Raw genomic sequence first — 288,358 nt, 5'->3', positions numbered from 1 at the left:
CTATTGTTATGTTTTTTCACTTTTTTTTTGTCATTCATGCTGATGTTGAGTGTTAAATTTCTCTCTTTATAATACATTCTTTTCTACATTGCAGAAATATTAAAACAAAGCACGAAAGTATATCTTTGGTGCTTTGATTTTTTATACGAACAAAGTTAAGAAGATTTAACAATTTAATCTTACACTATACGAAATAAAGATGTGGTCGAATAAATAAAAAAATATTCAACATGCAAGGAACGTGCACATTCGCTCCTACAAACCCTATCTCCTATTTTCCAGACTACAGCAAATTTGGGGGGGGGGGGGGGGGGGGCGGAGGGGGAGTTTTTTTTTTTTTTTTAATCGACCAGTGTGTTTAGGACTTGGTAAACAAATCGTCCGGACGGCTAATTGAAATGGTAGACAACGCGACCCGCTGACCCACGCGCGGAGCAATCAAGTAAAGCGCGCTCCGGCTTCTCTCAGTTTTACTTTATAAGGTGGACCGCAGAGTACGCTACGATGCAACCCAGCCAATGGAGGGTCGTGAACCATCACGTGACTATGTGCCCCTTCATGTCACTGCATCCTTCCCGAGGGTCACGTGATACTGACAAAAAAAAAAGTTAATTATACGTTTGTGTTTAGGCAGCGTAGGGTCGGTCTGAATTCGCGGCATGGACACACCACTGGTTTGCTCTGTAAGTGAGAAGTTAAGCCGGTGAAGTACAAACGCTATAACCTGGAGTAGGTAATCGTGTTGCACGTATCATGGCCAACTTTCTGGGACATTCCGTGGAATAGAAAGTTTTCGATAAAGAATCAAAATGTTCCCTTTACTTATATGATTACCCAGGCAATTGCAGTCATCGGGAAAATTACTATCTTTTGTCAAGAAGAGTAGAAATTCATAAATTTGTGAGTGCGGCCCTTAGGATTCGACGCAACAAAACGTGTAAAGCCCTGAAATTAAAACCATACGCGTCCAAAAGTTAACTAAGCGCTTACTGATATTTTATAGCTGGTATCTAAAAGTATCTAAAATATTCTCGGGGAACGTTGTTTGATGCCGTTCAGTTGAAATTATCATTTCAGTGCCTGTTCAAGGCCTTGATGTCCAGAAAGTCGGGGATTTTTAGACATCCGGAAGTGAGTCAGCCTCAGTTGGCCACATGTTTCTCCCCTGAAGATGAGAAATTCGGCCAGCGAGGTATACAACCCCTACCACCGCTAGTGTGGGGTCCTTAAGGTGCACCACGCAGTGGTGCACGTTAAAGACCGCAAGTTGGTATGATGCTAAGAACCGCCAGACGGTATGACGCTCATCACAAGCCATTTGATTGGCTTCGTTGAATCTATAGTGTTTTTCTGCGGTCCATTATAAGCTGAAAGGAGAGACGGCAACTCGGTTCCGCCGGATGGAGCCTGCCGAGCTTTCCTAATTCCTTCCGCAATCAGGAGCAAACTGATGGCGCGGCTACGAGAGTAATTAGGCAACAAAAGTGGCCCGGCGAAATGCTCACCACGAGGCCGAAACGCGAGCAGGGCACTAACCCGGAAGCAAGGCTGGATGGCGACACGCTGGCAACCGACGCGGAGTCGCCGACTCGGGCGCACGCGGTCGCTAACACGAGGCCCACATCGTTTACGAGGCGTCGTCAACAGACACGCCGCTAACAGGCGTCTCGTTTCGGATCAATGGGCGGTCGGCGTCACCGTATATATCTGCCGGACATCACCGTTTTACGGCCGCATTGCGCTCTCCTCTCCTGTGGGTTCGTTACTCCTGTGCGGCTGGACACAGTCGGCCGAATGGAACGTTCTATCGTCCGCTCGGGCGTCGTTTAGAACGGTCTTATTCTCGACGGCTGTTTATCGCCACCATAGCGCGGATGACGATATTAAAAGGTATTTTGGGGAAAGGGGTAGATTTCGTCGTCGCCGTCATTTGTCCTATAATGTTTGACCAAACGACATACAAAAAAAAAATGTTTTTAGGCAAGTTTTAATATAAGTTCTTGACCGTAAACAACTCTATTTATATTTCTGAGTAGGATACCGGATGCCTTCATGTCAGGGTCGGGCAGTATCGCGATAGTATTTCAGAAATACATCTCGTATCTGTATTTCTGTATCGCGATACTTTTTTTTTTCACCAGTATCTGTATTCCCGCATCGAAATACATTTGGGATGTTTCTTTGTATCACGATACAATCAGGATGAAATGTATATCGTTACATTTCTTGAGAAACACCCCCCCCCCCCCCCCTCCGAAAAAAAAATCCGAACGCTTTCTTTTTTTTTTACTTTTGAGGGTATTGGGGTCAAGGAGATGTTGAAGCATTGTTACTATGCTCACCAAGATTCCTTCCGATTCTCCAAACTATTTTTCTACGCGTCCTCTTCTCTCTTCTGGGAAGTGTTGCGTAGTCGGGGACCCGAACCAGGCGGCGTGCCAGGAATGGAGTCAGAGCGTATCCTGCCGCAGGTCCTTAGGTAGGGATTTCTTGAGTCATTGTTTACTGGCATCCAATGCCCGCTGCTAACAGTTTCTCTTGCCTTATCATACGCAGTGCACCCAGCCGGCAAAGCTGAGCCACAGTCCATTGCAGCACGAGCCTGGTGCTGGTTGACTTGAAATAGCAGGATGACTCACGCATTAAAGTTCAACTCATAATCGAATGCGTCTGCGGCTGCGCTCGTAATATTGCACGGCTCAAGGGTACGTCATCAGCCGACGTGAACGTGACCCGCTGCTCTGCTGACCCGAAACCTAGGAAGGAGGCCAGGCGTGGCCTCGCTGTGCCGATCCAGACTTCTACACCTGCGACTGGTCTCGAGCGCGCTGTTTCTCGGAGAGCTCGCACCTGTGCCGGCAATATCAGGTCGCAATCCACGAGGTGTCTGTTGGAATAATGTTGGGCGAAACTTGAGGACCGCAGTTCATGCGTCGGTGGCGGAGGTCGGCAGGAAGGAGCTTCAGAAAAGGGATGCGACCGTATCGTTCTTTCAACCATAACAGAAGATACGACATGTGTTGCAGGATGCTTCAGATGGTTCACTATTCTCAAATATTCCAAATGACACTGCCTGCACGATCTTCAACTAGGTAACAAAAAAAGTACACTCGCAGGCGATATGAAGGTGAACGCCGGACCGTCAATCGGTCCGTGCTATCAGCGCCATGACGCGGCGGCTCGCTTTCTTATCGCGCGCTTCACCGAGAGGAAGTGCCAGGATCGAGCGCTGTTCTCAGCTCTGCTGCTACTCCCTACTGAAAGCGTGGCAGTGGGTTTCGATTTCGACGTCGCTTTTTGTGGTCGCCGTGCCCACGTCATTGCCGGCAAATGATTTGCACATTGCACGTGATCTAGAGCGGACGTTGTTTGACATGGTTTATGCGTGAATCAACCGCTTCCTTCATTTATGAGCGATCGCTAGTAACTGTAACAAATGTGAAATGGGCTGTGACTCAGTAATCGATATTGCCGCCCGCAGGGCCGCGTAAGTAACACTCAGTCACGGGCTTCTAGAAGATTCGCGTTCATTCTCGCACCAGACGCACCTTTCTCCCGGCTTTCTTGTTCTCGAAAGTGCCAGGTCATCCTCACCTCGAGCGCGCGACGGTCGAACTTTCTTTGCCGATCGAACTTTCGAGATAGTGACGCACTGTAGATAAGCAGCTGCCTGCGACCTTGTCGAGTCGGTCTCGCACTCGCTCTCTGTTACGCCGCCGAATCGCCGCCTGCTTTTCGGCTGCCTCGACGCGTTTTCTTTACTTATTCTGTTTGGCACAAGTTCACCTAATAAACCTTTATTTTTCAGTTCACTGTTCGTCTTTGAGCGCTTCAGCAGAAATGCCGCCTTGAGTTCCAAGGGATGAGCGTGTCCAGATCGTTGTCCTTGCTCAGGAAAGACTTTCACGGCGGGAAATATCGCGCAGAGTTGGAAGGCCCGTCAAAACCGTCCAAAGAATTATTGCAGCATTTCGGGATGACGATGGACGCTTGGACGATGCCCCCCACCGTCGCCGTCCACGCGCAACTACAGCAACAGAGGACCGTCACATCCTGGAGGCAGCCTTCGGTGACCCTTTCCGCGCTGCCAGGGATATCAGGGACGCACTGGAACTCGAGACCAGCGACACCACTGTTCGGAGGGGCCTCTACGATGCTGGCCTACACAGCTGTGTAGCTTGCCAGTCGCCGCTGCTGACGGAAACGCACAAGCAGCTACGGCTTGACTTTGCCCATTCTCTTCAGAATTGGACTGTGGAGGACTGGACCCACGTCATCTCCAGGGAGGAGTCAACGTTCTGCACCCTGTTAAAGCAGCAGAGGCGAGTTTGGAAAAGATTACTCCTGCACTATAGTGCTGGAGTAATCTTCTCTTATACCGATTACTTCAATCTCAGTCAAAATTGAATGCATACATTCAATTTTGACTGAGATTGAAGCAATCTGAAAAAGAGAAGATTTTCAGTGCTACATGTTCAAGATTGCTTCGTGTTCGATGATGGAGCGGCAAAGCCTATATGGGGAAGTGCAGCTCGTTGCTATGTTTCTGGCTTCCTTAAGCAATTCGATTCATTATGAATAGAGGCCGGATCTTTAGGCAAATGTCTATTTTGTTTCTTTAGTACCTATCGTGCCTTTTCTATATTTGAGCACGAATCATGAGTTAAGAAGCCTTTTAAGATTGGTTTTATAGTGCCTATAAATGCCTATTTCGGCGTTTGAGCCTAAATTACCGTTCCCGCCCGTAAACGCCTATTATTTTTGCTTCGGTACCCTAAATGACTTGTTCTGTTAAGTTTCAATTTCAAGCGAACTGTTTTTCACCTTGCTACGATGTCTGGCCACAGGCTGCTCCAATCTCTGTCCCGAGATCCACCCCAAACATGGTTGTTTTTCTCTTCACGCCTTTAAGCCAAGGTGCAAACGGCGCCTTCCTTCTAGTAGAAAACCCTTCCCACCCTTCCCCGGGCATCGTCCTTCTTTGCTTTCTCCCCCTCTCGCGTCGCCCGAGAGAAGCGGGATGTTGTATTAACATGTCTGGACAGTGTGTAGCCCGGGAGCTGCCTGAAGGCTAGAAGTCTGGATCTGGATGCTGGTGTACTCCGTTTCACCCTAAATGGACCTAAATGGACCTAAATAAAATGAAATGTTTATAAAAAAATGAAGCGAAAATAAACTATAGACTATAAACCTTACTGGATGCTTGAGCGTCCCAGCGAGACCAGCGCTGGGAGAGCCTCAGCGTGTCTCTTTGCCCAACTGGATTAGTACTGGATCGGCTGGGATTGGGGGGGGGGGGGGGGGGGGGGGGGGGGGGGGGCGGGGGGGGCTCGTTTGAATCGCCGAGATTCATTGGAAGATCGGGAAACAAAGTGTAATGCCCACTGAGAAACTTTTTTTTCTTTTTCCAGTGGGCGAGCGCGTGTGTCTGTGTGAGTGTGTATATGCGCGCGTGTGTGTATGTGCGTGTGCCTGTGCGTGCGTGCCAGCCTACATGTGAGGTGAAGGAAATAAGAAGCGTGTGGTTTGTTCCTTTCGCGTGCGCGTCGGTTTCTAATGTTATTGCGTCCGGTGGTCTGTGGTCTGCTGCTGTTCGTTTTCGCTGCCTGAAGCTTCTCAACAATGCCAAGAAGGTCCCAAAGAGCGTCCTGATTCGGCAATAGACCCAACATTCCTTTTGCTACTCGACCGACGGGGATATGGTCTTCTGTCAACCGTGCATCCTTAGGTACCTTGTTTCGCAGAAAAACCAAAACTTGATGGAACGACGATTTAGTGAAGGAAATCGAAACCACGACGTTTCATCGAATGACGCTGTAGCGAATGGCAGCTTTGTTTCCCCTGATCGAAAGCGAGGGGTAACCGCGCCAGTTCAAACAGTTTAAAAGTCTAGATCGTAACCGCCAAAAAACAGCCCATTCATGAAAATGGCATTCGCAAAAACGTTCGTCCGCTCAAATATTTTCAACTTGCTAAAACGTCATTCGCTCATATAATATGGACCAAGAAAAACACGCGCATCTTTATTAAAGAGATGATGTAGATGTATTTATTTAATTTAAGGCTTACTCGTCTATGGGTTGGTAAAGAATTTTCTGCGCAAAGTCCCCACATGACTCTACAAAACTTTCTCCCCTCCAATTCCTCCCCCCCCCCCCCCCCCCCCCCCCACGGCCGAGACAGGCACATGCATTTTGTAATACAGGAGTTTCCTGAATCCTGGCATGACCCTCCAAAAACACATTAAGTAATATTTTATTCGACGGATACCGGTCGAGCACAATGTTTCTTCGAAATCTATTAGCCCTGAGAACGAACACAACCGTTGCTGTAGTTGCAGCGTGCTGATCGGTTGCTGTGTCTCTCCGTGACGTCACAGTGAGAAGAATACCCTTTTTCCGTGATATTAGGATCGCACGAAATAAATTGTACGCACGGTATTCAAAGACCAAGCAGAAAGAATATTCGAAGTTAACATCAGCCATTACAGGGTTGTTCGCAAGGTGACTCAGGAAAAAATTATCTTCGTGATGTCCCAGAGGGGGACCACCGAACTTGTTGACGCTAACTGAAATTTTACTTAATAAATTAACTATACTCGTGCAGTAAATAAGACAAAACGCACATTGTCTTTCTATCGGATTACTGATGTCCAGGACGTGCTTGCTGCCTCCCGTTATGCTTTGGTTGGGCGTGTGCAGTTGAAACTCACGTTGGGGGCGATTCAACTGAAATACCACTCATCTCGCGCGACATAATCGGCAAACCAACTCTACAGAGATGAATAGCGTGCAGTATCTCACAATGCCCCCCCCCCCCCCCCCCCCCCCATAGACAGCACACACTTAATTTGTGCACGAGTCGTAGTTCACCCAGCAGCCCTGCGCCCTGTTAGCTAAGCGGCAGATAGTCTCGCAAGAGTGAGCTTTGGCAGCGGAGTGTATGGCAGCTCTTCGTTCTGATGCTACGCCAGAACCAACAAACTTTCACAATGAGTTGGCTTTTTCACCATTGTAAAACATATATTTGCAGAGTCGGTATATTTAGTGGCATTATGAAGATATTGCTCTAAGCCATCCCTGCTGAGGACGGCGCATTACGCTTTCAAGATATTGTAAGGTTTTTTATTTTTTTCACAAATTCCATGCGAGAAGAAGTGCCACCTGACACAACACGAAAGAAACAGAAGGACATCGAGCCAACGCAGAACGCAACGTGCCCTCAACGTCTAGGCATCATTTTTGAAAGAAAACCTCCCGGGTGGAAAGAAGAACGCATTCTACGCTGGCTTGTGCGAAGCCTTAGTCGCCACTCATATTCCATGGGCGAAAGTAGAAAACACAGTTTTAAAAAAATTCATACAAAAATTCTCGAGTCAAACCGTACCGTCGGAGTCGACTCTGCGCCGGAACTACCTGAGGCAAATGTACGAGGAAACACTGAAGAAAATCGGAGATGAACTTGGGGACTCGTGCAAATTTGGGTCTCTGTAGACGAAACGACAGATGCGACTGGACGCTTTGTCACGCATCTTGTAGTTGGGAAGCCTGTAGCACGCCAGAGACGAATGCCTTTTCTAGCGTCCTCCAAGACGCTAGAGAGAACAAATGGGGAGACCGTGGCGTACTTCGTCAACGCGTCTTTGAAGGTGCTATAGCCTATTGGATTGGAAGACAGCAGAGTGCTGCTACTTTACACGAATGCGGCGCCTTATATGCACATAGCTGCCCTCCTCCTGAAGGCTTTCTACCTGTGTATGTTGCACGTCAGCTGCCTCGCCCACGGCATTCACTGCATTTGTGAAAAGCTATGAAAACACTTCAAGCATGTAAACGATCTTGTTGCTGCTGTGACAGATGTGTTCCTTAAGTCACCGTCTCGTGTTTGCACATTTAAGAAACAGCTACCAGGGGTGACTCTCCCACCAGAACCCATCGTGTCGCGATGGGGAGCGTGGCTTAAAGCTGTAGAGCATTACAGTACTAACTTTGCTGGTGTGAAGACAGTCCTTAACGGGTTTCCAGCAGACGATAGTGTCTCAGTCAGAAAGGCTCAAGATATCCTGCGCGAGGACACTCTTGAAGGTCACCGGGCGTATTTGTGCTCCAATTTCACGTTTCTGGTGGACGCAATCAAGATCCTTGAAATTGCTGGCGAAACTCTGGCTCGGAACATCGGGCTCATTTCGAACGTTAAGAACGAGTCGACGCCGTCACGCAGCCCCCGCTGCTGCACAAATTCGTTCAAATATTCAGTCCGTCTCGAGCAAAAATAGTGTTTTTTTGTTGTTTTTTTTTGTACCCAAAGAAGTTTCAGAGATCTTCACCGGGGAACACTCCAGGGTACCAGAGGGTGTGGAAGCATTGAATATTCCTAAGTACAAGTACGCCCCACACACATCAGTTGACGTGGAACACTCTTTTCCGCGTACAAAGTGGTTCTAAGCGACAAGAGGAAGAAGTTTGAACCCAAGAATCTTGAGATAGTGCTTGCTTGCTATTGTTTTCTGAATTTTTACCACTGTTTCTAGTTAAACTACGTTCAACATGGGACAGCTAAGTACCGGTGTGGGCTTGAGTCAACTATTTTTTTTTCGAATGCTGGACAAATTAAATTGTAACTACTATTGTTCCACTTTATTCTGTATTTCTTTGAATGGCATAGGTCCTAAATGCTTTGAAAATGACCATGTGAATAAAAACTGATTGTGCCTATAGATGCTTCTTACGAAGTTCTTAGTGCCTTTTATAGGCGCCTAAAAGTGGCTTTTTTAGTGCCTAAACATCCGGCCTCTAATTATGAATATTCCAGGTATAACATTGCAAGTACACGTTAGAAATGTCAAAACAAAGTTTAGCATGATTTTTGTGCGACTCAGTGCCCAGATGAGCCGTCACTTCGCTGACCTGAAGAATGGGGGCTGGTTCAATAACTTGTACAATTTATCAGCGCTAACAGGATCGGTGTCTTCTTTGTCTTATAATCTGTCTTATAATCCCCAAGGTTACCCGTTCCCTCCCTAAGGCCCACTCAAGTTTGGCAGACCTTTGGAAGCGATTTTGTTCCAGACATCTGAAAACAACATTTTTTGTTGTATTGATGACTAAGGTTATGACCGTCGCGCAAAAGTAAGAAAAACATTTACCAATTCGTAGGAGGAAGGAGTTTCTTTAATCTGCCACAAACTAAGTAGGAAGTTTATTTTCATTTTTTTCGCGAAGCAAAGTTTTTTTTACTTCTTAAGAGCAACGTTCCCCTTTTTCAGAGTAACAAAGAGGACATCTTGGCTGCTCCTCTTAAAGAAAAATAGACATTCGTTGTTTGTGTGTGTGTGTGTGTTTTGATCCCGCTTCACACAATAACGCTGCCCGAAAACATAACAACGTAAGACGCTTTATCCATTTTAAGCTTTTTGACGTCCGAATGAAAATAGAAGTGAGACGTATACCTAGAGTAGCTACTCCTTTGTCAATCTTCAATCGAGGAAAGAGGAGCAGCCATCTCACAAAGCAGCCTGGCTTGTGTGAAAAGTGTTAACACGAAGCACAGGTCTCTCTGAATCCACCGGCAAATCGGGCGTTTCTCTTTGTTGAAGACTCGTCAAAGTAATAATAGTTTATTTCCACGAAGCATGGTGGAGCAAAGGGTAAAAGCCTCAAAGGAGGCTTGACCAGACCTCGGCCCCGTACATCGGCACTGCAGCGAAAAAAAGGTGAAGGCATCCTAGTGTTGGTTAAGGATTATTATTTAACCAAACAGCCTAATGTATTTATTACACAGGCGGAAGCGTTATTAGTAGAAGTAAATAATTCAGTGGTTTCATTTACGCTTTGCGCCTTTTTTTAACCTTTAGGTCTAAATATGAGTTCATTTATTACTGAAATATTTCAAATGCTAAGTATCCTAAACATGGGTAAACGTATATTATTAGCAGTTGACTTCAACATAGACATTATAAATACTTCCAAAAATGGTATCAATGATTATCTCGACATGTTAGCGAACTTCGGTGTTGAAAACTTGGTTACTGAATATACTAGAAAATAACATCTTGGAAACAAAATAGAAAAAAACTTGCATTCATCATATACTGCTTGGATTTGATTGCATGTCTACGATGGCTAGTGTGATTAAAAAAACTTTCTGATCACTACTTTACTGTCTTCGTGGCAATGCAGAATGACATACCTACAGCCAATAAAAATGCTAAACTAGTAATAACTATAATGGACAACAAGAAAATGGACAAATTGATATCTGAGTTGGACTGGGGGTCCCTAATAAATTTTTTTCGTATTTTCTTTTACGAAGCTACAATAGGAGTGTTTTCTAATATATGTGAAAGTTTCCAGAAAACAAAGAAAACAAAGAAAATATGGATTAACACAGACATAATAAAGTAAAGTACATCAGAGACAAAATATAGACAAGGTGTAAACAGAATCCGGTAAAGCAATTGTTAAAAGACAAATTCTGCTCTTTAAGAAACAAGCTTACAACTAAACTCAAATTGGCAAAACGCAATCACTATGAAGAAAAAAAATATAGCCCTAATAAAACTTGGAACCTAGTGAAAGAGCTAACAGGAAAAGAAACAAATATCAATGATACAACCGCAAGACGTTTCGGTGACTCGGTTGATTTCGTGTCTTTATGTGAATTATTCAGCAATAAATTTGTGACAGGTGTTGAAGAGCTTGGGGCAGAGATGAATTTTCGGCAGCAAACCGGGCTATCAAAATTTTTCATAAAACCTAGAATCGCCATGTCTGCCTTCGATGACTGAAGCAGATTTACGTTATCTTGTCGCGAATGCTGAGGGGATGAAACAAAGAATAACTGAGGAAACTGAAACGTTTAATGGGGCGAACCTGTGCCCAATACCAAAGAGGAAACAGTGAATAACGACGGAGCGTCGCGGGTGGCGAAGTCGGCGTAACAGCAGGATTGAACGCTGGGGCGAGACTGACTGCGGCTTGCCACGCGGAGCCCCTTTTGTACGCGCGTGGGCTTCTGGAACAATCGGCGTAGAAGGTTCGGCGCGTAGAACATTCTTACCTAGAATCAGCAACACTGTTCTCGAATTTACGAGAACATCATATTACAGAGTCAACCAAAATGTGTAACGACCAGGCATCGAACCTTGTTTTTTTTTTTTTTTTGTTTTTTTTTTGCGTGGAAGGTAAGTGCGATAACCGTTAGGCCACGAGCGCGCTAACTACTTGGTCAGCTGCACGCCTGGCAATATTATCAAAACTGTGCCTATAAAAAAAAAAAAAAAAGCCTGCAGGAGTTGGTTGGATTTGTTTGAGGGAAATTGTTCACAATTTTGATAAATTAAGAAGTGTGCTATTAGCAGATTTAAATGGTATATCTAAAAAAGGAGTTATCGCAGCAGTGCTAGACAGTGCGATAGTAAGATCGTTATTTAATGGAGGGAACAAAAATACGTAGGAAAGCACAGACAAGTATCAATTATGCCGGTAATCTCTCACATATTGGGGAGGCATATTCCAACCGTAATTAACTCTTTCTGTGACAGATTTAATATAATTTATGAATCGGTGTATGGTTTCATGAAGGGAAAAAGTACAATATCACTGCTTGAAAATTTTTTCTAATGGTGTGAACGATACTTTAGATCAGAATAACATTGCTCGTTTTTAGATTTGTTAAAGACATTCGATACAATATATCATTCAAAACCGCTTTAGAAACCACATGCCTTAGGCTTTAGAGGACAATTCTATCTGTTCTTTCCCGCCTATTTTTCTAATAGAACTCGAGGAATTCAAATTAGACAGGAACTGAGCAAAATATTTAGGATTAATTGTGGTGTACCTCAAGGATCATCTTAAGCCCGTTTGCTGTTTAACATTTTTTGGTCAATGACTTGGGTAAACAGTAAAACGAAATGCCAGTTGCGATGGTATTGAAGTAACGCGGCTCGGAAGCAGGCTTTCCTTGCGGTGGCACTCGTTTGATCAAACGACATTTTCCTGACAGTTCGCTTCATTGACACTGCAACGTTTTACTACGTTGCAGTCCCGTACCCGTGCATGTACTGGTACATGCACAGGTACGGGACCGTCCGTACACGCTACTGCAAAACACCATGTACGGGTGGGTCAGGTGGGTTCCCATTCTTGTAATGAACTGCCAAAGACTGTCGCCGCGAAGCGTCGTGAACGGGGTGGTTCGGATAGGTTAACATGCGCCGGTGATGAACACGCCACGAAATGTTCCTACTGCGTGCAATTCGCGTGTTGATGAAATTTCACAGTACTGTGTGGTAGTGTCGATGAAACAATCAATGTTGATGAAACGAGTGTCCATAGAAAAGTTGATAAAACGTGTGTCCATGAAAAGAGTGTCGATGAAACGGCAAAGACCATTTTTTCTGATGTTTCTATGGAAGCTCTGACAATGAGGACTGCGAAGTTGCCTCCAAGAAGGAGTTAGACGTGTTTTCTACACGGTTCTGACTTTGCCGAACTAGACCCGAAAGATTATGGTGGACTCTGACGAGCTCATTCGCGGCAGACTTAGGAAATAATCCGTTACAAGTAACGGATCACTTGTAATCCGTTACCTTTTTAAGTAATTTTGTAACTGCCGCGTTACTTTTTTTCGGAAGTAATTGGCAATGTAATTCCGTTACGAAATATTGGTAACGGATTGCTTTACTTAGACGTTACTTTTTTTTTTTAAATATGAGCATAACACAGTAACTAGAGCAATACGAGCAGAACAGTCAGCAGCATAAAGAGAGCAAGTTCAACAAAATGGAAAAAAAACAGGAAGGAGAGAATAGCCGGAAAGAAAGTACAATTTTTTGTATGACCGTTCACTAGAACCACTAGAAAAATGGGCAAGGCATGCACAAATATACGAAAGACAACGATCAAGAATGACAACGCCGTGTAGGCTCTCCGCCGCCTTCCATCGAGTTCCTCTTCTTCTCCCGGGCAGGAGAAAGCTCTTCGTGTTTGTTTGGTTGCACCTCGCGGTGCCTTACAAGGTTAGGACATCTGGGTATTCGGTGCTTTTTTTCTTAATTTTTGATTTAAATAAATATTTGGCATATCACAAAGCCACAATTCATGAATTGAAGGGAAGGTGCCCTTGCACTCAATTTTTATGTACATACTTTTTCAGCTGTTACGAATTATTAAACCATTGCTGCAATCGAATAGTGTGGTCAAAATTTTCCTACAAAAGTAAATTCGGAAAGTTGGTGCGTGTTAGCCCGTAATACCTTAGGGGTTAAAGAGTTCAGTTCGGTGCCATGTCTGTTTGTGAACGATACACCGCGACTCGAGTGGGGGTACACGCGTCAAGTACCCGGGTTTCGTGGTTGTGACATACGTATCACTGTCATTATCATTTGTATGTCACATGTGTATAACAGCTCATTTTTGCGAACGAGGGTACATCCAAGGGTACTATTGCAGTCTTAGATTACCGTGCAGCTGATTGCGACGCGAAAACTTGACAAGGACGCCACGTTTCACAGATGAATACATATTGCTTCGAAGGCGTCATTTCAGTAGAGACACTACCTATTAATGCCAGCAAAGATACAGTCAAAATCGGGTGAATACACTCACTGTGCTGGCGGTTCACTCCTGCCCACCCCACACAGCCCACTGCACTTATAAAGAAGAGTTTGGTGGCCGCTGAATTTTTACGTCGCTTCACGGATACCACTCCGAAAAAAAGCTGATGCTGTCACGATGTTAAGACGCAACCTGAGGCAGACGAAGAAACAGGCGGCGTCCGACGTACGATGGTAAGCCTTATGACCACAGCGAACCTTTCGATGACAATGCTATCGCTGGATTCTCATGCTTTCGCGTAGAACCTATTTCGAATAAACGTGGACGCCATTACGACTTAGCGACGTGCACTCCAGGAAGTGTAAAACCGCGGTAAAGAGCAGAATAATTGCTGCAAGAGGTTGGACTCGTAGAAAATCTGCCCGGCAGCCATATTGGAAATATTCGCTTGCAAGAACACGATTGGTTCGCGCAGGTCGTGTCGTTACAGAAACGATGGGACGCGATTGGTGGCGGAAGAACACAATATTTTCTTTGAGGGGCACTTGCCGGTACCTTCTTGACTTGTAGACCAAGTACCGTTGGAGCAACGCTGCGCCGAGTCAGAGTGCCTGCTAGGCCTATATAGCTCGCTTGGTCTGAATCGGTGGATTCGTGGCCGTTGTAGCTTTTCTCGGGTGTTTGTGGATCCAGCGCTCTTGTTCCTCGTGGTCTGTTTCAAGTACCTTTTACTTTTTTTCTTGCTGCTTGAAGTCGGGACGCGCAAGAACAACATGTAAAAAATAAGCGTTCGTTGGTCGTCGCGACCAGGCGACCAACTGAGCGACGCTGTCGGCGCAAGCGCAGTAGGTTTACCACACGATAGATGGCGCTTGGCTCTCAGCATTATCAAATTTTGTAATTTTCATCACATCTCCAATTATGCTACAAAATCTGGATCTGAATAATATTTAACAAAACTTTTAGGAAACATTCGCCGGCTATTTATTGTTTATGATCGCGGTAGTGGTGAGGTAGGTTCTTGACTGATAGTCGACGTTGATTCGGCTGACGTGCTGCAGTTCCGCGGATGCATCGCAGTGAAAAGGCAGACAGCTTTCGAAGGAAAGCAGGCGCAAAAGAGTCCAGTTTTCTTTTAAAAGTTCTGTAGCGAAGAATTTTTGTTGGCTCCCAATTTTTGTGTCTTTGGGTTTCTTTTCACACCTTTTACGACGATCGGGGGATGAAATTCGATTTCAGAATCGTTTCATGGTCCCTTTAAGGAGAAGTTAAGGACGTTGTGTTTACAAAATTAAATTTGAAAAAAAGTTTTCTCATGTCTTTCTTTCTGCTGAGATTGATGATTGCACCGCATAATTGTTTTTGCTTATTTGTGTATTTTTTGCAACAACTGTATATAATGCACTTTCAATATTCACCAGAACTTTTTTGTGCTTTCTTCAGCGTACGTTGAACATTGTGTATATTGTGCATTTTATACATTTAGATGGTTCGTTCTGCTAGAACTAATTGAGGTCTCCGCATCTTAGAGAGTTCGCTTCTATTGCGCAAATTGTTGTGTTTTCTATGACTCATTTCCTAGTACGAATAGTAATTGAAGCTTTTGTGTTAAATTTAGTGGATGTACCCTGCAATTTGTTGTCTTTCCGTTGTTTTCCCAATACATCTTGCAAATAGAAGGGTTGTCTGCTTTGTGCTTGGCTAAAAAAAATATCTGGTTATTTCATTTTATGTTTTTGCTCAACCTGACGATTAGTGTTTAGTAGGGTACGTTGTTGGGCTAGTTGGTTCATCTTAGTAAAGCATAAAATAGCGCAGAAAAAGACAAGGACAAGAAGTATACAGGACAGGCGCCTGTCCTGTATACTTCTTGTCCTTGTCTTTTTTTGCGCTATTTTATGTTTTACTAAGATTAGTGTTTGATTAGGTTATCTTGGGGACTGCCGGGCCACGTCACAAAAGCCTCCTAGCTTTGACGGAGCCGAATTATGTACAATAAGAAGAAAAGTAATAAACTATTATTATTATTATCAACACTAATATAAGCCTTGTAAACTAATCCTGTCCACCTAATCTGTCCCACAACTCAGTAGAAAAACCTTATGTTCAAGCGGACTTGGGCCACGTGCCACAGGCACTGGATCCGTGGGGACGTCTTATTGATTCAGTTTCCACTCAGAGAGAGGAGCTCACAAATTTGAAAGCCTTCCTGAAATGAGATATGCGAGAGCCCTAAAGGTCAAGATGTCGATTTTCTCGACATACTTTCCTGTGAAACAACTTTATTTGCTTGCGACAAAGTTCGTTCTTGTTGTTGTTTTACTACGCAGAGTGTGCTGTAAAACCATACGTCTTATATAATACGAAAACTATGTAGCCTCTGCTTGTAGGATCCACCAGACCACTACAGTTGAAACTTAGCTTAATTGTTGCTTCCTCGGAGAAGCTGGCATTTTGGCTCATGTGTCTGCCGATCCTCCCGAAGGCATAGGAAAAACTCTATTGTCCTCGCAGGAAAAACATTGTTCCGCTTTACTTTTGAAATATTAAACGTTTCCTTTTTGCGAATAAATGCGAAGCCTGACCTTTTTTTCTTTTTTTAATTTATACTTTACACACGCACTAAAGTAAAAACATCAGTGATCTTGTCGCAAGTTCTTTTTTTTTCAATATTAACTGCGGACACATTAGCGTAAAATGAAGCGTATAAGATGCCACATATAAAAATTCAATACAAACGTTGTCTTACAGCAAAAGTAGAAAGAAATAGACCGATATCACCAGTCCGCTTCGTTACGCCGCTGCTTTCGGCATACGTTGAGGCATAGCCTCCTATATTGACAAAGCCTGACTTATCGCCACGAGAGGCGGCCGTTGAATAGGAAAAGGTGGAGCGGCATACAACGGATGAGAGGAGAGCCACGTGACTGGCGCCCCGCTCTGGCGAGACGCCGAAACACACTTCTCCCGAGCGAACAAGTGTGTTTAGGGTCCTCAACGCTGCAGAAGCTGTGCGCTGACGTCCAGGTTCCCCGAGGAATGGCTCCTTGATGCTCTGTGCTACCGGATCCTCGCGCTCTATATCTCCGACTGGGCACTCTGTGGCTCCGTCGTCGAACTGCCAGACTTTGCGACTATAAAAAAAGGCTATGGTCGAGGGAGCTGTAGTCTTTTTGGACGCCCGACTGCCCCGCTGCGGGCCTGCGCGAGCAGAGCAAGAGGCGGCACCTGCAGGTGTCTCGTGCACTGCCGCCAGCCTCCTGTGAAATACAGTTATGGCCGCGTCACACCTGAATGAAACGCCTATTGGCGACCAGAGCCGTATATGTAGAGAGTTTGGCCATTCGTTGGGAAGTATACACTCCGTGCGACGCGACTGGCGCGCTGCCGCGCGGCCGTTACCGAAGGCAGACAGTGAGAACCCCAAAGAAAACGAAACCGAAACCATTGGTGCGCATTGAAGTCGGAGTGGTGCGGTTGCGCTGGGTTCACAGCATGAAGTGCTGCCGGTGCTGCGTCGTTAAGTACTTCAGTAGTTATGCGTTGTGTCTCGTGGGGACAAAGTTTCAAAGTTTTTCACCTCGTCGATGTTTTGTGGGACAGAGACAACGATGGACCCGTGCCATACTACCTGAGAAATTTAGTCCCCCGATCATATCTGCCACTGTGTCGGCACGGCTGACATATTCTACACTGCCGCTTGGTGCTCTGCGTTTGTTTTCGTACCAGTGACGCCTACATGTGTTAGCGCCGATGGGACGAACTGAAATGCCATCCCATGCACGCTCGCGGGTATGCACTGCCAGTTTCGTTGGAGGAATGCCCTCCAAAGAAGTTTTCTCCCCATCGTACGTGTCGATGATATTTCCGGACAAGTATGCCACACAATCTGTACTTCATGTAGAAAGATTCGAACGGTAAAAAAAAAAAAAATGAACAAATATGAATCGAAGGAAAACTACAATAAAACTCGGAATCACTAGAGAATCGACGCTTGAGTGTGGAAGTTTATGTGGTGTGCTTTCGTTTTTGATCAGCCTCCTTTTGCATGTGGAAACACTAACACCCGAATTCTGTAGACAACAATTTTTTTCTCGGCTTTAGAGCCACCTATCACAAAGTTGTTCGAACTGGAAGTACCGTCTACTGGTCCCTTCCTACCTGTAAAGTGTGCACCTCCCACGATGAGTGGTATTACCTTGACAGCCTGTGACGGTCAAAACTGGTTCCCATTCAGTTACACCGCTCAAACTATATTTTCACTTGGTTTCGCTATGCCACCTCTTTTTGGTATAATAACTGTTGTGCCAAGTTACGGTCATGTCAAAGTACTTGTGTGCCGAAAATCAGCACCTCGCGCAACGGCAACAGGTTATTGCACAACAGCTGACCGCAAAAGCCTTTGACGGCCAAACTGTGTGTTGGCCGACAACTTTCTTTTCTCGGCTTTAGAACCACCTTTCATAAAGTTTTTTTTTTTTAATTGGGAGTACAGTCCACTAGTCCCTTCCTACCTGTAAAGTCTCCACCTCCCACGACAAGTGGTATTCTCTTGACAGCCCTTTCATAGTCGAAACCGGTCAACGTTGAGTTACGCCGCCCAAACCAAATTTCCACCTGGTTTCCCTATGCCACCTCTTCTTGGTATAATGAGTGTTGCATCATGTTACTGTCAAGTCCAAGCGCCTGTGTGCCCAAATCTGCTCTTCGCACAACCCGGTTATAACACAAAATTTGGGTCCAATATTGGATAGAGCTTTTTGTCTTTATTCGCTCGAAACCTAACTTTCACACCTGGTGTCTTAATGAAACTTGGCACACTTCGTGCACAAACTTAGTGAACATTTCACTCGCCTCCAAATATCATCGTTCCATCAGCCCCGTTTACAGCGACGAGCGAAACAAATTTCCCACTCAGAACAATTATGGTGGCGGCCGTCTTGCTTTTCGGAAAATTGCTCCAACCCCTTTTTCGGTCGCAACTAGAGAAATTACCCCTAATAACAACTGGCACTCAATATATAAAAGGTGGAGAACAGCTAGATGCCCTACTTACGTCTGCCCCAGCACTCATGCAACGTCACCCCCAACGTAGCGCCTCAAAAAGCAAAAGTTTCGTCCGTGCGCGCTTCCGCCGCCACAGCTTCGCATGCGAAAAGGCGCCGCAGGCTGCTGTGCGCGCCTCACTGTCGAACGCCAGCTCCTCCGCTAGCGGCGCCACGCGCATTTTTCAAAGCGCCCCCTATACACTCCGTGCGACGCGACTGGCGCGCCGCCACCCGGCGGTACCGAAGGTAGGCAGTGAGAACCCCAGAGAAAACGAAACCGAAACCACGCCGCGTACGTTGGTACGCATTGAAGTTGGAGTGGTGTGGTTGCGCTGGGTTCACAGCATGAAGTGCTTGCTGCCTGTGCTGCATCATTAAGTGCTTCAATAGTTATGCGTCGTATCTCGTGGAGACAAAGTCTCACAGTTTTTCACCTCGCCGATGTTTTGTGGAAAAGCGACAACGATGGAGCCGTGCCGTACGACGCGAGAAATTTGGTCTCCCGATCATGTCTGCCACTGTGTCGGCACGGCTCACATATTCTAGCTACAGTGCCGCTTTGCGCTCTGCGTTTGTTTTCGTACCAGTAACGCCTACATCTGTTAGCGCCGATGGGACGAACTGAAACGCCATCCCACACTCGCGGGTATGCAGTGCCAATTTCGTTGGAGGAATGCCCTCCAAAGAAGTTTCGTCTCCATCGTCCGTGTCGATGATATTTCCGGACAAGCATGGCACGCAATCTATACTTCATGAAGAAAGATTCGAACGGTAAAAAAAGTGACAAATATAAATCTAAAGTAAACAACAATGAAACTCGGAATCACTGGAGAATCGACGTTTGAGTATGGAAGTTTATGTGGTGCGCTTTCTTTCTCGATCAGCCTCCTTTTGGATGTGAAAACACTGACACCCCGAGTTCTGTAGACAACAATATTTTTTTTTCTCGGCGAGTGGTATTATCTGACAACCTTTGACGGTCAAAGCCAGTTCCCATTTAGTTACGCCGCCCAAACTAAATTTACACCTGGTTTCGCTATGCCAACTCTTTTTGTTACAAGTGTTGTGCCAAGTGACGGTCATGTCAAAGTACCTGTGCGCCAAAATTCAGCACCTCGCACAACAGGTTATTACACAACAGCAGACCGCAAAAGCCCTTGGCGGCCAAACCGTGTTTTGGCCGACAACTTTGTTGTCTCGGCTTTGGAACCACCTTTCGTCAAGTTGTTTCAATTGGAAGTACAGTCCACCCTAGTCCCTTCCTACCTCTAAAGTCTCCACCTCTCCCGACCAGTGATATTCTCTTGACAGCCTTTTCATAGTCAAAACCGGTTCCCATTGAGTTACGCCGCCCAAACCAAATTTTCACCTGGTTTCCCTACGCCACTTTTTTTTTTTTGTATAATAAGTGCTGTGTCATGTTACTGTCAAGACCAAGCACCTGTGTCCCCAAATCTGCGCTTTACACAGCCCGCTATAACACAACATTTTGGGTCGAATATTGGATATCCCGTACAGCTTTATTTATTTATTCATTAGAAACCTAACTTTCACACCTGCTGTCTTAAAGAAACTTGGCACTCTTCGTGCACAAACTTAGTGAACATCTTACTCGCCTCCAAATATCATCGTTCCAGCAGTCCTAGGTTTAAAGCGACGAGCGAAATAAATTTTCCACCCAGAGCAATCCAGGTGGCGGCCGTCTTGTTTTTCGGAAAATTGCTCCAACTCCTTTTTCGGCCGCAACTAGAGAAATTACCCCTAATAACAACTCAAACTCAATATATAAGAAGTGGAGAACAGCTAGATGTCCTTCTTAGGTCTACCCCAGTACTCATGCAACGTCACCCTCAACTTATCGGCTCAAAAAGCAAAAGTTTCGTCCGTGCGCGCTTCCGCCGCCACAGCTTGGCATGCGAAAAGGCGCCGCAGGCTGCTGAACGCGCCTCACAGTCGAACGCCAGCTCCTCCGCTAGCGGCGCTGCGCGCGTTTTTCAAAGCGCCCCCTATAGTTCCCGCACGGAGTGTATAGTTCCCGCACGGAGCGTATAGGAGACAAATGAGGAGGCGCCATTGGCTGAAACCGGGCTGGGCGTGTTCCAAGGCGTCTTCAAAAATTCGAATGTGACCAACCAGAAGCCGGAAATAATACCCTGGCGGTGGTCGCGAGAAACAAACCTGATAACTGCTTTAGAGTAACTCTTGATGACTGAAAATATGGTACACGTGGTTTTCAGTCCCGCTCATCCAAAATGATGGTAGAAGAGTGCGACTAGCGGAACGATCGACATAATCCGTACGCCAAGTGCCGAGGGCCGGGAATCTGCCGTCTGAGCGGTCACACTCTGTCCGAGCAAAACAGAGTTGAGCGGCGCATTCGTTTCTTACATCTTTCTGCATGATCATGATCAAAACAACACGTGCACCCTATTTTCAACCACCGAGAGTTACTACACTTCACTCTTACGCGCTTATTAAAACCATATATGAACATAGGCCTTTGATCAGAACTGTTTCTCGCTACCACCGCTAGGGGATTCTTTTCGGCTTCTGATTGGTAAAGAGAGCATGCCAAGCCCTCTTTCCGAGTCTGGTGCACACCCTGGCTCTGCCCGCGCCTCCCATTGACCAAACTCTCTACATATACGGCTCTGTTGGCGAAGTGCGCGATCAAAAGCGTCGCTCTGGTCGGCCTGTCACGTTTGGCCGAATGCTGACTCCGACGTCAGCAAAGGATTTCCCATCGACGGAAATAAAAGGAATGTAAGATCTTTAATCTTGACGGTGTTGGCAGTGTTGCTCTGAGAGTGGAATGATTTCGAGCTTCCACCATGCTAATTGGAAACACCATCGAACTTGTCGTTCAAAAAGTAATGACGTCACGAGAAGACACCATAGGAGGGCGCCACCAGTCTCACCATATCCTTGTATAAAAAGAGTTTGACCAATGGGAGGAACTGGCAGAGCCAGGGCGTACACCACACGGAAATAAAGAGCATGGCATGCTCTTTTTAACGAACCAGAAGCCGAAAAGAATCTCCTAGCGGTGGTAGCGAGCAACAGTTTTAATAATAGCGTAAGGGTTAAATGCAGTAACTCTTCATGAATGTAAATATGGTGTGCGTGATGTTTCGATTATGATTATGCAAAAAGATGTAAGAAGCGAATGTACGCTCGAACTCTGTTTTGCTCGGACAGAGTGTGACTGCTCGGACGGCAGGTTCCCGGCCTTTGGCTCCTGGCGCACGCATTACGTCGATCGTTCCGCTAGTCGTGCCCGTCCACAATGATTTTGAATCACCGTAATTGAGATATCATGTACATCATATTTTCAGTCACCGAGAGTTACCCCGACGCACTTATTAATTTCGTTTCTCGCGACCACCGCCAGAGTATTCTTTCCGGCTTCTGATTGGCCACATTCGAATTTGTGAAGACGCCCCGGAAAACGCCCAGTCCGCTTAAGGCCAATGGCACTTCCTCAGTTACGTCCTATACTTCCCAATGAATGGCCAAACTCTTTATATGTTCGGCTCTGGGTCTAACTTGTGCTTCAATATTTCTTTTTATTTTCTGGAAGACCTTTCAGGGCCCTTTGGCGGAAGGTACAGGGTAAAAAGAATTGTTGCTAATTCTTAACAAGGGCGTCCAAACCCCTGTCGTGTACTTCGGCTTTTCCACAGCCAGGTTGCATTATTGTACAAATAACCAAACGCCAAGATTTCCTTTTTTTTTTGCTTTGGGGAGGAGATTTGTTGGTGATGTCAATACCAAAGTGGCAAAAGGTGTCAATCGATCGAGATTAAAACCAGGCTTGTTGATCCGCTAAGTCCCCGGTCTTTTCATAAAAAAAAAAACAAAAAAAAAAACAATAGAGCGCGAAAAGTAGAGCGTTAATCTGCAAGCTTCTCCCGACAGCAGCTGACGCCGACAGTAATTACGCATTGAATCGGAAAAAAAAGAAGAAAAAGTTTGGATAGACTGCTTGCTGAGGAGGTGCTGACGCAGAGATTTGGTACATTTTCCTGAACCTAACTTTCCTCTGCCTCTCAAAGGGCGTGAACTGTAAGCATTGAACCTTTGTTTGTCTATGTTGACATGTTCGAAGCAGTTCCCGAGTGGGAGACAAAGTACAGTGTGTTCCCGAGAAAAGAGAACAGTGCTTTTCGGCCAGGCTACATAAACAATGCGTCGCAGAATGTTCAAACTCCATGAAAATGTGACACTAGAGGTTGGGATAAAATGTGAGAGTTTTCAGAGCATGACGTTGCTCGGATCAAAATATGATTGAGACAAACGGACTTTCTGTATGAACCGACGTCACCCTAAACGTAATTTTGTAAAAAAAAATATATTCTGTGTGGTTTTAAGATATATTTCAGTGTAGCAAACATGTCAACAAGAAAGAAAACAATATTCTCGTTCTTGCTAACAAGTGTTTTTCGCCGATATAAATCCTGCGAGCCTTCGATCAATATATCATTTCTTGTTGCTTTTTTTTTGTTTTTTTATCCAGGTAGCTTCATATCTTTTTAAACTTTTGCATTCTATCCTAACTGCTAGCGTCACATTCTGACGGAGTTTGAGCTTTCTGTGGCGCATAGTTTATTTATCCATTCCCAAAAACACGGTTCTCTTTTCTGGAGAACTCCCTGAATACGTCACAAAAAGCAGAACACACTTGAAGAAAGTAAACCAGCAAAGTTGCGACAGACATTTCCGGGGTACTTTCATGCCATGCTATCGGTCGTTTCTACGAATTTATTTCGAGAAGAAATGAAGTGGTCCCTGCGAGTGTTCCTGAGTGAGTACTCAAAGACAGCGAACGTATGCTACAGTCAATGAGAGCTCAAGAAATCCAGGGCGTGGCTTATCATCTTGAGGCCTCCTATTTCGTCATTCGTTATTCTGAGATCTTATTGCCTAATGCCGTAATCTCATTGACTAAAACCACTCCCTTATTTTTTTAGGTTCTCAGGGATGACATTTCTATTCGTTTTTAGCCCCTTATTTTCCAGCAGTATTTCAGACACATATCATTTTTCTTATTATTTACTAGAGCATAAGTGAAAATCAGCGATTGGATTGAAGTATACTATCATGAAAAAAAAATATTGCAGGTAACTTGAGTGTATAGTGTTTTTATGCTACTTAAATGTATACCTTAATGAAAGTACGTAGCAATCGAATAAGGTTACCTGCGGTTTGTAGAGTCTGTATTGTTAATATGTACGAATTATCCATGAAAACAAAATTAGTTCGATGCGCCAGAGTAAGTTTGCAATCATTTCGCAGGTAAACTCTTTGACGAAGTACCTATGGCAATGTAGACAGCTAAACCATTTCGATATGGAACGTCAAAACTTTCGAACTGTCCACTGTAAAACAACTCACTCAACTAAAGTACATAAAAAAAATATCAGTCTTTCGTCATTGCAAGAAATCGTACTGCACGGCTACGAGTGATGAAAACTTCTCAATAATTCATTACCAAAGAGTGTCTACTGAATTAAATGGAAGGAAATCGTGCGCTATTTAAGTGAAAGATAAAAAAGGTGAATGACAGTGTTTTGTAAGATAAAGAAAATTATACGGCAAATGTAAAGTCATGTAATTATATTTCACAGTGTAAGCTTCCTCTAAATTATGAAAACATGATTGAAACGAGTACCTGATGTAGATCTAAATATGTACTACCAACTAAAGATAAAAAAAAGAAAAGCTTCCCGCACAGGAATTTAAAGCGCCAAACAACGTAAGAAGTCTACAAGATATTATGCCGATTTATATTATAATATCTCCAGGTAGTAAAATAAAACTGATCTAACCTTACGGCGCGGTGCACTGATCATTGCAGCAACCAAAAGCTCACAAAACAAAATATTTGAATACTTTTAATTATACAATTGATATGATGAAATCCAGCCGCCAAAACCTCGTGGAACACAACATTTAATTAATTTCCATTAAGGGACTCATACGCTTAAACTCGATACTTAATGTAAATTCTACTGAGTCACTCTAAGGACAATTCACGAATCTAAGGCGAAAAACTAAGTTTTCCCATTTTTTATCTCACGTACAAGCCGTCCGCAACATAGGAACGTCTAATTAGGCACACCAAAAAAAATCGAAACACAAGGAATGTATAGCACAAGTCAGTGGAAGGTCCGTACGCATGTCAACGCGCTTGAATGAAGCCTTTAAAATTGTACGGGCATACAATCTGAGCCGCAATGTCCAGGTGAAATTTGATAATAATCAAAGCGATGATGCTAATGGCCACCGTCCTTGAGCTTTAAAAAACAAAACGAGTACAAAACACCCAACGGAAACTTGTTTATAGAGCTCTGATCTTAGGCACCCGTTTCCGGGGTTAGCGGCGTCGGCGTCGGCGTAACCGCGCGCGTTGCATTATGGGACGTCACAGTTTCCCCGCTAAATTTAGCGGGGAAATTTGCTCGCAAACTTTAGCGGAAAAATTTCCCCAATAAATATAGTGGGTTACGTTTTCTGCTAAAGTTAGCGGGGAAATTTTCTCACTAAACTTGGCGGGTTAAGTTTCCTCGCTAAATTTAGTGGGAAAATTGACGTCACATGACCTTAACACACAATTCAGTTTCCCGATAAATTTAACGGGGAAAATGCCCGTCACGACCTCGTGTCACGTCACCCATGAACAAATTGACCGGCAGGAGGAGAGGAGGAAGAAGGGAGGAGGAGGAGGAGGAGGAGGAGGGGAGAAGGAGGGGCATACTCTTTCCTCCGTACCTTCCCCTCCTCCTCCTCAAGACCTGCGCTCTAGTTTCTCATTACAGAGATTTGTAAACGTCTTTCATTTTTTATTAAACGGCTTCCTGCCTTTCTAAATGAAATTAGATTCTTTCGTCAATCAACGCACATTTAATATCCAAGCAAATTTGAGTTATTTTATATTCGGACGTCTTATTATCTCTTCTATTAAGGCATTTTATACTCCATCTTAGTGAAGCTTGGTTAACTTTACGACCTATACATTTGGGCCTATCAAGTTCCTGAGGCGTATCATCTAATTACAAACTTGTATCGGCGAGCGACGATCTGGGAATTTAATTAACAACAAGGCTTTGTGAATTCGAGCAGTAAGAGAGCAGAAATCTACGCACGTGCCATTGAATTTCATTCACGGAGCTGACTTTGAAGTGCGCAAATAATTAATTCCCTGCTCGCATACAAAATTCAGGCCTAAACACCAGTGACTATGCCTCTCCCTCTTTCCCCCCAAGGCAATCTAAATGAATGTGTTTTTTTTTTTTGCTACTGTCTCCGAAGTAACTAAACAAACACTAATTAAAAGCCCAGGAAGACTAAACATTACTGGCCATGCTGGAGTCAGTCCAATTAGAAAGTGTAACCAGTCCAGGCATCAGAAATATTCCATTGACCAAACAGCTCACGAAAATTTTAAATAAACATAACTTTTAAAATAAACTTAGGGTGCCCATAATCGCATGTTCATCATTCCCTATTCTTGTTGTAAGAATAAATTTTGTAATAAGCAGTGTTCAAAGAAATGTTCTGCAGTACGGAACAATGTGTGGAACAAAAAGGCAGGAAAACCATTGCCTCAGTGTATATTTTTCAATTAAGAAAAAAACTCATATTGCCTATAACTAGGGTTCCGCGTATTAGGTTTCTATTTCTTTTTTTAAATTCGGCGTACTTTTTTCGATGTTTTATTTAAAATTCAATTTTCGTTTTATTTTTTCGGGGTATATTTATATCGACAAAAATTTATCGTTTCATTTTTCGGCGAATATAAAATGAACACCAACGGACACCGGATCAGATGATCCTTGTAGCTCTGATATTTGTAATCACTCAAACAATAACGGCACAGATACATTGAAAAAAAATGGACAATTTATTTGGCAGATGTGTGCAACTGTAAAAGAAACTAGAAAAAAAAAACACAGAAGTACAAACAAGTCAGATATAAACCTATGCTTAAAAAACATGGAACTCCACCTTCTGTACATCAGGATTACCGGGATCTTATTTTAGTACGCACACATGAACTTTCCCAGGTTCTCCTCACTGATCCTTGCTCTCTTTCCTGTTAATGACCATGAGATTCGAGAATGCCCTTGGACACTGGCAGGCTGAGGAGATTAAGCGCTGCCTGACTCAGAATCGGCCAATCAACCAATTGTGACCGCCAAAAGAGACACGGTGCGATGTTTTGAAGCACAACACAACATGCAGAGCTTGCATCAAGTCAGTCTTCCTTACACCCAGTTTGAAAACACGCTCGTACATGGCGAAGTCATGGCGCATTTCGGACTTCACGTTCCGATCGATGATGCGCACATTAAGATGGCATCTGCGTATCCTATACATTCGGACACGTTTCGATAGACATTGCCATTCCACTTTTTCGCCACGGCTGTGCGGTACGACTGGAAGGTCAAAGTGACCTTTTCCGGTTAAAACTGAATTTTTGAGAATGAATTTGACGTATATTTACCGGTTTTTATCGAAAATGGGGAACCTAAAACTGACCTCTTCCGGTTAAAACTGAATTTCCGAGAATGAATTCGGCGTACTTTTATCGGTTTTTATCAGTTTGAACCGAAAACTCCGAACCCTACCTATAACCTTTCTTAGTACCATGTTAAATAAATTTATCCTAAACTACTATTATGTGCCATAAAAAAATAAATCTTGTTTTGATCATTTTCATGCTTCAATGTCCCGTGTTAACGTGTTTTAGTTTTTCACAAAAGGGGCTGTCGGTTCCTAGGAGATTTTGGATTTTATTTGTGTGATTTTCTGAGGTATGTTTTCTTATCAATATCTTTTTGGGAAAAACAAAAAATGTACAGCCTTATCGCAACTCCGCAGTGATCCGCATTTACAGAACGAATAAAATTATGTTCTTCAGTCCCATGCTGCGTAATTTAAAACAACTTCGGATTGCGACCACTTGAAGAAATACATGTGCTATTTTGTTAGTAAAAAAGGGTATGAATATTAATACTTAATTTTCTCAATCTCAATATACGCGCCAAGCATCGTGACAGTTTTCAAGACAGTTTTCGCCACTCTCTGTTCAGATGCGCGTAGCTGGACATCTCGCTTCAACTACACGCAAAAAGAAATACTTTTATTATTTTTAGCAGCCCGGAACATTTTTGGGGCATGGCGTTGGCGCTCTGAGTGTCGTGGGTGCAATCTACGTACCCTAGAACCGTGAATTCGGGAGAATAATCCATTCATGCATTTTAGATGGCGTGTGAGACTAACAGCTTACAGTGTCGCCAAGCAAAAAATTGCATCACCGAGTGGAAAAGATTAAGGTAGTAAAAAGCACTAACCTTATCAGGTTCCCTTCCGGACACTTCCGCCTCCCTCGTTCGTGGGTGCAAAACCCACAGCATCAAAAGTTATTTTGTTTGTTTTAAAGTAAACATTAACTAGCCCCCCTGGTTATTTTCGAGACCTCGACCGTGAATGAACGCTGTCCGAGAATGGCAAAGCACGCACAAAAGAATAGCGTCCCACGCATACGGGAAAAAAAAGAAAGAAAAAAGACCGACCTCCTTCTATAAACATTCCTCCTTTTTTTATACTTAGATGAGTGGCATAACATAGAAAGCTTATGCAAAAGTCGCATGCAGTCTAATAAAGTGACGGTGTTTGTGGAGAATAACATAGAGGAGGAAAACCGGACGACACGTTTCGTCCTCTATGTTACTCTCCACGAACACCGTAACTTAACTACCATGCTCCATTTCCACGAGTCTAATAAAGGTTTTGTTTGCGTTGATCCTCTATGTCGCCCCACAAAAACTAAAAGAACCCAAAAGAAAAAATAATATTTCTATTTTAGTTGATGTCAGTTGCTTGCGAAGGTTAAGTAAAACCTGTAGCGTGAACGTTGCCCCTTCTTTCCAAAAAAAAAAAAAAAACTAACGTCCAATGACGCTGGGTTCTTGAGGCGTTATTAACCTTATGCGTAAAACTGCGAAGAGGGTAGTGTGCACGCGTGGCTAGTGCAAACTAGTTTCTGTGCCTCCAAAAAAGACTAACAGGCACGAATACAAGCGCGGGCCCGTGATAATGACTGTGTGCCAGGAAGGGGGCCGTTTATTTGTGTAGCGTGACGGCAGTAAAATGATCGCGCATACCTGAAGAAGACGCCGGATTGACTATATTACCAGGGCTGATTGAGAAGTAATGAGGCTGCTTTTCTTTCTCTTTGCAAGAAGCAGACGGGCAACGCCCTGCCGGTGTTGGTGAAGGTAACAGATCCACATGTCTGAATCGGCAGTTGAACCACCGTAGCCTTTAGCGTTCTGTCACAGGGAACGAAGCATTTCGTAGGGTCGTCGTACTGGACGAAGAAAACGTGTCTCTAATAATGGGGCAGCAAAGATTTGGGGTCGAATTTTACGTTAAGTTTTTGAAGAGTAGTAACTGCACTAATTTTTTTTTTCATACAGTGCGGATTTATCGTCCTGTGTCTTTAAGCATTTCCAATACTACAAAAAAAAAAACAGGACTGTTTGGAAACAAGATTGCTTCAGAAATTTCCTTCAGACTATGACGTGACAAAGTCCCGTCCGCAAGGCTAATATGGATGCAGCAAAAGCATTTTACCTTACACTGGATTCTTCTTATACATTCTAAAATGTACTGAATCTGAAGGACGCCACCTTATAAAGCAGAAATGTTCATAACCTGTAGAATCAACTGATTAAAAATACATAGAAACAAATCAATCTCATTACCTTTCGTTTAGCCGACTCACATTTGTCACAATTGTCATTGATGCCTTTGGTGCCGTAGTATGTACTTTCGCCCAATGTCGTTACAGAAGCAGCTGAATCTCCCCTTTTCCAGCAGAAAGTCTGTTAGGTTTTGCGTTATGCATTCACTTAATTAAAACAACGACATTATTGTTTCATTTCATTTCATTTATTGTCCTCAAAGGCATCTGGCGATGCATTACATGAGGGGGGATAGCAGAAAATTACATGAGTAAAAATTACATTACATGAGTAAAGAATGATTTTGGACTAGTTTTCACATAGAAAACACAGCAAACGCCATACACACAGAATGTAAATCAACAGTTGAACATAAGCGAATTTCGTACTCTAAAATACAACAAAAATAACAATGGGATAGAAGGCGATTATTATGAATACAAAAGGATATCAGGGAGCAACAAATTAACAAAACAGTTCTTCACACCTCTGCTTAAATCGATTCGGGTCAGATAAAATTACAACGTCGTTAGAAAGACTATTCCAGTCTTTTATAGATAACGCGATTAAAGAAAACATGAACAAGTTGGTGCGTGATTTAATGGGTTCCACTTTGCACGAGTGATCAAGCCTAGCAGACGTGAACTGTGCGGGCGAACATAAGAATTTGCTAAATAGTGTTTCGTCGTAATATATTTGATGAAAAAAAAGCATAAACGAGCAATTTTTCGCCGCGTTTCTAACGGGTATAAACCCTAATTTCTTTTTAGACCAGTGGCACTTGTTAGGGGCGAATACTCGTGACTGATAAAGCCTGCAGCTTTATTCTGTAGACCTTCTAATTGTAACGTTACGTAGTTTTGGTGAGGATTCCACATTACACTAGCATATTCTAGCTTCGGAAGAATAATAGTTTTGTAAGCAAGAAGTTTTGTCGATTGTGGGGCGGAATAAATGTTGCGTTTCAAGAAACCCAGTTTCCTTGATGCATTGTCGACTGTGCTTTCTATGTGTGTTTTCCAAGACAAATTGTTAGTGAAATGGACACTTAAGTACTTATATAGTGGTACATTTTAAATATCCTGGTTCAAAATTGAATATTGTAAATGTGATATGTTTTTCTTATTTGTGACTGTTAATACGCGACAATACGTGACTGTTAATACGCGGAGTTTATTTTCATTTGCCAGGTAGTACACCACTCGCTAATTTTGTTTAGGTCGTTTTGAAGAATTGCATGATCAACTGGGGCGGAATTTTTTCGATAGACAGCACAATCGTCAGCAAAAAGTCTGATCGTCAACTCGATATTCGCAGGGAGATCATTGATATAAACTAAGAAAAGCAAAGGCACGAGAACACTTCCTTGGGGTACTCCAGAAACCACGGGCACCTGTGGAGAGACACTATTGTTTACCATTACTGACTGAGTTCTGTCGATGAGAAAAGCCGATATCCAGTCAAGAATGTGGGGGTCGATTTGGAGATGACAAAGTTTTGAAATTAAACGATTGTGGGGTACTGTGTCAAACGCTTTCGCAAAGTCAATGAATGTAATATCGGTTTGTGTTCCAGCGTGAGTATTTAAATGCAAATCATGTACGAATTCAATGAGCTGAGTGTTACATAGGTAGTTTTTCCTGAAACCGTGCTGATTGTTCTAATGAAACGTGCAGCGCGCAAATTAAGAACACGACAATCACATTTTTTTTAATAATTTTTCATAACGTTTTTGGCCCGTCTTTTAATTTATTTGTACTTCTGCTTACGTTTTGTTCTTGAATTTATGTGTACATTGCTGCGTATCATAAAAGGCATTTTAACGAGTAAAAAAAACGAATCAAGAACTATGAACACCTTCCACATTTTAATTATTTTAAAAGGTTTTGTGCGTATCAATTAACTTGTTCTTGATGGAAAGCTTATAAAGCAAGCAAAAAAATCTTTCTTTTTTGTTTGAATCGTTCGAGCTTCGATTTCTCGATCGGTCTTCAATGCGTGCCGCCAACAAAACTTAAAAAAACAGCAAAATACTGTCAGCTAAAAAAAAAAAACTTTTTAAACGTAAAAAATAATGTTTTCAGTGTACTCACTTGAGGCCCGAACACACACACCCCGCGCCTTAAAGCCTCTTAAAATATCTTACGAGGAGAGAATAAAGGCTGGCACGCAGGCACCATCTATACGGTGACCCTGGGGTCGCATTTCTCCAAAGAAAAAAGTCTTGCGGGTTGTTTTCTTGCCATTCTTTTTTTTTTTTTTGCAAGGTCAAATGTGCCTACTACCTATGAGGAATGGTCATGTATAACATTATCGAAAAATTTAAAAAAATAAAAATGATGCGCGAGAAAAAATGGAGAGGTCGGCACTTGTCCAACGGCTACTTGACAGGTGGCACCAGTGGGTTCTCCCATCGTAAGAGATTTTAAGAGGTTTAAAGACACACGGTCCTCTAAAGTTCAAGTGTGTGAGCGGGCCTTGATAAGTTTAGAGAGCCTTTCTGTTTCTTTTTTTTCGCAAAGCAGTTGGGAGAGCCAAATGCTATTTCTTCGGGTCTTACCATATTTCCAGCGCCGTCATTCAACGCGTTCCCTCCGTAGAAAGCGGCGATTGAATCTCCCAAGTGTACTACGGGAATGTAGACGTTCCACATTTCCTAGAGAGTAATTCAACCCAAGACGCATAATTTGTTTGTTTTTTTCCGGACAGTTTGGCTTTGATTTATTATCGCTTGACGACGAAGCAAAGCAGCCAGTAATACCCAGGACGGCCGCAAGCGCACTGCAGCGCAGCAGCTGTTGCGTGCGAGTAGGGTGCCTAGATTATAAAGAGTGCTTCCAACGGCTCTATATCATGGTCACGTGGTTTATGGGACGCGTTTGCATTTCAAGCTGTTCGCAGGAAACAAGAGCGTCGATCAACCGCAAGCGCCTGCAATCTGTGTAACTCACGCTCTCCGCTAGCTTTCCCCTTCACCACGCGCTTGCTCACGCATCAGCGTGAGCAACCAATCTGCGCAAGAGTTCTCCGTCGCTGCTCTGCATCGTTTGAGCTGCTCCATCTCTAAAATCTAGACTCTCTACTTGAGAATTGGGGGGGACTGCGAACAAGAGTGTTGAGTTCTAGACTGTGCCCGCTACCGAAACCGTTGTCGCATGGACAATGCCTAAAGGTCGGCAGACCATGGGCAAGTAATTCTGCGAAAGGCCCGGGGCTAAGAAGGATCGCCGCTAATTTCACGCAATGCGGCAAAACACCATTCGCAAAGCAGCTTCTAATTACGACCCAGCATGTCTACCATCACATTCTATTAGAGCCCGGAACTCGTGAATTATTGTCCCTTCGGGTGGCGGCGCGACAAATCGAATTAGCACCGCAACTGTGGCTTGCAAGTGGGAGGAAAGCCGGCGTTACCGAACTTTGGCAGTCGTCGCGTGGTACGTTGGCGCTGATTTGGGCAAGGATCGATCACGTAGCAATGTAAACTAGGGATGCCGCGAACCACCCTAGGTTCGAACTCGAAAGGTTTCGATATTTTTGAACCGAACTGAGGTTTCAAATCGAAAGATTTCGATATTTTCGATGGTACTGAGGTTCGAATCGAAAAGTTCTCAACTTTAAAACACCGTGGAGCTTCGATTTCGAAAAGTTCGAAGCTTTCATGGTTTCTAAAAGTTCGGGTTCTATTATTTCGAATATCTTTTTACTTGAGGTTCGAGAAATCCGAAGATTTCAAGCTTTCCTAACTTGAAATCGAGATATTCGAAAGCTTTGAATTTCTTGGGATCGAAAGTTCAAAAAATCGAAGATTTCGATTTTTTCAATTTGAAGTTCGAAAGATTCGAAGATATTGAATTTCTTTGGATCTGAAACTCAAAAATTTGGATGTTTGGAATTTTCATAGATATAAAGGTCGAAAAATTTGAAGATTTCCAATTTCTTTCTACATAAAGATCGAAAAGTTTGAAGGTTTCGATTCTCTTCTAGGGCTATATATGAAAAGAGAAAGAAAAAAAAACTCGAAGGTTTTAAAATTCTGTCAAGTTTAAGTGCGCAAAGTTCGAAGTCCGGTTTACATGTTACTCCACTGTTTCAGTTTCAAATAACGTTTTCACGCCTCACTGGTTTTACGAAATAGTTTAAAAAAGTCCGGGTGTAATATGTAGTGCGCGCGAAATTGGTCAGGTAAATAAATGAGACGACGAGTGTCCCGGATGTGCTGGAATATTTGCCAGTGCAGAGCGACGTGTCACCATAGGTTAGCAATTGTGAGCACCAGCCCAGGGGGGCGGGTCTTTATTTACAGAAAAAAAAAAGCCTGCAGCGCCGAAAAACTTTGGCATTATAGCAGGTACAACCCATGGATTAATACACTCAATAAAATTTAAAAAAAAAAACAGAACACTTGAATATACAACCTGGGCTGTCAATAAAAAAAATACATAAACATTGAACATAAACAACATTAAAAAATCAATACCATTTCCTGAGATAAATGGTCCCACGTCGTCACGAATAAAAAAAAGACTCTGGTAACAGGTTCCACTGAGCGATTGTGCGTGGAAAAAATGAAAACTTCTTATTTTATTTATTTCCAATACTACTAATCCCATTCGGGATTGTTGTAGGGTGGTACATCATACTGAAATTAGTATCTTTTAATACACATTTGAAGATAATGGTATGCAAGCCTATGTCGACAGGTGCGCTTCCAAGTTCCAAAGAAACTGCTCTGCACTAGTGGAATGTACAATGTTCCGCGGCAAGTGATTCCATTCGTTGATAGCGCGGGGGAAGAAGGAATATTTGAAGCAATTATTGTGGGTTGGAAGTTCTTCGTAAAGCTTACCATGGTTATATCTTGTTTCTTGTTAGCCATTTACTAGTAGGAGTTAGATAATTTTCCGTGGAGATGTTGAAGTTGCTGTTAGCTAATTCATATAAAAATTTAAGCCTTGCAATTTTCGCCCTTTTTTCTAGTGACAACAGTTCCAATTGCTTACATAACTCGGAGGGGGAATCATGCCAACTATATTTGTTAGATATAAACCTTGCAGCCATTCTTTGTAGTCTTTCTAACTTACTAACACCAGAGGCCGTGTATGGGAACCAGACGACGTTGGCGTACTCAAGCATAGGGCGGACTAGCGTCTTGTAGGCTAATAATTTCGTCTCAGTCGATCCACTTTTTAAGGTTCTTTTTAGAAAATTAAGTTTGTTTAGCGCTTTTTGAGTTACAGAGTCTATGTGTAAGTCCCAACGGAGGTCATGGCTTATATGTAGGCCGAGGTACTTGTACTGTGTGACTTTCTCCAGGGGTTTATTGTTGATGTGGTAGGAAAACGATTTAGGTTGCTTTTTGTTAGTTATGGTCATAGATACAGTTTTATCTAAATTTAACAACATCTGCCAGTCATGACACCATTTTACAATATGTTGAAGAGCATTGTTAGGGTTGATTTGATCCTGTTCATTGTTGATTTGTGAGTACAGTATACAATCGTCAGCAAAAAGACGGATTTTTACATTAACGTTTTGAACTATGTCATTTATGTAAATAAGAAACAGGAAAGGTGCCAGTACCGATCCCTGTGGAACACCAGATGAAACTTTTCCCTTTGACGATGAATGAGCGTGAATTGTCACAAACTGATAGCGAACAGAAAGGTAGCTTCTTATCCAATTAAGTATTTTGCCTGCTCCCAGAATAGTTTCTAGCTTGAATAGTAGTTTTGTGTGGGATACTCTGTAGAGTGCTTTCGATAGATCTATGAATATAACGTCAACCTGACCCCTGTTGTTAATTACAGTAGAAAAGTCATGAATGCTTTCGGTCAGCTGAGTAACAGTCGATAACTGACGCCTGAAGCCGTGCTGGAATGGGGTTATTATATTATTGTTCTCGACGAAGGTTGAAATGTGTTTTAGTATAATGTGCTCGAGTAGTTTGGAGCAAGTTGAAGTGAGAGATGTAGGCCTGTAATTAGTAAACTCCTTTTTGTTTCAGATTTATATATGGGGATTACTTTAGCCAATTTCCAGTCCTCAGGAATTTCCCCTGTGTTGAGGGAGTGTCTAAAGATGAGTACAAGATACTTTGCTATCCATTCCGCGTACCTTTTTAAAAATTCATTGGGTAGATTGTCAGGGCCAGCACTCTTTTTACTATTGAGGTTAAGTAAGAGCTGCAAGACACCTTGTTCGGTAACTACTACATCGTCCAATGTGGGCAGAGCTGAACAAGAGACAAAAGAAGGTATATTATCATTATCCATAGTAAATACAGAAAGAAAGTACTCGTTGAACATCTTCGCTAGATTGGTTTTATCATTTGACAGTGATTCTAGGTGTGACTTAGTTTTAGGGTTAACGTGACTCGAGAATTTACGAGGTGACGACTTAATAAACGACTGAAGTGTCACATTGAAAAATGAATGCTTAGCTGATCTAACTTTGAGGCCAAGTTCTGTATTCAGCTGTGCGAACTTATCTTTATTAAGAGGTGTTTTAGTTTTCTCTGCACATTTGCGCAGCCTGTTTATTTTACGTTTCACGTGAATAATTTCCCGCGTTATCCAAGGGTTTTTTCTGTCAATTCTTTTCGTCTTAGTTGGGATAAAGCCTGAAATGCAGAACTGAATGGCTACTTTAAATTCGTTCCAAAGGGTATCGGTAGTGGTAAGAGCGTTGGAGAAGAGCAATTGGAAGGTATCAAAATGCATATCAAAGTAATAGAGTACGCCAACATCGTCTGCATTGCTATAGTCCAGTACTGTAGAAACTTGCGGCGCAGCAGAAACTACAGAGTTCATTTTAAAAGAGCACAAAACCATTTCGTGGTCAGATATACCATCTAAGACGTCGATATTGTACTCGTGGCTCAGAAAATGATCACTAACAAAAACCAAATCAAGCACTGTTTGTGTCGAGCCTTGAATACGAGTGTTTTCGGTAACAATTTGAGTTAGGTTATAATGAAAACATAGTTCTGAAAGAATATCAACACCATGGGATAATTTCTGGGGTTTAGAAAAGGACCAATCAACTAGAGGTAAATTAAAGTCACCTGCTATTATGATCTTACTGCTCATGTTAAGATTCTTACGCATATAATCATACATATTACAAAAGAACTCTGGGGCTGTGTTTGGGGGCCTGTAGGCCACAGCAATGAAGCAGCAACTGTTCTCATAGCTGATTTTACACCATAAGCACTCAATTCCCTGGGAATCGGGCAGCAATGTACATAAAATCCCGTTTCGAGCAAGAATCGCAACTCCGCCGCCACGTGATCCCCTATCTTTGCGCAAGATTGTGTAGTTGGGAGGCGTGATTTCGCTATCTTGTATTCTGTCTGACAGCCACGTTTCGGTGATTACAACAATATCAGGTTCGGTATTCAGAATAGCTGTTTCAAGTTTATCAGTTTTATTCACGATACTCCTCGCGTTTAAGTTGAGTAGGCGAAATTCGTAATCATTATTGATACGGCTAGGCTTTAGTCATGGACTTGAAGCCTGTGCAACATCAGCTATCAAACTCTTGTCGTTTTTGACGTCGTCCCAAGTATACACTTTTCCGTTTATTTTAACTTTGTCGTACATCAAAGTGACCTTTTCACCGGCAAGCTTATTCGATTTCGAGCTTTCGAGCAGTTTTTTTCTGATTCCCTGAACTCGTTTCGAGTAGTCCTCGCTGATTGTTAATGGCTCATTCTTTAACCTATTACAGTTACGTAGAATTTTCATCTTGTCTCTGAAGTCAAGTAGTTTGAGAATCACTGGACGAGTTTTACCTTCAGTCGGTTTTCCCAGCCGATGTATGTGTTCAATTCCATTGGTTTTTACGGACAGTTTGTCCTCAAGGACCTCCTTTGTTACTCGCTCTTCGAGTTTTCTGCTGTCTTTGTTTGGCAGCTCAGAAAGACCGAAAATAATTAGATTATTTCTTCTACTGCGATTTTCCAAGTCATCAATCTTATACACGAGTGATGCAACAGTAGATTCGAGTTGTTTTGTCCTGTCTTGGTTTTGGTTCACAGCTGACCTCAGACCTTCAAGGCTTTTAATTTGCAACTCTATGGTCTCTAGTCTGGGTTTTGTTTCCGCTTGGCTCAATTTGACTTCCCTGACGTCAGCGGAGATGATATCTAGTTTTTGCAATATTGTTTCTAGAGTAGGCCCGGGATTTACTTCTACATCACCACAAAACAAAAGTAGGTTTTTCGGCAACATTCCAAATTCACACAGCACACTCAAACAGCTCCGTGGGCACGGTAGCAGGAAGAGACAAATATTGTTACTGCGGAGGCAACAAGGATATTGTTTCCCTGCCTGTGCAATGAACACGAAGTGGTTTAGAAGCGTCATCTTGACGATGCCACCGTGCCCACGAAGAAGTGCAGGTTCCAGCCAGTCTTTTATAGTGCCGAGCGGCGCTAGAATAGCTGCTGTCACTGTCAATATGGGCCGTGGAAAATCCAAATGTCCGTTGAAGTTCCACAGGAAAAAGTTGTCCAGATCCGTCACACTTCGCTCCGCGTTATCGGTTGGAACGGCGAAGCCGCCGCGATGATCAGCCGCTTGATAGTGCTCGGAGACGCCCATATCCCGGTGCAGCGGCAGAAGCAGCATCTGTGCAATGAACACGAAGTGGTTTAGAAGCGTCATCTTGACGATGCCACATGAAATTTCCTTTATTTTTCTGGTATGATTTACGTGATTTGAAATGTAGTTAGGTAATTTTATTTAGCTGCTTTTATCAATACAAGTCATATCATTAAAAATTGCAAGCAAGCACCTTAATCGAAATTCTTTGCACCTTGACAATAAAGTTTTCCAACCAAGTACATTTTTAGTCTCTGTTACGCTACTGTTCCGACTATAATTTCCTGTTACGAATCTCGCCGCACGATTTTGAGGTTTTTCTAACTTATCTGCTAGGTACTTTTGATGCGGATCCCACAAAACACATAAGTATTCCAGTGTAGGTCTCACCAAACAGCAATAGGCAGTCTCTTTTAATTTCTGTGGAGCACCGCTTAAATTTCGAATAAGAAAATTTAAAGTGCGGCTGGCTTTCTTAGCAGTTTCAGTGACATGAACATTAGAAGAAAGGGTGCTTGACAAAGTAATCCCCAAATATTTAACATCAGTGTTATTACTTAATCTATGATCATCAATAAAATAGCTTGATGGGACAGGGTTACGTTTCCTCCCAAAAGTGACTTGCACACACTTTTCCACATTTAAGCCCAACTCCCAAATCCTGCACCCATCCGATATTTTAACTAGGTCCGACTGCAAAAAAGCTGAATCACCAACACTGTCTACCCTACTGTACAAAACACAATCGTCCGCAAACAGCCTTGTGGGCGAGTTAATGGTCGATGATATATCATTAATAAATAGAAGAAATAAAAGGGGTCCCAGCACTGAACCCTGCGGCATGCCAGAAGTCACATCAACAAAATCTGAGCTGGCACCGTTTATGACGACACACTGCTTTCTCCCAGAAAGGTAATTTTCAAACCAACGGTATATGTTCTCATTTAGGCTAAGGGAGCTCAGTTTGTGTAGCAGAAAAAGGTGAGACACTTTATCGAAAGCCTTGCGTAAATCAAGAAAAATGGCGTGCGTTTCTCCTCCCTCCTCAGCAGTTGAAACCAAGTCATGAAAAAGTTCTACGAGTTGTGTGGCGCATGAGAGGCCCTTTCTGAAACCATGTTGACTAGAAGAGAAATATCTATTTGTATTAAAATGCCTCACAACATTACTATAGACAATATGCTCTAAAATCTTGCAACATATGCAGCTCAGTGATATGGGGCGATAATTCTCTACATTGTGTTTTGATCCGTGCTTATGGATTGGCGTAACACACGTCATCTTCCATGACCTGGGAGTACACTTTGTTCTAGCGATTGACAAAAAATAATCTCTAAGTAGCGAGACAAAGTAAATGAGCATAATTTTAAAACTCTCGGTGACAAACCGTCGGGACCTACAGCCTTTTTAATATCAAGCTCAGCTAAGCACTTTTTTATCCCTCCTACACTGAAGACGACAGGAGGCATTTAACGTGCATTGCGCCGTATAGTGATCACACGAACGCACTGTTTAAGGATACTCATCCAGTTCGAAAAGGCCAGGTGCAGGCAGGTGGTTGAGGCTCAGAAAAACATTGAATCTATCTGGCAAACTGCCTCCCTACTCTCTTGCACGCTGGTAGTAATCCGATCGAACGCTGACCGAGTGACGCTGGCACATACACTCTTAAAAAATCTCATGCGTCTGCTTTCCCGCACAACACTCGCAGAGCCAATCACCGCAACTTACGGAGGCATCTCAGCGAATGACAATGCCGAAACATATCTTTAGACCAAAACACGCAGTCTGAGTTGTGACAATAAGCAATGCAAGCGTGACGTTTTGCATTGCTTAATGTCACAACTCAGACTCCGTTTTTTGTTCTAAACATATGTTTCGGCATTGTCGTTCGCTGAGCTGCCTCTGTAAGTTGCAGTGATTGGCTCTCCGGGTGTTGTGCATGAAAGTAGACGCACAAACTTTTTTTAGAGTGTAGTAAGTTTAGTTTGTACATGATGCAAAATCCTGAGACTGAGAATGAAATTTGAAAGAAAAAGTGTAAGAAGACCGAAAAAAGGGGACAGGACAACGCCTCAAACTCAACTCAGCTGAAAACTCAGCTCAGTACAACGTCTCAAACTCAACTGAGCTGAGTTTAAGAAGTTGTCCTGTCCCCTTTTTTCTGTCTTTTTACACTTGTTCTTTCAAATTTCATTCTCGGTCTCAGGATTTTGCATCATGATCAACATACACCAGCTCGCCTGCACCTTGACATTGTTTTAGTTTGTAACTGTTCTGGAGGTTTATTTTCCAGGACGGAAGAAACGCCGAGGAAAAAAGCACGGAAAACGACAGAACTCGAGTTCGATGAGCGTTCTACCATACCAGTGGCGTCTGAAGAGGAAAAACGATGGGGGAAGGGGAGAGGGCGGGGCTCCAGTCTCCTCCCCCCCCCCCCCAGATATTTCGTACTGTTAAAGAATACAATACGGAGAAAAAGGGCGTGGTCGAACTTATTTTAATCTAAAATTATTTAAGCATATGTATGGTTACTGTTGCTCTTCACTGCATAAAAGATCGCGTAGATAGTCGTTGTTAGAGAGTCGTTGTCAGAAGGCACTACTCGTCACGTGCTTAGCGGTTCGGAAGATCAAAGCTATGTCTTTTCAACCTAAATAACTGTGCCATTGGTGAAAAACAAATTAAACAGAGCATAAAAAGCAGGGATGAAAAGCTGGAAGAAAAAAAAGGCATCATGAACACGCCGGAAGTGTTGCATTCTTACATATTCAGAGGCCCAGAACTCTGAAACAAGTTTTTCCTACCAAAAACGTGTACGGGCTGAAAGAAACACGTCCCAAAAACGTAAAATAAAACAACAAATGTTTTTTTTTGTTTTTTTAAAGACGTGTCTTCGCCCATGAGATAACTTATTCCTCGGCGTCACAAAAACAATACACACATTCTTTTGTATTCTGGAGATGGCAATGATATGTACTGTCTGTGGTGTTAATTTAAATGTGATACCTCAAACAATTTAGACGAAAAAAATTACCAAGTTTAGGGCAGAATTCCCCGTAGATACATGTTCGTACATTTCTCCGAAACGCATCTTGAATAACAATAATCACATCTTAAAACGACGCTTGCCTAGGCTATACACAGAACAATCTTAAAGAGATTAACATCTCTACCACAAATAGCTTCGGCATAGCGCGCTTCAAATATGGCACAAACGACAATTGTCAAAAACCCGTCGTCCTTCCTCGCTCCTTCGGGAATTAATTTTTTTAAACCTAAGCATGCCAGAACATTGAAATAAACGGCATTGTCTTTCGCAAGCAATGGGGTACCGCATGTAAAAATTGGAAAAAAAAAAGTTACAGATGTACTTTGCTGCTTGAATCCAAATGATACCCCCCGCCGGACTTCCGAATTCGACGAACGTTGAACTTTTACTCTAAAAGTTCGAAGTTCGTCGAACTTTTGACTTCTCAAGATTTTAAAGTTCGAAACTTTCCGAACTCTTTAGATAAATAAGTTCGAAAGTTCGAAGATTTTCGAATTTCATAGCGTAGGAAGGTCGAAAGTTCGAAAAGCTTCGACCTTTTTTAGTGCAAGGACCTCGAAAAGTCGAAAATCATCGAATTTTATAGTATGTCAAGTTCGAAAGTTCGACAAGCATCTAATTTTGCAGCGTAATAAGTTCCAAAGTTCGAAAAGGATCGAACGTTTTAGTGTAAGAAGGTCGAAGGTTCGAAAGACATTGGATTTCTGAACGTGCGAACTTCGAAATTTCGAAAAGCGTCGAACTTCTTAGTTTAACAAGTTCGAATATTGGACTTCCGTTGAATTTCTCCATATGGAAAGTTCGAAAATTCCAAATCTCTCAAACCTTTAGAAACGCTTGATCCGATCATCGAACCTTCGGTTCGAAAAAAGTTCGCGGCATCCGTAATCTAAACAACTACTCAGAAATTTAAACTAGGATATAATTAGCGTAACTCAAAGATCGTTTAACTTGGCACAGTTAGTGTTCTTTAAACGATCAGCAAGTCGACAGCCCCTTTGTTTGCATCTTACAGAGGGTGCCCAATCAAGCGAACCTTTGTTTAACATTTGGAAGCATCGATTTCGCAAGTGATGACGACGTATATTTGTCACAAGGGTGCGGCTAAACGGTACGTTAGCTTCGTTAACATACTGTTATGTTCGGAGCTTTGCTGCAACATCAAGCGTTCTGAGACCATCGTCCGTAACGCTCCTTTTTCTTGCTTGTGTTCGTCTTGTTTCCCTGTTCCTTGCACCTCTTTGTCGTCTTATCTGAATTCACTCCCGTTACACTTCCACGTCATGACACATAAGCCTCGCCTCTAGATTCGGTAAAAATATTCAGTCAGGGTGAGAAGACACTTGACGACCAAAAGGAACCACTTAAAGCTTACGGCTCCTTACCTGCCGAGGCCGGTAAGCGACGTCGTTGTGACTTGAGGAACACCGTCCTAACGCGCTGAAATTTCGGGTTGCGATATTTGGAGTGACGTGGCTCGTGCTGCCACACTTCATCTCCCAGCTGCAATGGGGGATCGGAGACGCTTCAAATATATTCAGCTCAAAACTCGCAAGCTGCCGAGTTGTACGGTAGTAACTAAAGTCGCGGTCTCCGAGTCAGATACTGCAACCAAACGACAACGGGAACCAGGTTTTAAAACACTCCCTACTTTATGTATACTCACAAAGGTCCGGTTCAATCTGTGGCTCTCGTCGTTGGCTCTGCTCGGAAACTGCCAAAAACGACCTCATGCGTTGAGAAGTTGTGGGGCATTCCGTACAACGAAAAGAATCCAAGCTCCATCTCAAAACGACAGCGAACTTGGCACACAAGACTCGATCACAAGGAGAAACAAGAATACCCTCGAATAGAGAGTCTATTGTTGATCCCTCTACCTGGATAACACATGGCTATGCCGAGAATAGCTGGCAAGCCGACATGAAAATACGTCACAAGGTCATACAATGACGACGCCCCCCCCCCCCCCCCCCCCCTTTTTAAAACGCTTATCCGCTGTGCCACACTGCTCTGAAATACCTCGTCATTTTCTCAGTTAAAACAAGAACTGTGCAATCGATCGATTAACCTAGCAATTAATTGATTAATGCTTTAATCACGATCACTTTTGTTAATCGGTTAATCGGTAAAACAACGCAGACGTGGACGAGCACACCAGTGTCTAGGTAACACTTTAGGTTAGTTTTAGCCTAAATTAAACTGTGGGGGCAAGATTTGCAACTCCCGACAAGAGCAGGCTGCACATGTTCCGGCCACTTCAACGAAGTTCGAGTGTCTGTTTAGTGCAGCGGAGACTAGTGTGTACAATCAAAGGAGGTCACTCTTGACCATCACCAAACCTCTTTGACTCATGCAGTTTAATTAATGTTCCGTGAGTATGAGCGTCTTTGAACTGTTCTTAACAGCTCATTGATACTAGTTTATAAGGACACTTGTGTTCCGTGCGATTTATAAAAATGTCAGCAAAGGCACAGAAAAAAGAAAATTATTTAAAAATATTACCCAGGGATTTTCACGACACCGATTAATCGATTAATTATTCAATTAAAGAGTGGCGATTAATCTTGTTAAAACTTTTAATCGATGCCTTGGAAAACCGAATTTTTACAAAAACTTAGGCATAAATCTATCGGTTATTTTCACTTTCATGCAAAAACGTTAAACAAATATACACGCAATCACTTATATAAAATGTATCATTTGAGAGATGGGCAGACGATTCAAAGTATAGGCGCACGCTGTCATACGCCGCAGTCGATCTTGATCTCTGGCGTGGAATGGCATTTATTGCTGGTAGCTTATGTGACCCACGTCCAGTGTTGTACATGTTCGTCAAAAAAAGGAACGAAAGCTCGTTCCTCGTTCCTTATGACTTTTGGAACGCGTTCCCGTTACAAGTTCCATCTGTGAGAAAGGAACTCGTTCCCGTTACAGTTAAAAAATGGAACGTATCGTTGCATATACGTTACATTCGCATTTTTGTAATTACCATAATTAGTTAGGTCAAGCAAAGATTTTTTTTTATCTATCACATTAAATGGCAACATACGATTTTGAATTCAGTGATGGCAGGGCAACAGGAAAAGAAGACACACGACAGCAGGGATCTTTTTGTTGATATGTTCACCTTTAAAAATCTCAGCGTTTTACCATATTCCTGTTTGGAATGGGCGATTCAGAGAGCCAAATGTACTGTTACCCCACATTGCACAAGCTTCTTAAAACAACCTCACACGTTTCAATCTAACAAAGTACCTTGTTCGAACTTAACAATAGTTGATTCTCGATGTTGGCGTCCGCAAGACGAGCAAGAAAGAAGAGGGTACGACTTTTGAAGGCCAGTCTTAAAAACTGCAAGTCCTTCTTCGTGAAGTGTAGATTCGTTGTTCTGTTTGAACGTTGGGGACAAGGGGGAAGTAAAGATTAATCTTCTGTATCATTTAAGTGAACAATATTCGGGATACAAGGGTGCGTTCGATGTCAGGTAACCTGTCCTTTGGTTGTAACTGTAGGCCTGTTTGTGGAAGTTCAGTGATGGCTGTAGTCGGCCTTAGATTTCTGGGTGTATGAGTATTCGTGGAAGAAAATAAGTGGCTAAATTTGAAACGTCCCTCTTTCTGTGTCTTTTCCTTTGACTAAACGTTTTGCGTTTCGTTACGCACTCTCGGGCACTGCAAAAATAATAAATGTTCACTAGCTCTCCTGCACCCGACTGTTACCAAGCGAGGACTACACAAAATAAACCCCAAGTAACCAAAAATTTAACGAGACCCTGCTTTTTGTAAAGATATGGTTTTTATACTATTAGAATTTCCCTCTTAGAAATAAAATGCAAATTACCCGATTGGACGAAAAAAAGGAACGCCGTTCCTTCTTCCGTTCCCGTAAAAATGGAACGAGTTCCCGTTCCAGTTCCACCGATGCAAAATGTAACGGCGGCGTTCCTTCGTTCCTTCTAAAAGGAACGCGTTCCAGGAACGCCGTTCCTTGGAACGCCGTTCGTACAACACTGCCCACGTCCACAGAGTAACTTTTACAATGTGCACCAAAAAGGTAATTTGAAAAAAAAAAAAGCGTTTACGAAAGCTTTGTTCTTTATCTGCGCGGCGCAGACTGCTTTTATACAGAAAATTACCATTACAGTAATTATACCCTCTCCGGAATTCCGGCGTTATGACGATTTTCGACCGATGACAATGTCCCCCTCGTGATGATTTCATCATCAGGGTTTTCTGACTTTCCTGGTGATATCAACGTCATGGTTATTTTAGAACGCGTTTCGGCTTGGTGAAGCTAGTTGTGAAACATGTTTCTATATACGAGGAGAAACCAAAAAGAAACAAAAAATAATTTTGACAAAACCACTGATTTATTTTTACGGGTTTAAATTTTAGTAATCTTCCAAGTACTCATCCAATATTCAAGAAAGCCTTCAAACTCGTCGATGTTGATGCCTTTCAGCGCGTGTTTCACCTCTTCTGCATCAGCAAACAGTTTCCTCATTAGAACTCTTCATTCTGAGGAAAGAGGAAAAGTCACAAGGGGCAAGGTCGGGCAAAAAGGAAGGGATTTGTCTTTTTGTTTTTTGTCAGAAACTGATAAACACTCAGCGCGCTGTGTGCAAGACAATTTTTACGGTAGATGACCCACTCAGACGAAGGAAGGCACGAATTTCGCTACAACTCGTTTGATCTGTTTTTCCTCGGACAAAATTCGCTAACAGGAACTCCACGACGTTCTAGTCAACTCCATCAGATCATCGAACGTTCTACAGTAGTTATCTAAGTTGTCTTGAATTCTCGCCATAGCATCTACAAGAAAGAACGAAGAAAGGGCAAAAGCAGAGGCGAGCTGGTGAAAAACTTCCATGGTAAAATGGAGAGACTTCTTGTTATTTCTTAAAAATCTTTTTCTTTTGTTTGCCACGTCTTCGGTTAACCATGGAAGCATCTTCAGTTTGGCTGATCGAAGGAGGCCCGGGACAAGGTTGGTTGTCAATCGAAATTTCGCCTTGTTTAAGAACAAGAAAATTAATTAAATTTGTAAACTTGTGCTTTACTCAAAGTAGCTTCCCTGTACGCTATCTGTAGCAAACGAACCGTCTCCGCCACATCTTCCCTTTAACAGGAAACAAAATTTTACTGCCGAACGCTGTTCATGTAAGTCAGCCATCATAAAGTAGGGGGAATGCGCTGAAAAAGTCTTAAAAAAATATCCACTAAGGCCGAACGCAATGTCTCACAAAAACACCAACGGCTACATTGACTCTGACAGGTCCCTAGAAAACGCACCTAGCGGGGATAATCTTGCACTTTAGACACCTTCCCCCCAAACGTTAAATGGCTAGCCTATACTTCCCTCATTTGATCTAAGCTCGAATACCTGTTCCGTAGTCTGGGATCCATTTACACAAGAACATTCCGATATCCAAGAGAAAGTTCAGAGGCGCGGCGCCGTTTCTTTCATTTATGGTAAATTGAAACGCGCAGATTCCCCATCACTGCTAATGAAAGACAAATAGAATACCTACCCTCCAGCTCAGGGGTAAAATTGCCCATTTAAGGGGGAACACTGGTCTTGGAGCTTTTTTTTCTTATTTTATGACCAAACTTAATGAAACTGCACGAGCTTGTTCAGCTTTTTGTGCCGATTTCATATATCTGGTCATTTTCTTAGTCAGTAGCATTGAACTCAAAATAATTAAAACTTGCCTGCCTTTGTTTGGAAAAACGATAGAAAAAAAACTGCTCACCAAAATATTCTTTTTAACACATGGCTAGATACTACGAAGTGTAGAGAATACAATGTTGGAAGCACTTTTAAGATAAACTCATTATTAGTGATTTTACCACACATTGAAGTTCAGTGCTCAATGCATGTCTAACAAGTAATATAGCAAAATAACAAATAGAAATTTTTCTAGACTTATATTAAAAATCTGCTCTCAACATTGTATGCTTCACACATTCAGCTACACATTTCAGGAATGGTTATATTTCTATCTGCTTTAGATGCTGAGATATCCCTCCTGTAAATTTTTAATGAGTCCAAAAATTGTGTTTTGTGAAAACAATGTTAGAGTCAACTTCAATGCACATGCAGCCCACATAGATATTATAAATTGAGTTATAGCTCAAATATTCATTCACGAAATTATAAGCCTGGTAGATTCAGAAGAACAACAGCCATCGCCATTTTCAAAAGAATGCAGTCTTAGAAAGTTTTTGGCTCCAAAGACCCATGTCCCCCCTTAAATGTCTTTCACCAGCTTGACAATTCCAAGGTTTCTCTTAATCTTTGTTTATCGGTTAGTCAGCTTTCAACCAGATCGACAAGACACAACCACCGCTACTCCTTAACACCATATTCCGCACGTACTAATATGTTTATGTTTTCACACTTTCCACGGACAATAACCGAATGGAATAGAATGCCGCTGGAGTTGCTTTCTTCCCATGATTTTGCACCATCAAGAGATTCGTACCTAGCCAAGTGATCCTCGCAGCTTTGTAGTTTGACTGTAGCCTCCTGATATGTATAGCTTCCATATTATTCGCAGAAAAAAATAACGTGTTATTGTCATCATTATGCGAATGTGATGTGATAATGTAGGTATCTATGTATGTATATTTTGAATGTGTGTGCTTATATGCAGGAGTTTTCTTTATTTATTTTTTTCGTGTTTAATTATTGTTTGTGTAGCGCGATTTATTATTCCGCCCACCCTGCTTGTGCTAAATGAAATAACAATTAAAATAAATTCATGAATCAATGTCATTAGGGGCACTATTACTACCTGAAAAAGGCCTTTCATGCTTCAAAGATACACCATTTGCATGTTTTCTTATCCTCTTTCAGCTGCTTCAGAAAATAAAACAAAGCGCGTACTCGACCAGGCATGTAGTTTTCCAGCCGTGTTCTTTGTATTGATTCTACGCGCAGTTGACCACTTGGAGGATGAACTCCATGGGCGAACATGCGGCGTGCGGGCGACAAATTTCGCCCGGCGGCGTCCGCGTTGTGCGCGGTGTAAGAACAATGGCTTTTACGCCGCGTGCATAGCGAACGTGCCTCCGGGCGAAGTTTGTCTATTGTTCGCCATATATTCACTTCAAATTGTTCAGCCTTTAGGACGGGATGCTTCGTTTCACATGACTTTGGCACGTGTTTGCGTGCCTGATAGCGGCATTCTCATCACATAAAGCTACGTGTTGTTTTCCTTCTGTAACTTGTTGCTCAATCAAGTTGCGTTTGTTGCTCGGCAAGAGAACGGGTTGGGCTTTTGCGCATTCCAAGCCACGCGTCCCCAATTTGGTTTCGAGAACCTAGCCATCCTTAGGTGTCAGTGAAAACATAGAAACACGCAAACACACTGTAGCATTGTCTCAAAAAGGCGGACGGCAAGTCAGGCGTAGCATGACGAAACTCATGCCTAATTTCACCACGAGTACGAGGAGCAGCCTCAAGAAAGCGTTGCTCGCAATGGCTGACCCCAGACCCCCGAAGAAGCTATTTACGCTTCAGAGAAAAGAAACATCGGTCATACTGTTGCTTGCAACCAATGACGCCAATTGTCACCGGCTTTTACCAACGTGCATGATCAGAGAAGTAAAAAGTGTTTTCCTTCATCCTGGCTGCTAAAGCAATTCACAACGGAGCAAACCCTGATGTTTTGACGATCTCCTAACGCCGTATTTACCACTCAAAAGGTACTATGTCATACACATAGCCGTGACGAACGGCGCCCGTTTGTGACATTTGGAGATTCTGGCTTTCATATGCAGTGGACATCTACCCTACTCCGAACGTTCCGCGAGCAAACCCAAACGCGGACAGGTTTTTTTTTGTAAAGGTGTCATAAGCTAGCCTCACTGGTCTCTCGTGTTTTGACGTCCGATTTAAACACACGAGAATCAGGGCAGTTAAAAACTAGTCCCTTGTGCCAATACATGTAGAATTGCATGGCCGCGAAAGCATCAACATGAATCTGATTATCTCTTATGCTTCCGCAGCATTGGGAACTGGGAACTTCAAGGGACGTATATGTCAAACTTCAAAATGAAAGTAACAGTCGTCTTATAACTATGATATTTTACATACAGACCGTCGACGTTAAATGATGCATGCCCTTGTGGCACTTGTGTTGTTTAACTGCAGGAATAACCTCATGATGTAGTTGGCGTAACACATTAAATACAAATACTGCGAAGGGCGAGCACGTGTATCAGTAAGGGAAAGTAGAGGCGAACTTCTGCTCGTCTTTCACAGTTTTGCATGTAGTGCATTCAGGAGCAGTCTCCGGTAACAGGGTACCTAATACCAGCATCTCCAGTTGCTGGTTACATGCGCAGGCTCTCTCTCTTCTCTCTCCCTCTTTCCCTTTATATTTCTTTTTTTCTAGAACTACGATGGGAATAAATGAGAGGCATTAACACACAATCTCTAAATGTGATACCAACGCAAATGTAATCATATTCGTTTCCCAGGATCAACAAAGACCTGCTCGTTCTCGTGTTCCACGTCGCACTCCATACTCTGCCCACCTCGCAAGTGACTCCCCATCGGCGTCTCGCATTTCTTCTGCAGCCAAAGCGCTACGAACACACCGACCCTCTGTACTGCGCGCCGCAGACATCTACTCTAGATCGGTTGAACGGTACATGCAGTGTGCACACGCGAAAGTGTCCTTGTCCTGCCTTTCGCCCGAAATAGCGTGCCCGGATTACAGAGTGTTTCCAAGAGCTCGGTGGGAGACACGGGCTTTAGTGGCCGCGTTTGCAACGCGAACTGCGGGGAGGTGAAGAAAGCGTTGTTCGTTTGCAAGAGTCTTAGCCTTCCCACCCGCTTTCCTTTTCCCCAGACGCACGCGCAATGCACACTTGCGACCAATCGGCGCAGGAGGCATCCGCCATTTTACTGCAAATGCTCTCCAGGGTACGGGTTGCTCCCTCTCTTGAATCTAGGCTCCCTAGCCCAAAATATCGGAGTGCGCGCATCGGTGTCCGCTCACGGCAATGAACGGGCGAGCTATTTCGGCAGCCATAAAACAATCGCGTCTTCTCAGTGTGTCCGTCGCTCCGAAGCGGGTAGCAATCGCCATGTCCCATCTCGGCCATGGGGCGACACGTGCCCACAGATCCCGTGTCTTGATAATCGGCCAACTCTGCGGATAATGCAGCAACGGGCGACGCCGACGGCTTTCGATGTTTTTCTAGGCGCCGTAAAAGCAACATTTTTTTTTTCTGTTAGTCAATAGTCTTTTTTTTTTTAAAGTTTCGGATCATCAGCGTTGTTCGAACATATGCAGGTTGTCGCCCGCTGCGGGAAAATTTATTAGCTAGCTGTAGCGGGGAATCACAAAGCCAACATTGTGACATCAAAATGTCACGTGAAACCATGCCACACAACGTCACAATTTCTCCGCTAAATTTAGTGGTAATTGTTTTTTATTCCCTAAAATTTGTGGGAAATGATTTCCGTTAAATTTATCGAGTAACTCATCCTCTTCATTTTCTCATAAAATCAGTGTCCCGTGATGTAATGAAGACACATGACGTCACGGTCTCACATGAACCACGTTCACTAAATTTAGCGGGACAATTTAAACACGGCAGTTTAACTGCGTGCAGCGTCTCGGCTTTCGCCGTAGTTTATTTTGCAGGACGCGGCAAGGAACCGTGATTTTTGTTTATTTCAACTGCAACAAAAGGGAAACAGCTACTATTATCACCAAAAAAAAAATAGAAAACATTTATATTAATATAGTCAGCGACATATAGCCGATGTGAATCGTGCTATAGGTTCGACATTAATTTTTCTTAAAAATCGGCCTAGTGGACGCATGTAAACGCATCTTGAGCCGATATAAATAACAGAGAACACGTAGGCGAGCTGGTGAACTTTCAAGGTGTTAAATACCGGAAACCAGATGTTGCTCTCTCCCCCACCCCCACCTCCGTGTTTTTTTTTTTTTTTTCTTCTTTCTTTTTTGTTATTCGGTGTAGGGTTTTTAAGACATTGAGTCTTGAGCTGTTCAAACTGTGAGACGGTTGTAACAGTAACATATTTTTTTGAATAATAAAAATTGTGAGAAGAAAACCATGACAAGAAGGTTCTTGACAACGCGTCCACTCAGCTATTAGAAGGTTTGCAAATACGTGATGAACTTGAACTTCTGCAGCTGTACTCTCGGGGGGAGTTATAACTTTATTACGCATATAAAGAATGCAGACGTATAGCAATTGTCATTTTTCTGTCCACGTTGGAGACGGTACCCAGTCTTGTATTTTGTAGAGTAACGTCCACTTCGTTCAACGGTAGATTGAAGCATATTTCACACAACCGTAACTAAGCAACACATCGCGTTTTATAAATTCTGCACGTGCATACGACGTTTCAACTCAAGTCCCAGTTAACTCACATTTTCTCGTATCTTCAAATGTTGGTGTATGCGCCCAATATTTTTTATTCCACTGCTTGAGCTAAGGTTCAATTGTATGCAATCTTGCGCAGAACTTCTTAAACACCTCATGTAGGACCTTCGCCGGCCTTGATAACAATCACCTTCAAAATATAGGCGCTACTATTAGAATCATGTTCCTATGACATCTCAAACGTAATGTCAAGAGGAGTCGATGATATACGTATACGGGGTGTTTCTTTTTAAGATACACAGATTTATTTTTAAAATGTCGTGAAAGCTCCACTAATGAGGTTCGTGCAGGCGAGGCACACGACTAAGGGGAGACAATATAAGGGTAACTCGTCTCGATAAGTCAAAGATTTAACTAAACTTTGTTAGTCAACTTTTTAATATGAAAAAAAAACAAGCGTTAGGTTCAAATTCGAAACTTGCTGAGCGTAATTAAAACCACAAAATCAGTTTTTTTATAACTTTTCGTGCGTGGGAAGCTTAGTAGTGCGCTCAAATTATTACTGGTGCAACAGTCACAAGGCTGGGGTGAGAAAACTACGATGATAAGAGAAGGGGAAACCGCGCGGGGTTGTTATCGCGTCGATAGCCTTACCCCTGCTACACGAGTGGTAGTTTCAACGTTCCACTCTGCCTCGCACGTGCTCCATGTATTTCTAATATTGACAGATGTAGTGGTTTTTGATGACGCTTAACAAGTTTCTAGGTAGGACCCTATGGTTATTTTCCAAGTTAAAAAAAGGTTATTAGCATATCTCAGTAAGCTGACCTAGTGGTCAATCCTTACGATCAGCCCCCTGTAATGCATGTTCCTCTGGCCTTATAACCTACCGGCGTATACCGCATTTGTGTAGTTTTCACAACGTTTTCAAACAAATCTGTTAAGCTTGAGGAGAAACACGCCGTATATATTTCTAACTAAATAAATCAGCATAGACCACACCTGAGTTGCTCTCACACTTTAATTTCAGAACGTCATCTCGTTTTACGTCCGGACAAGGTCATAGAACTCGCCAAGGTTCGCTTTTGTGTTTAACTCCCCCACTTTTATTGTACTGCTTGGGCGCATCGTCAAATGCGGGAACCCGCATGGAGTTGACACCCCATTGAAAACATTTCTATACCGCGTTAAACCTGGCGTGACATCACCAGGTGTCCTCTCTGAGAGCTGCGGGCGGAACCACCACAAGGGAACCCAATTAATCTACCTAGGGTACCGTAGGTTAACTACAATCGTTCATTTAAGCTCAAAATATATACAGAAACGTCATTAAACACATAAGAAACTGAAACAGCTTTCTCCAACCGTATTGGCATATGAGAAAGTTCCCACGTATTTTTATCGGGGGTTTCTCAAGGAAACATGTTATCTTTGGACTCTAGTTGAGAATTTCTTGAAATAAAATTAGAACTCCATGCATACCTCATTTAATTATGCGTGAGAAGCCATTGCTATAAAATGGGGTTATATTCTTACGTGCTATAACTCTTGAATCTGCAAAGTCCGATATTGTCCTGTAGGCTGGTAGGCGCCACCGGTGGCCCACTCTCAAACCATGCATGCATGTAACAGTTATAAACAAAAACAGAGCTCGAAGTTTGGTAAAACAAGTAACATTAATCACAAGAAATTTCATGCCGATCTCGAGTACCTAAAGAAAACATTCATCTGAAATACAACTGCAAAAGACAGACACACTAAATCGCCTCAACAATTGACTATTAATGCAATCAGATTCATCTGTATGAATTAATTGAGTGAGCCTACCCCTGCAAATGGTAAACGCCACAGACATGATGCTTCATTATATTCATCTTGAGTAAGCACCCACGTCACCGCACATTAACATAGGCACAAAGCAACAGAGAGAAGAACTGCCCCCTTTCCTCAAAAAAACCCCAAGAAAACCGGCAAAAGATTATGAGCAGGCCCTCGTTCGCTACTGAGAAAGCGAAAAAGACTTCCTCCGTCAAAAGCATGCCCTCACCCGATCAATGCATTAACACGAATGATGATAATCTACAATCTTTCCCGTTACCGATTTTCTCCTCCTGAAATATTTCTTCTCAGCCGATGCATCGAACGAGGCAAATAATTGGACTAAGAGGGGCGTGGGAAATCTCCATGTGCGAAAAGCCAAGAACGAAGAAGCAGGACAATGTAGCAGGAGGCAAGTGCGTGTGCTATCTACTGAAATACTCGCTTGCAATTCCCTGCCGAATGTACAATGAAGAAATCTCGGACTTCCTGCAATTAGGGCGTTTTACGACTCGTAGCAAGATCGTGACGCGCTAGGGTATTTTGCTCTTAACATTTAACACGAATACTTTAGGTAACAAGGTGCTTTCAGAGACAAACAAAAATGAAGAAGTATGCATTGTCTCTCCGTTTTTTTCTCTTTCTTTTTTGTAACTTTTTGGTTGCGAATACAGGGTCGAGTGACTGTGACACAATGTTCTCCAACAGCAGGAAATGCGAGCCGGCACGTGGATCCAACGAATTTTTCAACGCTCCAAGCCCGCAGAATTGCACCCGAGCCAGTCTTTTCTTGATCTTCCCATTTAAATTTGTCACAGTGGCAGTTTTTATAAATTTTCTATTATGTAATAAAGGGCGTCGCCACAAGAAGTATGTTTATTAGACCTCGTTCATTAGTTCCTGATCTTGTGAAGCCTGATTCTTTAAAGCCCTTAGATGATACATTGAAACTATCATCATCAGTAGCAAGCAACTAATACCTCACTTGCCCGGTTTTTCTTGTGTCAACATCGCCTCGTGTTTTGCGCGAAGTTCTTATTATCGTCAATATGAATGGCAACACAAAATAATTCCAGATAATATTAATTTTGCGTATAAATTTGGAGTACGCCAAATGTGTTTGGTCATATCGTATGTAGTGCATGAGTAGGGTTGGGCTGCTACGTTTGATTAATAGGTTTATTGTGGGGTGCTTGGGGCGCTGGCGTATGGGCATACGTATACGATGTAAACAAACTAGTTTTGCGCTCGCCGCCTTTACATGTTTATTTTTTAATCAATATCTCCTTTGAATATTTATTTAGATTCTGACACAAGGGAAGAAAGCAACCAATATAAGAAGGGAGATCGCATTTAAAGCCTCGTTTTAATTCCTGGTATTCATCCCGGTTTCCGTGGTGTAGCGGTTATCACGTGCGCCTCACACGCGCAAGGTCCCCGGTTCGATCCCGGGCGGAAACACGAGTCCTTATTTTTTGTCTCTGTGCTCATTCCCAGTCCTTGAACCCTTCGCCGCGTTATCCACCGTGAAATTTCGAACCATCACCCACCCGTGAAAGATCGCCCATGTCATATTTTTACTTTGCATCATGTGTGGCGTTTATTCGCGATTTTTTTTTTTGCATAAACGCGAAAGCCATCAGCGTAACTCATAGTCGTTACTTGTAACACATTCTGCGTTATAACGTGTTATTTTTAGGCAGGGAGGGGGGTGTTTGCCGCTCTACCAGAAATGAGAGTGGCAATAGAATCAAGGTTCTCGGTACTGAGGAATTAGAAGACTTATTTACGAATTCGTAAGTCTGGGGAGCTGCAGGGCTCCAATAAATGTCGATGAAGTAGCCGCCACATTTACGGGGAGATAGCGCAAAATCGAGATCCATATCTAAATATACATATTTACACCTTGGTGAAGCACGGTTTCCTTTTGTAGAGCTAAATGAAAAATAAACTCGGCACGTAACTGACCTCGTCTTTTTTATGTTCTTAAAAATTTCTTATAAACACATTTCGAGCTTTATAAAAGCAAAATAAATGCTTGGCGCCGAAAATGGTGTTTGCATTGGTCCCTGTCTTTTTTATTGGGTTTCTTTAAACCTCAATAGGAACCAGCTACATTTCTGGTTACAAAGCCGTTTTCTAAACAAAGTTAAAATTAACTTAATGTATCCAGAACACCGACATAAAGAAAGTAAGGTGCGACACAAAGGAATGAAGTAAACAACTGACAAATTCGTTGATGTCTTGTTAATATGGATGGACATCTCCATTTCCCCCAAAACGTATCTCTAATGTGAGTTGTCTATAATAGTGAAACAAATATGCGTATGCTTACCAAGTTTGTCCCCTACAATAATGTCTGCACAACGGAGTGTCCATATTGACAAGAAATTAATGTAACACACGGGTACTATTTTCTTAATTTTAATTTGTTCTCTCAGATTATATTCTTCTTTAGCACGAGATATGTAAATCCAGTAATTATTTTAGATTTTATCATATGTGCGTGGAAGATAAAGATCGAATCTGCATAAGCATGGGGATATCATAACGGTTAATTTACATTAAGCTCAAATGATGCTGTTTCACTACAGTAACCACCCCTCTCTTTTGCTCCTAAAAAAATACAAAGCTCAAAGGCCGATATACAGCCTCGGTTTTCTGCAGAGGATATAATACTCTTAGCGCTCCCTTCTCCCAAGCTGCGAGGGGAGCCAAGTCGGAGCAGGGTAAAAAGCGGAGAGGATATAGGAAAGGAGGAGATGGGCAAAAGTGGAAAGCTGCGGAGTATATACGTCGACCTTTAAAGGGCAACTCCACTCAAAAAGTCCTGCCCTATCGAAATGACTGATATCGTTTTAGGGGGTCAAAATACGGTCATACCCAAAATATCACGTCAAACCGACGCCGCATTACCGATTAAAACAAATATTAAAAATGTTTTCCCGGCTCGGTTAGCGGCCCGAAAGCGGGTGAGCAACGCTGGCACCGGGTGAGCTAGTGAAGCAACACTGGGCAATGACGTAGGTTTAGTCCTACGTTCTCGTACGGACACCTCGGACGCTTCGTTTTCCGTGGCACTCTGCGATTCTGCTGACGGCAAGAGGTGCTTACCACGTTATCCTGTGTTCTCCTATTTTTATTAGCGTCCAGGCAGTTCACTTAACTCCAGCATTGCTTCCGCGACAGCGCGGAAGAGAGCGAAGCGGTGCTGCTCGCTCACGCGCGTGCCGTGGAGCTGGAGAGACTCGCCGCCTCGCGTTGGGGAATGTCGGGAACGACTTGTAGTGCTGTGGGTTGCACCAACAATCCGGTGCGCAACGCGGAGCTGCGGTTCCACCAGTTCCCGAGAAACCGGAAGAGGCACAAGGTGTGAGTCGTTGCCGTTCGCCGGATATATACTTCGGAAGACCGTCGACTCCGAGCTCCAACGTGAAGCTCTGCTACCAGCACTTTACGTCAGACACCTACATACGGGATCTGCGGCTGCTGACTGTTGCGGGTTTCCTCACGAAACGCGCGTCTTAGAAGAACGATGCGGTGCCGCCGTCGCTGTTCGCGTACCGTCTGCCGGCTGCTTCAGCACGATCGGCCGGACGCAGCAGGTCGCGGCTGATCTAACTAGCGTGCACATAAATGCAGCTTAGCTTTAACAACTTAGACCACTTGTGGATATATCTGTCCATCTATCTGCCATTATTTCTTATTCTCTCGGTCCGCGAGCAAGAAACAATTACAGTTACGCTGCGCCGGCACTGACCGCGTCATATTTATAGCAGTCGGATTCGCTTTTCGGCCCGGCAAATTTATAAGTACACACTAAAACTTACTACATATGGTGCATATTAACAAAGTGAAACGGTAAAACAAGAAAATGTGCAATTTACCATCTCCATTACCTAAACATTTTAAAAATGGAGTGGAGTTGCCCTTTAAGCTTCGCCTTCAAGAGTGGAACGCGATAGAGTTATCGGGCCCCGTTCGCAAAGCCTCCTCTTTAAATCTCGTGCTGGTGCGACTGAGCTGACATTGTCGGTGCGTCGGCTCAGGAGCGCGGGACGAGAACTAGGTCATGCCGGCGACGCGCTCCTAATATCAGTGTTGCCAAGCTGCTTCAGCCCGTAGTTTCGGTTTTGCCGTGCCGCCGGATCGATACTTGGATTCGCGATATCTACAAAACTATACACACTACCGAAAAACAAATTATATCTCGTGATTCAGGGTCGCCGACTTCGACTAAGCAGATCATAACCCCAATATTTTAAAAATGGAGTGGAGTTGCTCTTTAAGCTTCGCCTTCAAGAGTGGAACGCGATAGCGTTATCGGACCCCGTTCGCAAAGCCTCCTCTTTAAATCCCGTGCTCGTTCCCAAGTTGTGCAATGGTGTTTGCGTAGTCGTGTCGGTAGCGTCACCTGTCACGTGATGCCACATAACGTCGCATTACCCTATCGACCCGCCAAATTTACCGGAATTTTTTCTCTTAAATTTAGCGACAAAATTGTCTGCTACATTTGGCGAGAAATATTTTCTCTAAATTTCGCGGAAAATTTTCCCACCAAGATTTTGGCGAGTCGATGAGTCATGATGTCGCACGTGGCTGCACACTTTGCATTATGGGGTTTACTGACCCCAGCGACGCCGACGTCGACGCCAAATTTTCTGCTACACTGTTCTAAATGCTATCCCGTTAAAAAAAATGAAAAAGGAACTTACCTACGGGTTTATACTAAAAGCCAACCTCCTCCACCTGTTGGTCTTCGATCTAATAAATGAACTTCTAATTTAGCCCATTCGGATGCATTCAGTGCGCCTACCAGCAGACGTCTTTGGGTGCACCATCCACTATGTGAAACAGTGTTAACTTGTCTCGATAATTCAGATAAACCCGGGGAAAACAGGACATGCCGTACACGCATCGTGGTTCTGCTACTTTTTGTCCAGCTTGATTACGAGGAACTTCAAGGGGTTTAGAAGGCGTGCGACTTAAATACCTTCTAGTGCCCAACCCTCGCTTATACCCACCGAGCAAAGAAGTTTCGTTTGACAGGTGGCGCCATCTTATGCCGGGTTTTAAGAACTCTGCGACGGCCCACGGCCGCAATGAATGGACCCGACCAGGATCTCGAATCTCTGAGTGTTATGCCGAACTATGACGCAGCACTCGTGTGCAATCCTTCGGTGGGTAGGACTCCCAAAGCTGCCCATTTTGACCACCAGCCGCAATAACTGGCATCCGACCGAGGCGACTCCTGTTCACTGCCCTGCGGCTAAACGGCAAGTGGGTGTTCCAAAATGAGCCTTTGACGAGTCAGAACGGAAGGAAGGGCACGCCAATCAACAAGCACCTTGTGCAGAAATCGCGCGATGACGAGGCAGTCATGCACGCGCCGTCATTGTTTGAGGTCAGGAGGAAATACTCACGTGAGTGCATCTGATGGGTAAACAATACAGACTAGTGCTCGTTACTTGAAAATTGTAATAGATTACAATTACAAACTACCGAGCCTCAAATACAATGGATTTTTGTTGCAAATTACTTTCGCTGAAAAGTAACGGATTACTTTACTCGTTTCGTTACAAATTACCTTCACGTTACCTTTTGTGTACACTTATCCAGAAAACAACAGAAAACATATTGATATTTTTAAAAATGTTCTGCAACACTACTTTTTATTTCCAATATGCCCGTTTATGATAGTCCTTGTAAAACTAAAATACTATATTTAAGATAACGAGTGTAGGTGCACTCCATTCACCTGTAAGCTAAACAAGGCACCGAAATCTGCAACCACATCCGCCGTCCCGCTAGCTTACGGCCTCCGGAGATGACCCCTGGAATTGTGCAGACTAAGCTAGCGGTTCGCATGCTCAGTAGCAGCGTCTACCTCCGCTACAAGATACGGAGCTAAAGAAGCGATCTGCAAAAGCTCCCTTTTGACTCGGTTGTTTCGCCTATTATTCGCAAGAAAGAAAAACTTGGTTCTAATGTTACAATGCATAGCCAATGCACAATGCAGGTGTCCCAGCTTACCCTGATGTGTTTCCGTAGATTAGAGTTTGTTGCTCTTGCTAATGACAATGTGTGTCTGTGTTTTTTTTTTTGGCAAGCAATGTTTGCACTGAAACTAGGTTTCCGTACTCCTTAATGCCCCGAATTTTGAACATCTCATTGAGAGACGACGAACACTCCATGACCGAAAACTCGACCAGTCAGAGAAAAAGTGGCGGTTACGAATTATCGATCGTACATCGGTTTTCACTTGCATAGCAATATTCGTGGAGGCTAGGGGAGGGGGGGGCATAGAGAGCGAGAGAAGCGATGTCCATTGGTCTGACAAAACACTAGAGGATCATACCACTTTTAAGCGTTCTCTCTCTCTCTCTTTCAGGACTCCTGAGATGGCTTAACCCCCCACCCCCCTAAAAACACACACTGTAAAGTGAGGAGTGGACTAGACCACCATACCGAGACATTTAAACCAAAAAAAAGTATCGTCCGTACCCTCGAGGACGATGCACTAAGCCTCGCGCCGGGCGCTTTCCAGTCGTCCCTCAAGAGCATGCTAGAATACAGTTGCGCACATCAAAATCAAAGAGAATTCGACCCCCTCGCGCGAGGCTACATCATCCGTACGCGAGTTGGGAACCCTTGAATCGAGAAGGTACAGACGCCCGTTTGATATCTGTGCAGGTGGTGGCGGGAGACGTCGAAGAAGTTGGAAAGGGTGAAACGGTGTAAAATACGAATACAAATAAGCACGAAGAGCTTTCTCCTGCCCGGGAGAAGAAGAAAAACACGATGGAAGGCAACGGAGATCCTATTTGGCCTTGCCTTACTTTATCTTTGCCTTTCGTATATTCGTACATGCCTTGCCCGTTTTTCTAGTGGTCCTGGTTACCGGTCATAGAAACAATAATGTTTTTTCGGCTATTTTCCCCTTCCTGATGTTTTTCTTTTTTATTTTGTTGAACTTTCTCTCTCTGCTGCTGAATATTCTGCTCGTATTGTTCCAGCTACTGTATTATGCTCATATTTTGAAAAATCAACGAGTAATTAATGTAATCCGTTACCAATATTTTGTAACGAAATTACATTACAAATTACTTCCGAAAAAAAGTAACTTGACAATTACAAAATAACTTGAAAAAGTAACGGATTACAACTAGTCCGTTACTTGTCACGGATCGCTTCTCAAGTCTGGTAAACAAACACACGAGGTGCGCAAGGACTAGGCGAACTTGTGCGCCGTAGAGCTATTATGAACTAACGACATTCCACATTTACAGGCTTTAGTCGTCGAGTTGTAGTTGTATCATCAACATTTTCCGATAGCGCACAGACGACATCACGTCGGCAACGCGTCCCTTTGTCAAGTCGTTCCACTGTCAGCGTCAGAGAGCAAAGTCATGTTTCGTGGGACACATGTTTAATGCCATCGACCTCTCAGCGTCGCCAGATCATTAGCCCGGTATGAATAATGCACGGAGGTAGGGCTGCCATCATTAGGTCGCAAGAAGGTTTCCTTATCTGTTCCTCATCGGAGTCTGAGAAAACTGATGCTGAAATTTGTACTTTTCAGAGTTTCCCCTTATGCTCAAAGGCATTATTCGCTAAGGAAACTTTTTTTACTATAACAAGGTACATGCTGAATACGTATTCGCTTAAACTATCATTTGAGATATATATTTAATGCTAAAAATTGAATTTAATAAAAGTCATAATTATATACACTAGGTCAAATGTCGTCAAGGGGGCCAGATTCTGGGTTCTTTACAAAATATCTACGAACAATAGCACCTTTTATGAACATTTAGTGCTTTTACTGTAGTTCATACGAGCGAGTAAAAACATAATTGTTGAGCGAAAGGTATATGAACCTAATGATGCTCTCAAATACGCGACATGTGACGATCACACAAACCTCAAAATCCGTCTTAGGTTCATTAAAAGCAAAAAAAAAAACTATATATATTTTTTTTTTTTTTTTTTTTTTTGAGAAACGGTATTTAGTTTCGTCCTCGTGAAGAGTTTGCCTAGCACACATAATTTTTTCTTAAGTTTTTGAAACAAGCGTTTCGAAAACTCAAACATAGTGATAGTTCAAAAGTAAACGAAACCTACCCAAATTGTCGTTTAAGGTTTGTTGCGCCGCTGCCCCTGTCCAACATTTTCGAGCGGAACTTCCTCCTTGGCCGCGTGTTTTCGCGCACATATAATCGAATTTTCGACCGTTTCCGTACCCCAGGCACGTAAACGCGTTTCGAAATCAAGCGGCACTTTTAAATTCTTTCTATGCGTGAACCTGATCCTATTGTCGGGCCGGGCTCGGGCTAATATATGAGCCCTGTTCGGACTCGGGTTGGGTTCGGGCCTATTTATTTCGAGCTGCGTCATACTCGGGTCGTGCCGACATTCGGGTTTCAGGACTCGACAACCCGACATTGATATATCTAGAAATCCGATTTTAGGAATTGCGGTATATTACTTGGTAACATTTTTGAACACGCAAACCTTAGCGGAGGGTGTAAGTTATAAGTTATAACGCAGAAAATGCCGGCACAGTTTGATGTTGGTGGCGCGTAAATGCCACCATAATTAGCAAATCTCATACTCCGCGAAAATGTTTGCTTACTTGTCGCGAGCTGATTTTCACTTTCTATTCAGCATAGCTCCTGTTCTGTATTTTATGCGTGGGAATTTCCAAATAATGCTCACTAAACTGATCTTCATTTACAAGTTTTCCATGCCCTAAAAATGCACTTACACTACAAATAAATTTTTCTGTGCCGTGAATAAATAGTAAAGTTTCGGCCAGTCATCCTAATATCTAACTGGTCATTGTAGATACAATACCTGAGCGCAAATCAACTATGGCTTCCCGTTGTCATTTTTGTTAAAACAAGGTATTATTCTACGCGGGAAGAAATTTGGTTTGCTGTAAATCGTGGCATGTAAAGGGAAGTTACAAATTAATCGAACATATGCAGATGAATGAACAGTATTGAGAAAAAAAAATCGTTACGAAGCCGTCTAAAATGAATATCTTTTTGGCGGCGTCAGGATTCAAACTACGGGTTTCCTAACGAGCGATCAAGTATGCTAACCACTGGACCGTATACACATACACACCAAAAAATTTCGTCATGTGCGGCAGCTTTTCTTGCACTATTGTGGTTAAGGTATGTGTACTGACGCAGGATATGTCTTGGGTCTCCGAATATCAACCGTAGACTAAATTACGAACCACTCTAGTCCGCGTGATCGTCAATTCTCTTCTAGACCACGCTTAATTTGCGATCAACTTCAGCCTTGCTTTCTTTTTGTTAAGCGTCAGGTTCACGACGATATAATACCCCGTTTGATCCAGACTTAGGAAGTTATCCGTTACGAGTAACGAATGACTTGTAATCCGTTACATCTTCAAGTAATTGTATAATTGCCACGTTAGTTTTTGAGGCTGTAATTTGTAATGTAATTTTGTTACAAAATATTGGTGACGGATAACTTCAATTGCTCGTTTCTTTTTAAAAAAAAATATGGAACTTAATACAGAAACTGAAGTACAGCGGCATAAAGATAGCAAGTTCAACAAAAATAGAAAACATCGAGAACAGAAAAATAACCAAAAAGAAAATCAAGATTTCTTTTGTATGACCGGTTACTAGAATTATTAAAAGAACGTGCAAGGTATGCATACAAATATGCGAAAAACAAAGATGAAGAAGATAACGCCGAGTGGGGCTCTGCCTCCCGCCTCCCGCCCCCCCCCCCCCCCCCCCCCCAATCGTGTTTTTCTTTTTCTCCTGGGCAGGAGAAAGCTTTCGTGTTTATATGGTTTGGACTTTTACAGCATTTCACCCTTTGCAACTTCTTCGACGTCTTCCTCCACCTGCACAGACATCGAACGCGTTCATGCCTAAGCTGACACTGCGTCGAAGCTACAGACGCGAGACCGCAGCTTTGAGAAGTGGTGCTCACGTTTGAAAGGCCCGTTTCAAAAGGCAGCTTTCGTATATGGTTCCTTGCCCCCGAGCCTCCTAGCTCAGGTAAGCACTGCTACTGAGCATGCGCACCGCTAGCTTTATCTGCAGGATTCCAGAGATAATCTCCGGTCGCCGTAAGCTAGCGGGATGGTGGACGTGGTTTCAGCTTTCGCTGCCCTGTCAGCTTACAGGTGAGCGGAGTGTACCTACATTCCTTCTCTCAAATACAATATTTTATTTGTACAATGACCACCATGCGGGCATAAGAGAAATGAATAGTAGTGTTGCAGAACTTTTTTGAAAACGTAAACGTTTTCTATTATGTTTTACTATAAATGTACGTAAAAAGTAACGTTAAATTAATTTGTAATGTAACGAGTAAAGTAATCTGCTACTTTTCAGCGAAAGTAATTGATAACGGCAATCCATTACGTTTGAGGCTCGGAAATTTGTAATTGTAATCCACTACATTTTTCCAGTAACGGGCACAAGTCTGGTTCGATCCCCAAGAAGCGATTCGTCACTTTTTTGTTGTGAATGTTTAATTGACAGTCACTTCTCATTCCCCAAGGCTGACATATATCCGTTTCAGAAAATACTAGGAGCCAGCCAGCCATGAAACCTACTCTTTGTTTGAACAATTGGCTACATGTTTGGTAATTCTGCTAGGCGCGTTTAAACGCGGTGGCTTTATAGGGTGGGTGGTGCTCTTCGTTCAAATGGTGCATAGGGCAGGGTTCTTTATGGAAACATATTACGCCACGCCATTGCCTCTTTGTAAGGATGCGTGCGCTTCCCTTTAGTACCACCCGGATACAAAGTCTGCGCTTAATTTTATTGGTCACCAAGAGAGGCGAAGCGCGCCTTCCCGGCCTTTCCACTCCTCCTGGTTCCGCGCGCTCTTTCTACGCTACCTGTCTCTGCTCCTTTCTTTCTTGCCCTTTCCACCCCTCTTAGCTTCGCGCACTTTCACACGCCACCTGCTTTTGCTCCTCCTGTTCCTGCGTGCTGGTTCCGTAGCTCAGACAGCAGTGCACTCGGCTTCCACTCCGGTTACCGGGGTTCAAACCCTAGCACCGGTTACCGTTTTTTTTAAGATCGTTTAGCGTTTACGCTTGAAACGTCGGTGCAGATCCGAGTGCTCTCGCGATCGAATATTCGTTGCCGGCAAGGAGATTCCTCCTCCTGGCGTCAATTTCCACGCGGATTCGCTCGCGGATCCACAAGTGTGAACGAGCCACTATGGAAAATAATTAGAGTGCGTAAGGGGAAAAAAAATTGGCCCTAGCTACTCACAGTCTTAAAAACGTAGGCCGTGTCAAATCCGGAGCATCTTATCATAAGTACGCAGCCAACAAGAGTTCGGCCAATAAGAACGTAGAACAACCGCATCATGAAGCAGCAAGTATGCGATTCCTTAAGCCACACCCTCCATTTCTTATGCTCTAAGTGACTTTAGGCAGATTATTCGGCTATTGTATACTCGAATGAACACACTGCTGCAGACTTTAAGAGGCCGACGTAAAGGTCAGTCTCGATCTCCGTACCGACTATGGCTCGACTCGGACGGGAAAATTGAATTCGAGCCGGAATTATCCTCATTACGACAATCGGCGACCGACGCTCGAGGTCACGCTTCAAGATCCCCCAGGAACGTTTAGCTCGTCTGCTAATGACCCGTGTCGTCTTGAGACGAAGCCAACCCAGAGAAATTAAGAGGAAAGTAACAACCACGTCTGTTTTCGTTCCCCCCGCCGGCCGCCACTTTATTTCTACTTGATGATTCCGGACGACCAAACGGCACGCATAGTCGCCACACTGAAAATCCCCGAAGCAGACTGAAGAACGCTATACACCAACTTATGTTTACAAACAAACTGGAGCGCCCCTAGCGGACGCCACCGACGCCGCGTATGCGCGATGGGGGTCTGGGCAAGAAGCTCGCCGTCGCCCATAAACAAACCATTGGAATGGGATGTTGTCGGCGTCGGTGTGAGTCCCCGCGCTCTTTTTCGTGTTGGAATTGTTGATTCTATGTCTTCCTGGGCAATGTCTGACTACTTGAGTGGCCTCAGCGAAATTAACGAGGCTCGTTACACCGCAAAACTTGGCGTGAATAATGTAACATGCGGCGATTCATTCCGCGTGGACGGCGCAGAATGGACGCTAAGCCTCATTCACATGCTGAGGTTCTGCTCGCTATTTTCAGTCATGACGTCGCTCGGGCTGCAAAAGCCTGAACCGTAGTTGAGACGTCGACGTCGATACTGAAAATCGCAAGCAGAATCGGACCGAGTGAATCATTCCTAACAAGTCGGTGATGGCCACTGCACTCTAAAAACTGTCTGTGCGTCTACTTTTACGCACACCTCTCGGAGAGCCAACCAGCGCAACTAACGGAGGCAGCTCAGCGAATGACGATGCGGAAACATATGTTTAGACCAAAAAGCGCAGTCTGAGTTGTGACATTAAGCAATGCAAAACGCCATGCTTGCATTGCTTAATGTCACAACTCAGACTGCGTTTTTTGGTCTAAACATATGTTCCCGCATCGTCATTCGCTGAGCTGCCTCCGTTAGTTGCGCTGGTTGGCTCTCCGAGAGGTGTGCGTAAAAGTAGACGCACAGACAGTTTTTAGAGTGTGGTAACAATTATCAACATCTCTTTATATCTACTCTTTACACCGAGCCTACTTACTCAAAGAAACCTTCAAACTCGAACCTCTTTTTTGAGGTCTGCACTTCTTATCGCAATTACCGGGTCAACGTTTTGTCTAAGGGCCGCTGTCGTTTGAACGAGCAGACGACAAGCAGAAACGCTTGAGAGAGCAGACGACAGCTCGAACGATGAGGTGGCCGTTTGAACGTGATGACACACTGAACGTCGTCCGCAGGTGGTCCGTGCAACTTGACGGTTTTCCCGCGTTCATGTTGAAACAAAACAAATAAATCTGACGACCAAAAGTATCCGCGAACTCAATCCAAAGTGCTTTCCGCCCAAGCAACCGTGGTCCGACGGCGTCTGTTTTTCCTTTTTAACGGCCCCTGTTCATGTTCTCGGACGAACCGAGCAGGCAGAAAGCGCTTGAAAACTGACCCCCAAACCTTTCCCGACTCTTTTGGTAAAGCTCCAGTCGAGGCGTTTTGACGCGAACGCAGGTTTTTGTCCGGTTTCTTCCGAAGTAACACAGGAATGCACGTGCCCCATGGCGGCTTCCGCCCACAGCCCCAGACCAGGAGTGCGCCCAACGAGCCACCACCGCGCCGTGACGTAACAGAGATGAGTATACGGGGAGAAACTGGAGGAGAGGAGAGCGTGCGGTGCCGTCAGAAAGCCGAGTTCGGATTAAAAGGATTCTTGGATAGACGCAAACTCTAGCTGCCTTTGTCTCCTCTACCCAATGTCAAGGCAAAGAAGAGTGCCGTCTTCTCCTCGCACAGTGTCTGGCGTTCCGAACGCTAGACAATGGCGTTCGGTGTTTCGTTTTCGGAAACTAGATGATGAGAGCTAGGCATTTTGACAACCACCGCACACTTTCATCTTCTCTTCCCCTTTCTCTGTGTATAGGCTTCTTTCCGATTAGACACGCTACAAAAGAGACACCACGTGTTTCCTTCGGTACTTGGGCGAGACTGGGCCGTCTTCAGGTCGTATAGCTGCCGCGAAGCCGTCGCAACGGACGGTGTACGCGCCATCAAGCCAGAACAAAGCAGCCGTTTGAAAAACCCAACTTTTTTTGGTTCCCCTACATACGCAGCAACGTAGTTGTTTCAGAGCAGGGAACGTACGCCCAAATAGAACGACTGTTGCTGAGCCTTTTCAGAGCTGGTTTGTCGTCAAACTACGAGCCGCATGCAGTTCGCCCCAACTGTCTTCTCGAGGCCACGCAATGCATGTGTATATAATTGCCTGCAGCACCGTTTTTGTTATCATGCCTGCGATTCAAACATCGTAAAGTAACCGGGAAATAATGACATCATCTGTTTCGTTTTGTCGTTACGGCAGCAACTGGAACATAATATCGCCGTAGGGTTTTTGCAGGGAGCATACACCACTCGTTGCTGTTGACACGACTCCCGTTTGACTTGGTTAGATCATACGTAATGCATGAACAACTAAACTGGACGGGGTCCTAGCACTGCGCCTCGCGACTCTATGTTCTGCCTTACCGAGGTCTGATGAATGCATATGATCTTATTGGCTGAACTCTAGGGTTAAGCAGTCGCACCCCTACTCAAAAGAGAAAATATTCTTATATGATTTGTCAGTTCAATATATCAGAACCTGGTCACATTATACTGGTAGTATATTTATGACCTTACATAATCTCGTATAGTATTTTATGTTTATTGACCAAATGTATAATTCTTACACGACGCGCCTGCAACTTTTGGGATTACGTTAAGCTAGCGTTCTCGCTGGCCTAATACATTACGTTAAATAATGCTGCCAAGACTTCGCGTCGTATCAAGTTCCGCGACAGTGTATTAGATACATCAAAAGACAAACTGCATTTGTGACAATTAGCTGTCGTATCTCGCAGGCACAACATGCCTTCCGCATAGGTGGTAGATAAAGAGCCGCACTAGAACAAAACTATAACATGGTGTCTTATACATTTTGGTTCCGCATGTACATTCATCTAAAACAACAAAAAAGAAACCAAGCATAGGAGAAAGTTATATTAGACGATACATACATGTTACTCCGCAACTCCAAAGCCCGCATTCATGGCAGGGCGGGGGTTGCAAGAATGCTGAAGAGATGGGAATATAAATTCCAGGGTTTCCGGGGAACCTGCACGCTGACGCTGGGTAGTGTGCTGAAATTCTTTTTTGGGGGGCTACAAGCACGCAGCGGTCAAGTGTATAATTTGACGTATGCCATTTATAACTTTGCATAAAGCGATGTTCAAGCGCAATTTTATAATTTAGAGAAACAGTACCAACCAGTTTACAAAATATTCACAACTTTCAGCCATCGCTAACTTCGCAATAAAAAAGAAAAGGAAAAGGGGGGGGGGAGGGTACGGGTAAACAAGTACAGAGTAGTCGGCGACATTTTAATCTACGAAACTTCCCCGAACATTCTTTATTTTCCGTTTCTCTTTTTATCTCTCTTGACAAAGATGTAGGAAAACTCGAAACGACGTAGGGAAGTCCGGAATAAACGACAATAAAGTGTGCCTAGAAGTATGCAAGTTTTTTTACAGCGTTTTCAATTTAAAACAAAATTAATAGTACGTTTGGAGCTTAGCTTCTTTTTCCTCGCAGTTCTTTTCTCTCTTCAGGGCATTATTGTTTTGACTTCCTGCGCACCAACGACAGCTCTTACGAGTCTATAGGTAAATTAACAAGGCGACTCCGCGATTCCTCGTAGACCAGCATCATCTCACGTCGTCGGCGTATTTGCTCATTTGCGTAGCTAACAAAGAAACCTCATTGTGATGCCTACCATGTCACGAAACTCTATACACTGCTACGCGCACAAGGCAGCACCTTCGTTCCGTCTTCGTCCAGAGCCATGCCGATAGCCATTGTGTCGCAAACTTGATGCGGTTGCTAGATTGCAGCAACGCGGGATGGCCCGTACTCTTAAACACTGGGGCTAGAGGCGCGAATACAACCTATTATACACACGCTCGTGCTCGGCGGAATAACCGAATAACAGGCACTGTAGCTGCTGTTCAACGGACGTAAATTTCGAAATGTGACGTTTTCAGTGTCGCGAAGGCATATCGCGTGCTTCTGCTCACTTTTACCAAAACACGATCAGTTGCGTGCTTGGGCTGTCAAAACTGCTGGCTAAGTCTAAGATTTATTTAAATAAAAACAAAGAAACACTGAAATTATGTAATGGAGGTGTGCAGTAGCCTCAGTGTTCGGGTTTTCATAATGTTGATGGGCGAAGGTGAGCCTGCAGCGTTAAGATTGCGGCCGTTCACACAGCATCAAAAAGGGGATTCCCCCGACTATAAATGAGGAGGAAAACGCAAAGTGCGATGTGCCAAGGGCGCTTCTTTACTCGAGATTACGCTAGATATTTTTTTCTTTTTTGTTCGCTGGTGCGTGATTTTGCGACATGCTTGAGGTTTCTCCCTCTCACGTGACTTGTTATGTTGACGGAGTTCTAATGATGGTGCAGCGCGCACCGCAGCTCAACCGTGACTCGAGAACAGCAAGCGTCGTCAACAGAAATAACGAGGTTGACCTATCGTTTCCATAGCCTCATAATCGAACTAGCGTTGACGCTTCGTCCGCATTTGTCGTGTATTCAAAAAAGATTTTGTATGTGTATTTTTGGTTCACTATGGGAGTGCTTTGAACGTGTTCACCACGCTGTGCAAAAGACGTATGCACTCTAAAAAAAAAAAAAAGTTTTTTTGCGAATTCAGAATTTTTTGCATAACATAGGGACGTTCCAATCACGGTGAGCCATAGAAAGTTTACAGCGAATGACGAAGCTCAAAATACAAGACAAAGGGACAAATACTGTGTGCGCCGGGGACAGTGAACCCGACGCTTCGATTCAAATTCAAGTTCAAATTAATCTTCTTCTCCTTCGTCCCTGCGCGCGTTGCGTAATTTATATCTAAGAGTAGTCTGAGCTTGGTCATTCGCTGAGGTCATATTGATCGCTCTGATTGGCTTTCTCCGCGTTCTGTAGGAAAGGGAACTCGCAGGCATATTTGAGTGTGTACGTCCGAATAGTTTGGAAGCTGTGAGGTCGCACTTACAATGTTACGTTAGTGTGAGGGGAAATGGGAACGAGTGAATAAAAAACATAATATTTGGTTGCCTCACTCTAGCGATAGGCGAGTGAATGTTGCACACTATCAAAACATCCATTTTGCCTTTTTTTTTACTTAACACGCTTATGTTGATTTTGTTTCAGAGTGATCTCCGCTCACTTCCACACATGTTCAAGTTATGTATTTCCGGCGTATTAAGAAGGACATAGTTCCTCAATTAACAAGATAAGTATCGGGGACAAGCGCTCACTTCTGTTACCCCCGCCTCATGTTTTTCCCCCCAACGCCAACGTTTCTAAGCGATTGCTAGTCTGTAACAGGGCGCAACCTTCGAGCCCCATAATTGCCTTCCACGGCTTTGAAGCTCGCTCGGAATGTTTTCATGCAAGCTGGGAATGTCGCATAGTTTTCAGAGTTTGCCGCAGCATCGGGTGACTTTTGAATCCCAAGATAATTAACATATTTTCGTCATTTTCTTTTCCTTCTTTTACCAGAAATAGATACAGAAGACCTTGACAAGGTTCCCTCTAAGCTGCTACCATTTTTTGTGCGTGTGTGTAAAAATGGATGGGCGTACACCCACACCTTGTTTTTCCGGTGAAGAGGCCTCCGGCCTGTACTATCTGTTACGCTTATAAATTGGAAACGCTCCCGTTTGCCGTAAAGGGACCTGTCCGGAATGTCGCCCACCCTTTTGTAAGCGTCCGAATGGTTTGCTTGTTGGGAAAGTACGAGAAGTTTTTATCTTGACCGTCTTTCTTCTTGGTTGCTAAACTGAATTCATACAAAAACAGTCTTGTTTTTTTTTTCATTTTTGCTGTTTTTGTTTAGACGCTGCTGAAGTTTTGCTGATATCCGCAGCAAGCGCACGTACCAAAGCGTAGAAAGGTGGAAGCGCCTCTAATGAAATTTCGTCTATTAGTGGAACTGCGTTTGTTCCAGTTTTAAATAATTCAAATGTCTGGGCATGTAAAAACATTTTGGAGATGCGTACCTCCGCATTTAGGTTATAAAATGCACCCGCACTTTCTGTTCAAACATCAAAAAAACTACCCAATATATATTTTTTTTTTGTGCTGCGTTTCGCAGTTCGTGGAAATAATACATGTGTCACAACGTATATTTCTGAACCATATTGTAGTGCTGGGACTTTCGTTAACTTCAACTTGTCATTGCGCGATTGCGCGTCTTATGGGCTAACAGCCATTACTTCGGTGACTGACAATTTCAGGTTTTGTTTCTACGTGTGTAATTACCGCGTATTTGAGGCATTTTCACTGTGGGAAGGATTTCATCTCGTGATAGTGTTGGTTTAAAATATTCCAAGTATGAAGTACTACCTTCTGCTTACTTCAAGCAGCGCCCACGGGGTCATAGTTTAAAGGCAAATCCTTAGACTGGCACTTGAAGAATTTATTGTTATCAAGCTCCTATACGCGATTCCCACATTTTATTGATTAATTATTGCTGCTCTAATTAGACAACATCGTTAAGCCAATTGTACACTTGAAGATAGGTAGAGTTTTCCAGGGAAACACTTTTCAAGCAAGCTAAGCTTTTTACAACAAAATGTTTAAACAAGCCTTTAAACGTGAACATAGCCTCGACTTTACTATTCAATATTCGAAACAAACAGGGCTGTCGGAAACATATATTGTGACGAAGTGTACAAAGAAAACAAAGCGCCACCTCGCGACACCCCGATCGCAGAGCTTCGGTCTCCCATTACACCCTTCATTCTCATCAATCCAACACGTTCTTTTTAGAGCGCAGCTCTTAGGGGCCCGTTCCCGGCTTGAGCGGCGTCGCCGTCGGCGTCGGCGTCGCCGTCGCCGTCGGCGTCGGCGTCGGCGTCGGCGTAACCGCAACCCTCGTAACCCTCGTGAGGGTTACGAGGGTTACGAGGGTTAATCTCATGAGGGTTACCCTCACGAGGATCACGAGGGCCACGAGGGTTACTTACCCTCGTAACCCTCACGAGGGTTACGAGGGTTAGTTACCCTCAAAAGGGTTACCTTCACGAGGGTTACCTTCACGAGGGTTACTTACCCTTGTAACCCTCACGAGGGTTACGAGGGTTAGTAACCCTCGTGAGGGTAACCCTCGTGAAGGTAACCCTTTTGAGGGTTACGAGGGTTAGTAACCCTCGTGAGGGTAACCTTCACGAGGGTTACCCTCACGAGGGTCACGAGGGTTATGAGAGTTACCCTCACGAGGGTTACTCACCCTCGTAACCCTCACGAGGGTTACGAGGGTTAGTTACCCTCACGAGGGTCACGAGGGTTATGAGAGTTACCCTTACGAGGGTCACGAGAGTTACCCTCACGAGGGTCACGAGAGTTGCCCTCACAAGGGTTACTAGGGTTACCCTCACGAGGGTCACGATGGTTACCCAGGTCGTGACCCCCCCTGGGGTCACGTGACCTGGGGATACCCCCCGAGGTCACGTGACCCCCCGTTGACGTCATAGGCACTGATGACGTCGTCAGTGACGTCACTGATGACGTCACCGGCATCCGCATCGTCATCGTCATTATCACTGATGACGTCATTAGTGACGTCACTGATGACGTCACCGGCATCCGCATCGTCATCATCATCACTGATGGCGTCATCAGTGACGCTACTGATGACGTCATCGGTATCGTCACGTGGCCCCAGGTCACGTGACCCCCCGACGTCACGTGACGCCCCAAGGTCACGTGACTCCCACAAGGTCACGTGACCCCCAAGGTCACGTGACCCCCCGCCCCCCCGAGGTCACTTGACCCACCCCCCAGTACCCTTCCCTCCTCCTCCTCAAGAGCTGCGCTCTAATTCGGCGTTACAGGGAGTTGTAAACGGCTTTCATTTTTTGTTTGTAAATATTAGCGAAGCATAATCTGATCCCGCAACCTCACTCAAGGTTATAATCTAAGTAGTCCGACCCGAACTGAGCTTATTAAATGCATCTGCAGCTGACAGAAGGAATATGTACGCTCGGTAATTAGGTGTTCATTAGTTACAATCAGCTTTAGGGATATTGTGTTGATGTGGATTTAGGGAAGCGACCGCGAAGTAAAGAGAAGAAGACGCTGGAGGACTTAAAATGAACGAAAAGGAAGATGCGTAAGAAAAGGGGCACGAGGAGGGCAGATGATAGAACTACACCCCCGAAGGAAAAATCCATCAATGTAACCCTGTTTGGCAGTCAATGCTTTCTAGTGGACCGCTGACTGTGCCTGACTGTACGTCAAGCATGTCTGATTGGCCAACAAGTTACTCTGACCGACAGTCAAACTCCAGTCAGACTCCACTTGTCGGCTTTCTGATGGTTTCCTAGTGGCAGTCGGCCGCCGCGAAATGCCATCAAGATGTCTTGATGGTGATTCTGGTTTTACATCGATTGGCTCTGACTGTACGTCAAAAAGCTTTGACGTGCAGACAGACGTGCGGTCAAAGGACGTGAAGTTCGTTCGGATACCACTATTTTGTCAAATCTATGAATACGAAAAATAATCTATGAACAAGAAAACGATTTCGGGACGTGAGCCCATAAAACCGCTGATGTTAGAGATATGACACGCAGCCGACCGACAACCTAGATCAGAAGCCCGCCGAACACGCCACTTCGCTGACTTCGCTTCGCCCATAGAGGCTTCGCCAAGCTTTCATGAACGATCGCTCTCGACTCGTTTTGTTTGCCCGCTTGCTCCTACCTGTCGATCCTGCCCGGGCTCTACAATGTCTTATGTTTTAGTAGAATTTCTGCTCGACAAGACCCAGCCTGTTGTGAGTTCCGACGATGTAAGGGACTTTAGCGGTGTAGTTGAACACGACAAGGTGTACCAGGTCTACTGGGCCGGAGACGCGCGAACAAAAGAATCGTTCTACGGCGCGAAAGTACTCTACATGGCAGGTGAGTAGAACTGAAGTGCGGCGAGTGATGTACGAGTGCTTTGCATAACATGCTGAAGGCTTAACTGCATTTGCAGCCGAAGCATCTCGTATAACACGAATTGTCAAATCGAGTTTTCTAAGTGATGGCATAGCATAGGGGTCAAGGTGTCCGATTTGTACGCAAATGGTGGCGGTTTCGATCCGCGGTGGTCCTGCTTTTTTTTTTTTTTTTTTCTCGAACATTTCGTTTTATTGAGGCATTTGGTGATATTTATGAGTGCGTATAGCTTTACTCTTATATAAATGCTGCCCTTGTTGATGAAATTCCCTTGGCAGTGGCAGTCAGACGTCATCTGATGGACCATCAGGTGACGTCTGATGGCCCATCACGTTCCACCAAGGCTGCTGACTGGCAGTCAGTGTCCCAAATTACGTATCTTGATGGAATTTTCAATAGAGCCCTAATAGAACGAAGCCAGCCGATCGGCCTGCTGCTGATCAGAACCTGCCCAGGCAGGTTCAGATCGCCGTCGCTGCCGGGGCACCACCAAAAGCGCTGACATGATGGCTGCGCCCAAAAGGACTCTGTAAATATTTGTATATTCATCTTCTTTCAAATCATAGTTCTCTTATTTCATATACACCGTTTGTGGAAATTCGTGTCCTCAACATTTAACATTATCATATTCACAGATACACACAGATACGCATGTTCAACAAGCCACCATAAAAAAAAAAAAAAGTTCCGGTTTACTAATGCCTTTTGTGTGCGATGCGGATGAAGTTGAACCAATTCGGAAAACCACCTGTCGTTCGGAATTTGCTCAGAACCCAAGCAGTTGTGAAAACGAAATTATGCGAAGCAGCCGCGGTAAGCATTCAACGCTAGAGAATCCTCCGGAATCCCCGCTCAAATCACTTCCCTCCCCCTCATCCTCCCTTCCAAACCTGTAGGCACATCTAACCGCGATATCGATGTTGTCCTCTCCGACGTTCGGAATCTGAAAACCCAACGTCAGATTAAAGGGAATTGTCCGGGAAACGAACTTCGCCGCCTATACAACGGTCGCGCTCCCCACCCGCATGACGAACAACGGAACGCGCCCTCGGACGCACTCCGTTCCGAGTGCGGGGCTTTCCCGCTCGACCCCCTCATCGAACCAACGACGCGCCTCCCACAGTCCTTTCCCTCGCCGGACGGGAAAGTCCGCCCCGCCGCGCGATCAGCGTGCCCACGTTATCCATTCAGAAGCCCAAAGTGCTGCCGACGGGACAACTCGACCGCCGCACGTGCGGGAGCCAAGTGAAGAACCGGCCAAAGTCGGGGCGAGAGAATTTTGTTGCGCACCGAAACAAACACGGGACGCCGCCGCCGCGGATTCCCACTCTCGCCGGAAGAACAAGCGACCGATTGCGCGACGAGAGGGAGCGCGCGAAAAAAGAAAGAACAGCCAGCCTAGCGCGGAGCGGAGTGGCGCTGGGAGCTGCCCTTCCTTCGCGCGCCACGCAGTTTGGCGGCAGAAGAGTATACGCGCCGGCTCCACATACTGCGCCAGAACCCCCGCCGGGACGGTAGCTCGGTCGGCAGCTCGCCGCGCCGGTCCACCCCCCAACCTCCTGACCTCCCGATCCCCTCAACCTCCGAGAGTTGCGCCGCTATGGTCCGCAGCTCGCGATGACCTCCATGCCCGGCTTCGGAATGACGCACGACCCTTCACCCCCGCCGCTGCTACTGGACGTCCCGTACCAGCCGCAGGATTACGCCAACTTCAGCGCGTTCCCGTCGGCACCCCCGCCCCTCGGCGTGGGTGTCAGTTCGGGAACGCTGTACCAGGTGCCCGTCGGGTTCATCGTGCTCCTGTCGCTCTTCTACGGCCTCATCTCGCTCGTGGCCGTTGCGGGAAACTTCATGGTCATGTGGATCGTGGCAACGTCGCGGAGGATGCAGACGGTGACCAACTTCTTCATCGCCAACCTGGCCGTGGCGGACATCATCATCGGCCTCTTCTCCATCCCGTTCCAGTTTCAAGCGGCGCTTCTTCAGCGCTGGGTGCTGCCGGAGTTTATGTGCGCTTTCTGTCCTTTCGTTCAGGTGCTCTCTGTGAATGTGTCCATTTTTACGCTGACGGCCATCGCGTTGGACCGCTACCGCGCCGTGATGTCGCCGCTCAAGGCACGGACCTCGAAACTGCGGGCCAAGTTCATCATCTGCGCCATCTGGACCTTGGCCCTGGCGGCGGCGTTGCCATACGCCCTGGCGCTGCGGGTCGAGACCCTGGTGGTTTCGTCGGCGCTGAATCTGACCAAGCCGTTCTGCCATGAGGTGGGCATTTCACGCTCGGCCTGGCGAGTCTACAATCACTGTCTGGTGTGTCTGCAGTACTTCTTCCCGTTGCTCACCATCTGTTTTGTGTACGCCCGCATGGGGCTCAAACTTAAAGAGAGCAAGTCGCCAGGGAATGCACAGGGTGCCAGGGACGCCGGCATCCTCAAGAACAAGCGAAAGGTGAGGTGTTCACATTGAAGTAGGCTTCGTATACAGTTGGGGTTTTCAGTCGTTAAACTGCAAACTAGGAACAACGCGCGGGATGATTCTTACGTAAAAAGGTATAATACAAGTCAGTGTTTAAGAATCTGCAGTCCTGATGCCGGATTTTGTTGGCTAATAGACTTCCCAGAGTAGCATACCACAGTCACTTGGACTGCACATCGAAGTGCTCCGGGATTGGATTCACTTGCGGCGCGCCAAACCCCAGTCTGGAGGCGCTTGGACCATCAAACTTTGAAACCACTTTGTCATTTGCTGTCTCGCATATCCACCTCATATTGATGCACCCACTTACCAAATGAGCCATTTAAAATAATGGTAGCTAGAACAACTTTCCCAACTTCCATATACTCTCATTCTGCTTTATATAGTAGCAGCCCTCTAAATGAATGCCCAAAATATTTGCATTCACCTCCTACAAACGTCCAAAAATTGCAATGTAAAACGAACTTAACAACTAACTCTCGGTGCATTCTTGTTTTCTAAATCAAAGTGGGGATCTGGCTTGATTGATTTTTGACTGAAAAATTATGAAGAGCTTGTAAAAAACTAGAAGGGCGAAAATAAGCTGCAACGTACCCACGCTCTTCCGCAGAAATCGAGAAATTGAAGCCGACTAAAAACCTGTTTACAATTATGCTCTATCTTTAAAAACAACACCCGTAGCAGATGGAAAGTTGCCCGAACTTACCCCATAAGCATGTGCCAATTCCAATGCGTATTCCTGTTTTCTCACGACTCTGAGGTGCGCAGGAAAATGCATGATAATGGTCTTTTGAATTACTAAAGTGCAGGTAAACCTATCATAAAATAACCATGGGACTTGCAATAATTCAGTCTTTATTTAAAAACTTTGATCTGTACAACATTTTCCGCACGAATTACCGACGAGGGTTGAAAGTAAAACATGCTTGGATTCTTGCCGCCAAGGACACTTGCTGTTATTTTTGAACTTTAGAATCCAGTGCGCCGCACTTGAAAGGCACCCTGTCAATCTACTGTTGCATCATCCTTATAATTTTACTTTAGTTTAAATTTCTTTTTGATGTATTTTCGTACACTTTACGACTTTGTGCTATTACTTGGCACCAAAAACTTACAGACATGTTACACTGCACCGAGGGTCTAATTCGTCATTTAATTAAGACTGACAAATGTATGTTCCGTATGATCCCGAGACAACTACCAGATCATTTGTTAACAACTAATTTTATAATTTACAAAACCAAAACTTTGCATATATTTAACGTTTCCGTCGTCGTCTCCCTTTTTTTTTTTTTTTTTTGCTTTGATTATCCTAATAATAAAATATTTCGCTGATTCTCATAGCAAATGCACTACAGATATCTCTCAACGGATATAGATCGTGGTTAGAAGGCCTGCAATTGCGTGAGCCATAACTTGAGGAACTTAGTGCGATATCGAGCTTGAGAGAGATCTGAATGTTAGATTAGATTGCTAAACGCGAAAGCAGTCAAAGACTTCCCTATGGGTGACATCAGTTTTCAAATCCGCAAAATATTCGCAGAACTAGCCTGTAGGACCCGCAAGCGGATATCGGTCGGCGCTCTTTGCTACGGCTTACAAAACATTCGCCTGCGAGACGTGGTGTGTGCTACACTATTACAACGCATATTAAACTGCATTAAGCTGTAATTATAACAATAGCGTCATACTTAGGTTATAATTAGGCACAAATGCCGCCATCACAACCTCAGTAACAAAACTCTAAATCTAAAAGAAATAAAAAAATTTTAAGGTAGATGTACTGCGATGGTTGTTGGATTGAAACTAAAATATGTGTTGCATGGTCAAATCGAACAGGCCTGCACAGAGATGTATCACTAATATGTACCCCGTTAATATGAATACCCGGTTATATAGACAATATTTTCAGAAACGAACTGAATGACTACGTGATTGTTATATTTAGGGACAGCTCATATTAGGAACAATTTTCGTAAAGAACGGGGGCGTCCATATTAACGAAACGTGTGTTTATTTCCACCTTGTAAAAATACAGATGGAGAGGCTGTGGAAAAGAAGCTGCGCTTAGCAGCTTGACGGGCCCACAGATTTTGTATTCATGGCAACTAAGCAGCACAACGGTGGGAAGAATTAACATGCATAAAAAGGATAATGACTACGAAAACGCGAAGGTATACAGGATGTATGTTTCCCGTTTCAAATAGAACTATAAAATGGGGAACGTTCGGAATGTTGCCAAGCATCCCATTAAGGTTACACCCCGTATCGTGGTCATATGAATGTTGGCGGATGCTTACCATAACTGTAGAGCCCTGCGCGGACAATAGTTTGATCATTTGATCCGCATCCGCAGACTTTGTATCCGCATGCGAACCGCATCCTCAAAATTCGGAACTGCGTCCGACCTTCAATCCGCGCATTCATTTTAGATAAGAAAATCAAGCATGAATGAAATTAAAAAAAGAAAAAAGAATCTGGATGGTATCCAGATTCTTACCAACTGCTTACCTATCAAAAAAACAAAAAACTTGTTGTGTTAGAATGTGGTGAAAGTCATTTTATCGTATCCTGATTTATCGTATTTATAAAATAAGCTATCATCCTTCCAGAGACACTTCGCATCGCTCGAAATATGACATATATCAATCGAAATACTAATCGAAGCATGGAATATGATGATAGTATGATTGGGAGTCCGTGACACTTACACTCCGTCCAGAAGATGCGCTTCAAAGAAAGGAAATTTATATTTATTTTCTTTTTTGCTTTGTCAAACCCACTTCAAGCAGCCTTGTAATTTATAAACATGAAAATGGACAACGGACAGACTGATAACAATGTGTCGTTTTATTCAGGCCAAACAATAAGAAAACTGGGAGAGGAAAGTCGCTCACTCGCTGCAGCAAAATAGTCGTATGCATGGGCTAAGGCGCGAGTACACCACTTGGAAAATACCACAATATTCAATAATGGCAACACTCCTATCGGTTCAGTTTTTAGCACGAACCGTCAGCTTCATGCTCGGAACCATATACATAAAAATAACTCAGTGCCAACTGTCGAGAAAAATAAAACGCACACGCAAGCATCGTTTCACTTATCGAGGTGGTTGTATAGAAGAAAGAGAATATCGTCCACTCGGACGAATTCAGAAGTCTCTTTCGGTTGGTGCATTTGATGTTGGGATGGCAAGCACAAACTGCGCTACAAGAATGAGGTCCGGAAACTCGTGCTGGCGCAAGTTTCACCACTCCAGAGGTTCACATTCAGTCTCCTCGATCTACTTATGGGCGAAAAAGCCACTTGCAGGCTTCTTCTACTTTTGTTTGGCTTGTTCGTTTTTGGCTTTTCTTTGCCCAAAGATCATTTTCCGCTCTTCTTCCTGTCAAGAAAAAACACGCTTCCAGAGACGCAATTGCATTCTTTACCTTTTCAAGGGACAGCATTCTAGGTGAGATAAAACTTTTTAAATCTATCTTTGGTGATGTTAAAATCTTTTTGGACGTAAAGAACAATTTCTTCCTCGATTGGCACCTTTTATCCAAGAGAGTCGCTTGCACCCGCAATGATGCACTTCGTAGTAATACTCACTTATTCACTCTACACTGTGCGGTCGCACACGTTTGCCTCGGCAAAAATGAATCCGGACCCGCAGATATCCGCATCCGATCCGCAATGCGCCGAATCTGATTAACTTTTATCCGAACCCGCCATTTTATCCGCGGATATCAGCGGATAAAATGGCGGATATCCGCAGACATGCGGGGCTCTAACCATATGCGGATATCCGCGGATGTCCGCGGATGTCCGCCGACTATCCGCAGACATGCGGGGCTCTAACAATAAGCGATCCGACGAAGTCTCCTTCTATTTACTTTGATCCAAGTTAAGTCTTTGGCAGCAAACCCGCAGAGACAACGAACGCCATGACGATGCACTTTCGACACCGCTTGATTGGCCCAATCGGATCGCAACCGCAGCTGCGTTCGGATTTTAAAAGTGAAAAGGAGCACAACAACAGTAACTGATCAGAACCTTTTCAATGCCCCTTATAAAGCTTGTTATAACTTCTTTTTTTTTTTTTTGCTGCAACAATTTTTTTTTACGAAGTCAGTGTACATATTAGGCTGAGCGATCTTGTACGCACAAATAGGGACAAAGAAAACGAGGAAGGCCCGAACAAACCCATAAAACTGTCCCCGGTTTGTATCTGCTCCTTTTTTAATCTCAACGTCTATACCGGACTGTAGGAACGTCAGACCACATGGCATCTGGAATCGAACTTTTTTTTTTAATCACGCGCTTGTAATGGCGTCAGCATTCCGTGTGGTGCGCGTGTTTCCAGGCTAAAGCTAGAACAAAAACTATATAAAAAAGAATGAAGCTTCTTTTAAGTTTAAATAACACGGGCCAGCATTGAAAACTGTCCTTATATGATGAATAAATCGAAGCTCATAGGATGTTCTTTGTTATCCCAATTCTAGATTCGTTCGCCTCCCACTCGGGAGTTTCATTATCTCTTTTACTCCACCTCCGTTCCACTGACCCCTTCGGAGCATTTCTTCTTGCCCCGCAACCCTATTTAGGAAAATTAAAGTTAAAATTCTTATTTATTTTTTTTTTTATTTGGAGAAGAGCGACAGAGAAGAAACGCAACTCCGTTGTTGCTCGTCGAGCCTGTGCTTCCCCGCAACAGCAGAGAGGACAATATGTACATGTACGCAATATTTTAACCAGAATATTTAGGACACAAAAATAAACAGCAGGCATGGGGGGGGGGGGGGGGGGGGGGGGAGACAGTGATGGATTTACCCAGATTTTCAATATTAACAAACTCCAAAGGCACTTCGTCACAAACATCGAATGTACTACATTTTTTCTGTGTTTCACTCAGCACTTCTGAATGCAATTCAATCAGGCAATTAAAAACAAGGTGGTCTGTGTATTTTCACATCTGATTACCGTAGTTCGTACTAGAGAACACTTATTGTTGCCAGCACTGCACGTTTCACCGAAAACACAGCTGGGCTAAAACTGAACACCAAGCGTTGACGTCACGCCTCGTATTACCTGTTTATATCTTGGTATATAGTATAGGTGCTACGACGAAGTTACCGCTGTCGTCGGAGAGCTTGGGCAACACCAGCTGTGTTTGTCTGGCGACTGGCGTAGAAAATTTGATTTTTCGGATAACTCCTTCGGTGAGCTCAGAGCAACGCCCAGTGTCGCAATATTTAAAAAAAAAAAAAAAAAGCGTGCCTAAGGAGCAATTTTCTTTTGGTTCGTTTTGGGTTGACTTACTTTACAAAGGAAAATTCCTACGCCTATAAAAAAAAGGCATCGCGAGAAAACAATAAAATTGCGGGCGAAGAAGCGAACTCTGCTTTTGCAACCCCAAAAATATTCACCCATCTTTCTTTTCTTTAGTATATTTGTTTTTACACACTTCCCTTGTTTCGGGAGCATCGAACTTGTTTCGTGTTTTGAGGGTTATACTTTGTCTTTTTTCTAAGCATGAAATGAATTTTTACGCTAGCCCCCGATCCCTAAATTTTGTCCGTCCATCCGTCCGTTCGTTCGCTGAATTGGTGCATAAGTCATGTGAGGTCAATTGATACCACGTGACCGGATCTCACATGACCTACGCACCAATTCAGTTTCTCGGCTAAAGTTAGCGGGAAAATGCCTGTCACGTGACATGACGTCCCGTTACTTAGACAGCAGTTTAGTTTTCCCGCTGAATATATCGGAGATTTTGATAAAAGAATGTTCTTCACTCCCCGAAACGACGTGGTTTTATATGTTCTAAATAATTTTAAAAGATCGCACCTTAAATATCTCATTTCACATATTGGAGGATCTTAAAAATGAAGGACGCCGTCAATTTTTTTTTTTTTTTTTCACTTAGACGGGGAGATGAAAAAGACGGTGCTGTGAGACGTTAGTTCCTTTCTCTTCGCAACAAAAAATCTTACGCATTTATTTTAATTTTTTTAAGAAGGAGCTAGGTAAAGAACAGGCTATTCTTAGGATGACACCTCCGCACCCGCCGTAGTTTGCGCCGAAATTTGAGCGTCAGGCTTGCCGCGCCGGCACTTTGCGACAGCTTGTTTTGCTCCATCTTTTTATTAATATTTATCTTAAGAGATTGCGTGTTTAAAAAATGTTGTAATTTTTTTTTTGTTAAAATGTTTCGGTAGCCGTTTTCTTACTTGGAAAACGATGCGCAGGAAGCACCCTTGTTTTCGTGAAGACCTGAACTGGGCTGGACGCGGCAAGAGCTTGAACAGAAAACATGAGCCCACTCATGCCTGCGCTTGTCAAGGATATTTGATATCAGAAGGTGTGAAACTAAAGCGCTAATTTAAGGCTGGTCAAGTTTGTGTGAGCTTTTTGAGCCAACCTATAAAACATATTTTAAATAGAGAATCGAAACAGTGACTTCAATTATGTCATTTAAAGAATATTCATTCAATTTTTATTGGGAGGATAAGTAATGCACTCATGTCCTACAAGACTATGCGGCAACTTGTCTTGATGACTCGTGATAGGCTGCTTAGGCTGCTACAGGACTTCCTTAACGATTGTAATCAGCAACTAAAATAGCCATGTGCATGGCTTGGTCCTAGAATTTAGTGAATAGAGGGTTGTCCCATAACGAGAGAGCATATATAAATATTTTTTTAAAGGAACAGTAAAAGAGAGGAACACATTCCACGCATCACTAGACAAATAAAGATGAAAAAAAAAGTGTTTTGTCCAACCTATGCCTGCTACTCTTGAGATCTGAAACATAAAATTGTTGAAGCTGTGAATTCAATAACTAGGGGCCAGTTGATTTGTGTGTAGCAAAAAATGGAATGACGTTTTGAAGTGTGTCGTGCAACATATGGTGCTCCTATGATTTCAAAGATTTTCAAGGACTATAGAACTTCCAGCTTTATATCTTCTTGTATTTATCGAGGCGCGGAATACGTTTGTCTTTTACAGGTTGTTTCAAGTAAAGTGGTACAATATATTTCTTTTTTTAATACCCCAGTCTGTCGGAAACAACTCGAATCCTTTGTACATATTGCCAGAAAAATAGCATTCCATAACATTTTCACAATTCGGCATGCATACGCGCTTGAGTTTCGTTAGTTTGTGAGTGCATTTTCAAAGTTACTGAACTCTTGCTGGCATATAAACAGTGAGTTAGTGAATAACTTCCTTGTTAAAATTGGCAGAATCTAAAAGTCCTAGGAACGCAACATTTTGCTATAATACGCATAAATAAACAATTTAAGAAGAGGGAAAACAATACAACGTAAGCTCTCAAGCATTAGTGGTAGAACCGGTTTTTATGCATTTTCAGTGCTGTGAAACAAATATATGTTTGTGAGAAAAATATATTAAATACAATAGACCAGTCAACTCAGTTACCTTTATATTCAATGAGAACATATTCTAATACAGAGTATGAGCATAGTTAATTCTAATTCAATTAAATTATAGGTCACAGGGAACTCTACTTGGATATTTTCCCTTTGTGATATGTATTCTAGGATAGCTTTAAAAATCTACGTATTCATTTATTATTGCCATTATATCGCGTGATGTCATATTACGTGATATAAGAACAATACTAACTAAACGTGCGAGCCCAAAGCTATCCTACGATATATTCCACGAAAGGAAATTAGCCCAGCGGGGTTACCTGTGGCCTCAGTTTAACTTAATTAGAATGAGCTATTTTCATACGGCTGTATAATCATACTCGTTCATTCAATACAAAAGTCATTAAACGTCTGTGATATTATATATTGCATTGTCAAATAAGGTCATGTCATATCTGACTGTCTCGAATGACCAAACCTTGAATTAAGGTTCATAAGTGTAGCCTATTCACACTCAACGTTTTATTTGATTCCCTTGCTGCTCAGCCTCATGAATGGCAATTGATATAAGATCACATTCAAGGTTACCCCCCTCGTATGATAGATACTCAAGGTGCACAAACAGTTACGATCATTGTTATCCCGTCGAAAGTGTGGCGTGACTCAGAGCCCTGACGTCTCCATCATCTCGCATGTCTCTCCTCGAGACGATATCAAGGACCTCGGTCCATTACCTAATGGATCGTGTAAGAGCGTCTCTATAGAAAGGACTGGCCATATCGTATTCTAAAAGTGCAAGGTCACCTTGTCGGTGAGTAGGTCATAGGGCATATTCAAGATATGTCAGAAGCTTAATATCTTAGGCACGGATATCTGGAAAATTAGCAAAACCTAGAGCCACGTAATGCTTTTACATCAGTGTCACGCAGTACACAACCTAGAATCATCAGGCTAGTCGAACTTTCCTGATGTCTGCATATTATGTTCACGTAGCACGCTCCTATTATGAAATAATCTTATTTAGAGTTTTGGGGTACACGAGAATCTTAGCCCGGGCAAAACTTGATTCTTATATAACCATTAATTAACGCTAGCGTGATTGTCAGACCCTCGATAAAATTGCCGCGCTGTAGTCGCGACCTCAGCGAACCATAGGGGTTGCCACTCTCAACCAATATTGCGGTCGAAAACAGGTCATGCCTTGCCAGGTTTCAGCTCAAAGCGCATCGCCCACGTGTATGCAGGCGGGCATTGGCTTCGAAATGCTTTGCCCCAGTCTTTATCCACGATTTTAAAACCTGCGGCAGTGTGTTGGCGTAAACAAGCTTCCAAAGGCTTAACGTTCCTGACGGAAGCAATGGAAGGACCACCTACTGTCATTCTACTGCACTGATGAACTTTGATAACGGCACAACGTCTGGTTCACGCGGTTGCGTAGACTGCATTCAGAGAACCATAGGCAAGAAACTCACGCGACAGTAGCGACTAAGTCATCGGGACAACTTTTCGCCCTACACAACATGATAAGTAATGCAAGACACACCTAACTGGTAAGACCATTATGAGTAACGGTGTTTTCTGCCTTCTTGTTGTTGGTGCAGTTTTTTGTTTTTGGGGAAACAACCGAAACAACTTCTCTCACTTTACGTCGGTGGCCATCGCACCATCTGCCGGCAACATGCAATCACGGAAACCACATAAGACGAGCAGAAATCACGAAAGGACATGTTTCCGCCAGTTCAGTGTTCTCCCGCTAGGTGCCCTACCTTTGTCGGATGTCGCGACTAGCGTGTCGGGTCTCGCTTTAGGAAATCGCAGCTATAGAGATGTCTGGCTATTACAGATAGCATGAGCGACTAGCTAGGGGACAACTTTGGGTTTTCTAGAGTTAAAGGTCCGTCTTTAATTGGCCAGTACTCGGTTGTACACGTTTATTTTGACAAGAAAAACAAGAAATCTGGAAACTGCTATCTGATCGTACTCGGGTTCATAGAGAGCGTCATCACTTTCATGAACGATCCTCGATGTACCGCATCCTTTAGTGAAAATTAAGATAATCGACTCTTTCAAGAACCTAACGCGCAGAGTCAAAACTCGTAATATAACCTATAATTGTAATAAAAAAATCAATAAAAGATTGTAACTTGCCTTCTATTCTCGGTCCAATACGTTTATTTGTTTTACCAGAAGCTTCATATGTATGCGTTGTAATCGACGCATGAAAAAAGTATCCCAAGGCAATTACGGCAACTTTAGAACTATCGAACCTTTGTGGGTTGACTCTTTTCTGCAACTGTATATGCTTATGATTTAAAGTTAATGCATCTGATCATTGTTTTACATTTGAATGTAATATTTACCTTCCGTAATCGTCTGACGCTTCCCTTGTTAGACGCGGCAACTGAACTTATAATTGTTCTTGTCTAAAAGGAGTGGGAGACCCTTAATATAAGTGAAGCTATTGTGCGCAAAGGGATGCAAAAAAAAGTACGCAGAAAACTGCTTCTGTTTGGCGTTAAGATAAAAGTGATAAAATTTTAGAAAAACAGTGCCAATGAACATTTAATAAGTCGATAGTTGCGTGAACTCATCGCTAATGAAACTATTTTTGTGTGTTTATGTTTTAAATTCATTTCAAAAAGTATTTGGCAAACGCACATAAAATAACTCAAGCCAACAAACATGAATATAAATCAATTAATTTTTGAACTCTGTGGTAAACAGGCCCACTAATATTGTTCTATCAAATGAAAGCTGCGCACAAAAAAAAAGTTTCGGAAAATAATACAGGAGGTGATCACCCCAAAGCACAGTAAAAAAAAAATAACGATTCGTCTTCACGGAAGAAGAGCAAGAAGCTGTAACCGATTACAGATAGAAAACGTGACCCGTGTTTAGGAACGCTCCTTTCATCACCAGATCTCCAAACCTATCGTAATTCAATAAGGCTTCCCGTGAACAAGGTTATAAGCAATCATTTCAGTCTTCCTTTTCAATCCCACCCTGAGAAGCGCTCTCTAATTATTGGTATATCTATATCCCGACTCAACACCAAACCAAAACAAGAGGCAAATCGAAAGCAGTTAAATTCGTGTTTGCGTTTACACTTTCCCTCCACACGCGCCAGAGTTACAATTTCTTTTACCAAATCAACTCGCCTGCATACTCGCTTTGACTTCTATAGCTCTCCGTTTATATCTACGACGTAAGACATTGCTTCCGTCTTCGTCTTCTTTAGCGACTTGCGCGACTTGCGGAAAGAATGGCGTTTGAGTCATTCTACTCGAAGCTATTCGAAGCGAGTCTGAATGAATACGCTACTGGGTGCCACTCTGTCATTTACCCGCGGCTCACTACGTTTTCCTTGCTTAAATGAAATAGCCGTTGCGAAACCGCAACCAACAAAACAACTTTATTCCGCATTCATAATCGGCCCTTGTTCGGCCCCCGCGAGAGCCATGACAATCAGGAAAGCATCAGTGAATGGTAATGGGAGGAATCCTTGGTCATCTATTTTCTCTCCTTCTCTCTCTCCTCTTTCTTCAATTTCCCAAACCGGAAATATCGACTCGGTACGGCCCTATATCTAGATCTAATCTTGCTTTAAACAGCGCGGTGCTGCCCATTTCTGGTCGACGGTGTTTTGATTCAGTGAGCGCACGACCACATTTTCTATATTTGTTTTTCGCGACCAGACACATTCATCCGCGCAGCAGCTTTCCTTACACGAAGGCGCGCATGTTCATCCTCCAACGAAGTACAAGTAATAGAAGTCATTTCCGATTCCGAGGGGGAGGGGGGGGGGGAATATCTCATAACTCCACAAGGCTGTATTAAGGGGGGCCGAAGATTCGGATCGCTCAACACGGTCGACTTATCGGAAGCTATGGAACATGTCGTTCGTTTCGGGGTTCGTGGTTCGTGCTTTTGGTTTTGCTCGTAGCTAACTATTTGGATTCTGCGTGCGAGAAAAATCCCCGCTCATAACTTTCCGCTCCGCTCGAACGTCGCGACGTGACTTGGATACGTTCTTCCCGAAAAACTCCGTAATTTTTCTTCTTCCTGGCCTATGATGAAGTAAGTCACAATAGCTTTCGATCAACTCACTCTAACACTATAGCCAGGAATGACAAAAAAAAAGTATCCACAAGAAAATACAGCGTTGATGGCTGTAGCACGTTTACGCTTCCCTCTCTTTCCAAGCATCTCGATGAAGGGCAAGGCACCGCGAGGAAGCTTATATGACTTGCAATGCGTTTAATGCCATGCCCATCATGTTCCGACGAAGAACTTTCTAAGGGTAGACGAAACTGAGAAAATCATTTTTTCCGGAGTAGTCATGAAAAGTTTGGCCATTGCTATGAGTTTGACAATAAGGATTCTACGTTAAAGCAACGGGAACCTCGGAAAAGCAGAAACAGAGAAGTAGAGCATGTGGTAGAGCGTACACAGTGAAATATGACCGCCTGTCGGCGCGACCGTTTGGGAACAAGTGTAGTCGTCAAGCGCGTGATTTTGTTCCGTCGCAGCTTGCAAACATCTGGAACGAAACCACGCGCTTCATTCTGCAAAATTGGAAGGAGTTTTATCAGCTCTCCTGCCAGGTTGTACATGGACTGGCGTCGAACTGCCCTCTATTCACTGCGCGTAACACTGGCCATATTTATCAGCTACAGCAGAGATACTTGTTCCAATGCAGAGTGTCTTTGTGCTGTGTAAATTTCTATAAAATAAATTACAAGATTGACAATGTCATCGAGAAATGTTGAACATGAAAGTAGAAGTCCCAAATGCTGAACATTCGTATTAATGGTTCCAGCGCAATATACGACATCGCATCGTAGAAACAACAAAGAATAAAACACAAACACATTAAATCATTCATTACAAAAGTTACAAAAAATATTTTCTACAATATCGGAAGTTACTATGATATCAAATAGTGTTTTTTCTCTCTGATGCCCGGGGGAAAGGGGGGAGGGATGCTTTTGTCAATGTAGCATGACTTGAGTGCTGAACTTGCATGGTGCAACTCACTCACACTGGTTAATTTTATTGACAACAGTCACTGATATCTGAAGAAACGTGGATCGCGGCGAGACCGGAGCGTTGATATTGTCAGTCCCCGATGCCGTCGGCCATCCACTACTTTGTGACCGATATCTACAAAGGGGTCGCTGATTGACTGAACATTTGGTGCGTGAAGTGTACTAAATTCGCTTTCAGCTTTGGAAACGCGGGGCCTAATATATTCACGCTACTGGTTCACTGATTCGTTCCCCCGGAGTTCCGATCGGCGAATACAGCATTCTTATTGGCTGCGGAGCGAGAACGGAGAACTCGTTACATTCTGAGTTTCTTGCGTCATCAGAATTCCCACCCAGAAATTGACTCCCGACCGCTCATGAGTGCCGCTAATTCTGATGATACCTTCGGAGAACGAATATGTTTGCGGTGTGCGTTTTTTAACCTAAGTTAATGAGGACAGCCTGGTTCTCACACCGAAGCCCGGTCGGTCGCTAGAATTTTAATGGCACAAATGTGCTAGCAAGCAGACCATGAAAAATCCATCGACAGATCAGCATTGCGTGTAAACAAAGAACTCAAAGAGCGAAGGAATGGTACGGAACCGAATTTGTATGTTTTGGGAGTGTGTGTTGCGAAGTTGTAGGCTTTCTCTGGTCACCGAAAACCTGGTGAAGAAACTTGCATAAGAAAAAATAAAGTTCTGAAGAACCGACGCTTAAAATACCTGATCTTACAACACATGTCCCTGGAGTTTCAAAGCAATTAATTCGCGAGATCATTACAAAACACTTCAGAAGGGAAAATTGTTTTCACGGGGGATACCGAATGTGATGCTTAATCGAGACTCAGGCGGCAAACGTCTAAGAGGAGGGTATTTAAAAGAGTCAAGGAATGCAGAAGGTTTTGGAAAGAATTTTCGAAACAATGTTGCATAAGTTTTCGTTTCTTCTTTTTTTTTTTTTTATTTCACGAGAAAACTTACACATTCGAAACACGCCTCTCACAATTACGATCAGCACAACATTCTGGAAGCGAAATACCCGAGCCTTACTCTCTTGCCCTTGCGCAGTCCATTTCGCAAGTAACTCGGGGATCGAACTCGCATGTTTTTTTCACGATGGGCGCTCCTCACAATGCGGTTTTTACGTCAAGGCCGGGACGAGACGAACGTTTCATCCCTGGAGCAGCAGTGGTAAATTGATTACGGACGCGATTTGTTGCTGTAAACGCAAACACACACAAAAAAGCCTGTGGGCCACAGAGATAACCTCAAAGGTAGAATGCCCCGGGCTACACCGTTTCGAGCCAGCCAACGTCGTCACGTCGTACGGGATCTTCTGGCGTGAAGAGAACCCCCGGGCAACCTCGGCTACGTGACCGTGGATCGCCGAAAGGCTGTCTTCGCCCGCGTGTTCGATGCGTCGGCGATGAAGGCCTTCCGAAGAGGCCTTGCCATGACGCTCCTCCCGGACTCGTGCGTCGTTTTCCGTGACGCCATCGCCTAGTATTGTCCGTCCAACTTCTTTCGTCAGAACGTTGCCATCGGAATAATTTGCGTTGGATGAGGAAGAACCTGCTACATTTAACCAACCCCGTGGAGCTCAACGTTTGTCAAGCTCGCCAAAGACAGATTACGCACACTAAGCGTTAGGCGTTTGCATCATGGGCCTATAATTGGCTGGCCTGCTGACGTACTAGATCCCGAGAGGTGCCATATCCTTCGCTAGAATCCCCGATCCATCTCTGTGCTGGAGGTAGGGGACAGGAAATAAGCGCCTGTCGATGTGTCTCAGAGTACGAGGAACTTCAACAAGAGGTAAAGGAAATAACACGCTGGATTAATTGGTCATAATCAGTGTAGTTCGTGTTTTGATGTTTAGATTTTTTTTTTATTCTGCAGGCATGAAGAAATTTTGAACGGAGCCCTAGCGAACTTCTTAACCCGAGGCAAGGAGAGCAGCCTTATATTGATTAGATCCGGTGTATCGCAGTCGACGATACGATCTGATACAAGCCATCATACAGCGTAAAAAGTGCGTCGTCACGGTGCTTGTCTTTTTGAGTTAACACGCATAAAAGAAGGCGTAGAATAACGCCGAATTTATTGTGATTGGTTGGTTTAGCTACGGAGATAGCAAACACACAAGGACACTACGAGGTCTGTGACAAAACAATTTTGGCGCGGCTTGAATGGTTTCATTTGATATTAGCGACGGCTGCTCTCGAACTGATGTGAAATGGGGGTATAGTAGCACTTAGGTTGGCAGAATTATTTTGGGAAAACAGAATTATTCCTGGGTCTCAAGAGCTCACAAAAGCGAGACGAAAAAAAAAGGTGAACTCCCCTTTGTGAAATACGAAAATCCCACGCTATATTAAGGTGAAAAGGTGCGTCTATTTGATATCATTTCTGTATTTAAATTTTCTGGAGGATAGGTTTCTGAGTGAAAGTGTGAAATGGGAGTCACAGATGCTCCGCCAGTCTTGGGTGCTGATGACGAGAAAGGATTGAGGACCTTCACACAGTCAATGAAGGCCAATGGATTGACAATTCAATTTAGGCGGCTAAAGTTTGCCATCTCAGTGGTATTCGCGCAGAAAAAGCCGAGACGTAGGTGCTCAACTAAATTGGACTCCTTTTGAATCCAACTCGTCTGCTGCCAAGCGCCGTTAAATTTAGACGTAAAAGTATCGCGCACGTCTAATGGCTTTTTCTATTTCGGGCAAAGTCTCTGGCGACGGAGGTTCAAGCGAAACACTTCGAGTTCCGATTGATCGAACTTTCTCTCAGTATACAGCCCTCAGCAACAAGCGGTTAATGAGGCCAAGTATCGTAACAAACGATATTGAGATTATATCTTAAACTTTCGTATAAAAAAAATGTCTTTAGTTTTACCATGGTTCATACGTAAACTACTTCCTGGTGACCAAAATTACTAGGGCGGGAACTGACGAAGTTTAAACTTCGGTGTTTTCCGTCCAAGTGGTGTTGGTCGCCACAATCGGCTCTAATTCATGTTAGAGTAAAAACAAAAAGTAAAAAAAAAAGCTTTTTTTTTAAAGTTAGGGGTAGCAATTTTTACTCCGCGTTAAATTAAAATTATGTAATGGGACTCCTAGGTCTTAAGTATAGATGGAGTTACCACTCTTTTCGACGGATTCGTGGGGTTTTATGAAAGAATGGACGCATCCAGCCCAGCGAACTTTCTTCATGGTGACGTTTTCGAACCCACATCCATCCTTTATGTTCTCCGAGCGATTTGACTGGTTGACTCCTACCGTCGGAAGCGCTCCTCTGGTGGTTAAACGTCTTCTTAGGGATAACTTTCCCATGGCGTGACGAAAATATTCCGAATCAAGTTATCTAAGCATCCCGGTTTTACTCAAAGGTTTATACAATGCCTCTTCATATCCAGATCCGATGCCTACGTTCACGCAGTGTATATATCCGTCAAATCTTTCCGAAATTAAGCTGTGAAAATATTTTGTGTCATAGTGAATCTTACGCTGGCAGAAAATTTCTAGAATCGCATTTTATCACGATTTTAACTCGTTTGTGCGATGATGAAACATGAGATGCCATGGAACACTTTTCACGCGCTTTCTGCAACACGGGGAAGAAAAAAATATCATCAAACGTTCAGAGGGCACCTTGAATATCACAGGACACTTGTGAAAGTCGATGAATGCCTAAAAACTGACTCTCGTCTCTAGGAACGATTGATATGTCTTGTTCAAAAAATGCTAAAAATAATATATCGTTGGAGATTATTTTCAGTTGTCTAAAAGTCAATTATCGGGAATTTCAGTTTTTTTTTTTTTTTTTTTTAACAAGAACATTAAGTTCACGTTCACCTGGAGCAAATAATGCAAAAACATAAGCCGTCAGTGCGATAAAATAATATGTATTTCGCGTATATGCCCAGTTTAAAACTATTCTTCATGAAGCTCCGCGATAACACTCCCCAATTTGGGGTTTGAGGTACGTTACAAATCTCGTCCAAAAATAATGCGAAGCCTGAATTTTTTTTTTTTTTCCGCGAGCCATTTAAATTTAAAACAACCATTCTAGAATATAACCTCCGAGCTCAAAATACCTACAGAAACGGAAATATTCGCGAACTCTTCGGGCCAGCAATGAGCCAAGTTTCTGGGAAGATTTTCTAGGCATCTAAAAATAACTTTAAAAAAGCCTTAGGAAAAGTTTTTGTTTTCTTTTTCGTCCTTAGTTTACTTACTTTTTTAGTAAATCAATGAAGGCATTCAATGACGACTGAGTTTCTTCTTGATATTCGCGAAGGGGGCATTTTCTTTGTATAAAAGGTTGCGAGTAAGGTGCCGTCATACTGAAAAACCCGGAGACGAGGGGGCACTAGAAGGGGGGACAATACCTTCTCATATTGGTGCAATGTAGTGCCTGCCCCCCCCCCCCTTTTTTTTTTTCTTTGTACCCTTCGCTTCAGAGCTTTTGGTATGACCGCTTACCAACTGGCCTGCGCACCCACACCTATTTCAGGCTATCATATTCAAAAGAAAACCTTGGACTGCTCTGTGCTCTATAAAGTATTATTGTGTGTGACAAACACATATCGGTACCTACGATAAAATTATGAGCCTACTGATATCCTAAACGAAATTTCATTAGTGAACCGATTACTCTTTTTTTTCTTTTTTAGAGCGCAGCTCTTAGGCGCCCGTTTCCAACTTGAGTGGCGTCGGCGTAGCCGTCGGCGTAACCGCACGGTGCATTATGGGAAAATTTCCCCGCTACATTTAGCGGAAAAATGTTTCCCGCTAACTCTAGCGGAGAAAACTCCCGCCAAATCCAGCGGAAAAATTTTCCCGCTAAATCTAGTCGGAAACGTTTTCCGCTAAATCTAGCGGAAAATTTTCCCCGCTAAATCTAGCGGAAAAATTTCCCCGCTAATCTAGCAAAAAGGTTTCCCCGCTTAATCTAGCGGAAAAATTTCCCCGCTAAGTTTAGCGGAAAAATTTCCCCGCTACATTTAGCGGAAAAATTTCCCCGCTAAATTTAACGGAACAATTTCCCCCCTGAGTCTAGCGGAAAAATTTCTCCGCCAAATTTAGCGGAAAATTCTTCACTAAATGGGAGGCGAGGAGGAGAGGAGGAGGGGCATAGCCTCCTCTCCGTACCTTCCCTTCCTCCTCAGGAGCTGCGCTCAAATTCGGCGTTACAGGGAGTTGTAAACCCGCTTCACTTTTTTTTAAAGGAAAAACACCACAGTCTATATAAGTACTGAGGCTGCAACCCGTCTTCAACTGGTCTGTTTACCGCGTCCAAAAAAGTGGTCATTTGATTTTCCCTCGATGACGTCAGAGAAGTGTCACGCTACCGCCGGTCGCGATCCTGGCGGTGTGACGGCAGCAGTGCTGGGTATGGCAGACGCCTGTTCCGTTGCACACCGCTGTCCGGCTCGAACGTCCACGACAGCCTCGACAGTCGGGAGTTGGGATGCCGCGACGACAGCGACTCCCGCGTTTGCTCGTGCTTTTTGCAGGAACTTCCATGACCCACCAGTAGGATCGCGACATTCGGCAGTACGATAAACCGACTTTTGTTACGTCATTTGCATCCACTTCAGGATTACGTTCGATGCACGGTCGGAAAAGGACGCTAAACACACCACTCGAAGACGCGCTCCAGGCAACGTACTTGAAGAGTGCGAGCTTATAGACCACTCCAATAATTGCCTTATGCACGCCGTCTTCCTTGTCTGCCAGGCTCTTAACGCGTTCTAACGCGTTTTCCCGAGCTTTGGAAAGTCTCTGTAGCTGTTCCTATTTCTAAGAGCAGTGATTCGACATTGGTTAATAATTTCCGTCCTGTGTCGCTGTCGTGAAGTGTTGCAAACGTTGTTGTTGTTGTTGTTCTTGTTGTTTTTGAAAACGAAATACATAAGCGTGTTTATTTTTAAATTATCCTAATAATATTTTCATGTCAACACGTTTTTTTTTCTTCTTTTTTTTAAAGGAGAGGTCAGTTGAGTCAAATTAATTCTCGTTCTTAAGTTACTCTGCGCCAGTGGTGTCAAGTCAACGTCGAAAGCGTTCGATAGTGGATGTCATAATTTACTGCTACAGAAGTCTGACTTGCATGTTTTCTGCTCGCATCTTTGCTCTTAGATTCCCGCTTAGCAGATCGGTCGTCGGAACTCTGTTCGACTTTCTGATAGCTATTCCCACGAGTTTATCTCAAGTTCTGGTGTACCCTAGGGATCCATCAGGGGCCCTAAACTCGTGAAACACAAAGTTGGGGCCGAAAGTTCGCGGAGCGCGCCGATTGGATGTTGGCGACAAAAGCGCCAAGTCATCGTCGTGATTGTCCAATCGGTGCGCTCCCTCAACTTCGGCCCCAACTTCGCGTTTCACGAGTTTAGGGCCCCAGGGATCACTTCTGTTATTTTTGTTTCTAAATGATTTTCCTTTTTATATTGCTGATGCAATTTTATTTTGTTTGCTGATGATATTAAGTTTTTTTATAAGTGTGAAGTAATTGTCTGATTGCTCTCCTCTCCAAGAAGATGTAGAACGTGTTTCTAAACTGTGCGCCAAAAACTGCTTGTCACTTAGTCTGAGAAAACTAAATACATTGTGTTATCCAGAACGCGCGAAATACTTTATTTGTTATATAATCTGGGAGGCGCTCCAATTCCTAGTGCTCCTTTCATCATGTATCTCGGTGTATCCATCGGTAGTTCACTGTCCTTTAGTAATAACGTGTATATAACTACATAATGCAGCACTTTCACTTAGAGTATTGCGAATAATTTCACGATTGTGTCGCCAACTTTCCACGCCCCGTTGCTTACTGCACTTGTTCAGGACATTAGTCAGGTCAAGATTAGAATTTGGCTCAATCATTTGGAATTTATTAACTTCAACCAACAAGCTGTTGCGATCCAAAATATACAAAAAAAAAAAAACCGAATGATTTTAATCTCGCACGACCGTTATATTTGAAAGACATATTTTTACCATTATTAAACGCTACTTGTCTGATTTTCGTTGCACAAGGTTGCCGGGCGAAGTCATTACAGAGAATTTATATTTCTTCACAAAGTTGTACACGGGGAAGTGAATTCAATTGATTTGTGGCGTTTTTTAGACTTTCATGTTCCGTTAAATGTCAGCAGGAATATGCAAACGTTTTACCCATCTTGTGTGTCTACTGTGTCTCCTTTATTGAGAATTTGATTAGCATTTGATAAGGCCCATATTGACATTTTTCTCTGTTCCTACCAGTATATGTGTCATGTGTACCTGTGTCAAGGCGTGTTTTGCGTAGCCTTTTCAATCGTTCTTTAATTGTAGAAAAACATACACACACACACACTTTGCTGTAACACTAGAAAGGGACAATTTGGTACACGTTTAGATTCGAAAACAATTCAAGGACAAACAAAGACTTCATGGAAGAAAGCGGTTAAGGGGTCGAGAAAGAATCGTAAACAAACACGCCCTTATTTGTTCTACTCTGAACAGAGGGGAACTAAAGCGATAATCAAAAACTGTTATTGTTATTGTTCTTTATTGTTCTTCTTGTTTTTGTTGTGTTTTGACCTAGCCAGAAGTGCGCCCATTCTCCATATTACATAGGGGGCGTGTCTGTACCGCCGGCTTTCATTGCTAGCGCATTAATATCTGATCTCAATGCACGGAGGTGTTCGCCCGATGCAAAGAGGCCACAATAATTAGCAACCGCTGAGCCACATGTCCCCGAAAGAGAAAGGAAAAGAATGGGCGTTTTCTTTTGCGTTTGCGAACCACGTTTGCGAACCACGAACTCTAAATCTCCTCTCGGCAGAAATATGCCGCCTACTTCACCGCGATACGGAACAAAGACGCGTGCTTCAGTCGCGTCGACGCCCCCGGATGACGCCGCAGTAAATAAACTCTACGTAAAGCGCCTTCCCCTTCCGTCTCCGCTAATCGTTCGCAATGAAGGTTGAACTGAGGAATGCGCTGCACCCATTCTTGATATACGGCAAACCACGATTCTGCTGCGATAGAAGCAAAGGCTTTGGTTAATGCAACGGCCTTATCCAAAGAGCAATTGAAAAGTGCAAGACCAATGCACAGTTCCGGCGAAGGCTGAGTGCTTGGTCATGCTAAGCGTTTTTTTTAGGTGCGCCTGTGTGAATTAGGTTTTTGTGGAGGTCCTTGAGCTCAAGGCCTCTCCACGTCTTCGTGACGTCATCACACTACGACCAGCCTGGAAGTTCGGCTTCTTTCGGCGTTGAGCTCTCCCGCAGCGGCGTCCCTAGATGCGCGCTCGGCTGTTCCGTGCATCGGGAAAACTATTCATCCTGCTGTTGATCTTTTGTGCTCTGTAAATTAGGAAACCCATTCGGCGATTTATTTTGAATATTAGAGCTGTAGTTCAATGGGTGTACATGCAGGTGCTTACTAGTATAGCACTAAGAGTCAAATTCTTTAATGACAAACATATATTAAGGCACTGCACAGTTTTCAATTTTGGCGGGCCAAATATTTCGCGAATTAGGTCTAATGGATATATGTAGAGTTCATAAAATAAGTGGACGTTTGTACACTCAATAAATTCCGACTTAAGAAATCTTCCCGTGTGCCTCCCGATATTTTAGTTTGCTAAACATGGGGTTAGGAAAATAATGAGGTTTACCATTTTCCTATAGCTTCAGTATTTCATACTATTTTTCACGACTTTCTACAATAATCTGGCTCTTAATTCAATAAAATCAAGTAGACTTATGATATTATAACCCTGGATCATAATTTGTGCAGCACAGAAGTTCAATGATTGAATGTTTATTTACACTAAAAATGGAATGTGTGGACTGAATGAAAATCAGTCACATGAAGTCATCACAAGTAAGGTCAGTCAAAATAGCGTCAGTGCTTCAGAGTCTTCATCTTTCGCTTTTGGGTTAATTTCTTGAGAACCAGCTGGTCATTCTTTGTCTTGCAATAGTTGTTCAGTACAATGTTCGTTGCTGCGCTCAAAATGTGACGCATCACCAGCTGTGGCGAATGACCACTATCACACACATCGAGATCATTGGAGTCATCCAATATATTATGCGTGAGTGTCAGCAGTGCCGCTTTCTGGTTTGGCAACCCGTGGAATTGTGTGGCATACTTCTCGCTCCTCAGCTTGTCAAGCACTATTTCTGTTGTGACCACAGCAATGACGACAGCTGGCTGGGGGAACTTGAGTCCACCTCGGTTCATGCTTCTGATGATGTCCGAGTTCTCAACTTGGATGTCACGTTCCAGCACTAAGTTTGCTCTGCAGGCAGTGCAGGAGAGCTTCTTGAGTGCAGCGTGAGCACAGTAGCCTGCCACGTAGGTGATCGCTGCGAGGTTTGGAGCCTTGTTAGTAATGTCCATGTCCGTCACTTCAATCCTGAAGTTATCCAGTACAGACCCATCCATCTCGACTGCAGATGCTGCCACCTCCATATCTGGGAGCTGGAGGACTTTCTGAAGGCGAAGCTTCCGTTCAGATTCAAATATCTGTCTTATAGAAACATGATATTGGGCACCAGCAAGCTGTCGGTACTTTCCAAACCTGTCTTCCAAACAGTCGGTCTGGAATTTTCCGAGTAGTACGTAGTCAAATCCCATCTCTTGAAGGCAGTAGCTTGTCAGCTTCACCAAGGTGGACGTCGTGAGTCGGAGGGCACTGTGAGTGTCCGGTGTGAGCCTGCCTGTGTCAAACTTCAGGGATTGCCACAGATCTAGCCATTCTATCACATTGGTGAGGTACTCGATTTGTGGGCCTGACAAAGACGTGACTGGAGACTGGAAGTCATCTCGAAGTCGTCGGCCCTTGTTGCACGTCTTAACATTTACGATGCTCCACCACCTTTCGACAATCTTCAAGAACTCTGCTGTTCCAGCGGCATATTCCAAGCCAAGTCGAAGCCCACAGGTCTCTAAGGCTGCGATTGTAGATGGACTGAAAACCTTCAGAGCCAGCTTGACATTTTGTCGCTCCATGTTGGATGGATGCAGCGCTTTCATCGATAGGGTTGGAGCGGACTTGATGAGCTGGTCCTGTTCCTTTGAGTGAAGCTCCCGAAGCGTCTTGAACGACGCTGCCCATGGTTTGGTGAAAGGACCCTTGATGGGAGGGAAGAACATGCAGGTTCCGATGTTTTTCTGATTAATCCAATTGTTCCTCACGCACTTTAGTATGTGAACAGGGTCGACAACAAAGAAAAGAGGACACTCCGGGTCTGAGGGATGTGGATAGACGCTGCAAAGTTCCGGTGGTGTTTTAAAAAGGGACATTGTTTTTCTGTTTATGGAGTTGTTGTCTGTGATGACAGCGACCACATGCAAGCCTACGTTCTCCAGCTCAGTAATGATGCTGCAAAGAACAGTGTGCAGCTGCTGCGCATTGATTTGATCAACTGGAAGAATATGGACAACATTTTTCTGGGATGAAAGCAGGCTTTGCATCATAAAGACGTGTGCAGTCTTTGCTGCATTTGGGCTATTACTGGCAGCACCAACAACTGATCCGCCTTTGTAGTCAAAATAGGGCTGCAAATGAATTTCATCCATCATGAGCACCACTGTCTTTTCGTGTTGCTTCATCGTAGTAGCCAGCTTCTTGGCATATGATAAAAGGGAAGTACTTTGCTGCTCGGCCGCTGGGCTAACTTCGTAGGAACCACAAACACGTCGTATAGTAGACTGGTGAGGAAGTTTCAAGTTTGCAGAACTCCTCAAGAACCTGTAAGCATGAGGAGAGATGGTAAAGAGAAGGCTTGAAAAAACTAGCAACTCTGAAGAGTACTGAGGTGTCTTGCTGAGAAGTAGAACAACCTGTTCTTTCAAGAAGCTCAAAGCGCTATGCCGCTCGTCATCTTTCAGATTAGAGTTTGTAACATCTTCAAGGAGTGAAAGCGCAAGTTTCAGTATGGCACTGACTCTGTTTTCGGTCTCGGATGCACGCATTTCCTCCAAAGACTCCACAGCATCCAGCAGACGGGACAAATCTCGCATGTCGTTTACTGTTCTTGGAATGGCGTCTATGCCATCAATCTTCGTGACCTGGACATCTTGGAAGAACACTTTCACGGAGAGGTCTTCGGAGATTGTAATTGACTGCCGAATTAAGGGGGCGTTGTCCACCTTAAGATTCAGGAACAGTAGGCAGTTCTGCCGAGAAATAACTGTCCAGAACTGGGACACCTTGAGACATGGAAGGCAATCCAGGAGAGCTTGAAATGTTTGGACCTTGTTTCTCTCTTCTTCTTCTTTATGCATCTCGAGAGAGAGGCTGATGGCTTCTCGCAGAGAAGTTGCGTCGAGGCGAATCCTCTTCTGCTCAGGTGTCTCTCGGGATGTGCTGGCAGTGGAACTTGACAGGTACGCCGGGCAGTTAGGAAATATGCGTGGCACGGCGTCAGGGCGGAGACGTGAAAGCTTCAGTTTGGCTTCGATCACTCTGCCAGTTTTTGAGTCCACATACCTCGTTGAATCGAGAATGTCTGAGGCTTGAAAGTGTTTTTCACATACCTGAAGATAAAAAAAAAAAAATCATGCATTTTAAAAACTAGAAGGGGTCACAAGTTTGATATTACTGTTAAGGACCTCATTTTCGCTCGTTCGACATTTGAGGAATATTTTTCAGAATATAGTATTCGCGATTCGAAATTGGCTATGTAATCGTAACTATAATGTGAAATTTATTCGCGGGATAATTTTCTTGCGATGGCATGCTATCGAAAAAATTAAGAAAATTAAGTCGGTAAAAGTAAATAACCACAACGCAAAGGCACAAATGCAGCGCGAGTGAAAGGTCGAATGACTGGCATCACATCGCAGTTTTCTGCGCTACACTTCGACGTAAAAGTGTAGCAGAACTGGAAATCGTGAATACACACATTTCTAGAGAGTAGATATTTGATTCCAAGCAAGCAACATGAAGAGCGAGAATATGGACCCACAATGACTGACATCCGACAAGAAAACTTACGAATGCTGCTCTTACCACTGAGCGCTTTCCGGGCGTGAAGTCCTCACGTGGGATGGCTCGTATCCATTGCGCGTTTCTGGTGGGATCCGATGGGAACGTGAACACACGCACAGTCTCCTCGCCGTCATAGTTCCCGCGACACTCGGGAACACAGCAGTGTCCAGGCATTTTCACGGTTCACTTGCGAGAAAGGCTCGTTCCGCAAAACAAAGATCGCACAGTCGGTCACCAACGGTCGGCCATGATCCCCGCTGATGATGATTACTTCGCTGTGAATAACCAGATCGGCTCGAAATAAGATTGATCAGATCGCGGAACGCAAGTCTTTGAAAAGTTCTACATCCTACAAATATTTTACAGTCATAAATAGATATATTTACGACCAATATAACCTTTTTTTTTCAACCTGCAGCTTAATTATAACGCTTCTTATTTTCGTGAAATACGAAGCAACGGCTTGTTCTCCTCCGCGCGCACGTGACAGCTGCCAAACTGCCGCTCCAAGGTCGCGGAATCCGACCCCGCCGTCCTGCCTCCTCCGCGCGACGAACGAAAAAAACCGAGACGGCTCCGTCCGCTCCGTCGTAGTGTGCTGACGTCACGTACTGGGAGAGGAGGATATGCAGAGGCTTTGAAGTAGTCTAGGTGGTGTTGGCTGTGCCCATTCGTGCGTAATTGCTGCCGGTCGGTATGGCTTTCGCGAGAAGCCATACGTGTTGAAAATGATTCAATAGACGCAGTGTGATCTCTACTAATGCATTAAGATGTCCAGACGGGCCGCTTCCAATTAACCAGGCCCGAGGTTTTATTGGAGTTCGTTTCTTATTAATTACTTTATATGTTAGCTAGAAATAATCACTCTCGACGTTCTAAGGAAAGACTCGAGTGGTTTCAAATTGAGGTACTAACATGCTCCTTTAATATCTAATATCTCAGCTAAGACATGTAATATTATTACTTGTCTTAGCTAACGACAGTTTTTTTTTTCTTTTTTGTGCTGGAGATCCTAATAAACTAAGATCTCAATTAATCGAGCGACATTTCAAGATTTCAACCTCGCTGCCGGAGTTATGGATTTGGGTGCTGTTTCTTAGAACAAGCGTTAGCACCCAAGGTACTAAAAATAAATTATTGCTTTTCGTAATTGGAGAGTTTGTGCGTATTTTGTGGCGCCTGTTAAAAGAGCGTTGCTGGTCACATAAAGCTAATTCGTCTCGAAGAGTTTGTCAGATAGCAATAATTTCTTCATAAAACACACGCTATCCAAGGTCTTGGGTTTGCCGATCCTAATCATGATTTTGCATTTGTTAATAGTAATTAAAATAGCTTTTACTTCCCATTGCTCTGGTGACCACTGTCAAAAAGAACGATGCATAAAACATTTTGTTTTTCTAACAGTTGGAACTTTCAACTATGCATCCCCTGTCGAAAGTTTCAACCGTAACAACAAATGTTTGAGCGACACACACAATAACGCTGATTTCACTGAAGCGCAATCCGCGTTACAAAAATGTGTTGTTACTGTTTGAACGTGTGAAAGATTACACGGCAGTGTGATGTCTCAAATAGTATGATTACACCTCCCGCAACATCGCAGCTTGCTTACTTCTTGCGTTATTTTAAGATTACTTTGTTTCTAAAACCATCAACCGTTCCACTGAAACACCATTAAAAAAAAATGCGGGATAACAGTTGATGGACCACGCGCCCGATTCGCACCCCGGAGTGGGTGGTTTCTCAGGTGTGAATCGCTGAATCGGGTGCGCAAGAATTGTCCCTGCATTCCTGTCTCACTATAGATTATACAGAATAAAACAAAACAAAAAACACCTCAACTTCGCTACTAAACGAGCTTCAATAAGACAGGCAATCTGTTTCGCACGCTCCGCAGCGGTAATCGAGTGTACTCCCACGTTTGAACGTTGACAGCGCTTGTCCACGCACTCATACCTCAATGAGAACAAGAACTTCTATGCCCAAAACAAGTCTCCAATCGATTTCCACTATTCCTCGCACAGCAAAAGGTAGACACAGAACGCAGCCGCGAATGTCCGATGCTGACAGCGGGCTTCACGTGGTATTCTTTCCACGAGAGCGGTGAGCGAAAAAGATAAGCGCGACGGTGACGTCAGGCAAAAACGACCGGCATAGTATATCTGTCTCGAACTGCAGTCCCCATCCCACGCCCCTGAGCCAGTCGAGCATACGTAATGTATTATGACTGCCTGGCAGGCAAGTTGCCTGCCGCTTCGCTCGTTTCCCTTAGGGCCTTGCCCGTGCGGCAAGGAATACAGAAGAGAGACGAACTTGACAGACAATCGCGAGATGTACTCCGCTCGGTTGCACGAGGAAAGGTTCAATGGGGAATTCGTCCCCCGCGGCAACCCAGGTTAAGACCTAGTTCCTCTGTGGCGTAAAAAAGGGGTACGACAAGTGGACAATAAATACGTCGTGTCGTGTGTGCTAGCATATGTATTGTTGTTGCTGTTGTTTTTCTTTTTTCCCAATGCTTATATTGGAGAAGCGCATTGCTAAGGGAGTAGATACGTCAACTGCTTGGGTTGCGAATCTTTGCTTCATGTAATCCGTATTACATCGCTACTATAAGTGAGTTTTAGAATAGCGAATCCAAAGGTGGTTGCGTCCTCAAAAGAAATACCGTCGTCGCCATGCGCCATGCCAATACTCAGTTTGGGCTCGGCGCGTGGACATTGGCAACGACGCTATTTTTTTGCGTGAGCAAAGCTTTTGAGTCCTATATTCTTAAACTCACTATAAACGCACCATACAGTAGAGTTACTTGCCGTAAATAATTTATTATCGTGTTGTTTCCACTTCGTGCTTTCGGTTTCGATTGTGAAAGCCGCGGTCCCGAGGTTAACCACCACAGACCACGGAACGCGGTTATTTTGGCGGTTACGTGGTCTTAAATAACTGTTACGTGGTAGAGGTTGTGCCACAGCACTCACTCTAGCACATGGAGTCCATGAATATGGCGTCACAAATATTGGGGTCCAGGTACCCTGGTATGTGACATCATTCCGGGGCTCTGCCCCCAAGCAATCAAACCGATAGCATTAGCGTGGCGATACAGTATTTCCGGCGTTTCGGATTTTGTAATATTTCCCGTTGTGTGTCATGATCTCTGTTGTCATAAGCATCACACAAAATCTTATGCCTCACCGGTCCCTTAAGCGGAATAAATTAAACGAAATGAAATGAAATATATTAAAAAAAACTTTATCCAAACTTTTGTTATTAAACTCTACCAAAGTTGTTAGAGCGTAATAAAAAAAGCTGGGCTGGTTGGTGTAGGCTAGACATAATGTAGCTAAAACAAAACAAAACGACAAAGACTAGAAGGAAAAAACAAACAGGACGGGGCAGGCGCTGCCCCGTCCTGTTTGTTCCTTCCTTCTAGTCTTTGTCGTACTGCGCTATTTTACCTACATTATGTTTAGTAATTATGCTCATTTAAGCTGCTACAAGGAGAAGGATTAAAATGACGTTAGTTTAGAACAATATACAAAGAGGAAGCCACTGGGCCGCTTAAGCGTATAATACCCGTGCCACACGGGCAACTCGAATGCCATTTACAACGAATGGCATTGGAGCGGACGGCCAATCAGCGCGAGACACTTCGGGCGTAGCACATTGCACACTATAAGAAAAAGGGGGTGTACACAGGTACTCCCCTTGTCGCATTATGTAACGCACTAAGTAGCTAATGTGCCTATCAAAAACTAAAAAACTGAGGTTTTGCAGCCGGGCCGAAAAAAACCTTGATTGTCTCAATGTAGCCTTTAAGGAGTACATTAGCTATTTTAATAAGTTGTATCGGTCGACTATCAAGCCGCTCGTGAAAGTTGGTATTACCATCTCGGCGTCAGTGGACAGAACGACGAAATGTAGTTTTGAAGAGTTACATATGCGACAAGAGGAGTACCCGTGTACACCCCCTTTTTCTTGGAGTGCACGCGCGACATATTGCGAGCTGATTCGCCAATCACACAAATGTCATTCGTTGTAAATGGAATTCGAGTTGCCCGTGTGGCACGGGTATCAGATTTGAACGCCCGGGACCCTCCAGCATGTTCACAGGTTCAAAATATGGATATAAAACATAACCGAATTACGCGTGAACACGTGGCAATCATTTACAACCGCTAGAAATGCAAGTAAATTAAAGATGTCCCATGTTAGACAGGATGTACATACATTTCACAGAAGCCCTGGCAGTCGAGTAATTATGGCGAAACAAGCAATTCAGTGAAGCATCGTGAAAAATAGTAGAAATCAACGAAAATCAGTTACAACCTACAAAATCTAATCGTTCTGTTCGAACATGCAATGATAATTTATTTTTAGCTAGAAAGACAGAACTATTTTAACTTGTTCTTTGTCCGATTTTTTCAGGTGATAGGTTAAGGCAGTGGTTCTCAAATCAGGGTCCGCGGACCTCTGCTTCATCAGTCTAGCCCGGCAATTAAACTTGTCTTTTTTTCAGGTCAAGAAAAATTTCTTAAATTTTCGGGCGAGTTACCTCGTGTGTATGTCAATAAGAGGAGTCTACGTCAAACTAGCCCTTACTTATATCCGTTTATTATATCATTATTATATTCAACCTATACCTCCCCCCTCCTCTTACCACGAACGGGGTCCTCCATCATCTCCGCCGATCCACAAGTGGTCCGCAAAACATCGACGGTTGAGAACCACTGGGTTAAGGTATTCGGGCGGATTCTCAAACGCGACATTAAAGGAAAACTGTTTCTTTCTTCTCGTAATTTGTATATATCATATAGGAATGGCCTATGTTTCTGAGTACTTTGATTCTGTGAAATATATTTTTATTTGTGCAATATTCACTTGTTAACTCAATGAACTGAAAAGATTTTCAAATTAGAATTTTCTTGCCTGCGCATATTTTTTTCTAAATTTAGTACATGTTATATAAATAGCTATTTCAGAGCGTACGACAGATTCTCCAAGTGACGGCTACACTTAGCGTATCAAATTGACACCACACTCACTCTTAAATCTGTAAAAATATCTCGAGACTAGTCGGTTTCTTTTTGACATGATCGTCGTGATTTCCTGATGAAACATGGGTCTCAAACTGCAAAACCAAGGTTATGTGCTAGTCTAAGATTCCCCAATCTTTGGCAGCGATACACTGTTGTCAATTCCTGCAGAAATATAGAGACATCGAATTTTTATTGTTTATGCGGGTTTCGAAACCACACGATAAAAGTCTTATAATGACTGAACTAAATAAAACTGAAAACTATGTTAATGTCTCACCTATATTGTTTAAAAAAATAGGACTGTCAAGCTTATATTGCTCGTATGGCCGTAGAAAGTCATCCGCTTATTGGAGACGTTTTGGTCGCATTTTTAGCTGGCTTAACTCGTTAGCGAATAATGAACCAAAAGTAGAAAACTGTTTAAAAATAGATTTTATTTATTCGTATTCAACTTTAGACAACATAAAACTGCCTTGGAGATGAGGCAAAAGGCGGCAGTACAACTTCCCTGGTTAGGCTCCTAGCGAGTACATGCACTAGGCCCCTTGCAAGTGCATCCCTGTTGAAAATAGGAAAATTTTAATTACTACTTGTACAATCAACATTTGAGAACTTATATAAATGATATAAGAATTATATAAATATTAATTACATAAGGCGTATATCATAACACTACTCCGAGTCCGGATAGCATTTCTACCAAGTTATTCAAATTAACTAAACTAATATCTGGTCATCTACTGGGAAGGCTGCTCCAGCAATCGCTGTCCACAGGTGAATTACCAGATGATTGGGAAAATTCACGGGTCATTCATATCTCTAGAACATAGAAAAAAAAACATATTCAATAATTACACGCATATTTCACTCACCCGTGTTTTGGGTGAGCTTCTAGAACAGGTTACGTTACATCGTCTCAAATCATGACCTACTTATGGTCCCATCATCTTCTTTTCACTAACCAGCGCGGTTTTGGAAGTGGCTGTACGTGCGAGACGCAGTCGTTCCAGCTAGTCACGGGTCTCCATATATCTGTTCACGCGTTCAAGCCCGTTGATGCTATATTTATTGATTTGGCCAAAGCCTTCGATCGCGTTCCTCATCACTGGCTAATGCATAAGCTGACTAACTATAACCTTATCCACTTTCGTCGTTAAATGGATCATAATCTTCTTAACGGACGTCAATCTGTTGTTATTGGTGAAAGTATTTCCTCCTTCCTTCCTGTGATGTCCGATGTCCCGCGGGGATTGGTACTTGGTCCTGTGCTCTTTCTGAAATATATCAATTATCTTCACTCTAACATCAAATCTTGCACTCATCTGTTCGCAGATGATTGTGTCATTTATCGTCCAATTACGGGTTCTCTGGATTATAAAACCTTGCAGGATGACTTGTTCATTATTTCAGACTGGTAGGCCACGTGGTTGATGAAAATAAATGCTAACAAAACGAAAGCTAGAATATTTACCACAAAACGGCATTCCACACCAAACATGTACTTAATCGGAACTGATCCAATCGAAAATGTGTCATCACTTAAACATCTTGGCATTCATCTTTCACCCGATCTTACCTGAAACATTCACATTCAACATGATACCAACAAAGCGCCGAAAACTCTTGACTTCCTTCTCGGCAAACACAGAAACAAAACTTACTGCCAACATTGCTTTTGTGAGATCCCAAAGTGAGCTTGCATCTATCATTTGGCATCCTCCCCATTCAAATCTGAGGGATAATATAGAATCACTACAAAACAAAGCCTCTCGATTTATATTTTGTGACTATTCCCGCTTTACCAGTGTAAACAGTAGAAAATGTCGACTTAACTTATCAGCTCTTCATACCAGAAGGCATCTTGCACGCCTATCATTTCTCACAAACTCTACCATAGCTCTTCATCTTTTAGATATAAAATATCTATTCTTTTTTTAGCCATCTCACCATACATCCGTCCCGTTTAGATCACCTTTTTTTAAAAACAAATTCACCCAATATACGCATAAACTAGCATGTTCCAGAATTTGCCTCTTCTCTTTGCCATTTCAATTTGGGCAATGACGGAACTTCGAGCTCACTACCGGCGCAGGTTCCAGGGTGCTGTTTGGCGAGATTAAAACACATCGGAGTAGGACTAACAACCTCGCAGCGTTTGAACCTAGCTAAGCACAACCCAAGCCTTCATGCTGAGTCGGTAGTGGGCTCGAAGTTCCGTCTCTGTTTGCATTTCATTCGAACACGATCGATAGTATCTTATAGTACTTTCTCTTTCTCTCTCTCCATATATATATATATATATATATATATATATATATATATATATTCACTCACTGTTGAAAGTGCCGGTATGCGTCCAAATGTTTCGTTGTATGCATGCATTGTAGCTTTTCTTTTTTGTGCGTGTTCCTGCTTGTTTGCTTTTTATCTCAAATTATTGTATTTAGTTCCTCCCTTTATGATAGCCGTGAGGGAATTCAGGGTAAATGAATTTATTGATTAATAATATGATCCTATACATTCACATACATATTTATTGGACAGATTCATATCGTATTTATTTTAACTATAGATACACGAACTTTATAAGACATTGGAACAAGCTTACTAGTTTTGCCACAAATGTTTATTATTTGAAATTCATTTCTTCGCAATAATTCTCCAATACATCGTTAAATTACGATGAAAGCCTATTATCTATATCTGTAATAGACTGACAACCCATAATAGGCAAGGATCTGTTACCCTTCAACTGTCACGGTCGCTTCAATGCACTCTTTATTAGGCGCTTTATTCTCACCAGAGCAGTGTTGTACGGAACGGCGTTCCGAGGAACGACGTCCCCGGAACCCGTTCCCCTTACGAGGAACGGAGGAACGCCGCCATTCTATCTTGCAGTGGCCAAACTCGAAAGGAAACTCGTCAAGTTTTTTAGGGGGAACAGTAGGAGGAACGACTTTTCCTTTTGCATCTTTCTCTATATACCTACCTGCACTTTCAGGCGAAGTAAGTAGGCATTTAGATTTTCTTTTGCTATCCACTAGTTCAGCGTCTGACTCGAACAGATGGGGAAGTGTCCGAGACATACCCGAAAACAAAGAACTGGAGCAACATGTGATCGCGGCGACACGATACGTAGTTTAATGTGGCTATTTTCGCTTCTTTGCTTTAGTTTATCCAAGGATTATTCGAAACAATATTTAGTTAAGATACTCAAACCTAACGTTCAAGTAACGAGTTCCTCTTGAACAATTCTGAAACTTCTGACGGCAGCTCGTTCCAAGTGACTGAGAAGGAACGAAAGAGCGCTTCCCGTTTGAGAGGAACGCGCACAACACTGCACCAGAGTGACTAAACAGGCCCCCCCCCCCCCCCCCCCCCCCCCAACCTCACGATAGTCCAAAGTTTCAGCGGCCGCTCGACGAACTAGAAAGCTTAGATTTAAGGGAGGGCGCAACTCAAGCCAAGCAGAGGGTTTGCAAATTAATGGCGGGTGCCGCCTGGTGGGAATGGTCGCAAGTGCGCATGCGTCTTCTTGTCACGTGGCGTGGGGGAAAGAGGGCGCAGAAGCGGAGACTCTCGAAGACGATCAACGGTGTCGTCATCCGCTGATATTGCAAACGCTGCCCATTAACCACGTGACTCCCGATCGAACAGTTGGAACACTCTGACATCCAGGCACACCGCGACCGACACGCGACTGCATTCGCTTGAGGCTAATACCTGTCAACGGTGAAATAGTTTCATGCTCATTTTCTACTCCCTTGCCTGCAGTGTTGCCCGCCGTGTCTCACCGCCATTTTTCGCCCTTTCTACGATTCGCCCGAAAGCATTTTAAATATGTGCCCTCTGGCAAGGAAGTACGAAGGTTAAAAATGGAAGTACGTGTCGGTGTTTTGTGTTACGAACTGTCTTTATACACACAAAAATATGGAACAGGGAAAAATATTTTACTTCGGCTCTCTCTACAAAATGGCAACCTGTCACGGGCAGGTCCGGGTTGATTTTATTAAGAAACCGTGAGTTCCAGTAACGTTTCCTCGCCCTGCCGAACGTCACGAACACTCTGTTCCGATGTGCTTAAAGTTGACGTGTATTTTCTCATTTCGCTTAATTTAAACGGAAAACCATTCATATTTATGCGGTCAAACAAGAAGCCTTCTTTTTTTTTTTCCTTGCGATGTATTATTATTGTAAATAGGGTAATTACACGGGGGATGAATAGAAATGGCCAAAAAAGATTACTACTAAGTTCTACCTTCAAATTTTTCCAAACTAGGCCCCGGGAAAGAGAGAAAGAGAGAGGGGGGAGCTCTGCAATTCGTTTTACTTGTTAGTATCATACAAAGAAAGAGAACGTGAATCTTCGCTAAACCGTCCACAATTGAAATATCTATGCAAATATCACTGATCGTGTTTGTGTAGTTTTTTTTCTTCTTTTCTTTTACCTTAGTATAGTTTAGTAGGTGCCACTAATTATTGTATTCACGGCTTCCCTTTCCTCTACGCTTATGTTAGTTTGTGAAAGGACTGAACAATATTTACCTTGCGCACAAAGCGCAAGCCTGCTTATGACCTTGGTGCAGTCTAAAATCTAAATAAAAGCACACTCATCGAGACCATAGTCACTGACTGCTCCAGAAGCGCAGGGCGTGGTGAATTCCGAGCATATCTTACTAACTCCCCGCAGCCAATGAGATTTCTGCATTAGCCGACAAGGACGTCAAAGGACCAATCAGGAAGCGACAAGCGTAAAGATTTTTGGTCGCACTAGGGTAGACATCGGCAAAACGTTTCAATGAGGGACACGTTTTGAACTTGAAGGTGAAGGCTGCGATTTGACACAGCCCGACGGCAGTATATGAAACGTCGAGCGCCCGTGAGCTTACAAAGAATTGCCGGTCACGGTGGCTAAATTGAACTTACAGTACAAGTTAATTTATTAATGTGTTTCTTCCTGGCCGCGAACAAAAAGGGAACAAAAAGTTAGGGCGCAAACAAGCTGGTGAAGGTTTAACATTTTGGACAGAACCCCGAGACTGGGGGGAAAAAGGACAACACAACACAAAGTCTCAAGACTTTGTGTTGTGTTGTCCTTTTTGTCCCCCAGTCTCGGGGTTTTGTCCAAAATGATAAAAAGGGAAGTTTTTTTTTTTTCAGCAATTAGTAGAAACCGCAATTACTGCACTCACAACGAGAGCTATATTGGTATGTGGTATACTAGAAGATACATATTTATACTGCGTTGAATGACTCTACAGTTTTATGCAAATTTATGCAAATTTTGACATTCAACGTGTTTCACAAACAGGGGATCGAACTCTACGAATAATATTTGGTTAAAAAGAAAAGAAAACAAAAACGTATTCAAAATCGTTAAAAAGTTTGGATGGCATTCACTCAGTTAAAAGAAAACGTTCAATTATCTCACTTTAATTAAATCTACCCGATAATGCAAAACCTGAAATATATGTGATTAACATTGCCATGCGCGTTACTCAGATTTATGAGGCAACAGTTTTAAGTTCGGCGAGAAAATATTAATCAAAATGTAGCGAACAGCAATGGTTGATAAAATAGGACTGGCAGAAAACATTCTTTAATCATTAAAACATTTCTCCGAGCTGAACTGTATTTAGGAGACAGCAAACATTCAAACTAAGCACACACTCAGAATTACCTACAAAAGCCGGCATAAAGCGACAAAATGCATATTCCGAACAAATTACAAAAGCCGGAAATGCTTCGGTTACGCTTCATTGGAAAAATAACCTCATTCAGAAGGTTTGATCAGATTTCAAACAACTTTTTTACATTACGGATTAAAAAAAAAAAAATGCCTATTTCTTAGCCAGAAGTTTTATATCGCATAATATTTCGCGCAGTCTAGTAAAATCAATCTGAAAGCTTTTTTTAAACTTTTTTTACATTTTTACACGTTTTGAATAAGTTGTCGAAAAAGCAAAACAAACTGCGTTGTTGTAACGCTCTTAGCATTGAAGATCCTCAATATAGTAGCTGATTTAGCAACTCTAAATAAATTCTACAATTCGTTCCCTTCCATTCGGAACAAGTCAGCTTTCTGAAGAGTTCTTTAAGAGCTATAAAAGAATTTAAAAAGACGCTTTGTTACTCAAAGAGACGAGCATGCGGCAAATCGCATAGCTCTACCGAAGAAATTAATTTGTTCCATGGAGGTACGCTCGCTCCTCGACAATCTAAATCCACACTTAATGGATTTGACGAAGAACGTTAGAACCACTTTTAGAGCTCCCTGGACTATTGTTGGTTTTTGTTCATCTACGCGATTTCTAAATAGTAATCACGACTTATTTAGCTGACGTCGCAACCTCCGTTTTTCAATCAAGTAATAATGTTAAATACTTAGATCAATGATTGGGGAAAGATTTGCCCCACGTCAAAGTTATGAAACTATTGCATGGAGTACGTGAGGTTATAATTTTTCTTTTCCGTTTTCTGTCGTATTACTTGCTTTAATTATTATGCCCGCGGTAAAATTAACACAACCTAAATTACAGAATGCTCTAAAGGGTCTGCGAAAACAAGAAACTTCATGGACGCATCGTATAATACACGAAGTATTTTCGCCACCCCTCAGCGCACTTCTCAGCCTTGAACTATACACCTTTCCAAAAACCGCTCCTAGGCCGCCGCCATGTTGCTGATGCTGATGCGGTTGGTGCGACTCTCGCGCCCTCTATCAACTAGAAATTTTCTGCCACTCTCTGGGACTGTGAAGACCCGCTCAGCGCGGTTCTCTACCTACGTTTTTGCGGTTTTGCATTCGACGTTTTCTCGCCCCTCTTGAAAGTTTCCACTTAATTTTTTTTTTATGCGTGCTGCGTACCCTTTCGGTGTTATCTTCCATTGTGAGAAATAAGGCTGGTAAGTGCCTGCCATTCAAACTTTTCTGCTCGACATTCACGGGAAACGAAAGACGTGAAGGACGTCGAACGACCCTCGACGCGATTTTGCGAACATTGTTCTCCCCCCTCTCAGAGATAATCCGCGTAAAATCCTCAGCCATCTCCAAAAACAGTTGTCCGGGTTGGGGTGAGAAACGGGTCAGTCGCGTTTGTTTCTTTGCCTTGGTGCGGTTCTGAAAAAAGGAAGCTCTCCCCAAGACGTGCCCCAAAACGAAGTCATCCCGGATTCCGTCCGATCGTCAAGATGTGACTGTCGTCGACTGTGACTGTGTTATTTGAGATCTTTCTCAAATAAATTCGTTTTGGATAACGCTACATCGTGTGGTACGTACGAATGTTAACACTTCCTCAATTGTGTGTCCGTGTCCTGCCCATCGGTAAACACGTTAATTGTGAGCGTGAAAAATGCATGCCTTTCGGCCCTCTTCTGTTGCAATTTATTTTTGACAGCAAAGCCCTTTGTCGTTTCGCATGCGGCGAATCCCGCGGTGCCGTCAAAACTTATTGCATGAAAAAAACAAATAACTAGAACTATTCATTCCAGTCGCATTCGTTCTGTCGCGCGTGTACCCAACAAAAACAGTTAAGATTTTTTTTTATTGTTTTTGTTTTTTTAAATGTGGCACAATGCTTTCTCAATGTCCTCGGGAAAATACATGTACCATGAAACACAAAATATAGCGGGAAAAGGCGAGAATTTAGCCGCCAGCAGCGTTTGAAACTGCGCCTACGCAGGCTGCGCCTATTGAAATCACAGTCCACTCGGTTAGGGTTAGGAGGGACGCCGGTGAGAGTCTAGCCTCAAACTCAGTGACTGGGCTCACAAACGGTTTGTTGCCCCTGGGGTCGAGTGTTTTTTGGAAAGGTGTATAAACTAATAAGGCCCAGAGGCCGAATTTCCAGTACACGGTTTCGTGCACAAACCGTCAAGTAAACTTTCGGAACAAACTTATCTCGAGGACCAGAAAGTGGCAATGAAGATAAATCCCAGGGCATTAGCGACGCAAACTTCCTTATTTCACCGCTCTCCGACGTCTAAACGTAAGAACATCTCTTACTTAACAAGGTCTTTTTATTTCGTATGTCCTTGGAAGCAGCGACAGATACACTCGTACCTTCAAGAACTAAGGAAACTAGAAGCTTGCCCACTAACGCATAGGAAGGCACATTCATTCAAAGAGCGTTAAGTGCACGGTTAGTTTCTCTGGTGCGGTAATTTCATTCCCTTTCCTCCCTCATAACTTACCGTCCACTCCGTTGTCCCATTGCCCACAATTTATCTGACACTCATTTGAGATGCAGGAAACTCTTTGTGCCATCATATGTTTCAGCTGCTGCCAAAATAAGAAAATTCTTGCGTTGAATGAAATCACCAGCTAAACTCTTAACTACTCCCGAGCTATCGCCAATAGGTATTCGTTTGATGAGTACATATTTTTCATCGAGGAAAAGTGCGCATTTTTATTTTGTTTTGTTTTCTGCTCGTAAAATAGTTGACGGGGAGGTGCAGCTGGAGTTTCTGGTCACGTATTCATTACTCATTGTGGATAACTAACTTTTTATTATAAATTGTCAACTATTGTCCTCTGTAATATGGTGGAATGTTGGGCGAGTTGCTGGTACATGATGAACAAAAAGTAAAACAGCGCCCAAAAATAAAAAACACACACAAAAACAACAGTACAAGAAGATGAAGTCTACGAGCGGAGCGCTGATTCTCAACTGATTCATTGGAAGAAAACAGAAATCGACGACCATCACGGATCATCAAACATCAAGTCACCGGCCCCCGCACGTGTCAAACCTGCTGAAAAATGCCATCTCTTTGTCAAATAATGCGATAGAAGGTGAAGTGACGCACCTATTTTTTTGCGTCGAAATATAAAAGGATTCTCTAGTCATCTGTCGACTAGGATTCTCTAAGGATTCTCTAGTCATCTGTCGACTGTGTCGTCCCAATGGCGAATTCGGGTGGTCAATCGCCGGCGAGACCGAGCCGGCGGAACCGGCAGCCAGAAAAGCGCCAGCGGCACACAACGTGACCCTCAGCACCCGAACACGAAACGTCAGACGGTGGCAGTTTACTTCGCCTCTTGCCCGCGTGACACCGCTAGCGAGAGGCTGTCGCCGCTGTCACCCATGTCCCAGCGGCTTGGATTGACTTGAGTAGTGGCTGCTGTAATGACTTCAGATCAGTTTCGTTCGTTCGTTCATTTTTTCTCATTGACCTTCTCTCCCATTTCGGAAGTGACGACACCGGATACAGTCTGGCGCCTGCTCGCCCGGCCGTTTGGAGCTCGGGCGAAAAAAGCGCCGGAAAGTTGCCGGTGCTTGCCGGAGAACCACCCCCCGAACGGTGCGCGCTGGCCGGAAACTGGCCACGCGAACACTTTTGCCGGTCTTCCGGCAAAATAAGTTGCCGGCGATTGACTATCCAAATTCGCCGTTAGATGCTCATTTGCGTACCTATCACTGTGTACTGCCAAGTTGCCTACTGGCGATGATCAGGGGTTAAGAGAGCATGCTCTATCGGTCAGATCATCGCCAGCAGGCAACTTGGCAGTAAACTGTAATAGGTGCGATTACAAACCCGTTCATGATGAAACGAGCATCTTAGGACGACATTGTTAAAAGATGACTAGAAAAAGCTTTGAGGCCCTTTATATTTCTAAGCAAAAAGAGAAGTGCGTCAGTTCGACTTTTATGGCATTATATGACAAAGAGTTGGCATTCTTGAGCAGGGGAAGGGGGGGGGGGGCGGTTAATGATCCGTGATGCTTGTCCATTTGTGTTTTCTTCCAAAATATCAGCTTAGAGTCAGCGCTCTGTTTAAACACTTCATTTTCTTGTCCTCCGTCTTTTTTTCTTTCTTGCGCTGTTTTATTTTTTGTTAAATACTGTCCTCTGTTTGTGCGTGCGTGCGTGTGTGTGTGTGCGTTTTAGATGAAGGAGGCGTAATAATGCTCTTCAGCGACCTTTATATCTTAAACAGCAACGTTTTCTTTAGAATTTAAGAAGTACATTATTCTTTCATACGTTAATTTAAGTACCCTGAACGCTATATATTTCTATAAATAAGTTAGTTGGCAGCGACCATTACGTCATCGATCTTGTGCTCGCGTGTGACGTGTTCGTTTGAACATGTTTGGTCTCGGATCGCGAGACACAAGTATGTTATCTCTGCTTCCTCGATAAAATATACACTTACTTTAAAGGATGCTGAATCAAACATTTGTCTCTATAAGTGGCGCACTGTCGTTCCATGAGTCAGCAGCGGCCGGTGTGCGCGAGCACACGCAACAAAATTGACGTCATCATATCCCCCATTCAAGCTTAATAAGCGCGAATGGGGGATATGATCACGTTAATTTCGTTGCGTGTGCTCCCGCACACCGGCGGCTGCTGACTCATGAAAAGATAGTGCACCACTTATTATTTACAATATACTTTGTCTCATCCTACGATGGACTAAAGGCCAAAGCCACGGGCCGCCAGGTTCAATCACGTTTCACGCTATACTATGACAGGCTTAACATTGATTAGGAGTGGACGAATAATGCTCCGAATCCAAAAGCGCCGCATCACGTCTATAGCTTCGACGCTGCAAAGAGCCTGCATGTCGTGGCTTTTTTGCGATGTAAAATTGTTGAGTCACTCAGTGCTCTTCGATTCGAAGCACTGTCCACCCGTCCCCGGATCAGTGATCCGAGCGCGGGCACCGGTACGTGCATCGAAGCGAAATACCGCACAATTTCTATGTGGGTCGCGATTGGATGTGGCGGTCCGTAGCTTTGGCCTTTAGTCCATCGTAGGGTGAGACGAAGTATAAAATGTTTTGTTCAGCATCCCTTTAAATTATGCCTGAGCTTTCTATATTGCTCACAAAGGTTGCTCGATTGCCCCAAACTGAACTGCAGCAGCTGTCGCGGGAGACAAAGTTTGGTGCTTAAAGACATTGCGAACAAGCACATATTTATAGACGCAACTTATGAGCCTGGCTGCAGGGACGAATCAACACTGTCATCCCGTTTCCTTTTTTTTTATAGTTTGTTAGAAAAAAAGTAACTAGGTCTTCAAGCATAGTGGAGCAGTTTTCCGGTCTATAATCATCCCACATCATAAAAATGTTTGCCTTTTAACGCGGATTGCGTTTTAGGGCTGGCTTCTAAGTCTAGAGAATCACGAGAGGCTGCAACGAAAACCATGATAACACGGCCTATTCTCTCTAAAGGACACTTCGTGCCTTGGCGGGAATCCAACCAATAAATTCTTGGTCAGTGGTTTTCTGTATACCACTGCGCTACGGGAGCGCCAAAGGAAATTCTTACAACTTCCTTTTGAATTACGCCTGAAGTCGACTAACGCAGAATGCATCCTGTGCTTGTGTCGACCTGCTTCAATCTGTTTGATTCTGTTGCGTCTGTTTGGCCCGTTAGGTTTTTGGGGTAATCTGTTAGGCGATGAGACACGAACACACGACGTATTGAGGTAAGTTATAGTGTTTGCGTTTTATTTTGAGTAGTCCTCTTCCTAATGCCCCCGTCCCGCTGTCCCACACTTCTCATCCAGTCAAGTGAACACAACACAATGATAGCCCCGAGGATGCCCGCGATCGCTTATCCCAGACTCTGAGAAATTGCTTCCGGTATATACAGTTGCGGGGTTTTTCTCTTGAGACATGGGCCTTCTCTTCCGAGCGATCTGTTTTCGTAAGAGCTGAGGGATGAACGAGCGCAGAGGCATCAACGGCGCAAGTCACTGGCAAGCTCCTATTCCTACCTCGCTGATTGAACGTTCAGTTCACGGTATGACCACCCCGTCGTATCCTGCAGTAACCGCTTTCAGCGTTGTCTGAAGGAAGATTTTGATTTTGGTTTCTTCGTTCGTGGATTCTTACATTTGATGGGTTCGCAATGACCAGCGGTGTGGCAGAATAAAAGGGTTGACCAAATCCGTCTTAAAGCATGAAATGCTATGTAATGGTATACACCCCAATCCTAAACTTTTGTCTGTCCGTCCGTGCATGCATTTCCCGCTAAATTTAGCGGGAAAACTGAAGTCAGATGACCTAAACACCAATTCGGTTTTCCCGCTAAATATGACGAAAAAATTGATGTCACGTTACCTGACGTCACGTGACTTGCACGCCAATTCATTTTCCGAGCTACATTTAGCGGAAAATTTCATGTCTCGTGACCTGACGCTGCAAACCTACATAACAATTCGGTTCTTTTTTTTTTTTTTATACAAACATATTTTTTTTGGCTGTTTCTTTTCGAGTCAGGCAACTCTCAGGCAATTCAGAATTGTGACTCAAAAGGTACCGACTATATACTTTGTTTCATCTTAAGTTGGAGCGTAGCCGAGGCTACCGTGCTACTGCCGATGCGTAGGTTCTGGTGTTCGACGTTCGTACGCCATACCCTGCACGAGGCGCAGACGACGCCATTGTTCGCTCTGACCGCGGAGGGAGACGGCGGGTGGACACAAAGACAGCTGCCCTATGCGTCTACCCACTAATCCCTCCACTCAGAGCTCGGCACTATATGACGTCAGTGCAAACTCTCATTGTCTCCACTTCTTCGGCTTCTCTCCATACACAGCGCTGCATTATTTTATATAATTATAATAACCCGACAATTATAATAATTATATAATATAATATAATATAATATATAATAATAATTATGATTATAATAACCCGAAAATTATAATAACATGTTCATCATGTTATTCCTCTTCTTTCTTTTTTTTAAAAAAGGTTATATTCAGTCTTGTATACTATAGGTCACCTGGCAACAACACACATATAAAAGGTGTACAGGTCATGGGACGTCAATATTTCCTCTAAATATAGCGGGGAAACTAAATTGGTCCGTAGGTCCCGCGATTTCGGTTTACGTGACATCATATTTCCGGCTAAATTTATCGGGGAAGCTGAATTCCTGTATAGGTCACGTGACGTAAATTTCCCGCTAACTTTAGCGGAAAATGCACGGACGGCATTTCCCGCATTTTTATATTGGGGGGTACCATTAAAAAAAAGTTCATGCCTAAAAAGCATTAACGAATCAATGCTTACGGTCTGCATTAAGTTGCGCAATATTAAAACGCGATAATTTCAGCGCGAACATGTTGACGGTGATTTAATACAAACTTAATCCTAGCAACACTCTCCAGAGTTCTGCCATCCGATGGGAAGCACTGTTTTCCTCTCGTTTCCTTATTTCGTTTTCTGTTCTTAACTAAACTTGTTGTTGTTGTTGTTTTTCTTGTTGTAATTATGAAGTTCAAGCTGTTCCTCGAAAAGAGTCGCTCGAAATGGCAACGGCAGTCATTAAACTGTTTCTGAAATATGGAATATTTTACCGAGAGCGCAGTTTGTACCGTCGGGCTTTAAAGACAAATTAGCGGATGGCACAGTGTGTAAAGCCACGAATCTCGTTAAGGATACAAAAAATATCGAGAGACTCTCTCCGGTGACGCGCAATCTAACTTTCGTAAACGATTCTGCTGTAATTAATCAACCGCGGTATTTGCTGACGCAGCCACCAAGTTCTGTTTTCAATTACGCGGATTCATTAAACCCCATCGCCTCTCTCGCCTTTATGCGTAACAGTGTTTTAGCGCGACGACGGCCGTCCCCCCCTTAAGAGCCGCAGTTTAGCCGGCTCTTTGGGCGGTTGAGTTATAAACACTTCGCTTGCCGTCTCGTTTATTAAAAAGAAAAGGCTTCGTTTCTGCTCGTACAGTCAAACTACCGCATAAATTATCAACATGTTTGCGAGCGTGCTCGTCAAACCTCGCATGCGGACGTGTTTGTGTGTTTTTTGTGTGTGTTTTTCTACGCGTCCTTTGAAGGTGACACGTTTTGTAACATCGCATGGTAAACGTGACACGGGAAACGACTGAGGGCGGACCGCACGTTCGTCTGCGTCTTTTTCAGGGGTTGTGTTGACGTCACTACGCCAAAGTCTGATTGGCTGTAATAGACTGCCACCGCTGCCGCGATTCATGCCGGGAACTTTAGTCCTTCTGCACTTGTGAGGACGTCGCTGGAGCTCTGCGCACGCAGATTACGAAACGGCACGAGCTGTCTCGTGCACTGCCGCCTGCGTTCTACGAACTAAAGACATAACCGCGCCACGCATGCGCCAAACGCTTGGCGATATCGGTCTATTGAAGGATAGTGGGTAGACCTCAAGGCAGATTGCTTTGAGCTCTACACACTATCCTTCTCTTTATACCAACCAACCGTACCGTTTAAATTAATTACGTTAAGCCGGCTGTTACTGGATTCTAAGGTAGATTCACCTGAATAACAATTTCCGACTCTTAGCCGTGTCGTTCTGATGAACTGCTGCGATAGCAGATACGCTGAACGCTTCTCAACATGGTTATAGGGATGGTGAACCGAACATTTGAGTGTCTATAATAAGCGGCGCACTATCTTTTTTGATGAGTCAGCAGCCCCTGGTGTGCGCCAGCACACGCAACGAAATTGACGTCATCATACTTCATACTTCACGCTTAATAAGCTCGAAATGTTCGGTTCACCATCCCGTCAAGACTGGTTCAAACTGCCACGTTTTCTTACGTTACGTTACATTACGAAAGCTTACGTCCGCTTACGCCACAATTCACCGGGACAACTGTGCTTCATATTTGAGCGTGGCTACCAACCTGTTCAAATAGGTAGCCTGACATGCACGCGACATTCGATACACGAATGTTTCGGTTACTTAAACGTAACGGAATAAAACGCAAACAAACGGTGATATGTGAACGTATGCCACAGGTTCCGGGGAAAATAGCGCCAAGCTGGTCGTATGGTTTACAGTTTGGTTCATTGAATGCGCAGTTTCTTTTTGACCTCTCCATTCGTGTTGAACCGATCTAAATTTGGTGGTGACGGCTAGCTTTATTGGCCCCTTTTTTATTCGGCAACAAACACGGTGGCGCCATCTATTGGGCAGCCCCGGCACACTTCCGGTCCACGTATATTTCCCAATTTTTTACTCGTCGTTTTTTTATGATGAGAGGGAATTAAGTTTGACAGTGCTATAAGTGACCATTTCCAGATGATTACGCGCTTATTTGATTTCGAAAATGATACGAAATAGTTGAGAACCGGAAGTGGTTAGTTGCCATTTGCACACTGGCGCCATCGCGTGTCAACCCACGCGAGAAAGAGCGAATAGAGACGATTCTTGAATGCCAAGATTTCGTGATCCACACACCGGCAAAACAAAGCGCAGATCTTAATTCGCATCGCCACCACATGCGACGCAGGCGCTTGGCTGCATTTGAAAAGAAAAAAAAAATCTGTCTTTAGATACGCAAGAACAACAATGTATTGTAGAAGACCTGGTGAGATACGCAGGACTGATTAGTGAATTGCATATGCAGCGCCAAAGATGCTTTCATTGCGAGAAGCTCCAATCCTATCTTGGTGCGACATGTTCAAAACGATCTTTTCGAAGCTTCGAAGATTTCAATGGACCGAGATAGCGATTTCCATGGCAACTTAGACAGATTAGCCAATCGTCTTGCGGGGTTTGGTCGTCTGAATGTTAGTATCTGTTTGTGTTCGGCTAACAGGTAGGGAAGGCAATGGCGCTACTTTCCAAGGGTCCAGTGACTTTAGTGTGAACCAGCCTTTGCACTGCCGTGTTTACACTTAACGGAGGGTAGTCATGCCACTTAATGACGTCACGTGACCCCATTACTTCACATAACACAGTGGCATCACGTGACAAATTTGGCAGGAAACTGCGGTGTCATAACATGGTGACGTCGCAGTGTCACGTGAGATCGTGTCACACGACGTCGCAATTTTCTCGTCAAATTTAGCGGGAACTGGCTCCGTGAGATTCAGCGGGAGTATTTATTGTCATCGATGTCACGGTGCTGCGTGACGTCGTGGCGTCAGGTGGCAATAAATGCCTGTTTCAAATATCGCGGAAACAAATTCTCGGTAAATTTAAGGGGAACATTTGGCCGACAAATGTAGTGGAAAAATTGTGACGTCCTGCGACCTTGAAGTCCCGTGACACCGTGATTTCCCGCTACATTTAGCGCGGACCTCGATGTAAGAACACGAAGCAAACGCGCGATCCGCTGCGAAACCTCAACAATAGGGAGTTTTCGAAGACCGCGTTTTCCCCTCGGCGCTGACTGTAGAGTTCCGGGCATCGCAGCGGGTTGCGGAGAGCGGGGCCGAACGGCGAAAACGATCGACGAAAACACCCTTATCAACGGCTATCGCGTACCCTAAAAAAACATCGGAGAATGCGTTAATGGGAGTCCCTCAGTCCGTTGCAGAGTATGGCAACTTATTTTTTGTCGCCACTCGCGCTCTAATTGGGCAATACTTTTTTGGCGAGCCAGACATATTGCTCGAGCCCGAGTGACACTTAAGCTGCACGTTGATTGACGTCCTTGACAAAAAAAATATCTCGCAATCGAGGAAATACAGACGCGGGAATTTTCTGGCTCTTTTCGCGTCGGCCAACATACGTAAAGAAGCCACGGAAAAGAAAATTGTTGTTTTCTTTTTTCTATAGGTCCCGCATTTCCTTGTGAGCTATTATTATGTGTCCTCCGCGGGTTAAAAGGTTATTTTTTACGCATCTTTTTTTTTCGTGCAGTCTATAATGTCTCTGAGTTGATTAAAACCCACAGAGTGCTGGGCGAACCGATTGGCGGGCCACAATTGAGACGATGTCTGGCGGTAACAGTCAAAACCATGGTGGAGGGCAGGGGTTTTCCCAGGAACTGAAATTAAGGGGGGTCTATATTTTTAGGGGGTGGGGTAAGGGGGGAAGGGGCATTGCGAATAAAAAAAGTCGTTGCTAATTAAGGGGATGCCTTTAGAAAAAACAGAGGGGCTGTACACCCCCCCCCCCCCCTTCTTAGGGGGTGCGTAGGGAAATCACTAGTGAGAGGTCGCAGTTAGCTCCGACACCACTCTTATAGTCACGTACACGTACACAACGAATGACTTTACATTAATTAGCCACGTAGTTTACGTAAGCGAAGAGAAAAACTAAATCAGAAACAAGGGAACCCTGGAACGAACAAACACGCGACAATCTTGTACGTATGATGTCAACTCAAGGTTGTATATACCCACTGCAGCAATTTTCATTCAAATCTCAAGAATCTTGGAAACCAGAAACATAAACGTGCAGTGCCGGCATTCCTATACCCTCACTCCTTTATCACAAGCCTCGGTTATGTGCGATTCCAGTACCACTCGCACCTTTCAGCCGAGCCACTCGGCATTACAAGGTCGGCACTTTATGGGCAAGGCACCACGAGCTCTGCCTCCCTCCAGTTCAAATTCCTGGACACGAAAGGATACGATAAACATAGCAAGGCGTCAGCGGCACAGACGCACCCGCGGGCGAGCTCCCTTGACGTCCTATACGATAATAAAGCACGCGAAAGGGAGCCCGCGCTCGAGGCGCAGTGTCGTGACCAACTGTCTTTAATTATTAATTAGGGTATGTTGCGTAACGTGCCCCGGGGGACTTTGGCGGCAGCAGGCCGAGTCGTCAAGGGCAGGTCAGAGCTAGCGCCCGTGCCGTTCTGCGCAAACAAGCGTCTGACTCTATATAATTACTTCCTCCATGAAGACCTAGAAGAACATATCCCCGATGGACCCCTTTCTATCGGCTGAGAGCTCATCGCGCACGCGAATGTATTGGGGGAGAGCGGTCGCGTAATGGCGGCCCTAGCCCGACGTGCACTATATCGATTCCCATAGGAGTCGGCTTAGATGACAAAAGAGCGGTAACGACGCATTAGTGTTGCTTTTCTTTTATAAGTTTACCTGCCGGAAGAGAACCCGATATGTAACGCATAACTTCTTTAAGTTCCTAAACTTGTTTGAGGATGCGGGGCGAAAAATCATGTTTATTTCGAAGATTGTCGATTTTTTGTTGTTGCTTGTTTTAATACGTAAGAACACCGTACTTTAATTAGTAAAATAATCATAACGATTGTGGTACCCGAACTTAGGAAAAAGCGTGTCTTACTGATTCGGAGTGCACGAAAAATCGCGAGTTTACGCAAATAGTCACCGCTGTCGCTCGGGACAGCAACACTTTCTACGTGCCTCCGACTCGATTTACAATAAACAACACTATAAAAAGAATAACTTTCCTTTTTTGAACTACCGAAGCACGTGCAAGTTTGAAGAAAGGCGGCGCAAACGCAAGCGGAGTATGTCAGGCAAGGAACGTTTATCGCAGCCTGCTAAGCCTAACCACGGTAATTGATGCTCCGTTTACGTTTGTTTGCGCTACGGAGAAGATCGCGTCCTTCGAAAATAAATAGAAAACGCCGGACTATGACTCCGCGAGTTCAGTGATGTGAGACATCGTGAGTGGTATGCGATCTGCACCTCTCGTCAGAAGTGCAGATTCTCTACGCGCTCGAGTGTCGGCTTAGAACGCAAGGAATTATCATCGTCCCTCAAACTACATTGAGCAGAGGAAGTGCCCAGAGTAGGTTTTTTTTCTTCGACGTTTGCGCCGAAACATGCCGCATCAGATGGAGACGCAGAAGTGCAAAGTGAAACTATGACAGCGGGAGATCGCACGGACTTGCCGTCAACTTCTGCGCTTCTGCTCGATTCTCAGCCTGTTAGCATTAATGCACCGTAAGACCTTTACTTTCAAGAAAGCTCATGACGCCGCCGCGAAAAGTGCCAACCGAAACCTCGTGAATACCGAAATGCCGACCTGGTGGAAACAGCTAATGTAGCTGATATCTGACGGAACATGGTGCAAGAAGGGCCAGAAAAATCACAGCATACTGTATGAGAGGAGTTTATTGACTACGAATGTTTCCTGGACACCCTATTCACGTTCTGGCCGCGTTTCGTCTAATTTCAGACGATATTTGCAGAGTATAGATCTCTTCAAACGTTGAAATGTGTTTTGTTTTTTTCGTTTTGCAACTGTGGATTGTTTTTACAGATTGTACCATCTGTTTTTGGTACTTGGTTTTTTTAATCATATCGAATGTTTTTTGTGTATTATCCTTATGATACGTAGAGTGCAGATATCTATTTATAATCGAAATATCTTAATTATGTTTGTTTGTTTTTGCAAATAGTATCTAAATTATGCAGAAAATGCTTTATGACGTCTTTATTGTTTGTATTAAATTAAAAGTTTATAGAGAGTTTTTGGCTAGGTACTAACACTTCATGGGGACCATAATAAGCTATTGCACAATTCACTTTAAAAAAAAATTAGTGCACATATATAGATGCCTGCACAAAAACCTTTTCTATGCAGTTGTTTCTGCCTCTGAACCGAAAACTATACAAGCTACATTGAAACTAACAACTGTTGAAAAAAAAAGAGAAGACAAAACTTTATAAGTAGCTAAAGTTTTGTTATCCTACAGCAAATATGAAAGAAAAAAAGTGGCCCCCGCCCGCATCTTTCCTAAACTGAAGGGAAGTAGGAATCTTGACAACACCCTAATTTGTACATTTTATCTTCATGAGAAACTCAGAGTAGGCGACCGTCTTATACTGTGCTTGCATATTTATTATACTATATTTTCGCGCACCTGCCGCACAGTTTACTGAGTCGATTATTTATTATTAGGCCGGCTGAACTAAGCTGCAATTCTAGCGCATGCTTTCCCGGTTCTCATAAAAACCCTTTGTATCAGTGCGCATTGAAATCAAATAAAATCAATGACATACGCCTGGACAATCAAGAGTTTCAGAACCCTCATTGACACTATACTGATTCTGGAAATGATGTTGCCTTGACTGTTGGTGAACTCCAAGGACCTTAAATGTAATTGTTGGATTTACCAGAAGTGTAAGATCGTTGCCCTTGGAAACTCACACCCTGCGTCAACGCTCGACTTTAAATCTAGCATTTATGCTTTTTTAGTTGACAGATCAAATTTTTCGCCATGCCGAAAAATTGACGTTTATCGAATTAAACATAGATCCGCTGCCAGTTCATCGCGGACTCACTTTTTCCTTTTCTATTTTGACTTTTATAGCCAGAGACATATGAAACCAACAAATCATCCGTATCAGGATGAACTGTCCACAAAAAGACACCATGCAAGGCCGTAAAAAATGTAAACAATCAACAAAAAAAAAACGATAGTAATAAACTCGGAGTTTTATTGTCGGCACCGAAACACCCTAAATCCGACAGCGACGGCCAATCAACTCTACGAAAAAACCACGGTTCATGTCATTTGATCCGTCACCAACAATAAAAAAAAAAAAAATAAAAAAAAACTTTCGCCAGAAAGGTTTTAAAAGATACTCTCCTCTCAGATGTAGAGTGTGTTACTTGTTCGTCTCAATTTTCATGGAGGGCCTTTATTCTGGTGGCCTGTCTGTCCAACTGGCTATTTTCGTAACTGTGATTGACTTTTTTTGTTTACAAAATTCGACTCCAGCCACATTGTGTCACAATGTGGTGGTGTACGGTTGCCTATGTTATATCTGAGACATTGACAGGTCTTTTAACCCTTTCAACTTTTGTTACACATAGCAACGATATTTTGGGGAAAATACATAAGGACCACTTGAAGGCTTTCTTGAAGGAACAGATGCCTGCCACAAATAACAATCACCCGTATGCGTCAACATATATGCGCATGTTGATGTTCAAAATGCTTAAAGACATTGTTTATTTTGAGATATGCTTTATGATAACTATAGAGGGTGCTATGGGCGAGGTCAGTCAAGTCTACACCGGGGATACTCTATCTCAAAGTCGTCTGAACCAAAAAATTATTATTTGCGTACCATATTTGTGAAAGTTTCAACCAGTCGAACTAGCTTAATAATATCAGAACCCACTGTATACGTTAATTGTATAATACGGATGTAGGCCAATATTTACCCAATCACCACCATGACAAATCGTAGAATCCTGCAAACATATATTTAAATATCGCGCATTATTTTGCGTAGTTCGTATTTCCGGAAAGCGTGGGGGTGCTTAAACATATACAAGCGTTTTTTAACTTGCTCTATGCTTTTTTTTTTTTTTGCATCAAAATATGACCTAAGAAGTTAATAATACTTTATTACGTTACGCAGTAAGAGGTACACGACCCCGTGAAAAGTATAAATAAAACGGACAAGGCACGTTGCTTAAGCAAACAAATATTATCGCAAAATATTTGCGCAAATGTTTTTTTAAGACTATTTGAAACAATTATCACACAAATTCACGCCTTTAACTTGAATGGTGTGTATCTGTGTCTCTTCATTAACTTTTTTTGACATCGGTGATATAAAATAAGTGACTACGGAAATAGAGTTCAGTCGTAAGCTAACGATGCGTCTCTCTCTGTCTGTCTCCCTTGTCCGTGTCTCGTTGCGCTTTTTAAATATCACGCCTAAAGCTCGCAAAAAGTTTCCCTTTTCTTTTATTATTTAGACTATTTGCAGAATTTAACACTGAAGTCGTATATTAGCGTGCTGTTGCAAATGCGAGCGAACACAGGTGGCATAATTAAATGCAGGTCATGAAAGAAAGGGAAAAATGAAAGCCGGTTAAAGCGCAGCTCTTGAGGAGGAGGATGGAAGCGTATTGAGGGATAGGTGACTCCCTGAGGTCACGTGACCTCAGGAGGGGAAGGTCGTGTGACGTCAGGGGGGTCACGTGACCTCAGAAGAAGGGGGTCACGTGACCTTGGGGGGGTCACGTGACCTTGCGGTTACGCCGACGGCGACGCCGCTCAAGCCGGAAACGGGCCCCTAAGAGCTGCGCTCTAAAAATCGGTTACATTTAAAATGTGCTTTAAAGTCTGTCGATTTGCGTTTCAAGCAGTACCCTTAACGTTGAGCATAAACAGACTTGCGTCACATAACCATTTCGAGTCATGCCTCCCGTGCTGGCCGTTTGAATTAAGGCTTTAGGCAGCGTGTCCCGAACTGCGTTTCACGGTTGACCATGCCAAAGGTCGACACCGATGCCCTTCTGTCTCAAAATAACCGTTATGAAATGAAGCCCTCGTACGAAAGTATAGTTGTCCGAGATCGGAGATAGTTGTTGTATTCGCTTTTTCGGTGACTATAAATCGATTTCATAATCACGTCTCATTAAAATCCACCGAGCGGTTTATGATGTTTTGGAAAAGTAACCGCCAGACCGGCATTATGTGATCGGGTACGAGGTTAATAAAATATTTGCGAAGCGTTGCCGGAACCGTTAAACAAAATTAATGTGTTTTTTTGTTTTTCTTTTTTCGTTTTTTAGCTATGCGAATTGTATCTTATGCGGCGTCCCACTGCGCGACATGAATAAAAGAAAACGCTTAATCAAGGCTTAATTTATAATGAAGCTTATTTAATCTTCCGGTCAAGCGTTGCCCCGACGTGTTTATAATCCCGTACGGCATACTTCCTCTCAAAGTCGATGAAAACACTCGGCTTTCAGGGGTAGCGCGGGAAAGCGGACATATTCCTCTAGAAACCTGAAGTTTTAAGCCTCGCGTTCAGAAAATAGTCAACGCTCAGTAATTGGCTTTCACAAAATGAAGGCAAGAATAATCTCAAGTTTTAAATATAGATTCTGACTTTGGAATTCACATTGTATAGGGTTGTATATGTAAGGAAAGAAAGAGGAAGTATCATAAGACAAGCAGATGAAGGAAGTGTGTATTTTATTCTCTCCTCGTTAAGTTAGACGGTTAAAAATAACACTTGCGGTGTGCATCAAGCCAATTAATATCTAATAACGCCGTGGGAAAACATGCGCAAACTACACGGCCTTGCACAGTATGCCATGTTGACTTGACTCCCACAGATGTATCCAAGCTTCACCCAACACTTGTGTTCAGCTATATCACATCTGATCCCAAATTTGCTACACAAAGCTTTCATTACGTATTTTGAGAAAATTATTATTCCAGCAGTGCATCTCGGTGTTTGTTAATATATGCTGCAAGAAAGAAAGATTCCCTTCGTTGTTGTTTTTGTTTCCTAATATCGCGTCGTTAAACTTGTCGGCTGAATGCCAATATTATGTTTCGACTAAAAGTGTGCAAGTAGGGTTTCGAACCAAATAGCGCTGCGTCCTTCATAGGTTTCACAGTGCTACGGATATCCCAACATAACGGTACTCTTTGCATTGTCGAAGCTACAAGAATGACGATGCGGTATTCAATTTGGCGCAGTATTCTGATGCTTTATTAATCCTATTAGCTCGTAGCGTAAACCGCTTTTCTGCAACTACGGCCTTGGAGCAGCTACTGTGAGAAGAGATAGAGGCAGGTGGGAGAGGACGTGGACCGGGAATCATGCCTGTTCGATCCCTTCTTCCGGAGTGCTTTCGCAACTGAATACTATATTTGCGTTGTCAGCAATAGGAGAGCGCATATGGTAAGCTAATCAGCGCACCGAATACTCGGGCCGACGTAATTAGAGTCTGACTGTGTCCGTGATTGAACCTGTATTCTTTTCTCTTTTGCACACGGAGGAAAGAGAAATAAAAAAAAAAAAAAGACGGACAAGGGATGAAGAACGGCTGCAGTTAGCATTCCCATCTTTCTCTTAGAGACCTTTGCAAAAAAACGTCTTCTGACCGCTGCCATCTTTGTCTGGTGGGCTGTAGAAAGCCTTGTGAGCATGCGCTGTTGATCTGCTGTGCGCTATATGGACGCTGCGCATCCGTCCACAGCTCAGTGACTCAGCATTTTTCACTCGGGGGATCGACGATGCAAAGGTCAATACCATTCTTCCCATTTTCCTGGCCTTTTGTCGTTTGCATCTCCGTTGTTTTTGTTTTGTTGTTTTGTGCTTTATATATTTTAATTTCATCTTAGTTGCTGCGTAATTGATCAAACTTTTTTTGTTCTATGCTCCGTTTCACTTTAAGTTTCACCGCAGCCAGCTCTTGCAAAGCAGCGCCAAGATAGCATAGTCACCGAGACACCGAGCTGATAGCCTTCGTGTGTCTGCTATTAGGGACCAAACCACCCCCGCACCCACACAGTAACTGCGCCAAATCCATAAGCTTTCTTTTTGTTTGCGCGTGATTTGGGGAGTTATTGTGGTTGAGCCTGTGATAGCGAACCCCTCCCCCCCCCCCCCCCCCCCGCCTCCCGCCTCCCTTACAAAATATTTCAGGCAGTCTATATAAATTCTATCCACACCTGAACGACTCTTTCAACTTCCTATCTAGTCACGCATGTATCGACAATTTTCAATAGACTATATGTAGACTTTCTTTCAGCCGAAGGCAATATAGCCCAGATAGTGAAAATGCTATGGAAATTTTATCGTCAAGTCTCAATAAACTGTCTATCACAATATGTCTCTAGAATTTCTATAGACTAGAATCGATAGAATAATAAGATGCAGTGCGGAGAAGCTCTTCCTTGCGGAGGCTGCTTTTTTCAACTTTGACAAACAATTATCGCCTCTTGAAATGCTTTATAGTTGGAGATAGTAGCTCACCAACCATTACAAACCACATGTCGTATAAATTTTGGGAAAAACAAACAAACAACGTACTTGGAATATATATATATATATATATATATATAACTGAGAAGAAAAAAAACCCTTAGTGAAAACAGCAACAACGGACGATTTACTCTTCGACGTTTCGGCCGGAGTCCGGCCCTCGTCAGGTAGAACTTTTACAGATGAACGCGGGTGGTATTTATACAATGCTACGGTCCAGTCAAAGTTTCAAAAACGGCGGCGCTCTGTCATATTCACGACAGAGCGACTATTGTAATCGCACAGATTTCAAACATTCAAAACGCACAAACCCTCTTCTCTTTATTTTTTTTAAGAGTACAGTAATACTGGTTTGGGTTTGAAGTACGGTGTCAGATATGTATAGGGTGACCCAAGTCACCAAGCTTGACCTAAAATAGACCGTAAAAATCGATGCCTGCACGTAGCAATCTAAACTTTTTATCAAAGGTGTAATTCACAGGTCGTTTTTTTTTTTTTCTTGTAAAATTAGAAAGATTAGCTCTCTTTCAGTAAAAAAATGCGGCCAATAAACTTGCCAAGGTCTACGGCGGGCGGGGACGCAGACGACGACGTCCAGTAGCGGGGTGTGTTTGGCGTTCGTATTGGTAGATGGTACTACCTCCTTATCGCGACGGCTCGCGACCACAGAGGTTTATTAAATGAACCTTTGGTTAAAAAGTAAATGCGGACAATAAAAGCAAAACGCGTCTGCATAACGACGGCGTTTTTCGTCTGCGTGTCGTCTGCTTTTTTTTTTCTTTTTGCTGGTCGGCTGCACTTTCGGACGCTGCTCCGGACGCCATCTATCAATACGAACGCCGAACACATCCGGCTACTTGACCTGGTCATCCGCGTCGCCGCCCGTCGTAGACCCTGGCAAGTTTCTTGACCCTATTTCTTACGGGAAGAGAGCTACGCTTTGTAATTTTACGAGAAAAAACCGACCTCTGAAATACATCTTTGACGAAAAGTTTAGATGGCTACGTGCAGGCGTCAACTTCTACGGTTCATTTTAGATCGAGCCTGGTGACTTGGGTCACCCTATATATCAGAACACGCAGCGTGGCGAACACTGCGACGCGATCGACCAGATAAAGTCCTCTTGACGCGCGCCCGAGTAGCCTCAGCCGACAGCGTCTCCGCTGCCCAGACGACACAATTAAAAAAAAAAAAAAAAGCTTTGTCCCAGGCGCGCGTTTTTCCCGCTTGGAGCGTCTGCCCTGACATTGACGGATGCTGGCTTTAACACCACGCCAGAGATCTTTCCGCTTCAGCGCGTTCATGAAACCTTTATGCAGAGTGCAAGTTCCTCTACTTGTCTTGCAGGGGTTGCGGTGACATCAGAACATCTAGCTTTGATTGAAGGCCAGTCAGAGCGCGGCGTTCCGACGTGACTACAACCCCTGCAAGAAAAGCAGACGAACTTGCGCTTCGCATAGACCAGTTGCTTCCGATTAGGTTGCGCGAGTGCGTCCGTAAGACGCGACCCTGTAATTAATGCTCGCATTGAGCGCAAAGCTGCACGGCACTGCAGTGTTCAATCATGCAAAGTCCCTCGAGCCACGGTCGTTTGCAAGGCTGTGTCAGCATCTCTCTACGCGCGGTAACAGAGCGTAGAAAAGAACTACAAAAACGTTTAAATAAACACCAGAAAAACAGCTTACGTGCCTTATCCAAACGATAAGATAACTTCTCTAATTGCTTTTTTTTTTCTTCTCGTTATTGTTTCTTAGAACATTCATACCCACCAATGAAATTCTGCCAGCTTGGAGCTCGCGACTGTGAAAGAGCGTAAGGATGCACAGCGGAAACGCGACGGAGAAATATTCGACATTGCTTCCCGGACGCGTTGCTCAAACATCAGAGCCACATGTCTCTTGCCTCCGTTTAGGCACAAAACTAGTGTCAACGACGGAGCTGTGTCTAAGCTACACGCGTAGCGCAAGAACCAAGTTCTACACAACAAAACGCACCCAGAAACAAAAAAAGTAAAGAGACGCATGTTTCTACACCCCCCCATTTTCCCTCTATGGAGAAGTAGGAGCAGCCGGGCCCGGTACAGGCTGCCATTAGCCGCATATCGAGGAGCCACCTGGTGGTACCGTTTCCTACCAAGGTCAGAAGAGGACTCTATCTAGCAGCTGCGGCGTGCGCGGTGTCCACACCGATCTATATCTATACCTTATACAGTGGTTGAAGCAATTTCTTTATCTAGAGGACTAAAAAGCGCGAAGAAACACGGACGAAGAGGAGACACATACAACACGGACTGGTGCTAACATTACAACTGATTCAATCTAGGCAAATCACCCAGCACACATACGTGAACACTCTTTCCCAAGATGCGAACCCCATGTGATAAAGCCACCCATAAACACAAACAACAAATGACAATGATTTAAGCATTCGTATCAGTTCAACGTGACTACCCAAAACCATCTAGAAAAGGAAACTTCTTTGTCATTTAATAAAATGGAAAGCGTGTTGACGCAGTTGCCGCCTGAGGACTTTATAAAATATGCTTCAACTATTTCCCTCTCAGTCTTGTTATTTGCTCTTTTCATAAATTTTGTTAAATCTAACAGGGGATTACACCCGCACCGCACGCAGTGTACTGCAAGGTGTCCTCCCGCTTTGTTACGAGCCACTAGACGGTGTTCATGCCCCATTTCGTTAAAACACCGCCCAGTATGTCCAATATACACGCGCCCGCAATGTTGGTGGAATGTCGTAAACAACGTTCGAGGCACAGCTGTGTACTGAACGACGTGCTTCTTCGAGCATTGAACACAGACACATACAACACGGACTAGCGCCAGTCCTTGTTGTATGTGTCCCTTCTTGGTCCATTTTTTTTTGCGAGATTACAATGAACCAACTATCCCAATCCAAAGTTTTAATTCAATCTCCTCAATATGTTGATACATAGAGATTTAAACTATCATAATACTACGGTATTCCATCGTTATCAAAAACCAAAGCCATATTGAGCGTTTGACGTCATGATGGCGCTTAAGACGAGGACAAAACGGAGACAGACAACACGTCAAATTCCCAGTACCAACTAGCCCAACAATCTGCATTGATTCATATTGAAAGACCCGCCAAACCCGGGCAGGTACACAATTAGGTGAACATTTCCACCTCTAAGAACAGTTTTCTGGGCAGTATACAGGAGAACAAACACGGCTTTGCGGAGTTCGTTTGGCGAGAATGATGCATTCATGCATTCGCACTGAGCAACCTCGAATGCCTAATGCTCGCACAAATGAACCGGGAGGCTCGGAAAAGACACGGCGAATAATTGAGGCATTGTTTCGTGAATCTCCGCAGTAATGAGGGCGCAGCGTTGCGTAACTAACGACGGGACTGTCGCGTAATCAAGTCCACAGCGCGATGAACTGGCGGCAGCGGTTTCATTTTCGCAACAGCGAAAATGGCTTCGTGGCCAGTCACCTCCGAGCGCATATACTGAAAATGCAGGAAGCTAAAAGTGTGCTTTCTCTCCCAGCGCAATTACAAATAGAAAGTTGCAGACTTCACTAAACGTGTGGGACAGATGACCATTTGCCAAGCCGCATTACAATGACAAACGACGAGAGCTCTTGGCAGCAATTTTTTTCCCCGGATTAACACGCGGTCTCCGTGACAGGAGGTTCTGCGGGGACTACGAACGCGGAACTAAACTAGGTCACTGGGGCGTTCAGAACCTTGTGCGTACGTGCTTCTGTTTCCTGAGAAAACTCTACAAGGACATCATCAAAATTACACGATGAAAACGGCGTGCCTTCAGTGAATTGGACCTTAGCTATGAATTGGTACGGCGTTTGCGGTGGGAGGATTGATGGTCCCCTGTATTGTTTGCCTTGCTTTAGAATAAGACTGAGCTTCAAAAGAGAACAAGTATTTGTGCTCTTCGTAAGACAGCAGTTTCTTGCTGAATATTTATTTTGTATTTTGAACTGTTTAACGAGATTACAGGTCTTCTTGCGAAAAGTTTAGGACATGCATATCATACTTCGCGTGGTGATGAGCAAAATACACGTATTGCTTTGATGTAGTCTTTATCTTCTTTTTTTCAATAGCCATAAGATGTTTAGAAGGTATCTATTCTCTATAATCTTGACAATTCCTTTCTGAGATACGTCGTGTATTACCGGTTAATAAAATACATGTTTCTGAAGAAGCTAAATTTTGAAAAACTCTATCATATTGCAGCACCAAGGTTCGAGACACTTTCCTGCCGCCTTTTTTCAGGCACATTGTTACAACCACAGGAATAGCTATGTAGTATATAGCCATTTATTTAGGGTATTTTTAGACAAAAATGTGAGTATCATTATAAGATGACAGTAGCAGCTAGTTATAATGATGGCGCGGTTCTAGATATATTTAAGGACAGGCGATGAGCTTCCATTTCAATCGTGCGGAAGGTTGCATAAAATATTAGATGCCAACCTAGTGAGTGACCTCTGCTGTACTTTGAGGATTGGTTAATCTTTGTATATTGGTCATAGTTGATGCTACACGGATAGGTCTTGTTGAGGTGAACAAGCCTTTGTTCCTTTAGGAGTTCTTTCGATGATGGGATCTAAGCCTCATTAAGTAGACGATCAGAGTGTACACAAAATATTAGGTTCGTTAGTCCAAACAGGTTGAGATATGTTTCCAAGCGGATCCTGATCCGCCTACTCCGTTTGTTCCAAATGCGTAGAACATTTAGTACTTCTAGGAGGAAAAGGGAAATGACCAAGTACAAATAAAAAAAATTATGCTCTCTTAGCTTTTTGTAGTAACCTTGAAGTCAATCTGTTACTTTCCGGACAACTTAATTTACAATGTAATTCGATTGCGTTTTCAGCAGTGGAATACCAACCATTTCTCAATACATTTACGTTCTCCCGCCAAGAAGTGTGATACAGAAAGAAGAAAAAAGGAAACATGCTGCGGGCTCCGCGCCTTTAACGCGTTGACAAGACACTAGTATACTCAGAGATTAGTTGCTTACGCAAAAAAAAAAATGTTGAAAACAAAATTCACGGAAAAGCACGCACGGCGAAGTAACACTCCCAGGCTTGTTTGCTCCCTCAGGCAGGGCGGGCGGATTCGGCCACACTGAAAGCCTCCCCGCGACCTCGACTTCAAAGGCACTTCGAGGGCCAAAATGAATAGAAGGAGCAGGAAAGTAATGGCCCATAAAGTTTGTTCATCACGAGCAGTTGCAAAAAAAATAAAAAAATACGAACATTAATTAGCCCACCACACCTAAAAAAATCCACTCTCTTTTCTTTTTATTATTTTTTTTTCGGGATGGATTTGGAGCAAGTCGGTCGATATTGATCTATGAGCGCTTTACAAAGGTAATCCCTATATGCCTGCCTGACAATGAAAAAAAAACACAAAAAAACCTGCTGCTTGACAATGCGGCGAAAAGCTAATACTAACTGGACCAATCAGCTGCACGCCTTATGCCACGTGACCGGGCTCTCAGAGGGTGCGAGTATGCGGAAATTCCGGCCACATGGCGCGATGTCGACAGTTTATTAGAACATCGAAATGTCTATACATCAACTTTACAACTGCCAGTTGAAACTCTGATCTGCGGCCAACCCTTGCGATAAAGTTCAATCCCCGTCGGAAGTACTTCTTCAATTTGAGTATAAATAATGAGCCATAAGGGCATATATGTTTTACGTAACTTTAACTTACGTTTCACGGTCGATTGTGGCAATCGAACGTTATTGACAAGTGTTACAGCCGTGCGTTGCAGTTTTTTTACCCCTGGAAATGAGCGTATGAATACATTCTTTATTAAAAATTGATCGGTTTCTTCTTTTACTTCTTTCACAAGCCGGCCACTCCATGACATGACAGGAAGGCTTCCCTGTTTCTTCTTTGTTTGTGTTGTAGTCTCCTCGACTTTCTAATCTGTGTCCGTAATGACGAAACGAAAATCTACGTATTTAGTTATTTGGGCTTTGAAATGTCATTTCAGAGTCCAGACCAGGGGTGGCCAAGCTGCGGCTCTTCTCGTGTTGAAGTCCGGCACCGGTCCCCCCCCCCCCCCCCCCCCTCTCCGTCTCCCACTCCTCCGCCTCCCTCCCGGTTACACGAGCACTTCCCCAAAAAGAGAAATGGAACGCGTTATAAATCGAAAGACAGGTTGAGGGTTTGGTGCTACTGCTATCTTACCTACAGTTGAACTGCTTTCGACTCGTACAAATTGAAGGTAGTTCGAGTTTCGTTTATTGCTCTAGACAAAAGTTTGCCCCCCCCCCTTCCCCCATGCGGCCCTTGGAGGTTTCGTGGTTTTCTTTGCGCCACTTAGGCCGGGACAGCCTGGCCATCCCTGGTCTAGACTATGGCTTTCCGAACTAACGAGGGCAGAACTGCATGAAAATAGATCTGCCCCCGAGAAGGAGGTGTATATATATCCGGGTGTTCATTTTAACGGGATACATTCTAAAACGAGGGACAGCCAGATATATTAACGTGCAAATTAAACCAACCAAAGCAATTTAGAAAAAGCAGCTGAAGTGGCTGTTCGTTGAATCTACGCACGGCTGCCAAGACATTCTGCCCGAAAAACACAAGGCGCCTTTTTGTTTTCCTTTCCCTGGTTTTAATCACCAGCTGCTACCAAGGGTGCTCGTGCGTCGTTAAGAACGCCGAAACATAAACCAGCAAGAAAACTGAAAGCGAAAAATGAGAACACGGACCGCGACCCGAAGTTGTAAACAAGACGGGGAACAAGCCGGCGGCAGAAGCCGCGAGGGTACGCCCTGTAAATGTTCTAAGCACCCCAGAGCTGACATCGCGGTGGAACGTACGCGTGCTGGTTGAACCACTCGTACATCGAATGTTCGCCACGTGATCACGCTTTCGCCCATACCCGTACGCAGAGACTATGCGAAGCACAAGTTCGTCTGCTCCCTTTGCAGGGGTTGTGGTGACGTCAGAACACCGGGCTCTGATTGGCTCTAACTGGAAGGATAGTGGGTAGACCTTCAAGCAGCTTGCTTTGAGGTCTACCCACTATCTTACAATCGAAGCCAATCAGAACTAGGCGTCTTTCTGACGTCCCCCCAACACCTGCAAAAGAAGCAGACAGCAGATCAGGCAAACGTGAGCTCCGCATAGAATAGGGTGATGAAAGAGAGGCGGTGGATTTGTCCGGGGATCGCGTAGCGCCTATCGCACAGTTCGTCTATGGTTCTACGGATTATAGTGAACGCAGAAATGCTTGTTTCTTGGGAACATTTACAAATTCAGGAACATTCAAACACCTTAGTTATTTAATCGATAGCTCGCCGATGAAGCTCTTCGCGGTTCGTTTGTCCATTAGGCAACCCGCGAAAATAAGCGACGAAGATACAACAATAGAGCGGTTTATATTATACGCGTCATTTGCGTTTTTGTGTCTTCGTGGCTTAGAAAGCGGGCAACAGTAGACCGATAGGATCAGTCTGTTTCGTTGCGCCGCGCTGTGGGCATGCATCGTGGGAACTGGAGTCTTTCTGCACGCGCGACAACCCTCGCTGTGGGTCCGCGCGAGCTGAGCTCTCCGTGCACAGCCGCCTGCTTCCTGTGAACCACAGTTATGGCGGCGTCACACATGTGTGGAACGCTTGGTGAGATCTGTCTATATATGCCGAGCTCTGATTCGAACGATTAGCGGGTAGACCCAAAGTTAGCTGCCTTTGTCTCCACTGCACTCGTCGAATGCTTTCGAGTGTGAGAGCCAAACGCTGGGGACCGGCGATCCGCGTTCAAACTCCTTCCACGCAACTAATCCTTCCAACCAGAGCACGGCATTCTGGCGTCCCCGCGTCCTGTCGCCTCCTCCTTCCCCTCAGTTTCCCGGCGCACTTAAATATGCGGGTGAATTAACCGTACGGCAAAACGGAGGTTGGAAACAAATGCTTGAAGCGCTGGCAAGCATGCGTATATTGAACTTGATGGTAAACCCTGAGACTGCGATAAAAAAAATGAAAACAATAAGAAAGAAAAAAAAAAAGGAAACGAAGAAAAATATTACTTGGTGGAGCCGGCTGCACCCATGTAATATTTTTCTGCGGATTATTTGGTAGAGCTTTGCCCGCCAATTGTTATTTTTCTGTTGGCGCATTTCTAACCTCCATTCTGATTTGGTCCGTGCAGGTGATTTATTTCTTTATTTTTACTAATAGAGCACGACTTAGATCATTCAACATATGGTGACGGAATATGACCTCGTGTAATAATTGAATTGAATTAAGCATTTGAAAATACTGCTCGTTGTTTGTTAAATGTTGCGTAAATCAACTATAACCATCTAACATATAGAACCTGCGACTTTAAAATTAAAGGAGAATTGTAAAAACTGAAACAAAAATTGCCTTCTATGTTTTATGTGAAGATCTCTTCTTATTCGAAGCAGGACATTACTTTACAATTCCATCCAGTCAGGCACATTGCGCGTGTTTGAACTATACGCGGAAGAAAAATTGTATAGCATATTTTTTTGTAATGATAGTGACACAAGCGATGTTGCGAGTAACATTTAAGATAAAACAGAGATAATAAAGCAAAAGAGTTAAACTTGGCAAACGCACAAGGCATATCACGACTTAAAAATGTAATTAGACGTTGTTGCTGTTTGTTGTGTGTTTATTATAAATGCTAAGAATATTGTTCTGTCAACTCGTAATAAATGATATGACTCATAGTTTATATTGAATGCAGATGTTAGTAGGACTTTTTTTCTTAAATATGTCTACTTTAAGTGCTGAAATCCATGGAGCGACCTTATATGGTGAAATTCGCGCGGCAAAAGTCTAAAACGATGCGCCACCGCGTGTTTGTTCACACTGAACTCCACGACACGTACAAGCTGTGAACGCCGCCAACGAGAACAGCTCAACTGCCAGTGTTACAAAGAAGAATTGTGAATATCCACAAAAACCAACTACTCATATAAAGCTTTGTTTAAACACGTCATATTCGTAAAAGGCGCCAAACAAATTTAAGGAAACGAGCAAGTAATCTTTAAGTATATAATTTCTACTCCTTATAATCCTTCAACTGTTGGTTGAGAGAGATTGCCCAGATGCGGTGGGGAGCATACATTGTCTGTAACACTGTGCATCGGAAACAGGCGGAAGCCAAACTGCGCACTACGTTCTGATTGGCCCGCGTCCTTCGCCGCGCGTCGGCCACTTCCGGTTGTGGCACTCGCCGGGCGAACAATATCTGGCTCTGCTAGATATGCGGCAGACAATTCGTTTTCTTTTCTTTTTTTTTTTTTTTTTTGACGTTGCGGCAAGTTAGAACGCCACAGGGCAAAGATTGTCGGTTATTCGCCGCATATTCGCTTCATAGAGCTCAGCCTTTAAACCTGCGAATGTGATCGATATATGTCTGATAGAACACCGAATGTTAGTTTTGCGGATATTCTAAAACTAGATAAACGTTACGGTCGCAATTGTTACATTTGTAAATCGTACAAACCGCAGTGCGTACCTTTCCATGAACTTAGCCTCTATTGCTATGTCTCTAAGTTAAAAGAAAAATTCACTATTTATGTGCCAGGTGTTTCACGAAACACCGCCAAAAATGTTCGTGTAAAAACTACGGATAGTATAGAAATAAGATTGAAACCGTGTTTGTCACTGTCATAGGACCTATTTGTGGAGCTACTTAGCGTTTAGTTTCATTAAGTTTTTAATTAGTTTTGAATCGTTAATTTTTTTTTCAGGGGTAATAATGATAATAAAAATATAGTTTCAATTTCAAGCTTGCTGGACATCTTCAAAAATCATTAAGCCAGTCATTTCTAAAATGATTTTCAGCGCGTGTTTGGCTTCTTTGTGTTTCCTGAATTGACTGATGTAGCCATTTTGTTCACGTCCAGCAACTTTTTGTTTGAACCCCTCGTCACCTTTTAGCAATAAAAAGGTTAATTATGGAAAACTAATTAAGCGCTTAATGGTCCGAAACGCTCTGCACCTGTTTAATAGGTCCTTTAGTTATATCAGGCAATGTTGATAAGGAGTCAATACTTTTTTTTTTAATTAGTATTTTTTTTTTCGAAACATTTGGCCTGCTTGTCGTGACACACCGTGTGCTATAGATCGCTGCTTCACATTCGCCTCGTTTACAATTTTGATGCTTCTTTTCAAATTATAAAATAAATTTCTAGTTCGAATTCAGTCTGAAAATCGGCAATTTTATGTCGCAGTCTGGATTTCCTTTAGGATATGCCTTGCAGAAGAAATTTTCCTACCCAACTATCAAACATTGACCTACACTCGGTAAGAATAAAAATTCAAAGGTTAGTAAAGCTAGAAATTTACAGTAATGTTATGGTGACCAATGTTTAATCTATGCTTATGACTGGTTTCTTCTGTCTTCCATGAAAATTAAATGGTTTTTCTCTACTTTTTTACCGTAAAATGATTTGACATTTGAGATCACTCATTGAAGCAAAATACTGCAGCAGAACGTCAAATTTCCAAGTTAAGACTACAAGTTTTGCTATATCCCAATTTAAGTCTACAAGTATGATTGCCTTTCAAGTTTAGTCTACGATTTTCGCTGTTAGGGTAACTTTACATATGTTGAACAACTTTCCTGCTTGTCTAACTATCTCTATAAAAGGAACTGCACGTTGGCAATTTCAAAACGAGGACGATCGTTTTGTTAACGGTATTTTAAGGTGTAGCAATTAACGCTTTGAAATTTGACCAGGTGAAATCAGACACTGTTAAATAAAATAAATTCTAGTACATTGCCAGCTTATAGTTCATGTACCAAAGTTTCCGGAATGTTTCAGGAGAAAAAATATTTTTCAAGGCGGTAAATGAAGTTTGTGTGACTGTAAACTTGAAGGCGTTGCTGCCGAGGCAGGCAGTTAAAATTTACCTGACGAAGTCGACGTAAACCTATCAAAACAAATGATCAAGCAGGCCAGCAACTCAGAAAAAAAAGAGCCCTGAACAGTCGTTTGATAATAGGAAATAAATAGGTCAAACAGCGTACCACAACATCAGGTTTACCGTAAGGTTTGGGTACGAGGCTCACGCTATACGACAGTGTTTCTGCTATTTTTCCATTTTAAAAGTGGCATACTTATACGTATTACATCATCTGGCATAGCATGCGCTGATGAGAAAATATCTAAGACTCATATTTCGTTTGTTTCTGCTTTAGACGGCGACGCAACATCGTTTCCTTCACCAGGCGAATCCGCAGGCTGGCATTCTTGTGTCGAGAGCGTTGAACAATTTATATCGCATTAAATCAGCGTCACGCGTTCCCGCGTCTTTGGAAGCAAAGCGTGGACCACTCTGGCCCTAGCAAAGGACGAGCTCAGTTTTATAAGTGTTGAAACAGATCCGCCCAACAAAGATCTGAGTTTCAATAAAAAATGTATGGGCCAACAATTTATTTTGGAGTATCTAGTAATCCGCGTTGCATAAAGAGCCACTACTTTATGTAAGGTGTGGCTCACACCACCTTATGTGCTGAGCTGAACAGGGGTAGGGAAACCAAATTTCAAAGCTTGCTGGCAACGGATATGTTTCGTCGTTTTTCCGCTGTCAGTGGCACTTCGATTACACTTCGTGCTGAAACCGCCGCACTTATGTAAATTTAATAAATGATACCGAAACCCTGTCGAATGGGCACGGCTTTAAGAACAAAGTAAATGCAAATACAAAAAAAGCCCTCCCGTCGTGCTCCATAATATAAAAAAAAACATTAATAATGAATGGTAAGTAGATTACGGTGAGAAGCATCTTTCCAACATTTTGGAGAGGTTTATGCTTTTCTATGTTAAGTTAACGCAAGCACGACTTGTAGTTACCTGCGATGTAATATTATCTTCTGTTTTTTTCTTTCTCGGGAAGTTCAAAGTGTTGGGCACCGTAAAGATTGTTTCCTAAAATCTAGTTTCGAAAGTTCTGAGTAATTTACAGGCTCGATATCTCAAACACCGTGCCTTGCATCCACTTCATCTACTGTATTTCTTAATGATTTTTGCGAGAAACATCGCCATGTCCCTGCCACCGATTTCTTTTTTTTTAATTTTTGGAACACGTTTAATCTAAAGCAACTACTTATTACACTCTTTAAATTTTATTTTCCGCGAATAAGAACATGATGTATGTTAGAGGTAGTTTTACCGGACTCGTTACTTTTGAATTAGATTGAGACAAAGGCTTTAGCAAGCGCTTTTGAAACATGAACCCAATTTCCTGCTCCTATATTTTGTTTTAGTCTTTTTTTATGTTAACCGCTATACATATCTAATTGGTGTTCTTTTTTTATTTATTTATTCCTGATTTATCACTTTAAGAAATCTGTAACGCCCACTTTCCCGCATATCACATGAAACTGCCAATCACTGCGATCTCGTTGAAAAGCTCGACGAATGACGTGCCTGAAAGTATGTTTCGACCCACTGGACATTATGGCAGCAAAACGGTAGCGTCTCACAAAACACATTTTGAGGCAATGATGCACCATTGCGGAGTGCCTGAGGGACGCCTAATAATGAGGTATTGATAACGTAAGTTGTGCTCATCATACAGTAGACTTCCTAACACATGATCTGAAAGAGCAGAAGAAAACAGCATTTACTCATAGATGAGGTAGTCTAAGTGGAAATTTTAGTGCCTGTTGAAAACTTCCGGGCTTAGGACTAGAAATTTCACTTCGTAAGAGGCATTTTTTTTAAGGCTAGATTTAATACATTTAAGAGTTGCAATGGTTTAGCAGTGGAGGAAAAAATTTCTTAGAGTTCTTTTTACACTAAAGTTGATTTTTAGGTCCCTAAATATGATCACCTAGATGTGCGAAGCCCCCCTCTTTTTAAGGTAGTGGACAGCCTGTGGGAACTGGTTTTGCATAAGTCCTAGCAGTGTTGTAGGCGTTACGGAAAAACAAAAGTAACGAAATACGTTACTCGTTACTTGCCAAATAAAGGAACGCGTTCCCTGCCCACGTAACCCTAAAATAAAAGGAACGCGTTATCGTCACTGTTACCGATGAACAGTAACGCACGTTACTTTTGCGTTACTTTTTATTTATAAATTAGTGTTAACCACGTTTTTTTTTTTCCTACGTTTTTTTGACACTGGGACAAAGGACGTGGGCGTTGAGGTTTTTCTGAACTGTAACCTTTTGCGGAAGGAAGAGACAGACCAAATATTGCGGGCATGGGGAATGAGTGGAATAACTAATGAATTGGTGCCTAAACGTCGTTTCAGCTTACGTTGAGACGCAGCCGACGCTACGGGCTAATGGGACCAATCAAGCAGCGTTAAAAGCGCAAGTCATAGGGCATTTTTATTTGTTTACGATTGGTTCAGCGATTATAGAACACGGACACCATGATGGTGCCCTTTTGACGCTGTCTGATTTGGTGCCATCAGCTGTACTGCGTCGGCTGCGTCTGAATTTAAGTTAAAACCTAGTGCATTTTTTTCATGTATCGAGAAGATATACCGAGTAACGTAACTACGTTACCCATTACTCGAAATAAGTAACGTAAGTACGTTACCCGTTACTGTTAGAAAAAAAAAAAGAACGAGTACGTTACTACGTTACCGGTAACGTCGTTACTTGTAACGCGTTACCGCCAACGCTGGACTCGGAGCCAACAAACCCTGTGCCGACGAAGAAAAGTCCCACTGCGCGCCCATATGCTACCAGAGAGTGCAATCGCCGCGCCGCGGGTTTGTTCCCAACGAAATCAAGTAAAACGCCTTATCACACGGCGATACCGATACAATTGGGCGTCTATCGAAACGAGGCTTCCCTAAAGAACACTGCGGCTGAGAAAACGCCGGGCCAGCAAGCGCCGAGCCACCGCCAGGGAAGTCGCGAGTCATCGTCAAATGACAAAGAGCACGCATTCGTCATTTATCGAGCGCAAGAGAGAAGACAGGCGGGCGCAAGCTGCCTAGCGCCGACCCGTTTCCAGAAAGAGGAAGACAAGGCCCTCCTCCCCCTTACCTCCCCCTCTCCTTCCCCACCCCCCAAAAAGAAAATGCAGAAGAGGAGGCAGAGAGGAAGAGTTAAAACGGGTGATCTATTTCATGACCCTCGCATGCGTCGACGCAAACGCGTACGCAATCGCGATGACGTAGAAGCTGGAATGTAAGAATTCCGGCAAGCTTGGCTAAGAAATCGTTACGAAGGCTCGATAACAAACAAAAAATTGTATATTTTTTGTTTAAATATTTTAGGTTTAAAACTAAACAAAGTTCTCTCAAGGCACAAGTTTCAACGAACACGCAAAGCGGATCCTCCTTTTCCTGGTTCTTTCTCTTTTCTTCTGAGATGACGATGTACTCGAGGCGGTAATCTATGCTTTATTGATTTTTATGTATTTGATTATAAGAGTGTGTTATTTGCGTTTCGTTATTGTCTTAAAGGCGTCTGAAATTTTAAAAACACAAATGTTTTTTGCTTTTTTAGTAGGAAGCGTAGAGGCGCACGCATTTCACAAGTTAAAACTGTCAAGGTTAATAGCGTGAACTATTGGGACATTGAGTGGCACTCATGAAACGCTACTTTCGTGCAAGAAATCCTCACATGGGATTTGGCCTTGAAACAGCTGTCCGTGCATTATATGACAAATCATTCCCCATCTGTGAAATCACAGACGTCTGCTCTTGACTCACATCGTAGTTTAATCCATCGACGTAAACCCTTACGCCGTGCCACCAGTCCAGCAAAGAAACCATTCAAGCGCAGCGCATCACGCGAGCGCCGAGAAGCCGCGAAAAGGCTATCCGCGAGTCATTTGTCACGCTCGTTAAAACCTCATAAATCATGCCGCCGCTGAAAGCCTCCTCTACTTCGAGATGACAATATTAAATGCGTCGCAGTGCGAACCAAATAGGCCTCCTTTATTCGCAAAGAGACGCTTCGAAAAAGGAGGCGAATTTGTAAGTCAAAACGGCTCAGCTTACGCCGTAAAGGGAGATAAGGCACGTATACTCGTCGCTCTGATTTAGAAATCGCGTTTGGATTGAATAACGACTCCATAGAGGTCTCATTTGTCAATGCTGACAAACATTAACGCACTTCTCTGGTGGACGTTGGACAAGATTATCCTTGAGAAACCCAACGTGTTTAGAAATTTCTGGAAAGCGCGACTTGCTTAAGAAGTGCCATTATGAAATGGCACTTATGGTCATTATGAAATGAAAATGAGCGCACCAAATGGTGCGCTCATTTTGGTAGGATTTGATTAGCGTATTTTCGTTTGTTTATGTTGATCTAAGCAACACTCGGTCCTATTTAAGCAACAATACTTCGTCGTAAAAATTATGTGCAACTATTTCGTAAGAATAGGCGCGAGAGCGATGATCTCCAAGCATGTCTGTGTACAGCATCGCCTCAGACAGGGGTCCATGAAAGTCTTAAGACGTATTATATAAAACAAGCGCCAATTCCAAACAAACGTTTAGGAGACACCTAGACGTACGGATGATGTATCAATTGAACGCCCTCCAACAAAAATGAATGGCGCCCCGAATACCACAAAAATGCGCCATGTGTGCTCCGTGGTTCTCGGTTTCATTTTGCTATCCCTCGACATTTAGTGAATTTGTGGCTCTCAATTTAAACTTAAATACTCTAACTTACAAACACATCTGTCTTTTTTAATTTTAATCGTCCCAAGTCTGTACTTATACAAAGTGATAACTCTACAATATGTGAAAGAAAGAAAACAAACTAGAGATTTGGCAATTTAGAATAGAGTGCGTAATGATATTTTTAGTTGAAAACTAAGATTACAAAAAAATAAAGCTCCTGGTTCAAAAGTCACCAAATTCATAGGAATTTCAGAATCTCCCAAACCTTTGCCAATTATTGCAAGAACAGCAACCCAAAGTTACCAAGTTTTTTGTGAGTAGTAAATAAATATAAAAATGATAACAAGTAACCTTGAATTGATTATGTTGCGAGTCTATTTATCTAGTTCAAATATAAATAAACTAACAGCAATGAACAAAAAAAATTGTTTTACGAATTATTCGTTGATATGCAAGTGGTCAAGTGGAAACTTGTTCGCGATTACATTTTCAATCTTAAATTTTTTAGTTTAATTTGTTAACAGCGAATACTTTCAATCACCGAAAGAGAAACTAACCGAAAACGTTCGTTTCATTGTATACCCAGTCAACCCGAGTGTCTCTCTTAACTTTTCGTAATAAAATTCCCCGTTTGTAAAGTTAAAAGAAAGACGACGATTTCGAAAGAACTCTTCAGACTCTGGAAGCAAGTAGCCAATTAAAGTTTGTGTTTTGCTCCCCGTCTCCAAGTTCAATGAACGCTTTATGTGCTACTCACTTTTGTTTGTTTGTTTTGGAATAACTCGAAGCAAACAAAAGCAGAGACGTGCCTTCCAGCGAGACGCTAAGATCACATTACACCAAATCTCTTTGAGGCAATGTGGACTTTGGAGATAATCGGGGACCCCGGGTTTGTTGCGGCAGTCACGTGCAGCCCAGTGAAGCAACCTCCTCTCAAACATCCGTGTTCCGCGTTATAACAAATATCATCGACCAGAAAAAAAAAATAAAAAAATGAAAGATAACACGACGTTTTTCCGTCACAAGTAGCGACAAAACGTCAGAAAGATTAAGTCTCAAAATGTTTAACGGACAAAACAGCGGACAAGAAAAGGAGGTGCCTGCGGTCCCCTCGACTAGGGTTCACAATATTCTGTTGCACACTATCTATGCAATCGACGATCAGCCCGATGGAGCCGATCAAGCAGCGCTAAAAGTGCTGCTTTTTAGACTTAAGCTAGGTGGCGCAAGCTACCGCCCGTTACAAAGGGTATAGTCATTAACATCCATCCATCCATTCATGTATCATGGCGGCGCTCGTCGACTTTGCGCGTTTGTTATCATCGGCTTAACAAATCACGCGCAGTAAGTGTTCTGCTATTCCGTGTTATTTTTCTTTTCCGCGCGTAATTTCTTCAGTCGGGGAAATCAAAGGCACAAAGACGACCAGCGCCGTGACGATGCACTTTTGGTCCTATTTGATTGTCGTCACCGAATCGTAGTGCCCGCTGGCTACGCTCGGGGCTTAGAGTGAAACGGAACGTACAGTTTACTGCATTGTTCTTGCTCGAGTTTATTTTCTATGCGGGGAGCAACTTGCCTGTTTCTTGCTCAGGAGTAGCGGTGACATCAAAACGACGTTACACTCCTATTGGCTGATAGAAAAAAAAAAAAAATAGTGGCTAGTCGTCAAGCTATCGAGCATTAAGGACCACTTACTGTTGTTGTTTTTTTTTTTCAATCAGCCAATAAGAGCTCGGTGTCGTTCTTGACGTCGCCACCACGCCTGCGCAAAAAGCAGACGACTTGCTCACCGCATTATAAACTGACCGGACAGCAATTTCGTCCTGATGTCCCGTTTTGACCATTATTGTTTTTTGTTGTTCTTTTTTGGGACGTGAGACCATTCATTTTTATATGTGATTACTACCGAAGTGGAGAAAACAATATATTTAGCTATGAATATTTCCAAAAAAATTCGGATGAATGAACCGCACTTGATCGAATGAGTCAAAGTTTACGAAGCCGCCGAAAGACACAATCTTTGGGCAGAGTTCAGATCCCGGCTCCGCCAAAGATTCTGGCTTTCGGCGGCTTCGTAAACTTTGATTCTTTCGATCAAGTACGGTTTATTGATCCGCATATTTTCGATGATTTCCACTTTGGAGATTACGTACAATGATGAAAGTGTCTTAAACATTATATATACAACTCTGGCTGCATTTTATTGCAGACACTAAATTAACTGGCCTAGTCGAGATTTTTAGCCAGCTTCCCAGGAGATGCTTCAGATGACAGTCTTCATTTTACTAATGATGCCACGACTTAATTGATTTTTAAAGCACTTTTTGCATGCAAATATAATTCGATTTATTTGTTTTTGTTTCAAAACACCATTACAATGTTTTATTTAGGACAGCGAGTGCTTTTTCTTTTCCCCGCAAGAACTTACTCCAGCAGTATTTGTTTAATACCGAATTTCAATCTCCAAACACTCCGGAACCTTTCTTTATCTAATGATCCAAATCATTTACGACCTTCTGGTAACACAAAATCGATTTTCATTAAAAATAAAAAAATAATAATAATTAGGTCCAGTAATTGGGTCACACAAGCAATTATCCTAAGACTTCGTACAAAAAAAAAACGAAAAAAAAACATGAGCCTAAAAAGGAAATTTTTTTTTTGTGTCGAGTTTGCTATTGTTAGCTGAGTCATCGTTTCTTCAGCCGACAGTTGTTCTTTCTGTGAATTTCCCCAGGGCTGAGTTCTGGATATAATTGGATGCTCGAAAGAAAAGCGTCCACTTTTCAAAGCTGAAAATGTAACAGCAGCGTCCTACTAAGAACGACGAAGATTAGTTAATTTTTATTGCCACATCCGTGTTCAGACGGTACACTGGGGGATCAGAAACAAGTCGGCCCAGTAAGCTGACAACTCAGCTATAGATAGGACTCAAACCAGGATTAATGGTTTGTTACTCATTCTCCAATTATTTTTGGAAATATGTTATTTTGATGTTAACCTAAAAATAATTTTGGAACTTTAGAATGATTTCTGGAAGGACGTTTTATTCACAAGAGAAGCACTATACATTCATAAAGGCCCAGTCGATGTCGAGTGCCTTAATTCGATACTACTATTGAGAAATATATACGTATGTAGATATTTTTATAATTGGGTTCGCCTAATAAACAATTTGTATGCTTAAACTAGGCCGGAACAAATTGGGATATAGGGCTTTGCTGCGGTGGACAGCCCTTATGCTCACTTCGAGTTTCATCACAACAAAGTCGCAGTTACATTAAATACGTTTACAATTTTTTTCTTCCTATGCTTATGATTCCTTTAGGAAACGCCCCGTTGAGCTATCTTATAGGCCTATAAACGTCACTTTCTCCTGGTGCTTAGCGCACCATCTTTATGACTAATTCGTTTATTTATCATCCGACAAATCGCAGAGTCCCACAGCGGATGAGAATTTCGATATCTGCGATTCGGGAAACCTGGAGTTAAGTACCGCGTCTTCTCGTTCAATCGTACATTCTTCTTTTGATATGCGTTGTGGACTTCTGATTCAAGTTAGCTACGTTCGTTATACTTCTAGTTTGTTTTTAACGTGCGCTCTCGCATGCATAAAATTTGCGCCTATGGAAAATTGTCCGTTTTGTTAGAACATTTTACGCATCGTCATGGTGGCACCTACGATGTGTATAGCACTCCGGCTGTAGTCACAATCTGTCTCGTAACAACCATTGTGATCTTAACTCGACGTGGCACCTCGAGCACACGCTGCGAGAATAGCGCACAATCAATCAGCCGAGTTGCCCGATACAAAGAAAGGGCGCTGAGCATGAGAATGACAAGACGCTTGACACAGATGGATTGAAAATTACCGGGATCATGAATCGTACACGCATTGTCTAGCTAGATTTTGGAATTTACTTACCTATGGTTTACGTGTGTGTTGTGGGTATACAAGCATACAGGCGTACGCCTTCATATATGTGCGTGTGTGTGTGTTGGGGGGGGGGGGGGGGGGGAGGAGGGGGGTGCATGTGCATCTGCGGAAACAAAAAACGGTGAGACCAAGAAAATTCAGTTTTATACAAAAAACGTCACAGATGCGTAATCTCTGCAGAACGACGCCCCAAAGCATAAAAGGAAGCAAGACTGAGCAGTGGAATTACATTTCCGCCATCAAAATAGTAACGCGCAACCGCTAAACGACTAGTGGTCGTCGTCAGCGGTTTATCGTATATCCAGAATTTGTTTTCACTACGCGCTCAACGAACAAAAGTCACCGACAGAATGAGAACGGCTGGAGGGAGTTTTACTTGTCCCGCCTCGTGCGCTAGCCATACTTAGCTTCGATAATGCTTCTGCGTCTTGTGAGAAGCTTCGAGCGTGCAGGTGCAGCCAAAGCACGGCTGGAGGCAAAGAGAGGGGCTGGATGCCGGGAACTCGAAAGAGACCTCCTGCCGTTCTCACTCACCTCGTCAATAACTATGCGGCTAGAAAGTGAGAAAGAGGAGGAAATGTGAGCGCACGGGGACGTGAGAGTGCCCAGAACCATAGCCTCTTCTAAACTCACAAAGCCTGGCAATTCGACGACGGAGCCATAGGGTGCCCAGTCGCAGATTGGGAGCTTGAGGATCTCGTAGCAAAGAGCATCAAAGAGCCATTTCTCGGGGAAGCTCGATGTCAGCGCACATCTTTTGCAGCGGCGAGGACCCGAAACGCACTTGTTCGCTCGGAAGATGTGTGTTTCGGCGTCTCGCCGCAGCGGAGCGCCAGTCACGTGGCTCTCCTCTCATCCGTTGTCGGCCGCTCCACCTCTTCCATTTCGGCGGCCGCTTCTCGTGGCGATCAGCCAGGCTTTGTCAGTATAGGGGAGGCTATGTCTCCACTTACCGCTCGAACGCTTTCGAACACCGAACGCAGGCGTCCACAGTCTCTCGTTTTTGCGTTTGAACGCCTTCGAACACCGGCTAGAGACAGAGGCTGCTTGACTTTGCTGTACCCGTTCGGCACTTGTCGCCTCCTTGCGCGGTGCCATCTCCTCCTCTCCCTAAATCTCTCCCCGCATAGAATAGGGATTCACTCCCAACTCGGAATCTTTTAGTCTTTCGTCCTAAGAAAGGTGCCAGTTCGTCGCCCCGGTCGACAGTATAATGAATATAGGTAACTGTATGCGGAGCTCAGGTTCGTCTGCTTCTTTTACGGGGGTTCGTGGTGACGTCAGAAATACTCCGATCTTTGATTGGCTCTGATTGAAGCATGGTGGGTAGACCTCAAGGCCAGCTTGCTATGAGGTCTACCCGCCATCTTTCAACCAGAGCCAATCAGAGATCGGCATTCTGACGTCACCGCGAACCCCTGCGAAAGAAGCGGACAAGCTTGCACTCCGCGCATGCAAACAGCGTTCCCAGCACGCCGACTTTTTTAACCTTCTGCTCTCATCTTGCTCGCTCCCCTTTTTCGCTCGATATTAAAATGGGTCGAGGAATGCAATATTCTCGTCCTGAGTTTATGCAGTACGGCCTGGAGTTCCACGCCAACCAACACGAGTGAAATTGGAAGGAGAACCTGTCACGCATTTTCGGTTAACTTCGCTGTGGTCTGGATGTTCTGGGGAGAAAAGCTTCACATACGATAACGGTTCTAATTGACACAATAAAATGTACGTCTATACAATAAAAACGTCGTAGAGTTTTTGAAACGAAATGAAAAAGCATGAGAACATTTCTATGGCTCAAGTGAACTCCCTTGAAAGTTCTAGTTCGAGAAAAAAACACCAATTTCCGACAAAGTACACAAAACAAAAGCTATGCGTTATTTATTGCAATAAGGGCGGCTGTCTTCAGGGCCGCGTGTTCAGAAACATGTTTTTTTTTTTTTTAATGCATGGCATTGTCTGCTTGTGGGTTGCTCTAATGAGGCTCTAAAAAACCTATCAAGCAAACAAAGGTATTCCAGGTCGCCGTATTCGACCCAACCACTCGCCCATAATAACGCTTTTTTTTCTTCCCCGTTTTCTTTTTTATGAATTGACTTTACCGCTCCTTTAACTATACTGACAGAGCGGTTTTGTTTTTTTAAAGGTGCCAACGCTGCGTATCTCGTCTAGATTGATATAACCCAAGTAAACAACGAAACGCCGAGTACGGATGTTTCTACTCTTCAAACTCCCGTGGTCAGGCCACAAACACGTAAAACTTTTGTGGTTCGTGTACGGGGATTGCATCTGCTTCTCATAGCCGCATAGCATAGCAGACAAACTTTGAGGGAAAAAAAAAAAGTTTTTTACTGGCGCCGGATGTTTCTTGGTTCTTCGTCCTCTAGCGTTCTGCGCTTGCTCTGCGCATTCCAATTTCCAAAGTCAACAAATTTCATTCCCTCCGCTTGTTTGTTTCTTGAGGTCTTGGTTCCCGTAGAGCGATAGAATGAACAATTGATTTATGCGGTTGCACGCATACATTTAAATAACGCTCGGTTTCCTTCCGCTATAAAAACACATCCGTTTTTGTTTTTTGTTTTTCGCATTTTAATTTTTTTCTTTTTTTACACCAATGCGGACAATCGTACAGTGGATCGTGTCACACGTCGCAAATGTGCAGTATCTGTGCTCAGCTTACTTTGTGTCCTGCCAGCATGCACAACTTTTTTCAGATTTTTGATTGCATTTTATTTATATAATATAAATAACGCGGTTCACCAGAATCACTTGTGGGTTCCTTAAATGTATTTTTATTCGTTTCTGTCTCACAATAGTGTTAATCAATCGAGGAGAATGCCCTCACAAAGTTTCGTTTTTCCGCTCGCGTTCCTTGATTAAACAATGGACTTTTCTCAGAGCCGTTTACTGAGAGAGTTTGGCCCTACATTGGTTTGAATAGGCGAGCATCTCGGGGCCAACCGCAGGCCGCGAAACAGCCCCTAGCGGTGGTCGTGTGCTCTAAATATGTGACACGACTAATTTGAGCCGTTTTAGCGTCGCTAGAGTGAAAAGGTTTAGCTCTCGGTGACTGAAAACTTCGTGTATGTGAGGTTTTAGTCACGCCAATATTCAAGTGTAGAATAAACGAACGTGCGCTCCAAACCAGGGCCGACTTGCTAGAAACAGCGTCTCAGCTGAAACGGGGAAAGAAAGCACTGCCAAGGCCAGCGCACGAGCCGAGCGGGACTCCACGTCTCAAGACGCTCGCGCCGCCCCACGTTTTGCACTGTTTTCTTTCACCCAGTCTCGGGACGCTGTTCTAGAAAGCCGGCCCAGAGCGAACTGTCACCTATATGACTATACCCCATCTGCAGAAGCATCAGCAGTGTAGACAAAGGCAAGGGCACGAGCGCGTGGCTTTGGAAAGTGCCTCCTATGCACGAGTTCTCGTACAAAGAAAAGCGTTTTGCTGAGCTAGGCTCACGCGACATTTGTCAGATGGAGTATAGAGGCCGAGATTGAACGCTTCTATTTCACGCTTTAAATGTCGTTTGCAATATTGTGACGTCGCGGTCTCCTGATTGGTCAACGCTGTGTCACAAATTTAGTTTACGCTCTAAGCGCGGGGGGAATATTCGGCACTGGTGGCGGCCTTTGCTCCGCCTATTGGCCAAACTCTCCCAATACACGGCTCTTACCTTTCTCACATAAAGACGACACCAAGTGGATAAAACTCCAACTATTCGGTTGGTGCATGCAAAGAGGAGCTGCGATACCTTTCCTGTCTTCTGTGTGGCCGATCACAGTTGCCGAAGGTGCAGGAGAGGTAGTGCCAAAATTCCTTCCGGACGCCAACCGAAGTTAAGCTTTCGCCGCTTCGAGAGGAAGGCCTGCGCATCTGCTTAACCCTTCTTGAAAAAGGTCCATTGCTACGCGTTTAGTCGATAGCTTTTTGTTAGATGTGCACACAAGGACTTTTAAATACCCGAGTACCCAACCTGAGGTCGTGCTCAGCAACACCGGAAAAAGAACTCAATACCAGACTTCCTTGCACACTAACGCGCTCTCATTCAAGCTCCCATCGTCTGCTCCTGTCAGCCACTAATTCCGCTACGTTAGGCTTAGGCTATACGTCTGCTGCACGCCTGCGGTCTGTGCGGCTGGCTGTCGATACGATCGGCGCACCAAAAGAAGTTTCGACGCGCACGTACATTCTCATCACGAAAGGGGGAAACGAACGCCTGCTAGAAGCAGGGCTTCAAAGACTTACTCAACCCGTTGCTATTCTCAGCGTCCGTGCGTACGAGGCTTGATACGGTCGCTTTCCAAAGCCGCGCTACGGCGACTCGCTCTAGACGAAGTTCCCAGCGCGGTGTCAAGAGCGACCGCCACACGCCGACTTCCTACTAGTCGGGCTAGTGTTAGGCTCCAAATCTCATCTGCTTGACGCCGATTCAGTGGACGCCGCCATGTTGTCCACTGAATCGGTGTCATCTACGTTGTCACGGCAATGCCATGGCAACGCGGTTGTTTGCTCAGTATTAACATGGCGACGTGCGTTAACTGAGTTTCCTGGTCGAGATGAAAATACCCGAGACTCCGGTAAAAGATGGGGAACTTGGTAGAAGAAAAGATAACAAAAAAAAAGGATCGTCTCTTTGGCCGAGAGACTGAAGAGACATTTTGTCCTTATACTCCTTATACGGTATCCTTATACTCCATATAATGAGTAAAAGGATGGCACCTCCTGCCCATTATAACCTCCTGGTGTGCGCAGCTTTCTGACCAAGATCAGAATATTTCAAAGCACAATAAATTAATAAACTTACCTACTATTTACCTGCTTCTGAAACAAGTTATCGAATTGTTGTCTCCACACCGCTGTACGGTCCGAAACCGTGCACCGAAGAAAGCATGTTCTCATCATGCACGTTGAGGCTTAAATCCCTGCCAGGCTTTCGAGAGAAACGCTCGAAGACGAATCTGTATGCCCCCCGAATCTTGGAACAGCCTCCCTGAAATTCTTCGGTGAAATAACGGCTCTTCTAGGTCAATATAATTTACAGTCTTAGCGAACGCTGTAGACATAAAAAGCAATAGCTGTGGCCAGGGATCCGGCAAAAAGCGTTCGGCCACAATTTTTCCCGCGATGAGTCCAGTTTCCTGCTGCAGCTGTGACCTCGAATAAGCGGCAAACAGGGTCAACTGCTCTTTATAAAAAGATGTGGCTTCGGGATATCTTCCGTTTTATCTAACTTCGCCACGCTCCTCGTGTGTATATCGGTCGAGGTGACATCTTCATGAGGGCGATGCGAAGTCCCCCGCGGACAGGATTGTACCCGCAACCTTGACATACGTTCTCGGAGTGCCTTAGCCCGTCACAAGCACACCTGTCAGATACAATCAAATTAAATTCAAGTCGATTCGCGTGAACCGACGAAAGGAAGCAGGCACGCCCTGGCGAAGGACTGAGAATTAACTTGGACCACTTGAAAGATCTCTGACGTGCCAACAAAATCCCGGACATCCCGTCAGATAGAGCTTGTTCACAGACAGAACAAAAAAAGCGCGGTATTGTGTCGCATTCACTGTGCGTGATAGGTTTAGTCATAGCCTCCTCTACGCTCACAAAGCCTGACAGTTAAACGACAGAGCCATAGAGTGCCCGGTCGCAGATTTGGAGCGCGAGGATCTGTATACCACAGAGCATTTCTCGGGGAACCTGGACGTCAGCGCAGACCTTTTGCAGCGGCGAGGACCCGAAACACACTTGTTCGCTCGGGACAAGTGTGCTTCGGCGTCTCACCACAGCGGGGCGCCAGTCACGTGGCTCTCCTCCCATCCGTTGCCTGCCGCTTTACCTTTTTCATTTCAGCGGCCGCTTCTCGGAGTGATCTGCCAGGCTTTGCCGGTATATAAGGAGGCTATGGTTTAGTATAGGTGGTAAGGGGAGGAAGTGGCCGAGTGGGCTAACGCGTCTCAGCTCGGAGCGTAGAGCCAAAGCTTGCGCTGGGAACCTCCTGGGTTTGATTCCCCACCATCTGGATGAGTTTCGTACCGGCACGCGTTCGTGTAATCACTACTGCGTGATGCGCACTTAAAATCCCAGGTTAGCGGGTCGCACTGCACTGGCTAAATTTCTCATCTACAGCTAAGAGACCGATTACCCGTCGTGGCGTATCTCCATCAAGGCATGTATAAACATGCAGAGCAAACCAATTTCAGTATAGGTGGTAACAAGCGAACAAACACGACGAGTGCAATGACGATGCACTTTTGCCGCTGCTCGATTTTTGGCTCCATCAGGTTGTAGAGAAATGGCGATGCACTTTTGGCGCTGCTCGATTGTTGGCTCCATCAGGTTGTAGAGAAATGACGATGCACTTTTTCCGCTGCTCGATTGTTGGCTCCATCAGGTTGTAGAGCTGGCTGCGGTTGGACCTGAGGTGAAACAAAAAATAGCCTTCGACTACGCTCTGACATATGGAGAGTGGTAACTTGTTTTTCTTTACTCTTAACGGCTTAATGAACGCCAGGTCTTACGTAGCTCACGCTTCTTACCTCATGATTTTTTTATACGGCCTACGTGTCTGCTAACGCACCAATCTCATTGGCTGTATAGAGCAACGCGGAGCGTAAGTTCGTCTGCTTCTTTCGCGAGGGTTGCGGGGACGTCATAACGTGGCTCTATTTTTGCGATGATGGTGGGTAGACTTCAATGCTATAGGCTGCCTCGAGGTCTATCTACCCTCTATCCTTCCAATCGGAGGAAATCAGAACTCGGCGTTCTGACGTCACTGCAACCTCCGCGCTTGCGATAAGCAGGCGAACTTGCTCTCCGTATAGACCTTTTCTGCAAGTGCGCCGCCATCTTGAATTGACGTCACTTCCAGTATGGGCGAAAACATTGTTTTGCCTTTGCCACGCCAATAGAAGGCATTTAAGGTATAAGCGTAACCATCACACTTCCTCGTTTTGCCTCCCCTTTATTTTTTTACTATTTGCAGGTTAAAACGTTGGATTATTTTTTTCGTCGCCCACACCGGATACGCCTATTAGGTGGCTGGGGACGAGGGTACACAGAAAAGGTCTATAGACGCTTTCAGCGCTCGCCAAATTGAGCCGCCATAACCGACCTTCTTTTGTCTTACCGAAATGCCGAGCCACTGAAGCGGGCGTTGAAGAGTCTCCACAGGGGCCTATGCTGGGGAGAAGGACGCGGTATCACTTAAAATGGCAATAACCTGTCCTGCTGTGGTAATTATGAAGTGGAGCGAACGGAATAAGAGGGAACAAAAACTGAAGGTCGGTTATGGCGGCGCCCATGCACACCTGCCTGAAAACGTCTATATAGATGCTCGGGGCTTACCGAGTCCTGCCTTCTCTGAGCTGTCGGTGACGATACAGGTTCTGATTTCTGCGCATGCGCAGAAATCAAAATCGCAAGAGGTGAAGCGTCTGCGCATGCGCAAAGCGGAAAATAGCGCGGCCGCAGTTGCACGACGCCAGAGTTGAGGTAATGGTTTTGGAGCTGCTGTATATAAAAAAACAAAAATTTCCCTCGCCAATTTTTTTTTTTTTTGTTTTTTTTTTGTTTCGGAGCACAAGTTTTGTTTTTGTCCCCCTACTGGGGCGAGGATCAGAAAACATTTTCCCCCGCAACCAATCAGGATTGTAACACAGTCTCGACCCAAAAGAGTAGCGAGAAGAAATACTCCCCCTTCCCCCCCCCCCCCCCCCCCCATTTTAAGAATAAAGGAGCTTCATTAGACTATCTGATACACTTTGGAGACACCGACAATCTATTCAAGGATCGCCTTTCATGTTGTCGTGACATGAAAGGCGCTTTTTGTGCCTCTTCTAAGGTCTCAATCACAGCTTGAAAGTATAGAGGCGCTACAGCACCGAAAATTGAATTTCTGCGGGAGGGCGAAGTAATAACCGTAAGTTACATTTCTTGCTCTTTCCCGAAGAAAATTTAATCTAAACTTTGAAAGGCAAGCTCTTTTATCGCCTCGTTTTAACTGGAGTATAACCTGTCAGGTATTATATTACGGTCCAAACGCTAAAGATTTCCACCATTAAGAACACAAATAGAGAGCTATAAAATTCGTATGACTCTTGGTTCCTCACGTGGCTATCTTTTTTTTAATAAAACTCTGCAGAACTGTTTGGTTAAAGTTTGACGTTTAAAAGTATACCCATATTGGACAAAGCGGGCTTCTTTGTATCTGGTTACCGTGTTCTTTCTGATTAGGGCGAATTTAAGCTGTCGTCCGGGCTTTACTTCGCTCGGAACTCTGAAGTAGTGGGTAAGGAATATATTTTCTTCAATTATTCACGATGGGGTGGGGGGGGGGGGGGGGGTGAGTGTGTGTGAGTGGGGGGGGGGGGGGGGGCGGGGGGGGGGTTTGGGTCACTAACTGTCAAAACGATTGATGTCACGACTTCGGCCGATAAAAAGTCAAGGATGCCGGCATGCATTTCCCGGAGGGAAAGGGAGGAGGGTGAAGGGCGTGATATCCTCGAATAATCCTAATCATTAAGCGACCTTAAAATAAAGGGAGTGGGGGGAAGGGGGGGGGGGGAGGCGTGATATCGCTTTTATTTTTTAGCCGCATCTTGACCGCTCCGAAAAAAGAAGTATGACGGTCGAGGCAAGAATTGTTGACGTCTCTTATAGCCTTCGTCTAATCCAGTGGTTCTCAAAGGGAGGGGGGGGGGGGGGGGGGGGGCGCTTCGCGAGGCCCTGTCTCATCAGTCAGGCCCGACATGAAAAGTTGTCTATTTTCAGTTTGAGAAGAAGCGTTCCAATTTTCGGGTGCGTTTTCTCATGTGTAGGTCAATGAGAGAAGTCTACTTCAAACCAGCCCTTAGCTATAACCATTTATTAAATAATTATGATAATTAACCTATACCTTTTCCTTCCTCTCGCCATGAACAGGGTCCTCCATCATCTTCGCCGATCCACAAAAGGTCCGCGAAACATCAGTGGTTGAGAACCACTGGTTTAATCTATAAAACAATGCAAAACGCCACTCCCTATATTGGAAAAAATAGTCTGAGAGCTTGCGTCCCTGGATAACACAATAAAAGGAAACACGGTGGACCGATATAAGGATATAGTGAGTTACGAAACTCGTAATACAATTAGATTTCAGAAAGTGCGATATGGGCGGGGAATATTGCGCAAGTAAAACGTCTTGCTCATTGTGCTACGTCAGGCCTCTTTGGTCTAATCATATCCGCAGCTTTGTCGTTCGTTGGCATCCTTCTATGGTTCGCCGTGATTTGTTGCCTCGCGCTCTGCAGGATAATAAACTCGCAGACCTTTTTTTTTATGTATAGTATCTAGACGGTTTTTCTTTTCTATGTGGCAACCTACGCCCACTCAAATAGCTGCCGAGAAAATTTACCCAAATATTTAAAGGCTAATTTTCTTCATTCAGCGGGGGGAAAAAATGTGGGATGCGCAGACAAGAACTAGAAACAGTTTCTTAGCTGCACGCTGGCAGAGCCCTCGTGCTCAAATATCGCCAATATTCCTTAACGTTGCAAAAGAAAAAGACAAGTAACTTTCGCAAGGCTCCCCTCCCACTATGTACGGGTAGGCTATATAGAGCTATCGAGCTAGTCGGCAGTTCGAGGAAAGTGAAAGTAATCCTGTTTTTCTCCTGGTGATGTGCAGGGTTCCCCCGTGTACAGAGCTTTGCATATTGGTCCCGATAACGTAATGACTCGAAGTTTCCTCGGAGTTATCAGGTTTCTTTGGTTCCAGGCAAAACTCAACAAAAACACACAAAAAAATCGAAGCACGAAATACACTCCAGGTGCCTCTTCCCTCATATATCTCTGGAGGGAGATTTTTTCTGTTCAACTATATCTTTGGTAATGAGGAAATTAGATTTTTTTTTAAGAAATTAGATAGAGTTTCACGGGCCGAGTTGCGCAGCTCTCGCAGAATTTGCTTTTACTTTCTTTTGTTTTTAGCTTCTTATTGCTGAACAATTTTCTTGAACAAAAAAGAAAAAAAGACCACACGTATGAACCGTGGTGCAATTTAAACCGGGCGCGTTACGCCATCGAAGTCAATCGTCTAACATTAAACCGGCACCGTCTCTAAAATTGAACACCTGCGGATACCTCAGACTCGTTTCGTATCGACTTTTAAGACAAATGCGAGCCCACCCTTCAGTGAAAAACTTTCTGTGTGCCACGCTAAATGACATGTGTCCCGTATTAAGTATAGGTTGCTAGTATAATTATATATACAAGGTTTTTGGGGAAAAAGGGAACCGAGTTTGTTTCTCAAAAGAAAATATTATATGCGTCGCCAAACGGACGGTTTATGCCTGAATACAGCACCAGCGATTCCAACCCAATACAGTTGTTTTGAACTTACATTTGTTTGAATTAAAGGTGATACATTCATCTCCATGTCTTTGTGGGCTTCGTTGACCACCATTTTATAATTCAAAAGTTCCGACAATCGCTTATAACTTTTAAATTAAATAACGTTATGTCCCAAATCGTTTCCCCTCGTCTCAACGCTTAGCACTACATTTTGTGCGAAGACTGAGGGTTAGACAATACAGCAGTGTGTTTTTCCGGCGAAAATAACACGAGTTTTTCTTTTATCGAACTCCCGACATGCTATACCGACAGTTAATTTTATACACGAAATGCAGATTGGCGCATTACAACTTGCAGGAGAATGATGAAAGTTCGCTCACGGGCCAGCCCGTTAGTGCAATCATCGTTCGAGTCCTGATTGAGTTTGACGCCCATCTGCCACGTGCAAGTCCTTCCTTCCATCTACGCAGGGGATACCATTACATACGCGACCTAGTTTACTAGGGCTAATGAGCATCACGCCAGGCAATTGATGCAGGTGGTTGTGCAAGGCGGTCCTATTTCCGCGAAGAGCTATCGGTCTGTCCCGTACCAAAAGTGCGGGCATATATGGTGCGAGGTACAGCAATAATGACTTGAGCAGCGGCAGTGTGGCCAGTTGCACTAATCAAGTGCTTGAACCTTCGCACCAACTCCCACTCGCGGTAGATTGTTCTGCGTGACCAACAGTGCGCGACGAACAGATTAGGTTGTCGGCTGAAAGGTCATCGAAAACGAGCTGTGCAAGATCATGCTCACACTGGACATCGCAAAATTCTTCGAATACATCTCTTAATTGTTAGGTAGGCTCGTTCACCTTCTCGCGAAAATTAGGTTATAGAGATGAAGTGGCTAACTATATATGGCATTTCTGTAAAGCATTAGTCGGTAGGTCGATTTAGTATCGCTGACTTTCTTGCTAACGTACGGAGCGATGTCATGAAAACGGGGCTTCGGCTATTTATTTCTTCGCTTTAATTCATCTGAAATCCAAGATGTCTAAACAGCAGGTTTTGAAAAGTAAGAAATAAAATAGTCGTTCGTCGAAGGTTAAGAAATCAAAGTTCTATCGTAGCATATAAAACCCTTCCAGTTTTTTTAAAGTGACAGCTTTAAGGACGACACTTTGCAGAGATTTCGTCCTCGTCGCTTGTCGCCGCCGCGCGTGTGAAAAATGAAATAAAAAAAAGTTACTTCTCTCCCTTATTCCCGCGAGGAAAGGGAAGTCGGGGCCCCCCGTCCGCCGACCGTGACGTGCGAAGCGAGCGAAGACAAGCCAAGAATTGCGCAAAGAAGGGCGACTCATCGTGTCGTCTGCTTGAAAGACGTGTTTTCAAACATTACTCGCGTTATGCGAAGTCCGACTTTGGCAGTATCCAGATGCTACGCGTAATGTTGGATGATTTTAGAAACTTCCACCTTGCTTACCCACTTACTTCACGGATCACTGCCGGCAGTTGTCAGTGGCAACCTCGACGCCAACCACGACGGCTATGAGAATTAACCACGTCACAGCTCCATCCTCATGTTTGTGACGGCACCATTCCTCCCGCATTGTACGGCCGTGCCACAGCTATCACTTTTCTTGCTTCGCACATTGTGGGTAAAAAATACCACATTTTTTCTTTCTTTTTTTTTCTTGGGCGGGGGGGGGGGGGGGGGGTAGGTTATGCGCATGCGCATGAGTAATAGTAATATTAATAAGAAGAAAAATAATATTAAGAAGAATATATCTTTTTTATTTCTCATCAAAGTGATGAAGGGAGTTCCGCAGAAAAAGCTGAAACAGCTTGACGGGTCTCCGGCCACCTGCAATAGAAACAAAAAAAAAAAACAAAAAAAAAACAGACGGAAGCAACACAAACAAAGAAGAAAACAAAACAGAAAAAAAAACAGTCAATCATGGACACCATTTTCAGCATTGACTCTACAAACTTTGCAGTTGTTTAGGTAACGTTCGAATCACCATATGTAAAGCTGTTGAGTAAATACGGTAGGGTGTATTTGAGCATTTATTTACCCTAATTTGTTCTGTGAGGGATCATCCTCCAACACTCAGCGCGACAAGTAGGATATGACTGAAAGTTTCTGGCCAACGTTGGAAGGTCAGCTAAAAAGCGAGAATTCCCCTTTCGTTCGTTTTTAAAACTAACGCTCAGCATGTAGTTGCATAAATTCTGTGGAGTAATAACTGCAAAACGTGTAAACGTTTTGAAATTATAACTACGCAGGGCACTTGTAACTGCAGCGACTACTACAAGCGCCCTGCCGTATTCAAGGACCTAATGGATTCTCGAGATAATGTTTAAATTTAAAACAACAATTAACGACAGCCCCAGGCTGAGATAAACTCGAACTATATAGATAATTACATTATTTCTGCGTTTTCTTTTTTCGGAGAAAAAAAGATCATTAAAATTCTCGCGATAAATTTATTCCACTATCCCCTTGTGGCTAATAATAATGCCGTTCTTGAAGAGTTGTCTCGGGCTACTCAAGCATAACAGAGGAACTAGACAAACTGTCGTGTGAGGCTTAAAATCAGTGGCTGTGGAATGATTGATATAAACAGAGATCAATTAATAAGAAACTATCTTTCATGCTACTTCTATATTAGGGAAGACAGGTCTTACCAGGAGATACAAGTCTTGGTGACATTCAAAATAAACATTTACGGGCATTAGAGAAGCCCTACAAAACAAGTCTTGGCCAGATGCTACAAAGCCCACAGAAAGAGTTCCAGGCGTGCTAATTCAAAAGCCCTTTCTTTCCCCGCACATTGTAGACATAGACACGAAAGATTCCCTGCTCCTGAAAGCAATTCATAAACAATGAGCCAAGCACTTAAGAGACCGCGTGCCTGTCTAAATAGGGGCCTAAACAAAAGGACGAAGTCGGTCGGAGTGCCATCGATCGAGGCTCGGAAGTACACCAACGTAAGTCAACCACCTCCGCGAAGCAAGGCACGTCCAACAGGAACATTATTGGGACGAACCACAAAGTCGGGACATGACCGATGGACTTCGCTTAGCCCTAATGGCCGCGAAGCCCATCAAGACGAGGCTCACGACGTAGGACTACCTTAGCAACACACTGCCCTCTGAAACGGATCTTGCGAAAGCGATCACAAAGAGACTGCCGCCCCCACCAAGAGCGGTTCTCCGGCCGTAGTTCATCGTTCGTTTCCTCTTTTCACCGATGGCTCGGTGGTTCAGAAGAGCTTAAGGAGCCTAGAGGTTTCGGAGGGGGAGCAACTGAAATTGTGGAGAAAGTTCGTAATTTAATGGCGGACGCCTCTTGGTCAGACTGATCGCAAGTGCGCACGCTCTGCGTTGTCGCGTGGAATGGAGGAAAACGGGCGGGGAGTTGGAGACGCTTGTAGACGATGAACGTTTTAGTTACCCCCCCGTGGCTCGTATTGCAAACCAGTCTCATAAACCACGTCACCTTGATTGGGCAGTTAGGAAAACACTCTCAAATCCAGGCACACCAAGGAGTGCCATCGGAGTTCCGATGTTTCCGCCGCAGCAGTGCGGCACTGCTACTTTTGATTTGGGAAAGACGAAGGAACTTGGTTTTTTTAAGGACATTTTTCTCCTTAAAATTTGTCCATTTGATACAACTGAACAAATTAGTAATGTACACTTTTTTTTTTCAAAATATATACGGTTGGATGTACACATTCGCGTGAATATACGGTAAATCATTATAAATTTGTGCTAGCCCGTGGAGGTCGGCCAGTAACTTAATCCGCGGCTCAGACGCGGTCATTTATTCGTGGGTTCGAGAATGGTGGATTTGAACCTCATAACTCTGAACAACTGCAACTAATGGCTAGAATGAAAGTTTAGATGTAACGTTGATAACTCACATTGAAGCGGGAAAAATCCTTTATTGATGACCATTGTCGTTTTGTAATATGGAAGCTATAAACGATTCATGTGTAATGAATCGTGCTGATCGAAGAGGATCAATGTTTATTCATCTGCATATTTCGACTAAGCGTCTCTGCTAATGCCCACATCATTCGAGGCGCCACTAAACTTGCGTTCTCATCACGCAGTTGCGATAACTTTATATAGGCATGGTGATACACTGCAATATGGCTCTTTATCAAAGCATCACTACTAATGACGTCGCTAGGCGCCTCTAGGAGTACGTGACAGTTATCTAAAATCTCCCAGCTCATTTATGTTCTCTCGGCTCTTATCGCTGCGGGGAGTGGCCGGTTCTACATTGTAGTTACATTTAATGACTAAGCGAACAGGCGCCCATCGGAGAAGACCGGAAAGATGGTGGGATATAAATTTCGCAATCCCGAGGACAAAAGGAAAGTGAGCTGGCTGCAGTGATGCCGCAACCCAGCAGTAGGCGTGACAGATGACTTACGAAATGTCATTTGAGGGATGGGAACAAAAAGAGGAATCGGAGCTAAAGATCTTGGGTTACGTTTATGTTGCCCAATGAAGATCGACCCGCAACGTTAGTTTGACTGATGAGTCCGTATCAGTAATCATTTCGATTTGGATTTCAACTCGATTTTAACTACGAAAAAATATATTACTCTATTCACACTTTAATAAATTATCATCAGTTAATTAGCTTGTTACTTTTTGAAATGACTCTTTAATTCATGGGCACGTATACCTTCATTATTTTCACACTCTATAAAGATTTGCTTTCCTTACTCCAATACTTTCCGCATCCCTCAGCGCTCTCTACGCAGAATAATGAAGTGAACACATTTAAATTACTATTTTACCACTTTGTTTCAGATCGCATTGGCATATAACACGCATTGCCTGATTCACATGGTGCGGTTTTACTTGCAAGTTTGCAATTTCAACGTCGCCCGTCGGCAAAAACAAAGTGCGATGTAAGATGTTGTGCTCACTGTGTAAATCGGGCTTCAAAATGATGAGCTTATGGCTTGACTTATGTTGATGATTTTCGAAACTAAACCCGTAGTGTTTGCTTTTTTGTCCTCTACATGCAATTAGTTATCTTACAAGAACGTGACACATGTGATGCCACAAAGAGCTGCCGATTAGCTCCCAACCCGTGAATAGTGAGCTGCTCCAGAGAAAAGAAATCACAGGCGCAAAAACGTTTTGTGCAAAATGTGCTTTTCTTCTTTTTTTTTTTTTTTTTACAAGCGTGTGCGCAAAAACAACAACAACAACAACAACAACAACACGATATTGAGCTACGAGCTTCATCTTATGTTTTTCAGATTAGGCAAAAACGCAAGGCCGTGAGGCCCTTTGCCTTTCGAGATTCGTCTGTAGACCGTAGGGACTGGCTTTCCTATTGCTCTGCGGGTAAGCTGCACACGTCGTTTTAGACCATTCGTTTTTATTTTGTGCATACTGGAAACCACATGGGCCCAGGCAGAATGGGCAAAAAGAAAAGAAAAAAGATATTGCACGCACATCAAGCGTGACAATCAGTGCCGTGCTCGCGAGGAAAACGACACTATTTTACCCTGCAAGTATTCTCACTTTACATGCATGCACACACAAAATACGAAACTTCACTATCAAATCAGCTTACATAATCTTCACAGCACCAAAAATGTATGACACTTAAAATATTCATCTCATACAAAATTATTATATACACACACAAAAAGCACAGCAAAGCAAAAAAGTAGAGAACAAAAAAGAAAACGATATTTTCTGATATATCTAAAATTAGAGATACAATAGTAAGGGTGCAGGCGAGCTGGTGGATGTTAACCATGTTGAATATACCTGAGACTGGGGTAGAAAAACTGGGAAAAATATAACTGAGACTGGGGTAGAAAAAGAGACGTCGTCCTGTCCCGTTCTGTTTCTTCGACTTTTATGTTTTTCTACCCCAGTCTCAGGTATATTCAACATCTAAAATTAGACAACGCTTTCCAATGATGCTGAAAAAACCGAACAAAAAATAATTAGCGAGGCAATAAATTCTTATCCCTTACAATTTGAGAGAAATATGAAATCTTATATATATTAGTACGCGCAAAATAGGGTGTTAAAGATTATTCATGATTATATCTTGTTGACTTCGTAGAACGTTAACTTAAATACAAACGGGGATTTAGGGACACTTGATTATTAACGAGTGTATGAGGGGAAACTTAATCGAGCTATCCTCCGTCCGTCCTGAAGGGTCGGTATTTTATGTGTTTGCATTAACAAGGACGGGGAAGCTGTGCATTTATATTTTCCATAGATGAAGCGAACTTCGACCTTTCACTAAAATGTCGGTAACCTTTTTTTGGTAAATAGGTCCAAGACTATAGAACAATATTCTCACTTTGGTCAAATGAGTGAGGTGTAGGCAAGTAATTTGACGTTTGGAGGGGTGTTGTTAAGTTTATGTCGAACCAGAGCGAGCTTCCGGAAGGCTGCTGAAGAAACGTTGTTGAGAGGATTTGACCAACTCGAAGTTTTGTCGATAGTGACTCCAAAGTATTTTAAGTGTTCGACTTCAGAAATGAGAATCTCATTAATGCGGTAAGAAATCAGGAGAGACTTATTTTTATTAGTAATACGAAGCAAGACTGTTTTATCAAGATTTTATTTCATGTTCCATTTGTCCCACCAGTTTTGAACTGTACCGAGAGCTGAATCTAACAAATTTTGATCAGAAGTTGAAGTTATATTTTTAATAAAAACACAATCGTCCGCAAATAACCTAATGGTCAGAGATGGGTCTATTACATCTACGATGCCATTTGTGTACATTAAAAAGAGTAGTGGTCCCAATGGCGCTTCGTTGGGGCACCCCTGATGTTTCATTTAACGTCTCCGAACAACAACCCCTTTCCTCTGGTAATTGCTTGCGATGTAGTAAGTCCAAACGACCCCGCTTTACGATTTCTAGGGGAAGCCCAATACCGCGTAGCTTCGAAATTAGACTTTTTTTTGGTAAGAAACTCGGTTAAAAGCCTTGCTGATATCCGGAACGATTAAATCGCCCTGGACAGTTTTGTCTAGTACTCTTGAAAATTCATGGACGGTAGATACTAACTGGGTGGTGGTGGTGGAAAATCATTTTCTGAATCCGTGGTGAGACTCTGTCAGTACGTTGTTTGCGCATGATCATGTATTATTGGCGTAAACCAATAATATGCTCCAGCAGCTTGCAACACGTACACATTAACCAGATGGGCTGGTAATTCATCCGTTATAAGGGGTCATCGTTCTTAAAAACATTTGCAACACGTGCTGTAAGCCAGTAATTGGGTAATATGCCGGAAGAAGAAGAAACATGGAAAATCGCAGTCAAGAATTTCGCCAAAAATTTTAGCGTCACCGCACGAAAAGGCATTCGGTAGGCGGTCGGGACCGCAGGAAGCTTTCACTTTGAGGTTTAGCAATACTGAATAAACATTTAATAAAAGTCAGCATTGTGTTTGTGAGGTTTAGAGTAAGAAAACACGGAATGAAAGTATGCATTGAAATGCTGAGCAATTTCACCATGATCAGAAGTCAAAACGTCATTTCTTGAACTACCAAGGTACCTCAAATTTTAACAGGGTCTTTCCTTATAAAACTATGAAGTGTAGAAGAAAAATAGTAACTCCTCGTTTGCTGAATAGGCGTTCAAAATTAACTGTGTAATTCTGGAAGATTAGAATCGTGTCTGATACCCCCTTTCTCTAAACGCTTAGTTCTGCGCTTCAGGTGAATGATCGACCTATTGATCCATATATTCCTTTATTTAACCCGCTTGTGTACATTGGAAACAAACACATCTAAGCAATAACTGTACGCTGTGTTAAATTTGTTCCAAAGGACATTAGACAGTCTTAGTAGACTGTACGCTAAAGAAATTTTGGGTCGACAGAGCACATACGCACAACGTAATACAAGGGCTAGCGTACTGCATACGCACGCAACGCTGGGTATTTTTCGCTGCGGGCTTGCAGGCTTTCCGGGAAGCTCTCGAGAGATTTCGGGGCCCAGCGAGAGCACCAGTTTCAAGATGACAGTTATCTCGACTGGCGCAGCAAGGGCGGAGTGGTGTTCGCGAAGTTCAATGTTATGTGAAATTGCGTGGCGTTCAGCTCGGCGATTCTTTCCGGGACCTACCGCGGTCAAATTCGATCACCGTGCAGCTGAAGGAGTGAATAGGGAAAAAGTTTACCGTTCGCAATATGCGTGAACGCTGCAATCTGCTCAACGCTAAGCCTCTTCGCTCAGTTCATCGCCCACGGACGAACGACTCTTCAAGAAAACGCCGAAGTTGATGCACTGGACATCAGTTAGGTCATGAATTTCTTTTCGTAATAACATTGATAAAAGGTGAACCTTCCACGGGACGATTGACAGAGGCTCCGTGTTTAAATTCGGCCACGCATTCGTACTCGTAGCCCCGTACCCCGCAGAAAAGCGCGCTTGACCAGGCAGCTGAGGCTTGATTTAATTTGAAATAAAATGATTGGAACCGTTTTTAGTTTGAATATTTCTTTTGATGAGCATGGTGGCGCTATAAGCACATAGAATTCTTGGGCTCTGGCAAATTGAATCAACAAGAACATGTGAGATGTTTACTCGGCAACGTAACTCACAACTAAACTCGATCCGAGCACGTCATTTTTTGTGTACGCAATACTATTGCTTATTGCGTACATAAGAGCCAACAACGCTATTCTCAAACTGCCTATTAACCTCAAGGTTCTGATTGTTAAAACTAGAAACATCTTTAACAATTTTTACTTTATCTTTCTTCTTGGTTCATTGATTCGTTAAATAACAACGAAAAATAACAAGTTTGTGGTCAGAAAGCTCGCGTTCAACTGAAACTTAAAATTCGATCAAACTTCGATAATAAAGACAGGGTTTAAAATAGAACCACTCGACTCGTGCTCACGCGTGACCTCACTGACGACCTGTACAAGGTCGTAGGTAATCAGAGTATTGAAAATAATTTTAGAGTTTTTAGATGAGCCAGATGACCATTTAGTCGAATTGATATCAGGAAGGTTGAAGTCACCTGACAAGTAAAATTTTATTTTTACGATTTGAAGACATCTGGGATCACACAATTTATGTAAAAATTCAGCAGGGGAGTTGGGAGGCCTGTATACAGCATATAGAATTAAAACGGTCCTCCCGATGTAAGCTTTTAAACACAAGTTTCAATGTTCATCGATTTGGCTTAAAAGCACAGCCTCAACATTCGGGAAGAACGTTATCATTGTTGATGCGATCACCAAGCCACGTCCCAGTAATCTCGGTGATATGAGGACCTTGGGATAAGAAAACAAGCTCAAGTTGTTCAGCTTTGTTCACAATACTTCCCACATTTATATTTAGGAGTCACAGCTGTTAGGTGACCGTCGTACTCGATTGTCAGTTCGAGGCACCGGGCGATGGCAAAGCAGAAAGTTGAACTTGCGTTGTTGTTGTGTCGTCTCAAATGTACAGTCATCATTAGGGAGTTTTCGTAGATCGTTTACGCCGTCCCGCAAGGCCCTCCGCAACCCGCTACGATAGCGGGAACTCCACAGTCGAAACTATCAGCGCGCAGGCGCTGTAGCAACTTCTTCGTTGCGGAACGCTGAGCGGAGGGGGCAGCGCGGTCTACGAAAACTCCCTATTTACTCGCAGCTTGTCGTTAAACAAAAAATTTTTTTCAGCCGTCTTATCAATTTTTGCACTTTCCTAAGACACCTTCGTTTTATTAGAGTGACTGGCGAATAGTCAATGCGTATAAAAATAGAAGTGACCTTAAACTGTTTTTTTTAGGTTATGAAGTACAGGCTGCTTTGCAATATAATCCTGAAACAATATATAATGATGGGTCTTTGCCTGGACTTTTTTCTCAGTCGATTTATTCGTGCAATTGAAATACATTTCACTCAAAATCTTTTTTTTTTTTACAATTTTAGTTATAACTTTGTTTCTTAACTCAGACTCTGCTTGTTTCTCTGGGTTCCGGGAATGCCATAAACAAGGAGATTAAATTGACGGCTTCGATTTTTTAAGATTTGGGATCTTACGGTTTTAGGAACTAAGCTGGCACTCTCAAGGGAGATGACTGTTCGCTCGAGACTTCTATTTTATCTGTTTTAGCCTTAAGCTCCTGCAGCAACTTCTCAACATCAGAGAGCTGTGCACGTGATCCGTCTATTTGCCATCGGTATTTGTCTGCTGAGCTCTCAGGTTTGCAATTTCTGTTCGAAGAGTAGTCTGCCCCTACAGCACTTGAGCGAGCATCTCCTCAATCTTGGGGCCTGGATTGGTTTCAATATCATCCCAAAGCAGCAATTTACACGAGCTCATGCAATCGTTAGCAATGCCAAAAACGGTTCGTGGGTTCGGCACAATGGTTAGTGAAAGGCAATTGCTGTTACATAAACATGATTTGAAACCATCTAGAACTTACAAAACACAAGCTTAGGAAACATCGTCCTCCTGTGACATTCGCTGACCCTCTTCTGTGTATATGAGACTGATTTCCGCTAATGGTCCTCTGAAGGACGAGACACGTGTATTTTTTCAGCCCAGATTTCAAATCCCGAAACAATACAACCCAGTTTATATCAATAGGGCCTTGGTTTTTCTTCCCCGTGGGTATAATTTATCACCAACCATTGTTACAAATCCAGAAAGTGTTACAATTTTTCTGCAATAAAAAAGACAAATGTCTAAGCTTTTGAACCGAGTTTGATGATATCGCTGCAATTCTGTAAACCGTGCACGGACGACCACAACACACGCACACACACATGGTTCAAACGTGACCACAAGCCACGGCCACATCTGCTGACAGGACGACAACCGGACAAACTAGGAACCGCACTCGGTGAGGGGAGGAAAAGATGCGGGCAATAAATTTGTCTGGCTTGACTCGTCGCCCAAACTTTGTCTTGTTTGACAGGCAGCGGTGAGGGGAAAGGAAAGATGCTAGGATAGGCGTGTTGAACTGCTTGTCAGCTAAAGTTAGACCCGTCTCCAGAAAGAAACATCCCGTCTTTCTTTTAAACACAGAACCTGTTTATATGCGGCTTTTCCATGAAGGACCGTCATGCTCGGCTGTAGCACCGGACCATTACACGTAGGCTAAAGTTATATAAAGCACGCAAGCCCCACGAAGGCCATTTTAGAACACGTATACAAGAATACTCCCGACGGGGATTGACCTTGGGACCAAGTGATTCCCAGCCAGATATGTACTATACAAACTAAACTAAGCAGGCTTTTATTTATTTATTTATATATTTTATTAGCAATGCAATGTAGGTGCGTAGGAGGAGCTAGGAGTTCGCCTCTAAAGTCAAAAGTCTGCACTACCTTGGTCGTAGTGACAAAGAACGTTGGACGCGGGATGTTTTGAGCTAGAATGTGCATGAACATTGGGGAAGGGGGGGTTGCGCCTGCTGTCTGTTTACGACGTCGTGAGTGGTGCTGATGTGTGCAGGGCTAGGACAACCACTCTTTGTGTGATGGTAGCTCAGCACACAGTTTTTGTCAGAAAAATCAAGCTATTATTACCTCTTCTTTTTTTCTTTTTTTTTTTTTTTTTTTTTTGGGGGGGGGGGGGGCACAGTGGTTCGGAGTTTTATTATAGCTTTAACTTATGTTCACAGAATGCAATCCGCAAAATGTTACGAGAGGATCGTTTTGTCTAGAAGGGCGTCATTGTGACATGGGCATAGCAGGAAGCCCCAGGGAGCCGTATCCTTCAATGAAAGAAGCGCTACAGAAATCGACGGGAGCTACAATACAAATGTACCGTTCCGGTGGAGCGCTTCTCCATGCCAACTCGGGGGTCTGGAGATCATTCTCTGAAGTTCGATTTCGGTTATAGCCGCTTTGAGACCATACCTGAAAGTTTTCTAAACCTATTATGGCCTTTTTGTTTTTTTGCGAGCGTGTTTTTTGTTTGCGCAGAGTTTCCTGGAGTACGCGACAATAAAGCGATTTATAACTCTTCAAAGCTGAGCGTGAAGAGAACTCATGCGGAGCAGGGTGACGGTGTTCGTACTTAAGCTTTCTTTTTAGACGGCGTAAGTCCACAACGAGATTCCGGCTCCAGGGAATATAATATAAATTAAAATGGTGCTTACTTCAAAGGACTTGGCTTTTGAACAACCACGATAGTGCTCGGTCTAGGCCCGCTGAGCCTCATTTGCTACTTCGAAAAGAAGGCAATGAGCTTCGTAGGGATTTAACTTTATGCTTCAGGAAAAAAACAAAACTTGCCAAAATAGACAGAACAACGTAAACAAAACGACCATCCGTCTAGATATATATACACTAAAGCCAAAGCGACTATATTTTTTTTGCTGCTGTCATCTCATCAAGTAAACATAAAGAAACCAAAGGAGTTGAATGTCCAGCTTCCATACGGATTGCGTTCAAAGGGGGAAAACCGAGGTTTTATTTTGGCCTCCCGCTGTTCTTTGTAGCGGACGCTACCAAAAAAAGCTTAACTCACTTGCTCTTTTTTTTTCGCGGCCGATTATTAAATGGGTTTACATTTGAAAATGTAAGTCTACGTCCTGGAAAAACAATGATAAAGGCCTTTATTTATCAAATAAGAAAAAACAGCTTCCGATGGATTTAGAAGGGGAAAAAATGGCATCGGATAGTGCTGTTAAAAATTTCGACATAGCACAAATGTTTAAAGGGTTTAAAAATGCGAGTGATTTTGCACACTTTATGTAGCTTTCGGGGCTATCCTTTCCCGGGTCAGGAGAACATCGTTGAATTATTTAATAATAAATTATCCTAAGCGGATCGGTAAAGGGAGGGGGGGGGGGGGGGGGGGGGCAACCTAACATAAAATGTTGTAATGTACTGTTGGCAAACGCAAATAAACAGTGTTAATATTGAATATTGATTTTATTTCAAACGCTGTAAATCCCCCATATAAAGAAAACTATTCTTCCGTGCCACAGATGTTACGCTAAAAGCGAAAATGGTGGCGCTCAAGTTAATGCGCCAAGCAATGCTTTCGGTTGGCTGACCTCTCAGTGTTTATGTAAACGTCAAACACGCAGTCAGGCTTTGTAATGATTTTGAGCCCTTCCAATTTCGAAAGTACTATTTAACAAATGACGATACTTCGAACTATCCAGAAATAAAGTTTCGTATAAATCGAAGTTTATCTTTGACTCGCGTTCTGTCGGCACTTGTGCGGCATCGTGCAAAAAAGCAATCGAAATTCCGGGTTCTGCCAGATATTCTAAATACCACGCCGCCATTTATAAAAACAAACAAAAAACAGCCGAAGCATTTACGTATATTGGACAAGTCTCTTTTTTATAGGTGTTGGCCCATTTTCTTTTTTTCTTTTTTAACGAGACCACTTTTTATCGAAAGCGTATAATAGAAACCGGAAAACTTGTCACTATCTAAAATTAAAATATTGGCGACGAAAACAAACTGAAAAGGTCATTTCCTTGTCGGAAAAAAAGCTGCCACGTTAGCAGTACCAATCTTCGCTGTAGGTCTCAGGCGGAGATCTGAAATATGAGTGCGCACATATTGGCTGGCAGTTTCTTTTTTTTTTTCTCCGTATTTGGATATGTGTCTTCCAGACGCATATTTTATGTGTCTGGAAGTTCCCCTCATTTCTTTTTTTTTTTTTTTTTCTTTTTGGCAATGGCAATAACAGTCCAAAATGAAACCGGGGAACTTTTCAGTTTTCCGTCACGAGAATTCGGAAAGTGCAGCAAGAAGAATGCCACAAAAATGCCAAATGTAATCTTTGTTACGGCAAACGAGTTGCAAAACCGACATGCATGCGCTTTCTTTTTTTTTATTTTGCGTTAAAATCATGACCAACACTGCAACTGCAGGAATGAGCAGCAACGGGCAGCAATTTGTGTGTGACACTTGGACAACCCAAAACCCGTTCGTTATATGTCTCTCTGTTATATATAGCTGCTATCATATTAATTTTTATGTGGTCCTTTTGAATTACTTCGCCTCTTTATTTTGTGCCTATATTTTTTTTTTTTTTTTTTGCTATACCGTGATCATCGATGCAGTGCACGCTGCGTATATTAGGAAAGTAATTATGCCGTTGTCGTAAGAGCGTGTCGTGTTCACCGTGGGTTGCAATTTAGATATTGGCAGATTAGGCGGCATCATGCTGTCGATCCACTCGTATGCTCTAAGAGCGCCTACGGGCGTCATATGTGTACAATATCAGGTAGCAGTAATGAAGGCGATCACAGCGGGCCATATTTAATCCGAACGACCGGTCATCATTTTTTTTTGTGTTTTCCTTTCTTTTGCTTACATAGCTAAAGGCTGCCAGAATGCGCTAAAAGAAAAAAAAATATGCTACACTGATAATAAATAGCCTCTCAAGCTAGTTTCTAAAAGTAACCACCAACGAACGGTGTAACGTAACTGTATTCCTGAAATTTCTTACAAGGGACACTTTATGAGATAGGTATAAAAGCAGAATCCCGGAGAAAAGCTCACCGGAGAAAAGCTCACCGGAGAAAAGCTCACCGGAGATAAGCTCACCGGAGATAAGCTCACCGCAAAACCAGCGGATGCGGAGAAAAGCTCACCGGCCATTGAGCGTATGCGCAGAAAAGCTCACCGATATTTTTTCTTCTTTTTATATGGAGGCTGTTGGATCGTGCGTAACATATATCAATTTATTATCATTAAAATTCGTCAGCTTTGTAAAAAATAAAATGTCCTGTTTTGTAATATTTGTTAAGCTTAATGGGCATATTGCTCCCAAATTAATAATTGCAGGCCAGTGTTTTTTGTGGCTTACTCTCTAGGCAACGAAAGCCTAACTGAAAACTTTATGAAGTTGAAGAACAGGAAAAAGTTAAAAAAAAGTAATGATGACTGCCTAAAACCTAGAAATCAAAGGTGTAAATGCCGAAAATTCAAAAGTGCACGCGCAACACCGCGGTGCCTGAAATTCTCTTTGAAGCTTTTGTTAACATTTGAAAACAGGATAAAACAGTCAATAGGATATCGAGGCTTCTTTCTCCCACGGACATGCACGCTTTCTAACCGTTCGTACTGGTGTTTCCACACGTTTCCTTTGTGTGATAGTGTCCTTCTACGGTGCGCCAGCCATGACCTTCAGAGGTGCACACTGTCTCCGTTGTTATTCGTGAGCTATATAAGAACTAGTCATTTGTACGGTTGGTAGCGAATTGGGCGAGTTGGTAAACGTTTTACATGATGAAAACCGCTCAAACAACGACGACGACAAACACGACACGACGAAGCTGTTCGCGCAACTAAAGTTTTGTTAGTGAAATTAACAGAAAGAAAACAGCGTAGCCGCCACTGATTACATTAACAAACATCTACTTATCTATTAGGCAGTACACAACATTTGGACCTCAAGCGATTCACACACCGCTATTCATATTAGCTCGCAAAAAACAAACCTCTTTATCTGACAGAGCTACCGACGGCGCACCCTCAGCTGTCAATAAAGTGTTGCCTTTTTTACCGGTGTGGGATGTTCTGACTTTATACTTGCGGCTTCATTAATTTACAGAATGGGTGATTACCAATTTCTGAGGAATTAGTAAATATGCCCGATGAACCTCAAGAATATTACAAAAACGAGGACATATTTTTAATGAAGTAACGAATGCGAATTGTGTTAAATTGCCACGTTTTACGCAGAATCAAGCTAAGCTAAAAAAAAAATATCGGTGAGCTTTTCTCCGCATCTGCCGGTTTTGCGGTGAGTTTTTCTCCGGTGAGCTTATCTCCGGTGAGCTTTTCTCCGGTGAGCTTTTCTCCGGTGAGCTTTTCTCCGCCGCCCATAAAAGCAATTGCGGTCTCACAAATAGAATAGTGATATTAATACAAATGAGAAGTGTCCCATCAAGCTTTGTGCGATATATGACGACCGCAGCAACATGGGGGTCATGTAGACTCAACTTTCAAGCAAAGATTTTTTTTTTTTTTATAATTCTCCTATTTTAATGCAGAAAATGCTCTTTAACCGAACCCCAACCTTTCGTCTGTCCGTCCGTCCGAGCATTTTCCGCTATATTTAGCGTGGAAATTGACGTCAGGTGATCTACACGCCAATTCAGTTTCCCCGCTAAATTTAGCGGAAAAATTGACCACGTGACCTGTACGCTAATTCAGTTTCACCACTAAATATAGCGGAAAAATTGACGCCGCTTGACCTAAATCCGAGTTTATACGTTAAATTCACCAGAGAAACCAAATTCTTAAATGGGCCACGTGACATGAGGTCACGTGACGTGAAGTTCCCCCGCTAAATGTAGCGGGGAAACTTGATATACGTCACGTGAGACACCGATTTCCCCACTCCATGTCTCTCCTTCCTTCCTTCCTCTCCCTTTCTTTCCTTATCTCTCCCCTCCCCTCTAAGTTGTCCTCCCCATCCCTCTCTCCCCTCCCCCTTCTTCCTTTCTCTTCGTTCCCTTTTGTCCCCTCTTTCCCTAGGTGCCCTGCTTCCCTGGTCGTGTCACCCATTCATTTCTCCCTTTCTCTCTACCCCCTTCCCCCTCCCTCCTTCTCTTAACCTGTCACATCACCGTCCTACAGTGCCTTCTCCCTCTCCCCAGCTGCCGTCCTCCCCCTTCCCTGATCATGTGGCACACCAATTCAGTTTTCCCTACTAGGTAAACATATACTTAGGGTTCGGGGTTTTCGGTTTAAAGCGATAAAAACCGATAAAAGTATGCCGAATTCATTTTCGGAAATTCGGTTTTAACCGAAAAAGGTCAGTTTGTAGGTTCGGCGTTTTCGGGATCAAAACCGATAACAGCACATCTAATCCGTTTTCTAAAATTCGGTTCCGAGAAAGGTCAGTTTTTAAGGGCTGCGTCGAGGTGGGTGGGGGAAGGAGAGAAAGAGAGAGGGCTTTGCAAGGTTCGACATGCAACAATCACGTCTTCGTGATTGTCCTCTTTCAAGGTTCAACATGCCAAAATAGAGGTCTTGAATTGGCCTTCGAGGGACATCTGTGTCGTTTCTGTGTTCGCGCTTAGTGTGTAAAGTTCCCGGTCTCTCTCACCCCCCCCCCCCCCCCCCAAAAAAAAGAAAAAGAGTTCGGATGTGGGCTAGTTAGTATAAGGTTTTTCGCTTCATGCACTTCAGAGGACCTCAAGGAAAGCCGTCAATACCTTTCTTAACACCCTCACTCAAACTTCCCTTTGGTTAAAAACATAAGTACAATGAATATAGTTTTTTTTTTTTCTTTTCATTCTGCTGGTTTCTGTACGGTCATCACCTCAAACGGTCACGTCGTCAGAATAGGAAGGAAAAAGAAGCGCGCTGAAGATAATTCCCGAGAATTCGTCAATTTTGAGGTGTGTCCTGACGGAACTTGTAGCGAAGACCACGAAGCATACGTGTCGTTATTCTTTGAGTGATCACAAATATCACAGCTACTAGGATCATCTGATCCGGTGTCCGATGGTGTTTCTTTCATAATCACCGAAAAAAAAAAACGGTAAAGTTATTTTGGAATAAATATACGCCGAAAAAAAACGAAATTATAATTTTGAAATAAACACCCAAAAAAGTACGCCGAATTTAAAAAAAATAAACACCGAAAACGCGGATCCCGACATATACTTAATGTTTACCAAGGAATCGGAACAATCGCCCCTAAATAGTGCGTTTCATGAATGATATAACTGAAGTAAGGTAGCTGACAATTTGTATTTTATTTTACGTTATATATTTTTTGCGTGTGTGTGGCGTAGGCGGAAACCGGGTTCCCACTCAATTGCTTGCACGCCATCACAGGTGTTATTACTAGCAAAAAAACAAGCAAAAACATCGCATTGCAGTTACAGTGGCAAATTGCTGGGTGCGTCAACGCGTAATTGCGTTATTTTAGATCACCGAAAGACCGACGGAAACATGATCAAAACAGGAAGTGGTGAAAATGGATGTGCCACCACGACTAGAGACAAGTATGACAGCTTTGAGTTTGGAGCTAGGTGAGAGAACACATTGCGTAAGCCCCTTTGTATGACTTCTCCCAGGAATCATCCTATTCATGGGCTTCAAAATGTAGGCACAGCATTTTAATTTATTTATTTTATTTATTTTTTGCTCTTGTTTATTGCATACTGCAGACCCAATAAATGGTCCAAAGATCTTGAAGACTTGTTAGTCGAGGAATGGCGAAATGTAGGTTGAGAGGTTGGTCGCTCCTCCTTGCTGCCGGTAGCTCTGTGCGGGGATTAAAGGACGGCAGGATGCCGCGTGCCGTCCCAGATCGTTCATGTGCCGCAAACCAAGCTGAAGGCATGCAAGTAAAATGACCACTAGGGTTAGCTATCCTCGTGGGATGAAGCTGAGCCGAGAACGCAAGTATACTAACTTCAGTCAATCCTTTCAAACAAAGGCGCGTAACTTTTTCGCATGGTTGAAAGCAAAAGAGCTCTTCGGGCTCTCAACATCATGTTGTTGTTTTTTCTTCTTTTTCTCAAAGATCGTGTAAGAAAACATCCATTTCTGCAAGAAAGACTCGGCTGAGTAAGCCGAATTTGTAGAACTCGTATACCGACATTTTTTTTTTTTTTTTCTTTCGCCTACTGGGAATTATTAGCGAGGAGTGAGGGAGCAGGGGTACATAATGGGAAAACCTAAACCACGTTACGAAGGGGGATGCAAAGATGTGTTTTATGCGTCCCTTTCATAACTACACTTGTCTCAACTTTTAGTATTAATTTTCGTGAGTATCTCGTTCTCCAAAATATATTTAAAAATGTTGCTCCCCTTTCCCCGTTTTGGACCCACTTGTGGCCACAAATCCCTTCAAATTAAGATTTATAGTTACGTCGTGCCGCTCAAAAGTTTCTTTTCTTTCTCAATATCTCATCGGGGTACTGGACGGGCGTCCTTTTTACCTACGCCCGCGAGTTTCTACTTTGGTTTTATGTTCGCTTCACGAGAACAATAAAAATCCCCACCCAAACAAAACAAACAAAGTCTCCTACTAGAGCATACAGTGTTCCTCTGAGATATACTGACCGGCGAGAGTCTTCTTTTTTTTTGTATTAGATTTTGGTTCACTGGAAAATTAGGAACCCCTCCATCTACAATGTAACCGGCACTTTATGGTAAAAAAAAAATGTGGAACGAAAACAAAAATAGAGGAAACCCAGATCACCGTGCTCCAACGACTATTTATTTAAGGAACGAGCCTGCTTGCTGCACCCATGTTTTTACGACGAATCTTGTCGCCGCACTTGTACGATATGTGCTGACCAGTTTTGCTTTTGTGAGGAGTGTTATGATCGGGAGAAACGTTTCCACGTTGTAGAGTCATTAAAAATATTGCTACCCTTAATCTCGTCTCCTTTATGTTTTTTCCTGTTTTTGAAAAATGTGTCGTTGCACACGGACAGAGTATTATTTTCAGCTCCTGAAAAATAAAATGCATAAAACTTAGCGAGCACTTTGGTCGAGCCCAACTTTCAGACGACGCAAAGCCTTAAAAAACCATAACCACTAAAAAAAATAACGTTTCTAGCTCAATGAAAAAAAGAATATGTGATAAAATCATTGTGAACATCTCGATTTCTAACTTCTTTTTTTGTGTGCTTCTACTTCAGCTAAAGAATGTTTCATCGGGTATCTAGGTGGCGTGCACAAGTTACCTAAGTCCAAATTAGGTGTTTCATAATTAACACCAAGAAAGTTTCTTCGTGGAGCACCGATGACTTCTATAGCTTAACGTAATTTGCGCACACTTCTGACTGCAACCTAATCGATTATGTTCGCTATACGAGCAAACTATAAGCACGAAACTCAGTTGGTAGGCTATAACGCTTGGCACTTCAGTCAAACGTTAACGCCTACAAACTGAGGCATGCAATCGAATGGTGTCCACGGCTGTAAGAGCAGGTGGGACTGAAGTGCCCAGTATTGGTCACCTGTAATCATCATCATGTACATGCACTGCTGCCCTGCGCGTTCATGTGTAACTTTTAGAGCAAACTTTCAGTGTTTAGCAGTACAGAAGCGAAGACACCCGGTGCGTGAAAACGATCCCAGACTGCAGAAACCGGTTTCCACGGTTCGTTTGCTCCCCTCAATGTATATATACATATATATATATATTTTTTTTTTTTTGAAAAGTCGGTTTTTTGGCGAGTTTGGTTGCGTCAGTGGCGCGGAATAATTTATGCAGGCTGCAGCAGATCTGGAGCAGTTACGGCTGTTCTCGATGTTAGAGAGACTTGCAACTCGGAAACACTATTACTTAAGAATTGCTATCAATGGGGTCCAGCTTATTTGGTAGTAGTCCTTAGGTGATAGCGGGAGAGGAATACTTCTTGTAGCCCTCTAATATTGCCGCAGTCACTTCGTGTGACTATACTTATACAAGTCGAAAGCTAAAAAGCCACTCGGCAGCGAGCTTCTCAGTTCAATTCACTCGACTGGAAAAATAAATGCAGAACTTCACCTTTTAGATGGCGAGCTTGAACGACCAATAATTAATCCCTAAGGAAAACGAGAAACTGGATAAGAAACGGCCAAACAACTTCCCCTCTCACTCCTACAAGCACGCAACGAGCGGGCAGATATACTCACTTTATTTGAATCGTAGATATTTGACCGTAAGCAAATAATATTTATAAGAACCTTTTACGATTCATTAACAACAATCTTAAAAAAGGCTCGTTGGCAGGCACGGCGCAGTGATTACAGCAGCGTGGGCTACGCTTCCGCCGTATAATTACACCCCTGCACTGTCTTTTTCATATGCCACCCTCTGCGCAAGAAAGACGGTTCAGGCGTTGACATCGAGCGAGTCGTTCTGAGCTACTCCCCCGCTCGCATGCTCCCAGCTCACTGTGCGTTGACCCCCCATCGACGTTTATTTTTTGTTTATTTTTTTACTTTTATTGTTGTTTTTGTTTTGTTTTGGTCTTTTCGTCAAGACTCATTCGCCGTAAAGACGAACACGCGTCATCACCACCGGAAACGGGACCACCCAGCGCGCGTTAAGACGAAAGGCCACGGAGTCATCGCCTTGCATATTCGTTTTCGAGACAACGACGTAAAGCAGTCCCGGTTTCCGTATTCGGTACAAAGACCCTTTAAGCAATATAAAGCGCTTTCAACGTTGTTGTTGTAGTTTTGTTTTTGTTTTCAAAAAAGAAGAATTTTGCAATTTGTAAGTAAATCGAGAAATAAAGTAGCGGGCAACGCGTTAGAAAATTGCAATGCATTACAGTCATGCCTCGTTAATATGGACCCCGTGAATATGGGTACCATGCAATAAAGACACCATTTTCGAGAACAAATTGGGAAAAAAAACTTGCATGTTTTCGTTCGTTATTATGGATAACTCACATTATGGACTTTTTTTTTTTTTTTGGGGGGAGGGGGGGGGACGGAGGTGTACATATTAACGAGACATCGCTACATTCTGCTGTTTGCCTGTCGTGTTGTCCATAACTCATTATTCACCCTAGTCTCAGGGATCAGTATTTAATAAACCGTTGTGAACACCTTTATCAATTCTCTAAAGCAGCGAGCGGAAATATAATCGTTAAAAACAAATTAAAATGGAAAAGAAAGAAGTACGCCTTTGAAATTTAAGACGCCTCCAGAAAATTACATAATGGTTATATTAAAGCCTGCCAAATGATTTTATTAAAGCTTTTTTTAAAGTCAGTTACTTCGTGGGTTATGTCAAATTCACAATGAGCTCCGGTTTATTTTGTACCGCTTCCATGCGAGACAGGGCGTATTTAAATGGGTAATCAGGGTAGGTTCGTGGTTAACAAAGCGGGAAAAAAAATCACGGTCAAACATCTGACAACTTGGCGTATTCTAGGCTCAGCTGCGTTTGCGCCACAAACATCTTATTTAGTTTAATCCATAACGTCGCATTACCTTCAAGGGAATAACAAAGCAAAGAATATGCTTCTCAATACATACATGAAGATACTTAGTTACTGCAAGAGGCCAGGACCAATTCACCTTTGAGCAAAAAGCTAGCTTTCTCTGTTGAATTACACTTTCAGCTGCATATTATTTGATTGTTGGAAAATCACCAAGTGCCAATGCTTGCGTGATTACAAACAGTATTTCCTCTAATGAAACCAATTAGTGGCCTTTTCAGAAGTTAGTGAATTATTTTGAATGAATTAAATGTGTTGGAAAGCTATTTTCTGACCTTTCCCGTTAAGTGCAGATTCTTGATTTTAAAGCCTATTCTTAAGATCAGGAATTTTTATAGATCCACTTCTGAAGTAAAGTACAACTGTTCCTTTCCGCAAGAGCCGTTTTGAAGCTCACCAATACGAAAAGGTTTAAGGCGCGGTTTCGGCAGCAAGCATACGTATACCCGGTTCGCAAAATAAGTCACAAAAAGTAGCTAATAAAAAAAATATCATAACCCTCCAAAAAATCGTTGATGAGTAAAGTTGTCTAGGCCATTTCTGGTTCGCCGGAACCGCCAGCCCTGCGTTCGATGTCTGTTAGCTAGCTGTTTCCTTTCTTTGTTTTCAAAACGTTTTTAGGCCCATAGATTTTATTAGTTTTCGATCATTACTTGATATAAACAATAAGCACCAACCCGTGGAGCTTGTAAGAATTTGGATCAATGCGAGTATTCCATAATGGCACCTTGCGGATCAGTGTTTCGTAAGAAAGTATACATCATTCATAACAATTTTATTTTTTTAGGAATCAGTACCTACGAGACAGTTAGTGATTGGTTTAAACTGACACTTCCAGTATTATATAGTCAGATTTATTTTCTCTCAGATATGCTGATGTTCATCTTCCCTATACGGCAGCAGCACCTGTGTTTGTGGCACGCGCGTCACTAATACTGTTTTGCTGCCATTAAAAATGAAAGCACGTAAACTGAATGACTAAACATACACAACTGAGTCTTCAGCTATATTATATATTCGTGCACATTCGCTGCAGAAACAGGTGCCAATGTCCCAAAACCAAGAGAGTAACTAAGATAGGCAAGAATTTGAAAACATGTCCGGAGCTGGGAATGCAATGCAAGACTTTGGCGATTTGAACCTGTCTAGAAACACACAAGCTTTGAGCATAAATTTTAAAATTAGAACATTATATCGGTAACTCATCCTCGTGTATGCTAAAAGATGATGTTCTGCCGGTTGTGCTTATACTTTAAAATTTTCAGACGCTCACTGTCCTTGTTCGAAAACAAAAGGCAACACTTGTTTAGTGTGGGCTCATAGATATTAAAAAAAACCGCGAGGTTATCTCTTCGGAAGAATACTCAAGTCGCCAATCAATCCGAAAAGAAAAGATACCAGTAAACGACGAAACATAGAATTCCGTAGTACCTGAAAATTGCAATGTGTGCTGGGACAATTTAGCGTTACATTTCGCATTTCATTGCCCCAGGGCACATCGCCTTTTTCGAGTTGAATAGTGTTCTTAGCTTCTGCGTTCGCTGGAATCCTTCCGCTTTTTGTAGGGGTTGGCTACCTGCGTGGTCTGCATGGAAGTGCAATGATGCATTTATTTAGCGCGTATGGCACCGTGATAAAAAGTGACGTACGAACTCGTGCAATGACCGCATTGTTTCTGTTTATTTGAACATCAATGTGTAGTTAGTGTTTTTATGCTTGGAAACTTTTAGAGTTCTCGTTTCTGATAACCACCAAATATTATTAGTGAATGGCCGCGCCAGCAACGCTTTTAATAATCTATACTTGCTTTTTCTTCATTTTATTTTCTTGCACTTTCAAAGCCTTAGAGCATTACGCAGCCTGCAATAGAAATATAAAATAACATAACATACGATCAACATTAATAACACGTTAAATTCATTACCAGGGTCAGCTAAGGCCAAAGGAGATGCAGCAGTTCATTATTTTATGGGATATGCATTCAAAAATTAATTTGAATAAAAAGGCCTTTAAACCACCGAAAAAAATGTTTTTAATTAATTTTGTTTTTGCACGTATCGTGTTTTAAATTTCTCCAATTTTCATGAAATTTGGTATATGTAATTAAGGAAAAAGAAACGTGAAAAAACGGTGGCATACCATAAAAACTTATCGGTTTGCCTATGTGCTTAATAACATTCCCTATTTTAAACAAAGATACAAACGCTGAAGGACACCATTTTGAGTTAAAACAGGAGCTCCAAAAAAGAAGAGACTTTACGATATTCTTTCTTTTGTATACTTGGGGTCGGGTATTAGTGAAGATGCTTTTTTGTAATGTTATTCCATTGAAACTAAAATTAAATTGCTTGTAATAAATTTTGAAGGCCTAATCTTGTCGCATTTTAAGTAAATGACAAAATTTCAAGTTTATGCTGAAACGGCCATATTGAAAGCCAGATAAAACAATGTGGGCAACGGTGCCCACATTTTTTGGAAACTCCCAAATTTACCTTTTCTGTTCAACTTATAAAACTAAAAATCAGAAGTACTCTTTTGTTGTTGCTGAGAACTGACTTTCCTTTTTAACGAGGAGTCTCTGCGACCTTGCCTTTTAGGCGCCCGTTTCGTAGGCGATGCACGCCGGCGTTCGGCAATGAGGCGTGAACGGTGTGAGACGCCGCCGCCGCAAGGTCTCGAACGCTCTCCTGAGAAACACTTCTTATTCAGCCGAAGTGGTTCTTATCCTGACTTTCACGCATTCATGTCCTCTTTACGTTACATGAGGATATTGGCGTCTTATTTTCACTCTACTTATGCCCATAAAACTGCCGACGAAAGGAGGCCTGCATCGTCTGCTTTTCGAGTTTAGGGATGCAGACTGCGCGAGGGCCTCATCTGTCCAATGTTCAGATATATAAAAAAAAAATTCAGACAGGCTATTTTCTTACCGATGCCAAATGACAAAGGTGATGTCGGTTCCCCATTCAACTTATATATATATAGTATGTAGTGCTACCAAAAACCGCGTAAATATTGGAAAGGGCATTGCAATCTTTGCGGCGGATGCCTCGCACTCTTAACGTTTCACACATGTACAGCATTTTAAACTGCGGAATACACTGAAGGCTAGGGAAATATATCTCGAATTCTGAAATCACTTTAGTATTATTAGAGGAAGTGTGTTTGATAAGAGTTGCGAGTTACACGAGTGCCGCCTTCGTCATCTAATTCTTAGGCTCGGCGGACAATAGATGAGGGAATAACCATCACGGTAAGTCGGCTTATTTGCTAAACAATTGTTGATTAACCTTTTGATTAATGGTTTTATGACTCTTATTGTAAGTGCAGTATTGACGGAAAGCACTATCAGAGCCTTGAGCAATCTAAAAAATTCGGTTGTGCCTCCGATCAGTTCCGCGTTTTTCTCCCGAATTCAATGATGTGCACAGAAAAAAACAAATGCGGAAAACCTTTGATGACGCTTAGGCGTAGTTGTCTCCATGACGTCGTCGTCCCTATCTTGGCAGCGCGTCCTTGGTGGATGCGCCAACGATCCACTTCAATGGATCTCAGTTCTATCAAACTATGAACTAAGTTTAATGGGGAAGCGACGTCGCCATTATGATTTCGAAATGGCGAAGAACTATCGGGTCTTAATTGATTTTACAACTGCACAGACGGCAGACAAGGCCGACGCGCAGTATGCATTCCCAAACTCGGGAAGCAGACGATGAAGGCCTGCGTTCGTCATCAGTTAGCTGCGCAGAAGTAGACTTTACTTCTGCCCAGGCAACTGACGCCGGTATTATCTTGTAACGTGAAGAGGATATGGATGCGCGAAAGTCAGGATGACTTCCACTTCAACTGAATAAAAAGTGTTTTCAGGAGAGCGTTAAAACCCGGCGTCTCAGGCCGTTGACGCCTCGTTGGCGTGCGCCAGTGTTCGTCGCCTACATGGCAGGCGCATGGAGGCGAGGCCGGAGTGACTCCTCTTGATAGGATAATTTCTCAGCAACAACAAAAAGTACTTTTTTGCTAACTGTTGATATGCTGAACAGATGAGGTGGATTAAACTTATGGCTATTCCGAAAGTTACAGGCACCGTTGCCCACCATGCTTTTTCTAGATATCAATAAGGCCGTTTCTGGATGAACTAGAGGATGTGTCATTTAATTAAAACACAACAAGGTAAGGCTTTCAAAACTTAAGTATATCGATTGAATTATTAGTTTAAAGCGAACAAAGGAAAGCTATCGTAGCGAACACCCGTCTCCAAGTTGACTAAAAAAATTAATAAATCGCATGAAGTCTCTTTCTTCGGAGCTCCTATTGGACTGAAAATGCTGACCTTCAGTGTTTGTGTGTATTTATTTATTTATTTTATTTACACAGTACCTACATCAACACAGGGGCATTATTGTAGGGGGTACATGGTACAGGAAATTAAAACTATTATACGTCACATTGTATAAAAGATGTTCATAAAAAGTAAGACTTGATTGAAAGAAGTGCAATAAGACTGTTACAAAAACTGTTACACTAAATCAGAAACATAACTGTACAAAACAAAAACACAGCATACAACTATTAAAGGATGTCTAATAATGAGGTGGAAAACATAGCCTCTGAAGTCTCAGCGACCACGTGCTGCGGAAGACTGTTCCAGTCACTAATTGATATTGGGAAATATGAGTTCTTAAACATTTCAGATCTACACCTAATATTCTTTATTTTTAGCGGGTGGTCCACCCTTGAAGACAGGTAATTAGGATTACGTAAGTAGTGGTCCTTCACAATACCTGTTTGTCCTAAGTAAATACTTCTCAAACGTTTCATTCTAAGATATTTTCTTCGCGAAACCAGAGATTTCCACTCCAGTTGTTTTTTAAATCTGTTATTCCTCAGCAAAATTCATAATTATTTGCAACAAAACGGGCTGCTCTATTTTGCGCACGCTCTAGTTTCGATATTAAATTTACGTAATACGCTGGACAATCATACTCTAAGATTGGCCAAACATTAGTTACGTATAACAGCTCCTTAATATTTGTTGGGGCAATTTTGAAATTCCGTGCTAAGGTAGGGCATATTGTTAAGTAATTAGGCGACCCCCCAAAAATGTTTGTCGTACGCAACTGTTTTTTTTACGGCGTTTTTTTTTTTTTTTTTTAATACGTAGGTTTTTTAGCGAATTAGAAAAATTTAGAACATATCTGCAAAAAATAGCCACATATAGAATCCCGGAGAAAAGCTCACCGGAGAAAAGCTCACCGGAGATAAGCTCACCGGAGAAAAGCTCACCGGAGAAAAACTCACCGCAAAACCGGCGGATGCAGAGAAAAGCTCACCGATTTTTTTTCTTCTTTTATATGGAGGCTATTGGATCTTTCGTAACATATATCAATTTATTATCATTAAAATTTGTCAGCTTTGTAAAAAAGGCAATGTCCTTTTTTGTATTATTTGTTAAGCTTATTGGGTATATTATTTCCTAATTAATAATTGCGGGCGAGTGTTTTCTGCGGCTTACTCTGCAGGCAACGAAAGCCCAACTCAAATTTGTATGAACTTGAAGAACAGAAAAAAGTTCGAAAACTTAGTAATGTCTGCCTAAAACCTAAAAATCAAAACTGTAAATCCCGAAAATCCGAAAGTGCACACGCGCAACAACGCAGAGCCTGAAATTCTCTTTGAAGCTTTTGTTAATTTTTGAAAATAGACAAAATGTTGTCTTTGTGTGGCAGTGTCTTTCTACGGCGAGCCACCCATGACCTTCAGAGCTGCTCACTGGCACCGTTGTTACTCGTGACCTATATAAGAAGTAGTCTTCAGTAAGGTGGCGAATAGGGCGAGTTGGTAAACGTTACACATGATAAAAACCGCTCAAACGACGACGACGGAGCGAAGACAACAAACACGACAGGACGAAGCTGTTCTCGCAACTAAAGTTTGGTTAGTAAAATTAACAGAAAAAAAAAACCAGCGTAGCCGACACTGATTACATAAAAAAAAAACTACTTATTTATTAGGCATTACACAAAATTTGAAACTGAAACGGTTCACACACCGCTATTCGTATTAGCTCGCAAAGAAAAAACATTTATTTGACAGAGCTACCGACGGCACCTTGCCAGTTGTCAATAAATTGTCTTTTTTACCGGGGTACGATGTTCTGATTTTATACTTGCGGCTTCATTAATATACAGAATGGGTGATTACGAATTTCTGATGAATTAGTAAATATGCCAAATGAACTTCAAGAATATTGCAAAAAAGTGGACGTATTTTTAATGAAGTGACGAATGCGAATTATGTTAAATTACAACGTTTAATGCAAAATCCGCTAAGTTAAAAAAAAAAAAAAAATCGGTGAGCTTTTCTTCGCATCCGCTCAAAGGCCGCGGTGAGCTTTTCTCCGCATCTGCCGCTTTTGCGGTGAGCTTTTCTCCGGTGAGCTTATCTCCGGTGAGCTTTTCTCCGGTGAGCTTTTCTCCGGTGAGCTTTTCTCCGCCGCCCATATATTTCACAGAACTAATTTTACTCCAGTTCGAAGACTCCTGTATTCAATTTTTTTTTTCTTTCATACATATCCCACACATAACAAAAATCGTCCCGTCTCATTTGCCATGGAACGACCCGGACGCGGTATTTTCTTGGAGTAATTCGAAAACCACAATCGTATAAAATCAGAAAGATAAAAAAATCCAGATAGCTAGTGTTTTTGTTTTCTTTTTTACTAACTCTACTGGGCGCCATGTTTGAGGACGCTATTTAGAGCGCATGCTCAGAACGATTTCACATTAATAGAGTGCTAAGACCGGCAATCTTGATGGTGTGGAATGCATGTTGCAAAATAACTGTGGAAGTGTAGTGGAAGGTCGCCATCGGCACGGGCTCAACAAGTCGCGCACGTGGTGAATTCGCGGTGAGGAGCTCGCGAGGGGCGCTGCTGTTTTCTTCACTATGGGCGGTACACGCGCTACCCACGCAGTTATTTTTTTTTTCATTGCACACAGAAGCTTGGCATTGCACGTGCTTGCACCAGCAGATGAAGTTGAAGTATCCCCACTCAGGGTTATGAAAACAATTCACCAGGCGGCGATACGCAAACTTCTCGCCGCGAATAGGCTTATGCCACTGCAGCCATACGCGAACCTCTAGGTGCTACACTGAAACTAAGGCTTCGCTTTTTCTTATTTTTTTTTTTTGCCTTTTTTTTTTTTTTCATATATATCACTCGAGGGGTACGCCGTTCGCTCGACGACATTAGAGGAGGTGAGGGACACGCACGGCGCGGCTCCAATTTATATTCATTTCGGTTCCGACACGTCGGGATGGAACTGGTTTCAAGGTGATGCGGTCAACGCCCGGAAAACACCGTTGCGACAAAATCGTGCGCCGCAATGGACGCACATAAAAGAGTAAAACAAAAAGCGAGAGGTCAGCCATGCGTACCCGTTTCCAGCCTCTTCGCAAAACCAAAGTCGTGTTTTTTTTGTTTTTGTTTGTTTTTTAATTTACAACATACATTAAACAATCGCAGGCGCAAACCGAGGAGAAGGGGAGAGGATTACAAGGAATAGATACAGTTTTCTTGGCGTGCCACTGACACATACAAAGAAAGGTGTATGGTGGGCCACTGAAGAAAGGGAAGTTAGGTCTCCTTTGGAATTTCTATATATAGAGGTTGTTGTTGTAATGTAATGACAAATCGTGACAGCGTGCAAGCAATCACTTATCATCAGACATGTTCACGAAGAGCCCTGACAAGAGCTCGTGATTTGCGAAACAGGTATGCACCGGCTTTTGTGCGGTGGAGGTGTGTTTAGATAATAAAGGACATCAGAAGAAGGGTTGCCTGGTATATTACGCTACATCGTGATCCCGAACGATGCCAACGACGACGACCAAGGAATCTCGAAGTGACGACATCCTTTGATATATCTATCGAGTGCCACCGCGTGAGCGTGCGCTCTAAACATAAAAATAAACCTGGGATTATAGAATCACTAGAGTGCCATTACTTGCCGTTCGCTTAGAATGATGGACACCGTGGGGTAATGATGTCCAAGCTTTATCCTCCCCACGCTTGCTTTTTTTTTTTCCTGGAGCGGACAAAACAGCGCCTCCCGTTGCACAAGTTCTTGGCGTTCACAGCGCTACGCCAGCATTGTTCTAGAGGCCCTACATTTCCCCGCGAGAGCCTGCCGTCGGCATTGGGCATAGAATGACGTCACCCTTAACGGAAGGGCATGGCGGAACACTATGAAGCACTATAGTGCTTCATAGTCAGTGAGAGCGGCAGGAATATCCTTCGGCTGTTCCTCGTCCGGCGCGAGGTTCACACCTTCGAGAACGTTTCGGCGCCTCTTGAATCTACGACATTCACGCCAAGTGAAGGTCACCTGAGACGGTAACGAGCGCGCTGGAGATGGGGTGCCGTAAAGACGAGAGAGTCCTGCCATTTTCATCTTGTCATTGACTAGAATTTAGAGCCAAAGGTACGCGCTCCCGCAGGGATACATTATAGCAGGTGCACTTTTGCAAGAACACAAACAACGATGAGACACTCTAATGGGCTCGACAAACGCATCAAATAGATTTAAGGCAAATAGATCAAGCAGCACCGAAAGCACAAAGCTAACGGCGTCCACGGTATTTCTTAGCCTGTGTTAAAGACGAAGAATGCAACCTAGCGAAGAGAGTGCCGCGGGGCCTTGCGTTTTTAGTACGTGTGTGTTTGTATGTATGTATTCGCCTTTCAAGCCTTTGACTGGGTTCTGACATACGAGTAAGCAAAATACAGTATATTTTACTTCTTGGGTGTCTGTATTTTTAATTGATATATACAAACACACCTCTACAATTCATTTGTAGTATATTATACGAAGATGTAATGAAAAAAAGGACTCCTAAAACTTCGTAAGATGACCACAAATGAACGTACGTAGGATTGATAAGATTGCACTTTAGCGAAGGTGTGCGTGTGGGAACTGCGCAGTTGTCTTGACTTCGTCCTGGCGAAGACTCGAAGGGCTGCTGAAGCGATTTTTAAACATTAGTATCGCGGTTGCTACGCATATAATATGTCGTCAGATATTACCGACAGACAATTCCCATCCGAGTAAATCATCCTTTGACACGCCAATCGGTTAAACAAAAAATGAACACGACTCCTTGCATGAGACGGCCGAAATGCGGTTTTAACACTACGGTTTCAGGTAATCGGCTTCTACAATGACACAACCTGGCTTCGGCGAAGTTCGCCTTACCTGCTCTAATAACGAGCCTTATAGGCCCTTTTGGAATAAAAAAAAAATCCATTTTGTTTCATGAACTCTTATAATTGCCTTTCGTCTTCCGTTACTATCCGTCGAACTTACTCTTAAGAGGTCAACATCTACTTTGACGAAAACTAAAGTCGGAAACTAACGAGGCTTTTCATAAAACCTCAACAACTAACGAAGGTCAGGTTTGTTGTGCGTGTGTGCGTGCGTGCGTGAGTTCGTTCGTGCGCGCGTGTGCGTGTATGTGAGTGTTTGTGTGCGTGAACGGTACCGTTTTTAACGTCAAACGTTCTTTGGCTACTTGCTCCGGATTTTATGAAACCCCACTTCGTGGAGCCATGACGCATGACGTCCCATAATGCAACGCGCGGCGCGTTGCATTATGGGACGTTATTATGGGACGTCACATACCAATTCAGTTTCCCCTCTAAATTCATCGGGGATATTGACGTCACGTGACCTACACTCCAAATCAGTTTATATTGACGTCACGTGATCTGGTGCCACGTGATGCTAGAGCGTTCAACGTATATACAACACAATTGCCCAAAAAGTTGCCATACTTTTTTTTTTTTTTTTTTTACCTAGCAAAGCGACATTTACCAGGTCGCATAATTTCTCAATACTGCTACTCTGGTTTGTAGAATCGTGTCGCCCGACCGGAGCTAATTCTTCGGAGATCATTACAACGACCATAAACATCGACAAGCTAAGTGACGCGGGGCGTAACGATTCCCGAGTACCTCGTTATCCTTTTGCATTCGATTAGATTGTGCACGAGGCAAGAGGAATGCGCATAATACGCTCTCTCCCACCCCATCCCACTTTTTTTAATCCGTCAGTAACCATAAAAAATATCACTGACGATTTTTTTTTTCGTACAGGCTAAATTTGGCAAGTAAACTTACCACACTTTTCACGCAACTATACTCCGTTTCAAACATAGCGTGCAACGTAGTCAAAGCTAGCGCGCCGGTTTGCACAGCCGACCGCGACTACGTTCGCTCCACAAAATAATGCGGCCCCTGAAAAAAAAAAAAAAAGTCGAATAGTGTACATCTTTGTAGCTAGTAACTAATAGTGTCGTTATGATTTCGAGGGAACACCGATTCTTTTTCAATAAAAAGGAAGAGATAATGTAAACTACTCCAAATTATTTTCCGTTTTCGTTCGTGCGGCACTCGCACTCGCTTCGGGTTTTCGGGTTGTGCGGCTGCCCTTGCCTCGCCGGTTTCGTGAAGATGGCGTCTTACGCGGGAAGCTTTCTTTTCCTGCTCGGATATTTTCGAAGCTTCGTTGTGTGAAGATCTCGCAAAAGTGCAAGCAGGTGATCGCCAACGTGTACGCGATTTCAAGAACGTGTTTCCCGGAGACGTCGGTCCGTGAGGTCCTGGAGACGGTCAGTAACGACACCGGAGTGTCTGGCAAGGTGGCGTCCCCGAAGCGAAGACCTCGCAACGTGAAAGTTCCGAGCACGCGGACAGTATTGTGAACTGCCACCTGTTGTTTCTGATGTTGAAATCGGCCTTATGGCTTCAAAGTGAAACAATCGTCAAGAAGGAACTGTGTCGGTGATGAATCGTGCCTACGATTCATCACCGAAATCGTGCCATGGCAGTGCGGTCCCCTAATCACAATATTCGTTATATAAAGGACCGTCCACCACACTCTCAAGGTACTCTCTGATTTTCACGCTACCATGTAAATAAACGGCTTTAAATAGAGACGCCCTGGGTCTCGACCGTTCTTCCGTTTTGACGAGGCCGGCGCAAGTTCGAGCGGAACACCAGCCCCTAGTCTACCTTCTTATAAATAAAATCAACAAGAAAAGAGGAATTGAAATATGCACTTCCGCAATACGCACAATCTTGCACAAAAAAATCGGTCGAAAAAAAAAACACAAAAAAAAAAAAAAAATCTTTGCGCCCTAAGTGGATTCGAACCACCGCCACCAAGATGTCGGAATCGCAAGAGCAGCGCCTTGTACCGCTCGTCCACGAAATCTCGCGGAGTAACAGAATTTTGTGTGTTTTTTCATGCGCACTACTTCAGTAGCTTTCCCAGCGTTGCACGCGATGTTTGAAACGGAGTATAGCCGTACGCAATCAGAATATCCTGCATTTTTTTTGGGCCCGATGCATCGGCAATCCTTCAGCTTGCTTCAAAAGGAGTTCGGGCAGCGAGCAGGGCGTGCAGTGTCACGATTCAACGGTCACGCTCACTTGGAGGTCAAAAAGGGGCGAACATATCATTTGCTACTCAGACTGCGTGGTCATTAGAGCGCTTTACGGCCCGTCCTCCTAACTGGCTACGATCATTAAAGGCAGAGAGGTGATTGGCGTGTTATGCGCATGGCGGAGCAGCTTGAATGCATTCGTTTCAGGAAGTGTGGAACGAGCGGCTGCTTAACTACAAGGAGGCTTGATAAGCGTAGAAAACAAAAAAGCGTGCCTCGAGACGCCGGAAATTTTGGCAAAGGAAGTGCACGTGGCATCCATATTCGCGAGAAATATTGTAGCGAAATGAAACCGGGTATTTAATTTCGAAGCAAGACTTGTCTTGCTTCGACGATAACACTACAACTTGTCTTTCGACAAGTCGTGTGTTATCAAAATGAAAGCACCGAAAACTTGGGTGACTCTCATTTTAGACAAACAAAGACGTTAAAAAATTTAAGCTTATTTCGAACCACTCGTGTCAACAGATATCCTTAAAGGAAGCTTACAGCGGAGTCTTCTCACGCACGTATCGTACGGCGAATCAGCTGAAAACTAAAGCACAGACGGCTCTCGATAACAACCTTTCCTCGCTTGATACTTTTATTATACAGCCTTTTAAACGGACAGGTATTCAGGGGGACTTTTATACGCGGTCGTACCAGCCCTCCAGGCATTAAAGATGTGACTGCGACGCCCCCCCCCCCCCCCCCCCCCCGCCCACGCCCAAATTGGCACAGGGTGTACTTTATAAACTCTGACACCCACACGCAGGCCTTTAGCAATCGAAGAAGAAATGCTTTAATTATTTTGTTTACAACGGGCTGTGGTGCTATAAGAATATATTGAGAACTCTTATGACTGTTAATCTCAAGGGAACCATACGTCTTAGGTGATATAAGCCACTGGCGTCAAAGTCCTCTGGAGAAAGGTAAAATCATCCTTTCTTGCGTAACAATTGTGAGTCTATGTTTATGAAGTGCAAAACAAGCGTCAATGACATCACGGCTTTGGTTTTAATTACAATGTTTTGTTGTTGTTGTTTATTGCTGGTGCGTCATCGAGCCCGACAAGGTTTCAACTGTGCTTCTACGTATGGCAGCAACAAGACACGTGGCATAAAACATACTGCTGGAGATACCCCAAAACCTACAAAAAATCGGGCACTTGAGAATCTCAGACTTTCACGTAGGCTTCTAGAAGCAAAAAACTCAATATTTTATGAATTCAATTTCTAACGGACCGCGCTCTTATTAAAAAGAATCCACTAAAACTCTAAAATGTGTCATTTTGGAGAAATGGCGATTCTAAAAAAAGTTGAAACTGAGTGGAAACCACTTGTGCCAAGAGCCGTCTTGGAAAAAAATATTGAAATCACGTCTTCTTACAGAAGTATTGGGAGAGTAATGATGTTTACAAAAACTCAAAAAATCCAAATAACAACATATTTTTTCCTTTTTTTTGTTGTGTTTATGGGGCCTACATACTTTGAGCTGTGCTTCTATACATAACAGCAACGACACACAACGCATAACAACCGCGACTCAACGTGCCCCTAGAAGCGGAAAAGGGTGCACCTGAGAATCTCAAATCTACACGTTGCTTTTTGGAAAAAGAATAGGGTATTTTTTAAGTATTTACATTAACTAGAAAAGAAACGTGTTTTTATTCAAAGAGTGCACTCAAACATCGCATTATCGTCATTCTGGAGAAGTTGCAATAAAAAATATAGACTGGATCTAAACCACTCGTGCCAAGAGCCATCCTTAAAAAGAGGTAAGAGGAGGTTTTTCTCATATAGGTGTTGTGATATCAACTTGTTTTACGAGGTGCAAAATAAGTGTCAAACACGCATTTATGCCATCTGACTCTTTTATTCTTTTATGGTCGTGTCGTCGACCTCGACATGTTTTGAAGCATGCTTCTATGTATAACTGCAAAGATGCAAGAAGCATGGAAATGTTGATTCGGGGCCGCCGAAATTTAGCGAAGGATGCACTTAAGAAACTTTCATTTCCACGTAAGGTTGCAGTTAACGAAAATTGGATTGTATTGAAGATTTTGCTTAGAAAGGGCCGCACTCTTTTCGAAGGAATGCACTGGAAACTATGATAGTATTGATCCTAGATTACAGCAGGGTCTTCTCACGCACGCATCGCATCGACTCTCGATAACAACATTTCTTCGTTTTTTTATATTTTTTTTTATAGCCGTGGAAACGAACAGATATTAAGGGGGCTTTTATACACGATCGTACCGATCCTCCAGGCATTAAAGATGTGACTGCAGCCCCACACACACACACACCCAAATTGGCACAGGGTGTACTTTACAAACTCTAACACCCACACGCAAGCTTCTAGCAATCGAAAAAGTAATATTTTAGTGATTTTGTTTGTAACCAGCAGTAATTCCATAAAAATATATTGAGAACTCTTATGACTCTTAGTCTCAAAGAAACCGTAAGTCTTAGGTAAAATAAGCCACTGGCGTCAAAGCCCTCTGGAGAAAGGTGAACATCCTGATTCCTCAACCAAGAATTGTGAGTCTATGTTTATAAAGTCCAAAACAAGAGTCAATGACATCACGGTTTTGTTTTTAATTGCAATGTCTTGTTGTTGTCCAGTCCCGTTGGGTCATCGACCCCGACAAGGTTTCGACTGTGCTTCTGCTTTGGTCGATGTGCCATCCCTTCATTAAAAACATGTCCCTCCTCGATGGTGCAGGCGCCATGAAAAAAACACGCGGGTCAAATGTGAATGACACAAGCACACTTCAGAATTATTCTGTAAGTGTTACATTTTTTACCTTACGTAACATCTATTACAATTGATAAACTTGTAAACTTGTATTTATTGGTACATATAATGCCGACTTTGTTGTCTTTATTCATACAAAATTACTTATATTTTGGTTGTGTTTATGAGGCCGACACAGCTTGAGCTGTGCTTCTATACAAAGCCGCAAAGAGACAAAATGCATAACAAACGCGAGTCAACGCGCCCCAAGAACCGGAAAAGGATGCACTTGAGAATCTCAAATCTACACGTTGCCTTTTGGAAAAAGAATAGGGTATTTTTTTAAGTATTTACAATAACTATTTTTGAACAAAAACACAATAACGTGTTTTTATTCAAAGAGTGCATTGAAACATCGCATTATCGTCATACTAGAGAAGTTACAATAAAAAAATAGACTGGATCTAGACCACTCGTGTGAAAAGTCATCTTTGAAAGGAGGTAAGAGGAGGTTCTTCTCATATACGTGTTGTGATATTAACTTGTTTTTACAAGGTGCAAAATAAGTGTCAAAGACGTATTTGTGCCCATTTGACCTTTTCCTTCTTTTATTGTCATGTCGTCGGCCTCGACATGTTTTGAACCATGCTTCTATGTATAGCCAGAAGGATGCACCAAGCATAAAAATGCTGATCCGGGGCCGCCGAATTTTAGCAAATGATGCACTTGAGAAACTTGCACTCCCGCGAAAGCTTGTAGCGAGCGAAAATTGGACTGTACTGAAGATTTTGTTTAGAAAGGGCCACGCGCTTATCGGAGGATTGCAGTGAAAACTATAATAATAGTTATCCTCGTTAAGAGCCATCCCTGAATGAAGGTTAAATCCGGGTCTTCTCAGTTCTCCCTTAGATATCGTAAGACCAACCAGTTTTATAAAGTGCAAAACATAGTGTTCATAACAAATAACTTTCAATTTACCATTTATTTTCTGTGGCCTTGCCTTGACCCCGACAGCCTTTAAAGGGATTGTCCGGTCGAAACCGGAAGTACTTAAGTTTTTGCGCTCGTTAAGTCGAGGGTGCCTTCATGTAGACAAGCAACATTTTTATGTTGCTATATGATCTCCCGTTATTAATTAAACCTTTCATGAGCGTATGTGCGAAACTGCACCCTGAATTTCGCCAGTGTCAATAGCTGACGTCCGTAGCTGCTGCATGACGTCACAAAACGCAAAGGTTTGTCGGATGGTCGGGATAACAAGCGTTGGTCGATGGATGTCTTGTATTTTGTTTTGAATTATATAGTCTCCTAGGCCAGCAATTCTCAAATGGGAATCCGCGAAGGTTTTTTAGGGGTCCGCGAAGCCCTCCCTCATTAGTCAAGCCCGGCAATAAAAGTTGTCTTTTTTTTTTCAGGTCGAAAAGAAATGTTTTGTTTTCGGGCGAGTTTTTTCGTGTGAACGTCAAGAAGAGAAGTCTACTTCACACTAGCCCTTAGTTGTATTCATTTATTAAATCATTATTATATTTAACCTATACCCTTCCTCTCCACGCACCACGAACGGGGTCTTCCAACGGGTGGTTCCCGTTTAGACCCATTCCCAAAACAACCTTGCCATTTGTACCTTCCCGTTTCGACCCGTCTCAAAACGAGCTTCCCGTTTCATCCTTTCCCGTTTCGATTTGTCTCAAAACGACCTTCCCGTTTCATCCTTTCCCATTTCGCCCTTTCCCGAAACAAACTTCCCGCTTCGGCCATCATTTGGTTAGTTTGTATTGTTCGTTAACAGTTGATTAGGTTCAATGTCCAGTGTCTGTTCTCCTTGTTCGCATCACTTCTCCCTCTCCCGAAGCAACCTCGGAGACATGGCACCGTAAGAAAAACGCTGTGTCAGGGAGGGCTCACCCGAACATTTACATCTTCATCGACCTGCAAACGGGATGATCTTTGAGAAGGATATCGCTGCAGCAGCTTGCAAATGGTGGTGCCGTGCGGGCCAGGTGACCGCCGCGAACGTGCACAGTTGGAGTGCCGCCTTTCTGATGGCGCGATTTTCCTTCTCGACTTCCTCAACAAAGGCGACAGCATTTTGTGGTTTATGATTTTTGGCTGTGTACGCGACGGTTGTGTGTTTGAACTTGTAAAAAAATGAAGTCGCAATCATATGCCCGTCAGCCTGTCTGATTAATCACTTTGAAAAAGTATCCCAATCACTACAAGGAAGTTTTAGAATAACGCACGTAAGCGCTTTGGGTAACCTAAAAGTAGCGTCGCGATAGAAAAACTTAGGCAACGCTAATTTTTGCTTACTCAAAGTGCTTGCCTGCGTTACTCTGGCCCGTTCACACTTTTGCGACCGAGTACGACTGAGAGAGACGAGATCTCTTAAAACTTCTTAAATGTTTTTAGAATGAGGGAACACACTGGCATTGTGGCGCCATCTATGCGGTGACCCTGGAACTGCATTTCACAAGAGCGAAGGTTTTGCGGGATTTCCGAGGTCAAATGTGCGTAATACCCATAGAAAGGCTCGTTTATAACATTGGCAAAAGTTTTTCGAGCCAAGAAAAAAAGGATAATGCGCGAGAAATAAAAAAAAATATGACGGACCGCCGAGTTTACACTGCTTCCCAATAGATGGCGCCAGTGTGTTCTCTGGTTTAAGAAGTTTTAAGGAACCCAGGTTTAAGAGGTCGCAAGAGTGTGAACGGGCCTTTAAGGCCCGTTCACACTCTTGCGACCGACTTCGACCGAGAGAGACCAGACCGGTTTTTAAGCCTCTTGCGACTTCTTAGGACCAGCTCCGATACAACGCATCCGGTCCTAAGACGTCGCAAGGAGTGTAAAAACCGGTCTGGTTTCTCTGTCGAAGTCGGTCGCAAGAGTTTGAACGGGCCTTTGCGTTTCCCCTTTCGCTAAGCCCTCCGCAACGAAGAAGCCGCTAATGCGCCTGCGCGCCGATGGCCTTGACTGTAGAGTTCTGGGTATCGTAGCGGGTTGCGAAGGAGCGTCGCGTGACTTCGAAAACGGTCCACGAAAGCCTGTTTTTCTCCTCCGCTATGGTATCCGTGAAGAAAACGCCGCAGCTGCGCATGCGCGCCGCCAGCCTTCTCTGCATAGCTCAAGGTCTTGTGGCGGATTACGGAGCGCTATCCGGGTGCTTAGCGGGCTGCGGAAACGCTCTACTACAATTTCCTATTGTACAGAGTTCGAAACCGTTAGCGCGAACAAGTGATTGTTGGTTTTAGCTGTTTGTCTACAAAAAAAATCAGAAGACTTCCATCAATATTACTAGTGTGTTTGAAAGTGCTCATCTGGGCCACTAACCTAAGCGGTAAAATGTTATACCTTCTAATACAATTTCGAAGTAAAATTCGGAAAATCCCCAAGATCGTGTTCGTGGTAACGTTGTCGCGCAGTGTACATAGTCCATTTCGTAAATACACATTTTGGAGACCATCTTGAAAGAAACATTTTAAGTGGTTCAAGTGGAAATATATTTCCTTGAAGCTTGTCTGAAAGTATTGCATATTTTAATAATACGTTTACAGCAAAAATATTTCACAACATAACTGAATTGCTCGCCTGCACCTTTGTATTAATTGCATTAACATGATTTCGGGACATATTCTTAAGCAGAAAAACTGCGCAAACCAGGGTTAGAACGATGGACACTTTTTGCGAAGAGGCTGAGATGCGCGGGGTTTTATACCAATTAACGAGTTCAAACGGGACGAATTCAAACGTAAAATATGTCTTGGCTACAGGTTTAAATATGAAGGGCGTTTCGGCAACGGGTTGAAACGGGACAGGCTCAAACGGGAAGGTTGTTTCGGGAATGGGTCGAAACGGGACGGGTTCAAACGGGAAGGTCGTTTCGGGAATGGGTCAAAACGGGACGGGTTCAAACGGGAATGGGTTGTTTCGGGCTACACCCCTTCCAACATCTCCGCCGATCCACAAGGGGTCCGCAAAACATTGATGCTTGAGAACCACTGCCCTAGGCTGTACCCTACTGAAATACGGTTCTTTTATTGTAGCTCCCAAGCGTGTGCAAAAAAAGTCACGCCTTTTAGCAGGATATTACTCGAAAACAGCAATAAGCTTCGAGCAAACGCATGCCGTTTCGAGCAAAAACAACTGCGACGGCCACCGATCGAATTAGGAGCGCTTACAAAGCAGAGGATGCAGATTTCGACTCTGAAGCGGTAACTAGGTACACGAAGCGGTATCTGGGTACACATATCGGCGGATCTACTGGATCGGTGATGAGGCTGCGGGTCTTTCCCCTAGAGGCGATGACCGCGGGTCGAAGGCAACCGGCGAATCGTTCAAATGCATGTCGTCAATTGACTTGGACGAGCTTGGTGAATCGTAGCCACGTTCTATTTTGTTTCTGTTTGACTTGCGGGTCAAACAAAATCGGGCTGCACGCGTGGTAAATACAACTTCTGGTATCGTTTCCAGGCAGTCTAGCTGTTGGTTTCGGTTTCGCTGCATAAACAAATTGATTGATCCGATTTAGGCAAGGGGTGGATGGGCGTGGTTTAATATCGTTGGCACAGCATCACACCTCAGCTTACGAGCCTTCTGTCCGCTTAGAGCTCAGCTCGTAGCTCTCTTCTTGGATATGATTGCTGCATAACCGGGATCTCGATCTTGACGTGAACCCAGTCCCTACGCACGGCGACGATCCATTTTGCTCGTCACTGCACGTCTCACGGAAAGATGTGGAACGTCATGTCTTGGCTCGCATGTGCTGCCCGGTGGTTGCGGCACCCAACTGCGCAATAAAAATCTCACACAACCACGAAACAAGTCGAGCACAACAACAAAAACGAAGCACGCTAAGGCGTTCACTCGCAGGTAAAAGACGAGACAGAAATGCTCGCTTTGTGTTGTGTGACGTCAGAGCTGCCACGTTGCCACCGAAAACAGCGTTTACGCTAGAGTGCGATTGGAGCAGTATAAATTCAATTACTCATGCAGAGGGGCATATATAATTCAGATATTGCACGTACGATGCGTCTCGAGGAAATAACAATGATGTTCAATTGTTTTCTCGAATACAAAATTTGACCGGACAATCCCTTCAAACTAAATTAAATTAAATATCTGACTTCGGACTTCCCACAACTTGGCAAAGGATCCATTCGAGACACTCACACCCAGAGACAAGCTTGTAGCGAATTTAGACTGCATTTTTATTTTAAAAAAATATTACGTTTTGAACGGGCCGTATTGTTATGAAAGAAATGCACTGCAAACTCTTCTAATCGTCATTATAATAGTCCAAGCTGAAGCCAAACTACTCGTGTCGTAGCCATATTTGAAAGATGGTAAACGCAGCACCTTCTGCAGTACCTTAGGCAAATAAGTCTCAACATTAACTAAGTTTCATTTGAGTTTCTTTATATTTTATGGTGGGAACGTTGGCCCCTTTAAGTTTAATATTGAGCTTCCATGTTTAGCCTTAACCAGATACAAGGCAAAAAACTACGGGTCGGCCTATTCCCAAACATGCAAAAAGTATGCATTTCAGTATCTCACACCTACACGCATACGATTGTGTGAAAATTGTACTGTATATGCTTTAAAGATTCAAAACTTAACGGGTTGTGCTGTTACCAAGCACATCAACAAAAACTCATAATTATTCAAGAGAAAAAAATAAGTTCTACGAGACGAATCTGTATCAAATCCACTCGTGTAAAGAGAAGTCTGGAAGAAAATTAAAGGAGACCCTCTTAGTCAAATATTGGGGTACAAATTATCTTTGTCAGAGAGTACCATTACGTACGTTTCCTACATGAGTTCATGGGGCATGAACTACAGTTTTTGCATACATCACTGAACGAGTAGTCGTTACTTTAAAATAAACAGGCTCAGAATAAGTTAAGTAACGGTCGATGGGCACCGTTATTTGTTCCCCATGTTTCTCACCGACATTGTCCCACTCCTCAAAACCCAACCTGCACGCATTGCGTTAAAGGGAAACTACAACAAAATTTTGGCGCTCATGGTCTGGTCTATATGTGTTCGAAGGAGCGGTATCACGTTGAACACACCAACATCTCGTTAAAAAAAGTCACGAAAAGAAATTTTAGAACGAATTTAACGATTAGCAAAGAGCACCTGGTGGATGTCGCTAACGCCTCGTTTGTGATGCCCCTCTAGGAACCTTGACAGCTAGTGATGGTAACTGTCTCGCCTCCGGCCACAACCAGAGAAGAGGGAAAGGAGGAACTCTTCTCTTCCCGAGAATCCCTTTTGTGTGTCCCAGAAGTCGCTACTGTCCCCCTTCAAGATTATAGAAGATGAACCCGTCACTCAAAATTCGTACAAAAATAGCCGCTTCGGTGGCTGGAACGACTAGGCCATCCTCTCGACGTCAGCCTCGCCGTAGCTTCGCTCGTCCCGAGACGAACTGCGTCACAATTGCGTTGGATGCCACATGCTCTCCGTTGGCTGTTCTCCGAGTGCTTGCCAAAGTCGACCGTTTAAACGAAAGGTACAGCCACCAGGCTCAAAATACAAACGTGCGATTGTCATTTGCGGATATTGTGGATCATATTCAGCGTATCTTTGAACACGACGGGTATATTTCAAATTTCCTTGAAGTATCTCTTTAAGGCCCTGTCACATTGAGTATGCCGTCGTATTTCCTCAAGGTAACAGGGCCTTAACACCTAACAGAGCTTGGCATTGCCAGGGGGGGGGTGCTTTGCACGTCGGCGTTTATGAATTATGGTACAATTTGGTCTCAGCACTGCGCGATAAATACTTGGTACAAGTATTTTAGCAATTGTTAGTTGCTGCTGCCCGTCTCGAACCGAGTACTCCATATCCGCTGTGCCCAGGAGTGGCGAACCAAGCATGACTTGGAAATCCCCGGTCGCAGCATTGCCCACAAATTACACAATCTGTTTTTGTGTTGTTATTTTTTTTACAGCGAAGTTGTATATGACTTGTTGGATTTTTTTCGTATCGGCGTCCTCACGGAAGAAGGAAAACACTTTAGCGATTCAAGCGAAACGTGCATACATCACGCATACAACATACAGCACACCATCCGTTTCAATACAGAACAAGCTCAAAACAAGCATCCGAATCCCATAATTGATGATACGGCACTCCTGATAACAATGCGAAGCACGTAGCGCTCACCACATACTTTGCTCCGTAAACACAACTGTTGCGTAAGCTGCCGCGGCGACGGTAGCTTGGGACGTGGGGAGTGACGTCACTAGCCCCCCCTTTCATATACAAAAGAAGAACCTACCTATACTCCGTTTTGCCTTACGCCCTGACGCAGCGGGCGCTACGAATCCTAACCAATCCCGTTCTGTGGACGTTGCCCATGATACGCTTTCCGCAGGACGCTGTGCCCCCTCTCTAAGGTAACCTGACACTCCCACGGTCTTGGATTGGCTTTGATGGCTCGTAGCGTTCGCTTCGCTTGGATGTAAGGTGAAATGGAGTATAGACCTTTCCAGCGGCAGTCTGGAGCGAAGCGATTTACAGCGCGCGTCCCTGGTTTTGGGAAAGTACGTCAGTGTAGCCCGACTGCGCTGGGCAGTGGGTTTCTAGTCAGTGGGCTGTGGCAGCTTGCGTAGGCACACTTCCGGACGCTGGTGAAGGCTAAATTGCCGCGTTCTATTTTTTTTTTTTTTTATATTGTGCTCTATGGCGAATAGAATTTCTCGGGGTTTTTAAAAATGCATTGCACTATTTTTGAGAAAAAAAAAAGCAAAGAAATGAAAGCTGTTTTGATGAGTCCGTGCGCGACAGAACAAATGCAACTGGAATGTTTGTTTCATTTTATGTTGATATTTTTACGGCACCATACACTCAGCCGTTTTAATCTACAAAGGCCTTAACCGTCGAAAATATTTTACCACACGGGATATCCCAACTGCATGCATATTCCCAACGCACAACATGAAATCCAACGATGTCTCATCAATCGAACAACATATATTGTATGTATCCCACGGTGCCGCGTTATCCGAACAGGATTTGAGAAAGGTCTCAAATAACACAGCATATTCAATAAACAGTGTCAACGATAGTCACTTCACGTCGATCGGACAGAATCCGGCGTGTTTTGGGGCACATGTAGAAGAGAGCTCCCTTTTTGCACAGCTTCAAAGCAAATGAACGAACTTGTCTATTCCGTCCCCACACCCCGGACCTGAACCTATCAGTTTTTTTTCGCGAAGACGCGAAACATAGCCGGGAAGGCTTTTGGAGATTATCTTAGAGGAAATAATCCTCCAAGAACGTTGAACTGCCATCGTCGCGGGCTGCTTGCAGCGTTCGGTCTCTTCGTTCGTTTCGTGTGAAGGCAGAGCAGGCTACAAGCCCTGGTATTCCCTGATTCTCACAGTGGAAGATAACACACAAAGGGCAAGCATCCTAACCAGGCAAATAAAAAAAAAAAAAACTAAGAAAAGCCGGTGAACTCGGAATGCACAATGCAGATGGGGAGTTACGCTGACCGGGTTTCCACAGCTCAGGCAAGTGGCAGAAATGTCTGGTTTATAGGGGTCGCTCGATTCGCAAAATGGCGGCGGCCATGGAGCTCTTTTTGCAAATGTCTGTAGCAACTGATTTCAGCGTTGTTGCAGCACCGAGATGAATAGGCCACGCATAGTTAGGACTCCCGAGGAGCAGCGTGAATACGAGGTGCGGCAAAGGGAAAAGGAACGGCAATACGACCAGCGGCGGCATTTGATACAGTGCAGTGGGCAATCGTTTCAGGCGATACAACAGCTTCGCTGGCAAACCACCTTCACAGCGTGGACTGGAGCCCCAACTTTTCTTTACCCAACTCGCGTCTCACGATGAAAAAGAAATCTTCAGATATAAAAACGTATCAAAGCCCACGAAGTTCGAGCTTGCCGCAAAGCTTCACATATCAACCAGGAATCGCCATACATTTTTCCGTCGAACGTACTTTCTTTTCCTCGACGTATACGTTTGTGCAGGGTCGTTGTTCCGAGTGCCTTGCGCCGTAAGATCTAAACCTAGTTCTGACTCAGTTAATACTTTCTTCCTTCAAAGAACAAAGCCAGCCTTAGAGAAAAACGCACGAAGCCAACACCTCGGAGACGCGACCTGTTCAAGAGAAGAAATTATTCTTCATTGTTTTCTACGCGACCACGAGCACATTTCGGAAATTCAGGCTTTTCCTGTTCCTTTCTGCGTCGATTTTAATAACCCAGACGTCCCGGCCAAGGCCATTTCACAGGTTTCATTTGTAGCGGTCACGTCAGGATGGCTGCGCTCGCGTGGGGATTTCTTTTTCGCGGCCGGGTAAGCGGAGAGAAAAGAAGTGAAGCTGTCAAGTTAGTGGCGCCGGCTGAGGCGCGTGTAACGACGGTGCCCTTTTGTGACGGGAGGGCGGACGACTTAAGTTCGCCGCCGAGTCTTTCCTGTAAATGCAGCGACGGAAATTTCACAATGCACGAGAAGTGGCGGAGACAGGTTTTGCCGCCTAAAAAAAACATATTCTTCGTCTCGCCGTCGTCTTGATGGGTGCGGTATCGCCTGGGTAGCCGCAAATAGATCCTGCATTAATGGAAAAAAAAACATGGAATGCTCGTATTTTTATTGCGTCCTCAATATCAGCGTTTACTAGAGAGTAATAACGTTTTGCCCGTTGCGGCTTGTTTATGTGGCGGGGTTATTTGAAGTCATACACAAACGAAAGATGTTTGTTTTTTGTTGTTTTTTGATGAAAAAAAGGATCGCTTAGTACTCAGTCGTCATACGTCAAATACGTCCTTTAGCAAAAGTGTGAAAGGTTTCAAGGGTTACCAGACAGCTGATTCAATTTTCTTGGAGTTACAATTTGGTGTTTGCCGCTCTAGTTGAACTGGGTCAGATAGCCCTGAAAGTGTCCTAGTGTGGCATTGATTTTTCCGCGTTCAAAATGGGGAGAACAAAATAGGGTTGCGGAAAGAGGCGAAGGGGTTTCAACCTTAAGGCTTCTAGGGTCAGATATATTGGAGCACGTATCGCTGTCCTGGAACGCTTTTTATATCCCTTTTCCTTCCTAGGCTTCAAAATTTCCTTGACCTCGTAATCATTTATTTCAATTTTGTCCTAATTTCCAGGGTCCCGATCGTCCAGTCCAGCCGGTGGGACTTTCACATTTAAACTAAATGTGTAAACGTTTAGAGCGATAACAGCTAGGGAAGAAACGTAACTCTTCATAAATGTTTTAGAAGAGCGACTGAACCCCAAATGTTACGGATGGGTTCGGATGGTTCTAAAGCGTTTCCAGCCGACCTTAGAGCCTAATAACAAAAAGTGCCAACGAAATAAGTCACGTTTAAGCAATAAGTCAGTGTCGTGCACCTCTTTTCCTTTGAAGCACAGTCGAACCTATAATTGACCCTCAGAACTCCTCATATTTAACGTTGTCAAAATTTCCAAGCCACATCACAGCTCAAACATTGCATTTCTGCGCAGTAAAGCCACCAAAACTGCCGAAACTATGTCGCTAAACAAGTACAGGCATTTTTCAAACAAGCACAAACCACATTTTGAGATTTCTTTTTATATATATAATTAAGCATAGCTTAGTTATGTGAGCACCGTAAACAAGAATTTTTTCCCTCTGTTTACTTCATGTCGAAGTATTGGTAAATTAAAGTATATCGAAGGGCGTTTCACAAGGACGTGGCGGATCTACACAAAACTCTTCGACGAGTTATTCGCGTTTCCAGGGATATTACTGGTGGCACAAATCTTGATGAAAAGATTTGTATACTCCACGTTTCTCCTTCCGAAAATACATCCCACACCAGGAGAGCTTTTACGTACAAGTGTCCCTCACTTATGCGCTTGCCATAGGTTTACAATAATTCGAGAGGGTTCAGTCATTTCTCTAAATGCTTGACCAAACATAGTCTTGGCTATGAAGTGACTGTTCACTTTTTTACACGGAATGTGTTTTATGGTTCGTTTTCTATGCAAAAATCTTCATGAAGGCCCGACAGAGGGGCCGTCAGTAAAGACCGTCAGGATCGAGCGTCATGAGCGAGCATCATGAACAAGCGTCATGAATGAGCGACAAGTAAGGAGCGTTACACGACGTTATGATTATATATAAAGTAGTTTAATAACTTATAAAAGATAAAAATACAGAAAAAAAGGGTGCGTGTGTTTTGTGCCGGACACGTTCTGTGCTTTCTGTTTTTTGCCTAAATGATCCATCTTGTGTAACTTGTTTTTTTTAGTAAAACTTCTCTGCCATTGAAATTCCAACAAATTAAACATTTTGCACAATAGCGTATTGAAGGGTTCAAGACAATGCTAAGCTCCCAAAAGCAAGTTTTAAGTGCCTAAATAGAATCACGAAAAACTTTCCCGAAAAAAAAAAAAAAAATCTTGGTGCAGTATTTACGTAACGAGACTCGTTTAGAGTTAGAGTGATTTTCCGAAACATGATTCTATTTTAATGACAACTCCCCCAAATAGAAGCACGTTTCTAAACGGCTCGTTAGTCCATTTCCCATTCTCGTTTCAGTTCTCTGGTTATTCGAAAGTATCCTTCTCCTATACGTTTGGTTACCTTAAAAAAAATGATCTGCTTAGTTCATGTTCCACCACGCGCTTAATAATTCCTTAAACAATTTGTCACCTGAAAGTCTATAAAACAGCGCCTTCGGCGTTTGGAGCGTACTTGTTTCGCTAAAACAACAAATAAACCTCAAATGAACGTTGACCTCTTGATTGTTAGCCTCTTCCTTTTTTATCTCTTCGGATTGACCTCTTGTTGATGTTTTTTTTTTGTTTTTTTATAAATAAACGCAGTATTTTAATTCATAACATAAATGGGAAAATTTCTAACGCGAGGTCAGGAATCATAGTCCCTTTTATTCGACCGAGCAAGCCTGGTGTTACCTATAGTCGGTGGCACATCAAGAACGATGTTGAAGCTCCTCCCGCTCCTTTCCACTTTAGCAGAGCGAACGTGGAAGAGGAGGCGACCTCCTCTCCACCGTTCGCTCCGCTGAAGTGGAAAGGGGTGGCAGGAGCTTCCACTTCGTTCTTGACATGTCACCGGCGATACTTATCACTGCCTGAATTTTATGTCTCAGAAAGGACCTTCAATTCCTTGTGACGACTTCAATCAGCGCCTGTCTGCAACGCCGTGGAATTTCCGCAAACGCAATCTTCCTGAAAAACCAGAATTTAACGTGCCCCATTTCGTAAGGTGCCGCAGGAGTAATCTCGGGACGACATTCGGAATTGCGGAACATCGTGCCTTCCAAAAGAATTTCTGTGCTACAAGTTCGCATACTCCCGTCTTTTTGCCTTTATGTACTACGCTCACTCGTTTCCAAAACCAATCGAGTATTTTGGTTTTCTTTTAGCGCAACAACGTCTCTATTCATTGAAACGCCGGCGCGAATGATTGCACGAACCGTGAAAGAAAAAATAAATTATTCGGCTCCTCAAACTCCTCAATCCAGGCTTCGTCGGTGATCGAAGTTGTAAGTCTATGGCTTAAGGACTAAGCCCCTTTGTCTTCAATTGCTGCTCACTACGTAAAAGTTGTCGGGGCCTCCAGTTACTATTGCGTTAAGTTTAAGGATTGAATAGAAGGTTCGCTTGCAGCCAGGAGTTTTTCTTACGAAGAATTTTATCTTCGTAAAACGCGATAGGTTTGTTGCTTAGTCCTACACCCATATATGAAGCTATATTTTTTCACAAGACCACTTTCTTGTTTTCCGTCACAAGTTTTCCGTTTTCTTGTTTTCCGTCACAAGTCATGTCCTTGGAAGTTCACTGGAAACAAATGATTGCTTTTTAGGTATTTATATTAGTTACAAAGCGTGTTAGGATGCCTCTATCTGTCAGCCGATCGAGCCACCCTAACGGAGCTGCAGATCGAAGCGCCACCTGCACCGTCTTCCAAGAAGCGGCCGTTCCCAATGCATGGTAGAGGCTACGCGGTAACTACACTACCCACTTTAAGCCACTGTAATAATACGGAAGTAATTGTACGCTTTGTATTTTAAGCTCCTAAGGGCCGGTTTCACCAACGCCGCTTACCTTAACCCAAAGCGGCACTTTCCTAAGCCGGCTTAGCGCCCTAAACCGAGCTTAGGTAAGCACGGGTTTAAATTCCGGTTGCACCAAGGTTAAGCCGGCTTTACAGACGCGCCCCTAGCTAAACGCTGGATTTGCGTAGGGAATCTAGGGACAAACAGAGCAAACTAGGGAACGCGCAGAGCGACGAATACGATTGGCGAAGAGGAATCGCGTGATGTAAAAAAAAAAAAAAAGAAAAACTGCCGTAGTAGTCGTTGTCGGCGTCTGCTTTTCGCTGTATTTCTTCGGTGAGTAACAAATTAAAGGTCTCCAAATTCAATCATTTTTTCGTTTAACTTTCAATAACAGAAGTCAAAGCTTCAAATAAACACGAATGCCCTTTACATCTGTGATTGTGTGTTTAATATCGGTTGATAACAGGATATTTTGACAGTGGTAGTAGTTTTAGTGCTCACATTTTGAGGCGAAGGAGCCATCGGGGGCCCCAAAACTCACCGAACGCGAGAAGGACACTCTACTCGCTACATCGCTGAAGACAAAACATCATGGATATAAGTAGGCAGGTAAGATGACTACTAAAACCAAGTCAAGCCTGAGACCGATAAAGTTCAAAACAGTGACGAACTCGCCACGGCAGCTGCGAAAATGCCCGGAAATCGTCGAATAGAAGTCGTCGAGAGGTCAGGTCACGAGACCTTGCATCGACGGTACTCGTTGCTATCAGCAAGGTGACAGAACTGCACTGTACCGTCGTTGAACATCCGCTGCAGCCTCAAACGGACTTCAGTTTCACACTGTCGAGTTCAGAAGAAAAAAAAAACTCCCACTAGTACATCACATCGCGCCGATAAGAACGGTCGTCTCTTCGCATCACCTGCCCCAGCCTGCCCCGATACAGCAATGAACGAATCTAACATAGTAGTCGTTACGATTTGTCGTCGCCACGAATGAAAGATATAAAGCAAAATATTCCTAAAAAATCGCGATCACCAAAAAGGTTACGGAGGACACAACAAGGCGCAACTTTCAACTGAATTTTATTGAAAACGTGTTCCGGTATATAGTCTCAACCATCGTCACAATGACAACAAACGACAAAAGTAAAGGGAAAACACCATCACAGAGCACAACTCGGAAACAACAGTATCTCGTTCTCGGGAAACGAATGAATGATATAAAGCAAAGTATATAAAAAAAATACGATCACCAAAAAAAGTTACAGTTATGGAACGATACAGTTTTCTGAAGCCAAGATTCTACTCGCGAGATAAGAAAAATTCACTGCAGATTGTCTCAAAACTCAGGAAACGAAAAAAATTGAATTTTCGCTATTTTATTACTTAAAAGCGCCGCAATCTAATGCAAACGGCAGAAGTGTCGACAATCAGCTGATCGCCGAGATCATGTACTGCCACTATTCAACGCGCCGATCAGATTGAAGGATACGCGCTGCAAGTGTAAATAAACAAGGTGGTAAATAACAATACGTTACAGCTATGCGAAAATTCGTAAGTACATGCGAATAAGCTCGTTGACAGAAGAACCAACGGGAATACAGACGTGAGCCCCACAGCTCCGTACGTTTCTCGGTTAGGGCTAACACGCCCTGAAAGTGGAGAGCCAACTTGAAAACAGGGGTCGATAAACACTTCACGCGACAATATCTTGCATCCTTGTCACAATCGAACGTCATTTTGTCGAGACTTTCACGCTGATGTAGCCTAAAACACTTTGCACAACCAATTTCGTCCACCGCGTCGACCGTGACAAACCAACCGCCATGTTTTTAATCCAGGATTAAGAAACAACCAGAAGCAAAGCGCCCAATGTTGGGCGCTTAAGTTAAGCGTAGTTTAGTGCTAGGTTTAGCGATATGCGAGTTTGGTGCAACCGAACGAAACCGAAACTAAGCTTAAGTTCCCGGCTAAGCTCAGCTTTGCGCTAAGCGACGTTGGTGCAACCGGCCCTAAGTAGATTTTTTGCCCTCACTAATTACGGTGTAGCAGATGTGTGCGATGTTATGCCCGAATGGTCTAGGTTTACTTAGTGCGCGGTATACCACTTCGTATATACGTATAGCACGCCTAAGCTTGGAAGTACACAGCTTACGTTTTCACCCATAAACGAAGGCGTACGTCCTGAGCTGCTGAGACGGCAGCAAAGACTCTCTTCTGTTGTTTATTCAATTAAAAAGAATGCGAAAAAATAAAAACTTCAGCGCGGGTGACTGAAACAACTAGTCATAGAAGTAAAACAGTTTGCCTCTTTTTTATATTATTATTCTTGACTCGGGTATTGAGTGCGATTTAATGAAATGAAAGAATTCAGAGAATGCCGGTGGCAATTTGGTGCTATATTATGAACCTGGGCTTCAACGATGACATTTGGGGGGGGCACGTCTGTATACGCTTTAGAGCTCCAAAAATACGAGGCTCGTTTATTATTTTTTTATTTATTCAGCAACCAGCCTTTATTAAACTTGGAAATTGAAAAGGAACAAATTCATACATTTTTATTTACTCGTATACAATATCAAAACTGACGGCTTTGGAAACGAAGGGCGTGTCCTCTTATCACAGCGAATTCTTACTTGCTGATCTGCTTTTCGACGTTCTTATCTGCAGAAATTTTATTGACTGGAAAGCGATAACAAGCTACTTGAAACTCTCCAGTTTCTCTAGTTCTCAAACTGTCTGCGACAATAAACGCTAATGGGAATGAGAAATATATATTTCTGATAACTATTCAAGAATTGAAAAGGCCGAAATATTCCGCCTAATTAATAGCATATTTTGCCCAGAGGCATTTCATTCCACAACCTACCCATCCCCAGCCTGTAAGCTGGGCTCTTCTTTTTAGCTGTTGTTTCTTTTTGTTTATTTTTTTTAATTCACGGAGGCATACATTCGGAACAACATTGATATGGTGTGCCGCAATATAGTAAACATACCACGTCTGCGTATAGACCGACACGCGGAGCGGCTCTGTTTACCAACACGGCCGGAAGGCCGCGCATGCGCGGTAGCTATGTGGGCAAAAGCGACCTGGCCCTCCGTGTTTTCGCCATTGCGTTGTGTGGCGTGCGCTCGTTGTTGACGTTGTAGGGACGCTTCTACCTTTTTTTTGTGAGTCGTATTTCCTGGCAACGTATGTCGTATGCTATGCCCGACTATTTGAGCTCGCTACCCGAGCCTGAACGGCGGCGGTATCGAAACAAACTGTGCGTGGACGGCGTTGCCTACGAGGATCCGTACGCCGTAAACAAGGCCTGCTGGACTTCCGACGTGAAGTTGCTGCACCGAAGTCGACGGCTCACTTCATCGCTTATTTAGTTTTTTCGCCAAGCCAGTTCACGGCCGACACGGAGCAGGCGTACAAGTCTCTCGAGGCTTACGATTACTTCGAGTCGGTTTCCGCACTGCCGGCGGGATCAGCAGACTGTGGGTCTGCGGAAGTGTATTTATTAATTAAATAAATACACACACCGTATTCAAGTCAAGGTATGCTATTTTTCCTACTCTTATGACCACAAGGCATGACAAGCAGTAACGCTTTGTCCGTTCTGTAGTCTTGGCGGTAACAGGTTACAAGTAACGGCGTTGTTGGTAACGCGTTACTTTTTTCAGTAACGTAGTAACCTACTCGTTACTTTTTCGACACAGTAACGGGTAACGTACTTATGTTACTATTTCAAGTAACGTAGTTACGTTACTCGTTACTACAATTACATTTCAATTTTTTCCGTGTTTTTAGGCGTCAAGCCATATGTATTTCTCTGCATTTTTTCTCGTCGGTATTTAGGTGAAACCGCAAAAAGAGATAAAGTAATTATGTTCTGTTTCTGCATGAACATAATGTTTCTTGATATATGAGTTTATGCATACCTGTATCGTCAAAAGCGTAAAATGTGTTAAATCATAATTTAAAAAAGTAACGCAGAAGTAACGTGCGTTACTTTTTATCGGTAGCGGTAACGCGTTTCTTTTATTTTTAGGCAACGTAGCTCAGTAATGCGTACCTTTGATTTGCAAGTAACGAGTAACGTATTTCGATACTTTTTTTTGATAACGCCTACAACACTGCCGTTTTGTCGCCGATCCCCTTCTGCTGGATAGCACGGGCGTAGCGAGCCTCCGACGAGCGCTTGACCGGTGCTTTGTGCGCGAACACCGTGGGAACAAAATCCGGGTGGTCTCGATCAGAGGACGGTTTCCCTTTACATAAGCAAACCTCGGAACGGAGATTGAAATGGAAGCCGCACTTGCCTCCAAGAAAGTGCTTGCCGTTTAAACGCGCGAGGCGACCACAATTTTCGATCCATGGATATTATCCACCTTCTATGCCTTTTAGAGTCTGCCGGGAACTTGTAGAAGCTCACTCCGCTACTTTTCTTGTACATTTCGGTGAGATTAACGACAACACGGCTTCGCGGCATGCTGAAATACTATGACGCCCATGCGATACGTGCGCCCTTTTGCCCACACCCCTCGGCTCCAGCGCGATCGCAGCGCCGCCGCAGCGCCGTGACGTCAAGCCCGCGTGTCGGTCTATATATTTCTTGGGCAGCTTACTCGAGGGAGAATGCTCCACCCTTTGCCGTGACCGTGAATTAGCTCCACCAAGATGCGATCGAGACACTCCCAGAATTCAGCTGCTGCCGCGATCATATCGTCTTCAGCGATCCTCCTGCCGCTGCTCCTGCTGCTGATGCTGACACTCGTCTAGACATTATACACCTGTGGCTTTGCAGTACACTGGACATCATAGAAGAGGGTATAATAACGTTAGCTGAGGAATATTCCCATCCTGAACTAAAGATGATGTCCGTGTAATTCGGGGCGGCGGTTTACGTTTCTTAACTTACCGCCGATTTACCTTACCCGGGAACGCTTCTATCTGTGTATATAAGGTTAGCGTTCCTTTGCGCTACGGATGCGCAGCGAAAGTTCTCCTGCTTCTTGCATAGGAGTCGCGATGGTGTTACAACCCTGAGATCTTATTCGATGATTGAAAAAGAAAAAACAGTGGATACACCTTGAGGCGTCTAGCATTGGGGCTACCCACTATCCTTTTATTCTAGACCAATCAGAGCTCGGCGTTGTTCTGACGTCACCCGAACTCCTGCGCAAGAGGACTTGATGACTATGTTCCCCGCTTTTTGCTTCCTGATTGGTCCTTCGGTATTCTTATTAGATGATGACGAAACCTCATTGGCTACTGAGCGATATTCAGCTACCCGTGCACGGCCTACGTGTTTTTTTTTTATGTTAGTGATTGTGCGAAGAACGCTGAGCTCTTATTGACTCGGATTGAAAGGATAGTAGGTAGAACTCTGTGGTAGCTGCTTTGAGGTCTACCCACAATCCTTCCAATCGGAACCAATCAGAGCTCGATGTTTAGAGGTCACCGCAACCCCAGCTGAAGAAGCAGGCGAACCTGTGATCTCCATAGTCCTCAACACACGACGCCCCTCCTGCTGCGTGACAGGGACAAAAGCTATCTTGTGGAATACCTGTAATGTCCCCTCATGTTCTGGGGGAAAGAAAAAACTCCGCTGTTCAGTTCATTCACACCGCGTGCGTCGCGACGCAACACCACGCTGCAAATTGCAGTAAGAATGCGTGTCTGATTGAAGCCCTCGAGCATTCCAGGGCACGAAGCCGAAGGCCGACACGTTCGAGGAATGCCAGAAAGCTTGGAGAGCCCCGAATGATTCGTTGCACGTCTGACGAGGTACAAGATGCCGCGTTGTTGGCCGTAACAGATCGAAAAATGTAAAGTGCGAGGGGGGTTGCCAAGGTGTCGTACGAAATAGCAAGATCGGATATACGAAAGAGATAAGAATACAACTCTTTTTTTATTCTAAACCCGCGAAGGGTGTGTCTAGATGTCAATACATTCAAAATATTTTCTTGTTTCTTATTATTTTTTTTTTATTTGAAAGCGGAAATTAGAAAAGAAAGTGTATATAACCGACAGCTGGCGGTATCTTTTAATAGTTTCAGCTGCCGACAACTTTTAACGCGGATATCGAATCAAATTTTTATTAAACAACGCGAAGGAATTTTCCCATAGACAATTTGTAAGTCAGGTTTTATTTCCTTCCTTTCTTACCGAGGAAATCAAAACGAAAAACAAAGAATTATAAAGATTTAACCTGCCCTAGTACGCAACTTCCATATGGGTCTGCAGCTCTGAAAAATCATTCACTCCCTTTTATTATTAAAATATTATTAATATATTATTTTTATATTAAAATTATTATGAAAATGATTAAAATTAATAAATTGTGTTAAAAGGAAGATATTTTTAAACGCGGCATGAAGTAAAAACAACATTGCGCGTATTCTCTACAGATAGTCATTTTCAAAGGGTAGCATGAAATCGTAATAAAATTTGTCACAATCACCGTTTTTTATCTAATTTTTCAATGCGTTTAAACCTGTTTGAGTGACGCGCATCGGTATTTTATTTTGAAGCTATCTTCATTTGCTTCAATTCAAGCCTTGAATATTAGTTTTTGGGAACTGCCGTATGGATGGAAGTATATGGCTAAACCCTTTGAATCGGGTAATGGCTTGCGCCACCTGGCCAGTACCATTCTGCAAACTGCACCCCCGCTGCGGCATCACGTCAGAAGCTTGCTTTAGTCTACGCATTTCACCTAAGACATTTTGCAATCCTCCATGTTTCTAGTTGGCAAACGTGTAAATGTTCGCATTTTAAAAATCAAATCGACCTTATGAGGTCGATTTGATTTGACATAGCATATGCTTCTGCCGTTCCGTCGGGTGGTTTTCCCAATTGCGAAAGCGATATATGCGAGTTCTAACATAGCTTTATTTTCGCATTGTTACAATTTTTGCCACGAAAAAAAAAAAGTGATTTAATTAAACATCATATCTTTCACAATTTTTTAGAGTCGGTATAAGACCAGTAGCGAAAACATTTTTCTTAGCGGTAGGTTCTCGAACCACTGCCGGCATTACAGCAATGTTAAACATAAGACGACAATGATATATATGGAAACTCTGTTTTATCCTCAAAACGACAAAATAGCGCAAACAAAATCAGCTCAATGGCCGCAATTTGCACGAGCTTAGCGTAGCAGGCCAAGGCTATGGTTGCTAAAATAGCGACCATAGCTAAAATTTTATAACACTGGATAACTCCTCAATTCAAAGTGCAGCCGTAGCTGATCAAATCATATGTGGGGTAGTGCTGCTGCCCTCGAATTCCATTAAAGGGATACTTCAACGAAATTTGAAATATTCCTGTCGTGTTCAAAAATAGGCTGAATATGATCCACAATATCCGTAAATGACAATCGCACGTTTGTATTTTGAGCCTTGGTGGCTGTATTTTTCGTTATAAACGGCCCACTCTGGCAAAGCGCTCGGAGAAGGCCCAGCGGAGACCACGTGACATCCAATGCAATCGTGACGTAGGTCGTCTCAAGACGAGCAAAGCTACGGCGAGGCTGACGTCGAGAGGATGGCCTAGTCGTTCCAGCCACCGAAGCGGCTGCTTTTGTACGAATTTTGAGTAACGGGTTAATCTTCTATAATCTTGTAGGGGGACAATAGCGACTTCTGGGACACACAAAAGGCATTCTCGGGAAGAGGGGAGTTCCTCCTGTCCCTCTTCTCTCGTCGTGGCCGGAGACGAGACAACCTCCGTCACTAGCTGCCAAGGTTGCTAGACGGGCATTACAAGCGAGGCGTTAGCGACATCCACCAGGTGCTCTTTGCTAATCGTTTAATTCGTTTTAAAATTCCTTTTCGTGACTTTTTTTAACAAGATATTGGTATGTTCGATTTGATGGTGATCCTTTGAACATATATAGACCAAAAAATGAGCGCCGAAATTTCGTTGCAGTATCCCTTTAAAGCACCGTGCGACACTCTCCTTCACCGTGAATGCCCTAAGTACGAGTAGAGTTTTCCCTCAAGTTAAGGAAGACGCAAACAAACCCTGGTGTAAAGTAATCTTTAAAAGCTCGCGTTAATCTTTTCTTTTTATGTGCATTGTACGGTAAAGCAGCGCTAGTTTCCCCCCTCTTTCGTGTTTTCTTTAATTTGTTTTATGTCATTTCTTCAGTCAAATATCCGAAGAATCAGGTGCCAATCGACATACAGCTGCTGCAAAAAACGAATTTCGCCACAGATGACGTCACTTGGTTTCATCCTCGCAGTCGGTCGAACGAAACCCTAAAAGAGAACAGCTGCGATAACCAGTCTTCGTCAACTTTCTGGTGCAACTTTCAAAAGCTCGGTGGCATGACGTGGGCGCATTGCGATCGCTGCAATACCTGTTGCAATAACGTTGCGTTTCGGTGGCGTGTCGCTCGCCGAGATGAAGACGTCCAGGCAATCAGATAACATCTGGGATATATTGATATCGTGTAAGCTATTGAGAAAGACATTGGGCAGTTATTGCCTCGACCACGCGTTTTCCACGATCACATTACAACATCGGGGTCAATAGCCAACGCAATAATCCACGAATGACTAGCCGTGAAGTAAGAAGCTAGTGCCCTATTCCGCCTGCGGTTGCTTCATGGCAGCGGACTTCAAAGGCAGCTCTAATGGTTTCCGTGCACTAAAACTTCGAGTTGTATAGCTTACCTCTGAGCGTGGAATTAAGAAAAGAATGTCGTTTGTTTTAATTTACCGGATGTAGGCTGAGTTAGAATCGATATTCCAACAGGGAGTTCTAGGGTGCTATTGGGGTTGCACAAAAAGTCGTATAAATAAGCCAACAGACGCGTCGCCGCCACACTTTGCGCAAAGGTATCTGTGGGTAACTCATTTATCATACTCAAATTTCGCAAATGTGGATTTTTGGAAAAATAACAAAAAATAAAAACGCGTTATTTGCTATGCGCGGGAGGAACACAGAAGCAAACCGTCGGGATTGACGCTGTCACTCACACACTGCCCCATAATATGCGAAAACTTGGAAGATTCCTAGAAATGAAAACCCTAAATCAAATCCAGCAGATTCGAGCTTGTGTGGCGCCGTATGTCAGTGGCAGCGTGTCATCCGGGCAGTTTGCTTCTATTATTCTCCCGCGTATAGCAAATAACCTTTTGTCGTTGCAATAAATTTATTTTTGCGATATTTTAGTACGATGAATGCATGACCTAAAGAAAGAGAGCTTTGTCATAGTTTCATTGCGCTGCGTTTGATGGCTCATCTATACGGCTTTCTTTTCAACGACCGAATAGCGGCGCCGCTATGGAACTTCTGTAGAAAACAAATACGGCATTTCTTTTATTTTTGTACTTATAGGCAGGACAAGCTGAAAGAAGAGTATGACAACAAAGAAATCCCCCCCCCCCCCCCCCCCCAAAAAAAAAAGGACAATCCGTGCTTTTGTTTCTCTCTCGGTGTGTGTTTCCCCTTCTGTTGCGTCCCCTTCTTTCGCTCTTGCTGCCTCTAATGAATTACCAACCCGTTCTGGTTTAACTTTTTTTTTTTTTCATTTTCTTTTGTTATGGGTATTCACGTAACCTGAGTATTTTATTAAACAATGCGTCTCGATGCCTATGTCGTGCTAAACTACCTTGCACGTGGGAATTATGTCAATAAAGCATCATGGTCTTGGCCCAAGCAAAATTAATTGCAGCCCGCCAAAATATTAAAAATACAAGATTTGTTTTTATTATTTTGGTTTTCAAAATTTATTGGTGTTTTACACACGTGGCAACACTAAAATTTAATTAAAGAAATCGTAGCGAAAGCTACGTTTTATTCAATTACATTAAACATTTTATCTAAGTGTATTTCAGAAATCACGGTGGCTGCTTTTTAATTCTGTTACCTCTACCGATATATAGAAATGTGTTTTACAGCATGTAAACAGCTTATCATGAGCAGTCGGATTTCTAGAAAAAATATTTAGCACTTCATGTAACAGGCGAAGACCCCTCGTTATAATTGGCTGCCGTGTGGAATAGAAAGATAATTGTGAGAGCAAACATGATGGGACGCAGCCACGTGCAGCAGGTCTCCAACCACAAACGCGCCCTTACATATTATTTCACGTCCGACTATCTCAATTATTCCTCTCTAGATTTAATTGTTAATATATTAAACCTTTAATGAGATTGTCAGATTTTTTTTGCGTTTATATCTTATTTACAGTATAATGAAGATATAATGCTAACGATTTGTTTTCTAAAAGACACTTTGTTTTACTCGTTCCCCAACAGCTGGAATTGAAGCCAAATAGTATGATCGACATCACTATGAATCAAATCAAATGACAAATTTCGGAATGTTGCTTTTCTATTACTATGAACATATTATGAATCTAATTAACCTATTGTTACGAGCAGATTATTAATTACACGATAATAAGGTGCTCGTAACTCGCCACGACGACCTGCGTTCCTTAAGACCGTAGTGACGAGGGTCGTATGGCCACCTTTCGCAAATGTTTGTCGGGATTAGTTGCTTGTATGGGAAAGCTGCGATTGACGCGTTCCCTGCGCACGCGACGGGGAACGAAGCAGCCGGCCGAGTTCTGGTTCTCCCCTCTGGGCCGTACGAAGTCATACAGGTATCCCAGCTACAGCATGACGATGTCGCCCTATTCGGTTACCAGGGAGCTCCGCCACCTCCGCTCCATCATGTCACCGGTGTCGCGGAGCGGACGGCGCTCTATTTTCTCGACTATGGAGATTGTTGAAGAGGGCGGGGAAGCTTCTCCCGAATTCTCGTTACGACTGATGGTCCACGAAAAGGAACAGCGTCGGGTGAACCACGATAAAATGAATACATTTGTTTCGAATGCTACGCATGTCAAGTCGCTAGCGTTACTGTGAGAATTGCACATCAAGGGGGGCACTTGATACCCTGCTGTCTCTTGATCTTGATCTGACTACGTCTCTCCGTAGGTCCTAGTCTCGGTGTCATTATTACGCGTTTTATACCGAACTGACGTCGAGAGAAACAATAAACATTCGTAGAAGCTCGCAGCATTTACCTCAATGTATACGGGCTAATATTTACGACATTTATGGTGGAAAGCACTTCGATGAAACAAGACAGGTGAAGCGCTCGGGTACGTCAGCATGGTTCCTGTATGTTCGTACTGCGACGACCGTGTCGGGAGAATATTATTTATGACATCGACTCTTTGTGGTACCGCACTGTATCGAAGAGGGTTTAGGACAGCGTTATCGATAAACTTCGTGGGACTATAAAACCAAATTTTCCGAAGTTCGGAACGTGTAATTTAGGGAAGAAACAGTAACAAAAGGTGGCCATGAAGGAAATAAAAAATACGTAGCGTATATATTTCATACGCATATTCAAATCTTTTATTAGCCGAAATGCAAGTGAAATTTCAATGAGAATAAAGTACTCGGTCTCCTAGCGTCGAACGTGTCATTTGCCACGAATGAGGAATATCGCCGGGGAGGATCAAACTGCCCATCTGGTGGAGCGCGGAGGCCGTTGCGTGACAGCCTCGGGACAGAGATCACCGAAAATCGATAAAAAGGGGCAGACTCGTTCCGCCAAAAATGGCTGGTGACATCTCAGAGACGATTGACTGATTCGGTCGCATCCCATACGTCGATTTCTTTCTGGAATTGACTCGTGCGGACTTGGGCTGTCCAAGAACACGAACCGTCCCCTCAATCTTAATCTGCATGATCACTGCGAACTCAGAGGAACCGCTTTCACGGCATTCCCGCAATTCGCTGCGGCAATTGTAACCCTTGACGCATTTCGAGCACGCTGCAGGGCACGGTCACAGTTCGCCCGAAATATCTAGCATTCCAAATATCCTCGCGATGTTTACGTTGCGATTTGCCTCGCCACGCGAAGAATTCCATCATTGCTCACTCGCGTAGTCATTGCTTGAAGCCTTTTCGTTTCGAGCGGCACCCCGATTGGAACTTTCACATGTGTACCAGCATGTTTGTTCGCAAAGAAACCCGGCAGTTGGACAATAAGGGCTGTTGGACACTTCACGCGCGGAGAAGCCTGCTTTTCTATGTGTGTGTGTGTGTACGTATGATCCGTCTTGTGGCGCCGACTACCCAAAATATGGCGTGCGCCTAAAGAAACACAAAATTCGTGCCATGCAAAAACTCGTGCAATACAGCTTGTGTCTGATATGCGGCGTGTTGTGGATCGTTAGAGGTTTTGGGCGTTCCTCAGTGTGTCGCTCGCGAGAGGACGAGGAGGAAGGAGATCTGACATTGCCGTAGCGCATGGACAACATCGAACATTCTCTCTATGATGTGTAATTTTCCCTCAGTTTTATTAAACAGAGGTGTTTACTGGAAGTACCAGATACGAAACAATTCATTGCGCGCTACACGTTTTCATCGTGTTAATACATGCTTCTCTGAACGCGTCATTTAAAATAAACAGGAAGCAGGGACTCAAAAACGTTTACTGTAGTACAATTCTTGCAGTGTCGGCTAGCGACCTATAGCATGTATAGCATTCAAAAAAAGATTCTTGATTTTATTGTTTTCTTTTAATGAATAAATTCTTCTGTGAATGCATAATTTTGCGTAAACGGAAAGCAGGGTCTCAAAAATGTTTCATGTTGTATAATTCGTACCGCGACGCTAGCCATCTACACCATGCCTACGTACTAAAAACAAAACAAAAAACATGATTAATTTTATTGTATTTTAAAGGCCGAAGCACATTTCACACTTTCCACTTTTGCTCGCCTTCTTCTTTCCTGTATATCCTCTCCCAATTCTACCTCGTTCCAACTTGGCTCCACTCACAACTTACCAGATGTAAGAGGATTCTCTTCCCTGCAGAAAACCAATTTTGTACGTAGACCTTTAAGTTAAAAATGCTGCATGGAATGCGTCATTTAGGACAAAGAGAAAGCTGTGTTTCCGGAACGTTTCATGTAGTATATAATTCTTACAGCAACGATCTATGTATCTAAAAAAAAAGTCCACAAAAAAAAGTTTTTTTGTTAACGGTTTTTTGGTAGCGTAATTTCGAAACGCATCCTTTATTCGTTAACTTTACACACTCTTTCACTGCTAATCACGCAAGATAAAAATTGTGAGTCCGTTGGCTGATATTCATGCGCGGCGTCCGATATATTCCGTGGAACGGACCTACCGCGCTTGCTTGCTACAACTAAAGATGGGAGGATTCGGGAAAAAAATTTCATATAAAAAATGTTTTCGTTGTTGTTGTTCTTCGTATTATAAAAGCGGGAAAAAACGAGAAAAAAAAACGAGAGCCAATTAATTTTCATAATTGACAAATTTCGGCTACATACGGTAAAACTGACATGAATCACTATGTCAAAACGAGAAATAATCATATCGCACGCCATTTTGTCGACAGTGCTGGTGGAGGATTGAACGCACTATACTATATTAAATTTGCTAGTCCATAAAAAGAAAAAAGAGATGGTGCGGTGACGGAGCAAGGAAGTAAATGGAAAGGAAACAGAAGCGCCTGGTGGTTGTGTGCTGAATCTGTTTGCATTGCCCTAAGAGCATACACCCAATGAGCATTGTTCTGCTGTTCAGTATGAAGTGTGCAGCAGTATAGCTATACATCTCAAAAATATGTCAAAATACAGTTTCGGAAAATTTAAAACAAGGGGTGATAACTTAGCGCTGGCTGATATTTGTTCTTGTAGTGTGTGCATGCATGTATGGAAACCAATTGTTTTATGTCATCAATCGCATATTTTCCGGTTAATACATTTTCACGACCTTAGTCAATGAAAACCGTGGGACTTGTATAACACGCAACCGAGCCTCCACTATTGCACCAACATATGTACATACCTTTGTGTAATATAACATCATAAATGACGGACGGTGGCGGCAAGTTAACCGTTACAGTAAACCAAATGCAGCATTTAATATGATGAGGAGTGTATTACTATTCCCAAATATGTTGTCAAGTTTATGTTAAATTGACAAAGTTCTCATAAACATTCAAAAAAATATTATAAAGTAATAGTACTACCTCGAAAATATGCAAAATACTCTTACCGTAGTTCCTCTAAGTCAGCATGTTTCCAAAGATTACAGGATTACTCTTGCTGAAACAAAATTTCAAACGTTTCCAAAAATAACACCAAAAAAAACTTTTTTGCTTTTAAATTTTTTTAAAACGTTGCACCCCCAGTTTAGCCCAGTAGAGGAAGATGGGGGCATCCAGAAGACGATCGTTGAAACGTTTTAAATAAGCAGACAGAGGGTCCTTTGAAGCCGCGTGGCCAATTGGCGATGTCACTGGAGCTCATTTCACGTATAGCGTACGACTGTGACGGTAATTATCACACCAGTTCCCCGTCATCCCAAGGTACCTACAGTGAAAACGAAACAAAAACTCCTGCCTTAGCCACGATTTTGTGACGTGCGTAACCTGAGGCCTGTAGGGGAGACAGAAAACGAACGAAGGGAAGAAGACAGCATCAGGGCGAAGCCCCTCGGTGGCAGCTAAGCCTAATCGCTGTAGCAAGAGCGCACATTAGGACATCTTAACGTAGATACGATTGCCCGGTTGTCACATCGCCACGCAGAATCCAACACGGGCCGAACCGGATACCGCCAGGAATTTGAAACGTAAAGCTGTACATGTAAGAAACCAAACACACACAAAAAAGAAAAAGAATTCGTTACGAGAGGTCGTTTTTTGTCGGCGTCCCTCGGCGACTTTGTGACGAGGCAAAAATGAGTGGGATCGATTGGCTCGTGGAGGGAAATGAACCCCCTTGAGGCACCTTTGTCGCTGAATTTTGACGCTCGGTGCAAGCTAACCTTCTGCGCTTGTATAATGGATCTACTATCATTCACTCTGGTTTTCGCTCCTTCGCGTAGATATAGCCATTGATATCTCAACACAGGTATGATGTGGCTCTATAGGTGCTTGACACTACAGCTACGGCGGTCAGTGGTGTGCTCTTCACTTCTTTTCTATGAATTCCACGCTTGTTCCCATAGAGCAAGTACTAGTAGAGTACAACTGCAAGCGGATTAACTTAAACTTTGGCGAAGAAGCTGTAGTAGTAATGAATGCTGCTTCAAAAAATAGCATTATTTTAAAGGTTACGCAACGGCTATGTTTGTTGGCGCGGAAATAAGCTTTCGTACGAAAAGACTGCACCTATAGGGTCTCAGTTATGAAACATTTTGTAAAGTAGAGACCGCTAAATATAATTGGGTCAGCTGAAAAATTACAAATTACAAGAACCGAAAGAGGAAAAGACATACACACCGCTGACTATCAACTTGCTTTCTTTAATACTTCGTCTTCTTTTTTTCTTTTCACTCCAGCTAGTGATGAAAGCCATCCCTCATGTCCGCGCGCTGTACCCATTAGGGTGTTATGCGGCTCGTGCCACGTCCCAAGTATTGTCTTTCTTTCGCGTGGGTTCTAATAGACGGGGTGCTCACGCACTATGACCATTCTCTTCGATGGCCAGGGCTTCAATTACTTCGGGTGCATATGCGTTCCGGTGCCCCTCTATAATGGCGATGTTGTTAAAATTAGGAGTGCAATTGCAGGACCGGCAGCGTGCAGAGAGACGTCCGGCCGATGTCCATCTATCATAATCCACGCGAACCAAAAGACAATACTTGGGACGTGGGACGAGCCGCATAACACCCTAATAGGTGCAGCGCGCGGACATGGGGGATAACTTCATCACTAGCTGTAGTGAAAAGGAAAAAGGAAGACGAAATATTAAAGGAAGCAAGTTGATAGTCAGCGGTGTGTATGTCTTTTCCTCTCAAGGATTTTCTCATTTGTAATTGTTCAGCTGACCCTATACAATTATGTACCAACTTGCTCAAGTAAAACCTGTAGTACGCTAACATATAGCCGTACAGAAGACACTGCACAGTTCCAGCCAAAACATAACGCCGTACTGAACGGTTAATGATGAATGAAACAGATATACTTAGCTGCTCCAGTTTCCACACAAAATGTTTCGGGAATTAATCCAGGAGAAATGGGCATTACTTCTATTACCTTATCGTTCACCAACCCCCGTTTCTCAAGACATGCCATATGTTTCTCGATCTAGAAATCAATAATGAAAAGTTTTTTGTTTTTTTTTTACACCCGGATTTTTAGCGGATGGTTTCCACGGTGTGAGTGTCGCGCAAAAGAACAAAGAACTTAAAATGCCAAGTGTTAAACCCCCAAAGCAACGGAATAGCAAACGACGAACGTTCCCCAATGACCCACATGCTAAAAACCCTCTTTCCTCTAAGCCTCTTCTCGAAGCCTTCCTGTAGATTATGCATTTCGCGAAGCCAGTCTCCCGAGAGGCATATCCAGTCGAAACGAGAACTCTCCCTTCCAGATAAAAGACTCGCAAGAAAGACGAATGAGTCTTCGCGCTCGGCGCTTCGCCGCTATTTTACCGCCGTCACGTCTTATCGGACACTGCTGTGCAGACCGAAGTTTCCCATCCGATCTTCGAGCCCAGGAACAGACAAAACATTTGGGAATAAAAAAAGAAAAGAAAGAAAAACGAAATAAAAGGAACACGCGACTGAGTTATGACATAGGTCCGAGCGTGCCCACTTTGACGTCTGCATCGCCCACGGCGCACAAATATCTAAAGAAAAAGGATTGCACGCTTTCCGTTTTTGATATTTTATATGCCGGCTCCGGCGTCAGAAAGACTTGCAAAGTGAGCCGGTAATGGAAACGGTGGACGGTTGTTGGGATGCGCTCTTCGTCTACTTTCGGTTGGTTTGCCAGTTGTAACTCGCGTTCGTGTCGCAAGTCCACGCCATTTTTTCTTCTTAGAACCAGGGCGAGGTAAATGCGCGCAAATAACAAAGATGATAGGAAAAATGAAGCAGTTGTCGAAACATACTTTAGGATGGTTTAGATCCATATTGAGTCATACAATGTTGTTGCGCGCGGGACAGCCGACATCCAATGTGCGGCTTAATAAGCAAGGGTGCACTTTAATGTGCAACGCGCGAGCTGTTTTCAAAGCTGGGGATAATAAAAAGGCCCAGGGGAATTTAGAAGAAGATTTGGTCATCAGGCGCATGTATACCTACTCGATCCCCGGTTAGACCACTTTAATGTTTCTTTCTATAAGCTCTTTTTTTTTCTTCTGCGTTTTGAGTTGCAACAGTATTGACATTGCATGAACTGGGAGACATTGAGCTCTCATAATGCCCAGTGCTTGAAAACACTCAAAGAGATGGAAGAGTGACGTCAGTGAAATGCATTAAGGGCTTACGACTACAGAATTTAAAATAACTAGAAATTTGAATGTTTCAGAGGGTGCGTGACATATGTCTTCTGCACCCAACGTTTTCTGCTCGTTTTAATATAAATGGGCCGCCACAAAAAAAAAAAAAATATTAGACGAGGAGGGAAATAACGCACCCAAAAAAATCTGCTTTAGTTTAACTCGCTCTGCTCTTAAACATTTTTTTTTTAATTTTAGTGTTTACTTTATTTTTAATTGCAACGTGTCTGATATTACATTGTGATCGAAATACATTAACCACTCATAATGCTCATGGATTAAAGCCGCACAAAACATGTACACAGTAATCGTCAATAAAACGCATTGATCTGTATTGACTTTAGAAGTGCAGATAAACCGGCTACTTGGGTGCTTTAAAACCGGGTGTGATATCACTCCCAGCATTTTGCAATTCCCGCGTATTTTATACCAATACCTTGTGGAGAAAATTTAAAAACAAAAGAAAACTAGGAACTGCAACGTTACTATAAAACGTACTGCGGTCGTCGCGCTCGCCTAAATATTCTTTCAGAATCCTCGTCAGATTCTTCTCTCATTCACAATCGAACACCGATCAACGCAAGGTTCAACGCAGACAATCAATCGAATACGTCATTGGAGAAACTTCTCCCATCAACTTAAAGTGATAAACATACTTTGCACGTAGAGCCAATATCCTATAGTGAGTGAAGATGGAGGCGATGATGCCGAGGCAGCGTTGTGCAAGATCATCGCACTTTAGGCACACGCGTACATTCCTACCGCGCCCTTGCCTTCCACCCTATGGTTCCCGCCGTCACACTTCGAAGGCTCTTCTTGTCAACCACTCCAAGGATCACCGCCCCCACACCCAACCCTTCGCATCGTCGTCACTATACAGTGCCCAAGTTCGTGTACTCCTTGCGCTCCTCGCGCGTTTGTTTCCCCGCCAAATGCGTCCACGTGAGTTTGTTTACCCCCGATTTCAACCAATGGCGATACGCACTTGGCTTTCTCGTCATCGCGCGTCCGCTCTGTTGCCCTTCGATCGCTTCCCTCGCCCCCCCCCCCCCCCTCCCGCCCCCCTCCCCCTGTGGGAGGGGGCGTGGGCTGTTTAGATGCTCGTACGAGTAGCGGCTCGAGTGATATCGGAAAAGAACGCTAGGCTTGATTGTAATTCTCAATTCTCCGATTTCTTTTTCCCTCTGATTCTCAGCGGATGTCTGGACTCCGGTGTCCTATTTTCTATCTTAAAATTAGTTCGAGATAAGTGGTAAAGGCCCAATCGATCGTCTTAACTCTGTTGAAAAACATTTGGTAAGAACACATTTTAAATAAAAGTAAGTTGTGACTCATTCACCTTGCTTTACAGCGTCAGAAATACTAAGACGACACGCTGAATCATTGAGCGCGTATTTTCCCAGCGAGTGTGCTACCAAATCTGATATTCCGGCTTTTGTCAGTGGTGTATACTATAGTTCCTAAATATACGGCGAAAGGCCTTCAGCCTTGCGCCGTAGCATTTCTCGCCCTTCTTTATTCCATAAGATTTGTTTCCACAATTCTATCCCGCGCGACAAATTAATATCCCGTCCTTTTTACGTTTCTTCTCGCAACGATCACAATCACAAGGTTGGTATTCCAATTTCTAACCCAACAACATTTCATTCATCGTTCGTCCCTCGTACATCACAAAAATGGAACCACCTTCCCGGCACAATTGCCACCATCACGGACTCTGACCTTTTTCAAAACTGCAATTACTAATCTTTTATTTGTTGAGTGTGTTTAACCTAATTCTAGGCTTGTTTTTCTTTTCTGCATTTTTCTTTGCTCTGCCCCTCTGTAGGGAAAATGAAATAAATAAAAAAATAAAGAGCTTCCTAAAGTAGCGGCACTCTTTGAAGCGCCGACTACGTGACGGTGCAGGTTTATGAAGCGAATGGCTGCTCACAGCAGATGACTGAACTGAAGGACGGTTTTTTGTTGCAGGGGAATGTGCTTTGTCATTTGCGTCAGTTGTCGTTACTTCTAAAAAGAAGTATCAAGGGACTTTAGTGTGAACGGGGAAGACATTCGTTCGGCTCGGTCTCGTGTAGCACAATCGTAAAGGGATCACTTGTAACTGAAGAAATGGCCACCATGTGGGGGACCTGGTGGGCGACTAACATCGTGATCCCGAAAAGCGGCGCACCACAACGGAGCGCACGAAAACGCGCGTTTCTTAGGCACGTGTTCTTTTGTTTTCTTTTTAGCTGACTGTTTGGTATGCTAGTCAACGTATACATCGGCAGTGCTCTCACAGACACAGCTGCCACCTTCTCTACGAGACCTCTAAAGGGGAAGTGAAATTTCGCATTAGAATACTTAGCAGAGGCGACAATGCCGGGAACTTCACAAAGACTCGTGTTAGGTTCCTATGTTTCAGCATTTAATCAGTGAGAACAGAGTGTCATTGTTTATTTTATATTATATTACTAATAATACAAGAGTAAGCAATTTTTTCGTGATTCAAATATTTTGTAGCTGTAATGAACATAATAGCAACGGAAAGAATGAGATGTAAGCTTAAAAGATAAAACGTTGGAACATTCATTCAGTCCTTTCGTGTGCAATCGGAATGAAACAAACGATCGTTTGACTGATGGCAGCCAACTGAAAACTGAAATTTCGTCTTGATGTAATCGCCCTGTGCTTGAAAAGCGGGTTTTGTCGGAAAACATTTCATTGCCTGCCCGTCTAAAAAACCTCAAACTGCTAAAAAAAATTCGGCGTTTTTGTTTACACAGAACACCGACCTGACGATCCCATCGCCCTTCAAGCAACTTCCCCTTGCCTAAACAAGTCAAAAAAGTAAAACAATAAAATCAATTAAAAGCCAACTAGCGTTGGTCGGAATTAAAAATGATGCATCGGCCTTCCCACACATTATGCGCACCCTCTCTGACCATGCATGCTCTCCAATATAAGTCTCTACAAAGACAACGTCGGCCTTCTTTCGATGAACTTTCCGGGATTTCATCACGCGTTAACCTTGGACTCCCGCAGTCGCTGACCTTTGTATTTGTTTTTCCCTTCATTATTATAAGCGCGGTCGCTGAACAAAAGAAAAGAACGACAGCATAATGGATCCCGCTATTCGTTCGCTTCGTTTCGTTCGTGCTGGCGACCGTAACTTAAATATATGTTCCCGAGAGAGTTAATCACGCATCTCCGTAACCGTCACGCGAACCAGCACTGCCCAATATATCCGTGCCCTTGGTTACTCGCCTTAACACCGCCAAGAAAAGCGGACGACGAGGCTAGGACAGTTGGTTTCATTTTGTAAATGTTGACCTGTTTCCACACGGAAGGCAAAGGTACAGTTTCTTCTCCCGGCGTGTACGCCGAGAGAAGAGACTGTATCTTCGCCGTCAGTGTTGAAGAAACTCTCGGCGTTTACAAATACGTGGTGAATACTTTGAAACTTGGGTACTGACGAGACTCCGCGAGTAGCCCAGATTTCTTCGCACTGTTTCCTGTAGGCACTAAGAGGGATTCATTTTGACTGAACCGACTTCGTGAATTTTGTTATCAACCTTCCACGTAGAAAACATTGCACAAGTTAATACACGATATTCCTTCCAACGGTTTGCTGGTGAAAATGAAGGGGCGTTTCGTCCTTGAGAGGAGCGATCGGACATAACACAAACGCTTCCGTGACATGATCGGCTCTTCGATTTTTGGTTAGGATATTTGTGGCAGTGAATAAAATCACTTAATGAGGGCGTCTGTAGGACGAGAGGTCGAACTTCATCCGGAATGTAGCGCCTACGGCTGGGGACAGCAGTTCAAAATTTCAGAGCACTGCGTTACCTGAAGTTATACCCCGATTTATGTAATTTTTCACAAAGAAAGGACGGCACATTGGGCCCGCAAAAGTTTATCTGCCTAAGGTGAGAGGGTGGGAGAGTGCTCCTGCGTCGGGTTTCCATCGCGTTAACCTGGGTTGTAAAACAACTATACACTCATAAGCCAAAGTTCGAGTGGCCAGCGCTACAGTGGCAGCAACCAATTCCATAGGTTTTATATTAGTATTATGCTATAGAAAAAAAATCAGAAAAGCGTATTTCACCTAAAGCGGAGAACATTTCCCGGTTTAAATTTCTAGGAATCTACATTTAACATGTGAATCAGATGACGTTGTGTTTTGAAACTTAGAAATTTCTTGTCGACTGCTAGAGCCTCAATCTGTAGCCGCTAGAGCATCTAGCGAAACATAGCACATGTGTGTGGTACGAGAAACATGCTTAACTTTCCATGGCTGGCTCACAGTGGTGCTTCTTTGAATGAATGGTAGATAAAGCCTGTATCTTTTGCAGGATACGGGGAGGAACAAAATGAAAACACAGCACATTCGCTAAAGCCATGCTGAAATCATGGGGTGCGGCGTGATCACAATCCTGTGACGCACATTAAATGCCCCAAGTCAGCCGTCGAACTGCACTGACCATAAAACCCAGCTGAACAAGAGACAATAGACGCCAGTTTCAGGAGGACTCACTACCAGCTGCTTCAGACTCCATATATCGCACTTGACTGACTTTTACTTTGACTTTGACTTTGACTTTGACTTTGACTTTGACTTTCACTTTGACATACCCTGAATAAGAGCTACAATCTTTCGTTGTTTTAAAGAAATCACTGAAACTATTTTATTAACACGTCCGAACCGATCTGCATAAGCGATTTAATAATAATAGTTGAATCCAATTAAGGGGCCTTTATATGTAAGCACTCATTTTAGTTAGCACAAGAACAAAAACCTTGTAACGCTCACGCTATATGTTATTACTTTAGGTCTGTCAAAGTCTAAAAACTAGACTTGCCATTGTGCGTTTAAACCGCATCGAGCTATTTAGAAGGTAATAGCAAATCTAAATTTAGGAAGTGCTTTCAAAATTTTGAATCCCCCAAGGCACAGCAGAACAAAATTCATTAGTCAGCTTGAAGGGCTCCACCAGAAATCTCAGTGCACAATGGTCTTATTTTTTGCGAACATATTTGTTAAGAGCGAACTAAGGATGAAATAAGGAAAGAATGCAATAAGGGCACTCCTCGAAGATATAGTAATATGCAGCGAAAACCGGACGGCTAAAGCAGGTCATATTCCTTTGGGGCACTTTGTTTAAGCCATGGACAGAAGTAATGCAGCGAACAGATTTTTTCACGAAATCCCCTCTCTTATATAGAACATAGTCGAAAGGGGATGCTGTGTTGCGGCTAAATTCGTTGATTGTTAAGGGGTGGTATCGATTCAAAATTTACCGTAAAAAACAAACAAAAAACAGTCATTTCGAATTGGCATTTCCCGGGGAAATAAAGTATCCAAATCCCGCCACTTAGTGTCTTGTAAAGTTCGATCGGTTTGGTCTTGTTTGATATTCTTATTGACTTTGACGAATGTAGAAGTGTGCGCTGCTGGTATATTTTTGCTGGTTAGTTCAGAAAAGCCAACCTGCGGAACTTGCGCTTAGAAAACGGCCGAAACAAAGTTTGACAGACCAGACGGGAATATTAGGGAGTTTTAGTAGACCGTGTTTCCCGCCCCGCTAGCCCTCCGCTACGAAGAAACCGCCACTGCGCCTGCGCGCCGATGGCCTTGGCTGTAGAGTTCCGGGTAGCGGAGGGGCTTAGCGGAGCGGGAAACACGGTCTACTAAAACTCGCTATTATGACAGGTTACAAACACGGTACACCCCATACCAGGACGGCGAACCTTAATTGGCCCTTGCAGCGGTTCACAAATTTCCTCTCAATATTTCTTTTTTTATCGAAAACACGTACTTCCTCTCTACTTCTTTCTTTGTATTATTCAATTGAACCAAGCTAAATGAAAACAGAGTCAAACGAGCGTTTTCATTTTCCCCGCACCCGCGCCTCGGGGCTTTCAAACCGGGGCAAACGATTGGCAATATTTCAACCAGACTTCGTATAATATAGGATACATATTTCTTTTTTTTAATCAAGCACATACCCACGTGCAGCAATCGTTGCTATTTAAAGGCGCCAGCAAAGCGATTGTTTCTTATCAATTATACTAGTTCTCTTTGTCTTTTTCTCAGCGAGGTTGGGGGGGGGGGGGGGGGGGAGGGGGGGGGTGGAATGAATAAGAAAGAAGAAATAGAAGCTCGTCAATTTCGCGCAGAATGGAATGAATCCGGTCACCGCGAAGAGAACCACGATCGTTTCATTTCCTTCATCTGGTTTAATGGGCGAGGAAAAGGCACTCGGAGTCATTAGTCTTCCTTATCGTCCCCTGGCGCCTATATGGGTGAGAGATGCGGGGTTTTAATGAAGCCGTGTCCCCCCAAACCCACGCAATTTCTTTCCAGAGATTATTCAGAATTCAAATGAAAACAATCAGCGGTTTTTCGCAAGTCAGCGATCACGACACGAAACCGGACATCAAAATTGTTTACGCGGCATCGTGACCTTTATAGATTATTAATATTCTGTTAACAATTCTTATCCGAATTGTTAATACACACACACACACACACACACATACACACACACGCACATGCACACACGCACACACACACACATACACACACACACACATATATATATAGAGAGAGAGAGAAAGAGAGCTTTAAAGATCTGTGAAGCGCATGCGTATGATTAGATCACTATCGCGTTCTGTCACTGCTAGCTCTGCGCCTGCTTCACGAGTAGTAACTTTGGCGCGGCCCCCAGTTTCCCGCAAGTTTCAAGTCGTTCTAGAAAGAGTTTATTTAGTGGTTTTCGATTATGCTCAACATGTTTCTAATTGGACCCATGTGTCTATTTTCACTAAATAAAAAGTTCATTAACTAACTTTTTATTAATTAGCCGACTTATCGCAGAGATTGCTCACCCACATACCGTCCCCCTGGCCGTATAACTTACCTGCACAAACCACATAAGTGTAACTTTCACGGCTTTTTTTTTTCTTCTTTTAACAAATCTGTAAAACAGAAGAAAAAAAAACATCCTGTATTTTAATTATTAACTCATGACTAATATCCCTGACACTATTCTTCTAATCTTGTTCATTCGGGGACATATCAAGACGAGAAACAGCGCCGTTGTTGCGCTGACTTGTATGTGACTTAGCACTGATGCAGCTCTGTATGTTCGTGGCATCACTAACATAGTGCGAAGACAGCGCTACATCAGCGATGTCAGCGCTATTCCCGGTGATGACTGAGGTAGCGCAGTGGTGTATGTGCCAACATGCCTTGAGAACGATCGGCCTGGGGAAGTGCTACGTAAGTTTATTACGCTTTAAAAAAAAAGTGGGCTAGAAGGGCATTTTGTTTAACTTAGAGAAACTTGCAGGGTGGGACTTACTCTACTCCGAGGACAACAATGGGATCGCGTCAAAGAACGAACAGTGACAAATCTATGTTCGCAGGAGCTTACCAACACAAAGCAACAAAGCGGCGTCTAAAGTGAGATTTGTGGGAGCTTTGGGCAATGTCACGTTGTCATCGCCGAAGAACAGGGTGTAAGAAAGTACCGGAGGGAGTTTGCTGGGAACACCCCTTCAATCTCAGAGTCCGCAGCCATGGCGTTGGGTGAATGAACCACACAGGCATTACCACTATCTATAAATTCACAGCCTAGCGATCGAAAACCAGAGCTCCTGCAAGCTCATGTTTTCATATATTAAAAAGGGGCACCAAGCCACGCGCTCCACGGTGCTAAACTCAAAAATTCCACTGAGCAGTATTTTTTTTTCGCAAAATTATTTGAAAGTTACAAAGGGCACATATCTTAAAAATTTAGAAAAGAAAGTTAAACACGAAGTCAGCTGCAAACGGGTGCAACGAACTATCACTTAACATAAAGTAGATTTCCAAAAATGAGACAACCACCCACGCAAATCTAAAAACATTCAGGAAAAAAACAAAAAGACTAGAAAACTTATTTTGAATCACCATATGCCACTACCTCATTTTTTTTTTAATTCGAGTTTTTTTTTTACGTATTACATTTAAAAATAAGCGTAAACCACCCTGGACATTTTAAATTTAGTAAAACGAAAAACTAATTTGCTGCTAATTTTCTGGACACATGTTTATTGACTGTGTTTCCTCAAAGAACACTTCTATTTCTAGAGCCCAGCTCTTCAGCGCCCAATTCCGGCTTGAGTGGCGTCGGCGTCGCCGTCGGCGTAACCGCGCGAAACATCGCCGTCGCGACGTATGCGAAACGTCGCGGTCGGGACGTTTCGCATAATGTGACGTTTCCCATAATGCGAAACGTCGTCGTCGGCGTCAGCGTAACCGTGCGTTGCATTATGAGAGGTTTCCCATCATGCAACGCGTGGTTACGCTGTCGCTGTCGACACGTATCGCACAATATGACATTTCCCATAATTAAACGCGCGTTGCATTATGGAAAACGTGACTGTCGCAATACAACATTTTTTTTCTTTTAGAGCGCAGCTCTTAGGAGGCCATTTCCGGCCGCCTAATCATTTATAGTCATTTCTGATTATGATCATAATCAGAAATGATTATGATCATTTCTGATTTCTGTTGCGTCCGGTGTCCGTCAGGGCTACTACTCTGGCACTTCTTTTATTTGTAATACATAAATGACCGTCCTACGTTTGTAAAAACAAGCGTTAAGTTTTCCGCTGGAGAATGTATTATTTTGTTGTCTACGGTTAAATTGCTATGCATAAAAATCCAAACATTATTCTGGACAATTGCGTACACAATCTCCTTATTATGCTGACAATTTTAGCAGAAGAACATAATAAATATAAAATATAAACAAAAATGACTGCAACAATGTCCTCCATCAAAACAAGGACACAGTATTAATTAATCTCCCAACAACTGAAACAAATTTTATCGTGCAAGACGTCGCGCATTTATTCTACAGGCACGCTCTGATGAAACGAATACATCGTTCATTAGACATGTGGTAAAGCTCAAGACTGCATTGATATAACTTAAATTTCGGTTCATGCGTAACTTTTAGAAAACTATAGATACCAAGCTATTTCTCGCTTTAATAGAATGGGTATAGTTGGCTGCCTATCACATCATTCTGCGGCACCTCTCATTATTCGTACCTTTTACTTCCTTCAGTGAAACGGACATCGGATGCAAAAATTAGTACTGTGGACAGGATTCTTACAGGAGATGAGCCACCAACATATATGGCACTAAATTACATCTGTGCAAGCTAATTTCGTACCTTTCTAGAAACGGACGATTTTACGTGCAAATGGTTCGTGCTCTGTGTAATGTATTTTGTTTTTGTATTGAACTAGTAGCCAGAATTAGCAGACTTCATCCCTGCAGTGTAATCAACGGATGAATGTATAGCTTCGCAATTTTGTCACTATCGCGGGAGCTTTCACCAGCGGGCCGGTCAGTGCCGTCTTAAGGCTGAACCGGCTGTGAGCGATTTAGAAAGCGACGTGACGGGCGACGAGTGACGGAGATTTCTCATTGTCGCTCGTCGCGTTGGTCGGTTTTTGGATTTCTAGAGAATGTAGCTTAACGCCTTAATTGCCTGCTTCCGTCGCTTTCATGCACATTGCCTTGTCGCACGACTGACCGAGCGACAGCGAAACGGGTCGCCGCCGGTTGTCTTGTCGGATGTCAAATCCCTTACGTGCGGCTAATACTTTACAGAGCTCTGCGACGGGTCAGTCAGCGAGAGTGAGCGAGTGCGCAGAAAGCTGCGATCACTCTCGCTGACGACGCCGCAGCGCTCCTTGACACTGCACTCGCTGGCCCGCCGGTCAACTCTCTCGTAATATTATTTTTTTTTTTTTTTTTTTTTTTACAGCGGAGCTGTTAAGGGTTAGTTTCCCCAAAACTCTGTCCGATACCAGGCAAATGTCGACACCCGTGGTCGACACGACACTCTGCTTCTCGCCGTCACTCATATATGGCGGTAACTGTCCAGAGTGTTGTGTTTGCCGGTTGTCTGCTTGCCTCCGTCGCTCACAGATCGCGACAACGTTTCCAACCTCGGCAACCAGACAACTGGATGCTGTCGTCACTCACAGATGGCGGCAACATTTCTTCGGAGGAAGAACTGCGGGAACGGAACGAGCGCCGATGTGCGCAGCAGCGAGAATGGTTGCGCAACCGCCGCGAGGCCCGGTATCGCCTAAAGTTCCACTGCGTCGAGCGCTTCAGATTCCCTCTCGAAAGAAGAGCAGATCGCTCTCCTGGAAAGCCACCGCCGAGAACAGAAGGCTTACTTCTCTGCCGCTCTTCCTTTTTCACCAAAGTAAAAAGGCTGAAAGATATTTTTTTCAATGTCGAAGTCTTTTATGCTTATTTTGGAGCCATTGAAGTAACAAAATAATTATGAACTATCGAAAGTGAAGCTGTCCGATTCATTCCCTTTTGCAGTGGAACGAAACAGTCTGCCACCACCCAATGCAAACCTGATTCCTAAAACTATACTATCATATTACTGACTCGTAGCAGTTTAATTTTTTCCACGTTGCTTTATGCGTATAACTGTATCAAAATTCTTAAATAGCTTGCGTAAACAGATCGCGATACTGCGACTAGAACGAACCCCATTAACAAAATTATTGCTTATCGTTTGAGCGCAGACTTTTATAGCGAATATTTTTGCTTGTTGTTCAACGTGTCAATAAATAAATCTGCTTATCGGTGAATTCTGCAATTAATACGAATAACTCAGTTTTTAAAGAAGAACGTTTATGTGTTTGAGCATACTAGTTATTATTTCCCACGAGCTAACCCTCCTCCCTTGGCCCCACGGCCAATTAATAAAACAAATAATGAAATAAATAAACTACAAACTGCAATTCTATTTTACTTGAACAAAGTTATGGCATAAGTTCCGTTGTTGCGCGTGATATGTTTTGTAGGAATTTATGAAAAAAAGTCGTTAGTCCGAGGGAACGTAAGGGGTAAAATAAAAGATCACAATTTGTCATTGCAGTAAAGGAAAATAATAAGCAATCTGTGCTATTCACGCAGGCATAACACAATGTGCCAAGGACGGCAGCCTCCTTTTTTAACATGGAATATAAAATACGAAAAAAAAAAAGAATTATAGATACAACTCGCCCACCAAGACAACAAATAATTTTGAAAGACGGCAGAAAGCCATGAAGCCATTGAAATGTGCGTCACTTTGTTGTTAAGATAAGAAAATAGATAATCACCATTTATTTTCATTCTAACGTTCTCGCCCTTTTCCATTTTCTTTTTCATCCTCAAAAAAATGTGTGCGAACGAAAAAAACTCCAAACATTGCAAACACATAAATAAGACCGCAAAACGAGGTCGTGTGGCTAATGGTTATGGATCGTCGTGTTTCTAAATAATTACGGGCTTCTGCTTCGAAGGGTTGTAGCAGGCTTACAGGAAAGAGAACAGCGCGTATCAAGGCAGCATTTCGAAAAGCTGTCAAGTGAACGTTACCTAAATATAAGACATGCGGTGAGTTCATTTGTCAAACGTCATTCGGCAATATCCGGTGCTCCGCAACTGACAGTATTGACGGAAAACAATTTTTCTTCCGACAGTGTTCCAGATATATGTATATATGCAGGATTACCAAAGTCGCTGTTTTGGCAAGTGTATGGGATCATTCAGTTTACCGTGTAATCAGTTACACTGTATAATTTTAGCGAAACTCTTTCGAGGTCACTATACCAATCTCGGTGCACGCTTGATTGCATGACTCGAAGCAGCGGCATGATCGTACGACGGCAATATCGCTTTACGAAAATACGATTTGTTTCAGACACCTCAGCTAACATTACGCTTAGTGGTAAAGATATGGGAGGATATTATTCAATGTGGTAGCGGAAGTTTTAACTATTTCTGCAATTCTTTTTGCTTCGGGACTTAAAAGATCAGTACGTTTCGGTGAGAGACGAATTGTGAAATAAGCACCGCGACATTGACTTCTGCAGTGCTTTTGGGTTTTACCTAATACCTGAGACTCGTTTCATGGATATGTTTTAATATCCCCGTTGGGGATATACCTTCAATTGTGCGAGGATACGGAGAGGGTTTCAATAGCTTAGTTTGTTTTCCCCCATTTGCCAGGTGAAGTCGCGTGGTCGTAAATTTATTGAAGTCCTTCATTAAAAAGGAAAAGAGGTCTGTAATACCTAATTAAATATTGCCGCAGCTGCAGTGATTTTAGTAGTTCTTGGGTCAATGAATAATAATCCCAGGGTTGAGAGGACGTTGCGAAATACCTGATTATTATTTGAAAACGTACGTCGACCGAACGGCGCGTTAGTAGAGCATGCTCCAATCAAGAGAGGAAGTAGCATCTGCTCTGACTTTATTATATGTTCCGTCCGTGACCCAAAAAAAGATATGACAATCATTGCCCAGATTATCGATAATCAAAACTAGTTTAAGTCTAGTAAATGGCAGCTTTTTTTTGTTTGTCATTTAATGAACAGCACTGCTCAAACACGCTCGTCTCCTTTGAAAACGCGTACCTTTGAAAGTTGTGGGACAACACTTTCATTCCTGCGATGATTTATTCGTGTTAAAAGATGTATATATTAAGTTGAACACGCCTACTTTAGTTTTGACGCTTCAGGAGAATGCGTAATTTGTTAAGAAATTGAATTATACGTATAATTCTTCTCACGAGTATAATTCTAGCTTTTCTAATAGCTGAACCTTCTAGCCTAAAAATTAGATTCATTACTCGAAAAATTCTTTGGCTCTCCAACAGCGCTACCATAAACTCACCCCCGGTGTAGAAATGAGGGGCTTTTATGGTTACACTAAACGTATGATATTCGGAAATGTCATATGCATACACTGTTTTTCCAGAAGGCAACAGCACGTCTCGCTCTCTATAGTATGCTCGCTTGAATCCGCTTAGTATGGAGAATGCTGTAACGTTTTTGATGGCATTCGGAATTCCCCCGAACACACTCATTGAAAACCAAGATATAAATTTCGTTTCATGTGCAGAAGGTTTATGATGACCAATTGCCTCTGCCTGGCGCCGAGGTGATAAATTAATCGAAGACGACATTTTCAAAAAGAAGGAAAGCACCCACCCCACTTTCATTTTAATCCGTCACTCTGCAAAGCAGTTAACTAAACATTAATTCGTTAACTTCAGTAAAATATTTCGGTATCTTAGCTATGCGATAGTGTGTAGTATATTAGTTTTATCAAAAGTCTTAACCAATATAGTCAGACAAATTTTCGTGATCGAACATTCACAACAGGCGTTTTGGCGCAGTTTCAGAACTTATATATGGTGTGACATGATTCATTAAAAAGTCGTTTGCAATGCATGCTTCAACCAACAAAAAAAGGTTCATTAAAAATGGAAACAACATGCTTATATATCATATATGTTCAACTGGCATCGACGTTGTAAAAGGACTGAAGTTTGTTGTTTGTGTTTTTAACAAACGTTATTGCGAGCGTGCCATCAGCAAATTTTAAAAAGGTACAGTGGTGTCGTATAGAAATTTGGGAAGTTCTCTCAAACATTTCTTTCGAAAAAAAAAAGTAAAACTAGCATTCGTATTTGTTTCTACAGTTAAACTGACTGAATCAAGGTCAAAGTATGAGGCACATCTAAATACCCCCTGTCCGTATGTGCCGAATGCGGAAAGAAACTTTCACGTCCTGTACAAGAACTTGTAGTTGGGCGAGTTGGGAACATCATAAAGCATTCCGTGGGGCGTAAAAAACAAAGGACGCAAAAAATAAGAAATACACACATGTGCCTGTGTGTGTTTTCTTCCATGTGTTTGTTTCTCTTTTTTGTTTTTAGTGTTTTACACCAAGCTTTATGACATTCACCTTTAAGGGCGACCTCGCTTAAATATTTAGGTTCCCTTTGCGGATCTTACGTTTCCTGACCACAAAAACTCTTGAAGCGTGTTTCAAAGTGTTCAGCGTGAGAAAGAAGGTACTATATTATGGCGGTAAGCGACTTTTCCTTTTTTTTTTTCGTTGCTTCTTGCAGATTTTAGGCATAGGAAAAAAAAAATTCAAGAACGGCAGGGTGGCACTTCTAGGGGATACCAACAATCCAACGGATACTTTATAATTTATAATCGTAATAATATTATGGTTTACTCATGTTTTATTAGAAAGCTAGCGTGTGATTGCTATAGAACAATCGTTAAATTGGTTATTACCGAAACAAAGTCACTTTAGCGTGTGTTGGGTTATTATTCTGCACCCCATCATTTCGCAACTTCCTTCTTGGTATGCGTACAGTAGCACTCCGATGAGGTCGCTGGGCCTGTACTACATTTTAGTTCGATGAAGCTAAAGGGAGACCAGTGTCAGTAATGTGTATTACAACTTGGCCTTAAATCATCGGTGAGAAATTCCTTGGCCAACAAAGTTCTCAAACACATTTAATTAACACACGACTTTTTGTTCATGTTTATGTTGGAATGCGGCGAGTTTTTGCCCGAACTCGTGAAAACATCACTAAGCGTGGTTTTGGTGGGCTTTTGCTTGGTTATCAAACTTTACAGCTGCGAGGTTTATTAGAAATACCCCTCATTTCATAAAACTCTGTTTAATTTTAAACCACCGCAACGTATAGTACCGCCACCATCAGATCCAGTTACAATATAATGTTTGACTGTGGGATCTTCTGCTCACACCGAAGCTAGATTCATCCAAGAGCGAAAGCAAAAACACGGTTATTAAGGAATCCCTAAAAAGAGTTCCAATTTGAGCAAAAGTGTTGTCTTAAGGGGGGTGCAAAGAATACCTTGCGTCGGATTCCTGCCTGAACTCTTAAGAAAACAATCGTGTACGGAACGGTACTCGTGACAAATGTCCAGTGCAATTTGTCATCGATGACCGCACCAGCAATCCCTCCTGATTGACGATCGCCCCGGTACGTTTGGCCACATCTTTCAAACTCGTGCGGAGTTGACATCCTCCCCCCTCCCCCAAACTCAGTGGCGCTTTTCGAAGCAAGTAAAGCGAAGCCGGCCCATTATTATTTTACAAACGAAACGGGTAAAAACAGTCAATTCAACGACGCGGATCCTCTCCGATCATTGTTCATTTCCAGTGACCCGTAACGCTAGAGTCCGCTCGTTACTTTCAAACCAAGCGCGTTACGGATCGTTAATCTCTGTTCCATTTTGTAAAGCAGAAGCTTAAAAAATAAAAGAATCCTTGGGTATTGGTCTTCGAAGTGCTGTCGGATAACGTTCGTGTACGAAAGTGTGCCGTTTCGGGAGTAGACTGTTCCAGCATCTTTAATGACTTATAATTAAAATTAAAAAAACAAATTTTCCTTTGTGATATTGTCAAAAGAAGAAATATACGAAAGGGCTATATTTTGTATTAGCAAAATAGAAATCCTAAACTCAATGCGAAGCCCGATCGAACAAGACGATGGTTTTTTGTGTTATTAATGGTTCGCGGCGGTCAGACGATTCTTTTGCACAAAAACGCACAAAATTATCGCTGTAAAAAAAAAAAAAAAAAAAAAAAAAAAAAAAAACAAGTAAGGGACACGATTTAATTCAACCTGGTTCAATTTTGTACTCACCAGAGAACTCAGCATTCTTGAATTCAGACACCAAAGGAATAAATCCAGAAATAGCCTTTTTTGTACTGGGGGGAAAAGGGCTTTGTGCTTTCCTTTCCTTCTCAATAAAGCAAAAAGCAATGTGGCACGCAGAAGTAGACCACATAGCTATTTTCCACTGGAGTCGAACGACACAGTTTCGTATTATGAACAAGTTTTATGTCCAGTATTTACATGTTTCCCGTTCCATGCCGCAAGTACTTCGCCCGTTCCCATTACTCACTTATTCGCCGTCCTTTCAAACACTAACTGCATCGTCCTCTTCTGGGAAGAAAATATCAGTGAGGTTTGCCTTGACGTAAAACAGCTAGAACTTTCATTCTTCGTAAAAAAAAGAGCCAATTTGGTTTTAACTTGCCCATTTCCTTTTCTACTACAAACAACAAAAAGTGTTTGGTAAGTGCGTATATCTACGTTTTATGTATATACTATATATACTTTTGAGTATTTCCTTTGGTAGCAGTACTAGCGCAGGATGCGACAAACCCAAGCCTTCCGCTCTGCTTTATGAAAACCTTATTTTGTAATCCGGCAGTGCGAGTATCGCCTCTTTGGGTTCCCCGAGTTCTTAGGGGCCCTCGAGGGTTGGGACTCACTATTGTAAAAGTTCCCTATTATGTTGTGGATTGTGTTGTTGGTGACGACTATCATACTCGTCTGGTTTTATTTACATTCTTTCTGGATCCGTATATACGATGCAGAGGGCTCAAGGGATAGGCGAAAATGGTTTACCCAAAATAATTCGTTTTCAAATAGTTCACTGACAGTACAAGTACATGTTAAGAATTGTAAGTTAATTCAGTTGAAAATTGTCCGATTCTACTGGCAAGATACGAAATGTAGAACTTCTTTCTTTTTTTACTTGGTACGACAAGGAGGAACGTGAAAGAAAAAAAAAAAATGGGCGGGAGGGCAGGGACACGAACGTTCACTGCATGTGGCACGCGGTCCCTCTAGAGAGGGATTACAGTACACGAGTAAGTTAAGCGTAATAAAGCGTGCGTGCGTGGGTGTGCGTGCGTGCGCGTGTGCGTGGGTGGGGAGTGGGTGCGCTTTACGCACTAGCTCGATTCCCGGCGTCTTGCGCCCATGATCCGCAGTGCGCGAACCTTTGTATATTCGCTTCTTCGCCTCAGCGGGACTGCTTTGATTGTGAAACACGGCGCCACAAGAAACGTTCCGTCACTGTCCCCAAACCATGCCTCACGCAGTTCTGTCTCCCTATCGCGAATATAGTAAAGGTCGTGGTTCCTCAATATATGCGTGTATTCTATGTCCCGATTCCCATTTCGCCCGATACTCGCTATCAACTGGCGCCTTGCGAAACCTCCAGGGGATTAGCTTTTTACTTTTTTTTTTTTTTTTTGCTTGCCGGGAATAGGGCGAGAAGGGGGGGGGGGGGGCAATGAACCATGCACAGGGGTAAGGGAAAGTCTTTGGGGATTGCATACGAAGCGTTCAATAGAGTGACGTCGGCGGTTCGCCTTCCGCCTTTCGAACATGTCGCAAGGCTTGTCGGCAGCATATTGCACGCAATGAGAAATAGGAGGGCGTGGGATCTTGCCGGCTGTTGACATTGTCTCAGTTACGCCGTTCGAAAAAAAAAAAAAAATGAAAGTAAACGTTGTTTTTCTGCTGTTATATGTGTTAGGGTGTTCTTAAGCTCAATACATTTTCGTATTAAGTGTATATTTCTCCAGCACCCCTCCCCCGGGCCTTTTTTACAAGCTTCTTGATTTCCGTTTTTTCTCCAACCCTCCCGACGTAAACCACAAAACTTTTTATTATGCAGTTTGTCACTTGAGTGTGCTTTGGAGGCTGAATTTGGCAGTATAAAAGCAAAAGTATTTTGATCTTAATATTTAAGTTACCTGACGAAGGAATGTATTCTTTGCTTGGTGGATTGGAGAAGAAGGTGGGGGGGGGGGGGGGAGAAAAAGCGCAGCTCTCGAATGGTAAACTTTTGTATGCTGGGCTCTTTGTTCAAACTTGGTGATCAATCATAGGCCCGCTTTATGTTTTGTTACGTTAGCGATGCATGCGGGTCTCTTCGTCAAGCTAGACCACTTTATTTATACCATTTCACAAAATCAGCTTGAAGTTTCCGCCCCTATGCGTTCCATCATGGCGGCGATTTTAATGGCGTCAGAAGACACACGTGCACAGCCGCGTTCTACTTGCAAACAACTATATGCGATACGGGTCTGTGCAGCACCGTATCCGTGTTGTCAATCATGCTCCCCTGAATCGGCTTTTTCATTTAAGGGCTCAGTATAATCCGGTGTAACCTGGGCGCGCGCGTTTCCGTAACATTGTCGAAGAGCCTGCATTCTAACAGTCCGGCTCCTCGACGTAGCCATCGCAACCGGCGGCGGTCGGCGCGCTTCCATAGAATAATATAGTGTAACGCAAAGAGTGGCCACTCACATAGGCTCCAGTGGCTCACTTGACTGTCAGCGTCCCTGGCGACTGCTCTGAAGTTTGTCTCGGTTTCCTGTTTAGGCGCTCCCGTCCACTACATGGCTAGGAACACAGATGGTTGCTTCCTGAATGGGTGGATAACTAATATCATTGATTCCGTGCGTATCACCCAGTCTGCCGTGACTAAGTAGAATTTTGAAATTTTGGGTAGGAATTGATTAATTAAATACGCGCGTAATTTGGGAATTCCAGGGCAGATCATGCATGTTGCGCAAGATAATAGTAAAACCGCCGCACTCGACAGAGAAAAAGAGAGGACATACGAACCAGAAAACTGAGTAATGCACAAATATGTATCGTGACCAAGTACAATATCGTTCTGTATCTTTGGATCCAGGTTACGTCATGCGCTCAAACTTTTGCATTTTGTAACTACCACTAGCGTCACTTTCTCACCGAGTTTCAGGTTTCTGCGTTCCGTAGTTTATGCAAGCCGAAAAAAACGAGTTTCATTTTCTCGATCGCTGTGCTTTTAATTCTGTATCACCATTTTCCGATCACACTTTTAGCACGTGACTAGAAAGGGCATAAGGGGTCACTTATCGTTAAGGACTCCACCGAATGAGGTTTGTTGGGGTAACACCAAAATGTGTTTATACGCTGATAATACAACAAAAGGCTACTCCGTCTCCCTCACTCGGCGACTGTTGCAAACCGCTTGTAGAATTTTATTTAGAACATCGCCAACGTTATCTCCTTGACGATTGAATTTCTTCCTTATAAAGCGTTTTCCATATTTAGCCGTTTCTGGTTAAGTGAAGTGGTCTATTCTCGCCGTCATATTCGGATACAAGGCATTACTGCGGTGTTAGGCAGAAAGAAAATAAGAAGAAAAAAAAACTGAAGAAGAGAATTGAGAGGGTAGATAATTTGTCCCCCTTTGATTAGATACGATTCGGTCGAACCCACTTGATCGAACCCCTTGACTCAACACTTTTGCATACACAACGAAGGCCACTAGGTAACGTCGTTCTTTACTTTCAGCGTGTACCGTGTTCTCTTTTTTATATCTATAATAGCACTCTTCCTTTTTGTTCTGTATTACCATCCTTCACGTGACTTGCCACAAAAGCGCTTCAAAAGGGCATACCTTGTCGAACCTGAGAAGGAAACCTTGAAGTACAAATAGAATATGTCGGAAACTTAAACGCTGGACAATAGGGGTTCCAGATCTCCTCTTGAAAACTTTCGCCCAGACAGAGCTAACTCGTAAACCTAAGGAATATATTAAAAACTGGGAACGGCTCGTTTAAAGGTCGAACTTTGATTAGTAAACGCTACATTCAGCAACAAAAAACGAGGCAACTGGAAAATCATGAGGAACCGGGAGAATCCCAACTAGTGCTCAGCACACGACACAGACTTTAGAGCTGATATTTGAGAGATTGCGCTACTCAGCTTCTTGTTAACCGATAATTAGACTTCGGCTTACGCAAAACCTAGTCGTTATCCCACAAACTTCACGGACTTCACGGACAGATATGGCTAGCGGGAAATGCCGATTTGTTGCGTATGGTCCACGAGCCGGATTTTTCGCCGCAAATCCTAGAAAACTAAGGGATTAGTGCCTTCTATGTGCTCCAATAATATTTATTTTTTTAACTTGATATCAATTTCTGCTAAGTCATTAAAGGGTCCAGAAAACATCAAAGTAATACTTAAAGGGACGTCAAACAGCGAACGACGAGTGGGAGCATCGATCACATATCCTGTGGCACTTTAGTAATTTCTAGTAACGATCCCTCTCCCTTCCATTTTCCTTTTTTTTTTGGCGACTGCGACTCTGAATTATAATGTTCAGGACAGACACATTACAGGACAGAAAGACGTGATGTCCGTCAGTCTACTTTCCCGGATAGCACTCAGAGAGACAAACATTGCAATCTACGGAGAAATCTCGGCGAATCAAGTGGAAGAAAATATGTTTAGACGGCTAAGAATGAAAACTGCGATACGACACAAACCAATGTGAAAGGTCATGTTTAGTATCACATCACAGTCTTAATTTTTAAGTCCAAACACATTTTCGCTCGCCGTACAGCAATAATGCAGTCATTGGCTCTTCATAAACTCTGCGCGAAAGCATAACCAACGGGTCTTGTTTTAGGGTTCGAGAGAAACCAAATAATGCCAAAACTATCACTTTGTCTTATTTTTTTTTTTTTTTACGAAGTTGGTCTTATTCAGAAAACAAAACAAGTAAAAGCAAGGGCTGATATTATAATTTTTTTTCCACCATGAAAAAAAGATTGTTTTATGAAGACATAGTACAGGCTTCTTTTAGCTGGCATATGCTCCCAAAAATAGCGGCGTGCAATCGAGAGAGAGAGAGAGAGAAAGAGAGTGAGAGAGTGAGAGAAAGACCAAGAGAGGAGATAGCCGAATCGCATAAAACCCTACCTTGTAAAAGACGGTATTTATTAATGCTAGGAGCGCATACCATCCTTGGCCGACTTCAAACTCAGAAACCGTGTTTTCTGTGACGTTATAATGCTCGAAACAATTTTTGCATGATGATTTCCAATTCTGCGTCCCAGCAGATCACATGTTCTTGTGACGTGAAATGACCGTGATTTTGCTCGCATTGCCCGCTCTTTTTCGCGGGTGAAAGTAGTGCCATATAATGTCACCTAAGTTACATACACCTAGATTTTTTTCGGAAAACATGTAGTCGACAACACGATATGCGATGTGAGTTGTACATGAATCACCCGTATATTTTGGTTTTCAGTTGCTGTTAACTCTCCTATCCTTTGTAGAAAAAAAAACAATTTAAAGGAATAATATCCAATTACCTAAACGTACGTGTTATGGAGAAATATTTAGGTCTAAGTCGTTCATAAAAAGCGCTTAGAGATTCAAATATCGTTGCTGTTCAACAAGCGAGCTTTGATGAACGTAACGCAGTAGGCGCCTGTCTAGGGAGCCTAGATTGAAGAGAGGGTTCACCTCAAACCATGGGGAGTCTTTGAAATTTAATGGCTGACGCCGCCTGCTGAGATTGGTCGCAAGTGTGCATGCGCTACGTTTTTGCGTGGCGAGGAGGAAAGCGGACGGGAAGGCGGAGACGCTTAGCAGACGGCCAACGCTTTCGGCACCTCCTCGCAGCTGGTATTGCTAACGAGGCCCATAAATCACGTGACCCCTATCAAGCAGCTGAACGCTCTCTGTAATAAAGGCTCTCTACGCGTATCCTCACAGACACGAAGCGCCACCTGTGAGATGAGAGAGAAAGAAAGGACAGACTCCTGTGAAGGTGCTCCGGCTGATGTTCCCTCTCGCTTTGCTAACGCCTTATGATTACATTCACAACACCTGCTGTTGGGCTGATGCTGAGGAAACTTGTGTGCGCAATCAGAGGTGAACACGACAAAGGGGACAGACTTTCCCGTGTCCCCTTCTTCGTGTTCGTCTTTGTCATGCGCGTGCAAGTTTCCCCAGCAGGATTACTTTCTTTTGAAGGGTTACACTCTCAACAAAAGGGTTGTCGTGGGGTACTAGCTTTGGGGTAGTCAGAAGCCGTCACAGATATCGCTACCCCACCTTCGTTATACTGACAACCCCACGGGTAATCACACGGCACGCAATCAACAGGTTGCCAAAGTGAGCACCCCCAAAAGCAACATGGCGGCTGGCAAGCGACAGTGGAGCAGTACGAGTAAGGCCTAGCGAGCTGGACTGCTTTTTGCAAAAATACGATTTTGAAGTGCGTGCGCCCGTTCGCGGCCTTCCGTGCGCACTGAAGCACTCCAAAACGCGCCTCGAACCACGGACACCGCACGTATTACGAGTAGAGGCGACGATGTGAAAGGAAGGGGGGGCATTTGAGGGGGTTGTCCGCGACTGCTTTCGCGCGGCCGGCTGCATTTACTTCGCGACCAGAAAACATTCAAGAAAGGAATCGTATAGCGACAAATGGAATGATATCTTTATTGAACAGAGCGTCTCCTTGCTGTGCTTGCCGCAAGTGATCCGGCGGTTTCGGTTGACAGCGGCGAGGCGAAGCATCACCGATTTAAGCGGCGTCGGTTCCGATCGTTCAATGCTCCTGCTCACCTGTTAGCATTCGTTATCCACTTCCAAGTCCCTGGTAATCCTCACCGCGTTTGTGCACGCACTTCGCGCTATTCACCGCACGGAACACCCATTCAACTGGCTATGAGACTGATCCCACTGGGACGAGAGGCTGAGAACCGAACCCTTCGGGGCTGCTCCGTCAGCTCCGTAGAGCCATGGAACGCCTCCATGTTTTTCACTCAAATAAGTAGACACATAAACGCGCGACTCCTTGAATTGGGCGGCGCCACGCGCCACCTAACGGACAAAGCTCAAACTAGAAAAAATCGAAACCAACAGTCTTTGTTGTTCAGCGCTTCGCTAGACATTCACGTATGTACATATTCTACTACACACTTCACACATACCCGACATACAGACACCATAGCATTTGACACAGGAACGCGTTCAGACACAGCACAAGGTACTATATGAGATATTGACACTCTCCATTCCTATTCATACGTCTAGTCGACACCGCCACCTTATATACTGCTGTATTTTCTGTGACCGATTAGGATGGTGACCACTGTTATATTTTGCATAAATACGAAAAGACTGTGCAAGGTTTAGGCGTATATATTATTTTCCTCTACTGCCCTTAGGAAAGCGCTCGTATCTCTAATGTAATCCATTGCAAAAGTGAACTGCAGGTTATGAATAAATTTGAATAGTTGCTACACGTCACGTTTTGATCAGTTTCGTTTTCTTGCTAGCCTACACATTAAGTATACAGAAGCCTGTTTAATTAATTGTATTAATTATCGAAAACAATTTCTGCAATCACAACTTTCTGAACACGCTGATGCATTTTCTTTTCTCTTTTTACATATCCGAATGACTTCAGCGGCGGTTGAGTAAATGTTGAGTACACTGAGTGAGCGCGCGCAGGTGATTCTAGCTAGGGGTGTCGCGAACTTTTGTCGAACCAGATTTTTTGGTCGAACTTTCGGGGTTCGACTGGGTCGAACCGGTTCGACGAACCTTCGAACTTTTCACCAGATTCGACCGGTTCGACTTTGTGGACAGTGTGGCCAGACCTTGATACAAGCATGTCTAGGTTTGGAGAATTTTTTTTTTATGCAAAGGTTTATTTTATTGTGTGAACAGCTGCAATTGAAAGAAACTAATTCTATTCACTGAAGAAGTTAATAACTTAAATTTTAGTACTGTATTGACTGAAATAGCCGATCAGCGCTGCACTTAATTCATCTCTTAGCCATTACCATCCAATCCGAAGCCAACTGGCCAGCCTGTCGCGCATGCGCACACGAGTCGAACCTCAATACAAGGTTCGACGAACTTTCCACTAAAAGTTCGAAAAAGTCGAACCTGGTCGAACTCGAACCGCGGCCGGTTCGCGACACCCCTAATTCTAGCGAAGCCCGTCCGCCGGTCCTCCCCGAAGCGTTGTTTCAGTTTTCTTCTTTTCGCTACAAATGTTTCTGCTCAAGCGTGTGGCTTTCAAATATGCGTTCTATGCGCTCGCGCTCGCGCCAAGAGGACAGTGCAGAAGTGCCGCTTTCGGGCCCGTGCCTTCACTTGCAACGAACGCGAAATACGTGTGCTAAATTATGTAAAGCCTGGTTCAGACAGTGGCGTTTGACTGCGTCTGACTGCGTTGCGGCAGCGAGAAACCAGGGCATCCCTGCTGCTTACATCGCGTGCGAAGATGATTCCTTGAATTGGAATCCACGCTTCATACGAAGCACAGTCGTGCCGGTGAGTCGCTTTCGGTTCTCGACGCAAAGCTGTCAAACTCATTCAAACGCAAGTGTCTGAACCGGCCTTACCGCTCATTCACACTGGAAGCGGATCCGCGTTTGCAAAGCGGTTGCGAACGCGGTTGTATAAATATCCAGTACGATTGCACGCGCACTCCATGACATCAAGTGCGCGTGCAATTGGACTAGATCTTTATACAACCGCGCTCACAACCGCTTTGCGAATGCGGATCCGCTTCCAGTGTGAATGAGCTGTTGAGCATCAAAGAACGCCGAGAACATAGTTCTCTGCGCTGCACCTGCTGTCGTCTCCAGCAGTACTTTTTCTAACAAAAAAAAAAAATCTAAAACAAATAGCATGTATATGTTTGCCAATGCATTATTTTTGGAAATTTACTTGGAATCTTTTATATAGATAAAAGGAACGCGTGCTGGAAGGCCTGAAATCCTAGTCCCTTTCGAAGTACTCCGCCTTGAATGACACATACTTGTTCGAGCATTTTTTTTTTTATCGAGTATGCTCGATGAAATGTGCCAAATGAGCCAGTGAAGGCGAATCATGTATCCCGAGACACAGAAATAGTGAAATACACGAACATGATCGCAGATATCTGTGTAGGTTCGTCCCGTCCGGCCTGAGTCGTGGTGTGCAATGCTTCATACTTCACTGCACTTGCAAGCAAAAAAATTGGGTACGACAGGAGCGCAAGTTCGGCGGAACGGGCGGAACCGAGGAGGCCACTTGCAACTGAACTGCACGCAGAACTGACCGATCACACCTTTATTGAGAGCACGCTCTTTACTGAACCGCACAATAAAAGACGACAAGAGTATCTCGTCCGACGAACATTCAAGTCAATTCACGCCTGTGCGTAGCTTTCTGTGCTTTTCTAAAGATTTGGTTAAATTCCTCGAGCACGACGCCAGCTGCCAGCTGTTGTTTACTGTTGTACATCGTAAAACCCGCGACGGAACCAAAAAGGACAACCGCGATACTTTTTATCTGCCTCGGGTTTTAGTAGGTGCGTACCAATGTTGCCTGTACTTGTTTGTTTTCTGCCAGTTTAGGCGAAATGAGCCGCACGCTTGTTTCGAGCGGTTTAAATTTGAATAAATAATAACCAACGCACAAAGAAAACAAGTTTTAAGTACTTTTTGAGATTTTTGAAGTGACTTTTACTATTAAACGACTGCATGCACTTGAATGTTCAATTCAAGAGTTTATAAAACGTGACTACCCCATGCTTGTCACCTTCCAACAGGGTGCTAACTCTCAATGGCTCGAGCCCAGCGGGTAGTTAGGTAAGCCTGTGGAGTAGTTACAGCCGTCAAAACGCACGATGACTAGGGGGGGTGCTCACTTTTTCTTAGAGTGTAGCGCTGGTGTTGGTACTATGCTTCACGTCACTTGTAGTATGACTGTTCTCTACAAGCGGAAGTAACCGCCATCACAACCACCAAAGTGCAAAATGATGTAGACAAAGACGTCAACACGGCCGTCGAACCAAGCACTAAAGCCAGCGCGTGCGTAGCTACCCAGCGAAGCAAAGACACTTTCCCGCAAATAAAGGCCTCCTCGTGTATGTGCACAATCTTCGCCACTGTTTTTGCCGTACTCGATCAGAGCGACCGCCACTATTCGCATCTCCAACGTCCTATAGATAGAGGGGCGGTCGTTCCAAGATAACGGAAGAGACAAAGATAAATCTTCCATGCGCCTGCTCGCTGATGCTGGTCAGAGTGCTTAAACTAGTTTATATGGCTTCAAATGTTAAACGGTCAGTGTAAGAGTGTATCGCAGGTGACGGAAACGTGCGTCTGAAGAACGAGCATGTTTTTTTTTTTTTTTTAAGAAGTTGCACATCACAGAACTTGTGAGGCTTTGTGAAGTGCGAGAGCATTTTGGGCGCCGGTCACGTCACTGTGTGTGGCACAATATTTTCGTGGCTGGTAAAAATATCGTGGTGTTCACGCTGTGCCTGGCCATCAGTGCTCTAAAACGTGATCAGCGCAGGGTGACGGTCAAGCTCCTGTAGAACTGCGTTCACAATATTGATATCTGTGTCAGAGGCTCACAGCTCATTGCACACCGTCGCGGTTTTGGTGCATCGCAACACGTGATCATCCTGCGCCATAGTTACTAATAGGCGGTTTTAGCAAAGCGTAACCTCACGCTAACGGACGGTGAGGCATTGCGACCAGAACTTCGAGCTGCGCAATAGAAGCATGATTTTCAGCGCGCGTCATAGCGTTTCCGTGCCTACGGGCAACGCTGTGCAAGAACTGCGTAATAACGCTATCGGCGTGTTTATGGTTTTTCTGCGCGCGTCTTGGCTTTTATGTTTGTGTATACATAAGAAGAAAGACAACAACGTTCTATCCGCCAAACAAGAAAACTGATGGTCACGTTCCCAGGAAGAATGCAAGTAAGAAACAAAAATCGAGCCTTAGCAGAACGACCGCGCGAAACTCGGAGGAGCTGAGCCTCGTCACGCGGCCGCCGAGAAGTGCAGACGTGAAGGAGGAACGCCGGTGTCGTGCGCACACATTTATGATCGCGAACACACGTGCATTGCCGCCCTGGCTGTTGAACTACTCCCTTGTTCAAAATGGCGCCCGTGGGACCGCAGCCTTAACGCACTCGGTTTATTCGTGCATGCTTGTCGCAAAGCCACCCTTATAACGGCCAGTAGCGCAACAGTATCAATAAATAAATAAGTGAAAACTGCATGGTGCACAAACATGCCGTTCAAAACAACAGCAGCAAGGCCAACAGTCCCTGCCACCGTCTCAGCCCCGATCCCCACTCCTCTGGTTCTTCGTTCGTCCGCGAGAGGGCGAGCGGCGGGCTGGAGTTGCGAATACTCCGTTTACGATGAAACGGATCGGACGCTACGAACCATCGGAACCAATGCAACACCGCATGAATGTCACGTGATCTCCTGGAAAGGCGAAGCGGAGTTCGGGACGGGTAGTCCCGTGGTACGACGTTCACAGTACTGGATGGACTGGCTTGACTCGTGTCGTCCACATGCAGTCAGCACACCCCAAACGAGGAATGGAGCATAGAAACAGTAATCTCTGACAACGTGGAGCTCGCAATGTTTCAGTGAGTTGTATTTCCGCTGTGAGCGCGTTCCGTCGGTGCATGCGTTAATGCTGATGAGCTCGCAGGCCGTAATTGAAAGGCGCTTCCATCCGAGCACAATAGCATCCGTAGCTGCTTGGCCAGAATTCATGAAAACGTTATAAGTTCACTCCCCGCGGTAGTGGACTGGAAATGAAGACGCACTTGACGAACTGCGTAACCTATGAATAATTGAAGGCCACGAAACGCGATAAGTTTTTGGCAAAGCCTTCGCTTCGAAGTAAATTTTTTATTTATAATTTCTCGCGTGTTCTAATGGGCGTTGCGATTTTCTTTAATTATTTGCCATTGTCTTTATATGGGACGTGGGTCTGGAGTGAAACATCGTGCACGTTATGAATTCATAATTGATCCTATTAATAAGCTAGCCAGCACCGGACTCATAAAGCTTTATGCCGGAACCGGGGTACAATTTGACTCGGAAGCAATTCGTGGGGCGGAAATAAAGTAATTTTATAATTATAGTACTACAGTCGAATCTCGTTAATTCAAACTCGAAAGGGACCAAGAATGTGTTAGAATTAAGCAGAGTTTGAATTAACGTTAGTTTCCTCCCATAGAGACGCATAGGATGGGACCTGCATGTTAGTTTGAATTATCGACAAGTTTGAATTAACAGAGTTGAAATTAATGAGACTCGACTGGTATTATGCTTTTATTCACCATAACTCCAGATGCAGCGGACGCTACCAGCTGAAAGAACCAATCAGACGGTGTCAAATGCTCACCATCACAGTGTTCGCCATGTTTCTCTACCTGTACTATCATTGCTGACCCAGTCACAAGCAAAAAAAGACCCAGTGACGCGCTTTTGACGCTGCTTCATCGATCCCACTACCTCGTGGTGTCGGATGCGTTTGGACTTAGGGCCTCTCTAGCCTAAAATGGCGGTCGTGTGTCGGGTACCAGGGCCTCCTCGTGGAAGTGTCTACTGTGTTCCAGCTTGCGATATGAAGAAGAAAACACATAAAACGCTTTTCTTTTTTGTCGGTCGTGCACCAGTCACCTGGCTGTGTTTGGAAATGTGTTTATCCTTTGTCTCCGTTGTTCCACATCTGCAGGGATTATTAGCGCCTCTAGAAATTCCCGCATTGCAACTCGCTTACTAAACTAGCCGTGACCTAACAGGATCACGAAGACGTCGCTTCGGGTCTCACCTTCCTACACCGTCCTCGCTCTCGGCAGTTGTCATCGCGTCTGTCTCGTCGCGTCGCTCAACGCATCTTGGGTTCATAGCAGCAACAGCGCGTTACAAACAAGGACTCAAGGAAATGAAACATAGAGGGAAAAACACAGCGATGACTTAGAGGTCACGTTTCTTCTTCTACTTTGTAAGAAACAAGACTATGGTACAAAGAAAACAAAAAAAATTACACGATAAAGTAGCTTCCGAATATGCGCTGATTAGATTGACTATCTTCGCCAAGTAGTATAACCTTTGGCATAACCTCTTATATACCGACAAAGCCTGGCAGATCGCCACGAGAAACGGCCGCCGAAATGGAAAAGGTGGAGCGGCAGACAACGGATCAGTGGAGAGCCACGTGACCATGCGCCCCGCTGCGGCGAGTCGCCGAAACACACTTCTCCCGAACGAACAAGTGTGTTTCGGGTCCTCGAGGCTGCAAAAGCTGTGCGCTGACGTCCAGGTTCCCCGAGAAATAGCTCTTCGATGATCTGTGCTACCAGATCCTCGCGCTCCCAATCTCCGACCGGGCACTCTATGGCTCTGTCGTCGAACTGCCAGGCTTTGTGAGTATAAATGAGTCTATGCCATTGGTATAACCATTTGGAGGACAAAGAAATCGAAGGCGCGCTGATGCACTTGTCATCGAGTCGCGCGATCTTCTCTGCCTTGATAGTTTCTCTAATTAGAGGGTCGCCACTCCGCACCAAAAGAGTGCATCTTGTGAACTGGGTATCACAACCAGTCTTAGCAGTGAATCCCTACACGGCCAGAGACAGTCTTGCTCGTGCTGTTCCGATGCTCTTGAGTAATCTGCCAGTTCGTCCCACCAGAGCCATTCGCATATCTAGCTCGTTACTCGACCTCTCGCGGCAGAAACGGGAAGCGCTCTAGGGTCCCTCGGTTCTCCTGCTCAGCGGGCACGGCGGAACTGCTCGCGATCATGGATCGCAAGATGTCATTTCCGAATGTAAACAACACTCTTCAATGTCCGAATGTAGTGCGGCAGTCGATATGGGATTCTACCTTATTAGAGAGATTTAGTATTGCGTCTAGAAGGAAACACAACCTCGTAAGAGTTGCGTGGTCCACGCTGCGCATGCGCGTCGTCGCCATGCGCCAATCCAAGACCGCAATTTTGGGCTCCGCGCACGTGCAGTGTAGAACACGCAACGCTAACGCAAACACAAAGTGCTTGCGTTTCCTCGTATACGCTATACTAAAACTAGCTACTGTTTCACCGGTTTCCAACGCCAACGAAGCGTGCCGCAGTGAGTAGGCCTGCAAGCGGGTAGACATTCCTTGGAACTGGAAAGGCTGGGATTGGCAAAATGACGGAGCGTAAGAATTAAAAAAAAAACCGGAATGTTCTGAAAATATTAGTAATTAAAAATAAACAGAAAGACTAAATCCTTTCTTTGTTTTTCTCTCTAATTATTGAAGGGGGGAGGGGAAGAATTTTTTTTAGATACGCTGGAATGTTTTTATTGATTTTCGTTTTTTTTATTTTATGACTTGTTAATTAGAAATGCTGCTATTGGCACCAGTTATCATAATTAGCACAATTTTGATTGCTATACTTGTTTGCGCGTTCAAAATTACCCCTATAAAATTATGTTTGACCCTAATTAAAAAAGTGTTGACTTCTTGTTGAGTCTTATTACTTTTTTTTAATTTTGACTTCCCGTTGACATGGTCAAAAGAAAGTTTATTGGTTTTGTGTTGAAACATTTCTGATTACTTTCTTCAGCCTAAGTCAAGAGAAAAGATCTTGACTTCCTATTATCTTTACGTTGATTTTTTTCTTCTGACTTCCTGTTGACAGTGTCATAACAATGACTGCAGATACTCTGCTTACTTCGAGTTGAAAATGTTCAGTTGACTCTTTGTAGCCAGTGTGAATAGAAAACCTATAAACGTTATGTTAACTTTTTTTATTGAACATAAAACGCCTCGACTAGATGTCAAAAGTCACTAAGTCTGTCAATAGTCTCTGACAAGGTGAGAACGGTAGGGAGCAGCTTCAGTTGGCCCGCCTCCAGCGCGTGCCTGCTACCCTTTACAATGCTTCCGCGTTCGGGCACGTCGAGCGCGCGCGTGCAATCAAAGCACGACGGAAGGCGTGGGGCGCGTGCTGGAGGCCAGACGTTTGAAAGAAACGCCCTGCCGTTCTCACTTTGTGACTATAGTGATTCAAATGACCCTATCAAACTAGTCAATTAGTACAGAAAAGCAAAATAACTATTTTAAAGTGGAGAAATTGCACTGACTCGCTTCGTACTGAGTGGTGCTAGGCAGAGAAGCGATAACAGTTCATCTAGGAGTCGTTTTTGTGAATGCTGTTCTAGCGACTGCGCCGAATTATCATTAAGTGTACAAATGCTTTTTAGTAAGAGATATCTTCTACAAACATCGAAACACTGTTTTCCCTTTCACATAGTCACAAGCAGGAGATCGGAAATCTGGAACTTTAATTAGTGCTGAGGTGTTCACCGGTAAAATGATTCCCTTCAATATGTAGGTTATATAAGGCTCTGGAGCAGAAAACGGGGTTGCGATTCAGGTGTTCAGGGCTTTTGTTTTGTTCACCGGTGGTCACCGGTCAAATGATTCCCTTCAATATGCAGGTTATATAAGGCTCTGGAGCAGTAAACGGGGTTGCGATTCAGGTGTTCAGGGCTTTATTGTGTTTGTGTTTGAGTTCCTTTCTAATATGCATTTTTAAAAAGTAGTAGCGCTTTCAAATGCCACAAAGACGTCATTTCCTAATAAAATCTCAAATAAAAAAAAATATATTCGCGTGTTTTTTTGTGTTTTTTTTTTTTACATTTCTATTATGCGGTTAATTAGGAGCAGTGTCGAAAGTCGTAGTAAGCTTGCAAAGCTTTGTTGAACAATTAGCTAAGCTGTAAATAATATTTTAAAGTGGCTGTAGTTTTTTTTTAATTTAAAAGCTATATTTTTTTTATTGAAAAGCTACAAAAAAAACATCTTAGAGGCAACAGAACGTCTTTACTTTTTATTAAAAAGTGAGATGAAAAGCTATAGCCATTTCATATCTTCTGATGACTTTTTCAAAAGCCTTTTAACGGAAAAGCACCACAGCCTTTTATAAGGGAAGATCATATGCAAGAATTCAGAGTTGGCTGGAAAAACTACGTATGAAAATATCTTCATTTCATTATTATTTTATTACAAATGACGGTAAAGTACGCCCCCTAAACAACGCCCTGATCACAAATATACGTCATTTAACCATATTAACCTTTCCAAAAAAAGAACTTTTTTTTTTTTTTTCACAGTGGAGCTGTTGGGTGTTAGTTCTCCAAGTTTCGTGTCCGTGGACAAATAAATCTCGACACAACCCTCTGGACAACTACGGACATCTATGAGCGACGGCGGCAACCACAAAACCGGCTTGCCGATTGTCTGGTTGTCGCCGTCGCTCACAGATGGCGGCACATACAGTACAACTCCGCTGCTCTTTCTTTTTCACCAGGATGGAAAGGCTGAAAGATTTCTTCTTTTTTTTTTTTAACATATTACAGAACATTGAAATCGTTACTAAGATAGACAAACTGTCAAGCACTGGAGGTCATATAAAGTTATATGCGTCACGCGTCGCTTTAAAAAAAACAAAAAACAAAAAAAAAAACACAGGCATTTCTTCTGTCGGACTAGGATTCTGTGTCTGGGTTCCTGTAGTGAGAAACGCGTTTCTTAATCTATACGTTTTGTGAACATATCCTGAATTCATCATCCGTGGCGATATTTTGTAAACATTAGACTGATTCTGTTATTCGGTGCTGTGAATGATGTTCAAGCAATTGATCGTCTAAATACCCAAATACCATTTAAAAGGCCGCAGTTCAATAATTCACAGGACAATTATCTGAGCGAGAAAATGCAGCTAGGAAACACAAATATCAGCCCTGATTTTTTCAACAAATACAATATTTTATGTTACGTCGAAGGTTTTTTTGGCTCAGTAATTACGCTCTCAGGTATCAAAGAATTCGAAATTAACACTATTCCCGAGAAATCAGTCTTGGGTAGAATCGCGATACTTGTATCGTGGTACTGTGAATTGTTACTTTTTTGGTAACTATTACCTGCAACTCAATACTTTTTTTTTTTGCAGTGACTGTAACAATAACCTAAATATGTTTTTTTTTTTTTCAAAAAGTAACTAAAAGGTATCTAAAAATATAGATACTTTTTGCGGAAAACAATTAGTATATTTTGTGAACACTACAGCGGGTTCGACCATGTGCGGAGATTGGGCCCCACATTAGACACGACAAAATAAAACACTCTATATATATATATATATATATATATATATATATATATATATATATATATATATATATATATATATATATATATATATATATATATATATATATATATATATATATATATATATATATATATATATATATATATATATATATGTGTGTGTGTGTGTGCGGGAGAGCGCATTTAGCATTCGCTTTATTTCAACATTTCTGTGCGGGGCTCTCTCGCCCCGTCGTCCCCTTCCGGGCTTCATCGAACCCCCCCACCCCCCTCCCCCACCTCTTCATCCAAGCGACAGAGCCAGCTTGCGGAAACAGGCGACGCGTACACACCTAACGGTAAACGGTTTAACGCCGAACGAGAGGCTGTGTCTCCGGTTCCGCCGCAGTCGCGGAAATAGATTTCTTTGAGAAACCGAGTTGGCCGCCAGTAGACGCTGTATGACCGAGGCCACAGACGATGTTTCTTCTGGTCGACTTGCCCTTTCCCAGGGGGCCGTGACCCCATGATCCACGGTCGAGTCTTTTGTTCTGTGTTGCATAGAAAGAATTAAAAAGAGAAGCGTAACGCATTTCGAGACGACTTCGTGTTGTTTTTGTTCACTCCGTTCTTTACCTTTTTTATACTCACGTTTTTTTGTGTTTTTTTTTTTCAATTTATACAGTTGCAAATGGTTTAGCCTTCTGCTCCCCTCCCCATTATTGTAATGGACGCGTCTGTTTATCGGTATCCCCCTTTCCTGTCAGCTGATAAAGGAGAATAATAGAAATAAGAGAGCTCTTAAGAAAAGGAGGAAGGGATAGTGAATGTCGCAAGAAAGAAGGAACATATTTGGATTGTATTTAACCGTTATCGCTCAAACGAGAGGCTGTCGTGAGTGACGAACGGCAGGTGTTACCGTGGGCCGGCTCTGAACTGCACTTTGACCTTCTCGAATATAGTGGCGATAGCTTCAGTGCTCACTGCAAACACTGCAAATGAGTAAACGCAGCCGGGAGGTTCACTTCCTCCAACCTTCACAAGCACCTCGGGGTGAGGTTTGATTTTCATTTCTGGACATTACCGCGCTAGGCATGTAGACGGAACTATGGAAGGCTGAAACCCCGACAGCGCTCTCCAGCTTCAATGACTTTTCCCAGCATTAGGAACATGTTTTTATACCTGAATACTGCACTGCTGTCTAGCTTATCCCTTGAGCGCCTCTTTAACAAGGAAAATGACGTGCATCATAAGGGGAAAATGAAGTGATGATAACAACGTAAAGTATTTGCGACTGCGTTACACGAAGTAAGTCATTTATTATTTAGTCCATCCTGTATTAAAGCACCAAACGCTCTGATTCAACAAAGTCGTGCGACGGTAATAATATGCATCTCAAGAAGTGAAATGACAGTTTTTTTAGAGTTCCAAATAAATATAATGTGTAGTCATCGTGCGTGTTCATCAATGTCTTCATATTAAAAAGAAAAGAAAAAGAAAAAACGAATGCATCTTGAAGTAACTAAGTTACAATGACGAAGTAACTGTAACTGTCACGCGTTACATTTATTTTTAAGTAACTGCAACTGTGAGTTAAATAAATTTTTGACAAACTGTCTGTAACTGTAACTAATTACTTTTTTTAAAAGTAACTTACCCAAGACTGCGAGATATTAAATCCAAAAGAGAGGTAAGTTTCGGTTTAGATCCTTAATTCAAACGCACCTCCTGGCGAAAATATTACGCTAGGAACATATTTTTCTCTTCAGGATATTGGGATGACCTGTGCTCATAGCATTCTAGAATTCCTCGTATAAGCGGGAATAATTTATGCCGCTCAGTGAAGCCAGCGCTCTAGAGAAGCTCAGCAGCTGTTATATTAGCACGCATCCCCAACCCTCACTATAACCGCCATTTTAGAAAACGAGTGGCGCCACCTCTAGTGAATTGGAGTCGCAAATTTAAGCTTATAGTAGGCTATCGTCTGACGTACATATTAGGTTTTTCTCAGAAAAGCGGCTCGATGTTGGTATGAGGGGGACTTGAAAAAGGCTTGACATCACGATTAGTGCCTCTAGTATTTTTTTACGTCACAGGTTTCGTCGAGCGACGAGAAGTAAATGTGTGTGTGAAAATCAGAGTTCCTCGAATGAACTTCCCGATGCAATCTTTGTTGTTTTGTTTTGAGTATTTAGCAGCGTAATTGAAGCTGCGTAAACTTGAGCGAGGCGTGAAGACCAACGATCGCTATTATTACGCTGGAGAGGCCCTTTAAAACAAAGTATAATCATTATTTCTTACAATTCATTGCGGTAGCTCTATTTTTTTTTTTTTTCTGTGAAAATATTTATATATTACGCTGGGACGATGATACACACGAAAACTACGTTGTTCGAGCACAAATCGCTCTAGCACCATTATTAGTATAAATTAACATATTGTTTATGAAACTACGCATGCCATTATTACGTTTATGCGGTTAGCGTTCTGTCAGGTATCACAGAAAACTAATATTACCGTCGCGATCGTTTTAACGTAGTGCATGTTGTCAGCTACCGCACTTAGAGGCAAGTTAAGAACGTTATTTATACTGTGTTTTTTGTTTCTTTTTTCATTTGCTTTTTTTTCGCGGATGCGCAAAGTGTCTGAGAAGCGCGGTACCGAATCAAATAACATACGGTTAATTACCAAAGAAGATAGAGACACTAATGATGTAATTAAGGACGGGAGCGAGAGAAAAGTGCGTGTGACCGCAAAGTTGCGGGAGAAGGTAAACAAAACGCTGAAGACTTAGACGGCTAATTACCGAAGCGGCGGAAAGAGCTGAAGCGCACGCGAAATGTAGCAGCGCGACGAGAATTTAATTACGGAAAGGAATTGATAAACAAAACAAAGACAAAAACACAGCCGTTATATGTGAGGGTAAAACTCCTCTCAGACGAGCACGTTAAAGGCACTCTGAACGAACTCCTTTAAAAAAATCGGCTGATCAGCTCACGATTTCGGGCTTATCGACGTGCTCTGGTTCTCCGACCCTTTAAAAGAGTTCATTCCGAAGGCACTTTAACGTGCTCGTCTGACAGGGGTACAAGGCGATAATGGAGGATGAGAGATCAAAGGTGAAAATAGATACGCTTCTTATGATTACCGACTATGCTAGAGGAGGAGACTGGTTAACGTTTCCTGCGCAGCAGATGCCGGTTCGTTATTCACTATCTCACCTCGTAACAGCTTCTTGTTTTACCGCTCGTGAGGCATACTCACCCCACGAAAAGGTTCGCTGTCAAGCCATGACACTAAGCGTATGGCGAATCCGCGAATCGCATTGAGTCTTAATATTGTCGTGGCACAACGATGTGAATGGCTTTGTATGAAATATACGCATGAAGCCTGTTGGGGAACGTAGATTGTTGATGCGATCGTCAATAACGTGCGCCCAAATTTCGAATTACACTTTTAAGATCTGATATATATATATATATTTCTTTTTTCGGTTTATTGATGTTGGCACGTTTTACCCCCAACCGTGGAGATCCATTATTATTAGAATAGCGGCTTATTTTATTCTTTTTCCGGCAATAAAAAGGCAGGTGAGGTTTCTTATTCAGATTCCCAGAGACAACAGGCGTCACAATGTCAGTCTATACACACGCGCTCATTTTTCTAGCGTCACCGAAAGAGCTGGCACATCCGTCGTCGCCATGTTACGAAAAATAAAGCTCACCGTAATGTCCGATGCGCTACGGTTCGTTGGGCATTAAAAGAATTATGTTGTGCTCGGTCTTTTTATTTTTTAAATTTTTTTTTTTTTTGGGGGGGGGGCGGAGGTGATTTTTTTATGTTGGGTTTTGGCGTTACAACCCAATCGAGCAAATTTAAATTTTCTACAAAATGGCAAGAGGGTAGTATATATATATATATATATATATATATATATATATATATATGTTCGTCCTTCACGCAGTAATAAAATACTTTCTCTTATACCTATGTACATATTACGAGAAGCAGCTTTCACTTACAATGCTTTCTGTATCTTGCACTCTCTTTTATAAGAATGTATGAAATGCGGTAGGTTTTTATTTTATTTTATTCATAAAAAAATGTAATATTTTATTTTTATTTTGAACACTTCATACGCGTTGAGCGTTGAATAACAAGTGTGTAGAGCACGCAACTTCATAGAAATAGGAATATCCTCCAAACTACATATGGTGGTATTTTATTTTGTAATGATCGCATTAAATGAATTGCGTCCTCTTGGTTTGGTTTCTGCGAATTCTGCGACCGGGTATTTGGAACTTATCCGTGGAATATCAGTCGCGGTGAAGCAATACACTCTTCATTGGCGGCTAACATCACCGAAACCAAAGCGCCTACACAAAGCTCTTTTGCCAGTTATTTCAACTAAACTACTTCAGCGTGGCGCATCAACCAAAAAACTATTTTAGTTATTTATTTTCTTTTGCAAGGCTATACAGGTGGCGAATCGTTGGTATTTGTATAGTTCCTTTGTGTGTTATGTTAAGTCAGAGTCATTTTTCCAATTATAAATTTGCTCAAGTTTTTTAACATTTTTTTTATAGTTTCGTTTTGCAACGCACATTGTCGTGTTTCTATCGAAATTGAGTATGCGCATATAGGCAATTGCAATCGGGGCCAGAGCAGTGTATAGAAAAAGTTTGGTCAACGGGAGGAGCGGACAGAGCAAGGGTGTGCACCAAACGGAGATACAGGGCTCGGCATGCTCTCTTGGCCAACCAGCAATCGAGAAGATTCCTTAGTGGTGGTGGCGAGAAACTGTTTTAATAAGTACGTAAACGTTAAATGTAATAACTCTTCATATTTGAAAATATAATACACGCGATGTTTCGATTATTATAATGCAAAACGATGTAAGAAATGAATGTGCCGCCCGAAGTCTGTTTTGCGCGGACGGAGTGTGACCGCTCGGACTTCAGGTTCCCGGCCTTCGGCGCCTGGCGTACGGATTATGTCGATCGTTCCGCTAGTCGCGCTCTTTCATCGGGGTTTAGGATGACCGTGATTGAAACATGACGTGCACCATATTTTCAGTCACCGAGAGTTTACTCCGACGTACTTGTTAATTTCGTTTCTCGTGACCACCGCCAGGCTATTATTTCCGGCTTCTGGTTGGCCACATTCGAATATGTGAAGCTGCCCTGGAACACGCCCAGCCCGCTTTCGGACAGTGGCGCCCCCCTCCTCATTTGCCTTCTATACTTCCCAATGAATGACCGCCACGTCTCCGCTCGTGCCGGCAAGCCCATGCAATTGCAAGCTTGACGAAGCTACATCCGCGCGCACGTTTAGCGTGCTTGCAAAAAGCCTTAAATCCATGGGGCACCAGTCGGGGAGCCATTCTTGCAATTGTATATAGTTGCGACTACAGTTGCGACTATACTTTGTTCACCCTTCAGCTGAGAGTGCAGCCAAAGCCACAAGCGCGAGTTAACCTGGGCAAGAACGCTTAAAAACAGAGACCTCGAGCTCTCGTGCTCGTGGCATTGGCTGCTGTCTCAGGTTAATCCAAAAAAAGGGCGCCTGGCCGGTTTCATTTTCAGTATTTGTGCGCACCTCGTGTGATTTGCTCGCTTTCGGAAGCGGCGAACATGTGCGTGTTGGGCTGACGAGCTCGCACGCTGGGCTAAAAACTTGTAAATATTGGAATGGTGTATGCCCGTTATGATCGAGGTATGACCGCGTGGGCTAGCGTACACCAGCTTGGAGCACGTGGAGTGAAAGCTCGCGCTGCAGAACTCAGGGATCCTGGGTTTAATGCCAACCCCTACCCGTTTCAAATTCGATGAGCATCGTACCGGTGTGCGTTCCTGTATCCGTAATTGGTGGTTCATGTTAAAAAACCCAGGCTAGAGGCTGTACCGCGCTGGACAAATTTATCATCTACAGTCGGTAACAATGTCGCCATGTTCAGACAGACTAACCTCCCGCTGTATAAACGACCAACGACTTAATATTACCCCTAATGATCGAGTTGTGTTTTCCTCTTTATGGCCACTCACAGTCTGGGAATATGTAGTACAGTGTATTTTTTTCTTAGACCCCCATATGGCGCGTTATTAGCTTCAGCTGTGTGCGCGTGATTTCCTGTTCACATGACTTCTTTTGTGAGCTACGAATTATAGCGTGCTTCAAAGAAGCAAGAAAACAAAACAAACAAGCAAAAACGCGAGGTTCCAGGATTCTTTCGAAACTCGGTACATAATGGCAACGAAACGGTTGAAGCATCCTGTTTGCGTTCTTTGTCTTGGGAGGCAAGAAACGTTTCGCGTGAAAAGGATGCACATTCAGACCGAAAGTATTTTCAAACAGGTTTTGTTCTTCGATAACAAATTTCCAATGCCAGCTTAGCATATTGTTTGCTCATATTCTTTCTGAGAAACGATGCCGTAATCGCAGGCTCAACTCCATAGAGCAAATATAGGCTGCGAACAGGCAACGAGTTTCACCCCGTGGAGCTAGCCTGGGGGTTTTAACGTGCACCACGCAGTAGAGATACACGACCACACGCCGGTACAATGCTCATTCAGATCGAAACGGGCAGGGGTGGGGACACTGGGTGGGGATTAAACCAAGGATCCCTGGGTTCTGCAGCGCGAGCTTTCACTCCACGTGCTCCACGTGCTCCGAGCTCGTGTGCGCTAGCCCACTCGGCCACCGTTCCCCCACGAAACACCTCTTGCCGAGGCGACGCTAGCCGACACGGCCGGTCAACCGCTCGCGCCGCATTCTCATGTTTAAACAAATCTTAAAGGAGCTGTTCAACGATTTTAACGTTGAAAGAATTGGCATTTTCTGTTTTTGATATTGTTCACTGTGTCACAAATGGCAGAAAAAACACCTCCTTTCATCGAAATGTTGCGATTCCGCCGCGTAATAGCGAGGCAAAACATGGAATATTTCCCGACCTGCAGCCACGAGCGGCGGCCATGAGAAACAAGTGGCGTGACGTCACTTGGGTAGTTGTAAAAAAGATAGCAAGTTGTGCGAATACCTGCTTGATAAAAGGTAACTTTTTTATAAATCTTGTCGTTCTAACATATATATAAATGCGTCAAAACCCTGGTATCATCGACAAAACTTTTATTATACGGAGTTTTAGTGGCGCCATCTATCCTAGGTCCACAAAACCGCGAACAGCCGCCAGAAGCCGGAGGGGGAGGGGGACAGCGCCGGACGGGCAAGGACAGGTGGTCACGCGGTCGCGAGCGGATGAGTTCTCGCTGCTCGCTGATGGCTCTAAAGAGAGAACTTTTCCGGAACTCCGCGCCTACTCAAGTGACGTCACTGTGCACGTGACCCGGAAGACGATGCACGAGTTGAGAGGCGGCAAAAACCTGGATCTTTTCCATTTTTTTAAATAAAAACTAGGGTATCCAGGCAAAATCTGTTTTCTGCAGTTCACTGCAGAAGTGTCAGGCATCAACTTCCACAATTATTTAAGCAAAGCCCTGAAATTGTTGCACAGCTCCTTTAAATGTTAATCTGGACCAAACATCTTGTTTTTTTGTTTTTTTCTCAAGTTGCAGCATTTCGTCCGTGAAATAAATATTGTGACTGTATCTTGGTGGCGTCGCAAGCGCGAGATGCTTGGGCTTCTGCGTCGCGGCGGAGAAACGCTATTCTAAAACTCACTTGCGTAGCGTGGGCTAACGGAACCGCTAACTTTAGCGCTAGTGCGCGCTAAAATTGCGCACGTTATTCTAAAGCTCCCTATTACCGCGAGATAACGCCAGGTTTCGTTCATAGTAACTTGGCCCATTTCTGGAGAGAGGAAGGTCTGTTTATTAACAGACACTAAGAGGTCATCCTTATCCGTTTCTCGCTATTTTTTTTTTTTTTTTCACTTGCCGTTAAATTAAAAAAAAACAGAAAATGGGCCGAATTCTTTGAATTTATCGATCGAACCGTCTTATGTTGAATTGTGTTTAATGAGGAACTTATCGGACGCTCATTAGAGTCTCGGCTTTGCAGACGACACCGTATCAGCGTCTCCACGTCCTTCTTTTCTACCGTTTTTTTTTTTTATTGTTTTCTTTTCGGAGTTTTTGCAGCTGACGATGCCTTCTCGAATCATATCGGAGGCCTTGCTCCTGCGTCTTCTTTTCTTTCTTTTATCTTTCGTTGTGTGGCCGCCGGCACTCGCGGCGCAGGTGTTTAGCGCTCGGTGCCGCTTCATTCACTTTCTTCAAGCCAAATTGGAGTTAAAGGAAAGCTAACCCCCCTCCCCTTTCCCCCCACCACACACATACACTAACAAAAAGAAAAGTATATTCTTTGTCAGGCGGTTTAATTTCGTATCAGGACACTACCCGATTGATATCTTGCTGCAGAGTCAAGCATGTTTTAACAAAGACAAGCAAACCCAACTGCTCCGAAACCGAAACCGAAACATCAGTCTTGTTACAAGATCTGCGCAAATGTTTGTTTAGTAATGTATTGTTATTCCATATAAGTAGCTTACTAAATATTCAGCTCCCCGAGCAACGTGGACGAAAGTATTTCAGACACGTGCCTTGTTCGTTTTTTTTTTTTTTTTCGTTTTGTTTTTCCCTGAAAGAAATTTGTTTGTTTTGCTTTATTTCTAAGGTTCACTCGGCATTCCAGGGTTGTTCTAGTCGACACCCTTTCCCAGTGTGCCGCGGCTAGGAGCGTGCCGTTGCTATGCAGCCACCAAAGCGCTGCTTGCATTCTTCCAGTGTACACCACGTCCCGGTTTCGGCTCGGCGATTTGCTCTACGCATCTGAGAGAAAAGCGCTCTTTAAGTGCCTTCATAAAACCGGATCAGCGCACGAGCTTACGCTGCTCTATCTCCCGATTGCGCCATGCACAGCATCGGATATAAATTCCCAGCGGTAAACGTTCACACGTCGAATGCAATACGCTCTTCAATAGAAAAGAAAAATGTCGCACGCAAGGGATTAGCGCGTAGTTTTATTTCTCGAATTCGGTATATTTATTTTCTTAGCTATAAAATATTTAGCAACTTAATTTTATTTTTCAGTGAAAGTATTACTTTGATTACGAAAGATACTAAAATTCTCAATGTGAGAAGTCGGGACAGCCGCTTATATGGAGGTCCTACGAACGGCCCAAAGCTACGAAGTGCACCAGTGAAGCGTTGTTCGTATCTATAAGCAATTATGTTTTTTTTTTGCTTTTTGTACGCGGAACTATAATCGAAGCACCTCCTATACTTTCGAATGGCATGACCAAGTGACAGGAGACTGTTCGGTGAACTATTTATGTTCTCCGATAATTATATAGCTTTTTTTTAATCGGTGAGTCTAAATTGAGGGCTGAGCGATTCACACTTGCAGTTCGCCATATCATGAGAATCTCTCACTAAATTTCGCTTTTTGTTCTTAGAATGGTTGTGTTTCTTACTAGTGTAGCGTCGCGCACGTAGCTGACTTTGTTTCTATGAAAACCTCGGTCGTTTAAACTAACATTATAAAAAAAGGTTTAACCAAAAGGCCTGAATATTCAATATAAATTCATGTCTAATATGTCAAATCAAGTAATAAGAATACTACTAATAATAATATTTAATAATAATGATGATGATAACAGAGAGAGACCAAGAAAAAAATGAAAGCCGTTTACAAATCCCTGTAACGCCGAATTGGAGCGCAGCTCTTGAGGAGGAGTAGGGAAGGGTACTGAGGGGGTCACGTGACCTGCTGGTAGTCACGTGATCTCGGGGGAGGGGGGGGTCACGCGACCTCAGGGGGTCACGCGACCTCAGGGGGGTCACGTGACCTCGGGGGGGGGGGGGGGGTCACGTGACCCCCCCCCCCCCCGGTTACGCCGACGCCGACGCCGACGCCGCTCAAGCTGGAAACGGGCCCCTAAGAGCTGCGCTCTAAAAGAAAAGCTGCAGTATGCAGTTCAACAGGTCCTTGGCTGTAAACAGAGGGCTATTGCCAACATTGGCGTCACGAAAACAGACAAGAACATCAGAAGGAATTAATTTTCTTCTGCCGTTTGTAAGTAAAGAACGGAGATCGGTAACCCCGAGGCCCAAAAAACAACGTAACGGAGAGCGTGCCCCCATCGGTTTCTAATTCCCGAAACAGAGACGACAAGCCGGTGATTCGCAGCACGCCGGCGCGCCGTTTACTCGCTGCGCACATATTGAACCGAATCAGGTCAACACAAAAGCCCTTTTCCAAGAGTTGACCGGCTTTCAACGCCGGAAATTGAAACCTCTCACTTCGAAGCGCGTCCTTCTTTTGGTTTTGCATTTTGTGTTGTTTTTTTTCTATCGTCAACGACGCTAACTTATCGACTAGGAGAATAAGTGGAGGAGGAAGGCCAACCAGTCTCGTGATTGTTGTGGCAGAAGACACGTGTGTTGGCAGACTCAAACACGCGCCGACCACGCTGCTCTTGTTGTAGGACACAAACACACACACACGCACACACAAACACACACACACACAGCGCGCGCGTTCCAGTCGCGGAACTGACCCACTTTCGGTACAAACAACCCGAGGCGAAGTCTGGCCAGCTGGGACGATACAAACAGTGGGGGACGTTATTTCCTCGCGAGGCATAAGGTGACAGACTGCATTGATTTTGTCACGAAACCAACGGAAGAAGAGGAGCTCGAGGCACTCGTGAGTCTCACGAGTGTCTTTGGTCAGCGAATGAGACACCACAGCTACGTCAACGTCGGGATCTATCCTTGTTTTGGGGAAAGGTCTTCGTGTTTCTTCTTTTTTGTTTTGTTATTATGTGTGTGTGTGCGCCTGTCCTTTCTTTCGATGCAGGATTCGCCGGCTCTCGCGAAAAGAGTAATGTGTTCTCTCATGTTGCGACGCGGAGAAGCACAACGCTACAGGAGGGATCGCGAAAGAGTGCATTTGTGCGTTTTGGGTGGGAACGAGAGGTTGACCTTCGTAACACGCCGTAGGTGTGACGCTGAGCAGGATCGAAAAGAAACGGTTGTTGTTACTTTCTGTGGAAAAGGTGCGAATTCTAAGTCCAGAGCGTTGAACCGTTACGATTTTTCTTTAAACTTCCCATTTTGGTCTCGAATGCGTCCAATAGGTGCGGAAATGTTCGTGAAACACCTGGGGAAATTCTAGGCTCTACTCATTACCTGCTGAATTATTCGAATGTTTTATCGTAGGAGCTAGCAAAAATATTGTTTCCTGTTTAATGTTTTAAATATATAATTTACTTCCATTGATTCATTCGTGACCGCGCTGATTATCTGGAAAAGACGTGCGCAAACTTTCCCCGTCCGCGACCCCTTCAAAAAACCCAAACGCCGTCCAGCAACCCCCTCTTTCACCCCTTTCCGATCCGAGGCTACTTAACAATGACTCGACTTTTTAATGCCCCCGCGACGCTTCCTTGCGCATCTAGATCGCCGTTAGTGACAGGTATGACAGTATTACAAAGCCAAAGGTCTTTAAGCCACTTTCGTAGAATGTGTCGACATTTTTCCCGACTAGATGCTAACTGCAACACTAGATCAAATATCGTAAACTGGATTTACATAAATAAAGCACCTCACTACCTTTTTTTTTATATATACGTTCAGTTTTTATAGCGTTCGCAGTCTAAACGTAGGACTGTCACAAAATCTCTAAAATATGGCTTTTGATCATTAATTTTTCTAATCTTTTATTGACGCCGTCAGCATTTCATGACGTTTGTCATAAAATACGGACTCATATTGTAAATCCTTGAGAGGAGCATGACCTACTGAGGCGGCTTCGACGTTTTTCTGCCTGTAGCCTTCAGCACCCTTTTTCTTCCCGAATAATTATAACAAAATAAATAGGTGTGAAGGCTGGTTTACCAGTTCAATATCTTCGCGTCTGAACTGCTATCCTTCCTCACTTGTCGACGTAAATCAGTTCCGGGGTAAATATTTTGAAGAAGGATCAAACCTGTCACTCTGGATTGGAAATATCACTTAAACATCCCTGAGGCAACCAAGCATTTTCAATTCGATTCAATTTCCTGCTCTCGCGAGGTCTTCAGTAGCATTCCTACCCCACGTCTTATCTAGCAAGCTTGATCCCCTGCGAGACATCCATCATCTTGCCTAAGTCCGCGGACGTCACATATTGTTTTTTCGCTTAGTTTTGATACAATTAAGAAAACAAAATACGCGAAGCATTCGATCTGGTGTGGACGGCCATGAAATGCGGATTTGAATTTTGAAACCAGAATTTTAATACTTTTCTTTGTGTTCATCCTCGCGCAGTATGACGCCTTTTCTATGTCGAGACGCGTGTCCCGAAACCTAAAGCCTCGGAAATCCCTTTTTGGAATCGTGAGCGAGGCAATTTCCTGGACGGTTTGACCATGACCGTTGTTTTATCTCTGCGACGCAAAAACGAAAGGACAGCGATGATCGGTGGCGGCTCAAGTGGCTATATTCTTTGATAGCTCTCGCAGATTGAACACCCGCCGCCAATGTCTTCCCTCTACGCTCAATGTGTGACACTTTCTTTCTCTTTCATTTCTGCTATTCGTATTTGGTGGTGTCTAAAGAAAGGAGACAATTGTTAAGCAAAAAGAGATACCGCGACGCAGTATCTTCGTTAAACAGAAGTATAAAGTCTTCCTTCTTTTTTTTTTTACGAGGAATTTAATATTGAACTGCGTGTCTTCGTTTTCCTCTATTGAACGCTCACTCAACGAAGCAAATACAAACACAGCAAAAAATATGGGGGGTAGACGCAGCTGGGGGAATAAAAAAAAAATAGAGGAATGTTTCTTTTGTTGTTTTTTCGGAGTGAGTTTGGATTGTTTTGGACGTGGTTGTTCCGTGCAGAACGGAGCTCTCTTGCATTGTACTTTTACAGCGTGATGTAATATTAACCATTTATTATTGGTTCGCCTTTTCTTTCCTCTTTAGATTACATGATAGATGAATTCAGCAGATGTTTAAGTGGTCTGTTATGTTCTGCAAAACTACGCACTACTCTCACTGATAATGTAATATGTCGTCCATAAACTTCCGACTTTCAGTACTGTAGCAAGTAATGTCGTGTAACTTTAAGTACACACGCACACACACACACATACACACACGCATACATACATATATATATATATATATGTTTTTTTAAAGGTATGTTTTTATTACTTGTTTTGGAGAATACACTCATACTTTTATTGAGATCGGGCATCACTCATTGGTAGTAAAGCAACGCATAGCACCTACCTGACGTAAGAATCACTATATTTTCCGTTTTGCCCCAGATTAACAGCTTTCAGCAATTGACCAGAAAGTTATACTACAAAAGTTGCTTACATGTAGACAAGCAATAGATATACCACGAGCTTTTCTTGTTTTTTTTTTTTCAATTTCAATCTTTTTCCCCCTACAGAACCCAGCGTTATTTCAATTTTTTTTATTGATACGTAAACACCACATTTAGAATTTTGTGTTTACATGCATGTACTCATTAGTACAGTGACAACAGCCGTTTTTGTCCGAATCACCTTCTCGATTGGGCGAAGCAATAACAAAGAATCTAATTAATTCCGTACTCCTTTATATCAAACATCTTATGTTTGACGTTTTTGCAAGAGTACCCAAAGCGCGCACCTTCACAAGAAAAAAAAAAACAGCAGAAAAACAGACTTTTAAATACTGATATTGCAAACTAGTGCTACCCACTAAGCTATGTTTAGGGTACGGGCAGCCCCTTCCTCGATACTGCAGTCGGCGCCGCCACGTTACTGATTAGTGCAGAGCTGTCTCAATCGGCGATCATTACGATTGAATAATCCGGCTTCCTGAGCTCTTGACACGCTGTAAAAAAGCTTTTGGAGGACGGTCAGCTGGAAATCTTGTGATTTCCAGATAAAATGTTAAATAACTGGCAACAAACAATGGATCCTTTTCAATATCACATCGAGCAACTTTGCCGGCCGCTATGCGGAGTTCGTCTGCTTCATTTGCAGGGGTTTTGGGGTCGTCAGAACGCCGAACTCTGATTGGTTCCAAGAGAAGGAGGGTGGGTAGACCTCAAGGCAGCTTGCTTTGAGGTCTACCCACTATCCTTTCAATCAGAGCCAATCAGAACTCGGAGTCTTTCTGACGTCACATCAACTCCTGCAAAATAAGCAGACGAACTTGCACCCCGCATTTCTTTGCCACGAAGCGTGTGTTTGGACCCGAGTTCTCGCCTAGCACTAACGCCACCTTCAGATTTTTTTTTTTTTTTTGTGCGAATAGAGCCGTGTTTGCGTTTAGCGTTGACGTAATTCTCGTTCCCAAACAATGACGGGCATGCATAATGGGCACTGCAGCTACAAGACTGCGCGCAAATCCGAGAAGGGTCTATTCTTAGCACCAACAGCGCCGAAGTGTCGTTACTTAGAAGCGCGGCTTGTTTTAAGTGACTCTAGTTCGAAACGACAAATTTATTCTATCCATCCGACACCTCCATCTTCTTCCTTCCAACGACACGTATCCGCGGGACAAGTAGGCCGCAAACACCGGGGTGACAGCTGCGGAAGCCAACACACTCGGGAACAATTTGTCGGGTAGGGCCAACCGAAAAACAACAACAACAACAAGACGCTACGCGAAGAACGTCCGCCTTTTTGGGACCGCAGCATCGCTCACACACTTGACGATAATCTGGCCGGCACAGCGCGTCGCCGAGAGTAGGTCTCGGAGGAGCGCCTCAAGGCGTGCATTATTCGGGCGTGCTTTCACCGGATGGCGCGTCCACGTCCGTTAACCTGTCACGGCCGAACGTGTTTGTCCGTAAAGGCTCATTTTGCGGAGTTTCCTAAACCCGGCGTCGAGGTCCCGAAGGGTTTAGTGGTGCGTACCTCGCATCAAGGACTCCTATTGTTTCTTCGTGGAGAGATTGGGCGAAAGAAGCAGCAACGTGTCATCGTACGCGCGCAGTTTCTTTGCTCCCTTAGTGTCTATAGAGAGCAATAAAGGCGCGTGAAAGGCAGGCGTCTACGTGAAACGTTTATTGTCGAATCATCTAGGTCGTGGAATTCGGTCATCGACTGACTATACAAGCCGTCGCGAAGGCCGTGCTGATTTGTATTCATGAACGCAAGAGGTAACTGTCGAAGTAGACACCCGCAATGTTTGTGAACAAAACGTCGGTTTCTACCAAATTGTGATGGCTGCTTTCAAAGGTAAGCGAATATTTGGTTATAATAGTGGCCCTATTTGACACGGGTGATTATATTCAGCTGGTAGAAATGACCTCGAAAAGAATTCTTGTTTAATATTTGTTTTAGCTTTGCATATAGCAAGTTTCAAATGGTGTTACATAAAGGCAGCATCTGGATGTGCCATAAAATACGTCACTTGACCGGATCTGCATTATGGATTCCACAAGCAGTGAAAGTAACGGGTGCTTTTCTAATTTTTAGCGGTAAAGAAACGTAGCAATTCAAACGGTAAAAATGCACCCGTGATACCTAAACATTTTTTTTTAATTGTGTTAATTTGTACTGGGAATTTAGCGCATATTTTGATAAGATATGACTTCTGTTGATAAGAAATGGGCAATAATTGAAGGCAACTGAGAGAAGCCAGTGACTTATGTAAGAATTCCCTTTTTTTTATTATTTTTTTTATTTGGTGATACTGCCAGCATTCTGTAGAACGCCCAGGCAGGAGGTGTACAAAAACCATATTCAAGAACAAGCGGAAGCAGTACAAACAAACAGACAGAGTTACTACTCAACAAAGTGCGAGAGTAGGGCTTCACTAAAAGTATCTATGGATCTCAAATTTACAACACTTTCAGGAAGCTTATTCCACTCACACGTGGTTCTAGGAAAAAAGGATGTTTTAAACAAAGTGGTTCGACACAATGGTTCGACAACTGTTAATTAGTATTTGCTTCGCGTGGGCCTTATTTCGTTAAACGAAGTGTAATCACCGAGGTGCAGTCGCAAATTACCTTGTATCATATTATAAAGAAACTTCAGCCGTTTTTTTTTCTCCGGGTTGCTAAATCACTCAATCCCGATCTTGGATACAAATCTGAAACGGATGACATAAAACCATAACGGTTTGATTTGTTTTCCACTTTGTATAGTTAGAGGCAGCCGATGTTATATAAATACATTATCAACGTGTGCCATGAGAAGACGCCAATGAAATAGCTACATTTTATTTTTAAGTGTTGCATAGTATTTAGCGTCAGTGCATGTGGTCTTTTTCACGATAATAGTGACACAAACTGAAGTTTCGCACAAAAGACAGACGATGTACCTGCAAAAATCATAGTGTATTCATTTGTGAATATTTATACGTTTTGATATGCGAGTCTACAGAAGAAAGAATATATTCGTGGGCCATGCTGCGGTGCTGTGTCATTTGATCTTGTGATTTGTAATATGTATATTTACTGGACGATGTGTGTATCAATAGGCAAAATGATAAAAACAACATATCTAAATTGCACACCCAGACAAGTTTCAAATGCTGAAAGAGGTAATATAGCTTCTTTTTTGCTAACGGTAACTAAGCTTCATTTTTTTTTTTTTAATATTAGGCATTTTATGCAAGTTTGGATTTCGGACATCTGATCCGTCTTCACAACGAGCCCTTTGTATTGAGTGTTACACATTACATTTATTCAATTTTTTTATAATAATTTACAACACAACAGGAAGACGGGTATTAGCATGTCAAAACGGTTCGAGAATTTATGTTCTTGGTCCTTCTACAATAAATTCCTATTTGCATAATCCCGTTCGCCAATACCGAAATCTATATTTTCGTTTTAACACACACACAAAAAAAGTTTTTTTTAACAACGTTTGAGGAATACTTAAATGAATAAATATTATACGAGACGTGAGCCTGAATACAAAGGCATTAACGCATGCTTCGCTGGATCTCTTTATAACATGTCAATCGGATTTGAATATTTTTCCCCCGAGCGCCAGTAGGGATAGCTTCCCCGCATCGAGTTATCCTCTGAGGCAAAGCACGCCTTCCGGGGGCTGAACTCCCAGATAACCTTCCCTTTTCTCCGGATTTAGGTAGAGACTGGCAAAAGGGCTCACTTCGTTGGCTCAATTTTAGAACGGACGTTTTCACCGATGACACTTCGATCAATATCGTTGTTTCGTTGTATTAAGTCTGCAACATAATGTATTCATCAAGCGTTACGAGATGAAACCACTTACCATTGTTCCGACACCAAAGACTTCCATTTTACGAGTGTTGTTTGATGTTTTAGGTTTGAATTCAGTAGTTATTCCTGTGAACATGATAATGCATATCTTTAGGTTGTTTGTCATAATGAAAACAACAGCTTTACGTGAGCTGCAACATATGCACGTCAAGATAAACGTCTTGAGAAACGCATTATCATGATCGTAGAGATACCTCGAAGGCCACGCTTTATTGTGAGCTTCAGTATGTGTACGTACATTAAAGCTCTCATCAAGTCGTGCCGTTTCTGTTATCGCTACAATGATTACAATGCATATTTAAAAACTTTTGTTTCGACTTGCACATTTTGAAGTTAACGTTAGCACTGCTGTTTTCTTTTGCTTGGTTCATTCGATGCACCGGAATAATGTAACTAATGTTCGTTTATTTTTTTTATGCAGGTGATCAAAATGCTGTTCGTCATTGTCGCGCTGTTCGCCTTCTGCTGGCTGCCTTACCAGCTCTACAACTTGCTTCGGGAGGTTTTCCCTCAGATAGATAGGTAAGTGTATTGTCCCGCAAGGTGATCCTCGACATTCTTTTTCAGGCATGCATCGAGAACACTGTTTCAAAGTCAAGGCTCTAACTGTGTTCAACTGCTCGTTGTACAAAAAGAAAAAAAAAAAGCTTGGGTAATCTCCGCGTGGTTTGTGATGAGCAGTTCTACCTGTGCGAATGTATCGTTTTGTCTCAAGACGCTCAAAGGATTCGAGTTTGTAGCAGTGACGTTACGGTGCCTGGAACACTTCTGTGACTAGAATGTTCACCCAGTCTTCGAAAGTGATCACTCGATTTCCTCTCGATGACGTCATAAAAATTGACACGCTACTCCCTGTGGTGATCCTGGCAGCGGCAAAGCAGCAGAAGTGGATTCGGCAGACGCCTGTTCTGCTGTAGGTCGCTCTGCAGTCAGACAATCGACGGGAAAACAAAGAGACAGGCACGCGTTGGGATACCGCAACGACAACGACCCAAGCGACTGTCGGGTGTCGTGATCGCCGGAATTTCTATGAAAACCCGCCAGGATCACGACACCCGACAGCATGACACGCCGGGTCCAGTGACGCAGTTTGTTGCTATTCCGGAACCACGTTTGGTGCGCAAGTGGGGCGGGACAGTGAGCATAGTGGTCGAAGACGCGCGTTCCACATACGTCTTAGCACGCGGAACGCCGGCCTCCGGCTTCTGGGCTTTCGCATACGAACGCGTTAGAAGACGGAACGCCGTCGCTCGACGAGTGCAGTGGAGAAAAAGGCAGATGCCGACTAATCGTTCCAACCAGAGCACGGTGTTCTAACGTCCCTACGTGTTCTCGTCTCCCCCTCTTCCCTGCGTTTCTCAGTGCCTATTCAAAGTGAAGTCCTACTCGGTCACTGTTTGTAAAATTACGTATTTTCTGGTGACATGCTCACACATCTGCGTCCAGAACTTTAGCTACTACAGCACCGATTGCAACCACTGCGGTTGCAACGACCACTGTGTGCCGTACATACACACTCATTCCGCTCGCGATAAGTGCAGCAACTTCGGTATAGCAATAGCCCTTTTGCGAAATCACCCAATCGCCCCGGCCCGCGCGCGAGGAATTGTGGGAGAGATTGTTCCTCGCCTGGCCGCTCTGCCTTGAGATTGCATTGCCTTGTCGCTTGCCTCCTTTTAATCCTCTGTTTTTCGATTTCATTACCTATTTTTATCTATTCCAGTTTATTTTTTATTGCTTTCAAGTGTTTCTATTCTCTTCTGCGCTCGATATTTCTTGTATATTTATAGTATTTGTGTCTTTAATTTGCCTTTTTCGACGGGAGTGCCGACGGACAACACGCCGCTTCGCGCGTCGTTCCCCGGGTGAGTACTACCCACCGTGGTACTACCGTTGCTACCAATTCCTATCGCGCTGGTAGCTCTTCATTTTGGTTCAATTTGACCCACGTGCAGTCGAGAGGAGCCGTTTATGAACACCCACTCACATGTCATAGGAGATAGGCAGATCTCTGGATCAACAATCACGACGCTAGAGCCGAGTGCGCTGTGATTTGACCACCGGCGCTCGCTCCGTTGACTCGCACTGTAGCGTATGCCTTCGAGTGCCGCTTACTTGACCAAGATACAGCACGCCGCTTTGTCGCCGCGCACCATTTGTCCGAATGTTTGCGGAGCTGAGGCATATGCAACGCTGCGGCGCCTGACAACTGCGCGCTGCGGCGCGAGACATTCGCAAGCGCCGGTGGCCCAACGTCGCGGCTTGTATGCGATTATGGTATGCCTTATTAATCTATCTGCTAAGCGGTTGTCTGTTGCAAACACCCTTTTTCAAGTGTTTACAACTGCGCTCCGCTGCGTGCAGTTGTCTGGCGCCGCAGCGTTGGATATGCCAACCGGTGTTACGGTTTCGCGGGCATTCGGACAAATGATTCGAGGCGACAAAGAGGCGCGCTGTATCTTGGTCAAGTAAGCGGCACTCGAAGATATTCGCTATAGTGGGAGTCAACGGAGTGAGCGCGGGCGGCCAAATCACAGCGCACCTCGCGTCGCGACATTTGCTTCAGAGTTCTGCCAACCCCTATGACATGTGCGCGAATGTTCATAAACGGCTCTTCTCGACTGCACGCAGGTCAAATTGAACCAAAATGAACAACTAACAGCGCGATAGAATCGCTACTCACCCGGGGAGCGACGCGCGAAGCGGCGTGTTGTCCGTCAGCACTCCCGTCGAAAAAGGCAAAATAAAGACTCAAAGACTATAAATATACAAGACATATCGCGCGCAGAACAGAATAGAAACACTTAGAAGCAATAAAAATACACTTGAACAGGTAAAAATAGGTAATAGAATAAAAAAAATACAGAGGATTAAGAAGAGGCAAGCGATAAGGCAATGCGATCTCAAGGCAGAGCGGCCAGGTGAAAGACAGTCTCTCCCACAATTCCTCCGCGTGGGCCGGGCCGCTTGGGAAAATAGCAAATCGTCTATTGGTAGAGCCTGTAGCGTGACAGTCGCTTCTTCGCAGCTGCCAGCTGTTTCTGCCGTGCCTTCCAAGAAATGAAACACTGTGTATGTGGGCTCAAGTTTTATTTGCTTATACATTCTTGATATAAAGCTGGCAGAACTTAATGAAAGCAAAAAAAGGGATATGTCGTCCCAGGATGACCTCGATTTGAACTCTTCGCAATCTTTCCAATACTAAATATTTTGACGCATATTTTTTTTACAATGATAGAAGCATATTTTCACATAAATAAAATAGAGAACATGGATTACAGAAGTAGCACTAACCAATGCGGTTCACGCAGGTGATAGAGAGGTGTGTACATTTGTGTATTCTGAGCCCAGCTCTAGAACACCACCCATCCTTATTAGTTTGATAAAAAATAGTTGATGGTTAATAGTAGAACAAAGATTGAGTGTAGAAAATGATAAATATGGCATGTTACAGTATTCAAACACCCAGGAAGCATCATTGTAGGCGAAGTAAACGAACGCTATGGAGCGAGATTTTCTACGCTCTTGAACTCACGGCTACGACGTCGCCGCACTTGTGGACGGGTCTTCTCGTTTTATACGTGCTTGTTTACTCTCGCGACACAGTGCCGCAGCCAATAAGGACATATCCTTCGCAAATACGATCACTTTCACGGCGTCGACCATTCCGAATTTCATCTTCGGCGCCGTTTTGGTCAGCCGGTCGCAGACTCCCAACTAGAAGGAAATGCCTCCGTCTGCGTTCTCGACGCGTGATTGGTCGGTCGCTGGGTCGTTTTAGGAGTAGCTCACATATTTCACCCGATCCGGCTCCCTCGTTACTTACGACAGCGACGTGTGGTGCCACTTTGCCATGGCAACTCGTTGTTGCAACGTGTTACAACGTAACTGCAGCGCGGTCCCTGCCGTTGCTCCTGACGCAAGTGTGTCAACCGGTCATAAAAGTCGTCAATATCACCGCCACTAGATACAAAATGAAATGCCATGTGCCATCTCCTGACTTCAGTTACTTTCGATGTTCAGTCGTTAAGCAGGCTATTTAGTGATACTTTATCTTAAAAATGAGACGTATCGACGTTCTGGGAAGGTTCTAACAATTTTATCTTGCAGTATAAAGAAACATCAGCGCCTCTGCGATTTTGTTGGGTTCGCCGACAGAAAACCAATTGCTGCAATTTACTGAAAAAAATTATACGTTAAAAGAAGAATACTTAATTTTAAGCAATAATACAAGCTTGTTAGAACACCTAGCATGGTGCTTTTCTAGCTTGCTGTTCAACCGAAAGGGGCATCTCTCAGGTTAGACTATTTCTTGGGTTTCTTGAAGCACTCGACTCCTCCCATCATTGATTGCACCGATGGTATATTTCGTCTGTTCAACGGGAGAGTGGGGGCGTTTTAGGTTTTTTCTTGGTATAAATTATTTGGCGTCATAAAAATGGTAAAATCCCACAACAGCCATTTTCATAATTGTATAATGATTTTGTGCTTTTTTTTACGTCTCGCAGGTATAAGTACATCAACATCATCTGGTTCGTCATGCACTGGCTGGCCATGAGTAATTCCTGTTATAATCCCTTCATCTACGCCATCTATAACGTAAGTTCATCACAAACGAGAGAATTATTTTTGTACAACTTGCCGTTCTTAACCTCATTGCAGCACAAAATTAACGAGCCACTTGGGGTCCCTATTCATTACCTGAGACCCACGTTTGGTTCATCTCATGTTCCAGGTTAATTTTAAAATAGAGTTGAGGTTTAATGGCTGAATAAATGTTTAAATAGAAACACACAAAAAAAGAAACATTACATTTGGGCACCTCTTCGTTCAACTGTTGTACAGATATATATGTATTTACTCAAAAAATTTAATCAGTTTAGGGTTTGCTGTTTGCAATCTTACGTATAGGCCAAAGTGATGTGCGGTAGGGTAAAGTGGATGTTCTGCATATTACACAATCAGCTAGACTCTCTCTCGAAAAAAATAAATGAAGGGTTCATCTTCTAGCCCCTCATCGGTAAATAACTCTGGTAACCCCTGCGACCCCGCAGGTTTTTTTTTTTTTATTATTATTATGCTAGTAAAGGTAGCAATCTATTAGCGTATTTCCTCCGAGCCTCCTAATCGATGCATGGGTTTTTTGTCTCTCTATTTTTAAGATGATAAGTATTAAAAAGAGGACTATGAAAATAAATAAATTATTCCTGCAGATTAAGTATAACGTTATCAACTCGGCGGGCCTCAGGGAACGAGTATAAACAAACAATTATTGGCTTAATTCACTAAAGTTCGTCAAGTAAATGTTGCACTGTTCTTATTAGGTGGCGAAGTTTATTCTGGCACTTGGAGCCCATTCTTAATATAGGTTAAATAAGTTTTTTTTTTCTTCTAAAATCTTACATCTCATTGGGCCTACATTAATATCGGTTTGCAAATCTCCAGTCGAAATATGACAGCTAATAAAAAAAAAAAAACTTAAAAAGATTGTTAGCCGAATAATTAATCAACCATATGTTGCTTTATAAACCTGCTCTGATGTCAGCCACGGTCGATTAACATTATTCTGCGGGATGCATTCCTTTATTTCCAGGTACCTTTTTTATATATATATAATTCCGGCTTATAAAAAAAGAAATCACTCTGTATATCCCGTACCGAAAAGGGTAATTTTATTGTAAACGACTTGCACAATAAAAATGACCTCGGCGGTTTATGAAGACCCCCTGAACTGATGCTAACTTAATGCTAAAAAAAGGAAAACTATTTTTGCCTCACCAGGAAATCCATGACCGTTACCCGCGAGAACAAAGGGCACTAAAAACAAACGCCGTATTGATTCGCGGACGGCAATGGACGACAGGGACACGGCTCGTAACCCGATTAACGTCAGGAAAGACAAGTTGGGAAAGGGCCGGACTCCCAAAACGTAAAGCGTGCAAAAAGAAAGAAAAAGAAAAAACTGAAGATAGTAACGTCTTTAGGGGACAGCCATTTGTCGGCGTCGTCACCTCCGAGTGTGTCGTGTAACACCCAGTTCCGTTTCGGGGTGTCTTTTCTTCTGTCCAGATCATACCTCGCAACCCTAGCAGGGTCAGAACAGAGGCAGAGCTTTGAGCCCCGGGCGCGGCTTCTTTCGATACGGGATTTCTAGTCGGGGAACAAGGTATGTCCTCACAAAAAAAAAGCACTTATGGCCGAAGGACAAAAAACTGTAGCACTAGCAATTTTATCTACTATTCTATGGCACAAAACGCGAGGAACCCTGCGTTATGATCCGGAAAGAGCCATTATATATGACGTCACTTCCAAAACATGACGATATACGTTCATTGCAATGCTCGCATCAACGCACTAACGTGATCATTATGTTGTTATGTTTTTTCGCGGTGTCTACAAGGCGCCAACGCATATATTTCTCAAATTCCCCTCGGTCAAAGCCAAGACCGGGAGCTCTTTCTGTTTGATCACTATGCGGTCACTGAAAGAATGAGAACTGTAGTGTGTGTCTTTCGAACGCTTTGCCCTCGGTACGCGTTCGTTGCATTTCGTAAGCGCATTGGCCTCGCGTGCTCGCTCGAGGCCCTCGCGACGGCGAAGCATTGCCGAAGGTAGGAAGCTCGCGCTAGAGGCGGGACAACGAAAACTCCTTTCTGCCGTTCTCATCTTGCCAGTGGCAAATGGCCGTGGGACGCTGGCCCTGTGAAAAAACACCACGTGTTGTGCCTCGGAAAGACATTTCCGGCACGTTATGGTGCGCCCAGGCGAACGCTGATTGGCCGCACAGATGGTTTCATCCAAACGAAAGTGACTGTTTTATATTTAAAGAAAAAACTTTTATTATTCATATTCGACTTTCCAGAAATTTTAAAGAGAGCCAGATAAAAGTTCATTCTTGTTCACCATCTTCAAAAACTGGTTTACAAGGGGCAATTTAATTTTACTACGGTCGCTTGTTCCAAGAGTCAAATATTTTCAACATGCAATGTGAAATGTAACGGGAGTGACGGTGAACAAGGAATACAGACAGTCACTCAGGGAACGCAAAGAATCACGAATGTTTATGCGTTCATTATTATATTTTCTGCGCCAGTCAACCGCATGTGTCATGTATTTCACAGACCGACATGACTCATACCCCTTAGAAGAGCACGTTTTATGTTATACTTTCCAACTAAAAAATATGCGAATATCGCTTTTTAAAAGGATTTAAGCAGCTTGTTTTGGACTCAAGATGTTGTTAAATAAGCACATAATGAACTATTCAACATCACGTTAAATAAGCGTTTAGTTTAGTTTTCTACAATGAGGATACAGTGAACAACATTAAGCCACATGCCGCAGACTTACCGATAAGCAGGACTCATAGCATTTCCGGAGCGCACGGGCAAGTATATCGTCTCCGCAACCAAACACGCACAAGCAGACCCAACCCGAACTTCAATAGAACCTTTAAAAAAATTATCAAGCAACATTGGTGGCCGACATTTTTTTTGGCACAAAACGTGCGATTGTGTCCGAGTCCTCGCCGAGACCTCTGACGCACCGCTGGTATTTGATACGAACTAAACCGAACTCAGGCTGACCACTCACACAGCCCTCCTGTCCAATACATGCTCAGAGTTCATGCCCAAACGATGGCGGTCTCGAATGATTGGCGCACCAGCTACTAGATTGCGCCCACTTTTGAGAAGGGTCTGTTATAAACGGTGACTTCGGCAAGAAATCTTCTTTTTTTGTTTTTATTAGGATATTTTATCTTGCCCAAGCTCAGTTTGAATCAATGGTTGATGTTCTTAAAACCTCGACACGCGCACTCATTTTTCCCTCGCTCCGCATCCGGACTAAACCGTTTCTGCACTAGTGGCGTTGAATAAATAATCGATTTTCCAATCGGTGTATTTTTTGTTTCCCCCACAGGAGCGGTTCAAACGCGAGTTTGCGTTGCGGTGCCATTGCGGTGGCCAGAGGTACAAGCAGACGAGCCGATTCGCGGCCTACGATCAAGACGACAACAACTCCACCATCATCGTGTCCATGCGGCACTCGTTCCGGCTCAGCTTCAAAGGTTCCCACTCGCCCATCAAGGGCAGTACCAAGCTGTGATACCTCGCACCACCGCTGCCAAGCGCCATCTCGCGTGTCGCCCCGTGAGGACTTGTCGGAGCCAAGGAACTGTCGTCGATGCGCTCCCTGTACAGACCGCCCGAGTGTTCAGACGCGGACGCTGTTCCTGGAACATCCTCCGTGCTTCCCTTCCTCTTCCCGGAAGGAGACTCCTTAAAGTGTGGTTCATTATGTGTGTGCGCGCGCGCGTTTGTGAGTGCAGGACACGGGAGGAACGCCACGCCTCTTATCCCTGGGAGATGCCCACCCACGCGAAGCGCCTCCTGAATCATGTCGAGTGTTCAGTGCCCTCGGCATGTCGAGTGTTCAGTGTCCTCAGCACATGGTCCCTGAGAGCTTAATAAACGCGGGGCTCCTTGTGTACCGAGAACCTATACATGACTTGGCAGATAATCAGACTGCAGCACTAGACCATAAGAACGCCGAAGGACCGGTCACGAAGACAGAAGCCTTAATATAATGAGCCACACACCGCGTTTAATAAGCTCTCGGTGATCATAACCTATTATTTTGGGGGGAAGGGTTCAAAGATGCGAACTGTGATCATACATGGAGCTCGACTCACGTCTTGCATGTCTCCGCATAGATAACCTATCGTTGTTTTCTCAAGTCTTTCTCTATAACGCGGGAGCACATACTGCTCTATGAACTCAGCCAAATCTTTCTTTCACGCTATGCCACGTTCTCTACAATGTCATGGGATCATGAAATGAAAAAAAAAAACGAAATAGGTAAATATTGCTTCTTGACCAACGCTATGATGAAGCGTTTATATATCTGCCAGCTCCGCGTCATTTGGCGTTCAAGAAACGTTGCCTCCGAATTCACCGCGTTACGTCTCATCGCTCAGAACGGACGCATGTTTCTTTGCTTGGAAAGGGCCGCCATTTTCAAACAAGCAAGAGGGGCCTTTGATTAAAATTGACGATGTGTGGAGAAATACTCATTGCTCTTATGGAAATTCAAAGGTTCCTCGCTGGCTTTAGAAGTGCAAAGGCATGAGGATGATTACGCTGGATCTAATGAAACGCGATTATGAGCATTCCCTACGAGTATCAAATTATTGTGATTGCTTGTGTGCATACATGTGTGCTCGGCGGCCGTTCGAACAATGGGCATTATACTTAAGGGCTCGAGACTGAACATGTAAGTCAAGTGGAATATGTGCGAGTGCGCTTGTGTGTATGTCTGTGCATGCGAGAGCGTGTTTGGTGCTGTGCAAAAGCGACGTGTTGCCATCCTCGCTAGAGGCTATATGTCCAGTCCCACACCCATCTAGTTTTGGTCTCGATGTTGTTCCGTGACTTTCAGCCCATGATTTTAATAAAAAGGCTTCACCGCAGTTGTGGGAAACCTTCACCTCTACTTCGATTCCGTTCTTTATTTTTCCGATGTTCACTATTACGTAACGCGTTATTCTCCCCAAGAGTTCGGCACAGAAGATGTGATCAGGATGCCTTCTTCATGTCCAACTCAGAGGAACAACACGGTTCCGGGATTTTCTAAACAAGAAAATGCATTTCAGAGTCACTGAGACATTCAGGAACCTAAGGCGTGGTGACTCCCCGAGCATTCCTATTATTGCTGCGCAGCTAATCAGATTGCGGCTTCAGCCTATAAGAAGGCCGAAGGACCAATCAGGAAACAAGAAGCGTGAAAATAGTAGTCCACACCCTGCGCTTCTTATTAAGTTGTCAGTGACTATGCGGAGCGCAAGTTCGTCTGCTTCTTGCGCAGGGGTTGCGGTGACGTCAGAACAACGCCGAGCTCTGATTGGCTCCTATCGGAAGGATAGTGGGTAGACCTTAAGGCGGCTTGCCATTGAGGTCTACTTACTATCCTTCCAATCGGACCCAACGAGAGCTTGGCGGTCTGACTTCAATGCAACCCCTGCGCAAGAAACAGACGAACTTGCGCTCCGTATAGTAACACTGAAGAGTGAGCCTGCGGCTGTCCATTGGGGGCTCCTGTAATTTGGGGGATTCCCGGCCAGTTGTTAGTGTGAGCTTTTTTGTTCCTATATCAAAGCCCTCTTGCTGCTTTAGGTGTAAGGCGGCGATGTAACAATAGCAGTGCTCACTTACTCAACTCGCAGCCAGAACAAGAGGCCACATGACCTAGGGCTGACTATATATGCCGCGTATGTTCATCGTAGGAACGCGCTGGATTTGGTAAAGCACATGGCAAGCGCCGAGTTGCACATATTGCCCCGACTGGTGCCCCAGAGCGAAACACGTGCAGATTGCACGTGAACATAGCTTTGGCAAGCTTAAAATTGCACGGGCTTGTGCGCACGAGCAAATACATGGTGGCGGCCAGTGTTGCTTGCAATCGTCTATAGATCTATTTATAACTTACCCAAGCATCGACGAGAATGCTCAAAATGCAGGCTTCCGCCGCCGCCTTCGCTCCCCGTATAAAAGATTCGAAGTAAATCATTAAAATATGGCGCCGACGAACGCGCGTGCAAGAAGCCATTTGTTTTAGGCTTTTGCCTTAGAACAGCTACTGCTGCAAACGCCAGCAAGGGCACCGGGTGTAACTACACTCGTACCACGTTCCTTGGTACTTGGGTAATTTAGCGAAAGGTCTATTCCCGCCATCGGATTGATTGGGCACGAGCCACTACCGCAACGCATGAGGAATCGTTGATTGACACCAGTCTAAATCTAATGCTCGCGCAGTGCACATGTCCAATGTGCACTGCGCGAACCGTATTTAAATCATCATGACCGCGGCAACCGCACGTCCGCTTTTGTCCTAGAAATTACGCGGCGACAAAGAAGCTTCTTGGTAGGTGGCGCAGGCCTGCAAGTGGTCATTCCATTCTTCTTCCCCTATTATGTCTCACCATGGATGGGCAAAATATATGCAAATATGTATCGAAATACAAATACAAAATACTTTGTCAAAAATGTATTTAATTACAAATCTCATTACATTTCCAAAAAAGCATTTAAATACAAGATACAAATACAACCAAATGTATTTGGTCTCCTCCAAATCCTTTCGAAATACATTCCTCAAAATTTGCGTCAGCGACCTCAGGGCACCTGCAGCGGGTTTCTGGGTATCTCATTCTAATTTCGCATCGCACACTCGGAAGTTAGTGTGCGAGGCTCTCGTAACGTAATAGAAACAAAATCACAAAAAATGTAATCAGCTTGAACGTAATAGGTGAAAAAGTACAGAGCTTTAAGCAGCTTTTTTTGTCGATTACATTCTGGTATAGACCAACAAGGAACCGAGACGACCAAGACATGCAGCACTAGCTAGATAATTTTTATTGTTGCAACTCGCACCAGTTACGAAAATCTGGACGACCCGCGCATTTAGAATGTCCCAGGCAAAAATATCGATGGAAGTCAGGCTGGAGAGCATCGCAAGTTGTCACAGGCACTTACTTAGCCAGTCTGCCTGTGAACGTAGATTTCGTCACTATTCTTGCCCTGGACTAGCACCGTAACCACAAAGTCACTGAACGCTTGTGCTTGATTGAGAGAAACTGCATTCGGTGCAGAACTTAGTTTTCTTCCTGCTCTGGACAGTGCCTTTAAAATAAAGCCGGAGGAGAAAAAGAAAAAAAAAGCCCCATGGCCGAATAAAGGATGGAGACTGTATCTTTCAACCACATGCATAAAAACAAGAATCATCGTGACACTAAATTTGAGGGGTGTATTTTCCCCCACAAAATTGTATTTAATTACAACTGTATGTGAAATACCCACGTTTTAGTATTTAAATACACAGGTCAAATATATCACCCAGTTTGTAATTAAATACAAATGCAAAATACACAAAGTATTTGAAATACGTATTTCAAATACTTGTATTTGAAATACTGCTCATCCCTGTCTCACCAATATACCGATCTCACAAGCCAGTTTTGTTGCACCACCGCAGCCGTCATGCGTCCAGGGAACTCGAGCCCCTAAATAAGCTACGGTTCGGATAACGTTAATAAAACCACCCAGTTGGGAAACTTCCATATTCCTGCGCTGAAAAAGTGGCACCGATCCGTACTCGAGAACAGAGCTATTGTCAATCGCAACG

At 43.5% G+C, this 288,358-nt stretch overlaps 3 protein-coding genes and 1 non-coding gene across 4 annotated transcripts; 2 read left to right on the top strand and 2 right to left on the bottom strand.

Annotated features, from left to right (window-relative positions):
• Window positions 1-36,860: 36,860 nt before the first annotated feature.
• LOC121837102 lies at window positions 36,861-37,742 on the bottom strand (the record flags this gene model as incomplete). The annotated part of the gene is made up of 1 exon (XM_042292558.1): window positions 36,861-37,742. A coding segment is annotated over one exon (882 nt), but the record flags the coding sequence as incomplete, so codon positions are not given.
• A 16,853-nt stretch (window positions 37,743-54,595) lies between these two features.
• Trnav-cac lies at window positions 54,596-54,668 on the top strand. The gene has a single exon. It is a non-coding gene; the product is annotated as a tRNA-Val (tRNA).
• A 20,765-nt stretch (window positions 54,669-75,433) lies between these two features.
• LOC8039699 (RYamide receptor) lies at window positions 75,434-285,634 on the top strand. Its single transcript, XM_002413604.5, has 4 exons — window positions 75,434-76,329; window positions 276,600-276,700; window positions 280,687-280,777; window positions 284,099-285,634. Exons 1-4 carry the CDS (start codon window positions 75,499-75,501, stop codon window positions 284,282-284,284), a joined length of 1,209 nt encoding a protein of 402 aa, XP_002413649.2. The 5' UTR covers window positions 75,434-75,498; the 3' UTR covers window positions 284,285-285,634.
• On the bottom strand, window positions 97,256-99,117 carry LOC121837027. Its single transcript, XM_042292299.1, has one exon. The coding sequence runs from the start codon at window positions 99,057-99,059 to the stop codon at window positions 97,656-97,658; it is 1,404 nt and encodes a 467-aa protein (XP_042148233.1). The 5' UTR covers window positions 99,060-99,117; the 3' UTR covers window positions 97,256-97,655.
• Window positions 285,635-288,358: the final 2,724 nt, after the last annotated feature.

The sequence above is a fragment of the Ixodes scapularis genome, unplaced genomic scaffold, assembly GCF_016920785.2.
Source record: "Ixodes scapularis isolate PalLabHiFi unplaced genomic scaffold, ASM1692078v2 PGA_scaffold3__209_contigs__length_174095766, whole genome shotgun sequence".
NCBI lineage: Eukaryota > Metazoa > Arthropoda > Arachnida > Ixodida > Ixodidae > Ixodes > Ixodes scapularis.
Note: the sequence above shows the minus strand (reverse complement) of the source record. Positions and strands in the feature narration are given on the sequence as shown.

Excerpts from the sequence above, each read along its gene's own strand:
- LOC121837027 (XM_042292299.1), bottom strand. The coding sequence starts at position 99,059 with ATGTCCCTTTTTAAAACACCACCGGAACTTTGCAGCGTCTATCCACAT.
- LOC8039699 (XM_002413604.5), top strand. The coding sequence starts at position 75,499 with ATGACCTCCATGCCCGGCTTCGGAATGACGCACGACCCTTCACCCCCG. Across the intron at positions 276,701-280,686 it reads GTTTTCCCTCAGATAGATAG|GTATAAGTACATCAACATCA; the intron begins GTAAGTGTATTG and ends TACGTCTCGCAG. Across the intron at positions 280,778-284,098 it reads TCATCTACGCCATCTATAAC|GAGCGGTTCAAACGCGAGTT; the intron begins GTAAGTTCATCA and ends TTTCCCCCACAG.